Here is a 288358-nt window from a genome sequence, read left to right on the forward strand (position 1 = left end):
AGCAAATGTGGAGTGGGGCCCCAATCTATTTTTAAGACACGTCTGTGGTGAAGGCTGGATTTAAATCTTCCCGGTGCTGCTCTACATCTTTATAGATGCTGCTTGGCACAGCCCAGGCGCATTTCTTAGCTCTGATTAATCACTCCTTCCTCTGGGTTCTCAGAGCACCCTGTTCTCACTGCTAGTACAACAGGAAACAAACACACTGTGTTAAAATTAGCTGGTGCTGTATCCGTCTCGCTGATGAGTTGGGAAGTTACTTGATTTCCAGGATCCTGTTTCTCTTTCACTTCCTCTTCCTGGATTGCTCTATCCATTGATCTTTACACAGCTTGGTTCTCCTTACTATTTGGGCCTCCACTTAAAAGTTCCCTCCTCAGAGAAACCTTTTCTGAGGACCTGCTGAATTAATTAAGAAGCCCATCACTCATTCACTGTCATGTCACCCGATTTCATGATGTAGCAAAAAGTACAGGGCTTCCCACAGTAGGTGCTCAATTAGAACCCAATTACCCAAAGGCAGATTAAGCACATTCTTAGGGCACCAGAAAAACAGAGGTACCAAACATTTTTTAAACAGGTTGGCATATAGTTTTTCATTTTTTTTAACTTTTATTTATTTTTGAGAGACAGAGTGAGAGTAGGGGGGAGGGGCAGAGACAGAGGGAGACACAAAATCCGAAGCAGGCTCCAGGCTCTGCGTTGTCAGCACAGAGCCCAACATGGGGCTTGAACTCATGAACTGTGAGATCGTGACTTGGGCTAAAGTCAGACACTTAACTGACTGAGCCACCCGGGTGTCCCCCCCCTTTAAAATTTTTTTTTTTTTAACCATGGAAGGCATGTGAAAATAAAATTAGGATCTTGATGGCCTCCCTTCCACTTACATTATGACCAAGTATTATTTTTATATAGAGTTATATATTGATAATGGGCTTCAAAACATTTGGGGGCTTTGAGTCTCTAAAGCTTTTAATCTGGAATCTATGTTAATATGCCTATTAACATCTTTGCTTTCTAAAAACATTTTGAAAGCCAATTGGGCAGGTATTATTACCTAGTTCCATCTTGAAGTGGTAAAAAAAAATAAAAAGCACAATAAAGAGGAGACGGAGTCAGATTTCACAGGCTAAGGGCTGAGCAAGACTTCTCCCCCCAGCCCCATTGCACACACCAATCACAGGTCCAGCTTGGTCATCTGTGCTTCTGACCTACTGGCTATAGACTGGATGTTCCAATGACCCCCTCTATGGGTTCCATTAATTAGCTAGAGCAGCTCATGGAACTGAGAGAAACATTTTACTTAGTAGATTACGAGCTTGTTCCAAAGGATATAATTCAGGAACAGACAGACAGAAGAGATATGATGAGGGAGCATGAAGCAAACTGGGAGCAAAGTGCAGGCAGGCTAACAGCAACCCCCCCCCCCACCCTGCTCAAGCTGGGACATGTATAATATTCCTTGGACACTCCAGGTTACCAAGAATAGGAAAGGACAAAAAAACAAATGGTTAAACTGATAAGAGTCTCCACTAGTTTACCAGAAAAAGGCAATCCCATCATGGCCAAAAATCCAGGAACTCCCTACAGTCTTAATGTTAATGCTTTACTAGAGGGAACAACCTTAGCTTGACATTAGCTAGGCCTCCAGTAAGTCTTTAGCTTGTGAAAGTCTCCTTGGAAACTCCCTCTCACCCAACTCCATAAAACGGTCACTCCCACACTTACAGTGCAGCTCTTCCTGCCCATGGTTCCTGTCCCCATGCTTTAATAAAATCACCTTTTTGCACCAAAGATGTCTCCAAGAATTCATCCTTGACCGTGGGCTCCAGAACCCACAAACTCCCCATCACCCCAAAACTTCATCAAATGCATAGAGCAGAGTATGGGAGAAGAGTGTGGAGCTTCCAAGTCCAAATATACTCCCCTTCCAAATCTCCTTCACCAACCTGGAAGGTCTCTCACAACCCCATCCTTTGGGGATTTATGGAGGCTTCCTCACATAGGCACGATTGATTAAATCATTGGCCATTGGTGACTGAACTCAATTTCCAGACCCTCCCCACTCCTCAGAGGTCTGAAAATTCCAACCCTCTAATCACGTGGTTGGTTCCCCTGGCAACCAGCCCCCTCCTCAGGTTCAGTCCTAAAGCTACCTCATTAATATAACAAAAGACACCTTTGTCACTCTCAACACTAAGGACATTCCAAGGGTTTTAGGACCTCAGTTCCAGAAATGGGACTTAGACACAATGTATACAAGTATTCCCACTTTTTGAAAGTTTGAGTTAGGGCACTTCATTTTTGCGAAAGAGCTATGTACCTGAGTAGCTGTTTTTGCCAACAGAACACAATCTGAAGAGGACTTTCATAAAAGTGAAAATAGCGTATAGTGTTTGTTTTGCATGGAGCCATTACAGAGGCAGCATATGCTGAACAGTGAGAGGGGCACCTCCAGTTCCTTCCCCAGGAACCACATTCAGCATCTCAGCATGAAGCCACCACAGCTCTGAACAGTGTCTGTGAACATCTGTGCTTTCTCGAAATTTATTTTGTGCACCTAACATGATATGTCCTAAGGTATCTGAAAAGCCTAAGAGAGGTTATTTTTGGGGTCTGGGGACAGTCAAAAAATTTTTCCATATAAATTTCGGCTTATAAAAGCTTTCATAGGAGAGTTCTACCTTCAGATAGTGGGGGAAACCTGCATTTCTTATAAATTACAATACTACACCAGTCAGCGAGGGCCCAAATGCCAAGGCATCCACAATATAGAAAATAAGAAAATATGAGTTATGTACTTTAGTCCTATAAACTCTATAAAGGTGACTGAAACAGAGCTGCAGACTTCTGGAAACTGCTGCCTTCTAACTGGAAGAGGGTCTGTTAGAAGTGGAAACACTTGGTCTTTTCATTGACTCAGACATTATAATTAAAGTTTGACTCGACTGACATTCTTCCCTAGACTTGGGGACGACACATCACCTTTTCCCGCTCTGTCCAGTTTTTAAAGAAAGGTTTCTTACAAACGTGTTGTCCTTTATTGATATTCTCAATAAACTTTGGCAAGGATGTGGCTTGGAATGAAACTACTTCTTTTTCAGATATAAAGACAGACATAGGTCCTGTAAAATCTACAGAGAGAAGCAGTGTGAGGAGAGAAAAGCATGTCACTGTGATCTCTGAGGAGCTGTCCCTCTCCAGAACCTAAAGTGGGCCAGAAAACTGTTTCAACTCATCCTGATTCAAAAGGAGGATGAGATGCAGGGGGCAGAAGAGAAAAGGAAGTGAGGAGCCTAAGAAGACCGAAAGGGTATTAAGGGGATGTGTTCCAAAAAGGACGCTTAGCAGAAATCAGACACGGCTCTCTCTTCCACACAAGGGAAGAACATTTATTAAATAATTTTGTGCTGCAGCCTCTATTAATTGCTTGCTAACATATTTTCCCACCTATCTCTTGATTCAGTTTTTGTAAAAGCAGATGAATCGATTTATCAATATACAGTGAATTTAGTTCAGTGCTTATAAATTTTGGTATCGCAGAATTATAGCTATTTTAGGATTCAGAAAATTAATCTTTTGCCTATGCAGGAATTCCGGAAAGGAGTTAGTTAATGCAGGCAAACTATTCGATTACTAGACACCCTCTAGTGTTAACTGTAATTGGCTGGGTAGGTACGTAGCATGTTAATGAAATGGGTTGATCCAAAAGATAAAGTTGAGGATATGCAGAGAATAAAAATGAACCCAAAAATGTGTCTAACGGAATTGCCTACCTGAAAAGCAGGTCAGAATATCTTCATTCAAAATCCATTCTCGGGGTGCCTGGGTAGCTCAGTCGGTTAAGCGGCCGACTTCGGCTCAGGTCATGATCTCGTGGTCCGTGAGTTCGAGCCCCGCGTCGGGCTCTGTGCTGACAGCTCGGAGCCTGGAGCCTGCTTCGGATTCTGTGTCTACCTCTCTCTGACCCTCCCCCGTTCATGCTCTGTCTCTCTCTGTCTCAAAAATAAATAAACGTTAAAAAAAAAATTAAAAAAAAACAACAACAAAAAAACCCAAAATCCATTCTCAAAGCCAGTATTGTGATAACACCAAAAGAGAGGCTGTAGTTACTTTCTGCTGGGAGCCTGGGTGGTCAAGGTTCTGTGCTGCTAGTTGCATAGGCAGGGTGCTTTCTGAGCAGTAAGAAGGAAAAATGTGACTGGCTTTAACACTGAGGATATTTTAATATATTACATGGATATAATAAATGACATACTATACGATGACTCCAGGGTCAGATAATTTAGTAGCTCATCCAGCTCATCAGGGATCCAGGCCCTTTCTGTCTTCTTGCTCCGCCTGCCTCAGATGTTAGCCTTGACCTCAGGTGTGTTCTCTAACACTTCGAGATGGATGCCCCATCTCCAGGCATCACCTCTTCACACAAAGATGTCTCACACCTGGAACAGGGAAAGAGAGCACTTACTTCCCTCCTGTATCTTTTGAAGAGATGAAGACTTTTCCAAAGGCCTTTCTCTCCTATCTCATTGGCAAGAACTGGGTCCCACATGCTCATTGCCGATCTAAATAATGACAAAGGCCATGGTTACCATGCTTGGCTCAGACCAATCCTGCTTTACACCCTTGTGGCTGGGCAGAAGCCCAGCCTCCCTTAAAGTTTATGGCCCGCTGGTTCCTGAAAATACTTGGGTTTCAATTGACAAGGGGAAAGAAGAAAATGGATGTACAACAGACCACTCCATAAAGAAGCAGTATATTTGGACACAGAGAAGGGATTGGAGCATTCTCAAAAAAAAAAAAAAAAAAAAAAAAGGAACTCCTTATTATTCACAAGTTCTTTCAAATATTGACATCAATGTTTTTGCCATTTCCACTTGGGCTTGGATATTTTTTCTGGATAGAAGTAAAATAAGTCTAATCTCTTTTGCTGTGCCAACTGCCCAAGCATGGTATTGAAATACAGTTCTCATGTAACTCCTAAGCCTTTTCCTCCCCCAGCTAAATTCCTCCAGTCTCCTCAGCCATTTCTCATGGTTTCTAAATCCTTCACTATGTCTTCTCACTGCACATCCCTCATTTCTCCCCCAAAAGAAACTGAACTTTTAAGATCTAGCTTTGGAAAGCCCTTATATACTCCGTGATCTCTATTTTCTGTTCCCTCACTCTCCACCTCAAAGCTAACATTTATGGAACCCTATATGCCAGCCAGTGTGCCAAAGGGGTTACCTAGAATCTCACCAAATCATCGTCGGAACCCTATGGGACAGTTCTAATTCTATCTTAATTTCATAAGTGACAAAATTGAGACACAGAGAAATGAAGTAATTTGCTTACATCACACAGTGTATAAATGGTGAGGCCAGGATTCAAAATCAGACAATCAGACTTTGGAGTCTTGACTCATAAGCATCACACTCTACAGACTTATCTGCTCTTATCTGTATCCCCAGAACGCTCCTTGTCCAGTGCCTGACACATAGTAAACACAAATACTTGGTGAGTGAATGAGTGATTTGTGGTTCTTCTCTTGTATATAACACCATCTATTAATTTCTTCCTGAAAATACAATTCCCCACATTGAAAACAGTACAAGTGTTTTTGACCAGAAAAACTAAATGGTATATGTGGGAAATCAAATAATGCCTGCCAAAAGATGTATACATCCTAATCCCATAAATCTGTGAAAGTACTACTTTAAATGGCAAAAGAAATTTTACAGACATGATTAAGTTAAGGGTCTTCACATGGGGAGATTATCCAGGTGGGTCCAATGTCACAAGGTCCCTAGAAGAGGGAGGCAGAAGGGTCAGAGTCAGAACAGGAGATGGGTTGAGAGAAGCAGGGATCACAGTCAAAGAAATGTGAGGATCCTACACTGCAAGCCTTGAAAATGGTGGAAGAGCTGTAAGCCAAGGAGCGTGAGTGGCCTCTAGAAGCTGGAAAAGGCAGGGAAACAAATTCTTTCCGCCCCTCCTCTGGAAGGAACCCAGCCTTGCTCATGTTAATTTCAGACTTGTGATCTCCAGCTGTAAATATTTATCCCTCCTCCATCTCAAGAAGGTAACTAAGTTTTGGGGTTTGGCTCAGTGACTTTTCTGTTACAGGGTAAGAAACAAGTTAACAGATCTCTAGAACATCTCTGCTGGTGCTGCTTTTGTTTTCAAAAGACTGACAGGCAGAGATGTGGAATCCAATGTTGTCTTTTGTTCCAGTGGGGTGAAGGGTGAGCAGGCAGGCTGCTCTATGGAAAAGAAGCCTAAAACAAGTTTGGGAGATTTGCTCAAGACTGAGAAGTAAAAAAGCGAGCTGTGGGTCCTTAGGATATTATTCCAAGAGAGCCGCTCCAGGTGATGGGGGTGATAGGGTGACTCAGGGAATGCAGGTCTGGAGTAAGTGAAATAAACACTATGCAAGAGGGAAACACAAAGGAAATCAAGATGAATTACTAAAATATAACTCCAGGAAAGCAAACATTTTTGCCTGTTTCCCCACTGGCAAACTACTCCTAGCACCTGCAACAGTTCCTGGCAGATAGCAAGCAGTGTGCATTTAATGACTGAATGTGGAGTGTGCTAATGACATGAAGGATGGAAGTTCAGGTGAGATGGAGAGAAAGAAGGACAGATCAAAGATAATTCTAAGGGTTTAAAAGTGGAAAGGTGGGAGAAAAGCATTATCAGTAATAAAAATGAGTAAGTGAAAAGAAAAAGCTGGTCAGGGTAGAAGACTTAAAATTTGGCTTTGGATTTGTTGACTCTGCTTTTTGTGCAATACTTTGCATACAGCAGGTGCTGATAAATACATGTGGAACTGAATGCTCAGTGAGCAGCAGGACGTACAAAGACTGAGAATTAAGAAAGTAGAGCTCGCAAGAGAAGACTCCCAAGTCCCTCTATGGAAATGGTGAGTGAATCCTTGAGAGATCTCAGATACAGAATAAGCGTGGGGGGGGGGGGGGGGCGGCGCTGAACAGCAAGGGATATGCACATTTTCTGAAATCATGTACAAATGAACTTATTACTCACCTCAGTTAAAGAAAACTTAGGGACAACCTCCAGGTATTTAGTATTGGAGTTTTATTGTTTTCGAGCGTACAGATTAACATTTTGTATGACAGATTCTCAGTGGCAGGACTCTTAACTCTAAAGGGCCCAGGAAAATTCAACTGTATTCAGCTTTTTAATCTATAGCCAGTAAACAAGTTTTATCAATTATACAAAATTTTGTGGATCCAGAGTCTAGGACTTAGTTGACTTGGTTAAAATGCATTTATTTATCACTGATAAGCACAGAGACATACAGTTAAGTCCTGCCTATTCCCATCTCTCTCTTTAAGCAAAAACAAAATTGTTTCTCTTTAGTCCCTTAGGCAGAGATTCAGAACCCCTCAATTTTATGTGATAATACTAAATGATGATAGAGATTAAAGTTATTTGTATTTGTTAATTATTTGTTATTTGTTTTTTGTATTTACCACTTTTGAAGCACTGAAGAGAGCTGCTCAGATGGTCAGGATATCACCATGTGGTTAATATACTTGTAATAGTTAACAGTCATGTGCAGGATTTGGAAAAACTGCCAATATGGCACCTGAGTGCAAAAAAGTAAATTTGGAAGCTTACCAGAAGATTCAGTAAAAACGAAAATTGTAAACATTGTAAAATGAAAACTGATTCCTAGTCTAAACCATTAGGGAACAGTGGTCAGTTTCAATCCTTCATTTTACTTCTACTTCAGATGTTCATGGCGGTTCCTATCTCTACAGCTCTTTATTATTGGTATCAGTTCTCTTGTGTTCATAATGTCCTATAGTGTAATAAACTGTTCTGATGTGGAATAGAAATGAAGAATTGAAGTGTTGCATTTGCATGCTCCTGGGGAGCTGCCACACATGTTTCCCTTGTGATGACCCTGATGCCTTTATGGTTAGTGCTTCTGCTAACGTAATTACATTAAAATGGGATCTATCCCAAAGTGAGCTCAGGTGTGAAAGTGAGCAGACTCAGCCAGGAGGAATGATGACTGGGGTCCTGAAGAAATATTTCCATAATCTACAGTCTGCACATCCCTGGAGAAGACATTCTGGTTTGGGGGAACAGGAACTGGAACAATGGGAACTGGAAATGTTGGCCATACCATTGCAGCCACCATCTTGATACCCGCATACAAAAAGCCAACTAAGGTTTCCCAGGATTCCCATTCAATTGACCAGGTTCTAAGTGTTTTTGTGAAACATCATACTTGCATAACCGTCATTAATTCTCTCACATCCTTCATCTCTTGACTAGAAAGACACTATGTCATGGGTATGAAAAGAGAGCCTTGGAGTTTAACCTGGGTGCAAATTCTAGGTGTGACACGTACAAGTTCCGGTCCTTGGGCCAATTAGGTAATTTCACTGAGTCTTCAATTCATCATCTGGAAAATGGGGATAATGATATTCAGCTCACAGGGCTGCTGTGTGTGGTAAACAATATAACCTATAAAATCACCTAGCATCTGGCAGGAGTACAATTAATATGAGCTCACATTTGAGTGTATCGAGTGGCCTCCACCTTGCCTTCTTTTCCACCATTTCACACTTGGTGCCTCTCTATCTCCAGGTGTAATGACAGGAAGTTGGGAGAGGTTCCTATGTGGTTCCATAGGCAGTGGTTCCTAGTGGACTCTCCAGAAGCAACTTTGTATTCCAGCAGTATCTCTCTGCTTGACAAGTCACTGTCTTATAATATCCTTTGGTGATGTGGCCAACCCCTGTAAGTCTGGGAGTAGATGAGTTTCTTTAATGCTGAGGTTAAGAATAACAGAAACCGGGGCGCCTGGGTGGCGCAGTCGGTTAAGCGTCCGACTTCAGCCAGGTCACGATCTCACGGTCCGTGAGTTCGAGCCCCGCGTCAGGCTCTGGGCTGATGGCTCAGAGCCTGGAGCCTGTTTCCGATTCTGTGTCTCCCTCTCTCTCTGTCCCTCCCCCGTTCATGCTCTGTCTCTCTCTGTCCCAAAAATAAATAAACGTTGAAAAAAAAAAAAAATTAAAAAAAAAAAAAAAAAAAATAAAAAAAAAAGAATAACAGAAACCAAAATAACTGTCACTATCAAGATTTTGATGAAAATGGCACACAATCACCCCTGTATATCAAAGCTTTTGTCATTACTTCTCAGAAAAACCACTGCGCCCCGCCCCAGGCTCCCCAAGAAGTAAAGCTCAATTTGTTATGTCTCTAAGAGACTGCATGCAAAAATTCCTAAATTGTAAAATGTTTTGAAAATTCTCGCTTTTTTCAGTTAAAAATAGTGAAAATCAAACATTCTGAACTGTATAATTTAGAAAGAAAAGTCCTCCATGAATGTACCCTCTAGATGCAGCTGACATTCACAGCTTGTGTGTATTCCTCTAGATACTGTGTGTACTAACATCGGCTGTATTATAACTATCATTATTTCTATTTAAAAAAAATATTAAACAACATCAGAATCCTACTGGGCAATCTGTTTTGTAATATGATGTTTAAATTTAATGGTATCTTGGACATTATTCCAAGTCATTAGATAGAAGACTAGTTCATTCTTTTAGTGACAACATAAAATTCTATGGTATACGTGTACCCTACAATTCCAGTCCCTTACTAAAGGCTATTTGAGTCATTCCAGGGTCTCCATTTATAAGCAACATCTAATAGTCAATTCTTTTTTTTTTTTAATTTTTTTTAACGTTTTATTTATTTTTGAGACAGAGAGAGACAGAGCATGAACAGGGGAGGGGCAGAGAGAGAGAGGGAGACAGAGAATCGGAAGCAGGCTCCAGGCTCTGAGCCATCAGCCCAGAGCCCGACCCGGGGCTCAAACTCACGGACCGCGAGATCGTGACCTGAGCTGAAGTCGGACACTTAACCGACTGAGCCACCCAGGCGCCCCTAATAGGCAATTCTTATACACAACTTTATATAACTGTGCAAGGATATCTGTAACAGAAGTTTCTCTTGGTGGGATTTCTGTATTAGAGTATATAAATGTTTAAAATTACAAGTGTTTATGCTAAAATATCCTCCAAAAAGGGGTCACCGATTTGTACTCCCACCAATAGCACAGGAAAGTGCCTGTAACTCCACCCTGTTTTAATACTCATAATTTTTACCAATAAGTGCAAATTATACCTAAGTTTAAATTCAAACAGTGAAGTCAAGACTCCCCAAAATTTACTAGAATGTAAGCTGCATAGGAACAGGAATTCGTACGTTTCCTTTACTGCTCTACACCTGCTTAGCTTAGTGCCTGGCGCATAGGAGACACATTTTGTTTAATGAATATATGTTTTATTTTTCCCTTCAGAGTGCTGCTTGTCCTTGTAGTTGCCTATTTTTCTATTAAATTCTTGGGTTTTTTTCCCCCATGAGTTCTTGGTAAAATAAGAAAATTAACCATTCTCTATGTGTTGCAAATATTTTTACTCAGATTGTGTTTTTATTTCTCAATATATCTTGCCACTCAGAAGGTCTACATTTTAATGAAATCACACGTATGAACCTTTTTTTTTTCATGCTTCCGATATGCCTAGTTTTTTTTTTTCCCCACTGCAAAATAAAAACACGATTCCATAGGTTTTCATCTTGTCCCTTCAATGTGGCTGTGAGGGTTTTATTTTATTTTGTTTTCACCTGATGCTTCTATTTAGTCTCTAGTGATTAGGTAAAAATGTATTGCATAGAATATAGAGTGTACACAGGCAGGGAGTCACCAAGGTAGAGAGTTCCAATTTGTGCCTAAACACTGATGCATTTTTATTTCAGGATTTTAATCTCTCTTTCCACACGTGTGATAACTTTGTTAGCATCTTTAAAAAAAATTACAAATGTTATTTATGTACATTGTAAAAAGTTCAAATTATCAGAAATATTTAGAATCAAAAGCAAAAACCTTCCTTTACTTTCTCTCTCTGCCTCTATAATTCCATTCTCTAGATGAAATCTCTGTCAACACTCCCTACAGATTCACAAATACACACATATGAGTGGTTCTTTCTCTGCTTGATATTAATAAATAACTGCATCTATGATATGCTACACATATATTCAGTATGTTTTTGTAATGCCCCGATTTCGAATCCAAGAGACCACCAAGGAACCAATACCGATGCAAAGGCATGAGGGTTTATTTGCAAGCTGGAGCTTGGGCCCAAGTATACCCGACACAGTGGAGCAGGGATTTGGACCCCTAGGTTAAGAGGCATAGCAGTTTTATAGGGGCCAGTGGCCAATGAGATTGTAACACACACAGAAAGTTGCATAGTCATGTCAGTCCACACGCAGGTGGCCAATTGAATTACAATTTACCCTATAGTAACTGTTTGAACTAGCCTATCACTCTGGTCAGAATTGGCGCGCAAGTTTGGTGGGCAAAAGGCGGGGTTTACATTCTTTGGCGGTTAGGGGTTCCGCATTCCTATATGAGCCGGTTTCCAGTAAGGGTGTGCTCAGCAGCTTGACTAGGGTGGGGGAGTGTCTTAAGCAATAAGTAGGTCATGTGGGGGTTACACATGAGATGGTGGGTGTAGCACAAAATGGAGTTAGTCTTGCTCTGCTTGTCCAGAGGTAGGGGATTTTTGTTAAATTCCTTGGGTCCCACAGTTTTCGGAATGTAGAACTTCTAAAGCCAACGTACTGTAGCCGTTATCCCGTTAGCAAACTGAATCCGTATATACATTTATAATAGCTTTGCAATGGCTGCCTTCATTATTAGGAGATACCACAGTCTAATTAGTCACTCTATTTATTCTTGGGCACTGTTTTCCTGTTTTTAAACATTATAAACAATGCTGCCGTGACCATCCCTAGTCATATTTTTGTATTTGTATGTGATCATTTCTACAGATGGAGTCCTAAAAACATGGAATTGCTGCTTTGAAGGTGACATACATTCATAGCAAATTGAAGTTTGGGAAATGTAGAGAAGACTATGTGCCATTCACAGCGCACTGTGATGACTCCAGCTGGCACTCTGTTTCAGGAGTGCTATCGAAACTAGTTGTTGTTGTTGTTCATTTGTTTGTTTCAAGTGTGAATTTCGGAACATGAAAATAGAAAATACAAAACTATTTGTAGTTTCATGTATGCTTTGCCCAGCGATTCCCCTTTTCAGGATCCATCCAGTAAAAACATTCTCATGAAGCGAAATAGCAGTAGGTTCTGCTCTGTAAACCAGCTGAGAGACAAAGGGGTTAGCTAAAGATGTTAATTAGTGGGCTGAGTGCCCCCAAGGAAAGTTACCTATAATACTTTGACAGAATTATCAGTCATGCGACTGGAGTAGAAGTTAGGAGAGCATCTCCACAGATAGGTGGGGAGGATGGGACATCTCCCTCCTGTCTTGGGAGCAGGGCCCAGCAGCTAGGACAGTGGCCCAGGCTTCTAACACTTCTAACATATAATTAAGAGCTCTGAGCAAGTTGCTTGGAGATGCAGTAGTTTTGCCGACTGAGCCCACCCACCTGCGGGAGGCACCTTACCAGGGTTTGTTCTGGGTGCTACTCAGTAACCAGAATGGCTGCCTCTTCTGGACCAGGATAAGTAGGAGTCAACTAAGAGATCAGTGTCTTTCCCCACCCTTTCCTCTTTCCTGCTCCTCTTTCTGACTTTGCTTGGCTTGAGGCCAAACTGTCTTCTAAGGAAGACAGTTATGGAACTTTAATTAGGGTTTTGAAATTCAAAACCATAACAACCTTGTAAATTTGATAGCAATCACCAAATTGCCTTCTAAAGAGGAAGTTCTACTTCATCCTTCTTTGAATAGTTTCCTTGACACCTTGATGAAACTCATTAAGCTCATTAACCTTACTTGTTGCCAATCTGATTTCTCCTTATTGTCTACATTTTCATAAACATTGTTATAAAAAGACACTAAAATCTTTGCACCTGTTTGTGGACTATTTGTATTTCTTCTATGAATTGCTTGCTTACGACCTGTGTCCTATGTTTAAATGGGTTGTCTTTTCCTCATAGATCCATAGCAATTCTTGATATATTCTGAATATTAACCCATTTCATAATACTGTAACTGCCATTATGCCATTAACTGTAACTTAATTATGGCTTTCACCAGATATTTTATATGTTCGTGTGTTTAGAACATGATGAAACCTAGTTCCACTCTCCCACCTCCCCTCATTCTCCAGTTTGTGAAAGGAGAGTAAATGCAGTTCCTGAGACTGGGCTACTCAGAACTCCGAAACCTTGCAGGGACTAGCAGAGTAAGGAGACATTGCTGTTTATGAAGTTGCAAATAAGCCTCTGATAGACCCGCATTCCTTTTCCAAGCACTCACTATACGGGGGAAATCAACACAATGGTTATTTACATAAACAAACATAGGGCTGAGATCCTGCTCTGAAATGGGGATGTTGCAGAAGTTAAGGCACTGCTTAGGAGAACTAAACTGCCTTTTGCTGAAGTAACAGTTTTCCCACGCTGTAGGCAGTCGGCTCTAAGTTAGGATTTAGACTGCCTACTCCCTGTGGCTTACTCATTTTGAGATGCACATGTTCTTTAAATAACTGCTTACAGTAGATAAAACCCCAAGACAGCCAGGAGAGGCTGGCAGGATCTTCATTTAGAGTGGGAGGAGGCACAATTGTATGTAAAAAAAAAGTTTAGTTTGGTCAAAATCGGTCTTGAGCCAGATTACTGTTTAGATCTGGACAACCTAAGTCTTGAGAAATGTTAGAAAAAAGAATTTTTCTTTTTATTATTAATGTATAAGGCGATATTGTTAAAAAAATGGCCTCTTGTCACTTGAGGCGACTGTTCTGCTAAGGTGACTGTTCTGCTGAGGGCACAGCATTTTGAGTAGGTCTCCCCTATATGAAGTAGACAGTCCTACACCAATCATGCTCAAAAAGCCTGTTCTTGGGACAGGACATGAGGAACATGAGGATTTGGAAGGCAGGACTTATACTGGGATTGAGGAAGATGTCCTAGTGTCTTTAACCTTACTCTCTACATGGTACTGAATGGCACCCCAGGGTAGTGTGGGGAACCTGGCTTGAACTTGTCCCTAGGGTCACAGAGGCCATATCCTATGAAACAGTGTGATTTTAATTCAGAGACTGCGTCATCCATAAAAACCTAGCAAATGGCCAGCCTTGTATGTGCGCTGCCTAAAAATTCTGATTTTGGTGGCCATTCATTTGAATCACAGCTCCAATGTAGGCACTATGACATTGGGCACATTGCTTAACCTCCCAACTCTGTTTCTAAGATGAGATTATTCTGGCTTACAGGATGGATGGGAGGAACATAGATGATACATAGGCAGTAACTGACTCATAGTGGGCAGTGACTGGTAGTTAATATTCTTGTTTCCTGACCTGATGGTTTTTGCGCCAAGCAACGTGCCAAGAATTCTTTAGATCATCATCTATTTGAATCCTAACAAGCCCTGAAGATAGGTTGTATTATACCACTTTTACAGGAGACAAAAAGGAAGCACACTGACGTGAAGCCACTTGCTTAAGGTAACAAGGCATGACAGTGGAAGAGGTGGAATTTGAACTAGGTTAGGGTGACCTCTGCCTTCTTGGCCACTACTACAAAGCAGCACAAAGGCCAGCTAGGAATAGCAGATGGCCTCTCCCCTGAACACATGACTTTGCAGATCCCCAAATCCTAAAAAGGGCAGAGTGGATGAAGTGTAACACTGGTGTAATTCTGAAGATCATGAACAAGAGAAGGGTAGTATGGAATTCAGGAGAAACTAGAAGAGCAAAGCAACCTCAAGGAAAACTGACCCACACGGGCAAATTCCCTAAACATCATTCACTACTCTGATGTCTCAGGAGCGACCTTTAAAATTACACAATTTGTGTGGCCCTCTTCCAAGGCAATCCACAGACAGGGAAAGAGCTAGGAATGTTCTGAACACACTCCCGTTTTTTGGATTGGTAAATCTGGGAAAATAACAAGTGCTGCCTCCTAGGGCTGTTGTTAAACTTAACACAAATACCAGAAGGTCCATCACAGAGGAAAGGCTTTGTTTCAGTGCGGTGACACATTGCCGCTGTGAATTATACCCAAGTCTGTGGCTCTTCTCTCTGGGGTCATTTGACAGCATGTGATTACGATGCTTAGTATGCAAAGGCTGGAGCTATTAACTGAATGTTGCTAGACAATGAATTATTTCACAAACACTGAAATATAAAATGTATTCAGAGCCATCCAAGTATGAGGACATTATTAACAATGCTTTTCTCGAGAGAGCTACTTTAACAAGAAAAGAAAATGCACATCCCACCTTCGTTCTTCCCCCTAAAGTAACATCTCCAAAAGACAAAAAGCACCAACACATTTGTCCTTGAAAGGCAGAGCCCGGGAATTCTGGAGATCTGAACACCCCTCCCTTTCTGCTAGGGACCAAGCCGCCTGCCTCGCCTAGTGTCACAGAAGTCCCCGGTGCGCCAAGCAGATGTGTTTACTCCAGCCGCCCGCCAGCCCGGCGGGGAAGGGGAGTACCCTGGCCGCCCCTCACTTTCGTCCCGGCAGCTCTCCAAACAACACCAGGGCGGGATGGGAGTGTCTTCTTGGCTGTGGAACCTGATCCTCCTACCTTGTCCTGAAGCCACCCGCTGCTTTACCCGGGCCCTCCCGTCGTGGTGATTTTCCGTCCCTGACGCCCGGCAAGGGCGCGCGGCTGGTGTCCGCCCAGCCCGAAAGGTAGGGGCTCGGCTGCTTTCCTGCCTTCCTGCTCCGGGGGGCGCGGAGCCCCCACAGCCTCGCTCTGCAGTGCACCTTCCTCCGTGGACTCGGGGGCGGCCGTGGTCACCGCGCGTCTGGCGCCAGCAGACGAGCAGGAGGAGCGACCCCGCGGCTCCGGAGGCGCTCGGCGCAGTCGCCTGGGATCCGGACCCCAGCGCGGAGGGCAGCGCGCGGCCGGGCGCCTCGGACTCCGCTCGGCGCCGCGCCTTCCCCAGCTCCCCCGCCTGGTCCGCGGACGAGGAATCGTGCCGGCGCTGCCCCTGACCCGGGCCACCTTCCTCCGGTTTCCGCCGGCCGCGGGCTTCGGCGGCCCGATGCTGCAGGCGCCGCGGGAGAGGCAGCGGCCGGCTGGAGCGAGCGGCGGCGGGCGGCCGGAGAGCCGCAGGCCTCCCGCCGCAGAGTCCCGCACGCCTCTGCAGTCTTCGCGCCTGGGCCTCGGCGGGTAACTCTCCCGCCGGCTTCCCTGCGGGTTTGCATTGCCGGGGCGAGGGAGGTTGGGTGGGGGGCGCGGGGAGACCGAGCTCCTGACCCTGATCCGGGCGGCCTGGGGTCTGTGCGGCCCCAGGGGCTGAGCGTCGGAGGGCGGGGGGCACGCTGAACCGACAGCCCCTGCATGCGCCCTGCGGACCCCAGAGCGTTGCGTGCTCTTGACCCCCGGGTTTAGGGGGTGGGGGCACCGGCCCGGTAGTGGAGCCGTGGGGCGCTCGGACCCCCAGGGCGGGAGGAGGTGTGCTGCGAGGGTAGAGGACCTGCTTTGGGACCCTCTTTCCTGTGATCTCAGGAGAGCTTAGGCACTCGAGTGTGACCAAGGTGGGGGCTCTTTGCTTGTTGTTTTTTGTTTTTGTTTTTGTTTTTGTTTTTGTAAAAGGGAAGGGCCTGTAACGAACAGGAGGGACTAGAGGTCTGGAAGGTTCTGGTCTTTCAGAAAAATTTCCAAGAAGACCCTCCTTCCCGCCACGGTAGAACTAGACCTAACAAAACAAGCACCGAGGCAGTCTGGGGAAAAGAGCGGCGGTGAGAAAATTGCAGTGTTTGGCCGCCGTTAATTTTAAAGATTAAAAAAAGAAGAGATTTGTCATTTTGAAGCCGCTTGCTCTAGAGTTTCCTGGAGATCTCAGCCTCTGTCTTGTGTGCTGTTATTTTGGCTTAAAAGAACATCTAGAAACGATTTTCAGAAACTGAAACCCCAGACACCTTATAGGATCTTAAGCAGAAGGGGTGGGGAGGGGGAGTGCTTGCTGTTAGAAAGGTACTATTTAAAAACTGCATGTGAGAGTGGGGATAGGAATGACATCGTGGATGCCATCAGAAGCCACATTAACCGCAGGTTCTAACTCAAAAAAGTCACATGCGTCTGAGTACTATGATGGTGGAGAGTTAAGGACACTGCAGGCCAGTCAGAAGCTTCTTTTCCCCTTTGGCTCTTCTCCCCGTTTTCACGTGGATGTTCAGGTTTCTGATGGCTGTCTGTTTTATCTATGCTAGCATGGATATTGGACTTTCCGGTCTTCAAACTTACTCTCCTAGCCACAGAAGATGACCCTTTTAGTTTACCGCGAGATATTAAGTGTTTGGGAAGATCCGGTTGGCTGCCAGGTTAGTTTCCTTTTGAAAGCACACCGATTTGACATTTGGAAACTGGTTTGTGTTGTTTCCTTTTCTTCTCACCCAGGACAGCTTTTCACATTCAGATCTGCAGAAGAGACAGATTGTTTTGTAGTCCCATGTCTGAATAAGGCCAGTTGCCTCAGAGACACTTCAGATAATGGCAACTTTGGTTTATGAGAACTTTTTCAGAAACTGATTACGTTAACCCTGATCTGGCTTCATAAGCGTCCTTAATTGTTCATGTGGAGGGGGAGAGGAGATGTTCATTTCTTGCTCAGTGGGGCTTCCCTGGAGCAATATTTTTACCATAATCCCTGAATGTCACAGTCCCAGAGTGCATGCCTCCGGATAATGGGGCAATAAAATGAGACCATGTTGCAGTGCATTTGTTGGAGATATTTCCCAATGATTTGCCCCAAATCAATAAAAATCTTTGAGGCCCAGAAAGGGATGGACAGTATTGGCACAATACCATTGAAAGACTTACTGTTAAAAACAAACTCCAAAACGTAAGTCTGTCTTTTGTGAAAACTTTAATTCTCAAGTTATCCAGAGGGAAGTGACAGCTGTTTTCTTCTGTTGGAGATATTTCTGTGTTCCACATCGTGTGGAATATTCTAGGAGAGAGGTAAAGTAGTGGCGCATTTCCCATATTTCTCTGATACATCTCCTTTGCTACCCATGCAGATTACCAGTTGGCTTCCATGGGTTTTACGATTCCATCCAGGGTTGGGGGCCAGATATCTGTTTGATATGCATTCTAGGTAATGCTTATCAAGGAGGTGAGAAAAGCACAAAACTCATGTGGCATCCACTAGGATCCCCCGTGTGTTCACATGTGTTTTTTTATTAGATCTTCCCACCAACTCTATGAGACAGGAATATTTAGCCCCGTTTTATAGTTAAAAAAAAACTAAGATTGCTCTAGCTTAAAGGATTTAGAATGGATCACACGGAGGTCTGCTTAACCTCTGCTTTACGCCATCCCAGGAAGCCTCCATAGTATACATTCCTCACAAATTCTTCCATTTTTTATACATATTGTTCACCTTTGCCTTGCACACTCAAGTTATATATCCCCTGTTCTGAATATACTTCCTTAATTACCCCCAGGCTGGGCTTCTTGAACAGGTGGTCTGAGTACTTTATCTGCCTTTCCTTCTGAGAGCTTCAGACTTTCCTCAATTAGGTATCTTCTGTCTTCTCTGCATCTTTGACGGGTCACTTTGGTGTGCTGTGTCTGGCCAAATTCAGGAGGATATGTTATCTCTAATGGATTGTGCTCCAAAAATTCTTTTCATTCTGAATATATTTTCACTGAAGTTCCTACTCAGCCTTCTCTCCTGGAAGGAGTCCTCCCAGGGCTACATCCATCCCCACTTTCACAGTTGAAAGTAACCTCTCCTATTTATCGTGACTACAATGGATAACAGTACGTGTCAGAATTTCCAGGTGAACCCTTTAAGGGTTAAAAGTAAATTAACTTGTTACCACACTGTATGTTAATTATACTTCAATAAAGATGTATTTGATTGGGAGTCAGCTTGATGTAAGGCAGACAATGGATGCATTGGATATTATGGCATGTCAGGAGGAAACTGTATTTCTGGTTCTGTATTAGGATGTCAGAAGTACTGTTTCCTCAGCATGGTGAGGTAGCAGGAGTTCTTTCTGCTGATGGTGATTCGCCAGCACCAAACAAGCAGTAGGGCCTTAGGCTTGGTCAGGAACTTGGCTGCCATACAGCCAGGCTAAGAAGGGGTGAGATTCTAGGGGTGAGTTTATGAGGATAAAACAAAGTAAGGAACAGTAGGACATGGGTCTCTTTCCCATGTCCATATTTCTTTTTCATGGAGACTTTTTGTCATCCAGGGGGGAATGGCCAGCTTCCCATTTGCTGTCACAGCCTTCTGCATCGACCAGGGAAGGGCTTTCCTTTTCTTGGGAGAGAGAGGAAGGAAAGCACCCAACCCTTAGGAAATTTGTTTTTGTTTTTGTTTTTTTTTTATCATAAACACTGAAAAGCCAAGTGAAAAGGTGCTCTTCTTCCCCATTCTCTCTTTTTGCCCTTATACCTAAGACACAGTGTGCCTAGTAGTGTGTGATGCTGGTCTTTGAAGGATTCTTTAAATCTGGAGCTACCTTTATCTGGTTGGGAATGGAAAGATCTGTAGGAGATGAGAATAGGGCCTCCAGAGGAGAACAGGCAAGGAAGCTGGAGATTCTTGAAAGGGAAGCAGCGTTACCTCCACCTTCCACAGGTTGTGGAAGCAGGTCCGGAATTGGTTGGTTGTGGGTTATGGTCACTGTGGTAGAAGGTCGAGGTGACAAGGGAGCAGAGAGTGGTTTTGCAGTGGATCTTGGGTGACCTTCTGCACAGTCATCCATAAGGTGGGACTTGAGATTTAACTAATATTTACAGAGTATCCACTACATAATAGGAGATGCTCTAGGTGCTGGTGGTGGGGGTAGGGCACCCAGTGTTGAACAAGATAGAGCCCTTGCTCTTAGAGACCTTATGTTTCTGTGGGAAATGGAGTCAATAAACAAGGTACAAATAAGTGAAAAAACATGTTTCAGATACAAGCCAGTGCACCTCAGGGTTTGCTAGAGAGAAAGCTTCTTTAGAGCAATTGGAGCTTCTCTGAGGAAGTAGTTTTTGAACTGAGACCTGAATGATGAGAAGCAGCCATCAAGTGAAGAGCAGAAGGAAAAGCATTCTAGGAAGAGGGAACAGCATCTGCAAAGGCCCTGAGGCATGAATGGATTTGGGGTGTTTGGAGAACTTGTAGAAGCAGAGGAGTAAAAAGAAGGAGTTTGGGAGAGATGCAATCGGGAAGGTGGGAGGCAGTTTATGTGAAGCCTTCAAGTCTTGGAAAGGAACTTGAATTGTGTTTTAATTAGAATGGGATGCCACCAGAGATTTTTAATTAGAGATTAAGTCAGTCTTCACCCAATGGGCATGGCCTTTCCTGTTTGTGTCTCTTACTCCCTCTCCCTCACACACACACACACACAGACTTGCACATGTACATTCACCCTCAGCCAGCTTTACTTCCCTCTCTTAATTGGCCATCACTGATTTCTCCTTCCTTGCCCCATGCCAGGGCACAGGCATCCACCCGGAGAATCAAGGTTCAAAGGACCCTGGACCCCGTTCCTTTTATACTCTGAGATAAATCCATACACTCACTTAGTTTCACCTTTATGCATAAGACTGTCCATCACTAGTTCTGATTTCTCAACCTCTCTGCAGACTGAACCTCTAATTATCTCTAAGACGTCCCTGGGTTGGCTGGTGATGTCTGAAACTAGATACTGAAAATTAACTTAATTAAGCAAATGAATTGCAATTGATATCTTATGTAAGACAATGATTGTCACAAGAGACAAAAATTTAAGTAACCCAGAAACCCTTGTCTTTTCCTGAATATCTGCTCCTTCTCTCCCAGACTGACATCTACACAGTCTGTTATAGGAGGTTTACGTTCTCTCTTTAGAGTATAGTTTCAGTGGAAATGTGCATGATTCTTGTAGTATTTGTCATGGGAATGTACTAATGTGTGAGAGATTTCATTTCTATTGGTCTCTGTAGATGATCTCAGAGTAGTAGTTAAATCATGAAGGTTTATGTCCAAGCTGATGTCTCTCAGTAGCATTGGTTTATAAGAAATGAACAGAAGGTTCCAGCATTTTATCGATTATGCTTTGACTCTAGGATAGCTCCTCATTACCAGTATGTTACCCTCTGGGGAAGCTTGGTACACTCCCTAGAGAGAAAATTGTTTTTAAGATTCTTTACCTAGATGCCCGATTTGTTTATTAACTCACATACTTAATGTCACTAATGTACATCACTTGAACAACTCACTTTTAGCTTTTTGTGTCTGTTTTTTTGTTTTTTTAAATCTGGTTGATAACATAAAATCTGGAATACCTTTCTGTTTGAGAGGGCAGTGATTACATCTTGTCTTGTTCACCCCTGTGTCCTCTGTACCTGGTGCAGTGTCCAGAACATTACGGATAGAACAAACATTTGCCAAGTGACTCAATCAGTGTCCATGGATTAACCCACAGTGTTAATGTATTAGCTCAGTTGTAACATCTTTATGACTATTAGGATTCATCTTTGTAACTATTATCAACTTGTTATTTCGAAAACTTTACCCATTGGAGAAGACAGGTGAAAGATGAATTCATCGCTGTGGATTTGCAGATATTAATTAAAACTCTTTTGGCTTTGAAAAGTTTGAAAACTCTTTGAAAATATTTTAGTGTACTTGTGTTGACAAGAAAGAGACCAGTATGTAAATGTCATCAGAAGGATATTTTCCAATTTGTTTCATGTACAGTAAACTTTCTAGGCCAAACGTGGGGCTTGAACTCATGACCCCAAGAGGAAGAGTCCCATGTTCAACCAACTGAGCCAGCCAGGTGCTCCAGTAAGTCTTCAGTACAGTTTCATAATTCATAATTATGTTGATTTGAGTTGAGTTTGGTTTGTGGTCATACTACTGGGGAAGTAAATGTGTGTGCCAAAGATGTGAATAACAAAGCTATTTCCCTCTATAATAGTACATTTTTATATCCACGGTTTTAGGCACTTTAGTAGGTAGAGATATGCACTCATTGCTGAAGTTCCAACACTTATTATATCTTCCTTAGATTCCTATTAGCTATCATTTAGCGTAGTATGAGACATGAACAAATGCTCTGGGGGATGAAAAGTTCTCCTTGTCAGGATTGCCAGAGCTAGGAGGAATGGGAACAAGAGCCTGGCTGGTGAGAACTGAGAGATGGGGTGCAAGAGAGGGGCTGACTGGGGGTTCCTGCTGAGGCTCATAGTGACAAAGTTTCTCACAAAGAATAATGTCTTCAGAGGGCATCCTCTTGGTTAATAGAGATACTCTATATTCATATTTTAAAAATTCTAAATATTTAGGGGTGCCTGGTGGTTCAGTCAGTTGAGTATCTGATTTTGGCTCAGGTTATGATCTCACAGTTCATGAGATCGAGCCTGGTGTTGGGCTTTGCACTGACAGCATGGAGTCTGCTTGGCATTCTCTTTCTCTGTCTCTGCCCCTCTGCCCCTCTCCCCGACTCATGCTCTCTCTCTCTCTCTCTCTCAAAATAAATATAAAAACATTAAAAAAATAAATAATAAAAATAAAAATTCTAAATATTTAGAGGCTCTGCCTTTTAGATTTTTTTTTCTGGCCCACAAACACATGATGCTATATAAACACAGCCTTCTTGTTTTTTAGCTCTTTCTAAGGAGTGCTTTCCCCTGACCCCATCAGATTTCAGTCCTCAGAGAGGTTATCAGTCCTTTGTTTCTGACAGTTGGTGGAATTTTTTCATAGGAAATATTCTATCACAAATATTTAGGCTGGCACCACAGAAGGTGCCGCTTTTGTTAAAAATAAAATTTTTTAAAGATGAACTAGGGGTGCCTGGGTTGCTCAGTCAGGTAAGCATCAGACTCTTGGTTTTGGTTCAGGTCTTGATCTCACAGTTCTCGAGTTCGAGAACCACATCGGGCTCTGTGCTGATAGTGCAGAGCCTGCTTGAGAGTCTCTCTCTCTCTCTTTCTCTCTCTGCCCCTCCCCCATGCTCGCTCGCTCTCTCTCAAAAATAAACATTTAAAAAATAATAAAATAAAAGATAAATTAATAAATACCATAAACATATAATATATGAAACAAAATAGATGCTTTTATTAAAATCTTGTACAACCCTTTTGTATGTAAGATTCCTAGAGTTGGAGGAGGCAAAGATAAGGGAATGTGTACACTTTCTATGTTTAACATAGGGCCAAAGAAGGTAGAGATTTAAAAAAAAAAATTCCCTGACTTCTTTATGGATAATTTGTAGCTGCACTTACCAGTTGAAAATAGACCAGTTGCATTTAGATAAGAGTAATGAGATGATAATCAAGGCATTCAACTAGGGCATAAGAGGGTGTTCAACTGCTTTTTAGCAACAGAAATTAAATTAATTTATAACTTTATTTAATTGATATACTGTGAAATTTAAGAGAACTTTCTGTTGAAAATATAAATAATCTGTGAGATAAACGACACTTCTTTCAAATTACTTTTGGTATTTGGAGCCAATGTTTTAGATAAATGTCAAAATAAGTTAGCTAATTATTCTTGTTTGATTCCAGCTATGCTGCAGATAAATTCAATATAATTGGATATTTTGATAAGCAGGACATTAAGAGAGAAGAATGCTTTCTGGTCATGAAGTACCTGGTTATGCTTTCCAGGCACTAACTTTTTTGGAGGACAAATCTAGGCTACCAATTAAAAAAATGTGTTTGGGGTGCCTGGGTGGCTCAGTCAGTTAAGCTTGTGACTCTTGATTTCAGCTCAGGTCATGATCTCACAGTTTGTGAGATTGAGCCCTGTGTCTGCTCTGCTTCACTGATGGCCCAGGGCCTGCTTGGGCTTCTCTCTCTCCCTCTCTCTCTGTCCCTCCCCAGCTGGCACACTCTCTCTGTCTCTCTCAAAATAAATAAAACATCAAAAAAAAAAAAAAAAAAAGAAAAAAATTTAAAAATGTTTTTACAGATTTGGTAGGGGTCTTCCACTTTAACCGTGAAATGGTATAATTATATCCTTTTTTTTAAATTGAGTTATGACAAATTTATTATCATGAAGTAGAACAAGTGTAGCCAACCATCTCAAAAAATGCCCCAACTACTGCTTCTCAATGCAGAAAGAGTAAAACTACATACTTTTTTCACACAAAAATCCCATCTCTGTCCCCTAAAATTCCCCTAGTTTCGTTCATTAAAAGGGGATTAGAAAAAAAAAAAAAAAAACTTAAAGAGTACTTTACAGCAGCATTCAGCTTTCCTATGAAATACTCAGCATCTTAAATATTATGTACATTTCTTTTTTTTTAAATTTTTTAAAAAAGTTTATTTATTTTGAGAGAGAGACAGAAAGAATGAACAGGGGAGGGGCAGAGGGAGGAGAAAGAATCCCAAGCAGGCTCCGAACTGTCAGCACAGAGCCTGATGTGGGGCTTGAACTCACAAATGGGTGAGATCATGACCTGAGCCAAAAGCAAGCATAACTGGCTGAACCACCCAGGTGCCCCTCTTTGTTTCTTTTAGTAAGCAACAAGGGTTCAATAGATGTGTGTCAATGAGGACTTCCCCAAAACGGCCTTTAAAGATAATCCCACAACATATTTTCTGGCTCTTCCAGTGTGTGAGATCTGAGAAGGAAAAATCTGGCATTCTGTTAGAGCCAGAGGCCATCTCTGTGTCTGAGCCATCATCTGACTGGTTACTATAACAAGGAGACTGAGCAGGGGAGGCACTTGAGGTGCCTGTGAACATCAGAACTGTGACATTTAAATTCCTTGTGTAGTTTATTGATCTGGTTGCTTTTTATCCTGTTGCCAGATAGAGTTTTCACTTTCTTTGGTTTCAATGTAGTCTTCAGACTGGGTCCTGCCCTTGCGTCTACCACATGATTCCAGGGTTTTTTGGTTTTTTTTTTTTTTTTTTTTTGATCCTGTTGGCAGTTTCTTCCATCTTTTCACAAGCAGGACACAGGCATTACAGATATCTCCTGAACGAGTCTCATGCAACCCAAAATAGCTCTGGAAGTCCTTTTCATAGCATTTACTGCCAATGAATCGAAAACTGGAGGACTTAGCTCAGCAAATACAGCAGCCCTCTACACTTAAGTACATCTTTGGCGTGTGAAAACCAAACAGCTTTTCTGCTGGGCTTAGGCCTTCCAAAAGCAGCTGTTAAACACACAATAATGTTTCTGAAGTGCCGAGTGCACGCCAAGCCATCCCCCTTCCCCCAACTGCTCCTTCTTCCTCCTCAACTGACTTGTCTAGAAAGCCATGAAATAAGAGGTACCTGGGTGGCTCAGTCGCTTAAGCGTCCGACTGCCTTCGGCTCAGGTCATGATCTCACCATTCCAGAGTTTGAGCTCTGCATTGGGTTCTGTGCTGACAGCTCAGAGCCTGGAACGTGCTTCAGATTCTGTGTCTCCATCTCTCTCTGCCCCTCCCCTCTTATGCTCTGTCTCTGTCTCTCTCAAAAATAAACAAACATTAAGAAAATTTAGAGGGCCATAAAATGATATAATCATATTCTTATACAAAATCTTCTACCTGAGCTCTCTACCTATGACCACCATTATTCCTGCCCATGTACCTTTTATAGAACATTCTTTAAGCCTGGTTTTCATTACAGAAATTTTTTTCTGCTCAAAAATCCAGAGAGTTTCTCCAACTGGTCTTTGAAGTTTTCTGTCATCTCATGTTGCTACCTTTCCTTTTACTCTCCCATTTGAACCTGTGTTACTGCAGGCTTCCGGTGCTTTAGCTCAGGATGTTTTGTTGATACTTAATGCTTTTCTCCTTTCACTCCACACTGCCCATTCCAAACCAGATGGTAATCTGTGTTCATTTTCTACCCTTACGGCTTTTAATTTTTTTTTTTTAACGTTTATTTATTTTTGAGACAGAGAGAGAGAGAGAGCATGAACAGGGGAGGGTCAGAGAAAGAGGGAGACACAGAATCTGCAACAGGCTCCAGGCTCTGAGCTGTCAGCACAGAGCCTGACGCGGGGCTCGAACCCACGGACCGCGAGATCATGACCTGAGCCGAAGTCGGACGCTTAACCGACTGAGCCACCCAGGCGCCCCTACCCTTACGGCTTTTAACTACATGACTCTGCATAAGTTGCCTATTACCTTGAGCATCACTTTCCTTATCTATAAACTCGACATAATGGCCATGTCACAGTTATTGCAATAAAAGAAAACACATATAAATAGTTCAGCATAGGTTCTGCCAAATATCATTTAATCTGTATTACTTGCCATTATTATTGCTACAACTATTACCATAGCTATGATTATAACTCTATTCTTCCTTGGATAGTTACAAATTAACTTTCTCCAGAGAGTCTTTCTGGTTGATTTCATGGAGCTCTAATTTTCCCTTCAGTCTGTTTCATCTTAGCACCTGGCTTCACTTTGGACTTTATTAGTATACTCATGTTGTTGCATTTCTTTATTCTTCAGTGAACAGGAACAAATGTTTGGGCACCTAGGATGTGCCAGGTGCTGTGCTATTTATTCTGTAGGGACCCAAGGGCACACGAAGGGATGAAGTATATATGTGTGTGTGCACATTCACCCGTATGGGTTTTGGGTAGAGTTGGGATGAAAATCTATTGGTTGAATGGCACTAGGAGTCTTTCACAATAAACTAGGGTTATGAAGTAAAAACTGCTCTATTCAGATGCACATTAAAAATCTTAACATCTTTTAGCTTTTTTTAAAATGGTTTAAAATTATGATAGTTATAGTTATCTTTATTCTTCAGACAGTTTTACATATGCTTTCTTTCCTAGACTCTCCTCTATTCTCATCCAAATGCAGAGTGAAGGTGGAAAGTGAAGTCCTCCTTGAAGAGAATACCAACAGAGGGTTCCATAACTTGGAAGTTATTCTGGAGAGGGGGGAAGTTGGAAGGTGAAGAGAATATTCCAGAAAGCACAAATGGAATGATCAAAGGTGCTGAGGCGTAAAACAGTGTTGAGAATGGTTAAGAACTGTGCAAAGTTTAGTGCTCTTAGCCCATAATGTTCAAAATCAAAGGCACTGAGGCGTAAAACAGTGTTGAGAATGGTTAAGAACTGTGCGGAATTTAGTGTTCTTAGCCCATAATGTTCAAAATCAAGCATTTGAGGAGATGCCACAGGAGAGAATGCAGGATCAGCTCAATCAGACTGAGAGGCCTATGGCTTATGATGTTTACATCTCCCCATGAGGTTATGCCTTTGGGGATGTAGCTCTATATGGACAATTTATAACAACCCAATTCTTCACATTGCTTCTAAATTAGGCTTGTTAGCATTTGGCATGGAATACATCTTTCCCATTTGCTGCTTTCATGAGAAAATGATGAAGACATTAGTAATGGTAATGTATAATTGATGTTGGAGCTCTCATTTTTAATAACCCAACTATTTAAAACATAGAGCTATTAAATATCTTTTGAGACTTCTGAAGTGTGGGATTGTAATTGAAATTTGAGAATAGGGGTGGGTTTCAATGGGGCGGAGACATCCTGGGAGAATAGTCAAGAGGGTCACTACAAATTCATAGCCTTGAAATGTTCAGTGCCCCCTTAATACATTTTACACAATAGAAGGCCAAGTGCTTCTTTCTCTTCCTAGCTTTATTTTCTATAATTACATGCTTGATAATTTGTATGTAAAATTTTGATCAATCTTGCTCTTCATTTCTTTGTTTGCATTGCAATTACGTTTTGTCTTCACTCTCCTTTCTTAGGAATCATCCAGATTTGAATATATCAGTATGTTATTCGGAGCTTATGCAACGTCTAATGTTCACCATCTGAATTATATTTAATCCTAGAAAATCTTCTGTTTTTACTCCAAAAATATGTTTTCTACTAAGTCTGTGTGGTGTCCAGTATTTTAATCCAGTCCTTCGGTGTTAATTTCTCTTGCCTGGAGATTAAGCGACAGGACCCAGAACACTCTAACCACAAGTGTTTAAAATTCCCAGAGAGGAATCAGATGTGAAAGAAAAAAAACACTTGAACTATACTTAGCCTGAAAATGGAATGTGTGGGAGAGGTCTGCAAGGAGGGTAGGAAAACAGAGAGCAAAGCAAAAAGTGTCCTAGCATGTTTCCAACACTGTAGAGGGGAGGGAGTACCCTTATTACTTATAATGTGTCCCTGCTTATCAAACAGCTTTTTAATTATCATCCATGGACTTGCCTATGGAGGTTGCCAATCTGCCAGTTCAAACATACATATTCCTTGGCCTTCACATTTTTCTCATTATAAGTAAATTACCTTAGCATTTCCGGTTACACACCAGCTCCTAAGAGGTAAACAGCTCAGGTAAACTGGCCAGTTGAGTGTCTGAATAGCAGATGTGAGTGGCTAACTCTTGGCTTTGGCTTTTCTCAAGACAGTGTCCCTCTCTGAGGTCGTACTTAGGTTGCTAAGATCTCTGTTTCTTGGACAGCTCCAACTTCTCTGATGTTTTTTTGTTTAATTAAAAAAAAATTCTTAATGTTTATTTATTTTTGAGGCAGAGACAGAGCATGCACAGGGGAGGGGCAGTGAGAGAGGGAGACACAGAATCGGAAGCAGGCTCCAGGCTCTGAGCTGTGAAGTTGGATGCTTCACTGACTGAACCACCCAGGCGCCCCTTTCTAATGTTTTCTTAAAGTGAAGTTTTCATGGAGGGGCGCCTGGGTGGCTCAGTCGGTTAAGCCTCGACTCTTGGTTTCAGCTCAGGTCATGATCTCATGGTTCGTGCGTTTGAGCCCTGCATCGGCCTTCACGCTGATAGTACCAGAACCTGCTTGGAATTCTCTCTGTCCCCCTCTCTCTGCTCCTGCCCTGCTTGTGCTTGAGCACACACACTCTTTCTCTCTCATAAATAAATGAATAAATAAATAAATAAGTAAGTAAGTAAACGTTAAAAAAAGGTAAAGTTTTAGTGGAAATGTATCAGACATACAGAGGAGTACACAACCATGTACGTGCAGTTTGCTACATTTCTTCCCAGTGAGCACACCTTGTAACCTGCCTCAAGATGGAGAACTGGAACATTGTTCGCCCTCACGAGTGCACCATGGACTCCCCTTCTGTCACTGTTTCCCTCCTTACATGTAACCACTATTCTGACTTTTACCACCATAGAGTAATTTTTTTTTTTCCTGTTTCTCTTTAACGTGAATTAACATCAGGTATTCTAAATGGCTCTAGAGCATTTAGTCCTTCTGGCTGAGGGCGTGGCCTGGGCATTTCAAGAAGAATGTTATGGGTTGAATTGTGTCCCTCAAAAAAGACAAGTTGAAGTCCTCCTATCCCTCCTATCCAGTACCTCAGGTTGTGACCTCATTTGGAAATAGGGTCATTTCAGATGCAGTTAGTTAAGATGAAGTCATGCTGGGATAGGGTGGGCTATTAGTCCAGTAGGACTTCCGTCCTTATAAGAAGCATCCTTGTGAGGACAGAGACACAGGGATAATACCATGTGAAGATGTTGTATTCGAGCAATGCATATATAAGCCAAGGAACGCCAAGGAGTGTGAGCAATCCTCAGGAAGCTAGAAAGAAGCAAGGAAGGATTCTTCCCTTCAGCTTTCAGAGGGAGCATGGCCCTACACCTTGATCTTGGTCTTCTAGCCTCCACAACTATGAGACAATAAACCTCTCTTGTTGGAAGCCACCCTGTCGGTGGAACTTTGTTCTTGCAGCTCTGGGAAACAAATACAGAGGGTTTGCGGTGGGCCTGGTGCCCTGACCCCTCCTCTTTGCATCCCCACCAAGGGTGCACCTGGCCATTGCCCTGGCTACACCCTGTCCAAGCTGCTCCTGTCTGGATGGGCTTCCAGGATGCTCTGTCTCGCTCCTGGTTGCTCCACACCTGTGATGTGCCCTGTAGGAAGACAGAGGTTTTGTTACTGTTATATGGCTTTTTCCTGATTTCTTCGCTAGTGTTTTCAGACCGAGCCAGTTTGGTATCCTGACATGCCTCAGACGAAAGCCTTGCGTATCAGCCTTTTGGGTCTCTGCTGAGGGGTCCTACCTGTCCTCCTGCATCCAGACTGGGGCCACATCCTCCCATCTGGTTTCTCCAGTTCCTCTGGTCCAAATCATCTTTGATGGGAAAAAAAACAAATCAAACATTATTCTTTAAATGCCATACTCTATTTTAGTATGGCATGCTGAAAATAAAGGTTTCATTTTGCTGTACAGAGGCATATCAAAGACCAATTCTCATCTGAGAAAATAAGCCCTCAGATCGAAAAGCAGCCCAACAATTAGACTTTAGTAAGTAATCAGGAACTATGCAGAACATATTAGATAACAGAGCACTTTCTTTAGCAAAGGATTAGTTTTAGTCCGCCTTACAACTTATCTGTTTTTTATTCTGGGCTGAGTGTCTGGTGTGGGGAACCACAAGGATTGTACTGTTGTGAAATCCCCAGGGAGACGCCACAGACTCAGGCCACTTCCTGTGCTCTGGGCTCTTTTGTGTCCTTGCTTTGGGACCTAGGGTTTCTCTGGTGGCTTTTGACTTATATGCTCTTAGCACAGACTCTGTCCCTTAATGTCGTATGTCCATAGCATGTGCCCCTTACTTTCTGTCCAGAAGCCATTACTTACTGCTACTAACTATGGGGAAATCTTCAGGACATTTTTAAAAATCACAGACACGGGGAAGTTTCAAAAGTTTAAGTGATGCTACTTTTGGTTTCTGGCCTATTTGTCATTCCTTATTCTCATTCTCAGTCTCTTTCAACTGCTAGTTCCTGCTGTTTTTACTATCTATCTATCTATCTATCTATCTATCTCTATTTCTGTTCTGCCCTCTGAGGGGGAATGCAAAAAAAAAAATGTGGTTTTAGGCGAATCATGTATTCAGTACAGTATGCATATTATGCAATAAAAATAATAAAATGTGCACCTCGAATCTGTAGTTAAGAGGTTAGAATGAGGCAGAAGGTTATGTTTGGTATGTTTAATTGTCTATGTTTAAATGTGTGATTATATGGATTCGCTGTCTTGGTTCAGATACTCCTTATGCTCTGAGACCTTGTGCCATGGGATAAATGAGTAATAAATATCTGTGTCAGATGGATGGACGGACAGATGGATTAATGAATGATGAAACTGCTCCATCTTGAACAGTGATTTTCTTGAACTACTGGTAGGATAAATTTCAGTTGGGTTCACGGCTGCATCCTGTAGCCTGGAAGGATTTCCCTAAGCCCAGAAGGATTTCTTGGGCTAGAGTCCGGGATCTAGAAGTGAAATCTCCGTGGCTTGTCTGTGGAACATGCTGAAACATTTGGCTAGTTGTGTGAAAATGGGGCCACACGGTCTGACTCCATTGTGGCCTCAGTATGACAGAGTTACTTCTTTCATTGGAAACCTAGATTTTTTTTTTTTTTTCTATTTACTGACTTGGGGACCGTGTACACTTCTTTGGAAATCAGCTAGGAGACTGCTCTTCCCTTTCCCTCTGAAGAGAAATGCCCTTCTTCAAATTCCGTTTTGCCTTTTCTGGACTAGGTCATCTTACAGTGTGAAGAATGCAGCCAATAGTGAAGTTATCCGTATTTTGAAACATTTGCCTTTTGAGGTTTTCTCAGAATTCTTCTGTATAGAAAATGATACTAAAGGTGTAGGAAACCAATAGATGGGTCTTCACGTATTTGTGAACTTGACCTCAGTTTACACTTCAAAATAAAACTTGTTACAGTGTCCTTGAGCAAAAAGTTCCATTAATGTAAATAGATAATTGTTTTGGGTCACACTGTTTATAGGTCTGACAACTTCACGATCATTTTATTGCTTTGCTTAATTGTCTGTTTTATCAAACATTAACTCTGACACATGGGAGGCACTTGCCAATCCCTTGATTCTAAAGAAAAAATTGTTTATCTTTCTGTGTGGTTGTGCCTTGGATTATTTTCTGGCCAGAGCACAGAACAAGGCATTCCAGAGAAATATTTGTTTTGTTTATCTGCTTGCTCAAACACTCTGATTTTTCTGTCTAGGGTGGTGTGGCCAGGAGGCGAAAGTGGTTGTAAGATACAGACTGTCTTCTGCATCTACTTTCTCTTCAGTATGTTCTGTTTGCAACAGGATTAGTATAGGTTCAACTTAACTGGAAATTTATTTTCTCATTTAAAATACTATTAACTTCCCCTTTTGAGAGAGCCATAGTATTTTAATTATTTAGTTATTTTTACCTGACTTGAATTCTCAAAGATTTATGTTTTTAGAGAAAACCCCATTTAAAAGGGAAATTTCAATTTTAAAGTATTTCTAGCCATTTGTAAGATTCACTGTCTCAGTAAACTATTTTATTGAATTATCTAGATTATTATTATTTTATTGAACTATCTATTATCTAGATTGAAAAACAAAAGAGCTTTGGCTCCAAAATAACATTTATATAGGCAATTCTCTGAGAGCAACCTAAATGTCCGCTACTAGGGAATTGATAACTTGGTGATGCATTTGGTTGATAGAATATTCTACAGAACTTAAAAAGAATGAACTAGACCTTTCTGCATCACATCGATATGGATGGACCTCAAAGTAGAGTGACAAATGCAAATTTCAGAATATTATATAATTGTCGTGTAAATGTTAAGCATTACTTAAAACAAGGTCACATCCTATATAATGTTTATGAATGTGTGTGCGTGCATGTGAATAAAAAGTGGAACCCGCATGCACATGCATGAACAGGAGGAAAGTTCCACGTTGACCTGCTCCTGGGGAGCTCTGATGGCTCTCAGGTACAGAATAAGGACCCAGGCAGCAGAGAACCTAGACCAAACTCTGGCTCGCCACCTTCCTGCTTTGAGATGTTGGACAAGTTGACTTCTCTAAGCCTTTCTGTGTCCTTATGTGCAGAGTTAGAGTAACGGCGCCCATGCCAGTGCTGTGTGTGATCTGTGAGTTCCTGCGGGCGGGTAGGCACACCGCCAAGACTAGCTATTAACTGTTTTCATCATTACTCCCATCGGCGGCTTCAGTTCTTCCGTGTGAAGCTTTCCTTCTCACCTCAGAATCTTTGCAAATGCTGTTTCCTCCGCCCGGAATGTTTTTCATTTTCACCCTATTTCATCTGGTTAACTCTTGAGTGGAGTTCTCTGAGAATTTCCCCCAAATTCTTCTAAGAAGCTCCCTGTCTTTCCCTAGCTGGGTCAGTTTTTAGCCATACCAGTATTGTAACTTAATAATTAGCTGTGAACTTCTTGCTAATACCTGCCTCTCTCCTGGATTGTAAACTTCTTTTTTTTCCCCCTTCACTACTTTATCTTTAGTTCCTTGAACAATGTCTGGTATAGAATAGGCATTGAGAAATTTTTTATTGATCACTTCAACACGTATTGTAGAAGGTAGAAACTTTCAGAGTTAATTTTATCAGGAAATAAATTTGACTCACTTTGCCAAAAGGATTAAACCTACTGGTATTAGGAAGTAAATCTAGGATTATATGATTTCATAAAAAAAAAATTACTTACATAAAAAAATCACATGCATTGGTTTATTTGTAATAATATTATAAAGTACCCCAAATTAAGATTTGCATCGTGTTTGTAACTTGGCTTTAGAGAATCCTCTGATGGATAATAATATAAGCACAGATTTTTATGTGCTGTGGAGAACAGAAGAATGTCCAACACTTAAATTTCGATTTTATATATGTTCATTTGATTGCTTACCCTCAAGCTAATTCACTTTTTTTCTTTTAAAAATAGCAAAGGAGGAATGAACAAACAGATGATACTTCCCAAAGGACAGAATAAGCTAAGTTCATTCAGAATTAACTGAAAAGTAAATAAGCAGTTTGGAAAAAAAGGGCTTTCATAAATCAGATTTCATAAATCTGATTTTCATAAATCAGAAACAATGTTTAAGCAAACTAAAACAGCAAACCCTTTGGAAGGGGGACTTTCAGAGTCAGAAGAAGGGCAGGAAATGGGTTTCCTCTCAGTTCTTGGTTTATTTACTATGGGAGAGAAATGTGAGAACGCTTTAAAGTTTGAGGAAAGTCTGTGTGTTGAGATATTAGCATATTTCTCCAGGAAAGACATCACATAGGATTTTGAACTGATTCAGGTCCAGTTTTATTAGATAAGTAAGGGAGCAGAGCTAGAAATGAGGACTTGCAAAACACTGAAGGAATTTTTATGACTCTGATGGATAGCAGAGAGGTGAAATTCAGGGCCAGGTAAATAATATAAAGCCCTACATTGAAAAAGAAGACCACAAATTGTAGCCTTGGGAGACTTACCTCCTCCCCACCTTTGGAGACACACAATTTTATAACAGGTCACTGGGAAAAATTTGTAGCCATGTTTTCTCCATTCTATTTCTCTGTTAACTGTAGAATCGTAAGTAGAAATAATAAGTAACTGCATTTTTGAATGCTGAGTGTCTGTTCAGTCAGTCATTCATCAGTCACAACACAGTTACTCGGTTTCAAGTATTTGCCAAACTTGGGGCGTGAGCATCATTCGTTTGTTTGTTTTATTTGAGGGAGAGGGAGAATCCCAACAAGGCTCTGTGCTGTCAGTGCGGGGCCCGACTTGGGACTTGATCTCATGAACTGTGAGATCATGCACGACCTGAGCTGAAGTCAAGAGTCAGACACTTAACCGAATGAGCCACCCAGGCACCCCTTACTTTTTTTAAATGGAAGTAAAACATCTCTTCTTTAGAATTGTGCAAAATTAGTTGCTCTCAAAAGTATGATTGCGACAGTCACTGCAAGATACCAAGATACAAACTTTGTAAAATTTTGGATGTGTGGACTCACAAAGTCCTGCTAATTACCACTTAACCTATTTATTTATAGTCATCTGCCCCCAGATCAAGACTGGAGAATACTTTTGAAGTCATATGGTTAGAAGACTCTGTGTGCTTTGGGGGACACAGGTTTAAATAACATTCTAATGCGTGTAATCAAGTTATATCCTTGACACTCAAGACCCACGGTCTTGACCCTTTGCCTCACCTGGCAGGTTGCTTCAGATGCGGATTCTCAGGCCCCACCCCAGACCTACTGAGTCATCATCTACAGTTTAACAAGATGTTCACGTGATACCAGTGGACATTCAAGTTGGTTAAGCACTACTGTCCAAATATATCCCAAGCGGTTCTTAGGACAAAATACCTTCAGTAACAAGTGACTTCGTTATCCTATCAGTCAACCTGTATTATCTTTAGGCAGCCCAAATATTAGCAAGTTCCCTCCTACTGAGCTCAGAACTAACTTCTTGAATATTGCATTCACTGGCTTTGGCTTAACAACTTGCACCCCCACTCCCCAGCCTTCAAACCAACTTAATGCCTTTTCTTCATGAAGGTCATTCAAACATGAGAATGGGCCATCTTGTTTCCTCCCTTGATTTAAGCTCCTCCAGGTGTAACTAAGTCCCCATCCCTCCAGCTGTTTCTGGTGTGGTACTGTTTGGGGTTCCTTTACCAACTCTTCAGAGTAGATAATTTGAAAGGATCTTTCCAACTTTAAAATTGTGATTGCTCTTTTACTTCAGCTGCTAATAACTACTACTGGGTAGAAGATGATAGAAACCCAGGAGCTGCACTTTATTTGCATTTAAGGAGAATGACTCTGGGGCACAAATGTATAATTATCCATAATTTCCTTAGGCTCAAAATTCAGTTTCATGGTAGAGACTTCCATTATAATAGCTACTAGAGAGCACTACTTTGCCTTTCTTCTAACTTCCAAATGCATCAACTACTTGATATTTCAAAAGTGAAGATTAGCATTTTTTTGTCTATAAATTTTTATTTTCAAAGAAAAAAATTCCCTGTAATCCACAACTCAGCACATCAATGGATTTCATTTTTCTCCAGTGTCTTTTGGTAATGGGTCACACACACATAGAAATAATCTTAGTGTTCTCAGCATTTAAATGTTTTCCTTCTTGGTGGAATCTAAATATTTTTTATGTTATTATATGATTTTCATAATAGTTAAGCACAAATATTTCCTTATTGCAGGACATTAGAGTTCATAGTGGCTTCTGAAATAAAGTATTTGCCATATTTTTGTTTTTGTTTTGTTTTTAATTTGTTTCCTAAGAATGTTTTTTAAATAACATATTTTCTACTAACACAAGTGAACAGCATGCAATCTTGGTTTTGTTTTTGTATCAGGGTTGGTCTTGTGTAAGAAAAGCTGTAGCAAGAGGAGTTTGAGATTTTTTTTCAATTTTTTTTTTTGAGAAAGTAGCCCACAGCACATTCTTAAACTAGTTGCTCTTCACACAAATTTCTCCATGCTTCCTTTCCCCTCACATTCTTCTAGATATTTTAATTCGTCTTGACCTCCTCATTCTCCCGTCTCCCTTCCCTTCCTCCTCAGAGAATTTTCGGAGCAAGCTCGTCTCTCACCTCCCTCACCTCTGCATTTAACAATAAAGCTGTGTGTATGTGTGGAGAGAAGCTGAAAAATAAGACAGATGGTTCTTTCATTACCAGGTTGTTTTGGATTAATTAAGCTGGATGTGTTATTTTTTTTTTTCAAGGACACTGAGCCAGATCCTGTGGATAACCAGTCATGAACTATAGTAATGTAACATAGGCTGCTGGTTTTGCTCTTGGGTTTTTTTTGTTTTGCTTCTTGGGAATTCCATCATCCTGTAAAGCATTTTGGGAAGGGTCCAAAGTGAGTTTACCAGATGTGTTCATTAAGGATTTTTTGACAGCTTGAAGTTTTCCTTGGGCAGTTAAGCCTATTCTTAAGAAGCATGCTGTCTTTGTGTTTTATTTCAGCACTTGCAAGTGAAGAAGCAGCACAACTCTTTGTTTTGGATTATTCCTAGCAGAGAGGCTCCAACAATTTTGCAGACGGACTCCCGGGCCTCTGGAACCCGTACTACGTCCTTCACGTTCAGGAGCAGAGAGCCTTTGCGAAACAGATTCCTGATAGTGGAGGTAAGCCAAGGCAACGCTACCACTGTCTCAGACTTCTTAGATGTGAGTGTGAACATTTGAAGTGTTCGTATACAATGTTGCCACCTCTAGCAGGTGACTTTATTTTTTAATTATTTTTTAAAAAATATTTATTTTTTTGGGAGAGCACAAGCAGGGGAGGGGCAGAGAGTGGGGGACAGAGGATCTGAAGCTGGCTCTGTGCTGACAGGCTGACAGCAGTGAGCCTGATGTGGGACTTGAACCCATGAATCGTGACATCACGACCTGAGCCAAAGTCAGACACTTAACTGACTGAGCCACCCAGGCGCCCCATCCTCTCCTTCTTTATATACAGCTGTCTGTTAATTTATCTCTTATTAGTTCAACATGTGGCCAGAAGGCCCATGAGACTATTAAAGTAACCAGTGACTGGTCAGCACATCCCAAAGTTAAGCTATGGAAGTAATAATAATAATACTAAATATATATAATTATTATTTTAAAGTTTATTTAAGTAATCTCTACACCCAAGGTGGAGTTCAAACTCACGGCCCTAAGCTCAGTAGTCTCATGCTCTTCTGACTGAGCCAGCCAGGCACTTCTTAAATATTATTTTTATTCTCAGTGTGAATTTGTCTTGTTTGGGACTGTTCTAAATCAGTATGGAAGTTAAAGAGTAATAAAATGCTGAAGTTAAAACTAGAACATTACATGCAGCACATGTATTATAGAAACTGCTGTTAAGCTGTGTAACCATGGACAAGATGCTTGCCCTCTCTGGGCCTTGTTTTCTCAATAGAATGAACTCTAGTTCCCTCTCTGTCCTTAAATGTTACAATTAATAATAATTTTATTAAAGTATCTTAATATAATTTTTATGCATATTCTCCTTACCGTTCCTGAACCCATGTACAAATTTAAGACTCACTTCATACATTTATTCTGAGAAAGCTTGGGAGCTCAAATGTCCATCAGGAATTATCTCCATGTTTCTGTATAGCCCCATGCATCTGTATAGTATTTCCGATTTGTTAAAGTTCATCAGAAAGCAGCTATTCCACTAGTAAATTTGTTACGTTACTGTTTTGTTTGAAAATAGTTTTGTGAAGGACACCCACTGACTGAGCACATAACGCTTTAGTGGTCCTGGCAAATTTGGTCATTTGCAATGCTTTTGGGATTTCGTCCTTGGGACTCTCTTGAGCTCTTTGTTCACACCGAGATTATTCATGAGTGGCTTCAAAGCCCTTCCCCAGTGTCCTGGGCCATTGGGCTTGCAAAACTATTGAGTACCACAAACTTAGCCTGGACATAAGGCTGGATCTTCAGGTTTCTTACTTCCAGATATATCTTAATTTAATGGAATCCGAGCTGTAATCATCTTGGGTATTTGTAGAACTGTCTTTCCCGCCCATCTTTACATCTCTTGGCATCACCTGGAAATATTTTTGAGTCTTTATAGCATCATGGATTCTGGTGGGTGCCTGTGTTCAAATTCAGCTCTGCCCCTTACTGCCTGGGTATTCTTGAGGACGTTAGAATTTCTCTGTGCTTTCGGGTCATCATTTGTGTGATAGGGATGACAATAGTACCTTTCTCGAAGGGTAGTTTTGAGGATTAAAATAATTGCATCTGTAGAATATTTTAAACAGTTCTATTATGTAAATGTTCAGAATATAAGCTATTTTTAAAATTGCCATCTGCTGCAGTGTTTCATCTCTGCCCCCATCCTCTAGGGCTGACAGATACTCAGCTCTTCATGCTTACCTTGTTAGACATTGCTGATTGGCCCTGGTACTATATTTCCTTCTGAATCTAGAACACAATGCTTGAATCCTTCTCAGCAGTATAACAGCGTCAGAGACAACTATTTGTCAATTCAAATTATTGCAGAGTTACTGATTTTATTTCTTGCTTCAAGACATAAATTTGATATGCTGGTTCCAAGTCTTCATTGTTTGTTTTTGCTAAAACTCAAGAGCAGTTTTATTATGACAGGCATAAAAAGGTATAGCTTCTGTAGCCAGAAATAGGGTCTCATTCAAGCATGAGTTTTGCTGATGAATTACTACTATCTTGAATGCCTTTCATTTTTTATTCAGAAGGAGATGAATAAGTCTTCCTATCGGCTTTGAAATATTGAAATGAATGTGCAGAAACAGCTAGCATAGTAATGAAGCTTAATCTTTTGAGGCTATTATTAGTACAATGTCACTAGTTCTTTAGGGTCTTTGCCAGGTTGTTACAAAGTTCATTTTTTTAGTAAGGGCTTGGTATATGGGTAGCTGATATTTCATTAGTTTTAAATGGAGAATTAGAACAAGGTTGGGAGAGTCTTTCCCATGTGCCAGACTTTTACCTGAGTGCTTTATATTTACTACTTACAGTAGCTCTATTAGGTGGTATTATTCCCATTTTACAGCTGAGGACACTGAGATGTAAAGAGGTTAAGCAACTTCCCAGGCTCCTATGGTTAGCCAGATATGTAGAGCTGAGACTCAAACCCGAGGGGTCTGATTGCCATGCAGGCAACCTTAATGCCTAATTAGGCTGCTGCCTGCAAAGAATAAACTGCATGAAGAGGAAGATGAGAAGATGGAAGGACCAAATTATAAAAGTCTTAAATGCCAGGCTAAGTGATTTTATGTTTATTTGGCAGACAATGGGAAGCCACTGAAGGTTTTCCTGTAGGGCGGGGTGACAGAGTGAGAGCTGGGCTGTAAGGATTTTACATGAGGTACAGCAGGTGGGCTGGTTTAAAGAGAAAGGAGATTAGAGACCGTTGCTAGAAGCTGAGAAGTAATGAGCACGTGGGTTTTGGAAGCAGCATTAAGATAAGAGCTTGGGAACGCCCATAAATGGTGTGCCAAAGGGGAAGAGGCCAAGACACGTAAGCAGAGAGGTGAGACCCAGGCCAGTGAGTGCCACCTGAAGGAGGTGTTTCCGATGTTGAACACCATGGAGGTCGGAGAGGATTGGAACAAAACAAAGACTAGTGGGCCATTACCGTACACCCCCCATGAGACTGGAATTGTGCCGGGGAAAAGTCCACATTAAAATGTTCTGCGCTACCAACTCTGCTCCTTGTGAGTGAGGTCCCCTTGGGCAAGTTTTTCGATTGTTCTAACTCCTGGCTGTCTCTTTTGGGGTTCAAGTTGTGAATAACAGTAAGTGGAGATGCTGTTGTAAAGGTTGGGGTGGTGATTCAGTTGACCACTTTAGGCAATGCAGAATGAAATGTGTGTCCTGTAGATATAATGAGAGGAGTCGTGTATATTTCCTGTCAGAAATGCCAGTAGTATCGTAGTGATCGTGGTAGTAAGTGGAAGGCTAAGACTGGAAACAGTATGGGACTGAAAATGTGTAGGGAATTTACAAGGCAACCGCAAATATTCCCTAGAATGTGAGGGACATTTTTCTCAAAGCCACTTACTTTCAGAGAGAATCTGACTAGTTTTCTCAGAGGAAGTTCTGTTGGTTGGAAAATTTAAAAGATCATGTCTAAAAGACTTAAAGGAAATAGTAAGGGACTTAGAATGAGCTTCCAGTTCCTCTCAGAAACCCTTTTTGTGAATCCCTGACCTTCTCAGTGGGGTATAATTTCTCTTTCCTCTGACCTTTTCCATTAGTACTTCTCAAACACAGATCACCTGAGGGTCTTGCAGATTTGATTCAGTGGATCAAGGGTGTGGGGCTGCGATTCTCTATTTCTGCCAAGTTCCCAGGTGATGCCAACACTACAGGTCCCTGGACCCCACTCTGAATAGCAGGACTCTAAAATACTTTTTAGGTTTCACAACAGGTAAGCATACTTATTTTGAAATCGTGTAACGGTTCTCTCATCAGACTGAGCTCTATTTCCCATATCCTGCAGCACACACCCATAATGAATGCTCGATATTTATAATCAATTTTTCTGTCAGTGGTTTGTATTATTCAGTGGTATCAATAACTTTAATTGTTATGGGTGGATGGTTTTTTTTTTTTTTTTTCTTTTAACCGAGAAATTGAAGCAGATCTGTTCAGGAATAGGCGCCAGAATACAATATAAAAATTTTATATAAAGTTAAGCATGCATTTACTGTATGACCCATGAGAACATATGCTCACCCAAAGGCATGTACTTGAATGGCTGTACTTGAATGTTAGCTTTACTAATAATAACAACAACAACACCTTATAAAGAACCAAACGTCTATTACCTGGTGAATTGATAAATAATTGTCATATAGCCATATGATGGGTTACTACTTACCTATAAAAAGGATTGAATTCCTGGCACAAGAAACAATGTGGACAATTCTTTCAAAAGCATTATACAAATTGAAATAAGCTAGAAATAATATACTTATTTATGATTCTATTTGAATGAACTTTTAGAAAAAGCAAAAGTATAGTGATAAACCAATCAGGGGTCAGGAAATGGGGGAAAGTGAGTTGGCCGTAAAGAGGAACCTGGGAAACTGCAGGGGAGGGGTGGGGTGATGGAAACATCTGGTATGATTTTGGTGGTTGTTACTTGGCTGTATACGTATGTCAAAACTCATCACATTGTACACCTAAAAGTGAATTTTATTATAAAAAAAAATTTATCTCATAAAGTTAAACAATTAGCCACAATCGTTAACCTGTTAAGATCTAATATTCCTTGGAGGTATCTTATCAGTGGGATATTAATATAAGGAAATAGAGAAAATTTCCACTCTGGGAGAAGAAATGGGTCTCTGGGAGAAATTATGAATAAACAGTAGGAACATAAGTTCCCTTAAAAGCTTCTTTGTGGATTTTTAATGTAGCTGAGTCTGAAGGGAGAGATCTTGAAAACAGGAACTTCAGTTCATTTATTTTTAGCATCCAGTATAGTATGCCATTTGCTGAATGATTTTAGTGTGCCCACTGTGCTATTAAAAAACAAAATTCTGCTGAAAAGTCATTTCTGTGCTTTTTTATATTCTTTGCAGTGAGCACACTCAATTATCAGGGGAGCATTCAGTCATCTGCTTTGGCAGTGATGGCTTAGCTTTAATTAGGTAAAAAGATGTGTCTACATATGGTAAGGATGCAATCTGGCAAAAGCACTAGCTTTCTTGAAAGACTAAAAGGAAAGAGCATGTGTGTGTTTACGTGTGTAGAGCTAGCTGCCTGTTGTTTTATTAGCCAAAGAATTGGGGGGAAAGGAGAGAAAGTTAATTATGCATGTTCTCCTTTTGCCATACAGAAAGAAAAAAACTATGAATTTAGAAATCAGCCAGAATGTATACAGGTGATCCAATTTGTTGAAACTAGACAGAGTTATTTGGGGGGGAGAGGGGGTGCATAAACGAAATCATAATTTTCTATTTACTCAATAATGTCAGCTTTTTCCCCCTTAATTTGTATCAAATAGTAGTAGCTCAACATTTCAGATTTAAACTTAGCTTTTTCAGGTATAGTATGGCATATTAATTTTGGATATGCTACTCTTTATTCTTTAATTATGGCTTATTGAGAATTTTCAGGTCCTTCTAACAGAAATCCCATCAATCAGACTGAGTCTTTAAGATTTATCTTTTTAAATTATGAAGTGAACATTTTTTTCATATAATGTTTCTAAGTAAGTGTATTGTAATAAATGCATCTATTTAGTATGTATCATTCCCTAATTTTACTTTCAAAAAGGTAGTAAGTGAATATAAAGTTCATCATGTTATAGTTAAAAAAAAAAAAAAACCAAAAAACAGTGGTTATAGTTCCCCATAATGTGCAGTTTAAAAGCTTTCCATAATGTACAAGTAAGCTCAGATCTGGGTTTGAATTCTGGCCACTGCTCTGGTAATTGAGCATCTCTAGCATGGGGATGATAATATACTTTCTTTCTTTCTTCATGTATGAAAAGGGCTGAGTCTACTGCTGGGCATTTAGGAAATACTTAATAAACTGTGCTATTATTTACATGATCAACACCAAAGGTTCGTGTTTTTTGTATGTTCATGAGGCTGCTGGACACATTTGGATCATCCAGTTAGTAAAAAGGGCCATACTTAAAGGGGTAGTAAATGAGTTAAAGAGGACTGAACCTTTTACATGGGTCACTTTAGGGTCCTGTTTGTATCTGCTAAGGCTTGGGCTATATTGAGATGGCTAGGTCTAGGAGGCTTAAGGGGACCCATGGGGCCAGAACAAAAACTCTAGAATTAACGCATAGCTAGAGCTGGAGCTAATGCTCACGTGGCCATGTGATTACAGAGAACGGTCCTAACCAAGCAATAAATACAAAGAGGAAGGCAGGCAGGATGTATGAATGTTGGCCAAGTTCAGTCTTGGGTGTGTCAGTGTGAGCTAAGGACCTGTGGAGACCTAAATGGAGAAGGAACTCTCTGAGGGCTGAATGGACACAGGCTGCCAGCTGGCCCACCTAGTAAAGCTGTGGAGGTGAGCCAGGAACAGGGGCACCTGGCTAAGGGGAAAGCTGTGGCTGAGATCCTGCCCATGTCAAGCTATGTGCCCACAGGGCTACGGGGAGTCAGAGGGGATATCCTTTTCTCATATGTCCAAAGACGTAGGTTGTTGAGTCTTTGGACATACTAGAAAAGGATATCCCCTCTGTGTTGAGCAGCAGTGTGTGGAGTATGAGGCAAGACCAAGCCTTGACAGGGCATCCGTCAGTCACTGACGTAGCGGAGAGCATAAGGGAATACAGTGGATGAGGACATGGTTTCAGATCCAAGTTACTAAAAAACTGGAAGTTTGGCTGCAGAGCTGCTGGGGTGGCTGAGAGAGAGAAGAATGCAGACTTTGAAAAATAAAACTCGTTTCAATGCACATTCTCCTGGCAACAGAACCCAGGCCTGGTGAAGGAGATGGCCAAGGTCAGTGTGGGATCAGCCGGAACCTGACCAAACTGTTGAGCTGCTGCTCTGGGGCTCCTCAGGCTCCCTTGCCTTGAGCCTGGGTCGGTCCTAGAGCTTGGGGGTGGGTGCTGAGCCTATGGACAGAGGGACATTAGGAAGAGTGTGTAGCCAGGTGTAGAGGAAATGTCACAGAGAGGTGAGGCAGCCTGGGACTGTGTGCTCAGCATCTGGAAATGTGGACATGAAGGATGTTTCTTCCTTTGTGTTGTTTGATATTGAGATACCCACAGTATTTGTGTGCTTGGTGAATGATTGCGGAATTATTGTTGAACATGCTTCATTCTAGCTGGCTGTTGGTCAAACAAACTCCTTTTGGTTTGATAAAGCATTAGGAGACTCTAAAACTAAAAATCTGACCATTTTCAAGTGTCCTTCCATAGCGTTTGTTTGTCTGTCTTTATAAGCAATGCTATCAAGTTTGCTCTGGGGCTCAGGAAGGTGCCTGAAAACAAGCACCCTCCTGTTTGCTTCTCATACACACTGAAGTTGGAGAATCACTGCTCTAGGACACTCAACAGAACCATGGAGGGGGAATAATTAACGTGTTGACTGAAATCCAGTAGAATGAGTTGGCAGGAACAAGGATGGGAGTAATAGGGTTTTGTTTCAGCCCAGTGTGTGACCGTAACCTTTCTCTTGATTTCAACAATCCCTAGAATTTGTTCTGCCCAAGGAGCTGGTAGGATAGACAAATTAGAGAAATGTGTTGTAATGTTTAGTCTGGTATCAAAAAGATGGGCTTGTGCCCATTAATGGAAGCTCACATCAGGAGAGAGGCGGCATAATGCATGGGCTCTGGTCGGGTAGATAAGGGTTGAAGTTCTATTTTTGTTACTTATCATCTCAGGGAAGTTACTGCCTCTCTCAGAGCTTCAGTTTTCTTCATAAAATGGCAGTTGCAAGTTGGCCACTTCCTTCACAGGGTGGTTGTGAGCATTACATGAGCTGATGCACCAAAAGCATTTATCACCAGCTTTGGCACATGATGAGCACATGCTGAACACTCCTATCTTAATGATTCTAATGAACCGTTGTTCATTGGGCATTTGCCATGTGCTAGGCACTTCTGGAAAAACAAAACAAAACAACCCCTTCCCCGCCCCCCCCAAACAAAGCATCTAGTCACAGGATGTATAACTACATTCAACAGCTATCTACTTAACATCTTCTGTGTGACAGGTATTGTTAGAAATGCTGGAAATAAAATGATGGACAAGACAGACTATCCTGCTCTTATGGAGCTCGTAGTCTAGTCAGGATAACTCTTGTCACATCTGTTAGAGTCTCTGTATTTCTGTAAACCCATCATTGTTTTCCTCTGTGGTTCTCTGGAGTACACATACTAGAGCAATGGTTCTCAAACTTCAGTATGCATAAGAATTATATTGGAAGGTGCTCGTTTTAATGCACATTCCCGAGATCCAGAGATTCAGAGTAAGTAGGAGCTCAGGAATGAGTATGTTAACAAGCCCCCATCTGGGGCTGACCCTTGGATCTGCCACATCGCTTTGGGGCACGCTGCCCTAGAGCCATTTCCCTTTCATGGATATCTGAATTTACCCGTGGGGAGCTCTAGCCGCCAACGTAGCACTGTCAGGAAGTTCTAGATTACAATTCTCTTTTGGGTTCTCCTCATGCTTTATGTCTTGAGAGACAGGATGACCCCAGGAATGGAACTGGGAGGAAGAAATGGTCAGACCTTCAGTCTATGTCTGTCGCTTAAACTGTGTGACCTAGGACAACCAACTTCAGAAACTTTCAGTTTCCTCATTCATGAGGGGGATCATACCTGTGCACCATTTGTCAAGCTTGGTTTGAGCCTTAAGTGAAGGAAGGGACATAAAAGCATTTAATGCAATAAAATGATAGACAAGACAGACTATCCACGCAGATAAGATACACTTATTGTTAAAGAGAAGGGAGGGGCTCCTGGGTGGCTCAGTTGGTTAAGCATCCAACTCTTGGTTTCACCTCAGGCCATGATCTCATGGTTTTGTGAGTTCGAGCCCCACATTGGGCTCTGTGCTGACAGTGTGGAGCCTGCCTGGGATTCTCTTCTCTCTCTCTACCCCTCCCCACTCATGCTGTGTCTCTCTCTCTGTCTCAAAATAAATAAATATTTAATTTTTTTTTTTAAAAAGGGGAAACTGTTGCCAAGATGGTGCTCACTTTTGACATATGTAGATTATTCATATATTGGTTTATGATAATTTAAGAAGAGAAAACATTTGATATCTGCCAACAGTTCCTGTTCTTTCTTGATGTCCTCTACCTACACTTGAGATAAATAATTACTTCATGACTTAAATTTTGTAAATAATGTTATAGAGACCCTGGTCTTGGGAACAGATGCAGCCAAGAAGCTGAGTCTGTCATATTTAATGTCAAGATCTTGAAACTTGTTTGTTTTGGTAGTTTAAGCTATCCTGAGGGGTTGCGGTTTTCTTTTTTTCCTTCTTTGCTTTAAAGCAGGCATATTTATATATTAAATGCTATATATTAAATATGTTTATATGTTCTGATTGTTTTTTTTGTCAATATCTTTTGCTCAAAGCAAAATGGTCATTCCATTTATAGCATTACAATTGGGGAATTTGTTTATTCATGGAAGCTTTTTTTCTACAAGTATGCAGAGGAACTATAAATGTTTATCACAAGGATATCCTGGCTGGCTCAGTCTACTTTGCAACTTGAATATGCTTTGAATTGCCCGTGAAATACAGAGTTCTTCTCAGCTGGTGTATGCAATGGCTCTTCAAGAGTAGTTTAATTTTACTTTTTAAAGGAAAACATGTTCTCTTACACTTCTGGGTTTCCAGCTAAAACACATATTAGTGAATGAAAAACAACAAAATCTTGCTTATTGATACCTCCATGCTTTGCAAAATAATATATAAATTTCCCAAAGAATGCATTTTGGGGGAACAGATAAGCAAATTGAATTGTAAATCTGAGTTTCTTCTCTAGACCTTCCTATACTGTTTTATCTTACATGTAAATAGGCTTTTAAAAAGTTGCTGATACTGGTAAGTGGCATCCATGTTGGGTGCTTACATAAATGATGTTACTTTAGGTGGAGCCTTAAATAATTGAGCAGTTAAGCAGATTGGTGACTATATTGGCCCATGGTAAAATACCTTCCAGGATAGCCTCAAGCCTAACATTAGTAGTTTCTAAAACTGTTTCAGTTCAAGTTTAACTGGTGGATTCTAGAACTCCCAGAGTTGTCAAACACCCCTGATGTCTGACACCGTCAGCATGTACAACAAAAAAGGGTTAATTACAGTGTATATTTAAGGGAGTCACAGGATATGTAAATATAGTAAAACCTTGGTTTGTGAGCATAATTTGTTCCTGAAACATGCTTGTAATCCAAAGCACTTGCATATCAAAGAGAATTTCAAGAACCATTGGCTCAGTTGTGATCACGTGACATTTGCCATCACGTACTACTCGTATTGCAAGACATGCCTCGTTTATCAAGTTAAAATTCATCAGAAATGTTTGCTTGTCTTGAACAACACTGACAGAACAGGTTGTTCTGCCATCTAAGGTTTGACTGCAATTCCATTGTGTTCTTTGGAGTCTTGATTTGTCCTATATCCATGTTTGGGTAATAGCTGCATGGGTGAAAGAAAAAAGCATTTTGCTGAGGTCCCATCAATCAAAGGGATGAGACAAGCCAAGTCCACATCAGTTCCCTGTCGGCACTGATAGGCCTGTATCTTGTCTTCACGAAGCATTGCTCATGGCCTTCGGTGAATGTTTAATATGATTACCTCTCACCTATACGACGAGTTGCCTTTTAGCACCCAGCTGGACCCCAGTTTGACCTTTCTCAATTCTCCCAGTACAGGGGGAAGAAGGAAGGCTGATATTGTTGAACAAGTATAAGGGCCAACTAGAGACTTTTACTGATAATCCCAAACCTTAGCATTCTCCATCACTTGGATTTTACCCAGTATTCCTCAAGAAACATAGAGCCATACCCCACTCCTTTTTTTAACCTACTAATAATCCTGCAATTTATTTCTTTTTACCAAGGAGAATTTAAGATGATTTTTAAAATAACCCACATTTCATCAAGATAGCATACATTTCAGGTGGGTGAGGAAGACCGAACAAAGCAGAAAGAGAGGTGCAGGCCTGAGGGGATGGGAACAGCAGATCTATGTGCGCTTTATAAACTGCTTTACTCCCTTTGCCATGCGAGGATGTGGGACTTTGTGCAAAAGCCACATGCAACTGCATCTTTCTGTCAGGCCAGTAAGAAGACAGTGTAGGTTGGGGCGCCTGGGTGGCTCAGTCTGTTGAGCGTCTGACTTTGGGTCAGGTTATGATCTCACGGTTCCTGGGTTCGAGCCCCGCGTCGGGCTCTGTGCTGACAGCTCGGAGCCTGGAGCTTGTTTCAGATTCTGTGTCTCCTTCTCTCTCTGCCCCTCCCCCACGCGCGCTCTGTCTCCCTCTGTCTCGAAAATAAATAAACATTAAGAAAAATTAAAAACAAAGAAGACAGCGTAGGCTGCATCAGGATAGGCCAGGTCTCATATTGGCTTTCTCAAAACCCATGCATATTACTACTTAGAAAAAGAGCACAGCTGACAGTTTTAGAAAATGAACCACCGTTAAATACACAACCACATTCACATATTTTGTGTCCTAGGTTGTGCCGGGCACGCTTCATTTTGGGTAATCTACCTAATAGCTCAAAGAGGTAGTTTCTGTGCTCTCACCTGTAAACAGATGAGGATGCTCAGGTTGGAAGAGGTAAACTGATTTACCTAAGGTCCCCCAAGCCAGGAATTATGTGGAATTGGGCGGTAACTCATGTGTTCTGATTGCCAACCAGTTTGACTCTTCATGGGGATCATGTGTGCTAGGAAGTATGTGTAAAAAGTGTGTTCTTTAACTCCTCTATTTGCTTTCTCCTTACATAGGCATTTCTCACTAACTTATAATAATGGCATGTGGGGGTGGCGGCTGCCTGAATAGAAGTGAGAAGCAGCAGCTGACACCAAGGGAGGAGAAACCAGCGATTTCCTCTGGATAAGGACGGCGTAGCGAACAGTCCCACACCCTCATTAGCTCCAGAGGAGCCCAGCATAATTATGACATTTGTTAAGATGACCCCACATTATCGAGGAAAGCTTAAATTGTATTTATTATATTCTGTTTATGAAGGCAAAGGAGTGCTTTAAGAGTTCCATTTGGACTTATTTTACTGTTCAAAGGGAGACAGCATGATCTTATCTGGAAATGCATCTACCCAGACTCACCATGTCTGCACTGCATTGCCCCGATGAAGGTTGATGGATGTGAACAAGAGGTACATGCAATTGTCGAAATGAACCAGAAACTTGAGAGGCAAAAAGCTAGCATATTTGTTTAAAGTCCCAAGCATTGAAATCTACTGTAAGCACCATATAATATATTAAATTTGTCTTTTGCATTTAATTGCATGTGGAAATAAGAACTTATTTCTATGAAGTAAAAGTGAGAACAAAATAGTTCAGGTTTCTTAAAAATCTATAGGGTTTTTAAACCCATAGAAGGGTTTTTAAAATTTATATTCTAGTAAAGATTTTGTCCAGGTTTTTGTCAATCTACAAATGTACAATGGACCACACTGTTGATGTAGTGCAAAAATAAGCAAGAAATTAGCTGAAATGTACCTCTGCTAGGATACTGAAAAATCAAATGGATGCATCTAAAAGTATATAAAAGTTGAAGATGTGGAAAATATTCTTAGTAGCCTTTTTTCCCCAGTTTTTAAAAATTGCAAAAAGGACTTGTAAAAATTACAATGCATAGCATTTAAAAATCATTCTGAGAGGTGCCTGGGTGGCTCAGTTGGTGAAGCGTCCGTCTTTGGCTCAGGTCATGACCTCATGAGCCCTGGGTCAGGCCCTGTGCTGACAGCCCGGAGCCTGGAGCCTGCTTTGGAGTCTGTGTCTCCCTCTCTCTTGCCCTCCCCCACTCTCACTCTGTCTCTCTCAAAAATAAATAAAAACGTTAAAAAAAATCCTTTTGAGCACTGAGGAAATGCAATGTTTGTTTACATCTTAAGGCATATATTCACTTTCTGTTGAGAGAGTGAAAATAGGTATTTTTTACTGTTTCTGAAAACAAGTTTTGGGTCTGAAATACATGTGTAAAATTTTGTTTTGAATGCATGTTTTTCTTATCTAACATGAGAAGGTAGGATGGCAGCTGCTAGCTTTGAAACCATGGTACTGTTGATAGGTTTACACATCATGTTGTATTGACTAAACAGGCTGAGGAGAAACAGAAAAAAAACACTCTTTTGCTACAAATTTAGTGAATTATTTCCAAAAATAGTAGGCCTACATCATTTTCTTTTCTTCCCTGTCTATATGTTTATTCACTAATGCTTATTTTGAGCTCTTGTGTGAACCCATCTACATAACAAACGATAACGCTTTTTCTTTGGACTTCATTTCTTGTGTTTCAGGTGGGCCAGCCATGAGAGGGTACCTTGTGGCCATATTCCTGAGTGCTGTCTTTCTCTATTATGTGCTGCATTGTATATTATGGGGAACAAACGCCTATTGGTAAGTTTCATTTTTGCTCTTTAAAAATAATTCCCAGGGCACCGAGGTGGCTCAGTTGGTTGAGTGTCTGACTCTTGATTTTTGGCTCAGGTCATGACCCTGGGGTCGTTGGATCAAGCCCCACGTTGGGCTCTGCACTGAGCATCGAGACTGCTTAAGATTCTCTCTCTCTTCCTGTGCTCTTCTCCCCCACTCATGTGCACGCGCTCTCTCTCTCTCGAATAAAAAAATAAAACTAAATAAAAATGATTCCTAAACTAGGAAACTAGTCTTTGACACAGTCACACAAATGATGTTAGAAGGACCTATAAAAAAAAAAAACAACTCTTTAACATTTTGAGCCTTCTTTAGCTTTCCATGCTAAACTGGGGTTTTACCATTCTAGTGTCTTGTACATTGTAGCTTTAACAGTTTTCAAACTGATAAAACAGCACCTTATTTCTATTGACATCAGTGAAGCAGTGGTGTTGCCCATCTCTGGAACATAATATTCTTTATATAATATTTCATCTCCTTGAATTGATGGAGTAATTCTTGGACTCAGTGGTTCTTGACTGTTGAGCCTAAAATGCTTGGATAAGATAGTGATGATTAAAATAGAGACACTGCATATGGTTTTCTTTGTTTAAAAATATTCGGTGCATGATGACACACATTATGAAACCACTTTGACTTGAAATGTCTCCTAAAACTTTGAAGAAGCACAGATAGTTTTATGGCAGAGAAAACTTATGAAATAAGCTTTTCATCCTTTTCCCTAATTGTCCTTTGGCTAGGAGTAAAGTTTTGATGACCTTTAAATCCTGAATGGATGGTAGTATATGATATCAAAATAAGTCACATGACAATTTTCTATTTTAGACGAAATACCAGTACTCTTTGCCAGTTTTTCAGTAGGAAATTCTAGATCATGTTTCTGGTTGTGTCCCCCTCCACCCCCGTCTAGATAAAAAAAAGTTCATGCTTCTGAATTTACTTCACCACTTGTTGATTGAAAAATTATTGTAATGCTCTTCATGGAAGGAAGTTAGGCAGATGGTCACTAGAAAAATCCAATGCCAGGTGGGGGTGGGGGGTGGCCCAAAGTTTCTAGGCCTTGGACTTAACTACTGAGCTAGAGGACTTAGAAGTCTGATTATACACCACATGAAGGTTATACACGGTGTTCTCTCCTTCCATCTTTGCCGCATCCTGTCTCTGTACTACTCTTAGTAACGGAAGGTAAGAATAGAAGAGAAAGCAAGGAGTTTACTTTGTAAACAAATCCTATTGTGTCACAGGGGAAAGGATAAAGAGGACAATGCAAAGAGTGTTGAATTCTGCAGTCTTTTGTCATTCGGGTTTGAGAGTGTTTATGACCCTCCTAAGCTAACCCGTGATACTAGTCACAGAAAATAACGGGGGAAATTACCTCAGGTGGGTTTTGTGCTGTGAACTTACTTCCTTAAAAACTATTTAAGACAGGTCACTTTTTAATTTTTATTTATTTATTTTTATTACTTTTTTAATGTTTATTTAGAATATGTGCTGCTGAAACGAGCACATTAATGTTTATTTAGAGACAAAGAGCATGAATGGGGGAGGGTCAGAGAGAGAGGGAGACACAGAATCGGAAGCAGGCTCCAGGCTCTGAGCTGTCAGCACAGAGCCCGACGCGGGGCTCGAACCCACACACCGTGAGATCATGACCTGAGCTGAAGTCAGAGGCTCAACCGATTAAGCCACCCAGGTGCCCCTAGACAGGTAACTTTTTTAAGCCACCCAAAGGTTGTCTTCAGAATATCCTAAAAGTTTTTCTGTTCGACTAACCTTAGAAACCAAGTAATATCTTTTACTTCATTTTGTCCTCAGAATGTAATTTGGTTTTTATGATCTAATGTGCTGATCCACCATATTTTTGTACCTTCCTAACATATAAATCAAGGGATTCTTGCCATGTATGGTAGTCACAAAAGATGTTTCTCTAATAAGGACTTTACTAGTTTCATAGTTTAGAAATCTAGCAGTTCTTGGGCGTCTGGGTGGCTCAGTCATTTGAGTGTCTGACTTCGGCTCAGGTCATGATCTCACGGTTCATGAGTTTGAGCCCCTCATCAGGCTCTCTGGGCTGACAGCTCAGAGCCTGGAGCCTGCTTTGGATTCTGTGTCTCCCTCTCTCACTGCCCCTCCCCCCCAGCTCAGAATCTGTGTGTGTGTGTGTGTGTGTGTGTGTGTGTGTGTGTGTGTGTGTGTCTCAAAAATAAAAACAGAAACCCAGAAGTCCTAACTATGTGGATTTTTAAAAAATTGAGACTACTTCTTTTAGTTTGTGTCCTGTGATTATAGAAGAACATGGATTAGTTTTTTAGATGAATTCTTCACATAATTGATCATTAATAAAGTCTTCTGTTAGGCCGTTACGAACCTGGCTAGCTCTGGATCCTGCCACTCTGTCCCCCTCATTTATTTTTGTTTTCATGCTCTGTCTTGCTTCACAATACCCTTTTAAACTGTGGAGACGAGCACTCCATTCAGGAGACCCAGAAGGTCCTAACCTGTGCCAAGAATAGAGGAGAGTGAGATAGGACTCTGAATGGTGTGATTTGTGGAGTCCAGATCACAAGGCTGCCTCTTTAAAGCTTCAGGTCTGTGTTTCTATGGTAGGTGTGCCCAGTTGTGGCATGGGGGACCTAGAGAGTCATGTGCACTGGAGTGTGGTGGGTTTGGCAGGCTTTGGGGAGACTTCCAAGAAGTCAGCCTGCTTGTAGCTTCCACAGTGTGGTGACCCCTAGCCCTTCTCGAAGGGCCCTTTGTTCACTGCTGGTTGAATCCCTTCTGGGTCGCTTGGCACCTCACCCTTTTTCACCCTCTCGCCTTGTATCCGTGCATCCTCAAATATGCGAAAGGTCCTGGAGAAAGTATGGTCATCCCTCAAGGGTTTCTGTGAGGATTTTTAATTCCATGCCGGAGAAGTCTTTCAGCGGTTGTCTCCAAGTGGATTCCCAGGGCATTTGCTTTCCTTTGGGCGGGCTTCCTGGTTCTGGTTTCTGAGTGACACTGTTTTTGTCTCCTAGGGTGCCACCTGTGGAAATGAAGCGGAGAAATAAGATCCAGCCTTGTTTATCGAAGCCAGCTTTTGCCTCTCTCCTGAGGTAAAAAGATAAAAGAAATTGTGACCTACATGTTTAAAATGTGTTTGTAATCACTTTTCACGCTGGTTAACTTTTTTTCGTATGAAAAGTATGAAAGTAGACTTTAGCAGCGTAAAGTAGACACTCTATATTTAAGGAAGAGCTTGAATATCCCGTCTCTTTTTGTGCTTTTGGTCAGAGCTCTGCATATATTTTCAGAAAAGGCATTCAAGAACTCAATCAGACCAGTTACTCTTTTTACACAGGTGAGATTAGAGAGCTCTGTTTGTATTTGATCATAAAAAGTGAACTATTCTTCAGGGCTTTATTTCTCCCCGTGTTGTTCCCATGTTGTTTTTTACCCTTATTATTTTGTAGCTTTTTTCCCCCCTTGTCTCTAGGTTAAACTTCATGATGAGAAGTTTTTCCGCACCATGACTTTCAGTGAACTACTTGGAATGTAAATAACGATCTTTATATAGTTGTCAGGACTTGCAGAATATCCACAAATATTATTTTCCTCTTTCACCTCAACTGTGACAGATTGCTGGTCAAAACGCTTCTAGAGAAATAGAAATAACAGTCTGGTCATGTTTAATTGTGTAAAACAGGTACAAGCTTTTCAATATATTATCCATTAAGGATCAAAAGTTTATATATTTGTAAATTTTCTTTTCATTGCGTAGTATACTGCATGTTTCCATGACTGGTTCTTAACCTTTTAAAATCAACTCTCTAGGAAACTGGAGATACATAAAATATTTCTGCATATGTTTACAAGTATATCATGGCTACTATAAGCACTTTATAAGATGATAAATCTTTCCAGTTAGGACCACTGCAAAACTAGAAGAGTGGTTTTAAACTTTTTTAACCATGACCCCATAGTAAGAAATCAATTTTACCTTGGAACCCAGTATACACTGGGTATGAATACGTTTTACTTTGGAAGCTGGCATACATAAATAAAGCTGGACCCCTGAGAATGCTGACACTCTCAAAACTAAGTCTGGGACACAGATCATATGTCATGCAGGAAGGGCCCACCCTCACCTGTTTCCTTAGTCTGAATATGGTGTGAGTTCTTAGCCCAGCTCTGAAGACCTTAAGCTCGTGTGACTTGCCCAAGGTGTAATGGCTCCTGAGTGGCTACTATGGATGCAAATGAAGCCAGAATGAAACTGAAGCTATTTCACCCCTATTCTGTGCTTTATTTCCATTTTGTCATACAGCCACTGAAACCCCAGGGCACTCTGATCTGCACCTGCAGGTTTTAGACTAACAAAAGGCAAAGCTGATATGACAGAAAAAATGGGGCCAAGTGTGGGGGATTGGGGTAAGGGTGAGTTTGACTTGTTCCTTCTCTTGCATTAAAAGCACTTTGATTTTCTTTTTTTCTACTTCATACTGGTTCCATAAAGAAGTAATACGGAGTTGAAATTCATTCAATCATTTATTAACCGTAGGGAACCTGTCTACTCTGTGCTGGTTGCTAAAAGTGAGGGGAAAAAACAGAGGCACATCCTATCCTCATCGAATGGTCTCTCTTGTCTGAGAGAGGACCTGAGTGGGGGCAGTGGGGCATAGCTCAGGACAGAGCAGGCAATAAGAAGAGCATGTCCATAGTTGTTGTTCTTGAGTAAGTCTTAATGCCAGCAAGAATCCTAGGTGCATCGAACTGTTTTTTATTTTCGTTTTTATTTTTACTTTTTTTTTCATAGCTGACAAAACTTCACACATATGGTACTTTTTAATTTGGGAGTGGCTTAACATCCGTGCTGTATTTCCCCTTATTACCTCCTTTGTCTCTTCCTGTATATGGCTAACATTTCCTCACTTGGTATTGATTTGTTTTTAAATTTTGATCCCCCTCCCTAGCCTCTAGAGTTGTGACAAAACTTTGGTTCCACAGCCTGGGTAGCGTTTCCATTTTGGTTTTGTAGTTCCATTGCACATTCCATTCTCTATTCTATTTAAATTCCGTTTAAGGTGACTTTTCAATAATTTTACATTTTAAAGTTTGTTTATTTTGAGAAAGAGCAAGAGAGCAAATGGGGGAGGGGCAGAGAGAGAATCTCAAGCAGGCTCCATGCTGTCAGTGCAGAGCCCAACTCGGGGGCTCAATCTCATGGACTGCGAGTTCATGACCTGAGCTGAAATCAAGAGTCTGATGCTTAACCAACTGAGCCACCCAGGCCCCCCAAATAATTTTAATATTAAGACATAAGACCATAAATAAGCATTGAAGTGAATAAAAATATACTTTAAAAATAGTTACACAATCGCAAATAGTCCGTATATCAACGTGAGTATTATACTTCAGTTGTCTTCAGTTGTGATTTTAGAAGGCTGCATATATTGTAGGCATTTGGGGGAAATGATTCTTTTCCTTTTCTTGCAGGTTTCATCAGTTTCACCCTTTTCTGTGTGCAGCTGATTTTAAAAAGATTGCTTCCTTGTATGGTGGCGATAAGTTTGATTTGCCCTATGGGATAAGAACATCAGGTCAGTAATATTATTCTTACCCAGCCCTATTAATAGGAGTGTGTTTTGATGTGAACCACATGTTTATATAATTTTAAGGCCTTTTCATCTTACTGCTTCATGAGGATTCTTAAAGGAAATGATTCGGCAATTTGTTGAAGGAAATTAAATTTTAATTCAGAAATCCCTACTCCTTTTTGAGGCAGTGTGGAATTCTAGAATAAAACGGGAAGTTTGTTGTTGTTTTTTGAGAAACTGCTCTTTACTTTTGTCTAGCTATGGTATTATTCATGAGTTCTGATGCTGTATTTTATTCCAGTATAGAATTAGCAGGATAAACCTGTGGGTTAACTTCCTTCCTGTCTCCCTTTTTGCCTTTTTACCTCTGAGTTTTATTTTATTCCATCAGTGTAAGTTCTAACTCCTTGATCAGCCTTTTAACCAGTGGGTATTTTGCTAAATTGAGAGAGAAATTACTCTATCTGCTAATGACAAAACCGTTTTCTCTCCACTTACTGACAACTGATTGGCCTTAAGCAGCTTTATGTTGTGGATTTTTGAGAGACCCTAAAAGCCCAGTAGGTGACAAGCTTTAGTTTTCTGAGTCAGATTTTATTTATTCAGTGGATCCTGTTATGTGTGTGGTGTGTGTGTGTGTGTGTGTGTGTGTGTGTGTATGTGTGTGTGTATAGGTTTAAAAAGAAATATTGCAGAGAATTTGATAATTTAATACATTTAAATTTGCTGAATATTGGTTTCTATACTAATATCAGTTTCAAAGGCTATATTCTACACTAATATCATCTGATGTTGGTATTTTTTTTTAAAATGTCTTATTATTTATTTTTGGGAGAGAGAGACAGACACAGCATGATCAGGGGAGGGGCAGAGAGAGAGAGGGAGACACTGAATCTGAAGCAGGCTCCAGGCTCTGAGCTGTTAGCACAGAGCCCGACGTGGGGCTCGAACTCACGAACCATGAGATCATGACCTGAGCTGAAGTCAGACTTAACCGACTGAGCCACCCAGGCACCCCAGATGTTGGTATTTTGGGGGTTACTTTTTCAGAATTGTTGTCAGATTAGGCATCTTTTTTTTTTTTTTTTTTTTTTTTTTTTTTTTTTTACCCCCCTGGAGTTTTCAGGAAGTGTCCTTAGAGTAGTTTTGAGCGTACCTATTGAGTAGTGCCTGCTAACTGCAGTTGTGTTGTTAATTTCCACCAAGGAATAAATCCACATGGATTTACAAGTTTGAAATGGGTTGGGGGAGGGATGGGGGGGGAATACCTAGGGTTGCTTACTAGGTATCTAAGAAGCCATAATTCCTTTTATTTATAATATGCCATTTGTTTTCTAGCGGAATATTTTCGACTTGCTCTTTCAAAACTGCAGAGTTGTGATCTCTTTGATGAATCTGACAAGTGAGTTTATTTCCTCACTTTTGCTTGACTTTTAGTTTTAGCTAAGGTGGTTCAAAATATGCACCCCAATGTAAAATTTCTTCACTCAAGAAAATTCCATAGTAGTTGTTCATGACTAAAATGTCTAGTAGTTGTTTCCATGACACTTCAAATAAACACATTACAAAATTAATTTAGAAACTGCAAAACTGGTTGCCTCAGAAGTTTGCAGAGTCTTATGATGAGCAATCCTAGTCCCAGGTCAAGACATTTTAACCCACATTCACCTCTCCTAAGTTGTTGTTACTAGAGAATTAATTCTTTGCCCCTGTTAATCAGCTCACAGCCCCTCCATAGGCTGTCTCCTGTACCTTCCTATGTATCTTCTGATGGCTCATGAGGATCTGTTTTGTTTCATTTGAATATTGGATTTCAGAAGCAGCTCTCTTCCTCCTATTCAGAATTATACTGGAGGAAAGAGAACAGTTGGTTGAGATAATACTTCTTCTGACTACAAAAGGTAACTTAATTTGTAGAAAATTCTGGTGTCAAGTGAACCATCTAGGAATGAAATTGCTAAAGAGAGACTCTTTAGCTGATACACTTATTTTGACAGAGGTAGACTTTCTGTACAGATTCTTCATCTACCCTTTAGGATTTGGCCAGTGGTCCATTGGGGGGGATGGAATAGGCACTCCATTAAAAAGCAAAATGACAGAATTTTCCCTCTTGCCCAAGAGGACAGAAGTGCTATTTAGCAAATACATAAATGAGAGTAGTGGACAGAGATGTGAAAATGGGGATAGAATTTACAGACCAGAGCTGGAGGAGCAATGCTAGATTTTGTCTGAAATTCTCTCCTTTTTTCTCTGAGAGCCCAGATGATCGAAGTGTGGATTATGTAATGTTGGCTCATTTCAGCTCGTACTTACTTATTACAATTTAAAACTATGCCATCAACTTAATTTGTTTTTGATTGCATATGAACAGCAACCATGTATGTACTTTTCTAGCCTAAATTTTATGTAGCTCATGGGTTGAATTTTGTGCAGATCTTTGGCATATGTGCATTATGTCCTGCTCTCTAGTTTTTACCACTACCCTGCAAAGTATGCTTGATAGTCTTTTTTTTTTTTTTTTTTTTTTTTTTTTTTTAAATGGAGAAACTAAACTAGGCAAACCTACATAGTTTGTTACAGTGGGTAAAAGCTACAGCCAGGATGTGAACCTAGAGAGCACCATCCAGTGCCCGGATGTGTGACTTAAGAGTAATAGTGACTGTACCTTAAATATTTGGAGCAAGTGTCTACAAGGTCCTAGTCCCTGTAAATGTGAGCTAGTGCCAGGATTCTTGGGTGTGTATGACTAGAAGTTTCACTCTTTCCTGGTTTTTATCTTAGAACTAGACTGTACCATCTGTAGGTGCTTTCAGAAGCCCTTCCCACACAGGAATTCATCATCTGCGTGTGCCTCAGCCAGGCTTGTCTCTCTCTTCTTGCTGACGTGGTCTTGCTGTTTCCTTTCCTCCTTTGTCACTGAGCATGGACCCCACTCCCAACCTGAACCCATGTCAGGCTCTTAGCATCACCTGTGTTGGAAGACAGGTGGGTGTGGGTGGTGAGGAGGGCTGGAAGATCTTGCTGATGGCACAGGAATCCTTTAGTCTGAGTTTGTCAAGAGAAGTAGAATAGAATGTGCAGTCAGAGACTTTTCAGGCACAGAGGGAATGGAAAATCCCCTTGTGGGATCTCTTCGGAGTGCACACCAAGAAGCAGTCACATGATCAGCCTTGCTGAATTGCTTGTTTGTGCAAACCTGTTTTCCTAGGGACTTGACAAAGAGTATTTTGAAAGTAGATGAGAATATACTTGGGACAGTATTTCCTATTTCATATTAACTTTTGGGATGGGTTCACATGTAATAAACTATACCTGTATTTTAAGCAAGTCATTATACATTTATCTGAATGGCACTGTATAACACAAAGACAATCGCTGGCCAGTCTATGCCTGAGCAGTGGGTTTTATTTTATTTATTTATTTTAAAAATATTTATTTATTTTGAGAGCGACCACACATGTATGCATGCACACAGGGGAGGGATAGAGAGAGGAGAGGGGGAGAATCCCAAGCAGTCTCCGTGCGGTCAGCGCAGAGCCTGACTTGGGACTCGAACTCATGAACTGTGAGATCATGACCTGACCTGAAATCAAGAGTTGTATGCTCAACCAGCTGAGCCACCCAGGCACCCCTGAGCAGTGTATTTTAAAGGCAGAATATACTCCAGAAAGGCAGAATGTACTACCCTGCCTTCTTGTTGCCTCAGAGTAAACTGTTCCCTAAGTGACCTTAAACATCTCCCATTTCTCCTCTCAGCCTGGGGAAAAATGCTCTAGGACAAACAGATCTGAGAACAGTCTCTTTCTCAGGCAGAGAGAATGAACTGCCCCCAGCTGTGGATTCAGGAATGGGGTTGGGGGTGAGGGGGGCGCCCCATGGACCAGGAGGAAGCCTTGTTGGCATGAGCTGCTCACTGGGTCAGTGGGTCTGTAGGGTCAGGATTGGGATGAGCAGAGAGAGGGGAGCTCTACTCTTTCCATCCCCTTCCTCCTTGGGCTGGTCTCCACTGATTTTATTCTTCCTTTATCCTCTTGGTTTCTTCCAGAAGGTTCAGACATTTGGTCATTGTTTCAAATCCGAATCCTTTACAGTCCTACCAGATATAAGTCCTAGTTTTGTTCAGTTACATTATTCAGTTCACGTGATGCCCTCCATTGGGACAGATTACACTGTGAATGGGAAAGTTCTAAATACCAGATGCATTTACAAGAGAGGAGTCTTCCTCTTTCCCACAGGTGTCACATAAACGAAGTCTGCAGGTTAGCATGTTATTACCCGTTTGGTTTTATTTATCTTTTTGTTTTTAACAAGAAGTATACTCTTTGGCTTTTCCCTTTATATTGTTTAGTTTCTCTCCTGAGCAATGACCCACCAGGTTGGGGTAGGGTAACCACCCAGGCACCCGTACGTTGCCTAAAGAATCGTGATTACCTAAGCTTACCTGTCTGTGCTGTGTTGTGCAGCTTGAGGGCCAGACTCAAAAGCAAAGTGGTGAATTGTAGAGAATCGTTAGAGGCAGGAAGGGTGGAGATCTAGTCCAACCCCCTCATTTGAAAGGTGAGAGAGCTGAGGTCCAGAGAGGTTATGTGGAGGTCTGCAAATTTCTGTTTTCAGTACCTCCTTTCACATTTTAACAGAGTAAAAGACAGGAAAGACCGCACAACCGAATGTCTTAAACTGAGCATCATCTGAAGAGCTAAGGGGAAGAGAATTCTGGAATTGTGAATTCTTTTGGATATATCGTTAAGGATTTCCAGGGCTATAAATCTTGTGCATTATTGAATATAGCTTATGCCTTTATTCTTAACTTCAAGCCATTTTTAACCAGATGATCGGCAGGGTTAAACCAAATCCTCTCCAAGTTACATGTGTCAGTTCACTGAAAACACATATATGTTAAATAGGTTTCATTTGTTCTCTTAAAGATACATGATCTCCATAGACTCTTCTCTTCAAGGAGAGCTTGAAAAACAGGGTTTTGGGGGAGGGGAAGTAGAGGGAGGAAAGGGGCGGGCAGTAAGGAAGTGGGCAGGCATGGGACTGCTAAGTAGATGAGTCAGTACTTGTGAAAAACGGCACAGTTTTGTGTCCTTGGGCAAGTTCCTGCATTTCTGAACCTTAGTTTCTTGTAAAAGAGGGTAATGGTGCTACATATGCACCTTATGCCACGGTCAGTTTTGATAGTTAATAGTTAAGTCAGTGAAACCATTGCACAGTCATTAAGTCAACATAAGCATCGGTACTGTCTTTGCAACTTCCTGTGAATCTAGAATTATCTGGAAATAGAAAGCTTACATTGAAAACATGACCACTGAGCTTCTATATGAATGTTCATAGGACCATTAGTCATAGTAGCCCCAAAGTGGAAACACCCAAATGTCCAACTGCCAAATGAATAAATTAAAGGTATATCCGTATAAAGGAAATTATCTGGTCATAAAAAGGAATGGGGTACTGATTCATGCCACAACATGGACGAACTTTGAAAACACCATGCTCAGCAAAAGAAGCCAGTCATGAAATAGCAAGTACAAGTATAGTTACATACGATGCAACCCACGTACCACATACAATTACTGCATGATTCCAGTTACAGGGAGTGGCCAGAATAGAAGCGCGATGGAGACAGAAAATAGATTTGTGGCGGTCAGGGGTGGGGGAGGGGAAATGGAGAGCAAGTGCTACTGGCTCTGGGTCTGAATTGGGTGGTGGTGATTGTTGCACAGCTAAATGTGCTAGTGCTATTTGAATATGCTAAAAGCTAGTGAATTTTAGGTAAAAGGATGAATTTCACGACACGTGAATGATATTCCCATTCAAAAAATAAAATGTTTTTGAAAAGAACTGGGGGTGGCAGTGACCTCTCGTTTCCTCTCTAGCCTCTGTGGCACTGTGTTCGGAAGGGACTGTGAAGCCGTGCCTAGAACCAATGGTTTCTCTTTGTCATCTTTTCTGTATGCTGCTGCTGCTGAGTTCTTGGGACCCTGGTTGCTCCCTTTATTCCCCAAAGCACAGCTCACATGAGGGGGCCATGGTTTACACACTTCACTAACGATTGAGGATATTTAAGGAAGTCGTATCACAGAAAAGCAATACTTAAAATGTGCGCGTGTTACAAGGCCCTGACCCTTTCTGGCTGGCTGTGTGTGTATCTCTTTAGCACCAGTCTGCCCCCCAGCCCCGGGGCATGCTGCCTTCTCCTTAGTGGGAACACATTCTCCCTCAGCCAAAGCGGCAGAAACCCTGAATCACAAAATCTCAGCTCCCACTTAAATGCGTGAACCAGGGGCCCCTGGGTGGCTCAGTCGGTTGAGTGTCCGACTTCCGCTCAGGTCATGATCTCACGGTGTGTGAGTTCGAGCCCTGCGTCAGGCTCTGTGCTGACAGCTCGGAGCCTGGAGCCTGTTTCAGATTCTGTGTCTCCCTCTCTCTCTGCCCCTCCCCTACTCATGCTCTGTCTCTCTCTGTCTCAAAAATAAATAAAAACCTTAAAAAAAAAATTTTAAATGCGTGAACCAGCTCTCCACCTCCCCCTGTCACCATTGCATTCTGGGAGGCTGCCAGATTCTGTGAAGAGTGTGCGAGGCCAGCACAGGCGGTCACAGAGTAACTCTACATAAATACCTTACTGAGCCGAAGCACCGGTGCTAAATCGGTTGCCTGCTCATTGGACACGGGTTTGTGACAGCTGCCTAGTTGCTCACCCAAGCGGGATCCATTATGTTACATCAGCAGAACGGGGCCAGATTGGCAACCAGCTGGGGCGGGAGCATGGCTTCAGAGAACTTAAAAAGAGGACAAAGATGGAGACTTCAGTTATTTAAGGAAAACAGCCCAGGCTCTAGAAAGGTTCTCAATGTCTGCATCACTACTCTGGGCATCCTGCTGTTTTGCAAGGTTTCTTTACATGGTAGCATTTTCAGCCTGGAGGAGAACTTGAGGCTGGGGGTGGGGGTGGGGGTTGGTTGGGGGAGTTGTGATTCTGTGTCAACAGAGTGAGTCATAGGTGGTGAAAAGGCAGGAGCAGCCACAGTCTGTTTCATAACAGCCATTGTTGTCACATGTTGAGTGGAGATACAGAAACCGGGGTACATGTGCCAGAGGACATGGTCTCCTGCAACGTAGAGTAACAACATTTGAGACCTCGGTGATTCCCTTCACAAAAGGGCAGACTAAGTTCCTAGAGGTTAGGTCTCTAGGCCAAGGTCCTGAAGATGCTGAATGGGGGAGCCAGAACCAGCAGTCAGGTCTCTAGCCACAGCCCATTGCTCAGTGTTTCAGGGTCTTCAGACTGCAAGTAACAGTAGCCTAAGAGTGATTTAAACAAAGCAGACCTTTATTGTCTCCCATATCGCCTAGATATGTGGGTTCATGTCTGCAGGCTTGTGGTTCCATCTTGCAGGCTGCGTGTGGCTGCACAGACTGGATGGCACAGCTCCAGGGAGTGTCCGTTCACACATACAGTTACTTGACTGGTGCACCTTGTAGGTGGACAGTGTACAACTTGCACATCTGTATGGAGCCGCTATGGTTGTGTGACTGAATTAGCGGCTCAGTGATGTCAGGGCAGCTTCTCTGTGGCTCTCTCTCTCTCCCTGTTGTAAGATGACTGCCGCTGCTCTAACCGTATGTTGTCACATATCAGCATCTAAGAGGAAAGGAAGGGGTAGATCAAAAGAAAGCCTTCTTTTCAAACTGTGCTCTTGCGGGGGGTGAAATCTTTTCTGGAGCATCTAATAGACTCTCTAATGTCTTTCTGCCCCAAGGGTGGGTCACGGGGCCACCTCCAGACCGACCGTTGTTAGGCTTTACGGAAGCAGGGCTCTACCGGCAGGTACACAGGGTAGTGGGTGTGGTAGAATGACCAGTGAGATCTGCAGAGATTGTTAGGCTGAAGATGAGGTGGTCTATTTTAATGTGTATGATACTGCTGAAGGGAAGAGTGGATGTCAGAAAGCATTCAGAAGACAGGCCACAGGCCACTTGAAGTGGGCAATTCACGTCTACTTTCTCTGTATTGATGGTGTTGATGTTTACCTCTGTAGAGTGTAGGAACTCTCCTGGGTTTTGCCTGACTTGATGAGAAGCATGCCTTTCACCCGGGGGAAGAGTAATCTCTCACCGTAACTGTTTCAGCAGGCTTCCAGATTTTCCATTAACAGGTTTGGGCACTCTGGAGTGATTTTGTTTTCTAGATGAGCAGTTTGGGGCATGTGCATTTCCCCACCTGTTCCTGGGGTGGGGGAAAGAAGAACGGATAGCTGCTTTTCCAGACACAGAGTAAGGAAACAGTCACCATCCTTCATGTAACAACCAAACTGATTCCTAGAGTGCAGACACAGCCTATGAGCCAGGAAGTTTTAGATCGGAGGATACAGGAATATGAACAGTACTATTCTTGCCCTCTAGAGACTCAGAATTCCCTGTAGTTATTTGTGCGTGAAAGTTGTGTTAATTAAATATGGTAAAGTTATACTGTACCCAAGGGACCCTGGAAATTACCGTTTTACACCTCAGGGAACAAGGGGATCCAGGACCCCAGACCAGGTGGAGGGAAGCCAAGGAGATGATGGATCAACTTTTTGGTAATATGTGGTGACTGCTGGGGAGAGAGGGGTGAGGTGTGTGGTTCAGACTGTGTACCTGTACCATGACGTGTTTCCCACAGTCACGGGGGCGTCGTGAATACTAGCTATAGATAAGCTGCTATTGCTACAGAGTGGTCCTAGGGATGCCCCTAAAACAGTTTCTAGTGTTATACATGATCCTCAGAAAAATATGTGGGTCTTTGCAATATCCCTTACAAGGAGGAAACGTGAAATTTCACTGACAAGATTTCCTTTCAGAGGCTTAGGCAAACTTTTTTTTTCATGACAAAGGGCCTTCCCACCTCCCAGCTGCCCCCTCCAAAGCTAACAGAGAAGAACATAGAAAGTGAAATTTCTCAAAATATGGTGACCATCGAACTGTGACCCGTCTTTAGAATTAGAGTTCTTTTGAGTGAGGCAGTGTCTCTAAGATTTCTTCCCATTTTTCCCAAGCCCTTAAACCTCCCGGGACAATGGACAGGAAGAGGCTACAGAATTGTGTACAAGGCATGGCCTTCTCTCTGTAGCTAATCCTGGGGCTCCTGTAGTAGGAGCTCTGCACCGAGCCCTCTCCTCCCTTTTCTCTTGACTGGAAGGCTTGATGGGATCTGTGAGGGGAGGTCCAGGACCTGGAGCCTGCGTGGGGACCAGGAATGTGACACATTAGTATGGCAGATGGTTGCTTCTCTTATCACAGTGCTCTTTTGGCCACACAAGGATCTAGGGCTTGATGACCAACTGCAGTCCAGTCTGATAAACATACCACTGAGCGGAAACTTCTGTGAACACTAAGGTTGAGCCTGTTGGCTTATTGCTGAGCAGTGATTATGGAACTGGTTGTGTCTGGGACGGAGTTGAGCTACCTCTTTACGGGTCAACTTCAGGGATCAGACTTGTGGGGTCGGTGGTCCTTCGATGAGGCTCCAGGGTTGGAACTCCGGAGACACGGCAGTGGTGTGCAATCCTGTCTAGCCTGGTATGTTTGATGATGTTAGAGTCAGTCAGCCTGGTGTCAGGCTGGAAATCCCAGGCCAGGCTGGATGCTGTAGCTGCAGGGGCACGTGGGAATAGGGAGGTGGGAGAGGGCTAATCTGGGTGCCATAGTTACCGATAGCTCTCCTCCTTCCTCATATAGGTTACATAGGAACAGAGCTGTTATTTGGGTCCTGTCTGTTCCTAGGCACCTCCTCCCCTATGCCCAGCCTTGCTTAGCAGGTAGATGGAGCCAGCTCCACAGCTTCAGCCTCTGATTTGTATTAAACTGATCCCGAGGTTATGGAAGGAAAAGTCAAACAAGCTGTGCATGTGAGAAGTACCCTCGTCACATAGAGTATTCATAAGATGGATCCGGTGAGGTTGATAACAATATACCCAGAGAGGAAAGGGTTTTGAATGTCTGCCAGTCTTCCCATCTTCTCCGTGCCACCTGGTGGCAGAGCACTGTGGATAAAGTTGCCTTCCTGGAAGTGGGATTAATGTCAAACTTGCAATATAAAAGCATCTAGACGCATGTTTCTTTCCTAAGACAAGCATTTAAAAAATGTGCTCTGGAGCACACTGCGATCTGTCCATGATAGGAGTTTCGGAGTTATAGCCTCAGTGCTTGTTGGACATGTTTCCCCCTGCCCCCCCCCCCCCGCCCGCCCGCCCCCGTCCCTGACATCTGTGAAACTGGATTTTCTTGTTTTTGTAGCAAAGCAGACACTGATTTAGACATGACCCTTGAATTTGGGAGCTAAAAGTCCCAAATTAAAATGTGTGAAAGTGTTTTCGAGTATTAAAAACTTACCAAATAGGTGAGCTAAACAAATTCTAAGGAAAGAGGGTCAATTCATATGTATACGAGGGTGTACATTGTCTCTTCTTGGCAGGGCCAATGTTTGGCTCTTTTTAATTATTCCTGTATTGCTTCATTCTCTATGTTTATTATTTTTTTTAAGTTTATTTAAGTAATCTCTACACCCAGTATGGGGCTTGAACTCCTGACCTTGATATCAAGAGCCACACGCTCCTCTGAGCCAGCCAGGTGCCCCTCTTCAGTTTAAATATTCTACAGTATTTGTGCAATTTTGCTACTCATTAATTTCCTAAGAGCCTTGTGGTCTAGAGTTCATCTGTTTTGCTTTATTTCATGGTTCTTAGAGAAATAGTTTTTTTTCTTTATACTTTCATGTCTTGAGGGTCCTGAAAGGACAGTTGCAAAAGGCTTCCCCTCTGTAGTCTTGTCCCCTGAAGGAGAAGGACATGATCCGAGTTGTCTTTTCTCCAAGCTTGGTTGGGAGGTAGTGAGAGCCTGGAGATGGGTTCGGGGTTGCTGAGAGCGAATGGCACACAATCCAAAGTCCTAGGCTAGTCCCAGCCAGCAACAGGAAGTCGCGCTTCATCATCTACTTTAAAGCTCTCTGCCAGGAACACAGTGAACTTTGAGTTTATATTGGTTAAGCTCCAAGGAGCAGTACATGTTTGGGGAATTGAAGTGCTCATGGGCGGGTCCAAGGAAGCTACCCCTTACCCACCAGATTGCCAACTGTCTCCACACTGATGAGACACAGCAGTGACCCAGAGCTAGGAACTCAGGGGAGTGGGCAACGCTGGTGAAAAAAAGGACGGCTGTGTAACATAAGCACACTTGTGTCAACATTAACATGCAGCATCGCAGGCCAAGTGGTGTTTTTGTTGTCCAAGGGTCTGGATGCAAATCCCGATTCTGCCTCTTGGGAGTATGACTTTGAGATGTAACCAACACTTCTCTGAAGTCCTTTCTTCGTTTGTAAAATGGGAGTATCGGGCTTACCTGTCTGAGCAGGTGGTTATGAGATTCAAGCAAGGGACCGTGCATGGACTCATAAGCAGCTTTAGTTTCTAGCGATCATATACTTCCTATGAAATGTTATTTATTGAATTCTGTATCTTTCTAATATATCCCTAGACCTGTAAGTCACAATCGGTTCTTTTTCTACTTGGGCAACAAATGAAATTTGGTTCTGGAAAGTATGGAACGAGTGCTTGGAATCACCCACTTATACGAAAGATGTCTCAACCTCTCACTTGTCTGTTTGCCCAGCAGTGTGCCATGTAAAAAGTGCGTGGTGGTTGGTAATGGAGGAGTTTTGAAGAATAAGACATTAGGAGAAAAAATTGACTCCTATGATGTAATAATAAGGTAAATATATTTCCTGTTTGCTAACCTGGAATTGTTTAAAAAAAAAAAAACATGGTTTCCTATTTTAGTATGACTGTGTTTTAAAAGGAAGAAGAGTTGCTTAGATAAGTTTATTATGTAACTGGTCTCTCAGTTGTTGGCTAGAGTAGGCCTAGATTTCAGGTCGTTGACTCAACAAATATTTATGAAGTTTCCTTAATATGCCAGGCACAGTTTTCGCCACAGGGGATACAACAGTGAATGAGAGCAATGTTCTTGCTCCCTGTGGAACTTATATTCTAATGAAGGGAAGAACACAATAATTAAATAAATAAGGGAGCACGGTAATAAATGCCATACAAACAATTAAAACATACATGACAGGCAATGATTGAATGGCTGCTTTAGAATGGATGACCATCTTGAGGAGAAGACCTCTAAGATGGACCCAAGTGAGTCTGTAGTACCAACTGTATCAGAGCAATCCAGGCAAATAGAACGTTCAGTGCAGGTCCCGGGGGAGGATATGATCCTGGGTTTGAGAGGAGCCGCAAGAAAATCAGCAAGGTAGGAGGGCAGCAGGCCTGGGGAGAGTGGTGTAACCAGAGGCTGAAGGAGCAGGCTGTGTAGGACTGTGTAAACTGAGACTAGAACTTGGATTTTACTTTAAGGACAACAGGAAACTTTTGCAGATTTTTTAAAATGTTTATTTATTTTTGAGAGAGACAGAGTGTGAGTGGGGAAGGGGCAGAGAGAGAGAGGGAGACAGAGAATCCGAAGCAGGCTCCAGGCTCCGAGCTGTCAGCACAGAGCCCGAGCGGGGCTTGGACTCATGAACTGCGAGATCATGACCTGAGCTGAAGTCAGACGCTTAACCGACTGAGCCACCCAGGTGCCCCCTGAAGATTTTAAAGCAAGACAGCAATTCCATCTGATTATGCCTTTAAAATATCCTGGCTGTGATGTGGACAATGGGATATGAGGGACAAGGGTAGAAATGAAGAGGCCAGTTAGGTGGCTATATTCAGGCAGATAATGGTGGCTTGGAACAGGATTGCCATGACAGAGAAAGGAGGTAAGTATAGACTAAGACATATTTTAGAGGTAGAGTTATCAGGATTTGTTGATGTGTTAGATGTGAAGAGAGATGGGAATAAAGGAACCAGATACCTCCTTCTAGGTTTTCAGCTGAAGAGACCGAGTTGGGGGAAGACTAGAGTGGGAACATGTTTAGATCTGGAGAGGGAAGATTTCTGTGTGAGCATGTTAGGTTTGAGGTGCTTGTAAGATTTGCAGTGGTAAGTCAAGTAGGCCCTTGGTTAAACGGTTAAAGCCTCATTGGTAAACAGCTTGTAAGCTGTATTTAAACCATGGATTGGGCAAGACTCCCCAGGGAAAAACAGAGAGAGAAGAGGTTCCCAGGACAGAGTCTTGAGGTACCCTACACTTAGACGTTGAGTAAAGAAAAAAAAAAAAAAAACGAGTTGGAAGAGGATCTACGAATGAGTTAGGAAGTATTTTAAAACAGAGGAGGTCAACTATGTCCAGTGTTGGTGAGAGGTCATGCAAGATAAGGACAGCGAGTTCACCATTGGACATGCAACTCGACGCTTACTCATACTCTTGACAAAAGCAGACTTGGAGATATGATATGGGGAGTGGCCCTACCCAGGTGGTTTAGCAGAGAGCGACAGGCAAGAAAGTGAAGAAACGAGGATAGGCAATTCTCTTGAGAAGTTTTGCTGTGGTGTTGAGTTACAAGATGGTAGCTGGAGATGGTTATGGACTCAAAGGAGGCTCTTTTGTTTTGTTCCTGTTTAAAGATAGGAGATTCTAGAGCATATTGGTAAACTGACAGAAATGAACAAAGAGATTGCTGTGGTAGAGAGAGGGGATGGCTGCAGAGTTCAAGTGTGGTTGGTCCTCTATAATGAAAGGAAAACTGGAATTGTGGTTATGACTACCAAGAGTCTCACCGATGGAGGGGTGGGAGAATGAGGACATTTCCGCCTCTTACTTTCTCATTGAAAGATTAAAGTAAGGTCATCATCTGGGTGATGTGTTGTGTGCCTTGGGAATGACTATGAATAGTCATTTGAAGAGTGGGAAGGTTTCACGCTGGGGCAGTGCATTAGGCTGACCTGGCAGTGCTTGGGGGTTTTGCTGGGTTACAAGCTGCCAAGAGTTTGTGCATTGTGAGGTCACTTTATTTTCTGTTCACTCTCCATTTTGAGGAAGCTGTGAAAGTTTGTCCACACAACAATTTTAAAACAATTTTTTTAACCTATAATTGTCGAGACATTTGATCATCCAGAACCACAGCAAACCCTTGTGGGAGAATGCCACGGGCACAGCATTTATGAAAGTCATGTAAGTGTTATTAAGACCGTCTCATATTACATTGAGTCCGTGGCAAAGGGCGAAACAGTATTTATCCTCTAGGGGACACTGTTTTGGAAACAAAGCATCCCTTTTAATAGCATGCCTTCCTAGTGTATGCATAAATAGCGCATGTCTAACTTTGGCATTGAGCAGGCACAAGCCCAACAGTAGATCCTCTGTGGTTCTTTAGTTCCCTCTAGCAGTGACATTTATTTGCTTGTGCTTGGGTAGAATACAGAAATTTTATATTATTACTTTATTATGGAGTGCAACAATTTTGATGGGTCCTCACATCACCTTCAGTGTGATCCTTACCTGTCAGCCCGTGTGCTCCATGACTGTAATGTGAGGCAAGTAACTTTGGACTTCAGGGCCCTCACCCAAGGGGTTTTGTTCTGAACGTCCTCCAAGGTCTCTCTTAACTCTAGTTTTCTGTGGTTCTCTGTTCTCATTTGGTTTTATTTAGTCTTTGGTTTTTCTGGAGGTCGGACTGAATTAGTTGTGGCCCCACAATTAATTTTCAACATTTCTGCCTTTGATCCAGCCAGCTGTCTCATGAAAGGGAATGATTTCCTTGGCTGTTATGCCTTAAAAATCAAGCAGTCACCTTGTAGCTTTTAGCACCAGACCCATGGTTTCTGGTTTGTCCTGCTCTGTAAGCTCTGAAACTGGGATGGAATTGGCTCCTACTGAACTTGGTCTACATTATTTTGTGTGTTTTACTACCCACAGAATGAATAATGGTCCTGTTTTAGGACATGAAGAGGAAGTTGGGAGAAGGACAACCTTCCGACTTTTTTATCCAGAATCTGTTTTTTCAGATCCCAATCACAATGATCCTAATACTACGGCGATTCTCACTGCTTTTAAGCCGCTTGATTTAAAGTGGCTGTGGGAATTGTTGACAGGTGGCAAAATAGTAAGTTGGCAAAATTGATCTGCCTTCTGATTACCTTCAGTTTTTTTTTTTCCCATTAAAAAAGAAAAAAGACAACCACAATGTTCTATTTTCTGGGTTCTTATTTTATTTCAGAACACTAATGGTTTTTGGAAGAAACCAGCCTTGAACTTAATCTACAGACCTTATCAAATCAGAGTATTAGATCCTTTCATTATCAGAATGGCAGCTTATGAACTGCTTCACTTCCCAAAAGTGTTTCCCAAAAATCAGGTACGTATTTTTCCTGGCACAGTTTCAAACTAAAGATCTGCCTGGGGTAGGGTGGAGGGTTCCGACGGTTTTCAGAAAGGATGAGGGCCAGGACTCACAAGGTGGCTTCTGAAGGCCACGTCTGAGGTAGTGAACTTAGATATCTGGCTATTATCTTTATGTTCTTCGGACTGTAAGGAAAGAGTGTTAAAGGGAATGTTGTTTTGTTTTGTTTTTTTCCTGCCCTTGCAGAGCCCTTCCGGTGTCTCCTTCTGTATGCCTGAATGGCTCATTTCTCATAACCTTGTCTTCAATATTCTGCAGTGAGGAGAGTCTGACGGGGTCGGGGGCTGATGGGCCAGCCGTGCTCAGAGTAGCAGGAAGGGATTCAGAACAAGTGCGTGGCTTTTCAGGCTAAAAAGAACTGTCTGAAGCACTCCGATAAAAATAGCACCGGTAAACCAGAGGAAAGGCAAAGGAAGGACAAGGTAGTTCAGAAATATTTCTGTGGTCACAGAGGAGACACTGGTCCTGAAATTGGAGGAAGGGTGGTTGAAACTCCAAACTCTTTAATTAAGTAAAGGGAGTCTCACCGATTGTGACTCTTGTAGTTCTTCAGTTATGTTCCCTAGAAAACAATACTCTCCAGACCCATACAGTGGCAGAGACCAGTTTTCATCAGAAGCTTGAGCAAGTGTGTAACATAATATCTAAGCTGAAATGAGGTTTTTCTTTTTGGTAATAAGGGAAAATCCAAAGAAATAAACATACATCATGTTATCTTTTCTTTAGTATGCTAAAAAAAAAATTCTCAAGTTTAGAATTGTTAGATTCTCATGCTTAACATGAAACCACTTACAAAGGAATATATATCAAATATAACTACTTATATTCTAATATATATGTTATATAAAGGAAATCATCCTTCTCTTCCCTCTGTAACTATCCCTTTTTTTTTTTTGCCTTTTATATCTTTCTAGACTATTTTCTATGCATTTACACTTTTTGTTCAATTATTTTCTGCCATTTCCTCCCTCCATTTAATGAACTATTTCCTTATTTATAGACATTTCCATTTGCATCCAGCTTTCTTCCTCTACATACTATGGAGGAATGCATGTGATTCTAGGTATTTTCAGTCCATGTGTGTGATTTCTGTAGGATAGACTCCTACAAGTGGGATTCCCAAGTCAAAAAGCATAAAGATTTTAAATTTAAGCCTTATTTCTTGGTAATTTTTGAAGGGACAGCTTCTTAATAATTTCTTAATTTTGAGGGGAAAAGACTGCTTCTGAATATACGTTTTGTGACTTCTTAGCTCTAATTTTCCTAAGTGAAGTAAGATAAAACTTTTGTTTTCTGTTTTAGGTAGTGTCTCCAAAAGCATAGGATGACCCTTATCTTAATTAGGTCTCCAAAACTAGTTGTAACTAGATTAAAGTTCCAGTAGAACATGGTGTGCCAGAAGCCAAATGAGGACGGAACGCTATTTCAGAGAGGTTATGTGGGATGCTGTCCAGAGGTTGAGCACAAATGATAAACATTGGTTCTGGAAACATGGAAGTCCTATTGGTAATACAGACAAGAATAAAAGAGGGAGAAAGCCTGCTTGACTTAGGTTAAACAGAACATGGGACATGAGCAAGTGGAGGTGAATCTTTAATAGAGTTTTGCTAGAAAAGAGAGCAGAGAAATGGTTGAAAGACATCGGATCAAGGAAGGTTTTGTGGTTTTTCAAAGACAGATGGCCATGATTATATGCTGAAGGGAATGATTCAACAGAAGAAAATAATGAGAAAGTGGGTAATGGTAGAAGCAGGCTTGTTGAGAGAGACGAAATTGGATGAAAGAGTGCACTACTGGCGAGGTTGGCCATAGGTGGGAACAGACATCATGTGCACCTAAGAGGAGTGAGCGCTGAAAATACAGGTGAAGATGAAGGTAGATTGGGAATTGGGAAGATGGTATAGTTCTTCTCTGTTTCTGTTAGTAAAACAAGGATTCAGTTACCAGTTTAAAGTAGAAAGGAGCCTGGGGCTGTTGGATTTAAAGGTATAAAAGTGTCACCTTGGAGAGTAGGAGTGGAAATTTACTCGGGAAATACTGAACGGCCACTTGAGGCTTTGGCCATAAACGTAAAGTGTGCCCAGGCACATACGTTGTTTTCTCTTAGCTTGTTCTGCTGCTTGGGTGTGGGTGGAGCCGGGGTTAAGATTCTGTCAGGTGATCATCTATTTCTGTGGGTGACAGTATAGAAAATGGAAGGTCTCCATAAGGGAATGGTGATAATCACGGCTGAAAGTACTCTAAGATATGAAGAAAGGAAGTAGAGGACATGAAGGGGGGACATGAAGGGACAGAAGGGGGAGAAAGTGATGGGATCAATGAGGTTGGAGGCTTTTAACCTCCAAAAACCTCCAAAAACCCGGCTTTTAACCCAGTCACTAATTTCCTTTTCTAACAGATGGTGAAGAGTTGTGGTGGTCACAGTAGGGCAGAGGGTAAAGAAAAGCGTATTTCAAAGGCAGTTAGGCTTTCAGACAGGCTTGCCTCTGTGAGTTGATTTGCTATTATTGTGCTTCTTGGATTTCTTCTCCTCCTCAAAATCATAATATGTAATTTCCATGGAATCTGTAAGTAATACTTAATCGAAAGAAAATCTCTTTAGATTGCTGTGTTAAAAAGTTTAAGATGTATTTTGTTTTTGCCTTTGAAGGCCATCCTGGTGAGAATTAAAACTTTGAAGATCTTACTGTCAAACATGTGACTGCATTTTCAGGATATAGGTGTATATGATGGGGAAGCTTGGTTTTTGTTTTTAAATTGATAATGATCCAGTTGAGACTGTGACATTACTATGTATATATCTGGAATTTTTATTTCCTAATCAGAGTCTTAACTATTTGTCATTGAAGTTACTTAGTCTTTCCCTACAGCTAAATTACTAGGATTATAAAATAGATTTAGTTTGAGGCTTCTGTGAATTCTTTCACCATGATCATCCATTAGCAAATTAACCTGTCCTTACATTTCATAAATGGGTTCAAAATTCACAGGCTATGCTTTTTCCACAGGAAGACAAATTCAGCATGTTTTATAAAATACGGCGGCAGTGGCATCCTTTTCCTTGAGCCTCATGGTGTTTCTTCATTTGATAGTTGTCCTCTGGGCTAATATTGCAGTTAAGTTTTATTTGAAAGGTTTTCTAAGATTCCAGTCACACTTTCTATGCTTTTTCAGAGTTAGGATATTAACTGGGGGTTGGATCTTAGACATGATGAGGGTTTAACCTAAGTATTTCTCACCTGATTAAATGTTCAGAAGTCCTGGTTTCATAGGGTGAGGTCACCTAAATATGCTTTGGAAACAAGTATCTTGTTTGGGTTTAAAAAAACTTTAATTTCTTTTTCCAGAAACCCAAGCACCCAACAACAGGAATTATTGCCATCACATTGGCTTTTCACATATGTCATGAAGTTCACCTTGCTGGATTTAAATATAACTTTTCTGACCTCAAGAGTCCTTTGCACTATTATGGGAATGCCACCATGTCTTTGATGAGTAAGGTAATACATACCTACTTGGGTGTAATCTTTGATCCTTAGAGTTGGAAAGCCCACATTTTCTCCTCTGTCATTTTTACTGAGGGAACAGGCTTTGAGAGTTTGAGAGCTGCTTAACCCTACCAAGAGCTCCCAAGTGCTGAAACTGGGACTTGGATCCGGGGTTGTTAGTACCACCCTTGTTCCAATTTGTGGGCCCCGGACCCTTGGGAATATGACACAGTTATTCTCATGTATCATCAAACCCATACAGGCACCCAGCCTTATCTTAGATGATGTTTGCACTATTTATATACACATACGGGCAACTTGCTATTTGTAGTATCTCAAATTCACTTAGCATTGCCATGGAACAGAGACACTCATCCACGTAAGAGGATTGAGCACTGAAAACAAGGGTAAAGATGCAGGTGCATTTGGAGTTGGGAAGATGATGTAGCTTTTTGTTGTGCTTTTCCGTGTGTTTTTTTTTTTTTTTTTTTTTTTTTTTTAGTTATGTAGACGAGGTCTATAACATTTTAGCTCCCTGGAAGAATATTCATGGTCAAAAAGGTTGCAAACCTTTATAGATCATACTTTTCTTGAATTAGAGATCAGCGATGGTAGATAGTACCTTTAAGACTTTTTATTATTATTTTGGAGGGAGAAAGAGAGAAAATCCTAAGCCAGTTTCATGCTCAGCATGTGGCCTGACACGGGGCCCAACCCACGACCATGGGATCATGACCTAAACTGAAATCAAGAGTCAGATATTCAACCAACAGAGCCATCCAGACACCCCAAGATCTGTAAGCCTTTTTAACAGAATGGGAAGGAGTTGTCTAAGTGAGGTTAGTGGCATATCACTAGTGTTAGGATTAAAATGTTATCTGTACATTTTTAATATGGAAGTATGAATGGGTCACTGTAATGGATATGGATCTATCCTATGTAATCAGTGCCCTTACATCATCATCCCCAAATACTACAGAAGCTGGAGAACTGGTATTACCTCACCTCCCACCCCTTGTGAGACAAATGCTTAAGTAGTTCAAGAGTTAGGTACCTGGGGCAGACTTTAGGATGCTTTTCTCCTTAGTCCTAAATAACATCGTAACAACTTTGTGAGGAAAATTAGGATATCCATCAAGAGTATGGAACTCTTTTTATCTCTAGGCTGATGTCTCTTAGGAGTTTTGGGTGCTTTTATTAAAATGATCAACCCACTTTGACTTAAAATTTTGGTCTCTAGTCTTACGTCCCTTTTAGGAGGACAGGAAATGATACCCGGGGGGGGGGGGGGGGGGGGGGCTTTACATGATGGTTTAAGTGGAAAAGAGTGGGCTGTAGGGAAGGCTGTAGCAAAAGAATGAGCAAAGAATAAGGTAACTGAAAAGTCTACCTGTATACTTGCTACTTGAGTTTTTCATTCAGAAACTTTTTAGATACTGTGCATTCCATTGCTGCTGTTAATATTTTTTGACTGGGGTGGTGACTTTATTATACTTTCCCTCTTTAGAATGCATATCACAATGTGACAGCGGAGCAGCTCTTTTTGAAGGACATTATAGAAAAAAACTTTGTAATCAACTTGACTGAAGATTGACCCTACAGACTCAGAAGACGATGCTAACAGTATTAGTTTTATTTTTATACTGCGATTTTTAGTTTATTTTTAAATATGTTGGATGCACGTGTCAAGAAATCGTGTACATAAAAGTCTGTTGTCGCCTGGTGAGTCATAACCACCAGCTTAATTTCTGTGAATATATTTAATTTATAAAACCAGGATATGTTTAGTTATCAGGGAAATAAGTTTTTGAATGCATTGTTTTTAAAACAACCTAGTTTTCTGAAGTGTTTTTAAACATCTTTTTATAGTTACTTCATGTTAGACTTTTGAAGGGATGCGACTTCTTAGTAGGAGATTTAGTTTACCACAACAAATTTTGAACACATTTTGAGAGGTGTACTTGTCTACTGTAAATTGGTGGGGAATGGAGATGTGGTTGTGCCTTGATATGGCAAAATGGAACCATTTTAGGCATGTATCTAAATGGTTGATTAGTTCCTTTTTGTTGTCCCCGAGGAGACCAATTTTAATCTTAAAAGCAGCCCTGAACACAACAGTGGGTTATGGTCAAGGAAATCTAAGACCATACTGGTTTCATTAAGCTTTTAACTAAACCAGGATTATTAATGAGTAATTTCATAGAAGGAAGGTGGTGTTTTTGTTTTTAAGGTGAAGGAAATAGGCTAAACATGAAATTCTGGATAAGTAAATAGCCTAAGAATACAATTACTGAAGTCTGGTGACTGCATTATTTTTAAGTTTATACAAAGAAGCTCCAGGAGACCATTGTTAAACATCATTTTCTGCCTTGTTTAATATATTAAAATTTGAAAGTTTACTATTTGAATTAAATTAGGAAAAATGAAGACGACACAGTAAGTTAAACCCTTAAGAAGATTCAAGCTGTTTTTGGATTTAAATGGTATTTTCATGAAAAAATCTCAACTGTCCACGATTAAATCACATCTTCAAAGGGAAGGCTTATCTGGATACCTAGGGTGCATCAGAAGAATCCCACTGGATGCAAACAAGTCAAAAACCAGTCCAGCGGAGGTGGTGAGCTAGTCTCCCTTCTCGTTTTGGGGAGGGAAGGGTATGGGGGTGAGGGAAAAAGAAGTTACAGGAGGGCTGGAATTAAAAGTTCTCAGGAGGGGAAAGAGTTGAAAGAACGGCTGTCTTGAACAAGAATTACCACTGGGAGACGATGGAGACCACCCTCTCTGGAGTCTGTCAAGGGTGAACTGTTAGAGGGGACAGGAGTAAATACCTAAGAGGAGTATAAGGGGGGAGGACACTCTGAGGTGGAAAAGACGGGTATTAGTGTGACCTGTTCCTCATACCACAGAGCCGTAGTTTGCAAACTAATTTAGGCTTCAAAAAAGGATGGTGCTGGCTCTAGTGAAAGTAAAAAACCACCGGTAGCATTTTCAAATGTTACTGTACGGACTAAAATAATGGCAGGCAGTACAGTCTGATGCTAAAATTGAGGGATCTGGCATTTTTTGTGGTATGAGAAAAGGCTACAAACCTCAAGGAAGAAAATTCTCAGCAAGACACATATATATACAATTTATTAAAAACACAAGAACACATTAAAATTTCACTATTTATACAATCTAAATCCTAGCAACATATACAAATACTGAGTGACTACAGTACATGCCGAGGTAAGAAAAGTACATTCTGGGAGAATCACTGACAAACCATTTTTATTTTCCAATATGTATTTCAGTATTCTGTTTGGTTTCTACCTTTCCCAGTGCAAAAAAAAAAAAAAAAAAGAAACTAGTCACAAATTGGAGCAAGTAAGAATTGGTGCCACAGTTGAAAGTATTTTAATAACCATCCAACTCTTAATTGATTTTGCAGTTTAGGGACTTCAAGTTCAGAACAGAAAGGCAGAACTAATAGGCAATTTTTTAAAGGTAGAGCTTAATTGATTTCTCTTAAAAGAGTGTGACAAGTTTTTGGCCCACAATGCGTCTTATCGTCTGACATGGCGTTTCCATAGCCCTTTCACTCTCCAGGTGACCAGGTGGAGCCAAGGCAAGGAAGTTCCAAGCTTTCTCAGTTTCCAAAGAATTATGGCCACATTCATGTTTAGATGAGTGCATTTTCTGCTGGGGCATCGGAGGGCAAGAGTATACATGACACCGTAATTCCAACTGCTGTATAAATTCTCTACACAAACCACTTCATCAGCGGATAAACCCATTCAATGCAAAGTGCAAATAGTGAAACATGAATTTAAATAACTGAACTAGACCCCGCATATACAAGAGGATCTATTTAGTGTTACAGCTTTTAATACAATACAAATCAGCATTCACAATATCTTGAACAGTGCTGGTTCCGAAGACCATGTGTCAGAAGTCAGTGTGATTTTAGGAAACCTGGAAGGGCCACACGTGCTGTACCATTGTCTGACAATTGTGCTAACAGGAAAAAAATTCATCCAAAAAAACAGAGTGACTTACGCGTCTTTTTTAAATGTTTCAAGCAAAGAATAAAAATTCAAGGGAATTTTGAAAAAACAAAAAAAAGGTTACTTTCACATTTTCAGTTGTTACTTGATTGTCTCCAAAGCTGTATAGATAGGTATCAGACATAGAAATGGGGTTACAAAACCCAAAAGCAAAACTCTAATGTGAAAACAAACGAACTCAAAGTACAATATCAGAACTCTTTGAATCAGGCTCAGCTCTTCATTTGAAAAGTAAAATATATTTATAAAAGCAGTAAAAACTTTTGTAAAAATCACTGGTAGTTCAAGCACAGCACAGTGGCAAAAAAACATGCATCATTTAAGAAAACATTTGCCTCTCAAAAGTTCTGTGGGAAAATCCCTTATACGACATTAAATAAAAAGAACAAGCATCTTTGGGAAGATGAAAGTTTCTCTTAAAGCTTCTAGAACAGGCCTATGATTGGGTGAATAAAAAATAAATTGGTTTACTCTTTCCCCCCCTGAAAGGGGATAACTGCAGTAATACATGTGCTTTACACATTTGTGTCTTAATAAAAAGTTCAACATCTGTGCTTTTTGTTTCAAAATATTTGAAACAATATGAACTGGTTTTTTTCAATGAATGAAATTATGCAAAGTTGTCTGGAAAAGCAAATGACACCAACAGAAATCATAAGACCAGAGGGCAGAGAGGCTGCAGCGTAGTTGGATTTTTGAAGCAATGCTTTAGAATACTCATCTACCTCAGGAAGCAAGCAGAATGAACACGGTCCTCAACTCTAGCAAATTCTGGAAACAATCTGGTGGCACGAGCCAAAAGAAAGGTCTAGATCCTGATGGGAAATTACATGTCAAGATTAAGTCTACACACTGGGATTTATAGAAGCAGAGATGCCAAATTAGGTTTTAACCTGAGGGCCAGCTTCTTTTGCCAAAGACTTTGAAAGGTTCTTACACTAGAGGCTGGTAAATTACAGATGCTTTTCATTTCACCCATCTAAAACTACTCCTGGGCAAATGGTGACAAAGAAATTGCCTGGAAATTTCACAAACAAGCTGTAATATTTGCTGGCTCGGATGCCAGAGCCTGTGTTCCCTGGGTATGCTGGAAAGGACTGTTCACACCTTCCCCCATACAGATGAGGGCACAGTCACACACAGCTGAGGAATCCATGTGGGCTTTATATTTCTTTCAATATTTTGCTGTGGATCATTAAAAATACTGACTCCCAAATACCTTTGGATTCAAAGAAAAATCCCTGTATATTAAATCAAAGAGGGCAAATTGTTTTTGTTTTTTTAAGGTAAATCCTTTCTGAGAAAGGATTTTTGCCTTTCAGTGTGGTAAATAAATATAAGGGGGTCACGTTTACGGTGTTCACTTAGACGCTCTTAAGTTTTCACAACTCGCCCTTTGCAGATAAATTTGGAGGGAGGGAGAGAATCTGTTACAGCTGTGTAAAATTAGAGGATTCATGAGGTTGATGAAACAAGCATCACTCGCTAAAATAACTCAAACATTTTAAAACACGAGAATAGGGCTGGCCCCAGACAGAGCAAGCAGGGCTGAAACCAGCTCACGTACCATGAAATGTTAAAGCTCTTGAGGTGTCAGAAGGTGAAGAATCAATCACCTTGCCCATTACAAGTCAGTTTCCCACCTATAGATCCTTCAAAGGAAAGAGGAGTGTACGACTACCATCAAAACAATGATTATATCACTAATTTTTGGAAAAAAACCCACAAAAAAACCGTAAGGTATATAGAAATAGAACAAAGAAATCCTGATAGTACCCACCTTTCACAAAGCAAAATTTCAAGCCATTAGACATTTCAAGAACAGTACCGTGCGTTATTGCCAGTCCGGCTTACACAGCCATCTCTTGAGTTCATCAATGTACCTGCAGCATTGGTAATAAATACTCTCAGTGATTCTTAAATTTCTTTGAAGTGCATAGTAGGGAGCTTTTTCTGTATTAAAAATAGTGTTTTACAGTAGTAACAAAGAGGATGTTTGAAATTTAACAGGCAAGCAGTAACTGCCACAATAACACTTTTAAAGCAAGATGGCAAGATTAGTAGTTCCCTGTACCTCGGTCATCACATTTTCCCAACCACATCTGTGACAGATACGTAATACATTCTATATATTACTACCACTAACACACAAAAAAGGCCATGTGCTTTAAAACGATGCTTTATGAAAAGCAGCATTACCTTCAAAGAATTTCTTTAAAAACATCACATTCACCATCCCTCCCGGCTCCTGATCCCTCCTGGGTGCTCTGTGGCACCTGGTACACCAGTTCGTCTGGGGCACTTGGACCTGGCTTCCCACCTTTTGGGGTGTCATACTGGGCGCGGGCGGAGGAGCAGCTGTCAGTCCTGGAGAGGAGAGTGTTATATGCTCCTACTACTGGGGGAGCTTGGTTCCCTGCAGCTTTGAAAGTAGACGTTGAGGTCAGCCCCACTGAAGCCGTGGGGTGTCCAGACATATCCATGATGATGGGGGTTGCATATTCGGGCCCAGTAATTGGCAGTGGTTCAGCATAGGCGTGGTAAACTTCTTGCATCGGGGAGTTGTAAGGATCTAAGTCAGCATAACTCGCTTCTTTTCCTTCTTCTGGTTTAAAGGTAGATCTCTGATGAAGGGTGCCAACAATTCCTCCCACCAGTGGCTGTGCATACTCTGGGGTATCACAGAACAAACCAGAGAAAAGTCACCTCATTCATACAGGGATCGTTCAATTTAGGGGGGCAGCAGTAGTCTTACACCAAAAACAAACACTTCTTTAGGGCACTTTCTTCATTATCAACACGGGCCTATGGATTTCTCTACAAGAACTTCAAAAATTAATATTAAACATGTTATATTTCAAAAGAAGTTAACATGCCACAGAGCTTCAATCATGAAATTTTACCAAACTGTATATGCTCTTCAGGTTTATAGACAGTATTTCACTGGTGAAAAAAAAAAAAAACCCACTCCATTATTAGAGTAATATTTTCAAATATGACACTGTTTAAAATACGGGGCGCCTGGGTGGCTCAGGTGGTTAAGCATCTGACTTTGGCTCAGGTCATGATCTCAGGTTTATGAGATCCAGCCCCAGATCGGGCTCTCTGCTGTCAGTGTGTGTACAGCCTGCTTCAGATCCTGTCTCCCTCTATTTGCCCCTCCCCTGCTGGCTTGCTCTCTCTCTCAAAAATAAATATAAAAAACTTTTTTAAAAAGAAAAATAAATAAATGTTAACAGAATAAATACTGTAAGGCTCGCTATGTCCTTCCTGCTCTTAATACTCAAATAAAACTCCAGGTAAACAGGTAACATGCCCAGAGCTTGTAGAAACGGATGCTCACAGCTAAGGCACAGAAATGATTCTCTCAAGGTCACCTTTTTAAAAAGCAGTTCTAGGGGCTCCTGGCTGACTCAGCGGGTTAGGCGTCCAACTTTGGCTCAGGTCATGATCTTGCGGGGTTTGTGAGTTTGAGCCCCGTTGGGCTCTGGGCAGAGAGCTTAGAGCCTGGAGCCTGCTTTGGATCCTGTCTCTCTTTCTCTCTGCCCCTCCCTGCCTCATGCTCTTCCTCTCTTTCTCAAAAGTAAATATTAAAAAAAAAAATTAAAAAGTAGTTCTACCTCAATAAAAGAGCTCATCTCTTACATATGAGAAAGATAAAAGATACTATAAATCCCAAAGCACTTTCCAGCTAAGCAGAGCAGCGTCTTCCCTGACTCTGTGGCGAAGGCTGCAAGCAGTTACCTGCAGAGTCCGTCTGCAGCACTGTGGTGACTTCTCTTGGACTCAAATGATTAACTTCGCTGCTGCTGTAGCGAACTGGGGTTTCTTCATGTTCCACTGATTTGGCAGGGAGAAACTGCTTCATTCCTTTCCACCAACCTTCATTGTGATTGTAAGCAATAAAGACCATTAAATAAAAACCTGCCTCTGAACGGATGATACTGTTTACGGAAGCAATCCTGTTGCATTTAAGCCATTTTTGTAGCACATCTACACAAACTAGCCTCTATGTTCAATCTTTTTGTTGTGGTGGTCGTGGTAAAATACGTATTACATAAAATTTACCGTCTTAACCATTTTTAAGTGTGGGTCAGTTGGTTTTAAATACATTCACACTCTTGTGCAACTATCACCACCATCTATCTCTATCATAACTTTAAATCTTGTAAAAACTACAACCGTATCTCCATGAAACAGTAACTCCCCATTCCCATTCTCCATCCCCCCTGGTCCCTGGCAACCACCATTCTATTTTCTGTCTCTATGATTTTGACTCCTTTAAGTACTTCATCTAAGTGGAATCATACAGTATTTGTCTTTTTGTATCTGGCTTATTTCACGTAGCATAATGCCCTCAAGAGCCACCCATCTTCTAGCATATTGCAGAAAATCATTTTTAAGGAGAAATTATATTCCACTGCTTGTATACACATTTCACTTTTCCACTCATCAGCTGATAGGACACTTGGGTTGCTTCCATGTTTTAACTGTTGTGAATAACTGCTATAAAAACAGATGTACAATCAGGTCTTTGAGACCCTGCCTCTAATTCTTTAATTCCGGCATACCTGGAAGTGGAGCAGTGGGTCATATTGTTAATTACTTTTCATTTTATGAGGAATTGCCATAGTGTTTTCCACAGCGCCCGAACCATTTTATAATTCCAACCACAGTGCACCAGTTTCAGTTTTTTGGCAGGAGACATCCTAATGGGTGTGAGATGTAATCTCATAGTTTTCCCTAAAGATTAGCAATGTTGAGCATCTTTTCATGTGCTTATTGGCCATCTATATATATTCTTTGGAGAGATGTCTATTCAAGTCATTTGCCTATTTTTGAATTTTGCTGTTGGTGTTGAGTTTTAGAAGTTCTCTATTCTGGATATTAATCCTTTAGCAGATACATGGTTTGCAAATATTTTCTCCCATTCTGCGTGTTGCCTTTTTACTCTACGGATAGTATATTTTGATGCACAAAATTTTTAAATTTCCACGAAGTCCAATCTATTTCTTCTTTTGTTATTTGTGCATTGGTGACATGGCTAAGAAATCATACCAAGTCCATTGTCATCAAGTTTTTGTCCTGTGTTTTTTTCTATCAATTTTATTGTTTAAGATATTATGTCTTGGTGTTTCATTTAATTTTTACAAATGGTGTCAATCAGGAGCCCAACTTCATTCTTTCATATGTTAACATTCAATGTTCCCAGCACCATTTGTCATTACCCTAGTGGTCTTGGCATCCTTGCCAAAAATCACTTGTCCAGATTTGTGACAGTTTATCTCTGGGCTCTCCACTCCACTCCACTGTTGTGTATGTGTGTGTTTATGCCAATACCACACTGTTTTGAAATCAGAACGTGTGAATCTTCCAGTTTTATTCTTTTTCAAGACTGTCTTGGCTATTCAGAGTCCCTTGAAATTCCATTGGAATTTCTGAATGGATTTTTCTATTTGTACAAAAAATGTCATAGGGATTTTGACAGGGATTGCCAATGAATCTATAGATGGCTTTGGTTAGTATTGACATGTTAACAGTATTAAATTTTCAATCCATGAACACTGGGTATGTTTCCATTTATTTATGTCTTCTCAAATTTCTTTAGAAATGTTTTATCATTTGCATTACACAAGTCTTTCACTTCCTTGGTTAAATTAACTCCCAAGTATTTTATTCTTTTTGATGTTATTTTGTAAATGAAACTTTTTAGAATTTCCTTTTCAGATTATTGTTTATATATAGAAATGCAACTGATTTCAGTATATCCTTTAGTATATTTAGTATAGTATATCCTGCTACTCTACTCAGTTATTGGTGCTAATAGCTTTGTGTGCATGAGTGCATGCGTGTGTGTGTGTGTGTGTGTGTGTGTGTGTGATCTTTGGTAGGATTTTTCTTTTTTGAGAGATTTTTGGTTATTGACTCAATCTCTTCTATTTCTTTGTGAGTCTTGGTAGATTTTGTATTTCTGGAAATTTGTCCATTTCATCTAGGTTATGCAATTTTTTGGCATACAATTGTTCATAGTATTCTTATAATCCTTTTTATTTCTGTAGAATTGGAAGTGATGTCTCTACCTGCATTTCAGATTTTAGTAGTTTGACTCTTTTCTTATTCCATCTGACTAAAAGTTTGTCAATTGTATTGATCTTTTTGAAGAACTAACATTTAGTTTCACTGATTTTCTCTTTTCCATTCTCTATTTTGTTTCTCTAATCTTTATTATTCCTTCCTTCTGGTAGCTTTTGGTTTAGTTTGTTCTTGTTCAAAGAAATTCCTTAAATTTTTTTTTTTTGATAGAGTATCTAATGCAAAGCAGAACATGGTAGAAATTTCTATTCAAAGCATATACAGAAGCAAATCATTGCTATTAAATTGCAGCCAGATATAATGTGCCTATTGTAGGGTGGTTTTTCGGTAAGTTTTTCTGAAAAAATACTTCCCAAGATCTGCCTTGGGGTGTTAGCAACACAGGATCTGCCCCTACCACTGCTCTTTTCTACCTTAGTCACAGCAGTGAACTCTTTTGGCTTCTAACAGTTGTTCCCATAGTGAGACTGGAAAGGGGGGAGAGCCTTAGGGGACCTCTGGTGTTACCTCCAGGAATCTGCCACACACAGAAGGAATTAAGAAAATGGCACCTCATCATGGCAGAGATGGCAGACCTCACGATTCTGAAACCGCGAGACTCCGCCTGGGAAATACCCACAGCAGAGGGACAAACACACACCATGTTACCAAGACCAGTCTTTCACACAGTGTTCACACAGGCCCCAAAGAAAGCTGGTCTTCTCAAAAAAACAGACACATGGGGCAAATCAGGTTGTCCAGAAAAAAGGAAGAGAGTGCATGCTATGGGAAATTCTTACTTTTCATTCTGTTACTTATTGACTACAAGAGATTGCACAGAAGAGTAAAAATGATCAGAATGTTAGAGGAACACCATTTTTCTAACAAGTGCTGGGGAGTTTATGTGGGCCTGAAAAGAACTTTCCTCTTTTACTACTGCCACCTAGGGAGGTGGGAGTTCCTTCTGATGGAAGGAGATGCAAAGTCTGAGTTACCTGCCCGATCCCAGTAAGGTAAGTCATAGGTGCCTTCAGTTTTTTTCTTTCTGGAAAAATACAGAGACAACATGTTAGCAAATAGAGTGAAGTCACTAGTAAGACAGCTCTGAATCTGCAGGATAAACACTAAAGTTAATAATTAGGAGTATACATTTCCATCTACTAATCTACCTGGGGGAATCCTCTATTTCATTTGCCTTTCAAAGTCGCCACTGCTGGCTCATAAATTGGACTCTCAATAAATTTTAAACAACTATCTCCTGAGATAGTTATTTTGTTACCCAAGGTATTTCCCACTCAAGGGGTGAATGAAATGGAAAAGCTGAGTCCGCAGATGATAAGAGTCAAACTAAAGACTTCGGGATGATGTGGGTTGTGTGGGAAAATTACGTTAGGTGTATTTTGGTTTCCAATACAAACTTTATAAATCAATTGATTCACAAAGTTCATAGAAAGAAACATCCCCACATTTGCTTCTGCATTGTTATTTTTTCCAACTATCTGTTTTCCTTCCGTGGTCTTTTGTTCCCAAGGAGTTTATAGTGTCCTATATAAGCATCCCAGTTTATGTCAGTGCTATCTTAAACAGTGATAAATGGGAGAACAGGATGCTCCATGCCTGGGGGGGGGGCAAAAGCCACACATGCAATGAAGATTCTCCCTAGTCCACCCTTCAGAATTCAGACATATCTTCCCCAGGAGAAATCTCCCTCCTCCCCGTTAAGAATTACTATCTATAGGGATGCCTGGGTGGCTCAGTTGGTTGAGCGTCCGACTTTGGCTCAGGTCACGATCTTGTGGTTCGTGAGTTCAAGCCCCGCATTGGGCTCTGTGCTGACAGCTCAGAGCCTGGAGCCTGCTTTGGATTCTTGTCTCCCTCTCCCTCTGCCCCTTCCCTGCTCATGCTGTCTCGCTCTCTCAAAAATGAATAAATGTTAAAAAAAAAAAATTACTATCTACAAAGAGCCTTAAAAGGAAGTGTTCTGATTCAAGAATGTAAATCTAATTAAAATTAACACCCTGCAAGCTAAAGAAAATGCAGAAATTATTCTAGTGTATAATGAGGACAAGACAGTTATGTGATTTGCTCAAGACACAAATGTGGCTTTCTCAAAGAGCCCAAGCTGTGTGCTTTTCTTACTTGAAAACATTCTTCTCCAGGATAAGACTTTATTTGTATTAGAGATGTTAAAATCTTCCTCACTTTAAAGTCTGGCTATTATTTAAAACATGTCATTTTTTTAAAAATATAATGTAAAATTTGTGGAAGAGGTGGTAGGCACTAAAGCTGTTAATTAAAAACTGAAGTGCAAAGTAAACAATAAAGGGCTGGCTTAATAATTAGTTTTCTTCTTGAAAATCCTGTAATCAACCTAAGACTAAAAAGTAAAAGGAAACCAATAATCTTTTCTAAATGGAAGTCAGATACCTTATATAGCTAAGACAACAAATTAAGTCTGACTACTAGGCAAAGGCTGTGCTAGAAAAGATTTTATAATAATCTAAAGTGGCAAAGCCTCAGGTTATTTATTACATGTTAAGCGCTTAGAACAGGGGTGCTTACCATGAGTTAAGGGTTCAGTAGGTTGCAGCTGAGTTTATTATTATTCTCCTCCTGGCTATTTTCCACATCCCCTTCATGAATCTCTTTTACTCCTCATGAAGTCAGTCATTAGCAATTTCAACCACATTCTTAGAAATAACTTCAGTTCTGTAGCTCAGACCTTTGGTCCTGAACAAGCATCTGTTTCTTGAGAATCTGAACATCCGTAGGGTCCTTATGTGCCCGCTGATCTCAGGACTTGACTGCCGCCTCCCCGAAAACCTGATTCCCAATCCTTACCCTGCTTTAACCCTTGGGGACGGGAATTGACTGCCTGATAATATGTCCAGGGGCAGAGGTGGTTCAGAGTGTGGGCTCTGTGCTGTCGGGGCCCAAACTCCACTCTGCTGCATATACACCGGGTGACCTCGGACAAGTTATTCATGCTCTGTCTCACTTTCTTCTTCTGTAAAATGGGATTTATAACAGTACCTGCTTCATTGGTCGTTTTGAGGATTAAGGAGTTAAAACATGTAAAGCACTTAAAATAATGCCTAAAACCAGCTTTAATTTTCTATAAAAGCTAGCTGTTGCTGCTGTTCTCACTGTTACTGTTGCTTCTGTCCAGTTCCCTAAGAGCACTGTGAACTTTCTTCCCTGGACTTCCCTAAAGCCCTTGCTCTTCCTTTCCCTGATTCCCTCATAATAACTTGTTGGGTCTCTGCTCAGACAGACTTCTTAAAACCATGAGTCCAGGACCACCTGCTTCTTCAACTTCCTCCCATGGCATACGCTGTGTGGTCAGTACTATTGCTGACCGTTTCTGCATCGTTATCTTCTCCATCCCGTAAACTCTGGGGCTCACCACTCGACTCCCAGCGGTCAAAACTTAGCACACGGCAAGAGCTCAAATATTTGCTTAACGAACAAATGAAGTCATTCTCTTGCTCCACCAAACCTGTCCCTCCTGTCCTTTCCACTCATGACATCCCTACTGGTCCAAGCGCACAAGCCTGAAACCTCGGATCATCCCGAGTCCCTCCTCCTTCCGTAGCAGCCAGTTGCGCATCATCTGATAATCTCACCTATGTGCTTCACCCTCCTCGATGACATCCTCATCCACAGACTGAGACCTGAATTTGTCTCCCCGAAGCTCCCGTCCCCAATCCAGCCCCAGGCCGCACCTCCACAGTTCCTCCTCGGTGCTCTCCCGTGCCAAGCCTGCACGTGAGGACTGGCTATCCCGCCTGGACTCCACAACTCTGTGCCTTCGCTCAAGCACACAGTCTGGGCTGTTCCCTACCTTCCTCCATCTGGGCACATCCAGCGGTCTCTTTACGGCAAAACAAACTTGAGGCTCACTCTTCCCCGCAGGGAAGACTTCAGGTAGCTCTCCCAGTTCTCACACCTGTGTCTCCGGCCCTTCATAATAACCCCTCAAGGCATGTGCCAGTTCTTTATTCTGTAAGTTAGCCCTGCCTAACACCTGGGACACAGGAACGGTGTCTCTTTCTTTCAGGAGATATTACTAAGCACCTACTGTGTGTCAGGCTGTTCTTACACATGTGTATATTCCAGCATGTAAAGCAGATTTTGCTATAATAAAGATGCGCAGTAAATGACTGTGCAATTGAACATACTCGTGTTTTATGAAAAGGAGAAACAAATGTATTTTTACCTTAATAACTACCTTACCTTTCCTTCTCAAAAAGGTGAACGGTAGTTTATCTTCTAGATTTAGTGTATACTTCACATTTGGAAACAACCCTCCGAGGCCCCGTCAGGGGAGCTAGCTACGTACTGACCTGCTCCTCCAATGCCAGGCACACACCACCGTGAGGATAAGGGTGCTGAGCACCATGACGAGCACCGGCACCAGGACCGCAGCCAAGGCGACATCTGCAAACACATCAAAGGCAGACTAGGGAAGGGAAAGCGGGAAGGTTCCCCAGGTCATCCCTTAAAGCTTTTGTGTCTCAAAAGCTACCGTTCACAATATTTATGAAATGAGGCCGGGCAAGTGTTGGTAATGGCAGAAGCCTTCACAGACACGTGGAAGTCTCTCACACTATTTGCTTCACCTTTGTACACGCTTAAAATTTTTCATTGTGACTTTTTAAATCACCAAGACAAACTGAAAGGCAAATAAAAAACTCAGAAAATATCTTTCTGAATATGTGGTAAAGGATTACTATCATTTATATATTACAGAACATCCAAGTCAAAAACAAACAATAGAAAAATCAGAGATGATTGAGCAATACAATGAAAAAACACAAGTGACCATTCAACATGTTAGCATTACTAGTAATCACAGAAACAGAAGTTTAAGCAAGAATGAGATGCCATTTCTGTTTATCGAATTGGCAAATATTTATAACAATAATTGCTAGGAAAGGTTATTAGGAAACAGTTATTTTTATGGGACTTTAAATTGATACTTTCTGGATCATTTTGGGGCAATACGTATAAAAATCAATTACTTAGCAATTCCATGTCTAGAATTTATTCTTAGAAAAAAAATTAAGACAACATTCAAAGATGCACTTTTAAGATGGTCTGTTTCTGTATCTGCAAAAGAATGAAAAACTGGAAATAATCCAAATGCTCAACAATGAAAGGGAATAAATACATCATGGTGTCCTCATAGTAAAATATTATCCAGCAATTGGAAATGATATTGCAACATGACGGGGAAAATATTTATAGACAGGGGAAAGCAACAACGTAGTGTTATGTATAAAAAAAGCCAATGTGCATCAACAGGGCAGAAAGTGACAATGCTTGAGCCTGCAGGGACCAGGAGATCATTTAATCCCCTTATCTCCCTCCACAGATAAGGAAGTCTGGGCCCAGATACAGAAAATGGTCCACCTCAGGTCATTTGAGCCATCAGTTTCTTCCCTAATCTGGCAACCCTGTCCTGGCAACTGCTGATGCCTGCTGGGGGCTAAGCACCAGACACTGTGTTGGGCCTGACCCACAGCATCTATTGTACCCTTATAAATGTAGCCAAAAGAGAAAAAGAGGCTGCTGATACAGGAGAAGGAGAGGATAACGCATAACCTGAGGCCTCTGAGGGCAGAGGTGGATCAGCCCTGGGCAGGACTAGGAACTTCGTTCTTCAACGCAGCGGAAAGAGGGTACAGGTGAGTTTGCAGGCTCCACAGATCGGGAGCGTCCTTCTAATTGCTTCTACTTTCTTCATAAAGTTGAAGAGGTAACTAAGAGTAACTAAAGAATCTCTGGGTCAAGGGTTTGAAAAATATGGAAAAGCGACTGTTGAGAACAGAAAGAGCTAACCAGAGAAACAAAATGACCATGGGCTGGTGCTGAGGGCCCCCCGGAGGGAGGATTCAGGAAGACACAGGGGCACAAATCTGATCATGATACGATTTTCTCCAGCATCACTCTCAGCCTGGATGTAAAAATGGAAAAGAAATGCATAAAACAGGCATCATCACTCAGGCTAGAAAGCACTAAAAATTCAGAAAAATAAATGTGCTTTATCCCTAAAAATGTATAACTGGAGAGAGAACCATCAGGTTCAGGTGGATACAGGTCGATTTAATCAGAGGTTTAAAAAATCTGCTTAGGTTCACAAAATAATAAAACATCTACACAGTACCATCCCACAGAAAAGGAGACAAGGAATCTTTAACTGGAAAGACCTCTACATTCTTTTATTCTTTTGAAGAATCCTAGCTCTGGAAGAAAATGCTTTAAGGATACTTTCAGTCTTGAGATTTTAAGATTCTATAATCAGATTTTAAGACGAGCAATACTTTAAATGGCTGTTCTTCCATCCAGGCATGTGGCCTGGAATTCTGCCCAAACAGATTTCTTCTGCAGACTGGTAAGAAGCTTTGTGGGACACTGAGATCTCGTCTCTAAGAAGTCTTGCTTCTCTTCAGCTTTTCCAGCAGCATGAGAAAGAAAATGGTCTGTTTAGAAAATACCTTAGAAGAATTGAAAGAAAGTGACATGTGGAAAGCTGGGAGAAAGTTATCTGCATCGGGCAAATTTTCAGAGAATGAATAAAGTTCTGTGTGGCACAAGTTAGTTGGAATGAATTACTTCCTCCTCGTCTCTGCATGGTCCTGAAAATGCTTTATCTGCCAACAGCGAAATTAATTCCTCTGACACTGATGGTTTTTTCTGAGTCCAACTGAAATTTTGTTTTTCAACAACTAGTAAAATCAAAGTACTATGTTTCATACATGTTAATACCTTATTTATCATTCATAAAACCTGAAAGTAAATCCTACTACATTTATATTTACAACCAGAAAAAACTGATGGTAAACATTTTAAAAACAGAGACCAAAGTTTTTTAATGAACATGTTAACTCACAGTACTTTTTAAAAAGTGTTAGTTTTCACCAAAACTTATTTTTCACCCCCCCTTCCCTTTTTGCCACCAAATTTTCTCTCCAACAAATTAATATATAACGAGAGGAAGAAAAAACGTTTGTTTCCTGCAATGGTTTTAGTTATTTTTATAAATAGAGACTACTTGTGTTTGGCTGTGGTGGGGAAAAAAATCACAAGAGAAGACCCAGAATATAGCAGCCATCTCTAAATATTTAAAGAACAATTCTACATGGCACTGGAGAAGAGAAATCAGAGCGATGCAATCAGTCTCTTCTCTAAGGTAAGGAGTAAACATTTTTGGCTCTTCTTAAAAAACACAAGAGGAAAAGAAGCTGAAGGTTTAAAAACCAGACGTGTTTCTGAAAATTGAAATTACAAGCAAAATAAAACACGACCCACGTAACGGGTGCTAATGTGGGGGCCTGGTACCTTTGGTTACATTCGGAGTCACGGTGGTGTTTCGGATATCAGGAGTGGCAGTTGTTTGCTCCGTCTGTGCAGGAAACTCATTGCTACTACGAGGCTGTAGTGGTTGAGTAAATTTGGGGGCTCGACCTTGAAAAAAGTTTCAAATACTCTTTATTCTTTTGTCTACAACAGCTTGATTAAAACAAAGTTCTTTTACAATGCTTTTAATATGTTTTTGGAAAATTATACCACAATCCAGGGACCACCGCATTCTCACACATGAAGCAGGCATACCTTTGGCTATTTTTGGAGGGGTTGTGGTGTTTCTGAGGTCATTGCTGTTTCTAGGAGGTGGAGTTTGAGTAAGTTTTGGAGGACGACCTTGAAAAACGGTTCAGAAAAGTTGAGACATTTTGCTTATGAGAGTCATAGTTAAAAACAGTCATTTAAATGTCTTCAACGTTCCCTAGAGTAGTTATTTCTGCTCAGCGATTTTAAATCTCGGAGAGCAATATGTCAGAAGGATAAATATACTATGCATTAAATGTACAAACTTACTAGGATTTCTCACTTTTTAAGATAATTATATTCTCTTAAAATAATTTCCTTAGCGAGGAGAAAACGGAGGAGGTGAATAATGTTTAAAGCTACAGAATTGTCATCACAGTCTGACATACTACTCATTCAAGTCACTTAAGAAACATTTGAGGGCCCACTGTGTGGGGGCATTCTGGTAGGTTTTGGAGATACAATAGGAAACAAAGTATTTAAATATTATGTAATGGCGAGGGAAGTTATTTCCGCTTCTAATTTATTCAGAGGAAAAGGCACTTGGACTAAGCTTACTGTTATAATCATCAGTGTTTGTGATACAGTATATTATGCTACATGAGTCCTGATTAAAAATTAAGATTGAGACTATGCCTGAAAAAAATCACATTATATTATCTCATCGATGATATTCTCTCTTCTTCCACCTGTAACCTTTGAAACCATTCTGATACTAAGTTTTTAATAGAATAATTATTTCTTTGTAAAATTTCTTTAAGAAGATATTATAATTAAAAGCTAAACACTCACATTGTCGTTTCTTATTTTCTCTGAGAACAGCAAAGCCATTTTAAATGAATCCAGTAAAAATAACATATCTTAAAACATACTATCACTTTACCTTTAGGAATAAACCGACATCCAAGAAGTTCAATTTTCATGGCAATTTTCTGCTGCCATTGGGTAGGATTCACTCTAATAAAACGTGCAATAATTGGTGGCAAAAAGTTATTACGCACATCCTGGTGATAATCTTTGTTTCCTTGAAATATCTTTAAAAAACAACAAAAAAATGGTACTTTACATTAGCAGAGGTCAAGGTTAAATTGTTCCACTGAAACATGTTTTTGGTTTTTTTTGCTCTGGGCCTTAAATGAGATCTGTAAGGTATGACAGTAAGAATTAATTTCTCACAAGATAAATGAATTGTAATTTGGACAAACTATTAAGAAACTGCACATTCTTCATCAAAAACTTATAAAAACATTGAATACGAAAATGATTTTAAGATGATTCGAACATAACAAAAATGTTAACTTGGCAATTTGGGAAGAGGGCTTTAATTTCAATGAGTCAGTTTAATTCCATTAATAAATCAGTAATTCTAGTGTAATTACCAACTATTTAAATATATTAATTTTCTTTTCAAAGTAAAGCATAAGTGAACATACAATATCTTAGAGGAAATGCTTTACTGTGTACTTTTCATAATTTTTCTTTCAGAAGAGAGAAAGTGAACGCACACTAAGGAATACATAAGTTATATACCTCCACCTACTGGATAAACTACATAAAGACACTTCCCACATTAACCATTTTCATCTTGTGTTGCTATCTGAACCAGAAAAGTGATTCTGAAACACTGCTCCCTGACGAATATAATGATCTTAGGTAAACAGCAACAAATGTATTATAGGTATCATATGAACAGTCTTTAGATAAAAATACTATTTCAACGGACTATCCCATTCCCTCAAACATTTCAAGGAAATAATACTAGTATGGAACACTGCAAGAGCTCTTATTTACAAAGCATTTTCATTTAATTAACTCAAATGTTCTTCATGACAGCCCGATGTAACAGGCAGAACTCAGAAAGCTGAAGCTCACAGAATGTAAATGGACTGCATAACCAGTCAATGATACGAGCAGTGACTTGAGTCTCTGTCTTCTGACTTAATTACAGGGCTCCACTAAGCAAAAAGTCCTTGCTCCTTCAGGCTAAATCACCTGGCTAGCTTCTAAAGACTATTACTAAATCGGTATCTGCCTAAAATCAAAGTACTTTCTATCTTATCAGTTCATGTTGCAGCAGATAAATAAATGTTTAGCTTTTCCATCAAGTCATGTCTGGATATTATGGCTGTTTTATTTTGGCTGGTTCACATAGCATTAGACTAAACTTCTAAGACGTGTTAATAGCCTTCATTTTCTACAAGGGCTGAAGTTGTAACAGTCTCCACCACAGATAGTTTCTTTACATGCAACTGAAGATTTAAGGGGAAACTCTCGACAGATCCTAGAAGTCTCTCTCTCTCTGCAGTTCTCTTCTTTATTTCCTCAGAAATAAAAGCAATTATTTGTTGTCTACTGTATTAGTGGAGCAGGAACAATAGTTTAGACATAAAAACTAACCCTGAGATCTTACTCCACACTGGAGTTTCATTTTTATAGAAAACCTTAAAGGATAAAGATTTTATATAAACTAAGTAAAAAAGACTTGCTCTGTCTGATCTTTGACCATTTATTATAAGACCCTGTGTGTAAAGAGGTCTGTAAGGTGTCATGAGGATAAAAATGGAAATGGAAGTCAAAGTTCCCACTCTCTCCAAAGTTCCCACTCTCAAGGAACTTAAATTTTACTGGATATTACCACACACAAATATGGCAGCTATTCAAAAGCAACATGTTATCAAGTTGTATATACATTCCCATCTTTTTTTTTTTTTTTTTTTTTTGCTGGTTAAACATTTATTTTGAAAATTCATTTGGTGATTAGATGATAAACAGAAAATGAGCCAGTATCTTCTACTTTTTATCATTTCTTTAAGCTCTGAAAAACCACAATAAGACACAATGTCATACATATGGACAGAGTAATACAAACCAATGCTGAAAGAAGAGCTGGGGATGTTATTATTCTCTGAGTAGGTGTGATTCACCAGGACTTGGTCAAGGGCTTCAAGTTAGTACTATGAGCACCTCCTATGTGCAAGGCACTTCAGAGCCATGAATCTGAGCTTCTAACACCAGATTTCCGGAAGAGCCACCCACACAGCGGCCAATCAGGATTTCTATGCCAGTGGCCTGTGTGTCTCCTGGTTTATTTCCGGGGCCAGGAGCACTCCTTGCCTGAGGCTTGCTTCTTCCCCTCTGAGAAGTTATTTGCTCTGATGCAGATGCCATGCCAAGGGACAGTGACTCGTTCAACCCTCACCACTGGGTTGGCAGCATATCAGAGCTGAAGCTTTCAGCAGGGGGCTCTGGGCTTTGAAAGGAAGGACCACATTCTATTGTTCTTTAGGTACATTCCCATCTTCTGAAAAGAAAACCAAAAGCTGTCTCAGTCTGTATGTGCTCATGATGCATGTGTGCATGCTTATTTAGAAAGGGTGTGAAAACAGAATATACCAATTACTCTGGAGTTGGAGGTAGATGAGGGAGCAGATGGGCTAATGTAAGTGAGCCAAGAGACTGGTATTTTATATAATTCAATGTAAAGACTTCTACTTCTATCCAGGACACTAATAGAGACTAAATTTATTCTTTGACCTAAACATCTGAAAAAATCAGATACAATATATAAAACAATGGTTTTTAAACATGGGACAAAAGGTAGTATAGGGCAATATTCCCTGAGAGAAGAGAAACACACGAGGTGAACCCTTCAGTTGCCCCAATACTGTCTGGAGACAGCCTTCGTGTCTCAGTGAATTGAGAACACAAAGCTCAGAGATGGAGAGGCCAAGGCAGCTAGAATTTGCAAGACAGGGTATAGGAGAGAAAAGAACTGCAGAGAAAGAGAGACTTCTAGGATCTGTAGGGAGTTCTCCTTAAATCTTCAGTTCCATGTAAGGAAACTATCTGTGGATGGGAAAAGAACCACTGAAAAGGAGTCCTTTTCAGGGTTGGGAACAGCACATGTTACCAACAGATAGTGTGAAGAAAACTCATTTATACATGGGACTTTGGGTTGAGTACTTGGAACACTATTGTCTCTGTAGTAGAAAAAAAATCTGAACTAAAAGCGCTCAGGTCCTGCCTAACAAAGCTAAAATGTAAACCTTAAAAAGACCAAATAATTCCCAAGTAACCTAACTGCATACCAGAATAAAGCTAAAAATATTTGAGTAATAAAAAACACTAGCACCAAACAATGTAAAAGTTCACAATGTCTGGCAACCAATAAAAAATTACCAGGCATGTAAATATTTTACATAATACCCATCAACACAAAAAGACCCACATGGGAGCACCTAGGTGGCACAGTTAAGGGTCCAACTTTTGATTTTGATCTCACAGTTTGTGAGATCAAGTCCACGTCAGACTCTGTGCTGACAGCGTGAAGCCTGCTTGGGGTTCTCCCTCCCTCTCCCTTGCATCCTCCCTGCTTGCTCCCGCTCCCCACTCTCTCTCAAAATAAATACACTTAAAAAAGAAAAAAGACCCACATGTGACACATTAGTAGACAGAATTAGCAGATAAGGGCATTAAAAGAGTTATTATATACTCCATATGTTTTAGAGGTGGAAAAAAGCATGAGAATGTTCAGGAGAGACTTGAAAGAAATTTTTAAAAGCCCAAAACTGAAAATTTTGAGGTAAAAATACAACACAGAAGATAAAAATACACTGGACAGGATTAATAGATTAGATGTTACAGAACAGATTAGTGAACTTGAAGATAAAACAATAGAATTTTCCAAACTAGAACAAGGAGATTAAAAAAAAAAAAAATGTGTAGAGCACCAGTGAATTGTGAGACATCTGCAAGAGTCATAATATTCATGTAGTTAGAATTAGAGAAGCAACATATTTGAGAAAAAATGGCCCACAATTTTCCAAATTTGATGCAAATTATAACCAACAGATCCAAGAAGCTCAAAAAAGCCCAAGCAGAAGAAACACGAAGACAACTACACAAAGGTACATCATAATCAAACTGCTTAAAACAGATGATAAAAAGAAAATCTTAAAAGCAGCTAAGGAATAAAAAGGCACATTACCTATTGAGGAACAAAGGAATTCTCACTGGAAACAACGCATACCAGAAAACAATGGAGGGAAAAACTACATCAACCTAGGTTTCTATACTTAATGAAATTATCTTTCAAAAATGAAGCAAAAAAGAAAGTCTTTTTCAGAAATATAATTCAATGGTGCTAGATGTTTTTATAATAGGAGCATGGATAATTCTTATAATTTCAAAAAATTAACTATATTCCACAAGTATAACCAATATTCTACAAATAAGTACAGATGTGCTCAGAGTAAAAAGTAGCCAAGTTTGGGGTTAAGCAGAAGAAGATAAGTATAAAGACAATACGAGCCTCACCAAAGATGAAGGTCATGTGATATCAAACAGAAAAGAGGGAAGATGACCTTGAATAACAACGGAAGAGTTTAGATCCATATGACAGATTATAGGAAGCCCCTGGAGTTTTCTGACTAGAGAGATAAGAAAAGTGGTAACTGAAGATATATTAGCAAATCATACATATGATAGAGAACTGACAGCATCATATAGTTGAAATTAAACTCAGGGAAGTTTCACTAAAAAAAATTGTGCTTACAATTTCAATTCTAGGTGATAAGAAATCTACCCTCCTTGAGCACAAGGATTCGCCCAGTTATAAGATCTTTGTGGTGGATCACGGGCCAGAAGTACTTCTGCCTACTCCCCATCCCTTATCATCTGCTCTGGACCATTTCTGCATTATCACAGTCTACTAACTAAAACAACAATTTCATAATTACCACAGAAGTTAAGAAAATTCTTCAGGTAGGAAAAAAAAAAACCAGAAGTTTCCTAAGACAAAATTTGGGGAGGTAATCTTGAAATGAACTTTCAAATCTATATCCTATACTATAATGTACTTTTGCCTTTAGCTTTTGTCTTTTGTCCCCCCTGGCCTACAGAAAAGCAATCTGGGAACAAAATTAGGCTCTCCATCATTCTTTGGATTAATAAGAAAATCTTAAGAAATTACAAGTTCATTTTTAGGATTTCTTTTTTTTTTAAGTTACCACTACTTACTCAAAGTCATTCATGTAGGCTCTATGCCCAAATTCACTCATTCATGTAGATTCTACGCCCAATGTGGGGTTTGAATTCATGATCCTGAGATCAAGAGTCACATGCTCTACCACTGAGCCAGCCAGGCAGTCCTCCTTTTTAGAACTTCTTCATAAAGTATCTAAACAATTGAGTTAAAAATGTAGCGAAAAACATCAGGAAAGTACTTACCCTTAAAATAATTAAAAAGGACCTGGAACCACTAAGAATTTCCTAACCACAGTTAGAAGAGTAAAGAAAGCTAAAAACCAACACAAGGTAAAATAACCAGAAGAAAGCAGAGGCCAAATGATAACCAACGTTAACATCACACAGGAGAGCTTCCTTGATTTTTGGTAAAGGCCCATTTTTAAAATAAAACCTTGATAATTTTACCTTATCCTGCTCCACACCAGGCTCTCTATACACCGTCCATCTCTGTCCATCATCGCTGTATAGAATTCTGTAGGCTGACACATAGTAATTGTGTTCCACCATGGTGGAGCCAGTGGTTACGATGCCTAAAGAACGCAGAGTGGCTTTCATTAGTGTGCACGGTCTGATCCTTGAAGTTTGTTCAGCATTGAAGCCCAAATACCTAAAGTGTACTGTCCAGACATTTTTGCCAGTAGCACATTACCGTCTCTAAGGGCCAGGTTTCATTATAATAGTAAATAAATCTTTGGCTCTGTTCCCTTGTAGAGACACATGAATTATGGGTGTACATAAGGAAAGGACTATTCTGTTTTGACAGCTTGTGTTCACATCACTGTAAAATATATCTTACCTACCAAGTAACAACGACCCCCTGGGAAGGAACAGATTAAAACGATTCTTTTTTTCAGAACCAAATCGACATAAATCTTTAACAAAAATTACTTAACCCAATTCTAATCAATTATTCTAACCATCTGATGAACTGCTCCAAATAAATTTGTATTCAGCACATGAAGAGTATTATTTATAACACTTAAAATGAACTCCTTGAACATAAATTTCTTTTAATGATGATAAGAGATGTCAAGATCACTTAAATGAAACAGTACCTTAAAAGAATCTTACTACAATGAAAAAGCAAAGTTAATAAAAATCAAATACCAACCCCTCTCCTCTGCCATGTTTCATAAAACCACCTACAGTAATATTTAACACCATACAATTACATTTGCAGTGACCTAATTTTCTATGAAAATCTTCGATGTTATCAGGTTTCTGAATAAAATCAGAACCAGGAATCATTCTAGAAAAGTATGTCTCCCAACCTGTTATCTTCTTTTCTTTATTCAGATCTATTTGTAACCACTGATACTCATCGGCGGCAAAAGCAGCCCAAGGAGGTCCGGGTTGCTTCAGCCTGGCTTTCTCAGGTTTCCAGCTGTTCTCCCGCCCTGTGTGGTCAGTCCACTCCAGCACAGACGATGCTGTTATCTGCGGATTGGCAATCACCCCGGATTCCATCCCCAGTGTGCCGTAACAGCCTGAAACGACAGAGACAGTAATGTGGTTTCCAGATATAAATTCAAAATCTGTATAAATGTGCTCATTGGAAACTTTCTATTGTACATGTAATTAATATATACTATGCTAATAACACACTGTAATACAGAAATTTCAAAAGTAGGCGATGTTCCTGGTTCTATGTCTTTGTGTCTTGTCAGGAAATGGACATATTTATTCACAAGCAATAGCCATTAGTTTAGCAGCAATGCATTATCCTCTTCCTGGGACACTGTCTTCAGACCAGTGGATGACTCACTCCCTACTGCCTTCAGGTGTTTGCTCAGGTGTCACTTTCTCCACGAGGCCTTCCCTGACTCCACTTAAAACTCCAGACCAGTCCCTCCTGCACTGCCTATCCTCTTTTCTTGACTTACTTTTCTACATTTTCTATAATATTATAGAGTTATTTATAATTTATTTATAATTTATTATTTATTTATAATTTGTTTATCCACTGTTTCCTGTCAATCTCTCAATACCAGTATTTAAGCACCAGGAAAGGAGGATTTTGTTTATTCTGCTCACTTTTGTTTCACTAGCACCAGAACAGTGCCTGAAAAATCAAAGATGCTCATAAATATATTCTGTTGAATTATTTCCTCAAACATAGTAAAAAAATCACCTTTCCTAAGGAACTTCCCAATAATATAAAACCTTCAGTTATTCCATCCATTGTATTAGTGTGACATATGAAAAAGTGCAAAAAAACAGCAATTGGCATACTGCATGACAGTGTTTAAAAAATATTAACAATTACACAATTATAGTAAGTTACAAAGTCCATGAAAGGCTTACCACTTGTCTTAAATGTAAAAAGACTTGTAGATAAGTGTCCCCTGAAAGAGAGAAAGGTTTTTCTTGGTGACACTCATATATTGACTTCCCCATATTTGTCTTAGTAAAACTTTTTCTTTTGTTTTTATTTTACTATACAAAGAACTAAGGATATTCTATGGCCATTAAACAACTGATACTGTTCTTAGCCAAAAAAAAAAAAAAAAAAAAAAAAAAAAAAATCTGCTTTCAAAACAGCTTCTGAAATCAGAATAACAACTTCTGATCTCAGCATCAACAACTTTCTCTACAAGTATCTAGTGCCTGTATCACACATGAAATGTGCAAGTATGCCCATGTAACCTTTAATATGTACTTAATTTTCTTTATCTTTCATGGAAATAAACGGATTCCTCAAACTTTTATGTGTCATTTGCTTTTGTTGCAAGTACATTGTAACTCTCAGAGAATGAGGCTCAAGTTTCCTGGGATGAACAGAAAAAAAGCTGACTACAAATAAGAGACTTGCACTTGTTACAGGAATAAGCACAGCTCAGAACAAGTTTAAGCTGCAACCCAGCACATCTGGATTTCAAAGTAACAGGCAAGTTAAGTGCAGTGGGAAGAATGGAGGGGGAGGGGAACACGTGACTAGTTTACCAAGGACTCTAAAGAACCTGGGGGGATAAAATCATCAGTGTATGCTCCTGACTTCAGCACAACATTCAAACCATTATTCCAAATGGGTGTGACCCACCCTTATTTTTTTCTTAAGGTATGAAAGGAAGAGAACTGATGAAAAAAATTCTTTCTAAAGGTAGAAGAGGGGAAAGGAATGAAAGAGTCTGCGTAAAATCATCTAGAAGAAACCAAGAGATGGAAAGGTAGCTAAGTCTATACCAAGGATGGGCAAATGATAGCTCATACAGGGCCTGTTTTGTATGGCCAGGAGCCAAAAATGGTTTCTGCATGGTTAAAAAGCTTTAAATGAACCGAAAAAGAGTAAGTGACCAGGGACATGTGGCACATAAAGCCCAATATATGTGCGAGCTGGTCCTTTGTAGAAGAAGTCTGCTGGCTCCTGTATTATACCGTCATGGACACGGATTATGCTCTCATCTTCTGAATGAAAACTGCCCTAGGACTTCTGAAGAGAAACTGGCCTGCTTTCAATTAGGCTTACTATTACCTACAGGACTAAGACCATCTAAGAGGCAAGATTTATAAAAACAGATCCCAAGTATTACATTTCTATTTAATGTTTCAACTTTTCTTGCTTGTGATGCCTATTCGGTTTCATAAAACTGATCACTGTAGTGACCATAAAAATACATTCTTCAAATATTCTCTTTGGATTAGAGGAGGATTTGTAACACTACTACTTCTGATTTATGTCAAAATTTAATTTATACTGAAAAGTATTTCAGTTATCTCAATCCATCCTAGGTCACACAGGCTGTAAGAAACAGAGCACTTATGCCTCCTGATCTTTAAAATGAAATAAAAATTTGGCCACAGACTTTTAGACCCTTACTCTTGAAACTATTTCAGCACTCAGGAAAGAACAAATCATCCTCCTAAATGACTACCTTTCTGATTGAGAACATGCCAAGGTAGTGAGACCTGGCCTATATTCTTCAGGATATTCAGACAATCAGCACACAAAGATGGGAGTGCTCACCCCACCGTTGTGATTCCATGAACACCATTAACAGTGATGTTGCTCAGGTCTAACTAGTCACTATCCCACCCCTGCCCAACCCGCTTATCGTCAATAACACATATACTTACACCACAGATGTGACGTTGTTAGCCAAAGAACTCTCATAATACGGGATACCTTTACTAATTACAACACTGATTTGGCCACCCAAAATGTTTGACACTACTCCTGCGTGCACACCAGCCATGCACAATGGTGAGGACTTGAAGAAAGGAGAAATAAAACATTAGTATTTAATTTTCTTTGGGTAATTTATAAACAAGACACGTATGCTTCCTCAAGAAAGGAGTTGACCCAGGCAGTATTCTCAGTAAATATAGGATTATTGATGTGATAACAAAGAACAGACTTGTAGCACAAGAATGAAACATTACATAATACAAAAAAAAGTAATAATAATAATTCCTTGAAAATAAGATTAAAGATATACAATCGGTACACATCAACCTACTCTGGAGTTTAAAAAAAATAAAGTTAAATCACAACGTTAACATAAGTCTATGTTACTGCGACTTACATCTCTGTATCCATGAGGGATTGTTCCAGAGATCTCAGCAAAAGGAAGCAAACAACCAGCTGGGCAGTACTTACTGTGAAATGAAAACAAGTTCAAGGGTATATACAGTGTACTTTCTGGGGGAAAAGAACAAAAACCACATATTCATTTTTCAGCTCATTTAAAAAGTATAATCTCACTGCCCTAAGAGAAGCACCACTTCTAAAAAGCCCTTTTTTTTTTTAGTTCATAATGAATGGTAGACATTTTTACTATATGATCTATTCATATTTAATATGAATTTAATAGCTACAAGCTATTCTATTTTGTGAATGAACCACAATTTATTTTACCAACCTTCTACGGATCAAATTTAAGTTGACTTAAAATGTTTGGCATTTATTCATTTATTTACTCATTCACCCACCCATCTACCCACTCAACACATTTATCCGAATGTCTATTTTGTGGTCTGTTAAGTGCTGGGCTGTGCTAGGTACTGGGTTTACAAACATCAGCCAAATAAATATGCCCCCGTTTTCACTATGTCTACGCTCCAGAAGTCGGGGGAAGGACGTTAAACTGATACCTAAATGAGTAATTAATTAGATTATGATTTTGCTACGAAGAAAAGGTGCTCCCTGAAGTAAGTAGGAGAAAGCAAAGTTAATAGAAGTAAAAAGTAATACAAACATGCAGTAAATTTACTATGTGCCGAGCAGCCTTCTGAGTACCTCAGGTAACCCACACAAGAACCCTAATGGTAGATATCATTATTTTCCTCATTTTACAGATGAAGAAACTGAAAACAGTGTGCCCAGGTCCCGCAACTGGGAACTGCCAGATGGGCTCCCAAGTCTAAGTTTTTACACCAGGCTCTGCACTGCCTCAGTCAGGAAACAGGGCTCTGAGGAAGTGAAGCCTCATCAAAGGGAGGGCAATGCACCCTCATGGACAGGAACAGCAGGCCCATGAAGCAAGGGGGACTGTGTGTGTGTCATCAACGGAGGATGACCAGTGCAGGTAGAGTACAGTGAGCACTGTAAAACTAAAAGGGTAACATTAGTTTGAGAGAAGCTGGAGAGGTAGGCAGGGGCCAGATCATGCAGAAGCCTTGGGAGCTATGGTGAAGAGTCTGGAATATATTTCTAAGTAAAAATGGGAAGTCAATTAAGGATTTTGACAGCTTATACACACAATCTGATTCATATTTCCAAAAAGGATTATTCTGGCTCCTGAGAAGAAAGAGACTGTTAGGAACTACGAGTGGAAGCTGAGACATCGTTAGGCTGGTAGTGCCATAGGCCAGGCAAGAGAGAACGGCAGTTTGCATTTGGGTGGTGATGACAGAGCTGAGAGGAGAGGCTACAAGACCCTCAGGCAGGGCTGGGTGCCACACACTGATGACAGAGCCACCTCTGCTGATCGGGATCCTCCCTGAGTGCTGAATAGAGTACCCATCCCTCACAGAACTATTCTGGAAGACAAAATAAAGGTTGTTCTTTGGGGAGTGGCAGAAAGCTGGGGGGAGGTTAGTGACATAGCTCTTACAAGATGGGAATAAATTTGCCAGGCAGAGAGTAAAGCGATTCTAGGCAAAAGTTCAGATAGCTCAGAGCAGTGTAAAGAATCCAGAGCCGTTTCAATATAAGTATGTAAGATGACATTGGAAAATTGGCCCAAGAGCTACTTGTGAAGGATCCCGAAACCAGGCTAAGGAATTTGGATGACACCTGCCCTAAGAAGGAACTCATGAAGATTTTAAAGTAGGGGAATGATCAGACATGTATTTTAGGATGTAATTTGGCAGCAACGTGAGTGGTGGAATAGAAGCCAGCAAAGGTTAGTCCCAGCCGAGACAAGAGACAAAGAAAGCAGCGAAACAGTGGTAGAAATGCTGCCTGGGCAAGAACACTGAAGAATTCAGTCCCAGCCGAAATCATTCTCTTCTCCTTTTTGAGAAAAGATAAGTAACGCCTCTAGCTTCATTAGCAGTTTTGCCAGGCTTTGAAAAGCAACTAGTTCTACTTTTAAAGTATATTAAATTATACTTTCATTGTAGAGAAGATCCAAATGCTACAATTAAAGCAAAATTTAAACATGGCCACTCAAGGGCTTTAAATAAGCTCTAATTTGCTGACATCTTAGAGCAATGATTATGTGTCATGTGTGTGACACATACATTAATGTACATTATCTTTAGTGTATAAAGAATAATGATGAAGTAGATGAAGAATAACAGTGAAGGGAAAAAAGGTTACAAATACAGTCATACCTGAACTCAGGTTCCAAAAAACTGGATGCAGTGTCTAAACACGTAATCAGATCTAGAAAAACAAAAACAAAAAACAGATTCAATAATACATACTTTTACTGAACACCAACTGTTTCCAAATCCCAAATCATATTGTTCTAAATTTTAAATCTCAACAGCTGTCAAGGTAGTACTAATAACTTTTTACAAATTTTTGTTGATCAGGATTTCCTTGATTTTAAAGTATCTTGACTTCTAGGGCTCTGTCTCTCCAATACTGTTTGCTACCACATCACCTCATTGAGTCCTGTATCGAAGTTACACAGATGAGTGTAATTTACAGACATAAAATGACTTCTACAAAATATAGCTCCTGAAAAAATAAAAACTTTTTCATTATTGTATAGCTTAAAAAACGATCCTTTGCTAGTTACACACAAGGAAAACAGTGACAAAAGAGAGGTGAATTGGGGCGCCTGGGTGGCTCAGTCGGTTAAGCGTCCGACTTCAGCTCAGGTCACGATCTCATGGTCCATGAGTTCGAGCCCCGCGTCGGGCTCTGTGCTGACAGCTCAGAGCCTGGAGCCTGTTTCGGATTCTGTGTCTCCCTCTCTCTCTCTGCCCCTCTCCCGTTCATGCTCTGTCTCTCTCTGTCTCAAAAATAAATAAACGTTAAAAAAAAAAAAAAATTAAAAAAAAAAAAAAAAAAGAGAGGTGAATTAATTTTGTTGCTCTAAGTAACTAAAACCTAGTCCATGGCCAGGACCAGCAGCACCAGCATCTTCTGGGAACTTAACAGCAATTCAAATTCTTGAATACCTTCCAGACTTACAGAATCTCTGGACGTGGATACTCAAAAATCTGCTTTAACAAATCCTCCAGGGAATTCTTAAGCACGCTAAAGCTGAAGAAGCCCTAACCTAAATAAGACGGAACTTCAAAAATTTAACATTTCTATCTAGAAACCAAATCCGAGCAAGAGGTAACTTGTTTGGTTAAGACTTAGCTCACAGACTGGGTAAAACGTGGCTTTAGGTTCAAAGATGTCAATGGCTTCCTTCTGCTCTTAGCACAGAGGGCAGAGCTGTCAACATGGCCCACAGGTCTTGAGGTGCCTGGTTCCACCTAAGTCTTGTTTTGTACCTGTGCACAGGTTTCTTGCCACATCCACCCTCTTTGGTTCCTTGGGTGCATATTGCTCTCTTGACCGAGAATGATTTTCTACTGTCCTTTAGCCTTGCTGGCTTAACTGCTGCATCCTCACAGAAGCTGTTCCTCACTTTCACAAGTCAAACACCTTTAGCACATGGTAGGCACCTAAGGCTTTTTGTTTGTTTTAATGAATAGGTGACTATTACATGTTGTCAAAGTACCACGTGTTATGGTTGACGTAATCACGGAGCTATAAGCAACATCATTTTACGATGCCTAGTCTATGGACAGAAAAGGCTTTTAGTCCTCATCTTTGTATCTATTGACAGCAATCACAGCATATGGCCTAACAGGAAGCTTTCAATCAACATTAATGAATAAAGGGATGAATAAAAGTCTGTGACTGTTGGCATGTTTGGCTAAGTCCATTCATGGATAGCCTGTATAGAGGAAAACCTAGGCCTTAAGGCAATCACAAAAGTAAGTGATTTACATATAAATTCTTGGCCAAACAAGTGAGCTGAGGGTGACAATACACTGATGAGAGAACACCCCACATGCATCCTAGCATGCTGACGGATACAAATGTTTGTTAAATTAATGGGCACCACAGCAAGCATAGCATCACTGATTATTCTAGCTTACAATTCTGAAGAAATTATCACCCAAACGAAATCTGAAAGACCTAGAGCTAGTAACTGTTATGCCAATAGAAAAGTGATTATTTTGAGAGTGATTACATGGATTCATATCTACACACCATAGACACTTGAATGATAATTAAATCTGTGTTTTAGGAGTTTAAGAGAATACATGCCTGGATAGGGGTTCACTAAGACCTGGCTGAATGACTGGGAAAAGCAGACACACTGAATTGCCTATACCCTAATTATTCCTAATTACTCCACACTGCATCAACGAGAACTGATTTTCTGCTTTCCTGCTCTACCAAAAGAGTTTCTAGCTTCTAAGATTAGAGGTTCAACTTCTAAAATTAACAGCCTGGGATGCAAAGGTACCTGTGTGGTCCAACATGGCATTCAAGCCACAGGAAGACTGCCAGCTGGCCTCATTACCTTCAGGCCACATGCCAGAATGCTGGTCAACTATGGATATACTTGATCAGAACAGGGTTTTATTATAAGTCCATGCAGAACTGAAATTCCAGATTATGCCATGCATATGTATGCAACTCACTTGACCTTGCTTTCAAATTCCATGGAGGCTCAAAAGAGGTCCCTAGGAGGAAAATAGGAATTGAAAATGGACAGCTATGAGGAGAGCTGGAAAGAGAAGGAGAAGACAGAGAAAGGAAATCATGATTACAAATATTGAGCTTTACAATTGCACAAAGGCAAAGAAAGAAAACATGGAGCAGGCAATTAAGAAGCTTTAAAACGTGTCTTTCCTGAAAGCTTTTCCCAAGTAAAAATCTTCCAGAAAACCACTATTACTACAAACCTTCCAGCTAATAAGAACACAGCTGAGGCAAGATAAATAGAACTCAAAAGAAACCATCTGCCTAAGAGACTTCTGATAGCAATGTATAAGAAATTATATAAATGGAACAGAAGAATCCAGAAATAAGTTCTAAATTTAAAGTCAGCTGATTTTGACAACGATGCCAAAACAACTCAGTGGGGAGGAAGAAAGGTCTTTTTAACAAACGGTGCTGTGAAAAGAGGATATCCACATGCCTAAGAATGAAACTGGACCCCTACCTCAGATCCCATACAAAAATTAAAGGGGATCTAAATTTAAGAGCTAGCACTATAAAACTCTTAGAAGAAACTAGAGGTATAAATCTTGATCTTGGATTAAGCAATGTTTTCTTAGATATGATACCAAAAGCATTATAGTCACACAAAAATACGTTAATTGAATTCTATCAAAATTAAAAACTTCTGTACTTCAAAGAATGCTATCATGAAAGAGAAAGATAATCCACACAACGGGGGGAAAATATATGAAAATCATATAATCTGATAAGGACCTAGTATCCAGAATACATAAAGAATTATTTCAACTTGATTTTAAAAAAGACAATCAACCCAATTTAAAAATGAGCAAAGGATCTGAACAGACATTACTCCGAAAAAGACATACAAATGGCCAATAAGCACATAAAGATATTCAACATCATTAACCATCAGGAAAATGCAAATCAAAGTCACAATGAGATACCGCTTTATACCCACTGGGATGTCTAGAATCAGAAGGACAAATAGGACTTGGAGAAATTGGAACCCTCATGCACTTCCTGAGGGATTTTTAAATGGTGTAGTTGCTTTAGAAAAGAGTTTAGCAGTTTCTTAAAAAGAGATTCCATATGACCCAGCAATTCCACTATTAGTATATACACAAGAAAACTGAAAATATGTCCATACAACCCTTCACAAATGGTCATCAACTAATGAATGGAGAAACAAAATGGGATATATCTACACAATGAAATATTATTCAGCCATCAAAGGGGATAAAGTACTCATATATGCTACAACATGAACTCAAATACGCTAAGTGAAGATGCAAGTCAAAAAAGACCATACTGTCTGACTCCATTTATATGAAATGTCCAAAATAGGTAAATCTATAGAGAAAAAATCAGATTCGTGGTTACTGAGGACTGGAGAGGGAGAGGGTTAAGAGGTAGTGAATGGGAGATCACCACTACTGACTATGGGGTTTCTTTTGGGGTGATAAAAATGTTCTAAAATGGACTATAGTGGTGGCTACACAACTCTGAATATACTGAAAATCAGTCAAGTGTAGTGAGTAGGTGAATCATATGGCATAATAAAATGATAATAAAAAATTTTAAAGTGAAGAAAAAGATGCTATTATAAAAGCAGTAACAGTTTTCCTTTATATAGAGCACATCTGCATTGAGGGATGAAATAAAGCGTAGTAAAACAGTCAGGACTGGCAGTTCACTTATTTATTCATTTGTTCACTCAACAAATACTTAGGTAAGTATGTATGATGACCAGGTGTTGTTCTAGGTACTAGAAATAAAGCAAAGAACACTCAGACAAAAATCTCTGCATATAGGGAGTGTATGTACCTTGTGTGGGGTGATAAGAGAAAATAGACACGAGTATGAAATGGACATACTATTATTAGGTGATAAGTGCATTAGAAAAATAAAGAAAGGAAGGCAGTTACGAAAAGTTAAGGGGTTCCTATTTTAAGTAGCATGGTCAGGAAAGACCTTACTGAGAAGGTGGCAGGAGGTGAGGGAGTGAGGCATGAGGTACGTGGGTAACGGAGAATAGGCAGAGGAATCACAAAGGCCCTGAGGAGGGAGCACGCTCAGCATGGTGGCTGCCAGAGTGAACACTGGGAAGAAAAGTAAGCGATGAAGTCAGACGAGGAAAGAGAAGCCAAATCCTATAGGGTCCTGGAGGTAAGGACGTTGAACAAAGAGAGAGGAGACTTTCATTCTCATGCTCACCACTGGGCTGAGAGTAGGTTGAAGGGGAGATGGGGAAGAAACAAAGGTCAGCAAAAAAATCTCCTGCCATAATTGAGGTAACATGAATCAGAGTGGCAGGAGTGGAGGTGTTGAGATGTAGTCCGATGCTGATATTTGTTCATATATATTCTGAGAAGTGGCCAATGGATATAAAGTTTGAGAGAGTCAAAGACAACTCTAAGGTTTCTGGCCTGAGCAAAGTGAAAGCTGAACTTACTATATGTAAAGTGTTTAGGCAGTGATCTTAATAATGATAAAGTACTCATCGCAAACTCAACTGTCATGCTAGATCCACTTTCAAAGTGCGAGACAGTATATAATTTGCTCCGTTCTTAACTAGGAGCTTCTGCATGGGATTAAAAAAAATCCAATATTAAATACATACGAGAGAGTATTTATAACATACATATTATTAACAAAACACTAAACAGAAGTTATAGGTTCTGGGCCATAGAGAGTGGCAGCAGTGGTGTGCAGAATACCCTCAGCGGTTCTGCGGAAGCTGACTGGCATTCTATTCTCTTTTCCTTATGCAGCCCAAGGGAGACCTGGCATCTGCAGTGTAGACGCTACACTAGTCTGAGCAGTACAGTCCAACCCAGAGTGAGTGTCATCATGATTCCTAGAAACAGAATTCCCCTAATATCTGCCACCTTCCTTAACCCTGGAAGGCTCTCTAGAAGACAAAGGCCTCAGGTAGGGTTTTGAAGGCAGAATCATGTAATTGTGAGGAAGAACAGGAGAAAATGCAAGAACAAAGGCAAGCCAACAGTCAACAACAGGATGACAGATTTCAGTTTTCTTAATGAAAACACCAACATCAGACTTTCTAAGATAGCTCCCAACTTAGCAATACTACTGTCAGCCATAACTGATAACCTATGCACAAGTTTGTTTTTAATTTAAGTACAATTAAACATTTTTCCAGTACATAAAAACTGCACAGGCTGGGGTACCTTATAATTGCCCCATGAAATATTTACTTAAACATGAGTCTAATGTTAACCCATACATAACACCATAGAAATATGAAATATTTTAGAAGTTCAAAAATCAATTAAAAAATAGCACACTGGTTACTATCTTAGGAATGTTTTCCATTCACAGCACTGGCCATTTCTGTGAATGCAAAATTATGAAATAGATTTAGATTCTCCCCCAATTAATACTCGGTTTTGTGTTACTGAATGAATTGAAAACACTCTCAGCAGTGTTAGCACTGTGACTAACAACAGAACACCAACTATATTAACTGCAGGGAAAGGTAGCTTGAGTACCTATATTCATTCTAACTCAAGAAAGCATAATGTATCATAACTAAGTTACTCTATTTGGCAGAAAGAAGAAAATATATGAAGACGACGACGTATATTCCTCTCCTTTATTTGCTCTAATGTTCTTTAACAAATTTCCCAGAGCCTGAAGGAACACGAAGTCATGCTTTCTAATTCACACTTTGTCAGCAATCTTGCACTGTAGGTGTGTAGGTACTTTGTTCAAGTGCTACAGGATGCAGGACAAGACTCTTCTTGTTGCTAAGTTCTCCCGCCAATATTACCATGTGACCTTGGGCCTAAGTCTTTGTTTCTGTGATAGGAACCTGGCATTAATCTGTACCATCTGCAATTTAGTGAAGGAAAACTTACCTATACAAGAGAACAGAATTTACTGTGATTCAGAATCAAATAACATTTACTCAGTGGCAGATATTAAATGAGGTATTTTACATCTTCTTTTATGTACTAAGATTAGAGATGAAATCTTATGTTTCTCTTAGAAATATTACACTGCCATCTATGGAAGCTGAGTCTACAGTAGGAGCTTAGATGAAAATAGTGAATGCTTCCTTAGGGACGAAGCAGGCATGACTGAGTTAAGTAATTAACAACTTAGGCTATAAGATGTACCTACATGTGGTGAATCAAACCCTCTTCACACCTAAATTCCTATACATGTATATTAAAAAACAAATACAAGAATATTAAAAATATATAAATATAAAATATACGGCATTAAGATATAAAATATTACATTATTAATATACACAAGATATTAAGATTAAAAGATTATAAAACATTAAAATTCTTCTGTGAACTACATGGTATCTAGGGCACTAATAAATACCATCAGTAAGAGCAGCAGTGAAAAATTATGTCATTGGGTAATGGAAGACACCACACAAACACGTACTTACTCCCTTCAAAGCATTGCTAACTCACTAAAAAAATGAAACACATACAAAACACTAAAATCATTAAGGCTCTTCAGGTTATCTGTCAATGTGGAATAAATTCTATCCCATAAATGGAATCACCTCTTTGGGTTAACAATCTCCTAGATTGTTTTTAAATGCTCTTTCTCTGCAAAATTGTTAAATTTACTGGTCAGCACCTTTCTTCTACAAATTGACACCAAAATACAGATATTTTCCTGCATGCATATACATTGCATAATGTACACAAACACAACACATATACATTTGTGTGTAAATAAGGATACATCTAAAAATATGCATATAAACTGAGACTTCATTAATAAAATCTTACTTAATAGTTTAAAAGTTTTAAAATGTTTGCCAGATATGACAATAACAAAAACTAGGGACATATCAGAAACACCAAAAACAGAAAACTAGCTTAGTACTCAAAATACAAAAGTTTGTATAAAAATTACTGTACAATTAAGGTAGCAAACAATCTTAACCCATGCTCTATTTTTAAAACCAAAACCATCCCATGGAAAAAAAAAACATACAAAGCAAAACAAGAAAACACAAAACAACTTGTTACAGAAATCTGCACTCTGTTACAAAGTAGTCCTCTATTCTGCCCCATTTCATTTACAAGTTGATATAACCTAATGTAAGACAGAAAAAAATGGAAAATATTTGCAAAGAAAAAAAATGTGGTTAAAGAAGGTAGCAATCAGAAAATTTTTAAACTATTGGTGTTAATTCTAGGAATAATCTAACATATAGCAACAATGATCCTGTCAAATGGGAATATTTCCTAGGCCCAGCTGTTGGTAACTTGTAAGCAGACTGTTTTCAGATGGTAAGGGGTCAGCAAGCAATAAATAAACAAGTGTTTATGAATTCCAACTAGAAAGTACATTAATACCTACATTGGTTCGTCTTATTTCGCATGAAATTTTAAGCTATTTACTGTTTTTCCCAACAAAAAAAGTACAAACTTTAATATGACCACCACAAAATTCTGGACTGGTGAAATCTAAAACAAACAGGTTTAACATTAGTTTTTAAGTGATGCATTCACATTCTACAGAAGGAGAATCTATCAATTCCCCGCTGCGCATGCACTCACAGACACACACGCCTGCTCCTCTCACTGATGACACATAACAAACACAGGCTGCCTTAAAGGACCTGAAGTCTTCCATGCAAATGCAGATGTATTTTCTGAGCTCACTGTCCTACAGCTAAAATAACTTAAAAAAAAATTATGGCCCAGAGTCATCCCAGAAATGTTGAGTTTGTCCTAGAAGCTGGCTAATGTCGAACAGATTCAAAAACCAGGAATTTGGATCACTCACCTATAAAATTTATTTTATTTTCAAGTCCAGAGGTAAATGCTATTTTTAATTTTACATTTTAGAATGAAAATGTCGGTATCACTTATTACGATAGTGGATAAAAAGATCTGACTTACTGACTCTGGACCTCTGAGCAGCTGCTTTTGCATCTCTCAGTAGGACCAGCTGTAACTCAGGAGTTTCCCTCTATGGAACTTCTCACCGGCGGTTGCTAGCATGTCTAAGATGGCTCTAGGGTCTACATACTTCTTCAACTGCAGAAAGTCTAGTTGGAATTCGATGGAATTACACCAACTCAGAGTAGAAACACCAGTCCTCTAATAATTACTGCACGTGTTAATATTTTTGTTTTTCCTTGCTACCCAGAGGGGACACACACAGACTTTTCACTGGTGTTTTCAATCTTTCAAAAATGAGGTTTACAGGTAAGAAAGAGATAACTGGCAATGGAAAAGATTGGAAACTACTGATCAAAACCATTAGAAATAACAGTAATGGGGCGTCCAGGTGGCTTGGTCGGTTAAGCGTCCGACTTCGGCTCAGGTCATGATCTCATGGTCCGTGAGTTCGAGCCCCTCGTCGGGCTCTGTGCTGACAGCTCAGAGCCTGGAGCCTGTTTCAGATTCTGTGTCTCCCTCTCTCTCTGCTCCTCCCCTGTTCATGCTCTGTCTCTCTCTGTCTCAAAAATAAATAAACGTTAAAAAAAAAATTTTAAAAAAAATAACAGAGTAATGAAACCTTAACTGGACACAAAAGTGAGGAGGACAAAGGTACAGTGTCCTAGATATGACCCCAGCATTGCAGCAGTTCAAAGATTCATACAAGAGGGCTTCTTTATGTCCAAAGCCTCTTACTACCACTTAAACTCATGTAGGAAGAACCTTAATTCTTTGAAATGTTTCCTTGGAGAACACAGGTCTGATTCTCAAGTCTTTAAGAAGAAATAGAATCTGGCTTAACTGTAGAGTCACATTTATAACAAGAACTCTTAATTCAGTCATTTCTGACCCAGTGTCCTCCAATAGCCTCTTAACTGGACTCCCTACTATTATTCTTCCCTGTCTTCAACTCATTCACAGAGCAGGGAAGGTCGTAAAAACAAACAAAAACACAAATCCAGTCATATCGCTACTACCCTGCTCTAACAGCTTCCATGTCCTCTTAGGAAAAAGCTCCAATCGTGACATTTTCTATAAGGCCCTGAATAACAGAGCCTACTCACCACTCAGTCAACTCCATGTTAGCTGCGCCAGATTCTTTTCCGGCTTCTCTGAAGCTCCTTCCACAGGGCCTTTGCATTTGCTGTTCTCCCTAGAATGTTCTTCTGTCTAGAACCTCCCAATTAATCCTTGGGTTCCCACTTAAAAGTGACTTCCTCAGAAGAGTTTGTCTTTTTACCAATCTTCCACTCCTCCAACACTTCTGGCCTCTTTTTTTTTTTTTTTTGAATTTATTTTTGAGAGACAGAGTGAGACAGTGCATGAGGGGCAGAGACAGAAGGAGACAGAATCCGAAGCAGGTTCCAGGCTCTGAGCGAGCTGTCAACACAGAGCCCGATGCAGGGCTCCAAACCATGAACCATGAGATCATGACCTGAGCTGAAGTCGGACGCTCAACCAACGGAGCCACCCAGGCGCCCCATCTCTAGCCTCCTCTTGTCGGAATGTTTCCTTCATCATACTTATCATAACTGCAATTGAGTTACCATGTGTTTAAATTTTTTTTAGTGTTTAGTTTTGAGAGAGAAAGAGAGACAGAGTGTGAGTGGGGGAGGGACAGAGAAAGAGGGAGACACAGAATCTGAAGCAGGCTCCAAGCTGTCAGCCGAGAGCCTGATGCAGGGCTCAAACCCACAAACAGCAAGATCATGACCTGAGCCAAAGTCAGATGCTTAACTGACTGAGTTACCAAGGTGCCTCGAATTACCATGTGTTTAATGCCTTTTCCCAACCTGTACTGTAAACGCCATGGAAGTATAACTAAGTCTTATTTACTGCTGTTTTCCCAGTGCCAGGCATACTGCAGGACATAAGGCATTGAAGGGAATATAATTTTGCAATGTGCTCTTGCATAAAGAAAATTCAACTACCTCACACAAAATTATGGCTCTATCAACAACACATAGTATAACATCAACAAGTGTTTGTGAGAGCTTAACAAATGAAGCTGTTGAAGAAAAATTTTTCATGATCTTTTCAATCCCAAATAGTCTAAATTTCTAGCTAGGATGCTAAGCTGGGGACGTGCAGTGATGTTCCTTGAAAATATTCACAGAATTTAGTGTGGCAGCAAGTTTCCTGGATGGAAACAAACTGAGGCTCTCAATCAAAGCCAATCAGTGTTCAAATGAATGAGTCATTAAAACTGTGTCTGAAAGGCCACCCAAGAAGAAATGGTGAGAAATTCAACCAGGGTTCTCTTGGAGTTAGCCAGTCCACTTCTAACTTCAAATCAAACAAATGCTTCATGGAAGATGCAAGGAAATGGAGAAACAGAAGCAAAAACTCAGGAGAGAGCTGTGAAATGAGGATTTCCCACGATTATGCCTCGGGAAAGTGTTACTATAAAGAAGTTCCTGATTATGGGAGATATTTCAAAAACTTTGGAAGCTGAGATTCACCTAACATAGTGATGTAACCATTTGAAATTCCATAAACATATGTAAGTCTACAACATAGAGAGTCTGTTATGTGAAAGCACTTTCAATTCTTAAACTTTAACACAGAGCTAGGTGTCTGTAGAACAAAAAGCTCCATAATGTAAATACCCAATTAAAAAACTTTTTTTTTTATAGAGAGGGATACTTATTTTCAAGAAACCTTCAAGTCAATAAATAACAGAGAGAGAGGGGAAAATATGAGAAGAAAAACGATTTAAGCTGATATTGAGAGGAGGAAACTCAAGGAGAGTAAGGAGCAAATGAATTGAGTATTTTCTATCCTCTTACCTATCAACTCAAGACTTTCAAGAAGTATAATTGGAAGGATGGAAATGGACCATCATCTCTGTGTTTTCTAGCTCACTCTTTTGATGGTGGAGGAAATGAGTATGTGTGTGTGGGTATGGTGGTGAAAGGGGGAACATGTGTTTTGCACCCTACTATGCCATGTGCTTATAGACGCTACACGTAAATTACTAGATTGAGTACTCATAACCAAGCTATGGAGGCTAAAGATGTGAAATGACTGGTCAGAAATCCCCTAGCCGGCTCGTGACACTGGCAGGCGTGCTCCCCCTACAACGACACACTGCCTTACTTGTTCTGGTTCTGTCTTACTTCTGTCTGGTTCGTTTAGCATGATGTTTCCAGTTTTTTTCTTTTCATTATTCCATCCAAATGAGTTTTCTTTCTCACTCTCTCAGAAGAGTTTTATTAGCTTTCCCACCTTCTGCCGTAGCTTAGAAATGGGGAAAAAGTAGACCTTTCTTCCCAGAGAAGAGGGCTTCTCTCTCACATTCCAAATGACACTTTTAATGAGACCTGTAGTGTTTATCTCAAACCCACCAGAGCTGAGAAGGGAACAGCTTGCACTGCCCTCAGTCATTCCCATTGCCCAACACCCTCACACCTAGGAGCTTCTCGATTTTCCCATTTACACAATATTAGGTAACAGCTTTTTTTTTTAATGTTTATCATTTTTGAGAGAGAGAGAGAGAGAGAGAGAGAGAGAAAGAGAGAGAGAGATGGGGGAGGGAGAGAGAGGGAGGGGGAGAGAGAGGGAGGGGTAGGGAGAGAGGGAGGGGTAGGGAGAGAGGGAGGGAAAGAGGGAGAGGGAGAGGGAGAGGGAGAGAGAGAAGGAGAGGGAGAGAGAGAAGGAGAGGGAGAGAGAGAAGGAGAGGGAGAGAGAGGGAGAGGGGGGGAGGGAGAGAGAGGGAAAGAGACAGAGGATCCAAAGCAGGCTCTGTGCTGATAGCAGAGAGCCTGACGCAGGACTCCTACCCACAAACTGTGAGATCACGACCTGAGCCGAAGTCAGATGCTCAACGGACCGAGCCACTCAGGAACCCTGAAGTAACAGCTTTTTAAAAACTTTTAATTATCAACTTAGTTAAATCACTGTTGAATATCAAAATAATCATCTATTTTTTAAATTTAAATGATTGATTTGTTCGACTTATCTTTGCATTGGTAGCAGTTCTTAGAACTTTCTTACCACAGTGACCCTAATAGCAGAGGAAACAAATACATGCCACAGAAGCCAAAACTCATGGGAGATTTTGTTCAAGTCTTGGATTTTACCTTAGAAATTCAAGTACACTTTGCATTCTATTCCATCTAATAGTCTTGGTTTTAATTTTTCCCCCTTTAGATTATAAACATTAACCATCCAGAAAAATATCTCAGGTTTATCTTGTAGCATCTCAGACAGCACGCCCCAGCATACTCCTGGTGGTATGAGAATCTATGCTTTTGAGAAGAATGGTAATGTAGTCTTTAATACAGTACTATGAAATGGTAAACTGTAGATAACAAAGCTTTAAATTTATATCATACATTTCAATAACTGACAGATTTTTCAAAAGTTAGATCATTTGTGTTCTAATCCTATAAATGTGAAAAATCAGTATTTCCTCTACTATGGAAAGGGAAGTATACAGAATTAACATAAATGTTAGTATACTTTTAATTTTTAGAATTCTGAAACTAATTTTATTTGTAAAATTAATCTGTTTTTAAGTTCAGTCTTTCTACTCTAATCTCAGATAACAAGTACTAAAACATTTCATTTTTGTTTTCAGAAATTGTAAAATATGGAAGTCATGGTATAAAGTTGAAAATTACCTTGTTTATCTATAACTGAATATGAGGCCAAAAATCCTCGTCCAGAAACATGGATTCCACTCATGAACAGCACTGTAATTTCATTGCTTTTTGACTCAATTGAATGGTTCATCTGCAACCCGAGACCACAGTATTTGCCTAGGAATAAGGAAAAAAAGAGATTTGGTATGACTCTTATAAAGTCGATAATATTTACAACATAGGTAAGAACATCAATATAATATACCAAACCGGACATTAAATAGAAAATGACTAGGATGTTTAGTGATTTAAAATCACTCTGAAGAAAGAAAAAATGAAAATATGTCAAGTAATAACTAAATAATTCAAAAGAAAAAAATGGTACAGGCATCAGTGATCTTACAAAGATTCAATTTCTTGTGAAAGACATTACTCTTTAAAATAGTAGTGAAGAGGGGCACCAGGGTAGCTCAGTTGGGTAAGCGCCCAACTTCTGACTTCAGTTCAGGTCATGATTTCATGGTCCCTGAGTTCGAGCCCCATATAGGGCTGTGTGCTGACAGCTCAGAGCCTGGAGCCTGCTTTGGATTCTGTGTCTCCTTCTCTGTCTGCCCCTCCCCAACTCACTCTGTCTCTCTCTCTCTCAAAATAATAAAAATAATCATAAAAAAAATACCAGTGAGGAATTAAAATTAACTTAAAGCACTTCATGCAGGCAGGTGGCTCATAAACACATTAACAGTCAATCAGTAATATTCTTAACATACTCCCCAGAGTGCCCCTAGATTCCTGGGCTTAGGGCACCCTTAAACTTTTTCAGACTCCCTAAATTTCTCTCCCAAGGATTACTGAAGTTCTAGTCAATCCCTTGAGGTGATCATGCCCAGTCCGACAGCTTTAACTATGCTCTGACAATTCACATTTACACCTCTTCCCAGAGCTTTTCCCTTGAGCTTCAAATATTTATATCTAAATGTCAACTTTTAGGGGTGCCTGGATGGCTCAGTCAGTTATACGTCTGACTTCATCTCAGGTAGTGATGTTGTTTCTCTCTTTCTCATGAAAATAAAAACATTAAAAAAAATTAAATGCCAACTTTTATCCTTTAATACTTAATAGACACATGAAAATGACATATCCTCAGTACAGATTAATAAAAGTTTAAGAAAAAAATTAGAGCAAGATATACACCAACAACTAATAAAAATGCATTTTCTTATGTGCTTGCTAACCTAAAAGATTCTGAATAAAGAATAACATTCCAAAAATATTTGGGGCTGCGGTAACATCATTCTAGAATGAGAGTAATGTGTGCTTCCACAAACACCATTTTCAAGGACTACACATGATTTTGTGAGTAACATATCCCAAGGAATCAACAAGAAAAGCCCACCAGAACTTGTAAGAAAGTTTAACAATATCACAGGATACAAAAATCAATTATATTTCCACATACTAGTCACAAATAATCTGAAATGAAATTTTAAAAACTTTGTAATAGCATCTAAAGATTAAAATACTTAAGGATAAATTTTTTTGTTAAAAATTCAAAACCAATACACTAAAAAATAGAAAACACTGATAAAATTTAAAGGAAAGCTAAACGAACTGGGAGACAGACCAAGTTCATGGACTGGAAGACTCAATGTTGTTAAGATGTCAGTTCTCCCAACACTGATCTACTGAGTCAATCAATCTCTACCAAAACTAGAGTTTTCCTTTTCCTTTTTTTTTTTTTTTTTTGATGTGTTTTATTAAGCAAATATATATTTTTTTTAATTTTATTATTTTTTAATTTACATCCTAATTGGTTAGCATATAGTGCAACAATGATTTCAGGAGTAGATTCCTTAGTGCTTACCCATTTGGCCCATTCCCCACACACACAACCCCTCCTGTAACCCTTTGTTTGTTCTTCATATTTATGAGTCTCTTCTGTTTTGTCCCCCTCCCTGCTTTTATATTCTTTTTGTTTCCCTTCCCTTATGTTCATGTTTTGTCTCTTAAAGTCCTCATATGAGTGAAGTCATATGATATTTGTCTTTCTCTGACTAATTTCACTTAGCATAATACCCTCCAGTTCCATCCACATAGTTGCAAATGGCAAGATCTCATTCTTTTTGATTGCCTATTAATACTCCACTGTATATATATACCACATCTTCTTTATCCATTCATCCATCGATGGACTCTTTGGGCTCTTTCCATACTTTTGCTATTGTTGATACTGCTGCGATAAATATGGCGGTGCCTATGTCCCTTCAAAACAGCACACTGACATCCCGTGGATAAATTCTTAGTAGTGCAATTGCTGGGTCGTTCTATTTTTAGTTTTTTGAGGAACCTCCATACTGTTTTCCAGAGTGGCTGAACCAGCTTTCATTCCCATAGAATTTTCCTTTTTCAAAAATTAATAAGGCTAAAATGCATATGGAAATGCAAAGGACATAGACCAGGCAGAACAACGTAGTGAAAAAGTTGGAAGACTAATATAACCCGATTTTAAACTTATATAATACTACAGTAAACTATAATACTGTAGTAATCGAGACAGTGTGATACATTGTAATAACAAATCTCTATCTATATCTAAATCTTTATTCGTATCTATATCTACACCTATACGTATATCTCTATGTATTTCAATGGAACAGAAAAGAGTTCAGAAATAAGCCCACATATGTGGTCAACTGGTTTCTGACAAAGGTGTGAAGGTAACTCAGTAGATAAAGGACCATGCTTTCAACAAGTGTATTAAACCAGGTGGATATCAAAATGCAAAAACAAATGAACTTAGAACTTCACTTCAAGTCAAAATGGATCACAGACCTAATTCTAAGAGCTGTACTTATCAAACTCTTACAAGAAAACACAAGAGAAATCTTTGTGACTTTGGGTTAGGCCAAGATTTCTTAGATCCAACCCCAAAAGGGAAATCCATTAAAGGAAAAAATGAGTAATTTGCACTTCATCAAAATTTAAAATGTTTCCTTTTGAAAAGATACCATTAAGAAAATTTAAAGGCAAAATACATACTGGGAGAAAATATTTACAAAACATTAATCTGATCAATAACTATTATCTGAAATGTGTAAAGAATTCTTACAACTCAATTTAATCTTGTAAAATGGGCAAAAGTTTTATAAAGCCAATCTATAAAGACGACCTACTACATGGCAAATAGGCACATAAGATGGTCAAGAGAGCTAGTCATCATGGGGCGCCTGGGTGGCTCAGTCGGTTAAGCATCCGACTTCAGCTCAGGTCATGATCTCACAGTCTGTGAGTTCGAGCCCCGCATCAGGCTCTGTGCTGACAGCTCAGAGCCTGGAGCCTGTTTCGGATTCTGTGTCTCCCTCTCTCTGTGACCCTCCCCCGTTCATGCTCTCTCTCTGTCTCAAAAATAAATTAACGTTAAAAAAAAAAAAATTTAAAAAAAGAGAGCTAGTCATCAGAGAAATGAATATTAAAGCTACAATGACAGACCATGACACCTCCATTGGAATAAAAGACTGAGTAATAATAATCAAAAAGACTGACAATACCAAACATCGGTGAGGATGTGGAGAAACTGGAACCTTCAAACGCTGATGGCAGAACTGTAAAATGGCAGAGCCATTTTTGGACAACAATTTGGCAGTTTCTGAAGATGTTAAATAAACATATGTACATATATAATCCAGCAAGTACACTTCTATTATCCACCCAAGAGGAAAGCAACCATATGTCCACAGAAAGACTATGCAAATGGTCACAGCAGTATTTCTCATATTTGCCCCAAACAAAATAACTTAACTGTCCATCAACTAATAAATGGATTAAAAATGTGGTATATATCCATACAAAGAACTACAACTCACCAAGATAGGAACAAACTAATGATGCACACAAAAAACATTAATGAACCTCAAAACCATTATGCTATACAAAAGCTATTTATATTTCTAGAAAAGACAAAAAAAAAATTAGAGGTAGCAGATCAGTGGCTACCTGGGACTGGGGGTAACGTAGAAATGGACTACAAATGGGCACAAGGGAACTTTTTGGTGTGACAGAAATTTCTAAATCTAGACTTCAGTGATGTTGCACAGCTATATAAATTTACTAAAACTCATCAAACCATGCATTTAAAATAGGTGAATTTTATGGTATGTAAATTATAGCTCAATAATGAAGTTTCTCAGAAGAAATACACACAATGAAACAATTTGTATTGTCAGAAACCATCAGGTGTTTCATACAAAAAAAAAAAAAGTACACAAAATCAGACACAGCAGAAAGAGGCTTTCAAAGATTTATTCCGAGCGGCCATACAACAGCTGAAAAAACTTGAACTCTAATACATCAGTGGACTGCTCAAAATAACACTACTCGTCCATCAGAGGTGAAATCAGTCCGGAGCCTGGGTCCTCCACCTTGTCCCGTACCTTATTCTTCTGCACACTACTCCCCACTCCTGGTGCTGACACCTTCCCGGGGGCTGCAGAGAGGAACATTTAATACAGCACGATCTTCTCCCCTTTGAGGGATCTGGGGCAGTCGCTGCTCTCTCCTTCCCACCCACAGCAGTAACACCCTTTCGCTTTTTCCTTCCGCATCCCAGCAACAGCCTCACTCCTTAACTAGGTTAGTAAATGCTTCAGCTTGTCTTCTGATGTAAGCCACCTAAATATCTCGCAATACTGCTTTCACCCTTAACTGAATTATGTAAATCTATACCACCTTCATTTTGAGATTAACTGCAGAGGCACAGCCTACTCCTTCCACTTTACTCTAAAGCCATTTTTAACTTTCCAAAAGATCACATACAAGTAGAATTATGAAATTCAGCCGTATTTTTTAAAATGAGTTCTTCTTTACAACTGTTTTTCCCTGTCAATGAAAAAGTACTACACTTGTACTACAAAAGTACTACATTTCATTTTTTTTTTTTTCAGAAAATGAGGACAATTTAACCCTAAAGCCAGACTGACAGTTGTCAGTTAAAACGAAAACCCGAAATTCTAAAACATCTAACACTGTCTACAGCTTTTATACATAGAACTTTTCTTTCAAGACATAATTCTCCAAAGCTTTACAACTTCTGAATTATTTTATAAAATAAGCTTATACATGTGATAATTCTGTAAAAACTTTTAGGATGAACAGAGTAGTTGTACCTAAGAATAATTTCGGGCCCACATCTGAACACAGTAACATATCAGAGACAGAAATCATATTTTATTCTATGTATCAATGTGTTTTACATTATTTTTACCCCTCAACTTGGAAACGTAAATTCAATTTTTCTGTTCTGCAGTCAGATTAGCCTGACAGAAACTGACAAAGAAAAGCCATTCCAACAAATTTCCTCCCCTTGAGGCACAGAAAAGTTGCTATTATGTCTTACAGTGAACCACATCCACAACCTTATCACAACTGGTTTTAAAGTGGCCGTATGACTCTCTGGTCATTGTACACAACTTTTACGAAAAAGGTGCAAAGAAACAACAACCAAAAGAACTACTCTAAAAATAACAAGGAGTATACTACATTTACAAAGTTAAAAAAAAACAAACCTGAATTTGAAAGCCAAGAACATTCACTCTCTAACTTCTTGATTTATTTAGCATTACAAAAGACCAAACTTCAATGTGCATGTGCATTAACACACACACTTGGCCTTAGGTAATAGGGTGTTCAATATCTCTACATCTCTACCTGTATCTATCTATATAGTCTTTGCTCATCCTTTATTTCTTTAAAAACACCTACTGTGGGGGAGATAAAAAGCTTTCTATTCCTAAATATGGCATGCAATTTAAATAAAGCTAGCAATATTTTTTTAATGTTTATTTTTGAGAGAGAGAGCACAAGTGGAGAGGGGCAGAGAGAGAGGAGGACACAGGATCCAAAGCAGTCTCTGCTGTCAGTTTCAGTGCTGACAGCAGGGAGCCTGATGTGGGACTCCAACACACGAACCACAAGATCATGACCTGAGCCGAAGTCCAACACTCAACCAACTGAGCCACCGAGGTGCCCAAAAGCTATCGATATTTTTAACATTCAAGCAAAATGACACTCAAAAAGTTCTACAAGTTATTATCTGCGTATACAAAAAGATGATTAAATCTTCAAACTTCAATACTAAATAACTCAAAAATAGACTAGTAAATAGAATATTAAATACTATATTATTTTTAAATACTAAAGATCTTCAAATAATGACCTAATATAAGCAGTAAAGTACAAATGTTATTCCATGTCTTATCTCAAATGTTAAAAATATCAGAACCTATAAAATTTGTTAGCAAGGCCAAATGTGTGCAGAGCTGGTGCCCATCACATTATATCTTTTCATTTTTTTTTTTTAATTTATTTTTTATTTTAGAGAGAGACAGAACACATGCAAGCAGGGGAGAGGAGCAGAGGAAACGATAGAGGGAGAGGGAACGGGAGCGGGAAAGGGAGAATCTCAAGGAGGCTCCATGCTCAGTGTGGAGCCTGACTGGGGGCTTGATCCCAAGACCCTGAGATCATGACCTGAACCGAAATCAAGAGTAGGACGCTCAACTAACTGAGCCACCCGGCTGCCCCCACATTAAATCTTAAGGCCAAATGGGAATAGGTAGAGGTAAGAGAAATTACATACCTAGGATCTCTACACCTGTCAGTTAACACTTGAAAATGTGATCAAGTTTCATCTGGGCTCATCAGCACTAGCTGTTCTTTGCCACTTAAGAATCTATGTATGTGTGATTTTATTACAAGGCTGACCAAGGCCCTCAGTACAAATAATAACTTTTCAGATACTCTTAGGTAAAAATGAAAAAGATCATACTTAAAGAATATTATGGGGGTGCCTGGGTGGCTCAGTCAGTTAAGCGGCCAACTTCGGCTCAGGTCATGATCTCGCGGTCTTTGAGTTCGAGCCCCGCGTCGGGTTCTGTGCTGACAGCTGAGAGCCTGGAGCCTGTTTCTGTTTCTGTGTGTCTCTCTCTGCCCTCCCCCCATTCACGCTCTCTTTCAAAAATGAATAAATGTTAAAAAAAAATTTAAGAATATTATGATGCCATGCAGACGTGTCTTTATAAAAATTTTATCATGTATACTAAAACATGATAATGTGGACAGAATAGTACAAGTATTTCCTGTTAGCACTGCAGCTTTACCTCCTGCTTCATCATTGGGGTTACCTTGTCCTCTGAAATGTGAATAAATTCAAAATGTGGTGGAAACTAAACTTTAAAAAAAACTACTCTTCTGCAAAATTCAAAAGGCAGTAGGTACTAAAGAACAGATAATCTCAGTTTTAAAAAAAAAAAAAGGAAGAAAAGGACTTTGTAGGTGCTCAAGTGAGTTCAAGATATACTAGATAAACACCTGCCTTCACCTCTTATTCCCACCTAAGGAATGTGATTTACCCATCACACAAGTAATGCAAGCACTTAGCAAAATACTCTGGGAAAGAAAGAAAAAATTCATTCCTAATCTGGGCAATATACTAGTTAATTCTTTAATTTCATCTTCTTAGTTTGGCCATTCAAAGACACTCCTAAATTAACATAAATCATTTAACTGCTACCAATTATAGGTCCTGCAAATGGCTTTCAAACTCAGCCAACATCTCTAAAAGTTTCTCCTGGATAAATAAGAGAAGAATTTCAAACAACACTATATGGATATATACAGAAAATTCTAAATACAAAAGTTAATCAAGTATGTTAACAACCATAAGACCTAAAAAACACTGGTTTATAGTTTAGAAAAACTCATGCTCCTTGGGGCACCTGGGTGGCTCACTCAGTTAAGCATCTGACTTTTGGTTTTGGCTCAGGTCAGGATCTCACATTTCATAAGTTCAAGCCCCACATCGGCCTCTGCACTGACAGTTCAGAGTCTGCTTGGGATTCTGTCTCTCCCTTTCTCTGCTACCCTCCCCCACCCCCCACCGCTTGTGCTCTCTCTCTAAATAATTAAACTTAAAAAAAAAAAGAGAGATTTCATGCTCCAGGCAAATGAAAATGTTTAAAAAATCATTACCCTCAAGAAACTAGAGAAACAAATTAATTTCAAAGTGAGAAGAAGAAAAGATTTAAGAATTAGAGAAACCAGTGAAATTGAAAACAGGAAATTAGTAGAGAAAATTAAAAAGCCGAAAGTTGGTTCGCTGAAACAAAAGTCAGTAAGGCTCTAATAAGGCTAATTAAGAAAAAGAGAGGACGCAAATCACTAATATTAGAAGTAAAAGTGCAAATACCACTAATGACACCATGGTCATGAAAAGATAATAAAAGAATAGCATGAAAAAATCTATGTCCACAAATTTGATAACCTAGATCAAATGAACTGGTTCCTTGAAACACAATTTGCCAAAACACTAGCAAGAAGAAACTGATAACCTGAATAGGCCTATATCTATTTAAGAAATTCAATCAATAATTAATAAACTTTCAAAAGACAAAGCACTAAGCACAAATGTGTTCACTGATACACGTTACCAAACATCAAAAAAAAAAAAAAATTATACCAATTCTCTATAATCTCTTTCAAAGGAAAGAAGCAGAGGGAATACTTTCTAACTTATTCTATGAAGCTAGCACTACCATAAAACCAAAATCAAACCCATTACATGAAAAGAAAACTACAGGTCATGGAATAGGCCATCCAGGTTATTTATCACAGGATACACATAAAAATCCTTAACAAAATATTTAAAAAATCAAATCCAACAATGTATTAAAAAGAATTATACACCATGATCAAGTGTGATTTATCTCAGGTATGCAAGGTAGGTTCAACATTTTAAAATCAATTAATGCAATCCATCACATCAGCATGCAAAAGAAAAGTATCATGATCAAATCAGCAGATGCAGAAAAAGCATTTGACAAAATCCAGCATCCACTAATGATATAAACTCTCAGTGAACTAGGAATAGAAGGGAACTTCCTTCGGTTAGTAAAGAACATTTACAGGGGCACCTGGGTGGCTCAGTCGGTTAAGCGTCTGACTTCAGCTCAGGTCATGACCTCGCAGTTTGTAGGTTAGAGCCCGCATCGGCTCTGGGCTGACAGCTCAGAGCCTGGAGCCTGCTTCAGGTTCTGTGTTTCCCTCTCTCTCTGTTCTTCCCCCACTCATGCTATATCTCTGTCTCTCAAAAATAAATAAACGTTAAAGAAAAATTTTTTTAAAGAATACTGACAAAAAACCTAAGCTAACATCATACTTGACAGTGAGAAATTCAAAGCTTTTCCAGTAAGATCAGAAACAAGGCAAGAATGTCCCCTCTCACCACTCCTGTCAAACATCATACTGGAAATATTAGTTAACAAAGTAAGACAAGGGGGAAAAAAAGTACACAGACTGTAAAGGAAGAAATAAAATTGTGTTTGTTCACAGATGATATGACTATCTATGTAGTAAATCAAAAAGAAGTGAACAAAAAACTCCTGTAACTAATAAGCGATTATACAAGGTTGTAGAATACAAGATTAATAGACAAAAGTCAATTGCTTTCTTATATATCAACAATAAACAAGGGGAACTTGGAAATAAAAACGCAAAACTTACATTTTACATGAGCAGCCTCCAAAATTAAATAGTTAGGTATAAATCTAATAAAATATATGTAAGATCTATATGAAGAAAACTACAAAACTCCAAGAGTGAAATAAATGGAGAGAGGTTTCCCGTTCATGGATAGGGAGACTAAATTTTGTCAAGATGTCAGTTCTTGCCAACTTTATAAGATTCAGTCTGATCCCAATCAAAATCCTAGCAAGTTGGGATAATTAGATATTTGCATGTAAAAGAATGAAATTGGACTCCTATCTCATACCACTCACAAATATTAACTCAAAATGGATTAAAGACTTAAATGTAAAACCTGAAAACATGAAATCTCTAGAAGAAAACACAGGAATAAAGTTCCTTGACATGGGTCTTGGTAATGATTTTTTGAATATGACAACTAAAGCACAGCAACACAATAAAAGATAAATAAGAAGGACTATATCAAACTAAAAAGTTATACAGCAATGGAACAAAAACAGACACTTAGATTAGTGGAACAGAATAGAGAACCTAGAAATGGACCCACAAACATATGGCCAATTAATCTTTGACAAAGCAGGAAAGAATATCCAATAGAATAAAGACGGTCTCTTCAGCAAGTGGTGCTGGGAAAACTGGACAGACATGCAGAAAAATGAACCTGGACCACTTTCTTACACCATACACAAAAATAAACTGAAAATGGATGAAACACCTAAACATAAGACAGGAAGCCATTAAAATCTTTGAGGAGAAAGCAGATAAAAACCTCTTTGATCTTGGCTGCAGCAACTTCTTACTCAACACGTCTCCAGTGGCAAGGGAAACAAAAGCAAAAATGAACTATTGGGACCTCATAAAAACAAAAAGCTTCTGCACAGCAAAGGAAATAATCAGCAAACCTAAAAGGCAAGTGACGGAATGGAAGAAGATATTTGCAAATGACCTATCAGATAAAGGGTTAGTATCCAAAATCTATAAAGAACTTGTCAAACTCGACACCCAAAAACCAAATAATGCAGTGAAGAAATGGGCAAAAGACATGAAATAGACAATTCTTCAATGAAGACATCCAGACTGCCAACTGACCCATGAAAAAATGTTCAACATCACTCATCATCAGGGAAATACAAATCAAAACCACAATGTGATACCACCTTACATCTGTCAGAATGGCTAACATTAACAATTCAGACAACAGATGTTGGAAAAGATGTGGAGAAAGAGGATCTCTTTTGCACTGCTGGTGGGGATGCAAACTCTGGAAAACAGTATGGAGGTTCCTCAAAAAACTAAAAATAGAACTACCCTACGACCCAGCAATTGCACTACTAGGTATTTATCCAAGGGATACAGGTATGCTATTTCAAAGGCGCACATGCACCCCAATGTTCATAGCAGCACTATCAACAATAGCCAAATTATGGAAATAGCCCAAACGTCCATCAATGGATGAATGGATAAAGAAGATATGGTGTATGTGTGTGTGTACACACACACACACACACACACACACACACACACACACACAGTGGAGTATTACTCAGCAATCAAAAAGAATGAAACCTTGCCATTTGCAACTACGTGGATGGAACTAGAGGGTATTATGCTAAGTGAAATTAGTCAGCCAGGGAAAGATAAATATCATATGACCTCACTCATATGAAGACTTTAAGACACAGAACAGATGAACATAAGGGAAGGGAAGCAAAAATCATATAAAAACATGGAGGGGGACAAAACAGAAGAGACTCATAAATGTGGAGAACAAACAGAGGGTTATGGAAGGGGTAGTGGGAGGGGGAATGGGCTAAATGGGTAAGGGGCAGTAAGGAATCTACTTCTGAAATCACTGTTGCACTATACACTAACAAATTTGGATGTAAATTCAAAAAATAAAATAAAATAAAGCTATACAGCAAAAGAAACCATCAATAAAGTACAAACACAACCTATGGAAGGGAAATAAAAATATTTGCAAACCATGTATTTGTAAGGGGTTAGTATCGAAAATATATAAAGAACTTATACAACTCAAAGCAGAAAACAAAATAAATAAAATAACCCAATAAAAAAATGGGCAAAGGACCTAAACAGACATTTCTCCAATGAAGATACATGAAAGGCCAACACGTACATGAAAAGATGCCAACATCACTAGTCATTAGGGAAATACAAATGAAAACCACAATAAAATATCATCTCGTCTGTTAGAATGGCCATCATCAAAAAGGTAAGAGATACCAAATGCTGGTGTGGATGTGGAGAAAAGAGAGAACCCTGTGCACTGTGGGACTGTAAATGAGTAGTCACTACAGAAAACAGAACAGAGGATTCTCAAAAAAATAAAAAATACAACCACCATAAGATCTGGCAATTCTACGTTTGGTAATATATCCAAAGCAAACAAAAACTGACTGAAAAAGATATCTGTACCCCGACATTCACAGCAGCATTATTTATAATACCCAAGATATGGAAACCACTTAAGTATCCATGGATGGATGAATGGATACATATACATACAACAAAATATTATACAACAAATATCATTCAGCCATAAAACACGCGGACACCTTACCATTTGCAATAACACTGAAAGACCTTAAAGGCATTATGCTAAGTGAATTAAGTCAGAGAAAGACAAATACTTTATGATCTCACTTATATGTGTAATCTAAAAAAACTCACCAAATGCACAGAAAATACTATCGGGTTTATGGGCACCAGAGGCAGAGGGTGAGTGGGGGTAGGGGGTATATGGGATGATGGATGTTAGTTGAACCTACTGTGGTAATCACTTTACAATATATGTAAATGAAACTATCATCCTGTACAGCTTAAACGTACATAGTGATATGTGTCAGTTATTTCCCAACAAAACAAAAAATCTCAGTGAGTAATTTAGTGAATATCAACAAAATGATTGTAAAGGATATATGGAGGGACAAAAGACCTAGAATAGCAAAAACAAAAACAAAGAAAAACAAAGTTGGAGGACTAACACTACCCATCTTCAAGACTTACTATAAATATATTAATCAAGACAGCGTGATATTGTATAGATCAATGGAATATGGCCAAATGATCTTTGACAAAGGAACAAGGCAATACAATGAAGCAAAGGTAGTATTTTCAACAAATGGTGCTGGAATGACTGGACATCCACATGCAAAAAAAATGAATCTAGACACAGACCTTATACCCTTCACAAAAATTAATTCAAGAAGTATTACAGACCCTAGTAAAATACAAAACTGTAAAACTCCTAGAAGATAACACAGGAAAAAATCTGGGTGACCTGAGTATGAAAATGACTTTTTAGATACAACACCAAAGGCATGATCAATGAAAGAAATAACTGATAAAGTGGACTTCATTAAAATTAAAAACTTCTGCTCTGGAAAGACAATGTCAAAAGATGAGAAAACCAGCCACAACAAACTGGGAGAAAATACTTACAAGATACAAACGTGATAAAGGACATATGTGATAAAGGAATCTTACCCAAAATATATATATATATATAAAAAAAAACCTCTTAACACTCAATAAGCAAACAACATGAATTAAAAATAGGCCAAAGACCCTGGCAGACACCTCACCAAAAATATACAGGTAACAAGCATATAAATAGATGCACTACATCACATGTTATCAGGGAAATGCAATTACAACAATGAAATATCACTACACACCTATTAGAATGGTTAAAATCCAGAACACTGACAACACTAAATGCTGATGAAAATGTAGAGCAACAGAAACTCTCATTCATTGTTGGCGGGAAATCAAAATGGGGGATTCTTTTTGGGATTTCTTGCAAAACTAAAAAGTCTTACCACACAATCCAGCCATCACACTCCTGGATATTTACTCAAAGGAGTTTAAAATTTATGTCTATATAAAAATCTGCACATGGATGTTTACAGCAACTTTATTCATAAACTGTCAAAAGTTGGAAGCAACCAAGATCTCCTTTAGTAGGTGAATGGATAGACATTGTGATATGTTCAGACAATGAAATATTATTCAATACTAAAAAGGAATGATCAAGCCACGAATAGACATAAAGGAAACTTAAATGCACATTACTAAGTGAAAGAAGGCAATCTGAAAAGACTACATATTGTTTGATTCCAATTTTGTCACCTTCTGGAAAGACAAAACCATGGAGACAATAAAAAGATCAGTGGTTGTCAGGTGTTGGAGGAAGCAGGATGAATAGGTAGAGCACAGAGGACTTTTAGGGCAGTGCAAATACTCTCTTGTTGATACCACAATGGACAGAGGTGACACATTTTTTCAAACTTACAGAATGTGCAACACACACCACATCATTAGCAGTCAACGAAATGCAAATCAAATCCCAATGAGATACTACTTCATACCCACAATTCAAAGAAAAATAAGTTGATAAGGATCTAGAAAAAAATGGAACCCTAATACGCTGCTAGTAAATAGTGCAGTTGCTTTGGAAAACAGTCTGGCCGTTCTTCAAACGGTTAAACACGGTGTCAGCATGTGATCTAGAGATTATACTTCTAGGTATATACCCAAGAGAAATGCAAACCTATGTCCACACAAAAACTTGTAAATGATAGTTCATAGCAGCATTATTCATAACAGGAAAAATTACAAACAACATAGCCAGTGTTCTGAAGTTATCCCAGGGTAAGCTGTCATGAAGAGATGGTGATAAATCTGGAAGAAGGAACAATGTGACTTTTTTTTTTTTTTTTTACATTTTTGAGAGAGAGCGCGCGCACACGCATGAGGTGGGGAAGAGCAGAGAGAGGGAGACACAGAATCCAAAGCAGGTTCCAGGCTCTGAGCTGTCAGCACAGAGCATGACGTGGGGCTCAAACTCACGAACCGTGAGATCATGACCTGAGCCAAAGTCGGATGCTTAACTGACTGAGCCACTTAGGTGCCCCCAATATGACCTTTTGAAAACAGAAGGAATTGTGAGAATTATTTATCCAGACTCAGCTGAAAAAGAAAAGTATCTCTTGCCTTTTGGGAGAAGGGATGTAACTCAAGGGGAGGACATGCAAGATGTAAGTGGGTCATCTGTGTGGAGACGGTTTGGATGCATAGGAAACTTGAGTCTCAGTATGATACAAGGAAGCCTCAGCGGAGAAGTGGCTAAGGACTCCCAACTATGCTCCAAAGGAAATGGACTTAAGGGCCTCAGGAAAATGTGGTGGGGCAAGAACCAATTCTAAGTGCATAAGCAGTAGTAAATGTAACTATTTCCTTTACCATGGAAACTCAGGTTTCCAATTTTTCCATACTTTAGATAATGGCACACAGATTTGTTAAGTATAACTTATTTCCATATTTAAAACGATTACTGGGGCACCTCGGTGGCTCAGTCAGTTAAGCATCCAACTCAATTTCAGCGCAGGTTTGTGAGATCAAGCCCCACACCAGGCTCTGTGCTGACAGTGTGGGGCCTGCTTGGGATTCTCTCACCCCCTGCCCCCTCCTCTCTCTCTGTCAAAATAAATAAATAAACTTGAAAAAAAAATTCCTCTGGTATGTGACATTCCTATGCTTCTAGAGTATTCTCTTAACCGGATTCCTGCCTTTAAAAATTTTTTTTAACTATCTGTATATTACATATATGGTAAGAGGGAGATTTTCCTGGGTTTGCCTGACCTAATCAGTTAGGCCCTTTAAAAGCAAAGTGTTTCCTCTGGTTAGTCCATTAACTGGAAATTAGAAATGCCTGCTGGCCTAAAAGAAAAAGAACATCTATGTGCTGAACACTGCAGGTGGTCTTTGCAACTGAAAACAGTCCCTGGGCAATAGGGAGCAAGAAAATGGGACCCCAGTTTTACAACTACAAGTGAATTATGCCAACAAGCAAAGAGCTTGAAGAGAACCTCCAGCTTCAGAAAGGAACCACATCCCTAGATGATTACCTTGATTTCAACCAGGCAAGACCCTGAACAGGGAATCCAGTCATGCCAAACCCAGACTTCTGATCTACAGAAACTGAGATAATCAATTATGCTATTTTAAGCTGCTAGGTTTGTGGTAACATTACAAAACAACACAAAACTAATCTAACCAGAAATCTACTTTGGTGTACAAGCATACTTCATTTTATTGTACTTTGCCTTATCGTGCTTTGCAGATTGTGCCTTTTTTCTTACAGGCTGAAGGTATGTGACAATCCTGCATCTAGCAAGTCTGTCGGCACCATTTTTCCAACAAACATTTGCTCACTTTGTGTCTCTGTGTCACATTTTAGTAATTCTTACAATATTTCATGCTTTTTCATTATCATTAGAGTTGTTATGGTAATCTGCGGCCTGTGATTTGATGTTGCTGTCATGACTGTTTGGGGTGCCATGAAACCCGTAGGACTGGCAGACTTAATCGATGTGTGTGTTCTGACTGCTCCTCCAACCAGTCATTCCCATCTCTCTTCCTCTTCTTAGGCCTCCCTTTACCGTGAGACCCAACACTATTGAAATTAGTCCAATTAATAACCCTTCAGTGGCCTCTAAACATTCAGGTGAAAAAGTCGCACGTCTCTCACTTTAAATCAAAAGCTAGAAATCATTGAGCTTAGTAAGAAATGCATGTCAAGAGCTGAAACAGCCTGAAAACTAAGCCTCTTATGCCAAATAGCCAAACTGTGAAAGCAAAGGAAAAATTCTTGAATGAAACTAAAAGTGCTTCTCCAGTGAACACATGAATAAGAAAATGGAACAGTCCTACTGCTGATGTGAAGAAAGTTTTAGTCTTCTAAAGAAAAGATCAAGCCAGCCACAGCATCCCCTTAAGCAGACACTAATCCAGAGCAAGGCCCTAAATCTGTGAAGGCTGAGAGAGGTGAGAAGGCTGCAGAAGAAAAGCTGGAAGCTAGCAGCAATGGATTTGTAAGATTTAAGAAACCAATCTCTAGGACATAAAAGTGCAAGGTGAAGCAGCAAATGCTGAAAAAGCTGCAGCAAATCATCCAGAAGATCTAGCTAAGATAATTCATGAAGGTGGCTACACTGAACAACACATTTTTGGTGTAGACAAACAGTTCCCTATTGGAAGAAGATGCCATCTAGGACTTTCATAGCTAGAGAGAAGTCAATGCCTGGCTTCAAAGCTTCAAAGAACATGCTGACTCTCCTATTAGGGGCTATGGCAGCTGGGGACTTTAATTTGAAGCCAATGTCCATTTATCATTTCAAAAATCCTAGAACCCTTAAGAATTATGCTAAATCTATTCTGCCTGTGCTCTAGAAATGGAGCAACAAAGCTTGGATGATAGCACATCTGTATGAAACATGGTTTGCTAAGTATTTTAAGACCACTGTTAAGACCTACTGATCAGAAAAAAAGGCTGCTTTCAAAATAGGACTGCTCGTTGACAATGTACCTGGTCATTCAACAGCCCTGATGGAGATATACAATGAAATTAATGTTGTTTTCATGCTTGCTAACATAATATTGCTTCTGCAGCCCATGGATGAAGAAGTGATTTTGATTTTCAAGTCTTATTATTTAAGAAATACATTTCATTAGGCTACAGGTGCCATGGATAGCGATTCCTCTGACAGATCTGGGCAAAGTAAACTGAAAACCTCCTGGAAAAGATATAGCATTCCAGATAGCATTAAGAACATTCATGATTCATGGGATATGGTTAAATTATCAACCTTAATGGGTTTGGAAGAAGTTGATTCCAACCCTCATGGATGACTGTGAAGGGTTCAAGACTTCCATGAAGGAAGTAGCTGCAGATGTGGTGGAAATAGCAAGAGAATTAGAAGTGGAACCTGAAGATGTAACTGAAATGCTGCAATCTCATGATAAAATCTGAATGTATGAGTAGCTGCTTCTTATGGATGAGCAAAGAGAGTGGTTGCTGGAGATGGAAACCACTCCTGGTGAAGATGCCATAAAGATGGCTGAAATGACAACAAAGGATTTAGAACAGTATATAAACTTAGTTGACAAGGCAGTGGCAGGGTTTGAGAAGATGGACCCCAACTTTGAAATGAGTTCTACTGCGGGTAAAATGCTATCAAACAGCATCACATGCTATAGAGTAATCTTTTCTGAAAGGAAGAGTCAACCGATGCTGCAAAGTTCATTGCGGTCTTAAAGAAACTGCCACAGTCACCCCAGCCTTCAGCAACCATCACTCTGATCAGTCAACAGCCATCAACATTGACACCAGATCCTCCACCAACAAAAAGATTGACTGAAAAGATTGAAACTGCAGGTGATGGTTAGCAATTTTTAGCAATCAAGTATTTTTTTTTGAGAAAGTATTTTTTAAGTTTATTTATTTTTAGAGAGAGAGAGAGAGATAAGAGAATCCTAAGCAGGCTCTGCATTCCATGCTGACCTGACACAGAGCTTGATCTCACAACCATGTGATAATGACCTGAGCTGAAATCAAGAGTTGGACACTTAACCAACTGAGCCACCCAGATGCCTCAACAATCAAGTATTTTTAAGTTATGTATATGTAAGTTATGTATAGCACATATCTTGTGCTACTGCACACTTACTATAGTATAGTGTAAATGTAACTTTTATATGCATGGGGAAACCAAAAAATTCATTTGACTTGCTTTATTCCAATACCCGCTTTACTGCCGGGATATGAAACTGAACCCACCATACCTCTGAGGGATGCTTGTATAGTAAGGATACCTTGCCTTTGGATGATCAAATCCAAGAGAAATAAAGTGCAGAGGTTGGAATCTACCCATGACTCAGGTCCTCTTGGCCTATACAATTTGGGGTTTACGCTATTTCAATAATGATTAGCTGCCAAGATTTAAAAATCTTTAAACTTCGGGGCACCTGGCTGGCTCAGCTGGTTAAGCATCCAACTTTGGCTCAGGTCATGACCTCACAGTTTGTGCATTCAAGCCCTGAATTGGGTTTGCGCTGACAGCGCAGAGCCTGGAGTCTGCTTCAGATTGTGTCTCCCTCTCTCTCTGCCCCTCCCCACTCATGCTCTGTCTCTCTCTCAAAAATAAATAATAAACATTAAAATAACAATTTAAAAAATCTTTAAACTTCACATAAATTCTGAATTTCTGGCTTCTCTCAAAAAATAAAAATAAATAAAAATAAAATAAATAAAAGACACCCGGGCCAGTTCTCCAAATGACTGTACCTAAGTAATGGCTGTCCCCTTTAAACAGAGAAAGTCATACATTGGTTTGTTACAGTCCCCACCACTCCGTAAGTCCCCAGTCCCGAAGCTCAGTTAGCATTTATCAGCGCAATGCTGTTACTACACTCACTCCATCCCCTGTTGGCAATGAGTTTGCATCCTCTTGTATAAAGCTTAGAGGTCTTAAGGTTATCAGATGTCTTTCAAAGTCTGTATTAACTATACTTTTGGTAGACAGTGAACAGCAATAAACTCTGGAAAGTTGTTAAATGAAAATATTCTATATTCAAAAGAGGGAAGCAATCCCTCTGACGTGAAATAGATTAGAGGTGCTATTATTACTGCCATAAAACTTAAGAAATCCGATTTATGTTCTCGACTAAATGGAAGATCATTTAACTTACCCAAGAGGTCTGTCACAGAACAACACTCTCCTTACAAACTTGCAACTTAGAGAAGATAGAGGGTGGGAGTTACTTGTTAGAGCAAAAGCACATGAAATCTGTCCACCTCCAATAGATGGAATAGATGGAAATGGAGTTTGCTTAGAGAATATCACTCCTAATTTACAAACTGATTTAGGCATGTGATTTTAGTGCTTATGTCCAGAAGCACTTCTAATCACAAAAACAATTCCAAATGTGGAACTTTCAAAGTAATTCATCAATGAACTGACCCTCCGAATATCCAGGCACTGAGAGAGGTATGCACTAGGAAATCAGTGATGAAACTAGACTGGCACACTGTTGCCCTTGGAAAGCTCAGTGTAGCAGAACAGGGCAAATGCACAGTTGAAGCCCCTAAAATGCATAAGAGGGCATTTTAATACCCAGAAAATGTTTAGAAAAGATGCTATCAGTAAGTAACGTCCACCAATAAGGATCACTGCCTTGTGCTTGGTGGGCCAGAGTGAGATGGAGGTGTAAAATTAGCCATCTGACAGAGTGATTTCACATATTCTTCTTCCCCCCACCTTTTTAAAATTTTTATTTAATTTCTAGTTAGTTAACATACAGTGCAATATTGGTTTCAGGAACAGAATTCAGTGACTCATCACTTACCTACAACACCCAGTGCTCATTATAACGAGTGCCCTTCTCAATAACCATCACCCATTTAGCCCATCCCCCACCCACCTCCTTCCATCAACCCTCTGTTCTGTTTAAATGTTTTTGAGAGAGAGAGAGAGAGAGCGCGCGCGAGAGAGAGAGCGCTCGTGTGCATGTGTGTGTGTGGCGGGGGGACGGGACAGAGGATCCAGAGGAGGCCGTGCTGACAGCAGTGAGCCCGATGCAGGGTTTGAACTCATGAACACTGAGATCATGACCTGAGATGAAGCTGGACGCACAATTGAGTCACCCAGGTGCCACTGATCTCCATCTTTGGGAGCCTCTTATGGTTTGTTTCCCTTTTTTCTCCCCCCCCTTATATGTTCATCTGTTTTAAGTTCCATATATGAATGAAACCATATATTTATCTCTTATTTTGCTTAGCTCTAGCTCCTAGCTCCATCCATGCCATTGCAAATGGCAAGATTTTATTCTTTTTGATGGCTGAATAATAACTCGTTGTATATACAATAGCACATCTTTTTTATCCATTCATCAGTCGATGGACCCTTTGGTTCTTTCCCCAGTGTGGCTATTGCTGATAATGCCACTATGAACACTGGGGTGCACGTACCCTTTTGAACTTGTATTTTTGTATCCTTTGGGTAAATACCTAGTAGTGCAATTGCTGGGGTCATACGGTAGTTCTATTTTTAACTTTTTGAGGAACTTCCATACTGTGTTCAAGAGCGGCTGCACCAGTTTGCATTCCCACCAAAAGTACAAAAGGGTTCCCCTTTCTCCACATTCTCGCCAACATCTGTTCTTATGTTGTTAATTTTAGCCATTCTGACAGGTATGAGGTGGTATCTCATCGTGGTCGATTTGTATTTCCCTAATGATGAGTGACATTGAGCATCTTTTCACCTGTCTGTTGGCCATCTGGATGTCTTCTTTAGAAAAATGTCTATTCATGTCTTCTCACCCTTTCTTAACTAGATCAGTTGTTTTTAGGGTGGTGAGTTTGAGAAGTTCTTTATAGATTTTGAATACTAACCCTTTATCTTATATGTCATTTGCAAATATCATTTCCCATTCCATCAGTTGCCTTTTAGTTTTGATTGTTTCCTTCTCTATGCAGAAGCTTTTTATCTTGAGGTCCCAATAGTTCACTTTTGCTTTTGTTTCCCTTGCCTCGGGAGATGTGTCTAGTAACAAGTTACTCCAGCCTAGGTCAAACAGGTTGCTGCCTGTGCTCTCCTCTAGGATTTTGATAGTTTTCCCTGTCTCAAATTTAGGTCTTTCATCCATTTTGAATTTTTGTCTATGGTGTAAGAAAGTGGTCCAATTTCATTGTTCTGCATGTTGCAGAAGATGTCCAGTTTTCTCAGCACCATTTGTTGAAGAGACAGTCTTCTTTCCATGCGGTATTCTTTCCTGCTTTATTGAAGATGAGTTGACCATATAGTTGTGGATCCATTTCTGGGTTTTCTATTCTGTTCCATTGATATAGTGTCTGTTTTTGTGTCAGTCCCATAGTGTCTTAATGACTACAGCCTGTAATACAGTTTCAAGTCCAGAATCAGGATGCCTCCAGCTTTGCTTTTCTTTTTCAGGATTGTTTTGGCGTCTTTTGTGGTTCCATATACATTTTAGGATTCTTTGTTCTAGCTCTGTGAAAAATGTCAGCAGTATTTTGATAGAATTGCATTAAATGTGTAGATTGCTTTGAGTCATGTTCTTCTTTTAAATGACTGTCTTCCCATAATGATTTCGATTATATGGTGACTAACAATAAGTTGCTTTTGGCTGGACTTAGCATTACCTTTAACTGTTTCAACAAAGACTTACATGGAGAAGATAATCATGGGAAGGTACAGATCTAATTTCCTTTTAAACAATATTGAGTACATTTTTTTAGCATATATTTAAAAGAACAAGTAACAAATATTTACCATTTTTAAAAGCAATAGCAGTAGCACCAATAATGGATTTGCCTTTACTTCTAAAAGACAGTGGTGACTACCTTAAAAGTATATTTTTCAGATGGGGCACCTGGGTGGTTCAGTCTGTTAAGTATCTGACTCTTGATTTCAGCTTAGGTCATGATCTCATGAGCCCTGCATTGGGCTCCACTGACCAGCAAAGAGCCGGCTTGGGATCCTCTCTCTCTGCCCCTCCCCATTCATGTTCATTCTCTCTCTTTCTCTGTAAATAAATTAATTTTAAAAAATAATAAAATAAAAGTGTATTTTTCAGGGCACCTGGGTGGCTCAGTCGGTTAAGTGTCCTGACTCTTGATTTTGGCTCAGGTCATGATCTCACACTCATGAGATCAAGCCCCATGTTGGGCTCCATGCTGAGTGTGGAGCCTGCTTGAGATTTTGTGTCTCTCTCTCTCTCTCTCTCTCTCTCTCTCTCTCTCCCTCTCCCCCTTCTCTCCTGCCCTCTCTAAAAAAAGGTATAAAATAAGAGGGTATTTTTGTATATCAAAAAAATCATTGTGGATTTTGATTTCAGGAGAAGATGGTAATTTCAGTGTTATTTTTTCATGAATAAATGACAGACCCAGTATTTGCACATTTAAAAATAAAGTCCAGGGGCTCCTGGGTGGCTCAGCCAGTTAAGTGTCTGACTCTTGATCTTGGCTCAGGTTATGATCTCACGGTTCAAGTTCAAGCCCCGCACTGACAGTGTGGAGCCTGCCTGGGATTCTCTCCACCCCTCCCCTGCACTCTCTCTCAAAATAAACAAACTTTTAAAAAAGTTTTTTAAATAAGATAAAAATAAAGTCCCCATGGGAAAATGTACCTTGACACTTTTACTCCTACTTCCCATGCCATGTACAAAAATCAATTATGGACGGATTGAAGATAATATGTGTAGAAAGGAAAACAATAAAGCTTTTTTAGAGGAAAATGTTGGGAACAACTTCATGAGCTATGAGGGGCAAGGATTTTAAAAGAGAACACAAAAAATGGTAACTATAAATTTAAAAAATTAATAACTGAACATTAAAATGGTTAAAATTAAAGTCTACCAAAAGATACCAATAGGGAGATAAAAAGAAAGGCCATAGAAAAAGGTAACATATATGTGTATATATACACACATATGTATACATATATATACACACACATATATATACATACACACACACACATTTTAAAGTTTACTTATTTCTGAGAGAGAGAGACAGAGAGAGAGAGAGAGGAGAACATGAGGGGGGGAGGAGCAGAGAGAGGGAGAGAGAGAATCCCAAGTTGGCTCTGCACTGTCAGCACAGAGCCCCACATGGGTTTGATCTTATGAACTGTGAGATCACGACCTGAGCTGAAATCCAGAGTGAGATGCTTAATCAACTGAGCCACCGAAGCACCCCAGAAGAATATATATTTTGTACATACGGGGTGCCTCAGTGGCTCAGTCAGTTGGGTGTCTGACTCTTGGTTTTGACTTGGGTCATGGTTTTATAGTTTGTTGGTTTGGGCTTCATGTTGGACTCTGAGCTGGCAGTGAAGAGCCTGCCTGGGATTCTCTGTCTCCCTTTCTCTCTCTCCCTCAAAAGTAAATGGATATGGGGTGCCTGGGTGGCTCAGTCAGTTGAGCAACCGACTTCGGCTCAGGTCATGATCTCACATTTGTGAGTTCGAGCCCTGCGTCAGGCTCTGTGCTGACAGCTCAGAGTCTGGAGCCTGCTTCGGACTCTGTGCCTCCCTCTCTCTTTACCCCTCCCCTGCTCATGCTCTGTCTCTCTGTCTCTCTCTCAAAAATAAATAAAACATTAAAAAACTAAAAAAATAAGTAAATGGATAAACATTAAAAAAAAAATTAATACACATACCCCAAAGAACTCATGCCAGTATATAGAAAGAACTACTACAAATAAGAAAATGATCACCCAACAGAAAAAAAATGCATAAAATATTTCAACACTTTTCAGAAAAGATAGTCAAATGGCTAATAAACACATGAAAAGAGAATAATATGATTAGCCATCAGGGACATGCAAAGCAAAGCTACAATGTGGTATCAGCACACACACACACACACAAGAATGGTTAAAATGGCAAAAGGAGAGATAAGTAACTGGAATTCTCATACACAACTGGTGTGTCTAAACCACCACAACCACAAATGCATTTGGCAATATCTACTAAAGCTGAACACATGCATATCCAGTGAACCAGCAACTCTTCTTCTAGATGTCGAACTGGACACTCACATTCACCAAAAGATGGGTAAGAAAATGCTCATAGCAAACAGTCCGTGATAGACGAGAACTGGTTATATGGTCGATATAACTTAATCTCCTAATTGTTAGAAATTTAGATGGCTTCCAATTTCTATATAGTGAAAAATGTTGGAACAGACGTCTTCTTTAGTTTTTGAAATATTTCCTTAAGAAGGATTCTTAATATGTATTTCAAGACTGCTAGCCGAGTGAGCTATAACTACTAAGAGATTGCAACATTAAAAAAAGTACCAATTTCACTATATCCATGTGAACATAAATTTTTATATATTTTTTACTAATTAAAAATTCAAGGAGGGAATATATTGAGTTTTAAAAATTTGCATTTCTTTAAGTACAGGTGCCTCTACTAATAACCTCTTAAAGAATGGCAGGAGCAGGGGCGCCTGGGTGGCTCAGTCGGTTGGGCGTCCGACTTCGGCTCAGGTCACGATCTCACGGTATGTGAGTTCGAGCCCCGTGTCGGGCTCTGGGCTGATGGCTCAGAGCCTGGAGCCTGTTTCGGATTCTGTGTCTCCCTCTCTCTCTGACCCTCCCCTGTTTATGCTCTCTCTGTCTCTCTCTGTCTCAAAAATAAATAAACGTTTAAAAAAAAATTTTTTTTTAAAAAAAGAATGGCAGGAGCACATAACTTTTTATAACTATCTATGATGGTAACCAAAGGGCCTCGATGGAAAATTTTATAGCATTCATGTGGACCAAAATATTTACAAAGGAATACCAATCTTCCCCATGAAATTTTTCTTAGTAGGTTTTCCTTCTCTCTTAGGAAACTTACACTTTGAGGGTAAGACTTATCTTCTGGAAAGCAATCAAACCTCTGGACAGAAGAGAAAATCATTAATCTGTTTCTATTTTATTAATAAAAGCTCCTATAAATATAGTGACTCAATGCTTTGGCTTTTATTAAGTTGATAGTTTCTTTCCTGATAGCTGGCAGAATTTCTCATACTAAGTATAATTAATATAAAAATGATGAGTCACAACAACGTACAGACTTCAGTAAAAACCAGATGTGTCGTCAAAGCATCACAGTTGAGACATACATAGCATACCATGAAATTTCTTTCAAAGCTTTTATAGAAAAATAAATTTGTCACCACTTAGGAGATGTCAAAGGCTTTTTATAGTATTTCCTGTAAAGGCCCACAAATAGGAATTCTTGGGTAGGACTGCACAGTAGCTTAAGTTTTATCCAGTTGAATCCTGCCAAAAAACGAGACAGTTGTCAATTCTTCATTGACATGCCTCAAACATTAGAGGAAACATTTTGAAGTGATAACATCATTTATACAGACAAAGTGTATTTTTTTTTCTCTTCTAGGTCACTAAGCTAGTTTGACCATTCCAGGGTACAAAGATTCACTATGGTATTTTGAATTGTGTATGGCTTCTGTACTTTGCAATGCTACAAACAACCTCATATGATACACCTCGGCATTAGGGACAAATCCAGATTAAATTTAAATTTCCACTGAGCCTTCTCATGAAAACTATCCACAGGAATCCATGTATTTTCATGATGAACAGATATGAGATGCCTTTTGCCTTCCTGACGACTTGTTTTCATAGGCTAGGACTTTATCTCACATAAAACTGTGTGGCTCTTACATGTATCATTCAAGATACCTACACTCGTTAAGATTACCCACCATTTCTTCAATTCCTGCTTACGGAAAACTGCTCTAAATGGAAAATGTTAGCAATGATGACTGTATTGTAATACTTTTACTGCTTTCAAATGAAAGAGTACTTATCACTTTATTTTGACATAAAATAATTATTTTTTACAAAGACAACTTTAAAATAAGGAGGAAGAAACTCAAAGGGTCACAGACCAGTAAAGCATAGCAACAGATTTCAGGGAGTCTAAGAATAACCTAAGTGGTAGAAGTCAAGGAAAGACCCATTGGGGAAGACAAAGATGATCAAGGTATCCCATGCACAGCCAGAAAATACTGGGAAAAACAATCCACTGGTAAATGAGAATACTGACTTCAGGGAAGGAACTTAAGAGTGCAGAAATCCTCAGTAGTGCAATTTTGGAAAGGAAACACTTCAGGGGAGAAGTAGGTTAAAAGCAATAGAGAGGAATTCTTTGGAACATACATTGTAAAGGAGAGAAAAAGCAAAGCAAGAGGGAAAAATTTAGAATCCTGCAAGATGAAAGAAAGAAAGAAAGAAAGAAAGAAAGAAAGAAAGAAAAGAACACAACTCCTCCTCCACCTCAACCTCTTTTCTAAAAAAAGAAAGTACCTACTACACTGGCAGAAGAGGCCTATCATGAACCTATCACAAACTATAAAGTAAACAAAGCACTGCAAACTACCACCCTTGTCCACACAAATACCTAGCTACAGCCTTTATCTACTTTAAAAAATATATAGTATACAAACAAAATACGAGAATCCCAACAATTCAGTTTATGGAAACCTCCTCCCACTAAAAAACAATGGTAAAGCAGAAGGAAACTGAACACTCCAAACTTAATGTTATGTCCTCAAACAATTGGAGATATGATAAAACCACTTGAAACAGAAAATCAAAAACTAAAAACAGAGATGGACAAAATCTGAAAGAACTAAGAGCTGGTCTCACAAAACAAAGAAATGACAAAATTACATAAAAAGTAAAGACCATATTTATGTACAAAGTGCACAAGGAATAATGGATTCTAATAAAAACATGATAATGAATATTGAAAAAAAGAATAAAAATAGAATGAAAAGGAAATAAAAAACTAAAAGGACTGGTGAGAATGTGGCTGAAAGGACAAGGAAGATCTAATTTTCTTATACTTAAAATCAAAAAAAGATCCACAAGACAATGGAACAGAATATTAAAAGTATCATCCCACAAAACTTTCCCGAAGTGAAAGATCTGTATCTATATATTGAAAGAGGTCACTGGATATCAATGAAAACCAGCCCACAAATGATCACCTTCAACACATATCCTTGTAACACTATTAAGACTTTAAAGGTAAATAAACTTCTCAAAAATCAATACAAAAAGTCAGGGAATAATGGAAGAGTATTTATTTTTTTAATTTTTTTAAATGTTTACTTATTTATTTTTGACAGAGAGCAGGCTCTGTGCTGTCCATAGGGAGCCCGACGCAGGGCTCAATCCCAGATCATGACTTGAGCCAAAATCAAGAGTTGGACACTTGTCTGAGCTACTGAGGCACTCCAGAAGAGTATTTAAAAATAAATCAGTAAACTCAAAGAAAGAACATGTGAATCAAGGACATATTTACATAAAATCAAATTGATCCTCAAGTCTTCATGTAATACAAATTTAAAAATAAGCAGTTTTTTTAAAATGTTTATTTTTGAGAGAGAGAGACAGAGAGACAGAGAGAGAGAGAGACAGAGCACGAGCAGGGGAGGGGCAGAGAGAGACGGAGACACAGAATCCAAAGCAGGCTCCAGACTCTGAGCTGTCAGCACAGAGCGTGACATGGAGCTTGAACCCACGAATCATGAGACCACGACCTGAGCCGAAGCTGGAGGCTTAACTGAGCCACCCAGATGCCCCTAAAAGGCAATTTTAAACATGCAAGAAATTCTGCACCCATAAGTTCTGCTTCAAGAATCAATCTAGTCTAAGATGAATTTTACCCATTCACAGTATGACTGGGAGAACTTGTGCAAAAGGCTGAAAATGAACATTTGTTATTTTTTTTTATTTAAAAAAATTTTTTTTAATGTTTATTTATTTCTGAGACAGAGACAGAGCATGAGCAGGGGAGGGGCAGAGAGAGGGCGGGACACAGAATCTGAAACAGGCTCCAAGCTCTGAGCTGTCAGCACAGAACCCGACACGGGGCTCGAGCTCACAGACTGTGAGATCATGACCTGAGCGGAAGACGGATGCTCAACCGACTGAGCCACCCAGGCGCCCCCATTTGTTATTTTTAAATACAGAACTAGAGAGGCGCCTGGGTCGCTCAGTTAGGTAAATGTCTGATTTGAGGTCAGGTCATGATCTTGAAGTTCATGACTTTGAGCCCCACATTGGGCTCCATAGTGACGGTGTGGAGCCTGCTTGCAATTCTGTCTCTCTCCCTCTCAGCCTCTCCCTGCCCCTCCCCAACTTGCACTCTGTCTCAAAATAAATAAATAAACCTTAAAAAATTAAAACAAAACAGATCCAGAAAAGTTAGAGAGGGGTTGAAGAATAAGAGGTTATATGATGTAGGCTGCATGTTATGAATTTATGTTCTAACAGTAAAAGTAGGGAAAAGAAGAGAGGAAAAGAGGAGGTAGAATAGTTCATTGAATGTTATGTAGTAGGTAGCACAGACAATTGGTGGGAGTTAAAGAACACCATCAAAAAAAGACAAATCAGCGACACCTGGGTGGCTCAGCCGGTTAAGCATCCGACTTCAGCTCAGATCATGATCTCACAGTCTGTGAGCTCGAGCCCCACGTCGGGCTCTGTGCTGACAGCTCAGAGCCTGGAGCCTGCTTCAGATTCTGTGTCTCCCGCTCTCTGACCCGCCCCATTCATACTGTCTCTCTCTGTCTCAAAAATAAATAAACATTAAATTTTTTTTTTTAAAAATAGATAGTATAAATTGAAAGATAACACTTAGAACAAAATTATAAAACTTATTAAACTCCAAAAGCAGTTTTAAAATAAAAAGGAAAGAAAACAATGTAAAGAAATACGAACAAGGTGTGCCTGGGTGACTCAGTCAGTTGAAGTGTCTGACTCTTAATTTCAGCTCAGGTCATGATCCCAGGGTCATGGGATCAAGCCCCATGTCAGGCTCTGAGCTAAGCATGGAGCCTGCCTAAGACTCATTCTCTCTCCCTCTCCCCCTCCTCCCACGCTCCTCTGTTTCGCTCCCCCACTTTCACTCTCTCTCTCTCAAACCAAAAAAAAAAAAAACAAAAACAAAAAACAAAAGAAATAAGCACAATACATATAATTATAGCTTAAAATAAGATAAACTTGAGATAAAACATTCCAATTTTATAAATAAGTGCAAATGGGCTTAACTCAGCTATCAAAAAAAATTTTTTTTCAATTTACTTCACAAATTAAACCGCGAAAAATGTGCTACATACAAGAAACACATACAAAACGATATAGAAAGGCTAAAAATAGCAAAGCAGGTATACCAGGCAAATGAAAACAGTAAGAGACAAGAAGGAGGATATGCAGATATTGAGAGACAAAGAATTCAAACTAAAAGTATTATTAGACATGACAAAGGAAACGTCTAATGCTGGAGGTCACAATTTAAAATAAAGATATTATAATCAAGAATATTTATGCAACACTGCAACTCCCGTAAAAGCAAAATCCCAAGGAAAAACAGGAAAAAAGAGACATACCAATCAAGTAGGTAAAAATAAAGATATGTGTAGAAAATCTAAACAGAGGGGCGTGTGGGTGGCTTAGTCGGTTAAGTGTCCGACTTCAGCTCATGATTTCACGGTTTGTGAGTTCGAGCCCCGCGTCAGGCTCTGAGATGACAGCTCAGAGCCTGAAGCCTCCTTCAGATTCTGTGTCTCCCTCTCTCTCTGCCCCTCCCCTGCTTGTGCTATGTCTCTCTCTCTCTCAAAAATAAATAAACATTAAAAAAAGTTAAAAAAAAATCTAAACAATAAATAAGACAAATCTTCTGAATGTATATCAAACTTTGCATCTTGCTATTAGCGAATAAACCTTCTCAAGCATACACGGGACATTCATAATAAAGGTTGTATATTAGGTTATGCAGAAAATATTAGCAAGCTCCATGAAATAGTGATATCCCTTCCAACCACACTCAGAAATATTTATGACCACAATGCAGGAAGAATAAAAATTATTAACAGCAGCAAAGAAAGGTACTTCCAACAGGAAATAAATCTACTTACGTATTATTTACCCAGTAGTAAACAGTTAGTGGGTAAAAGGGAAATACAAAACAAATTACAGAATTCCAAAAAAGTATTGATAACATTATAAATCAACCTGTGGCATATCAAATTAAACCCCACAGCTTTAGACATACTTATCAATAAAAATGAAAGAATGTAAATCAATTAAAATTCTTTTCTAAAAGGTAAGAAACAAGTGGCAAAATAAGCTCAAAACGAGTATAATGAAGAAAATGAAATAATGGGACTAGAAACAAAGATTAATAAGGGAGAGAAAAAAAGAACAGATCTAAATACAGTTAATAAATCAAATTCCATTTTTTGAAGAAACAAAATAGGCAAACCACTAGCTGACATGGGAAAAAAAAAAAGAGTACAAATAAAGAAAACAAAAAATGTCATGAAGAAAATAACCATTGACAAAACCACTGAAATAACCATTAGAAAAAAAGCCACAGGATTCTATTTTGCAGACATCACTGCAAATGAATTTGAAGACCCAGGTGAACTGGGTAATTTACCAGGCAAACAACTTACCAAAACTGAATTACTTAAAGATAAAATCCGAAACAGATCATACTTAGAAAAAATAAAGAAGGGGCACCTAGGTGACTCAGTTAAGCATCTGAGTCTAGGTTTTGGCTCAGGTCATATCTCACAGTTTGTGAGTTCGAGTCCTGCATCAGACTCTGCACTGTCAGTGTGGAGATTAATTACTTGGGATTCTTTCTCTGCTCCTCCCTCTGCTCGCATGCTCTCTCTTAAAATAAGTAAATAAACTTAAAAAAAAAAAAAAAAAAGGAAAAAAGAGAGAAAATAATAAAGAACGACCCTACCAAAAAAAAAAAAAAAGAAAAGAAAAAAAAAAAAAAAAGCACCAGGCCTCGCTCCCACTGGTAAGAGGCCAAAAAATAGAGAAGACATGAAGGATTAGACCAGAGATGGGGAGGAGGCGAGAGGATGAACATCACACTTAAAGATACTGGGTTCCAATTACACTTCTAAAAGACATTTTATACATTTGTACCAATCAATGTTTCCAAATTAACTCAGAAAGAATTCAAGATTTCTTTATGATGTTAGCTCACCCAAAGAGTCTTAGATTTTTTTCTGCCTTTCCTAAAACAAAGGGACTGATCTCTAAAAGCCAAAGGTTCTTACCTTAACGACACAGTAGATTCTCCTGGGAAGCTTTTAAAATACAGGGGCGTGGGTCCCACCCAATCAATTCTGATTCAACTGGTCCAGGATGGGGACCAGGTATACAGTATTATTTAAAGTCTTTCCAGGTGACTCTAATATGCAGGCATCATTGAAAACCACTGATTTTAGCTAAGAATAACAACTATAGTAGCTAATATTTACTAAGCATATATTATGTGTTAGGTACTCTTCTTAGCACTTTACACGTTACTAATTCATTCTCTATTTTACAAATGAAAAAACAGGTCAGGTAACTCACCCAAAGTCACACATATGCCAACAGCAGAGAGAGAGTTTAATACCAGGCAGTTTGGATCCAAAACCCATGCTTTAATCACCATGATATACTGCCTCCTAAGTGTGAATTATGCGTGAATTATACCTGTATTCTTTAATTGCAAATAAAGTGATCAGGAAAAAAACAAAACAAAAAAATGAGATAATTAATGTCCTCCTTCTTGGAAGCAGTACAGTGGCATCCTGTTGCAAAAGTACCAACAAGCTTATTTGGAGAGTAAATAAACAGACAAGAATCTTCTCTTCCCAAAAGGTTCAAATTGAGATTTCCACACATGGTCCACACAAATAATTTCTTACATATCATCCTATACAACCTAGTTATTCAATGTCAAGTATCAAACATTGCTTTAGCTTTAAAACTCAGGGCAGTGATGTACATTTACAAGAAAAATTCCTACCTATTTCAGTTCTGCTAACTCCAATGCCATTATAAATTCTCAAGTAATTAAAATGACAAGAATCAGAATCTTCAATGTCAAAGTCACCAAATTTGATGCGCACTCTCTCTCCCATCTTTACACGGATCTCCCATTCACAAACGGTGCTGTTGGGATAGGTCTGTGGGTAGTTTATGGACATGAGGGTCCCACTTTCAGGGCCTAGTACAGTATGTCCACATCCATCACCTTTAAAAAAAAAAAAAGAGTTAAAAGAACGATAAATTATTATTACACCTTTAACTTATACTATAAATAATCAGGATTCTTTTGTGAAAATTTAAAAATATGTATGACAGATATTTTATGCCACCAATACTTTCCTTACACAAGATAAAAGGGATGATAGAGTTCTTAATATATTTACTCACAGGAGCCAAGAGAGAAGCCAGGTAAGGTCAAAATGATCAATGATTATCCTTATTCAAAGAACTTTCCAATCTGAATAAACAGATTTATTAGCTTAACAATACATTTATATACATATCACAACTGCAATCTTTAAAGGAGAATTAATTCATAGTAACTGTTGAAAGACAACATAAACTATAAAAATAAAAGTATGTGATCAGCTTCATCCATTTATTTATAAATATAAACCTTTCTAAAATCTGTGAGAAGACTAAAGGTTATGCAGATTACTGATCATACTACAGTATTACAAGGCATTTATCCTTGAAGGCATTAAAGCAATATTTAATGAAATTTTACATTCTACTGAAATTGGACTTTGGAGTACTCCCCTTCCTAAAACCGCACTTTTTCCTACCAAATGAGGAGGAAAAAATGGCATTCGTACATCATGAAACATTAGGAAAAATAACCTTCCTATCTTGGTAGCAGCAGGATTTGCTCCAGCAATTCGTTCTGCAACTGGATATGGGGACTCAGGTAACTTAACATAGTACTATTATTTGCACCCTTCCCTTTCTCATAAAAAGTGGTATTTGGGCACCTAGGAGAGGCATGCAGTGGTAAGAAGTTTCAGGTGCTGCTCCAATTGTACCTGTCAGCATTCCTTAATGATGGGATTCAATTATGAATCTCTTTTAAATCTCTAAAAGGAAGATGGGTACACTGTACTAAAACGATAGTATTTTTTCGTTCAAAAATAGCCACCTATAATCACCTTTGGAATAATTCAGTACTTACACAAAAAAACTATACTAAAAGTGACAGTGCTGAGTTTTATTTATTTTTTTAAATGTTTATTTTTGAGAGAGACAGAGAATGATCAGGGGAGGGGCGCAGAGAGAGAGAGAGAGAGAGAATATCTGAAGCAGGCTCCAGGCTCTGACCTGTCAGCACAGAGCCCGACGCGGGGCTTGAACTCACGAACTGTGAGATCATGACCTGAGCTGAAGTCAGACGCTTAGCCAACTGAGCCACCCAGGCGCCCCAGTTCTGAGTTTTAAAGTCAATATAGATATAGATGGCTGTAAAAGAATTTTCTATTATGTTGATTTATTATTTTTGAGAACAATGCAGTGCTGATATCATTTGCTAGAACAAATAAAAGCTTTAAAGGCCTGTAAGAAGTTAATACAGTATCTAGCAAGTAGTTGCAAAATAAATGTTTATTAATTGGATGTATAAGGAAATTGTACATGAACCAATGAAAAAGTAATTTCAAACCAGTCTCAAAACTAAATTTTTTGAAAAGTTTTTATTTTTATTTTTTTTATTTATTTATTTTTTTAAGTTTATTTGAGGAAGACAGAGAGAGTGTGAGCAGGGGTGGGGCAGAGGGAGAGAGGGAATCCCAAGCAGGCTCCGTAGGGTCAGAGCAGAGCCAGATGTGGGGCTCGAATTCACAAAACTGAGATCATGACCTGAACCAATATCAAGAGTTGGGACACTTAACCGACTGAGCTACCCAGGCACCCCTCAAAACTAACTTTAATAAAAGAACACTCTGTATAAGCTTAGGATGACAATACTTTATATCCTTTCCTGATCAAGCAATTCTCAAATCCGTCCTACTATTGTTAGCCTACTTTTAAACGTTTAATTTTGAGAGACAGAGAAAGAGAGTGCATACGCAGAAGAGGCATTTGACAAAGGATCCAAAGTGGGCTCCATGCTAACAGCAGAGTCCGACACGGAACTCAAACCCATGAACCTTGAGATTATGACCTGAGCCGAGGTTTGGATACTTAACTGACTGAGCCACCCAGGCGCCCCTAGCCTATTTTAAAGGCCAATACTAGCAATCTGGCTTCCTAAACGAATATCTCACATAAAGCTCAGCTTTTGAGCAATGTTAAAACTTCAGCTCTCTCTACACCTGCTTTCATTCTACACACAAAAACTAGGCATAGCCACTCAATGATATATAAAGGCACCATGAAATAAACATGTGAGCTTTTGTGATATATTCACTGATATTTTGCAAATGTAAAATTTAAATGTTAGATAACTTAGAAGAAAAAAAAAACCACAGATTTTCCCTGAAACCATCAAGAAAATACCTTGAATATCTCTGAGTATCATCCAAATTAGAAACACAGGGATATAAAAACTGTCTCTGTAAAAATAAAGGAATTGTAATATAAATAACTTTTGAATAATCATTAACATTTTTCCTTAGAGAAAAAAAAACTATCCCCTAAGACAAAGTTTCTAACGTTATGAAACTAGTTTGAAATGTTCTCTTAATATTGAAAAGATGAAAATGTGCTTTCTGGAATGCTTAAATCTTTGAAAAGCAGCCGCTGAACAAATGAAATAACTCAAAATATAAATGTATTTTCTTTAGTGAATAGAACTAAAGCAGCTTTTCAAGTGTCTGGAAGTGTTGATGGATTTCAGGAAGCCAAGAATTTCCTATTAACAGCTGAATTCATGACTTAGTAATGGCAGATTGTCCCAACTAACGAATTCCCCATAGGCTATTATTTAACTTAAGGTTGCCATTTTAGGATGAATTTTACAAAAGTACAGGCAGTGTTAGTAATTTTTATGTCTTTATGCTCATATTTATGTTTGATTCTCAATAAGTAATACACAAAATGTTTCTTGCCCTTTCCTCTATAAAGCACAATTTCTACAAGTCAACAAAATAAATATAACTGATGAAAAACAGGACTTTTACATGCATGCTGATGAAGAAAACAATTAAAATGGAGAGGTCTTTTTTCAGTATCTTGTGTAGGGGGAGGGCATGAACAGTCCACAAGTAACGTGCCAAGAATGTTCTAAAATATGTGATGGAGTTCAGAGCTTCCTCCTCCAGCAAAAAGATGATATGCACCAGAAACCAAAGTTAAGAGAGTCTCAAATCTACTACTACAGTGAACGAGTTTGAATGTTTCATATGCCCAAGACTTTGATAAGTTTAACCTGACAAGATAAATAGCTTAGCTGGTCTGGACACTTATTGCTATCAAGTATATGTTTAGAATATTCCAGTTTGAAAGGGGAAGCTGGGCTTATACATTATCACTAGGCCAGCAGTTCTCAAATGTTTTTCTGTTATTCCCAAATAAGAAATACATTTTACATTGTATTCCTACACCCATGCATGTACAATCCTGACCTACTCTGGTCCCCACCAGCACTCAGAAAACCACTGTACTAGGCACCCAAAGGTCATAATGTTGAATTCTCAAAGAAAGACCCTGTCCTCACTTTTACCCCCAAATTAGAAAATGTGCTTGCCGTTTATTTTCACAGTTCTTAAAAGCAAATCCTATTCTGCACAATACTTAAATAAAGTATTTAAAAGTAAAACTAAAATCTGGAAAATATTCTTTATCAACTAATCACCTAATACACTCAGAGCAGTGGTGCTCAAATGGGGGGTGAGGGGGAGGCTCCCATGGGAGCAATTTTACCTCCCATTTGGCAATGTCTGGAGATATTTTTGGTTGCCACAACTGAGGGGGTGGGATCCTACTGGCATCTGGGGGTAGAAGTCAAGAATGTTGCTAAAGATCCTACAATGTGCACAGGACAGCCCCCAGAATAAAGGGTTGATGTTACATGTCAGGAGTACCGGGGTTGAGAAGACTGACTTGGAGCAAAGGCTAGGACAACTCAGACAGAAGATCTGAGTGAGTTCTTGGCTGGGTTTCCTTTGGCCCAAAGGATAATGCTGTTCTGTCCACTAAGGGTACAACCTAGGGCACATACTTTCCCTGCTGTGGTCAGTAGTTATACTAAAGAGTTTTACAGTCCCACTTCCCAATTTTTATAAGTAAATGGAGGTTAAAGGACAGAAAACATCCTTTTTATTAGCCTACATCCCTGGAATAACTTTTTTTCTGGGTCAGGAGCTCTTAAAACTAGGGTTTAAAAAAGAGTGCGAATAGGGTCAGGAGTAAGTCTCCAAATTTTCTGCTTAGCTTTGTATGTTGGAAAGAATAATGATCTGTGACCAAGCTACACTGCCTCTTGTTATTCATTTTCACGAGGCAGAATTGACAAAGACAGCATAACTACTGTGGGGAAAAATAATTTTCACATGGTTTTCCTAGGACCAATCCATACACTATCACCCATTAACTCCAACATCACCAAATCTTTCTCCTTCTCAACTCCATCACCCCACCATCACTGCCAGCTTCTCCTCCTCCCCCTCCTCCTCTAGATGGTCTCCACAAAAGTATAACTGACCATCCAGGATAGAAGCCTGTCAATGTAATTTTTGAATTTCAATTTTATTTCAGTGAAGAAGAGACACTGGAATTTGATCTCACTGCTCCTTTGTTTGGCTGCAGATTTATCTAGGGAATTACTCATAGAACATGTGTTCACTTCCTCTGAAGAGTCTAAGGTCAGATGTGTTAAGCCAGATACAAGTTTTGGTATTGTTCCAGGAAAATAACTGAGTATTTTTTTAAACTACGTATCCCTAGAGAAAACAGAAAGAACATTAAACATATTTAAATAATAATGTATTAATACAATAAAGAAGATATGCTTATTTTAGGCTTCTCTAAACTTCAAATCAAATGTGGGTTTTTTGCATACATGCTCATGATACTGATTACATGTGACCTTGCAGCCACCCCCATATTTTAGTCACACTACTAATACAGAATATAAATCATACTAATGACTGAATCGTATTAACACAAACACTGCATGACTTCTAAAAATACTTTCTTCAACACCAAACACAAATGCAGGATGTTTGCACAAATAATGCCACAAATGTGGAGCAATGTAACTTTCATGATGACCATCATGAACTGGGAAAGGTTCAGACTTTCCAGCAAGCTTTCAAGGATTTTTTCTTTTTTAATCATTTTGAACAGGTGAGTCTAACTACACTTGCTCTAAATAAGTGTGTCATTTCTGTCACATCTTCTAATGCATCTGTGAGATCTTATAAGCTGGAAAAAGAGGCATTTAGAGTAGAAAAGCATTCAAAGGAGTAACTTGCAAGAGTTAACTAAAACATCCTATTTCATTTGGATACAATGAAGATTTTTAGTGTAATATTTAGCATTGTGAATTTTTGGACTGAAGTACTCTGAGTCCTATTACTATAAGATTTTTAAAATTGCATCACTACATATCTCAAATAAATAATTCAAGGTACTACTTTAATTCCACTCATTTTTTAAAATACTACATAAGATGGATATGCTCAGAGAGCCTAAAGAAGGTCACTGTGACAATTTTTAGAAAAAGAAATAGCTCCCAGCTTCATTCTTTTTTAAGCCCAAACTATTCTCTGCATGTGTGATAATTTATAAAATTGAATTACATGAAGGAACGTGAGAAGTACAAATCCTCTTTAACCCCCACTAAGCACACATCCTACTTAGAACATAATGGTTAGGCAAATGAGCTCTGGAGTCCTGGCATGATTTTAAATGCCCTATCCAGCACTCACTGTGACTTTCAGAAGGTTATTTATTGCTGCTAAATCTCAGCTCCCTAAAATGGGGATACAAACAATTCAAACACAAAGGGCACAAATTAAATGAGACATTGTATGAAAACACCTAGTACTGAGGGCCTAACCTATAATAATGCGCTCAATAAACACTCTTGTTTGAGGGTACCATTCCAGTCATAAAAGACCAGAAAGGCTTTTGCCCGTCATATGTAGATACAGGGCATTTGGCTACAATCTAGCTAAAGTAACAGAACAACTGTCCATTACTTTGGGAAATGTACAGCAGCTTTAAAGTTTCAAGTGTAGTGTTGTTGTGAAAGTATAAACCCAAGAGAAAGTAACTCTCACTCAACTTCTCAGGGATGACCTCTACTTCAGTAACTCTCCGAATCACAAGCCGGGCTTTGTTTTTGCCATTATTAGAGACACTCTCACCCACCTGTGAAAACTCAAACACTTTAAAGTCTCAGCTAGTCAGTCTTCTTATACCCACATACTTTCCGTGAACTTGACTTCTCTCTTTTCTCCCAGTCTATTAATCTTGTCCTGGCCTCATGTCTTTCCCTACACAGCCTAGGCTTCATGTCCAGTATGTTAACTACCTCTTCCTGGTACTCTCAATTCCTAGCCATTGTGTCCTTCTCGAGTATCTACCTGTCAAACACTCAACCCTGGTTCACATAACCTCTCTCTGACAAAGAGCTGAGCACTACTGTGAAAACACACACACACACACACACACACACACACACACACACACACACTCCAGGGGGATAGGTGTCATTAGAGTAATGGGTTCCAATCTCAGAAGGGCACTCACAACCACTCAGTATTCTCTTATTCAGTGGTTCTCAAAATGTAATCAACATTAAAATCACCTCAGGGCTAATTAAATTAAAGGTTCTCAGGTTCCCCCCCCCCCCCATCTCCATAGATTCTAATATGTATGTCAGAAAAATTATCTTAAACTTAGACATTGGTTAAAAAAAAAAATGGTCAACAGCATATCTTCTAAATGTCACAGAAGCTAAAAGCTGCCCAAGGAATATAGGGCAAAATAGTTATTTGGATTTGCTGTATTTATCACTGCTTAAAGGTCCCAGTTTTCATTACATGTTAATGTATATAGTTTCTTATCTGGTAGAGATGCAAATCATTTCTGTGCAGCTGAAAAGATAATCCCAAAGATTAGTTTATGACCCTATTGGCCCATTACCCAGATTTAGCAATTTAGCAATCACATCTAATCTGGCAATCACATCCTGTAACACCTGGTTTCTCAAATACTCTTAGGACAGGTTTTAACACCTTACTGATTCCCTCATTAATGAATGAACTGAATAAAATCTTTGACACGTGTTCATTTTATATTTGCATAGCAGGTATGATTTTGCCTCTTTTGCAAATTCTAACCTGTAAAACAGCTCGTCAGTGGGAGCTAGGTTTTGCAATTTAACAAATCATAAGACACTAACAATAACGGCAACAACAACGAAACCCACATAAAACTCTTTCCACCCAGTGTATCCTGACCTCTACCATCTTCTCGCTCACTTTTCCTTTCTTTTACAAAGAAGTTTCTTCTAGTCTCCATAGTTCATGTCTTACTTCTTTGCTTCCCGTTCTAAGTTCCAATGCACTGCAATTCAGCTTCCAAAAAGAAAAGTTTAAGTCCTAATTTCCGGTACCAATGAATATAACCTTATTTGGAAACAGGGTCTTAACAGATGTCATCAAGTTAAAATGAGGTCATACTGGTTAAGGTGGATCCTCCTTCAATGACAGGTGTCCTTAGATAAAGAGAAAAAGGTGGACATGGTTACAGACACAGGAAGAATACTACATTACAGAGGCAGAGCTTGGAATGATGCAAAGGAACTCCAAAGATTAAAACTCCAGAAGCTAGGGAGGCAAGGAAAGACCCTCCCCCAGAATCTTTAACAGAGTATATAGCTGTGCTGACACCCCAATTTCAGAATTCTAGCCTCCAGAACACTAAGACAATAAAGTTCTGTTGCTTTAAGCTATCTAAATTTGTGGTAATTTGTTACGGCAGCCCTAGGAAATACAGGCCTACTCACCAATGAAACTATTCACTAATGCAGCCAGTTTCCAAGCTGCCAAAAGTTAACGTGATGAGGGAGCGAAAGGCAAGCTGAGGGCAAAGCACAAGCACATACCCACAACCCCTTCCACCTCCCAGGTGTGACCTTCCCCGGGCACTCCTGGCTGCCCAAGAACAAAGAAAGGGGAGAAACAACGGTTATCTGATAGCACAGTGATGCAGGAGTCTCCCATCAGTTTGCAACTGTCTTAATGATTTACAAGAAAAAAGCAATCTCCAGAAACCTACAGACTCAACCTCCTGGGGACCTAATGTCATCCTCCCCTCCACAGCATAGAATATCTTATATAATCAGTCAGTCTTCACACAACCCCAGCGCAGCTCTTTCTGCTCACGGGTACTGTCCCGTGCTGTAATAAAAACACCTTTTTGCACTGAAAACGTCCCAAGAATTCTCCCTTGGCCGTTGGCTCCGAACCCGACTCCAAACCATGTCAAATGGATACTTTTCCATCCTTATCATGTGTGACCTTTCCATATTATCTGGCATCGCTGGCCCTTCCTTCCCTCCCATCTTCCTTCCTTCCTTTGTATCTTCCCTCCCTCCTTAAAATTCTCCTTCCCTGGCTCAGTTTTTTGAACCAACTGCAACTTCTCTAGCATGTTCCTGGGCTTCTTACTGCCAACCACTGATGCTGTTCAGTTCCTCCCCCATTCTGGGTATTCTACCAGGGGTATCTCCCTACTTCCCTCAGTTACCACGAAGTCTCCAACCCTTCTCCTAATCCTCAAACCTGTCATCTACTTATATATTAAGCACCTCTGCTCATATTATTCACTCACTGAATAAAAATTTACTGACTTCCCAAACAGATTTGATCCCAGCCCTCAAACATTCTAGAAAGCGAGGTGAATTATGTATTTAAACACGTAAGAGCGTTAAGTAGATGCCATGGTCGATATGCCTAATATTTAAATCCAAGTGTCTGACTCCAAAGTCTCTTCTCTATACTTTCAAAGTCCACCAAAGCACAAAACGGTGAAGACAGACCAAGAAAGCGCTCAGGCTGTTCACAGTAAACACAAGCCAAAACCAAAAAGAAAAAAATCTGACAGTTTAAATGATACTTTCAGTAGAGCAGAGACTAGACTGCAAGGAAATCAGCATTTAACTAATATTTGTTGTGCACCAGCTACTCAGAAAATGTACAGCACAGACAGAGTCAATCGGTTAGTACGTTTGTCACTGAAAAAACCAGATACAAGGTACTGGGCAAGCAAACAGCAAAGAGGAAAGATGTATACAAGCCAGCGGGGTTTTGAGCGTGTTTCCAGGTACAGAGTAAGAAGCCCATTCAAGTTTAAATTCTACTTAAACACAACTTACATTCCCTGATAAAGCAGTGCTCGGATAAGTGGAAGAGATGGTTTCGGGAAGAAGGAAAGGTGAGGCAGGTATGCTGTGTAGGAGTTGAGCTCTACAAAGTGGAGGGGCCACTGTGCTCCTGCTGAGCAGTAAGCCCCATGGGAGATTTGATCAGTAGTCCTCACTGGTGGTAGGACTAGTCACAGTGGGACACATGACTTTCTCCAGTGACCCTGGGCTATCCAGAACCAGAGAAAGGCAGTGGGGACTGGCATGTGAGCCAGGTTGGGGATCTGTCAAGGACAAGAGGAAGGGCATGACAGAATGAGAGACGTAGGAGGCCACATTGAGGAAGTGACCCTAGAGATGGACAAATGGACCGGATGAAGGCAGAGGAACCTAAGTTTGATGTCTTGCTAATACCTCAGTCTGCCCCTCAGTGCAAAGTCCTCCACAATTTTGTTCCCACTGACCTTTCCAGCCTTCATTTCTCATTACTTTCCTCTGACACCAGATTACTGAAACTACTATTCTCCAGGAACTGCAGCTGCCAAAGAAAAAGGAGGCAGGCAACTGTGAGAACCAAAATTAGTGCGACTCTTTGGTAATGTTGGAGATGGCCAGCAGTCAGCACTGAAATCAGAGTTTGAAAGACCCGGCAAAGGAGAGACCCAACTTGCTGACACTGATTTAGGCTGTTACTGACAAGACGGGCACAACTGTTTTCTAAGTAGCCATGGCTCTGGCTCTAGCTGAAGGACTTCTCTCACCGAGGGAGCAAAGAGGTCTAGCTCCCAGAAAGAGGGTGGCTGGGACATGCTAGGCCCTGAGCAAGTACACAGTAAGGTCCAAGAGAGGGCTCTAGTACCATGAGACTGAGAAGCCCGGGCTCTGACAGCTAACTGTGGGGATTAGACAAGAGTAACATGAAGGGCACGCAAATGCCCAGACACTAATGTCGAATAATGTACTTGGGGCAGCAGATTCACTCCAGCAATGGGTTCCCAGTTCATATTTTTGAATGACAATTTAGTAGATATAAGAAGACAATGAGAAGACAATAAGAAGACAACTTAAAAATCTCTGTCAGAACAAATATTTAATACACAGTGTGAATAATGGGTGGCTCAGTTAGTTGTCTGACTTCAGCTCAAGTCATTATGTCACAGTTTGTGAGTTCGAGCCCCACACTGGGCACTGTGCTGACAGCTCAGAGCCTGGAGCCTGCTTCAGATTCTGTGTCTCCCTTTCTTTCTGCACCTCCATCCCCCTCTCAAAAAAAAAAATTTTTTAAGTTTTTTTAAATACCCAGTGTGAATAATGAATGCAAAGAAATAAGTGAAAAGTACTATCTTGGAAGGAGTGTGTGGGCAATGGTTAAAGAATTCTTTTCAGGGATAATACCCAAGAAGGGTTGTGAAAGAAGATCAGGAACTTACCAAGGATGCAAGGAAAGAAAAAAGCTCTTTCTTTTTAAATAGACAAATAGCATATGTAAAGAGATCACTATAGGGAACAAGGCAAAAAAAGCATGAAATTATACCTCAGAGCAATAAGTCTTACACGTGAAATATATATATAAAACGGGTGGGGATGCTGGTATAAGATTAAGTTAGAGAAGAAGGTAGACAGACACCAGACTGTAAAAACAATTACATGTGTAACATTCAAAGGAATTTGGAATGTATCTTACAGGTGATCAAGAGGCTGCCGGACACACTATGGAAGTATTAACATAGTTCCAGGAAGGCAAGTACCCCAGGGCCCAGAACCATTGCCAGCCATAACCAACCAGCAAATATCTGCCCAATTATTAGGCAGGGGTGCAAGGTAGGGGGCTCAAAAGGAGGAAGTAGTAAGCCAGGACCAGGTACTTAGAGTCTGGCTACTCACTGCAACAGGACAAGCTTTTATACCCCCATGCTTTCCTGACTCCTTGGTGTTCTGATGCTGTGATCTTTACTTCTCAAATGTCTGTCATCCCCGTGGACTACAAACATACCAGTCCTTTAAAGCTCACTCAGTTATCAGCAAGGCTTCTCCTATTTCCCTAGGCATTGTGAGCTCTTCCTCCCTTCAAACCCACAGCACTATGCAACCTCCCCCGGTTATTTTTAGATATAATCCAACTGAATTATTTCCCCAATGAGACTGTAGGTTCTCCGAAGACAATTATAATATTTTACTCTTCTCTAAATATCTCAAGACTGTACTGACATATGTGCACACATCTCTGGGAGCTCATCATAGCTGGTACTACTTCCTGCTATAAGTTCTTAATGAGAGGAGTATTAGCATCTTTTCTTTGACCAACCAAGCAATTCAGTTTTGACTGCAAACTTACATGCACCCTACTCAACAAAAGCCGTGCAAGAAACTTGGCCTACTCTCAGAAAGCTTAGTTGAGGGAGGCTGCACCTTGGAGGGGGTCTTCCCCATAATTTCAAGTGACTAATCAACATCTTTCTTCCAACTACATATCCTTCAGAGTGCACGTTGATCTAACAGACAATGTTTTAGCAGTCCTCTAAGATCACCCCATTATCCCATCTGCTTCAGTGGACTCTGGCATTCATTAAATACTAGTTTATTTGAATATTTCTATTTTCTGTCCTTGTGGATTATGTTGATTTCCATGTAATAATCTGGAAATTAGCATTATGTTTTTTTTTTTTAATTCAATGTTTATTTTTGAGAAAGAGACAGATTGCCAGCAGGGGAGGGGCAGAGAGAGAGGAAAACAGAATCCAAAGCAGGCTCCTGGCTCTGAGCTATCAGCAGAGAGCCCGACTCAGGGCTCGAACCCAAGGACCACGAGATTATGACTTGAGCCGAAGTTCGCGCTTAACTGACTGAGCCACCCAGGTGACCTGCATTATATGTTTCTAAGCTAATATTTTGAACTGAAATACCTTCTTACAAAAGATCCCACAATGAATGAAGAATTTAATCAAATGTGCTAAAGAAAATGCTGTAATAGCAATTCTGAACAATAGAGTAATTACTTCATAAATAATGAATTTTTACATTTTGAAGTTTTTGCTATATTTTTAAGTATGCTTGCATGTGTTAAATTAGCCTACACAATACACAATTTGAACACAATATGTCTACAGAACATAACAACACGATTAAAATTATAACCATGTAAGATTATGTAGGTGTGTGAATATAGAAAAGAAAGATACATAAAAATCATAAGTTGATACATTAGGGGGTAAAACTATGGATAATTATCAATTAAGTCTTTGGTTTAGAATCACATTATCTGTACAATATTTAAAAAATACAATGATAAGGCCATAAGGTTTTTATAAAGTAAACTGAATCCATGAGCCATACAAGAAAAACTGCCTGTCTCACTTCATATTTCAACAACCACATTTCACTATCTCTATGAAGCTTTTCCTAATCCTAACAATTTTAGGTCATCATTCTACATCCTTCCAGCTGATCAAGAAGTTGAAACAGGAACTTTATTTGCATGCATTCAATTAACACCCAATATTACCACCTGAGCTTTCACATCCCACGTCATTTTGTAAAGTATAATCCTAAACTTAAAACCTACCTCTATGTAAATGGAGTCTTTCCGCATACTATAATCTTATGATTTTTTTTATGGAAATTAATTCATTTGTCACGTTAATTCTAGCACTGGTACTTTCACCTACACCAATTTCGTGGATATTAAGGTGTTGTTCTTATGTTGCTCTTCTAGAATGAACCTTAGATGTTCAGATAGAATTATTAACCATCTTCATAGGCAAATAATGTTTCTTCTTTGCTTATAACATTGGGAAATCTACCTAAAAATCATTGACCTGTAATTTTACAATGAATTTTTCATTTACAAGTTTTAAAAATATGGATTTTAAACCTGATCATTAGCACTTTGGAATTTGTGCTGTATTTCTAATTTTCACTGTGCGAAATTAATCGGAAACAGCAGAAAAAAGATGCTTTGATTTTGCCTCTCAACAAAACTACATGTCAGAGGCCAAATGTTTTATCAGACCAAGAAAAGACAATGGAAAATTCTAAATTAACCTAATGTCAATATTAGAATTACAAATGTTCACTGCTGAGGCAGAAGTGTTCATTTCTGACAACTCACAAATATTGTTCAAAAATTATTTACCTGCGTCACAGCCAAATAAAGGCATTACTTGACAGAAAACAACTTTTTCCCCCCGCACGTTAGTTCTGACATCATTGCGGAACTGAATGATTAAGAAAGAACCTGACTTGTTTCACAGATTTATTAGCAAACAAAAATCAATACCTTCACAAATATTTCACGGTAATAGGTATAAACAAGTCAGTCTTAATAAATTTTAAAAATTAACTTCCTGGGGAGCACCTCGGTTGGTTAAGCGTCCAACTTTGGCTCAGGTCATGGTCACACGGTTTGTGAGTTCGAGCCCTGAGCTGGGCTCTATGCTGACAGCTCAGTGCCTGGAGCCGGCTTCAGATTCTGTGTCTCCCTTTCTCTCTGACCCTCCCCTCCTCGAACTCTGTGTGTGTGTCTCTCTCTGCCTCTCTCTCTCAAAAACAAACATTAAAAAAATTTTTTTTAGATTAATGTCCTGATATTTTACCACATTCAAATAAACATCTAACCCAAAAAGGGAGGCAAGTCCTCTAGGACACAAATGAGGAAGCTGAGATCCTGAGATGAGGGGACACAAATTGCTATTCATAAATAAAGTAAATCAGGGGCATAGAATCATTCATAGACTCTCAACTTCCTATTAAATATACTTATTACAGTAAATATGCAATCAAATACGCAAATAATAAATTTAACCAATTTAAGTTTTTTAGAAAGACGTGTTACAGTAAAATAGGCTTTCAACAACAAAAAACCCATCATAGTACAATTAGATGTGAATAAATACAATCTATGTATATTAATGAAGTAAGACTGGTTAAAAGACATCTCTGCTGGGAAGGGCTGACGGATTTTCAGACCACTGATAAATTTTATTCTGAGCCAAATGAAAAGAAAAATCACTGCCAGCAGAATATATGCTGAGTATTACATGACATTACAGCTCACCCTTGAAAAACGCAGAGGTTAAACACGCTGACCTCCCCGTGCATAGTCAAAAATCCGCCTATAACTTTTGACTCCCCAAAACTTTACTAGTAGCTTACTGTTGACCAGAAGCCCTACCAGCCTTCCATATAACATAAACAGATGATTGACACATATTCTGTATGCTACTGGTGTTATATGCTATATTCTTATAATAACACATAACTTTTTCTTATTTTTTACATATTTTTGGGCTATTAAGTTCCTGAGTTTTTTCAAATGTTTGTGAATCTCCAAAAAATTTTCTAACACACTTATTAAAAAAAAAAATCGGCGCAGTTTGACCTGTGTAGCCCAAGGGTCGACTGTAACTGGAATGAGAGTAATACCTTCTGCTACTTCAAATGATATCTGCAAGATTTAAAAAAAAATCTGAAGCACAGTTCTACCTCAACATATACATTAAATGCATTTCTACCTAGACTGGCCAAAGGGGGAAAAAAAACTGAAATATCATAAAACATTTTTTTCACAGCTTATATTTTGACTATATGTTAATTACAGAAAATATGGAAAAGCATAAAGAAATACCCAGAAGACAACTACTATTTTATTTCTTTTCAGTCTTCTTCCAAAGACTTATAGAGTAAAAACTCCAGTTTGTCACTTAACACTACAAAATATAGACATTCCCATTATTAAAAATTCTAATGGAGTTTTAAAACACTGCTCTTCATTTTTAAATTAGATTTCTTTTCAGGTTATGTGAGGGAATACCAGTTGGATCCCAAAGCTTGTCTGTTAGATTAGTTAAGACTGGTTTAAAAGCAATTCTATCACCGACTGCATCAGGGTCCTTTGGATAAAAAATATAATTTTTAAAAATTAGGGGAACTGAAATCTCACACAATTCCTGTTTCCAGTGATGTATACCTAACTGGTTCTTATTTATCAACTTAATACACTCAAAATTAATAATGATAATCACTTATAGCTATATTACACTTTTCCCTTTGCAAAATTCCTATGTACTATCATTTCATTTTTTTAAGGCTATGGAATAGGTTATTCTCTTATCACAGATGTAGAAAACTGTGGTACAAAGAAATTAAGTGACCTCACAAAATTTACCCTATCAACTTAGCAGAACTAGAAATCGGGTCTTTTAAATTAACACCATCCTTTCTATTTGTGCTAATCTACACTGCTTATATAAGACATTGCTGTGAAAGAGAACCATGTGTTTGTTAAAACGCCGTGCAAAAAACCGAAGTTGAATGGGGGCACCTGGATGGCTCAGTCGGTTAAGCGTCAGACTCTTGACCTCAGCTCACTCAAGTCACGATCTCAGGATTCGTGAATTCTAGCCCTGTGTCTTGGCCCTGCACTGGGAGTGCAGATCTTGCTCGGGATTCTCTTTCTCCTTCTCTCTCTGCCCCTCCCCTGCTTGCTGGCTCTCTCTCTCTCTCAAATAAATAAACTTAAGAAAATACAAACCCTGAAATCAAACCTTGAAAGAAAATAAGTTAATGTTGTGTGTTAATTAGGCCAGTTTCGAGAAATTCCAAAAACTAAGGAAACTGTCTCATTTGGTGAGGAGACACAGAACTGATTCTATACTGCTCAAAGATGATTTTTAAAAACATGATATGAACACTTCAGATCTAGAAATAAGCAAAACTGAGCATTCTGCTTATACGGTTACATTCCTTTCTGTATCAAGGTAACTTTTGTGTCTCAGTTCCCTTATGTTTGAAATGGGATAACCATCCCTATCTCAGATGGTTGTGTTGAGGATTAAATGACTTAATACACATACACCACTGAGTACTATGCCTACCACAAAGTCCCAACTAGTTGTAGCACTATGCAAGCCTTCTCGTTTTTTCTCTCTCCTACTAGAAGGAAAATACATGCACAGGCTCTAAAACTTCAATAGGGGGGTGGGAAGGAGGAGATATCACACTTTATTTTATTAAATGCTGATTCAGGAATTTATTTAAGATAAACTAACTAAAAACCTGAATGCTAAGCATCTAAATTTTAAGTTACATGGCGTAGAAACGTGCCTAGAACTAAAAGAGGTCACTTTACCAAATACATTTTTCTTCATTGTGAGATTCTATTTCCACATGCCTGTCAAAGTTTCGGCATTTTCATAACGACAGGCTGTGGCCATGATTCCACACTTTACTGAGAACCATATGAGAACAACATTTAAGCTGGACTTAAACATGGAGATCAACTTAAAAAAAAATCTTCCCAGCAATAAATAACAATCCAATCCATATTCTTCTCACTGCAATAAAAAAGGAAATACAATGGGAAAATGTGTTCAATAACTGATGCCAAACTGATTGAAAAATTGCAGTTCACTGCCTGAAAATAGTACTAAAGGCCGGAGGAGGAATCAGCCCTGCATTCTCTTTCCATTATGATGATTATTCAATAAACAGTTTTGCTCAATTCTGAAACAGGTATTTCAAGGACGGTAGACGGAAAAAAAGTTCTGTCACTTTCTGGAAGGGCTTACCCTTTTAACTCGGAATGCTCATAGCACGTTGCCTTGGGTCAGAATGAGTGTCTGACCCAGGCAATCTAGACCACCAGCAGGAATAATAGGAAGGGATCGTAAAGGACTTGTACTGAATCCAAAACTCAAAGCTAACCAGAATCAGTATCCTTCGCTTTTGAACCTGAGCACTTTCACAAAAGATAATTAGCACCACTTGCCTTTAACTGGTTTAAGATGCTATTTAATTATCTTGTCTTCCTACTCTGTCCATCATTTTAGCTTAACTTTAGGGGTCACATCTCCAAAACCTTTTTCCTCCCAAATATTTTTCCAAGAAGAATCCAATACCGAAAAGGAGGCCTTCACAGCAGAGTCTCACTTCTCTCTTTTCAGCAGCACCAAAGGCCTGGTCAAAAAGTAAAGACGCGCCAACTTGGGGGACAAGGGGCAGAGCCCACCTTTGCAACTCATCCCGGAGAGGGCCTGGTCTGGTCACGCACCCAAGCGCACTGCACCTCCCCCGCGCGTCTAGAGACCCGGCATCCCGGAGGTTCCCCTGCGACCCCGCCGCCCCTGGGGCTCCGCGCGCTCCCCGGGAACCACTCACCTTGCTGGGCTCCGGCGTCCTCGAGCAACAGGAGCAGGATAAGTAAAAGCAGGAGGAACAGAGGCATGGGGAAGGAGGAGGAGGAGGAGTTGGGGCGGGGTGGGCGAGGGCGGGAGAAGGGGAGCGCGGCCCGGGCGGGGGCGGCGGCCGCGGCCCGGACTCGGAGACGGGGAGGGCTGCGCCCGGCTCTCACCGCCGCCCGGCTCCCCATCTCGGCGGCCGGCTGTCCGCCTGCATAGTGCGGGAGCCCCGGGAGAGGAGGCGGCGGCTGCGGCGGGAGAGCGAGAGGCACCGCGCGCTACGCCCCGCGCCGGGACCGTCTCTGCCCCTTGCTCCGCTTTCGCCTCCTCTTCTCTAGTTCCTTCCCTCCGCTCCCTATCCGGAGACCCCAGACCAGAGCGCTGGGGAAGAGAGGGAAGGAAGCGGGGTACTCGAGCCGCGGAGGGCCGCTGCGGCAGAGCCGGAGGACGCGCCTCCCGCGCCGCGTCCCTCAACCCAACCCCGACTCGCGGCACACGCCCGGGGCTCCGGCTAGCTAGCTGGCAGGCGGGCCGCCCGCTCCCTCGCGCTCCCTCTGGCGCGCACTGACCACGCCTCCTCGGCCCGCCAAGGCCAGTCTGCAGTTGGCTCCGGTCCGTCTCCCTCCGAGCCACCCAATCAACACGCTCTCTCCTCAGTCGGCCCGTTAGGTCCCCGGCCCACTCCTTGAGCTCAACCGCCCCTCTTCTCTCTCCTCCAATCCCCTGCAGTCTTAGGAAAGCGTCCCACCCCGCTTCCCCCAATCGGGGTTCCGCCCCCAAGCTCGGGCCTCCGGCAGCCCTGCCCGGCCCGGGCGCCTGTTATTGTTGGGACGGCAGCCCAAGCTGATCTCGCTGGGGCGGCTGCTCGCACTGGTCATTGACTTCCGGGACTTCCCCCATCCCGCTCTCCTGACTCCTCAAGCCCAGCTTGTTCATTGCTCCTCCCCTGCCGCGCATCAGGCCACTGGAAGGGGTGGGAAACCAGGATCCTGGATGGTTTTAGCTGAGAGCTGAGTCTAAGAAAGCAGAGCGTGTTTTTGTTTTGTTTTGCTTTGTTTTGTTTTTTTAATTACAGCCAGTTGTTGCAACAACTCAGACTTAAAAGGTGCAGTGTTGGATATTAAAAAAAATATGTATTTCTTGTTTCCTATGCCTTTTACTATATTTACTGTATTGGGGGCGGGACATAAAAAAAAGCATATAACAAGATCCATGCCCCCAAAGCAGTTTAAACCTAACATCCTAACATTCATTCAGCCATTCTACCAAGAGTTGTTGACCACCTGCTATCTACTTGCAAACCCTATGCAAAGACTTGTGGGATTTGCAGCCATAATACAGAAATCTTCTAGGATCTAGTGTTGGTACAGAGATGGAAACACATCATGAAAGTCAGAATGCAACAAATGCCAATTAGCATCACAAGCAATTTGATGGAGACTGTAAGTAAATGCAGTGACAAAAGGAACTGGTCTTTTGGAAAGATGAATCCACAGGACTAGGCAGTTGATTGCTTTTAGGAGAAAGGTGCCATCCTTGATGTCATTAACATGGGCTCCTAAGAGGAGGATGGTGTCATTAACAAATACAGAAAACTGGAAAGGTGGATCAGGTTGTGTAGGCAGGTGAGTTGATTTTGGACATAGTGAATTTGAGATACTCAGCAGCTAGTATTTGAAGTTATATAACAGGCAGGGGGACATTTGGGTCTAAAACTCAGGTTGAGGAGTGCCTTCGAGTCATAGGTAAAAGTCACAAGTGGATGTGATATTCAAAATCTTGGAAGCGACTGATATCTTCAAGTGAAAAGCTAAGAGTTGGAAAGGACTCTGGAGATCATCTTGTTCAATTCCCCTATAGATCCCTCATGTGTTAAACCCTTCTACCAAATTTATTCAATAAGCATTTATTGGATGTCTGTTGGACCCTAAGATGCTTTAGGACTAATGTAGACAGTGGACATAAAAAGTTCAATCAGAGGAGCCTACATTCTGTGGGGGAGGTGAACAAATTCATTGCTGTCAGCACCATTTTGGAATTACAGACTAGTGCCACAATACCACAGTGGAAGGAGTTCAAGGACCCCTTTATGGTGAGTATGAAACTCCAGCTGCATCTTGAATAAAAAGACAAACTGGGGAAGGTGATCTGAAGCCAAAAACAAAGTAGGCTGACTCACAGACACCATGATGAATCATGTTAAGGGAGCTGAGTGGGGTTAACTATTGCTGATTTAATAGGAGGAACTGAAGACCAATCCGGAAAAGTTGACAGGGGCAAGATCTAAGACAGGCTAAGGAGTCAGGATTTTATTTTTATAACACTGATAAACAGCTAAAGGGTTCTAAGAAAGAGTTACATTATCCAATTTTTATTTTAGAAAGCTCCACCAGACAGGAAGGTGAGGAATAGATTGGAGTGAGAGCAAGACTAGAAGCCAGGAAGAGCCTATCTGGAGACTAGTCTGGTGATTTGTACAGTTACAGGGAGTGACAGTGAATTTGATCTGCAGTGTCAGTGGGCTTGGAGAGGGGAGACTGACATGATGGATATTTATGAAGGTAGGGACTGATTACATGTGGGGTTAAGGAAGAGTCAAGGAAGATGCTCAGGTTTCTAGGTAGAAAGCATTGCCTTTCACACAGCAAGGGAATATGATAAGGGGAAGTGTTTTGGTTGGATGTAAAGGTAGGAGACAAGATCATGAGTTCAGTATTGGACATATCAAACATGATGTGCTAATGTGGCAAGCAGTCAGTCACGTACTAAGACTTCTAGTAATTGTTCTCTGAGAAAACTCTCGTTTGTTGGACAACTCCTTTCAGAGGGCACTGAATGGTGACTTTAAGGCCACAGAGATGGTGACAGAGCAAGGTATTGTGAGTCTCATGCTGGCATTCTCCTGATGACATAGAACTGCCCAGAGGCAGAGGATTCACCTGTGAACTGTCAGCATTATAGAAGCCTTGCCAGAACAGGCAAAACCTGGGCTATTGCCCTCTCTACTCCTTGTTGATACAGCATGAAAAGATGCCAACTATAAATGCCTAAAGTAAGAAGTAGGAGCACTTACATTTTTTCATCCCTGTTTTACTGACTGTCTGGTATTTTAAAGGGGTATTAATAGTGGAGAATAGAGTGGCAAAGAGGTTCTGAATAAGGTCGGTAGGAGGAAAGAGATGAAGGAGAAAGGGGCAAACTGGAGTTATATTTAAGGAGGTGAAATAAAAAAGCTCTTGGTGACTGATACTATAAGACAATTCCATATTTCTATGCTTCAGCTTCTTGGGTTTTGCTTTGGAACTATAGAGTATGGAACTCTGGCTAGAGAACATCTCTGGAGATCGTACTGCTGTAGTGCAGGGGGATTACAGGTATAGCACGGATGTGGAAGATGGTTGATGCTATTTCTGTCCCTATTTCTCCCACTTCCGAGCGTTGTCACTTTACTGAGTTGCAAAAACAATGAAAGAATATTGCTCTGTAATGACAAAAATCTCCTTGTGGGACCTCACGCCAATGTAACATAACGGATTCATTTCTAGAACGATAACTGGATATAGTGCAATTATAGTTTGCATTATCTTTCTCACTCCCTTCATGCTGCTTTAGCCAACTTTGTCATCTTCCTCACCTCTGGGACTTGGTGTGATTGAGGGTTAACATCTGCTGAGGCAGTAGGAGCAAAACTTGTCCAGGACTACTTTACCCACGTGGCTCAGATAGCTGGGTCAGGTCAGAAATGGGGATTCTTTTTTTTTTTTTTTTTAATGTTTATTTATTTTTGAGAGAGAGACTAGGGGGGAGGGGCAGAGAGAGAGGGAGACACAGAATCTGGAGCAGGCTCCAGGCTCTGAGCTGTCAGCACTGAGCCTGACGCGGGGCTCCAACTCACAAACAGTGAGATCATAACCTGAGCCGAAGTCCAATGCTTAACCGACTGAACCACCAGATGCCCCCAGAAAGGGCGATGCTAACCAGGACCCAAAGTGAACAGATTTACAGGAGGCCGTCATCATAATATAACCTCTGTTATGAGGCCCCCTGAAGCTCAAAAGTGCTTCCACAAGGCAAGCCCAGGTCCCATGCCCTTCCTACAGAGTCTCAAACAGATATGGGTTTTAGAGCCTCCCTTGTGACAAGTCCAACAGAGAAAACATAAACTGAGCAGTGTCTTCATTGCACACCAGTTCACTGACACGTGCTAGGACTTGTAGCAGCCATGGTCAACTCCGTTCATTGACTAGTAAATGAATTAATGCTTTGGATGAAGGCTCTGGGGAAGACTAGGGCCACACAGAATAGTTACATATCAAATACCAGGAAATTAAAATGTGTATTGTTTGGATGTAGTTATGTTTGATTTCTGCATGTTAAGAAATTTAAAAATATATAGAGATTCTTAACCTAAATTTTAATTCACCAGACCTTGTTCCCCCTTTTGTCTTCTCTCTTTTGCTCTTTTTTATCTTTCTTTCCTTCTTCTCTTAATCATTAATGAGTGGAAGAATAGAGAAAATTGAATTGATCTGCAGAGTAAATGAAAATATGCAAAGAATGGCTACAGACTGCTATTTCTGCTTCCAAATGAATCCCAGCTCAGCCACTGCTAAGGAAATGAGAATAGAGGGCAAGAACCTGGAGGCTGGTGCCTTTTTGCTTCTGTTCGTACAGAAACATCTGGGTTTTAATGGTATGACACAGTAAGAATCATTGGCACCATCATTGCTATTAAATGTCTGTTAAGCATTAATAAAACAGAAGAGACTCATTTAATATGGCATTTATACTGGAAAACTTGGGATGATGGTATTTAATGAATCACTGGTGGGCTTTATCAGTGAGTGTGTATTTTTGGCAGGATATCAGAAAGAGGGAACAAACAAGAATTTACTTTTGTGATCTTCCAGTAGGATAGTAGAGAAAGATGAATGTGGCAGTTCTGGGGAAATATTTTAAACTTCAAAGACCAGAGCCCTCAGATCTGGTTACTCTTCTCACAGGAGCATTTTCTTTGTCCTGTTGACTGTTTGGACAAATGTTTGCAACCAACATTGTTGCTAAACGTCTGAATTCTGCTGAGACTTTCTTCCTTTTTGTCAACAAAAGTGGTTTGGATACATTTTTTTTTCTTTATCTTGTAACTTCTTTCAGTTAGTCATTTCATCCAAATCTAGCTCTCAGGTTTGCTATTCATATTTTCTTAACATTTGTAAACTATTTAGGTAGTATAGCAAATTTAAGACAGAAGTGTTAGGGACATGATTTATTATAGAAAATATTTAATTTATCCTAGTGGATAATGGTTAAATTTTTTTTCTTGGCATATTTCAGCAACATGACTGACTTTCCTTGTTTTCCATTTGCCTTTTTCTCCTGTATGACCACCTCTTTTTTTCTCCTTCTACTCCTCACCCCCACCCACCAACACCCCTTTGGTTTTTCTAGGAACATAAAAATTTAACTAATTCATTCTCTTGTGGATCAAAACAAGAAGGCTTCAGCTTGGTGTTTTATCTCTGATGGAAGCTGCCAAAGATTTTAGTAAGAATGCTCTCCATAACATCAACATCATGCCTGGAAACAAAAGAATAAATTATTCGTGAAGGGTTAACAGAAAACTGAGAAATGAATAGGGAACAGAGCAGAGTAACTGAGATAATGTGATTTAGGTGTATAGTAGATGCATGCTTCCTCTTCTCTACGCCTGTGTTCTTTCCTGTGGGACCTTTGCTGGCAACACAGTCGAAAATTAAATACACAGAGCTGAGATGTTGTTTGGCTTCTGAGAAATTGAGTTGTTTCATGAGATCATGGAAACAGCTCTGGACCAGACTCTTGTATCCAACTTCCGCTTGAAAGTGCTGTATGATCTCCAGCAAGGCTCCTAACCTCTCTAGGCCTCAGTTGCCTTATTTATGGCTCTGAGAATAGGTTTAAAGTTTGACGGTTCTTCCAAATATTCATTACACACTGCTTGCTTTCATCTCCGAGACAAATTCTAAGTCCTCATTTCCTAAATAGCTACCCAATGCAGGAGGGAGAGGAAACACAAGCTGATATCTGCAGAATTCTTCTCTAGGAGAGCATTGCCTGTGCTGACCAGGTGTGCACCTTAAAGGGTGTGCTTAGTTTGGAAGATGACCCTCATGCCCCTAACCCCCAGCCCAGCAATGCCTTTATGAACTAAGGCTAGATGAAGAGTCCCAGTTCCATTCGGTGAAAGAAGCAAATAGGACCTTGGAGCAGGGAGGGTAACCTTATCAGGAAGGAGATGGGGGAAGCAGAGGACATGAAGCTGACCATGATATGGCTGGAAGCTGGAGCTCAGAAGTGAAAAATAGTAAAAATTCCCCAGTGCTGAGAACACAAAGATGCTTTCAAAGATAGAGATATCCAATAAAGGTGTTTAGTTGTTTGCTATGTGTGCTGTTGTAACACACACACCCCAGCCTTTCTCCCAAACTCTCTTAAATTTACTACAGTTTAAGTCTTGATTGGATGAAACTCTGGGAAATGGGTCTTAGAAGTACAGAGGTGACAGGTTGGTGTGCAATTTATTGATTCCTCATGGAAAAGGGCAGTGTCCTCAGGAGGTGAAATGAAAGCAAAGATAAAACGATGAGAAATAGCAGGAGATTCCTAGAACCAGAGGTTTTGAGAAGCTTAAACCTCCGCACAGCTCACCATCCTCTTGACAAAGAGGTTCCATCCCTAAGTAAGTCAGGATATTTGAACAATTTGTGGTTTGCTCTTAAGTTTTTATTTAAATTCCAGTTAGTTGACATAAAGTAAAATTTTAGTTTCAGGTGTACACTATAGTGATTCAGTGCTTCCATACGTCACCCGTCACCCGGTGCTCATCACAAGTGCACCCCTTAAATCCCATCGTCTATTTAATCCAACTCCCCTCCCAGCCACCTCCCTTGAACAATGTTGTTTAAATATAAAAGGATGAGGTGACCATAGCAAGCTAGAGAATTTTAAATCATCCAGACAGCTCATATTTATTACACTAGGACAAGCAAATAATAGTATAATAATTCTACTTTTTATTTTCTAAGAACCAAGAGAATAGAAATCGAAATTGGAATTTTTAAAAAAAATTTTTAACGTTTATTTATTTTTGAGACAGAGAGAGACAGAGCATGAATGGGGGAGGGGCAGAGAGAGAGGGAGACACAGAATCAGAAGCAGGCTCCAGGCTCTGAGCCATCAGCCCAGAGCCCAGAGCCCGACGCGGGGCTCGAACTCACGGACCGCGAGATCGTGACCTGAGCTGAAGTCAGACGCTTAACCGACTGAGCCACCCAGGCACCCCTGGAATTTTTTAAAAATACGCAGGTCACTTCTTTCAATTATTTCTTTGAATCCTTTAATTAAATTTTAATTTAGATCCTTCAAATTTAATAAGTCAATAAAATAGGGACTAATATTTTAAATAATAGCAAGGCTTTGGAAATGCAGTGTTTAAAAGGAATACCTAAGGTTTTTGAAACAAAGAAGTATATCATCTTCCTTATATCACACTCACAGACTAGCTGTTAGCCTGCCTTTTAACACAATAGGATACAAATGAGATGCAGAATATATATTTTCATTTAAGCAGATCTTTTTATTTTGGGCATTCTATTAACCATGATTTTAAAATGGCAGGTTGTGGTCTAAAAGGAGATAAAATGTTGTTCAGATTAACCTTAATTTCCATGAGATTCTGCATTAACAATCAGGTTTTAATTCCAATATAAGTAATACTTTGCATTACTGATTTGTACTATCATTTGTTCACAGTTAACATATTGCACAAAAGTGAAAATATCAGAGATTTTTCTAAAGGATTCATTGCAGACCAAGAGGACTCCTGGGAGGGAAACAAAGGAGAATGTAATTTCTCTGACCTGGCTAATTTTTTTAAAAAAATCTTGAAGGACTGTATATGCCTTGTACTCATAGAGTTTTGAACAAATGAGACTATTTTCTTACTACATATCTGGCATTATTTACTGGTTATCCCTTTAAATCAATGCTTAGTTCCCATTTGTAGATCTGAAGAATGTGCATTCATTTTTGGTGCATGTAATCAACATATTTAATACTACTAACTTCACTGAAGTGGAGGGGGAGGGCAGGCCTTGGTAAAAGACCTAAATTATTGAGTCACAAATATATGTGGTAACAAAATTTCATGGATTTCATATTTACTTAAGACTCATTTGGAAGACCCTGAGATTGTAACAGTTCCATCTAATGACAAAGTTTAACTATTTGTTTAGCTGTTTGATTTGAAACAATAAAAGTGGTTTTATTTCCCCCAAATCAATAACCAGACAGAAGGTAATTCAGGATTCACCTTAGTCTTTTTGTCATTTGCTATTATTCTCATACTTACAAATGTTGAGAAAGTACCTCATTATCACAACTGAAATATATCCACTCTAGATACCATTAGACAGTCCCATATGCTTAGAGTTAATCAAATCACCTACAAAATAATGTCCCCACCAGAAAGCCATGCTGAATCAGCACCCGGATTTTATTTTAATAATAACTGCAACAATGTGTATAATTAAATTAAAATTCTTTCCAAACTCATACAGTCATTCATGCATACTTATGGCAGCCATCCATTTAAAGAAATTATAGTTATACATGGCCCAGAATGAATTTTTAAACACCATCTGTGCCCTAATGGAAAACAAAATGAAACAAATGAACCATGTTTGAAGATATGTTAAAATATTATACTCAAATCCCATCTGTAATCACACATTCTCTTTTGAAAGTTGTTTCTCAACATTTATGTCTATATATTTGGCATGTAGAGAATTTGTTTCTCTTTACCTATTTTTTCCTGGTCCTGCAATCATTTTCATAACTGTGTGTCTTATTCCATTCTATCATATGAAATACCCCTCACCTTTATTTTCCCAAACTAAATGAAAACAAGAGGTAGTTAACATTCATGAAAAGTAAAGTGAGTAGCCTTTAAATATTTTTCTTTTTCTTTTTAACATTTTATTTATTTTTGAGACAGGGAGAGACAGAGCATGAACAGGGGAGGGTCAGAGAGAGGGAGACACAGAATCTGAAACAGGCTCCAGGCTCTGAGCTGTCAGCACAGAGCCCGACACGGGGCTCGAACTCACAGACCGCGAGATCATGTCCTGAGCCGAAGTCGGCCGCTTAACCAACTGAGCCACCCAGGTGCCCCTAAATATTTTTCTTTAAAAGCAGCTTTTATGGACTTGATGTAACTAATAAATGATAAAAAACCTGTGTAAGACAGGACAATATGAAAACTGTGTTTAGGAGAAGAGAATCTGAAATATTTTGAGAATGTAAAAATGTGCTTTAAAAAAATGCAACAAAACTCAGAATTCTACACCCTACCCAAAGACCATTAATTTTTCCCCATTAGGTTTCCAAATTGATTTAAAAGCAGGATGTGTAAAAATTATGCCATAATTTTATGGGCTGTGGAATAAAATGAGCTACTCTGCTGAGATGGTGAGCACCAACACACTCAACCTGATGGCGCTTTCCAATTTCTGAGAGCCCCTTTCAGAAACCCAGGGCCTCCTTTCAGTAATGGTAAGAAAAATATTGAGAACCACTGGGTTAGAAGATTTAATTCTGACAACTAGGCTGTGTGAGTTCATTAGGGTCTTTGGCTTTTTCAGAGTTACATTTAAAAATCCTTATGTGTCTATTTCTTCCAAGCTTGTGTGCATCCTAAGCTGTATATCTTCCATATTCCTTCTCCTTTGCTGTAAGAGTCTAAATGAAACACTTTGAACCATTAATGGAATGTAGTTGACCCAGTGCCCTTTCTGTCACAATGTTGATTCACAGCCACAAAGAGCAATGGGCAGCAAGCCCAGATGCAGACAGTGTCTAAATCTCAGCAACAGGTCAGATGTGGTGCTTGCTTAACGCGCCCCTCTGTCTTGATCAAGCAGGTCGCCTGTCACAGTGGGTACAATTTCTCATTGTAGGAATTAGTTGTACACAATTTCCTGTCACCAGGATTCCTCAGAAAGCTGTTTGTGACCAGGATGAGGTACTCTGCTGTCACAGCTAAAGAATCGTGTCCTCTAATGCTGGCCACCTCCCATGCTCAGGGAGTGTGATCAGAAGAGGAAGGGAAGGGGATTCACGTTTAGTGAGCCTCTACCCCTGCTTGGCATTTTACACATGTCATATTATTGATGTCTTGTGGCATTTCAGTGAGGTAAGTATAATTATTAACATATGGGCACACTGATTCAGTGATGAGGCAAGGCCTCAGCTGGAGTGAGACTCCAGGCCTGCCTAATAAGAGTGCTCATGTTTTTTCCACTTGACCACACTGCCTCCATAGTTATTCTGGGAATTTTCCTTCTATCACTCAGTGACCTAGATTCCTTCCAAAGCCTTCTACCGGCAGGCAACAAAGTACCTAATAAAAGCACATTATTTTGTTGGTCACAAAATTGTTATTTGATACAAATGGCTATTTTGGAAACTGCTACTAAAAGGTCACTTTATCTCTTGCGTTTTCTGAAATTTCATCAAAAAATTCAAATCCTGAATATTTTAAAATATGTGCAAGCTTAGATTCTAGCGTTGCACAGGGTTGAGTTCAGTGTTCAAAGAATGCCTTATCTTTGCCTAATGTAGTCCCGTGAAGACTTGGAGAATCTGAGAGATTGATTTCCAGTTAAAAATGGTGGATTGACCACGAACGTTTATTCTTTCCTCCCACTCTGAAAATGATGTTAAAATGACATTAGAAGAGTTAAGAAGGTATGTATCAATAAGGACAAGGCTAGATCTCTAGATCAAGGAAACATCAGGCAGGGGACTGGAATTTAAGAGCCAGAGCTACATGGATTGGAAGAATAAATATTGTTAAAATGTCAATACTACCCAAAGCAATCTACACATTCAATGCAATCCCAATCAAAATTGCACCAGCATTCTTCTCAAAACTAGAACAAATAATTCTAAGATTTGTATGGAACCACAAAAGACCCCAAATAGCCAAAGTAATATTGAAGAAGAAAACCAAAGCGGGAAGCACCACAATCCCAGACTTTAGCCTCTACTACAAAGCTGTAATAATCAAGAGAGTATGGTATTGGCACAAACACAGACACATAGACTGATGGAATAGAATAGAGAACCCAGAATTGGACCCAGAAATGTATGACCAACTAATCTTTGACAAAGCAGGAAAGAGTATCCAGTGGAAAAAAGTCTCTTTAGCAAATGGTGCTGGGAGAACTGGACAGCAACATGCAGAAGAATGAAACTAGCCCACTTTCTTACACCATACACAAAAATAAACTCAAAATGGATGAAAGACCTAAATGTGAGACAGGAAATCATCTAAACCCTAGAGGAGAAAGCAGGAAAAAACCTCTTTGACCTCAGCTGCAGCAATTTCTTGCTCGACACATCTCCAAAGGCAACGGAATTAAAAGCAAAAATGAACTATTGGGATCTTACCAAGATAAAAATCTTCTGCACTGCAAAGGAAACAATCAACAAAACCAAAAGACGACTGGTGGAATGGGAAAAGATATTTGCAAATGACATATCAGATAAGGGGTTAGTATCCAAAATCTATAAAGAACTTACCAAACTCAACACCTGAAGACAAATAATCCAGTGAAGAAATGGGCAGAAGACATGAATAGACACTTTTCCAAAGAAAGACATCCAGATGGCCAATAGACACATGAAAAGATGCTCAACATCACTCATCATCAGGGAAATAAAAATCAAAGCCACACTGAGATACCACCTCACACCGGTCAGAGTGGCTAAAATGAACAAATCAGGAAACTACAGATGCTGGCGAGGATATGGAGAAACTGGAACCCTCTTACACTGTTGGTGGGAATGCAAACTGGTGCAGCTGCTCTGGAAAACAATGCGGTTCCTCAAAAAATTAAAAATAGAACTATCCTATGACCTAGCAATAGTACTACTAGGAATTTATCCAAAGGCTACAGGAGTGCTGATGCATAGGAGAACATGTACCCCAATGTTTATAGCAGCACTTTTGACGATAGCCAAATTATGGAAAGAACCTAAATGTTCATCAACTGACGAATGGATAAAGAAGATGTGGTTTGTATATACAATGGAATACTACTTGGCAATGAGAAAGAATGAAATCATGCCATTTGCAGCAATGTGGTTGGAACTGGAAGGTATTATGCTGAGTGAAATAAGTCAGTCAGAGAAGGACAGATATCCTATGTTTTCACTCATATGTGGATCTTGAGAAACTTAACAGAAGACCACGGGGGAAGGGAAGGAGAAAAAATAGTTACAAACAGAGAGGGAGGGAGGCAAGCCATAAGAGACTCTTAAATACATAAAATAAACTGAGGGTGGAAGGTGGTGGAGGCAAAGGGAAAATGGGTGATGGACATTGAGGAGGCACTTGTTGGGACGGGCAGTGGGTGTTATGTGTAAATGATGAACCATGGGAATCTACCCCAAAAACCAAGAGCACACTTTACACACTGTATGTTAGCCAACTTGACAATAAATTATATTAAAAAAAAAAAAAAAAAAAAAAAGAACCAGAGCTAAAAATGGAGTTGGGGGCTGCATAAGTACATGCCTACATACTGAACTCAAGGGCTCTAGTAGTTTTTCACCGCCTGTATTTCACAGTTCCAAAGACTGAGTCACAGTGGTATCTAATAACTAAATGAAATGTTCTGAGATTTCACTGAGGTTCTGGAACATTCTGCCATGCCATTACTATCTGTGCTGCTTCAATTTTGTCTTGGGCCTGGTGTGGGTCACAGTATGGCAGGCTTGGTCAATGGTTACTTTCATCCCATATTCCTGGCCCTGTGTGCATTCTAACAGCTACTTAACCAACTGGACAAGAGCATGTATTGACCTGGTGCCCAGCTAACCTGAGAAATGGCAAGCTAATTTCTACTGAGCCAGTTTGGCAACATAAAAAACATGAAATTTTTTAAGGAAGAATGCAAGAATTTTGTAACAAAATTAACTAGGTCCTCTTTTTGTTTCAACCATCCATAGATCTTAGAATAACCTTTCAATACTGTAACTCTAAAAGAGACAATTACTGTGTCAGAAGTCATATTTGTGTCTCTACTTTGTCCCACCTCCCTTCTTCCTTCATGCTTTATGCATGTTTTGCTACCTACAGTTGCATGAAGTCCACTCATCTTCTCCACAGTGTGAGCAAATGGCATGCTATAAACTGTGAAGAGTTAGCTGGAAATCACAAATATCTCTTTACACAGTTGGATTCTCTTAGCATATGCTTAAGGTTTTAGAGAATCTGCTCCAGGAACTGGATTTTTTTTTTTAAATCTTGTTGTGAAGGGCTCCATAGGCCATTGCTTTAAGATCATGGGGATCTTAAGATCCAAGCTTACCTTAACTGTGAAGTTCATCCTATATACACGCTTATACCGAATTATTTGCTGCTAGAGAGCATGGACTATTTTACATGATTTTAGTGTCTCTTTCCAATAGATAGCACCATAGTAAGTTTACAGTAAAGGTTTGATGAATGAATAATGTATAGATGAAAGAACTGTGACTCTTTTGGACTCAGAAAAATTCTCTTATTGTTTAGATTCCAGGTATCACCCTTTGATTTCCAGGTCTTACCACTAGCTTCTGTCCTAAGGCTCATGTTACAGGACAAAAAGAAAAAATAAACGTTTATTTACTTAAGTCTTCATATTTAGGTTTCTGTTATTTACAGCAGAATGTAGTTCTAGCTGACATAACTGATGTATGCTAGGAGGGAGGTGCCACAATCCTGATGAAACAAAATATAATATAAGTGCACTGAACATTTTCTAAGAGGAATTTGTAATGAAAAAGACTTTGTTACAAATTGGTATAAAAGTCCCTTTCGTCAATGCTGAGTTATATGAGCCTGCTATTCCCTAATCTGATTAAATAAATATTAAGTAATTTCTAATGTGTCTAAGATATTGTCCATTATACTATAGCAAGATATAAACATGAGTTAGGAATGGCTCCATAATAAGCACTAATAGGGTCTATTAGTGCTTGTTAGAGATGACTGGATAAGCACCACAAATATATATGATACAAAGTGCAGTCCAGCGTGTACTGTGAAATAGATGTAGATGTAATAGAAACATTGCATTTTGTTGAAGGGATCTGGAAAGCTTCATAGAGAAGTCCTTTGAGATGGACAGGATCTCATCAGGTTGAGAGGTTAGGACACTATCAAAGAAGAAAACGGTACAGACAGGCATGAAGGTAGGAACATGCAAAGTATGATCTAAAGAGTTATTAGCTACTGTATAAGCTATGCTAATTTTTGTCAGCTCCTGAAAACTGTCAAAATATCATTTAGATCACTGAGATCCCTCATTTACATTTTAATTTAGCCACCTTTGACACTCTTGTCAGAGAAAAATTTTATTTCTCCATTTCTTTCCGGCAATGAAAGTGGGACTTGAAGATACTACAATCTGAGGGTATTAATGCAAATGAATTCCTTATTTGTACCCACTGTCTGTGAGAGAGCTTGGAATATACTAATACATCTTTATTTTCCATGATGACTTGAAAGATGCCTATTTTAATGATATCAGGATTATAATAAATGCAATCACCTTGAGTATCCTTGCCCACTATGTAATGTGTGATGCTCTTTAATTGCACTCCTTGTCAAGCAAGAGGAAATTATACAAAGGAAGTGATACAGCCTGTGAACAGATAAGAGTGTGCACTTTGTAAATTGCTCTGGAGTGTGGGAGAATCCCTAATGAATCTTTGATCATCACTTTATCTCCCTTATTTTTAACATGCAGTCTATGGCATTCTTTCTTGAAGGTAGGATGGAGAGATTACCCTTCTTCAAGGTTGCCAAATAATTAATACTATGGAATTGTTTGCGTAGAACCTGAACAAATCATTCAAATGGTTGAAGAAAAGAAATTTAATTAATTAAAAGTGTATATATCAAAAATTAGGTCTTTGTATTCCTTATTGTGGCTGAAGGGGTTTCCTTGCCAAGTTTCCCTGTGTTTTCTGCCTTTCCTCCAGCTCTTACTTTTCCTGGAGCGTTGGCAATCGGATCTTTTGAACACTGTGTTATCCTGGGCTGTCTATGACTGTGTCTTTGACTCCCTATGTTACCCCGAAAACTAATATCCATGTACCTACAGTCTTTGTTGGATGATTAGTGGAGATGTTTTTTCTTTGTTACTATTTTTTTTTTCCTCCTTCCAGATACCAAGGTCTTCCCCTGCTTGTGACTTTTCGCTTTAGAGAGAACGGCATTTTGTCTTTGTGTCCTTTCATTAGAGTATCTATATCATAGATTGTTCAATCAGGGACACTTTAAGATATATCATAGGGTCATCCTAATACAAGGATGATATTGATAATGAACTTGGAATAACAGGTATAAACTTGGACTGTGCTGGGCACCCTGGAGTGTCTGATCACCTGCCCTGCTCTTTTTCTCTTTCTCTAAGCTGATAGGCAACAGGCTCACACCTTTAAGGGTAGAAGCTATGTTTGGAATATTTACATTCAGTAAGTAAGTAGCCATTGTCTAGTGTCCCTGAATGCACCGTCTCCTTCATGTCACTTCTCCCAGTACCCTCCAGACCTCCCTACTTTCTGGCATCTAAACTGCTAACCCTTGGAGTGGCTGGAGGCCTCGATCCTGTACCAGGTCTAAGGTTGGTATCTGCTATGATAACAACTGTGCCATATGAATTGCTAAATACTTATACTAATACCCCAACCTTTTCCCTATCTGTCTACAATGTCGCTTTTTCTCTTACCTTGTCATTCTATCAGAGCCCAGTCCCAATCCTGCGAACATTCCCAAGCTTCAGTTTTCTGTTTCATCCCTATATACCTGTGTGTTACATTCAGTTTTCTAGACATTATTCATATACATGTCATAGATAGTAAGATATTTCTTCTGGCTCAAGGAGAGAAAGGTATTTGATTTTGTTATCAGCTTTATAGAACCTCATTGTGATTATAATTGCCTTAAACAAACAGCTTTGAAAGGAAAGCTCTTTCTTCATAATCACAGCATTACAGAAAGATTGTTTCTGTCTGTGAGCCACCTCCTCTGACTGGAATGTGGAGAAGGCAACTGGTCTCCATGAGTCAGATTAGAAAACTAAAGAAGAGTTTCAAAGAGCATTATGACTAAAAAAGGGTAGGGGTGCCTGAGTGGCTCAGTCGGTTGGGCGACCGACTTCGGCTCGGGTCATGATCTCGCAGTTTGTGAGCCCGAGCCCCGCATCGGGCTCTGTGCTGATAGCTCAGAGCCCGGAGCCTGCTTTGGATTCTGTGTCTCCCTCTCTCTCTGCCCCTCCCCTGCTCACGCTCTGTCCCTCTCTGTCTCTCAATAACAAATAAACGTTAAAAGAATTAAAAAATAAATAAATAAATAAATAAATAAAGGTAGAAAATGATTGTGTCTTTTTCTTAAAAAATTTACAAGTATTTCAGATTACCAGGTCAAGTGAAGACCTTTCAAGAAGCATTAGAAAAAAATAAATTAAAATGTTGTGATTGGTGAAAAACATTCTCCCTTTTTTGCGAGCACCAAGTATGAAACCAGGATGAAGTTCTCCCTCTCATATAGCAATTGTGAATTGAAGGGACTGGCTTTGGATCAAGATCCAAAGTATTTTCATGACTTAATATGAATGTGAGATCTGAAATATTTCAAATGTGAAGATGTCTTTGATAAGAACTTTTGGGAGTTGGTGTCTTTTATGTCATGCCCAGAACTGGAATTGGGAAAGCCATAGGGGAGCATAGAAAGTCTAGGGAAGTAGTGGGGGGCTGCAGAAAAATCATATGACCTAGAGTCAAATGAAAATCTGGGTTCAAATCGAACTCTGCCCCTTGCTAACTAACCTCTCTCATGAACTGTGATCTCACAAACCATGAGATCATGACCTGAGACAAAATCAAAAGCCAGATGCTTAATTGACTGAGCCACCCATGCGCCCCAAGGAGATCATTTTTAAGCAAGAGGCTAAGGCAAAGACAAAGAAGAGCCAGTGTGACCTGAACACTAGATGGGTGTCTGAGGACTGTGTGGAGAGTTGGAAGGAGAGCATAAAAAGCATAAAAGAAGGAAGGAGAAAGAATGAAGCTGGCACTCCTGGAGGAGTTGATTCCATATGAAGTTAAGACCAAAGACAGTCCAGACATGTACACAACCCCCTTGCTTCTCTGGGGATCAAAGGGAGAACTGTGGCAATTTCTGGCCCCAGAATAATAAAAAGAAGGACTACTGTTAAAATGACTGCACCCTATGGATCAGTGTTTAGATGAGAAGTTCATAGCCCTGAGGTCCATAAACTCCTAGAGGAGCTGTAAATGTACTTCAGGACGCCCTGTGAGCCCCCTGAAATTGTGTGGAAAATTTGGCATATATTTGTGTTTTCTGAGAACAGACTCCATTGCTTTCTTTGGATGGAACAGGAGTGGCGGTGGACGTCAAGTCCCCAAAGTTCATTCTGTGGCTCTCCCCATTGTAGAGCAGCAGTCGAGTGTTTGGGAATTAGTATCTTCTCTGGGGAGGTGTGCTTGATCTAAGGATAATCCATGCCCCTTTGCAATAACTGAAATTAGAAAGAACAGAAAGATAAACCTCGCTCAGCTTCTTCTCTGACTCTTGAGAGAAAACCTGCTCTTGCTCTAAATGCACATGTCTGAAGAAGCACATGGCCCAGCCCGGAACCCAGCCTACAACCATGGCAGGATGACTCTGACACTGTGGATGGAAGAACAGAGAGATGAAGAAAACAAGAGTCCTCATGACATTCTTTGAGCCACTGGTTCAACAATGTCCTGAAGCCTGACCTACATCTGAACTTTCTCCTGTAACTAACAAACGTTATTATTTAAACCAGCTTGAACAAGGTTTTCTGTTACTTTTAACCAATTGTATCTGAATGGATACAGTGACCGCCAAAGTGTGAGAGCCAGTGGTTTATACTACACTAACAGGAGAAGAATCATAGGGAATGCTTAAATGAACTGTTTAATGTTCAAAGCCATTTCAGTATAACTGGACACCATAATGTCTTTGTGCACTTTACCTCATCTACAGTGGTTAAATACTATGTGCTTTTCACTCCAATACAATTGTAGATGTGCCCTTGAACTCTTTAAGGTGGTATGAGGATGTAGGAACACTATCATACAAAAAGAGGTGGTATAAGGAAACTTAGGGAGTGTGTGTGTGGGGGGGGTGTCTTTAATTATGCACTGAAAAGTTTTATGGAATCAGAATAGTTCAGAAAAACTCAGGTACACAAGAAGTGTAATTGGGAGAGTGTATAATACAACTGCCTCAAGGCATCCCTGGGGAGGGAGGTGTCTGCCTTTAGGTCTTGATCAATCCCTTCCTAGCCTTTCGCTCCAGAGGAAACTCTTTTGCTTTGGTACTTGGCGTGAGTGATTAAGTGCGCTTACCTATTGGCAAATGAAGGCTCTGTAGGCACCACCCCAGTTTGTGCTCCGCCCCTGCCTTTACAATCTGCAGACACAGCTAAATTTTAATCCAGACTTTTGTGGTAGACTAGCCACCCTGAATCTTTCTGATATGCACCTTCTTCTCTAGACTGCAGAACTCTGGTTAGGCACATTATCTTGCTTTCTCTATAGAGCATTTTTTTAAAAATTTTTTTTACGTTTATTTATTTTTGAGACAGAGAGAGACAGAGCATGAACGGGGGAGGGGCAGAGAGAGAGGGAGACACAGAATCAGAAGCAGGCTCCAGGCTCTGAGCCATCAGCCCAGAGCCCGACGCAGGGCTCGAACTCACGGACCGCGAGATCGTGACCTGAGCTGAAGTCGGACGCTCAACCGACTGAGCCACCCAGGCGCCCCTCTATAGAGCATTTTAATCTAAAACCCTACATTCTGCTCAGAGCCCACAGGAACTTTCAAATGCTCTATCACTTTAGGTCATGGACAACTTGGGAGGATGAGGATGGAAACTTAGGCCCTCTCTTGGCTAGATCGGCTGTGCTGCTCACTCTCTCTCTCTCTCTCTCTCTGGCCTTTCCCATGACTATATGAGGCTGTTACTTCCATCATTCCAGGCAGAAAGCCAGGCAAATGTCCACTCTACTCTTGGAACTCAAACTTAAAATGAAATCTGAGAGGGAATTCTGTGGGTGTGTCCTACCTGCTATCCCTCTTGGTATTTTTTTTTTATTTCTATTTTTTTGTCAATCACTTGGGTTAATGAATAGAAATCAGTCTACAGATAACACCGTGCTGGGAAAAATGGATGAGCATAAAATAAAAGCTGCAAATACTTCTCTAATGTTTACTGTATCCTTTCTTCTATGTGCTTTACATATTTTAACTCATTTAATTCTTATTTCATAGATGAGGAACTTGGGACATGGGGTCATCAAGTCACTTGCCCATGGCCACACAGCAAGGAAAGAATAAAGGTTTGAACCCAAATAGACTAGCTCTAAAGTACATGCTATTAACCATTATAAATATATATATATATATTTATATATATATAAAGTTTATATATATTATATATATTTAAAGTTTATATATATTATATATATAAAAGTTTATATATATATAAAGTTTATATATAAAGTTTTATATATATATATGTATATATATGTATATATATATATACATATATATATATATATATAAAGTTTATTTATTTATTTTGAAAGAGAGAGCACATGCAAGCACATGCAAGCACATGCAAGCAGGGATGGGGCAGAGAGAGGGGGAGAGAGTGAATCCCATGCAGGCTCCACACTGTCAGTGCAGAGCCCAGTGCGGGGCTTGATCTCATGAACCCTGAGATCATGACCTGAGCCAAGATCAAGAGTTGATTGCTTAACCAGCTGAGCCACCCAAGTGCCCCTTAACCATTATGTTTGGATGTCTTCAGCATGGTATAAAAGTTAAGCCAATAGAATGGATGCTTTAGATTTGCTAAAACAAAGGGCAGAGTCGAATAGGTAGGGAAATACAGATTGTAAAATAGTCGATATGATAAAAGACACGGTTTGTAGTTGCTTATCATCTAGATTTGAACAGGCATAGCTGCTTTTTAAAAGGTTAGCAAAATTCCAGACTTGTGGCAAACAAAAACATGATTCAGCAAAGAGGAGGTAAATGTTCCACTGTATTCTGACTACTCTAACCGATAGATTATGCTGAACTATTTCATCTAAGTCTAGTGTCAGAGTTTACAAATAACAGTATCAGACTCAAGATGCCTAGGATACAAGCCAAAAATGATGTTCCATCCAGTGACCACTTTATAAGAAACAGGACAGAAACTTGTCAAACAGGCCATGCAATAACAATTTTCAGATATTCCAAGAATCATCACAAGGAAGAGGTATGATCTGTGAGGTCATGGAGACAATATTTCAGCTCAAGACCTAGGAGAAACCATCTAAATGTTCAAAGTCTTCCACAATGGTCAGGGCTTCCTCATCATGCAGTGGGCTCCCAGGCAACAGAAGTTGGAGGAAACATCTGGATGATCATTTGTTGAACATCTCATTTGGTGGGAAATAATATTAATTGAATACCATTCCCACAAAGCTGTTTTAGGAATCTGGCTTTGCAAAGGTAGTTTTAGCCAAGGAAACATTTCCTGCACAATCGTTAACTAAAAAGAATATTACATTAGTATGGGCTTCCCAAAACTCATATTAGCACATTAATAATAGGCAACACTGCCATTTTTAATGGAAAAATTTTTAATGGAAAAATTTAACTTTTCCATTAAGTTGGAAAGATGGAAGCTTAAGGTGAAATTTCTAAACTATCTATCATATGTTTTGCAAAATGTTGAAAGCCCAAATTCAAGTGGATGTTTGCCTGCCCCTTTTATGTTTCGAAGTGCTCTGTCTTTGGGAAGATGCTGCAATAAATGGAAGTGTGAAAGTTAAGTGGTTACATGGCCTGCCAAGGTGCCCTGTACAGCAACTGCGCATGTGACGAGCGATGAAGGGAGAAAAGGTTAATGTAATTAGAGAAATGAATTCTCGGTAACCCCAAAGAACATGCCTTGTGAGTCATCCATGTTCACATTTCTTTGAACTTTGTCTATCCTCAGGAGATGAAGCAATTACGTAGACATAATGTCTTACCCTTTCAGTACAATGCATCCCGCATTCCTCCGCCCATTCATCATCATCAGTGGTATTTGTGTGCAACGCTGTCATGCAGAGCTGGTTGCCAACAATTATTAAGAAGAAACCAAAGCTTATGCGTTCGGGAGACCAAGCAAAACCAATTTTCACAGTGTGTACTACAAAGACTTACTCCATTAAGGGGAAAAATCACTAAGGAGCTCCTCAGATCTGCTCTTGCATCAAGGGCTATCTCCAGAGAACTAGGAAGTAAATGAAGTGATTAGCTATCACTCATGATTTCTCTTCTCTGAGACAGAATTCACAATGACTATGACAGCTGTACAGCAGGTTGTCCCTCTCTGCTATCCTTTTTACCTAGATTCTCACTCACTTCTCATGAAACACTTTTCTCTGGACTTTCCTCCGTACCTGCTTCTTTTTCTTCAAAACCACCACCACTACCACCACCACCACAACAACAAAAAAATACTCTAATATTTTATTACCAGAGTCATTTCATATCTCAAGCATCCTGTCTGATAACAGCGTTAGTACTATCTTACCCAACTTTTTAGAAAAAGAAAATGTTCTAAGTGTATTTTTCTCATCTCCTCTTCCTCCCCTTCTCTCCCTCTCCCTCCATTCTCCCTTCCCTTCCCCTCCCTTCTTTCTCTTCTCTCCTCCTCCTTCTTCTCCCCTACCTCAGGAACTCATGTTTCCCTAAAAAATTAAGTTTTCTTCAATCCCAATCAGTCTTCTCACAATACTAATAAAATAGCACTGCTATAGTGCCTGCTATGTACCAGGCAGTGTTCAAAGCACATTACATATATTGGTTCATTTATCTTTTCAACAACTCTAGGATAGGTATGCAGTATTGTTATATCCTTTTCAGAAAGAAAACTGAAGCATGGAGAGGTTATGTAATTTGTCAATGGTCATGTAGCTGATGAGATCTGAACACAGGTACTGTGGTTCCGAAGTTCATGCTTGAACAGTGATGTATACCACTCCTTTAACACTAGGGTTTTTCAGAGCAATTACTTCCTTGGAGACTGAAGAAGGGAACTAAACATACTGAGTCTCGAATTTATGCCAGGCACTCAATATATGTTATCTAGTTAGATCTCTGCAGTGAGTTAGGCATTATTATCTCTGCTTTCCAGACAAAGTTAAAACAACAACAACAAGAAACTTAAGTCTTTTACCCTCTCCTTCTATTTCTGCCTCTCTCTCTCCCTCTCCCTCTGCCTCTTCCCCTTCCTTTCCTTCTCCTACTTTCATTTGTTTATTTTAATTTACGCTAAAGAACCTATTCTCTTATCTGGGAGACTTAGGGAACCTACAATCTCTCCTGGTTATGAGTCATATTGCTGACTCTGATCTGCATCATACATTTTTTGCTTTTTCTTTGTTATCCCAAATCCTGGAATGGCATATTAGGAGGAAACAATTAAAGGAAACAATTAAAGGAAAACTATATGAATCACATTATAAAAATTATTAGGTTGAACCATATGAAACTAATGTTTTTTGTTAGCCAAATAGTGCAATTTAATGAGGATCAACATCACGTAAGTTTTAAAATCCCCATTTTTATTTCCATAATTTGGAAAATATAAATTACAGAAAGTAGGCTAATTTTTAAGGAAAACATAATCCTATTTTCCAAGAAAAATTATCACTATATTTTATATAATTTTATTTCCATTGTAAAATTATTATAAGTATAGACTAAGTAGTCCTGGTATCTAGCATCTGCCATGCTGCTAAATCTCAAAGGAAATTAAAAAAAAAAATACATTGCCCCCATGAGAATAAAAATGTAGCATGTGGGGGCACCTGGGTGGCTCATTCTGTTAAGCATTTGACTCTTGATCTCAGCTCAGGTCGTGAGCTCAGAGTCATGAGCCCCACGTTGGGCTCTGCACTGGTTGTGAAGCCTTCATCATCATCATCATCATCATCATCATCATTAATACAGCATATGAAAATTTGCAGGCTGTAGGTGAAGCAGTGCTGAGAGAAAAGTTACAGAACTAAATACTTCGAAAAGAAGAAAAGCTACAAATTATTAATCTAAATCCCATTTTAAGAAACTAGAACAAGAACATCAAAATAACTCCAAAGCAAGCAGAGAAAGGAAATAATGAAGTTCAGAAGAGAGGGATGCCTGAGTAGCTCAGTTGGTTAAGTGTCATGTCAGACTTGAACTCAGATCATGATCTCACAGTTGGTGGGTTTGAGCCCCATATCAGGTTCTGTACTGACAGCTCAGAGCCTGGAGCATGCTTTGGATTCTGTGTCCCTTCCCCCACTTCCCCCACTTGCACTCTGTCTCTCTCTGTCTCTGAACAATAAGTACATGTTAAAAAATTAAAAAAAAAAAAAAAGATCAGGGGCACCTGAGTGGCTCAGTTGGTTAAGTGTTGACTTCAGCTCAGGTCATGGTCTCACGGCTAGTGAGTTCGAGCCCACATTGGGCTCTGAGCTGACAGCTCAGAGCCTGGAGCCTGCTTTAGATTCTGCCTCTGTCTCTGTTTCTGTCTCTGCCCTTCCCCCACTCATGCTCGCTCTCTCTCTCTCTCTCTCTCTCTCTCTCTTTCTCTCTCTCAAGTATAAATAAACATTAAAAAAATTTTTTTAAGTTCAGAACAGAAATCAATGAACTTGAAAACAGAAAAAAAAACAATAGTGAAAATCAATGAAACAAAGAACTATTTCTTTGCAAGATCAATAAACCTCTAATAAGACTAACAACATTAAAAAAGAGAGAGAGAGAGAGAGAGAAAACAAATTGCCTATATCAGGAATGAAACAGGAGCTATCACTACAGAGCCTGCAGACACCAAAATGACAATAGGGGAATACTATAAACAACTCTATACACATAAATTTGACAGCTTAGTTGAAATGGGCCAATTCATCAAAAAGCACAATTTAATACAACTCATTCAGTACGGAATAATTTGAATAGTCCTATAAACTATTAGAGAAATTGCATTCATAATTTAAACTCCCCCTTCCCTTTAAAACCAACTAACCAACCAACCAATCAACAAACAAACAAACAAACAAAAAAACCTCCAGGCCAGATGATTTCACAGGTGACTTCTTCCAAACATTAAAAGAACAATTAACAATTCCATATAATCTTTTCTAGCAAAGAGAAGAGGTAATACTTTCCAATTTATTTTATGTGGTCAGTACTAACTGATATTAAAACTCGGCAAAGATGTTACAAGATTTAAACAACAACAAAAACCACTGACCAATATCCTTCACGAACATATACAGAAAAATACTCAACAAAATATTAGCAAATTGAATCATGTAACATGCAAAAAAGGTAATACCCAACAACCAACTGGGACTAATTACACAACAAACAAGTGTGATTAATTATAAGAATGCAATGTTGGTTCAATGGTTAAAAAGCAATCAATACATTCCATTCATAAAAGACTAAAATGGAAAAGCATATGGTAATATCAATTAATGCAAAAGAATCCATTTGGTAAGCATAATATCTCTTTATTATAAAAACTCACCAAACTCAGAACAAAAGGGAACTTCCTTAACCTAATAAAATGTATCTATAAAAATGCCTTAACTTAACACTTAATGGTGAAAAACTAAATTCTTTCAAAGACAAGAATATTTACTCTCAAATCTTCTGTTCAAGATTGTACTAAAAGTTCTAGCCAGTGCAATAAGACAAGCAAAAGAAATAAAAATCACCAGACTTCTAGAAGATGTAATTATCTATGTAGAATATCCCAGGGAAATTATAACAAAAGCTCTGAGAATAAATAGAGTTTAGTAAGGTTATGTGTTACAAAGACAATCTACAAATATCAACCATATTTCTACATATAAGCAATGAACCATTGGAAGTAACATTAAAAAGCAACACAACATATGACAACTATTAAAAAAAAAGAACTACTTAGGTACAAATCTAATAAGATGTGCAAGGTCTATATACTGAAAACTACAAAATAATGATGAAAGAAAATTAAGAAAAATTTTAAAGAAACCAAAATAAATGAAAACATAGACTGTGTCTATAGATTGGAAAACTTAATAGAGTTAAGATGTTTATTCTCTGCAACCTGACCTATAAATTTAGCACAATTCCAATGAAAATTCCAAAAGGAGTTTTGTAGAACTCAAAAAGCTGATTTTAAAATTTATGTGGAAATGTAAGGAACTAGAATATATCAAACAATTTCAAAACAATAAAATGGAAGGCTCATATACCCTAATTTTAAGACTTACTGTAAAGTTATAGTAATTAAGTTAGTGTGATATTAACAAAGGGATAGACATATGGATCACCAGAATAGAATAGACAGTCTAGAAATTGACCCATACAAATACAGCTGACTGATTTTTAATAAAGGTGCAAAAGTAATTCAATGGGATAAGTATAACCTTTTTAACAGTTGGTGTTGGAACAATTGTACAGCCATAGACAAAGAATTGAACTTTGGCCTTAATTTATACAAAAATTAACTCCAAAGGGATCATATACGTAAGCATAAAACAACAAAAACAACAACAAAAACGATAGAAATTTCAGATGAAAACAGAAACTATGACCTTGGATTAAGACAAGAATTCTTGGATAAGACACTAAAATCCCTGAAAGAAAACATTGGTCAATTGAACTTCACAAAATTAAAAACTTTTGCTCTGTGAAACACAGTGTTAAGAGAATGAAGAGACAAATAACAATCTGGGACAAAGTATTTGCAAATCATATGTCCGACATCTAGAATATATAAAGAATTCTCAAAACCCAATAATAAAAAAGCAAACAACCTGATTTAAAAATGGGTAAAAGATTTGAACAGACATATCAACAAAAAAGACATATGGTTGGTGAACCAAGCACATGAAAAATGTACATTATTCTCCATTAGGGAAATCCAAATTAAATCCATAGTGAGGTACGACTACACACCTACTAGAAAGAATAAAATTTTAAAAAGACAACAACATCAAAACCAACAGACAATATCAAGCTCTGTCAAAAATGCACAACAACTAGAACTTTCCTACATGTTGGTGGGAATACAAAATGGAAGAGGGTTTTGGAGTTTCTTATAAAGTTAAGTGTATGTTTCCGATATGATTTATGAAACTTATTCCTAAATAAGGAACTTACATTCACACAAAAACACAGTGAAATGAAAGCTTATATTCACACTAAAAAAACCCTGTACATCAATGTTTATAGCAGTTTTATTCTTAATAGCCCCCAGTTGGGGACAACCCTGATGTTTTTAAGTGGATGAATAAACTATGGTACATCCATTGAATGGAATACGGCTTAATAATAAAAAGGAATGAACTATAGGAATATGAAACAAATCAGTGATTTTTGTTATACATAGCTCTTTTGTCCACTGTCCAGAAGCTAAAATTTCTGCAGAGTTATTGCTACTTTTAGTTAAGCAAAGGAGAGAACACAGAGAGATTTTTCCTCCTTTCGTATCTAAGATGGCATATTGCTGGGGTTCTTCTCAATGTGAAAGAGTAAATTCATTATCATCACCTTTGTCTTTAATTCAGAAAATGTCTGGAAATTAAAGTTTCTAACATCAACAGATACTTATTGAAATAGTCTATTCATTGATACTTGGAAAGAAAGCTTAGATTTTAATAGTGATGCTTTAGCTGATTTTAATAATGATAAAAAACAAAGGTGTCAGATCTTTCTGATTTTTCAAAAATAAAATAGAACTAACTGAAAATAGAAAAGAGATGTGATATCTTTTGTCAATTTAAGTCTTGTTACTCTTGTGGAGAGGGTGTGGGGAGAAAGCATGGAGGAATTATGAAATTTTATGTTGTGATTCTCAAATTTGACTGTGCATCGTAATCACATGAGAGCTTTCTTGTAACACAGATTGCTGGGCCCCACATCTCCAGCACATCCTCTTTGGACAGACAGAACAGCAAAATGAACAATTCTGGTATACAAGTGCCTTGCTGTTTCAGGCACTGCACCACCATTTTGGGGTAATTCTGCCAACTCAAGAGACCAGCCCAGAGATCCAGAAGGGAACAGGAATGGCAAGAAGCTGGGTGCATTGTACTTCAAGGTCATTGCTTACTTTTTGTCAGGGCCTTGAACTGGTTTTTATTAAACAAATGGATTTCTGTCAAGTTTCAATTTTTGCTTATTCCCATAGTAGAAGAATCATAAACGACCCAGTCTCTACTTTGCTGTCCAGAGAATGCTCTCTTTTTGGCATTAGGGAGTGGAGCCACATGCCCTTCTTTAATCTTATTACAGATTCAGTGGTGCAACTGAATTTATGCCACAGTATTTCTGGAGAACACTCAACCACTGTGATAGATATTCTTCTTGGCTACATTTCAGCTGCATGAGAATTGCTTTAACTGCTCTTCCTGACTTGACCGATCTCTTCCCCTTTACTGTATTTAGTATTAACTTTGAATTAGAATGTATGCAGTTGAAAAATTTTCAGCCACAGTATAAATTTATAGATGAGGTTCCAGAGCAGTTCAGTTTCCTTTAAAGAAGGCATGGCATATTATCAATATTTAACTCTGTGCTTATCCATTCTAAGTATTTTACTTGCAATTATCAAGTTGTTATACTGGTTGTCATTTGTATTAGGTACTTTTTTTTTTTTTTTTTTTATCAAATAAAACACATCTGAGCGGAAAGTTTCCTTTTCTTACCTCGAACTTCATTTTCCCTGTAGGGTAACAGCAAAAGGACAGATGAGACAAGATCACCATTTGCAGATGTGTATTTTGTGAGATGGAGATTTTAAATGTCCTATGAAAAAGATATGAAAATAAACTTAGACGGGACTACAAAAATTATTTGATTGAACTATTTTGTTTCACAGATTGGAAAAAAAAAAAAGTCTGAGATTCAGAGAGGTTAGGTAACTTTCTCAAGGTCACACAACCAAGCTACTTACTGAGCCAGTACCAGAAATGGATCTCTTTAGTGGTAGGGAAAGTCAATATTGAAAGAAGTGAATTCTGGATGTCTGGATGGCTCAGTTGGTCAAGCATTCAGCTCTTGGTTTCTGCTCAGGTCATGAGCTCCCAGTTAGTGAGTTTGAACCCCCCATCAGGCTCTGCACTCATAGCTTGGAGCCTGCTCAGGATTCTCTCTCTCTCCCTCTCTCTCTGACCCTCCCCCACTCATGTGTGTGCACACATGCGCATTCTCTCTCTCTCTCTCTCTCAAAATAAATAAAATAAAAAAATAATAAATGAACTGAATCCCAGCATTTCAAAGGATTAACAAATTATTATAATTCATTTAGGTCTATTTGATGAGGCATTTAAAAATCTCATAATTCAAAAATCTCATATCATATTCTGATAAAAAATAATGCACTACAGGGTTTAGATACTGATGTCTTTCCAAACAGTTCATTAAAATGTTTGATTTGGGGCACCTGGGTGGCTCAGTTGGTTGTGTCTGACTCCTGATCTCGGCTCAGGTCATGATCTCACAGTTTTTGAGTTCGAGCCCTGCCTTGGGCAGAGCCTGCCTGGGATTCTTTCTCCCCCGCCCCTGCTCCTTCTCCACTCGTGTGTGCATGCTCTTCTCTAAATAAATAAATAAATAAATAAATAAATAAATAAATAACTTAAAAAAGTGAAAAATGTTTGATTTAAACCAAATGAAAGTGATCATTAATGATGTATTCCTGCTGACTTCTAAGGAGCTATAAATAAGTGTAGAGGGAGAGCCTTGGAGAAGGAATGAGGATGGTAAAGTGAAGCCATAGGGGAGATAAATGGCCCAGTGGGAATATATGTGGAGTAAACTTTTTCTTTAATGACTTTTCAACATTCAACTTTCTCAATTTCTCAACATCTACATTTATTGTTCAGACTTCTATTTCCCTTCACTCTATATGTTTTCACTGTAGCTTAAGACACAGCTGGGTAAATATTAGTACTGATGGCAATAATACATTTTTATGGTAAATTAGTCTTCTTCTAATTGAATATAATTAACAATAATGAATGTGACTTCAGGAACATTTTAAAACTGATTCTTACTTTTTGAGCTGAATTTTAAGGAACAAGCGGGTTGCTAAAACAAGAAAAATTTTGGATGAAGTTTGGCTTTAAATGACCAGTTTCCACCTTAATAAATTCTGTGGCCATGCTAATATATGAACTCAGGGCAAAAGCAACCAACCAGTTGTACCAAATTCGTTAAATTAACTAACCAACATGCCAGTTTAGTTAGATAAAGCACAATCAAATCAAATGGCCAGAGTACCAAGTATTGATGTTTTAGTGACTCAAAGCTTTATGTGTGGGCTTGAACACATCACTGAGAGGGGAATCTCTAGGAGAATGCCAGAAAATGTCAGAAAATGCCATCTCTTCTACTCACACCTTGTCTTTTGGCTTTGCCTCCTTGTCTCTGTGCCTTGGAAGCATGTGGATGAAGGGATTCTTCCCTTTCTGGGACTAAGGGAAGCCTCAAGCTCATTATTTTTAGCTTGCTCCAAATTGTGAATCAGATCAGACTATGAAAAATATTGATGGCAGCTGTCTCTTCTAGAAAAATAATTATATCAAAGTCTGTATGCTGCCTTTATATTTGATTCTTAGCCTATAGAGAACTTATTGATAACAACAAAATCTAACATGTATTTCATGTTTACTATATATAATTGCTGTTTAATGTATATAAGTTACTTAATACTTAACACCACCTAATAAGGTAGTTCCACGTATTGCAATATTGTCATTTTCCAGATGAAGAACTAAAGGCAGAGCAAGGTTAAGCTAACTGTTTAAGGTATGCAGCTTGTAATCAGTAGAGCTGGAATTTAAACCCAAATTCTTAATCATTCCACTCTTCTTTCTTTTAATTACAGCTCAGGCTAGAATTATTTAAAAAGAAGACCATTTATGTGAATCAAAACAAATTACTCATGGAAATTAAAAACCCGTGAAAACTGAGAAATTTAGCAGATGCATTGAGATATTAGTCCATCTGGTTGCTTGGTAACAATTACTGTTATTACAGCTTCCATAAACAAAAACTCGAGAGTCTCGTATTTGAGAAATGCAGGGATATAAAACATTTTGTGAGATAGTATAGCACATTCTTTATCTCAAACTAAGGATGACTAGAACAACAATCTTGAAAGTCATTCAAACTTCTGGGTTCTTTTATCAACAAGTATTTACTTGTTAGTATTACAAACGGTTTAAAGAATTTTAAGATATAACTCTTGTCTTTATTCAGCCTACTGTTAGGACAACTGTTCATTCACATTGCACAGTAGATAACCATATGTATCAAGATAGGGTAATTAGAGTTAGTTAAGTATCACAGTGAATACTACCCTTGTAATCCCTTTGCTAGATGTATTCAAGTAGGGGTAGAACAATGTGGATCATTTATGAGAAGTTTCATGAAGGAGGTGAGCTTGAGCTAGAACCTGAATGCTGGATGAAGAGAGTGGTGAGGTGGGCTTACTAGGTGGGAAGTAGGATCAGCCCGGTATGTTCAGGAGATAGTGAGGAGACATCTGTGGCTGAAACAGGAGTGTAGAGAAGAGTTGGGTACGTAGGATTATGTGCACTCTTAAATTGAGGAGTTTAGATTAGATTTTAAAGCAGCATAGGATTACGAGAGACTATAAGGTGATGTTAAAGTGTTTTAGGATGATAACAAAGATACGGAGAATAGATTGGAAAGAGACAATCTCAAGTTAGGAGAATATAGTCAAGAGGCTGGAGTACAAATCCTGACATGGAACAGAAGATATGAAATAGGATGGGTTGTACCTGACCCTTGTGGAGATGTCTGTCAAACCAACTGATATCAGGGCTGTTCCCTGGGGTGGTAAGCTAAGACAGAGCCCAAACAAACCGTATCAGAAGACGTAAGAGTTCCAGAGCTCAAAATTCAAGAAGCCAAATCTATTTTCAGTCACAGGGTTCAACATGAGGCTGAAAACTAGAGACAAAGCTAAAAGGAGCTGGGTGAAAGCAAGATCTGACCAGGGGGTGAGGACATGGGACAGGGGCAAAGTGAGAATTTTCAGAGAAGGGCTAGAACTTCCCTGCAGAAAGGACTAGGTTGGCTACAGCTCTTCTGTCCCATAGCCTACCAATCAGTCATTCTAAGCAGAGGGTGGACAGGAAACCATCACTCTGGCTTATAAGACACCAGGAAGCCTGCTGCAGTTGCCAGCAGTCTTGTTGGACATTGACAGGTCATAGTTTTGAGGCCCTTGCAAAACCTAGATTTGTTTTAGGGACTTTCTTGGCACTTTGCTTTTCTTTAAAATGACAGAATATTTTGGATGACCACAAATGTTGCACGATCTGAGTTTGAACCTCAGAAAGATTGTAGGATAGGAATGAATTCAAGAAAATTGCAAAGCTGAATCCAGATTTTTAAAAATAGATAAAACCTAAAATTAAAATCATATAATTTTAGAGCATAAAGGGACCTTAGAAATTATTTATACTTTCCCATGTACGGTCTAAGCTAGATTCTCAAAAATAATATTCACTATTGTCTTTTTTTTTTTAATTTTTTTTTAACGTTTATTTTTGAGACAGAGAGAGACAGAGCATGAACAGGGGAGGGGCAGAGAGAGAGGGAGACACAGAATCTGAAACAGGCTCCAGGCTCTGAGCTGTCAGCACAGAGCCTGACGCGGGGCTTGAACTCACGGACCATGAGATCATGACCTGAGCCGAAGTCAGACGCTTAACCGACCGAGCCACCCAGGCGCCCCAATATTCACTACTGTCTTAACGTGTTCTTTGAAATGTTTATTTATTTTTGAGAGGGGGTGGGGATGGGCAGAGAGAGAAGGAGACAAAGGATCCAAAGTGGACTCTGTGCTGACAGCAGCAGAGAGCTTGATGTGGGGCTTGAACTCACCAACTGCGAGCTCATGACCTGAGCTGAGGTCTGATGCTTAACTGACTGAGCCACCCAGGTGCCCTTTAAAAGTGTTTTTCTATCCCCAAGATTTTTTCTGTATGTTTTATAGCATTTAAATTCCCCATCTTTATAATGGATTGGACTCATAGAGAAGTGTTAAAGTTTACGAGAATCAACTACCATGCACCTCCTACCGCTACAATCACATTCATTAAGGAGACATTTAGATATAGATGACAGTATGAAAAATAATCAAGATCTACGACCGCAAAAGACAAAAAGTTGTTCTAAAGATGTATTTGAGAATTCCAATGGGAAAATCTCAGCCTTGTTAATACTACCCTTCTAAAGTTGTACCCCACACATAAGCACACGTCAGGTATTTAAACATTAAAACCTCATCCGTTGCTGCCAGGGAGAAGAGCTGACGGTGCTACAAGAAGTCGTAAAGAACCAGTGGTGAATGCACCAGTTGGGAGACATTTTGAGGAGGCATAGTAAAAGACAATTTTTCTTTAAATCTGAACATTGACCATGCCCAGAGAAGGACTAGGGATATTCTATTAAATTTTCAGTCTAGCATGAGCAAATAAGCAACAATAAACACTAAGGTAATGAAAGAGAGAGAGATCCATGAAGGACTGGGGTACATTTTCGTTAGCTACACCTGGCTCAGCTTGGCATCAACTCTCTGGAGAGGAAGTAACACTGACGCCAGGACCAGAGAAACCTATTAAATATTATTTTTAGTTTGTATATATGTATTTATGCTTATTAATAATAGAATGATCATCTTATCCTATTATTGTTTTAATTGAGAGGAGTAGGATTATGAGCTGAAGACATTGGATTAATTTGTAACAGACTTCACTGCAGCAAGTTGAGTCCCTCCTGGCTCGTTTGCTTCACTGTTTTTCCTCCTTAATTTGAGCACGAGGAATATTTTAAAACCACAGTACAGAATCGATCACAGAGATCTAACCTGAAATAAAATTGTATTTCTTCTCTAACATAAAAAAAAAAAAGACTAAAACAACATCAACACATCCTAACCAACCTGTTTTCCCTGGAGAATAAATTTCCTGTTCACAAAATAGCTGCACATCCCATCTTGCTCCTATTAAAGTTTAAGTCATATAATGAACTGTGAAAAGAATGTTACATGCCAGTGTACCCTGTCCTCATACTACACAGCTTTGGAGCACACTGCAGTAAATGTCATTTTGTCATTCCTTGCTTAAAATACGATGCTGTGGTTCCTTTTGGAGGTGGCCAACTATAACTTCAATGTTGTTAAGTCATTCTTTGTTTCTTCTTTCAGATCCTGTTGGGTAACTTCACATGTGCATCACTTTTCAGTATAAGCCCTCATATAGTATAGATTTATAGTAGCATTCTCTGTCTTTTTTGCAATAAAATATGGAAGTAAATTTATGATGCATCTGCTCAGCGTGACACTTTTAAATTGTGCTGACATCACTGAACAACTAATCAGTAACGTGCAATGCTGATGTAGGAAATGTTCAAAAAAAAAAAAAAATCCTGATCTGGATGTCTTGCAGAATTAGCTAACCTAGGGAAATGGCTCCAAGCAAGACAGATGAGTAATAAGCATGCCCAAGATGACAGAAGTATGTGAATCATTTCTGCAAAAGTGGAGCCCGTCCTTACAGTCTTACATTGAAAGCTGATTGTACACGGGATGAATGAAAACTTTTGTGCTTTGCTGGTTCAGAGTGAGAGCTGCAGATTACAATGGAGGGTCTGCCACTACAAGGTTTTCTCATTAGAAATTCTCATTTAGTAACTGAGAACAAACTGAGGGTTGATGGGGGGTGGGAGGGTGGGAAAGGTAGGTGATGGGTATTGAAGAGGACATCTTTTGGGATGAGCACTGGGTGTTGTATGGAAACCAATTTGACAATAAATTTCATATATTAAAAAAATAAATAAATAAATCCATAAGAAAATAAAAATTAAAAAAAAAAGAAATTCTCATTTAGTTAACAATTTAGCTACCCACTCAGGCTTGTGTTGGACTCCTGGGGCCTGAGTCACAATGCAATGATTAGGGAAGATGAACTCTAATCAGAAATGTCCATGGACCATTTGGGTTTGCAAGAATGAGAAAAAATGACCCAGGCTCAAAATTAGTGTTGAGTAAGGGATATGCAAAGGAAGGTGTCTTCTGGTGAATGAGAGGCACACGGGGGATATTTGGCCTTCTTCACTCTGCAATTTATTAAAATTGGAAAAAAGGGAAATTATTAGTTATCTCCAATATAAGTCAAACCTCTATGAGAAAAATATATTAAGCCTGAAAATAAATTATTCCCCACTGCCAATAAATGCTTATACTGGTCCAATAGCTAATCCTTGAACTTGGGTTTACCTGTTTTACTATAATGACTGAAATAAGAAAAAAATAGTGCCTGAAATACAAACATCACTAACTTAAGCACATAAAAAAAGAGCAAAGGGAAATTTGAATCATTTTTGTATAGTCAGAATTAGTGGCACATTGTCCAATGATTATTTTTTTCTAAAATCTTTTTGATTACATATATAAATGTTCTGGAAATCCCACATTGCAATGACCATCTTTCTTTACTAACTGTCTAGGAATGCAAAAGTTTGGAGTTTGTGGAAATTCTGTTTTTGATTTAGTGCCATATGGAGATTGCTCAGAATAAAATATGATTCTATGCTTTTTAAAAAATAAAAAAGATAAATTCTTTGAAAAAACAATCAGTGATGAGCAGCTAAATCTAAAAGAGAAGAGTGAAGCATCTCTTAATGAATCTATAGAGCATCATATAAATAACTTACCTTGTAGCGGAAATAGCTTAGTAGAATAGTCCCACATGCAGCCAATGTTTTCATTATTAGAATTCCCAGATGAGACAAAATGAAAGCTAGAAAGGAATGGCCTCCTGTGAGAAATCCAGGTGTGCCAGATAGTTTTTTATTAATTTAAAAAGTTTTAATAATACACATCATTTATGGAGTATGTTCTATGTGCCAGGTACTGTGCTAAGTATTTCACATGCTATGTACCCAGCTTTGTGCTAAATGCTTGTCATTTAGTAATTACTGTGACACCATGAGATAGGTGCAGTTGTTACTGTGTCCCTTTTGCAGGTGAAGAAATTTGCAGGTGAAGGCCATGAATGTTTAAGTGGCTTGCCTAAGGCCACATAGCAATGATTTGGATCTACATTTGCCTAGCTCCAAGCATATGTTAAACATGCAACATTGTAGAAATTGGAGCAGTAAATGCCCTTATTAAAAGCAAACAGATCTTTTAAGTAGAATTATTTAAGCTGAGCAAGGTTTGATTCCAGTTCAGGGCTGCTGCCTCACTGCTCAACATCACTATTCCTGGGAATCATATCCAGCACAGAGGACAGCTACTTAATAATAAGAACTAGGAAGTTATTTCTTGTTCTCTCACGTCCTCCTCCTTTTTCTCCTCCTCACACTCAATTCATCATCCTCATCATTGTACATTCTTAGCTTTACGAATTATTTAGTTCAGGGGCACCTGGGGGTGGCTTAGTGGGTTGAGTTTCAACTTTGGCTCAGGTCATGATCTCATGGTTCATGATTTCAAGCCCCATATCAGGCTCTCTGCTGTCAGCACTGAGCCCACTTCAGATCCTCTGTCCCCCTTTCTCCCTGTCCCTCCTCTACTAGAGCTGTCTCTTAAAAATAAATAAATGTTTAAAAGAAAGAAAAAAAAAAGAATTGTTTAGTTCAAAAATATTCTGAAGTTTCAATTCTCCTTTCAACATTCCTACTTAGTGCTTGAATACCTCCCCTAAGGGAAAATTTCTCCCTACTCATGCTGCCAATTCTATTTTCGGACTGCTCTGACAATGAGGAAGTTCATCTTCTATTAAAGCCAAGGATTTCTTTCTGTAAGTTTCATCCAGTATTCCCAGTATAACCCCATGGCCTCACAGAATAAGTCATGCTCAAAATGCATTTGCTGAGTAAACCACGTATATTTCCTATAGAATAAGGTGTTTGTCAAGGAAATACAGTAAAAGTTTCATGATTTTATAGTAGCGGTAAATGGGAAGAGCACAAGTTAGGAGGGGAAGAGAGGGGGCCAGAGAAGAGCAAAGGAGAAATAATTTAAAAAGTTTTGATATAGACTATTTTGAAATGAATGCAGTGCTATTCTTTTATGAAGATCCAGCAAGCAAGTGGCTAAAAATAGAAGCCCACAACATTTCTCAGATGTATCAAGAAGTCTAATATCTTTTGCAAACGATACCCCCATGCACTTGTTTAAAGGCAACTAACTCAAGAGGTAGCTGCTTTTCCATACCAGATTCTTGTCAATGTTAGCTTGCTTAGCAAACCTTTTTTCATGCATGTCACACATAGAACCCTGGCCGATTTCAGGACTGAATGTTACCGAATTTTGAGTTAATGGGATCTGATGATTTACAAAAAAGTTTAAAAATATTTTCATGCTGTTTTTATTCTTTCACAGGTATACTAATTGTCCACACAACCCAATTTCACTTATATTGCTTCAGTTTTTAATTTTTTTAATGTTTATTTTTTATTGAGAGAGAGGGAGAGAGAGAGAGAGAGGGAGAGAGAGAGAGAGAGAGAGAGAGAGAGAGAGAAAGGGGCAGAGAGAGAGAGGGAGACACAGAATCTGAAGCAGGCTCCAGACTCTGAGCTGTCAGTGCAGAGCCCGACATGGAGCTTGAACTCACGAACCATGAGATCATGACCTGAGCTGAAATTGGACACCAACCAACTGAGCCACCCAGGTGCCCCAATAGTCTCAGTTTTTAAAATGTGGTACTAATGATGGTCACGTTATAGTAACTATCTAACACAGAGTTAGGTACATATCAAATATTCAATAAATGTTGTATGTAATTTAGTTGACTTAAATCAGGTAATAGATTAATTTTTATATGGATTAGTTGACCTTACAGAGTTGATAACAATGTTTCAAAGTCTAGACTATTTTTTAATTTTAGCTGAACACCAAAAAAACCTTGAAGGGAACAAAGATATAAGATTAGAATAGTTCAGACCCGATACCATAAAACTCCTGGAAGAACACATAGGGAAAAACGTCCTCAACATTGGTCTTGGCAATGATTTCCTGGTTGTGAGATCAAAAACACAAACAACAAAAGCAAAAGTCAACATCTAGAAGTATATCAAGTTTAAAAGCTTCTGCACAGCAAAAGAAATAATTAACAAAATGAAAAGGCAACCCAAAGAATGGGAGGAAATATTTGCAAACCATATAGTGGATAAAAGAGTAATATCCAAAATGTAAAGAGTTCATATAAATCAATAACAAAAAAAAAACCCAAACATTTAAGAAATGGACAGAGGATATGAAGAGAAGACACTCAATGCCACTAACTTTTATGGAAATGAAAGCCAAAACCATAATGATATAATCATATTACACCAGTTAGAATGGCTATCAGCAAGAAGAGATAACAAGTGTTGGAAAGAACGTGGAAAAAGAGAATCTTTGTACACTATTGGCGGGAATGTAAATTGGTTCAGTCATTATGGAAAACAATATGGTAGTTTCTCAAAAAATTAAAAATAGACCTTATCATATAACCCAGAAATCCTATTTCTAGGTATATACCCAAAGGGAATGAAAAGGGAATTTTGAAGAGATATATGTACTCCTGTGTTTATTATAGCATTATTCACAATAGCCAAGATATGGAAAGATGAAAACAACCTAACCACCTGTCACTGGATGAATGGATAAAGAAGAGGTATACACACAGTGGAATATAATTCAGCCATGAGAAAGAAGGACATCTTGCCATTTGCGACAGCATGGATGGACCTTGAGAGCATAATGTTAAGTGAGGCAAGTTGGACAGAGAAAAACAAATACTAAAGGATATCACTTACAGGTAGTGTCTAAAAAAGCCAGATTGGTATCATCAGTAAAATGGTCGTTACCAGGGGCTGAGGGGTTGGGTGATAGGTGAGACATTGTATAAAGGTGTAAACTTGCAACGAGTAGTAAACAAGTTCTAGAGATCCAATGTACAATAGAGTGAATATAAACAATATTGTATTATAATCATCAAACTGGCTAAGAGACTAGGTCTTAATTATCCTAACCACCAAAAGGAAATGACAATTATGTGATATGATGGAAGTGCTAATTACGTTATGATGACAATCATATTACAATATATAGATGTATCAAACAAACATGTTGTGTATCTTATTTTATGCAATGTTATGTGCCAAATATCTCTCAAAAAAAAAGATGAGAAGAGTTAAGTGAGTACCACCAATTCAATAAGAAGCAAGTCGTATAAAACTGTAGTATGGAAATAGCACTAATTTTGAAACCTTGAAACAAATGAAAGAAGTTAAGCTATTCCTATAAAGAATCAAACACATAGAAAAGAGCTTAACTTCTCAGAACCTCCAGTTTCTTCCTCTACAAAATCATCATGAGAATAGTCTGATCCAACAAATAGTGGGTGAATTTAGTTATCAAAAGTTACTAAACAGGGATGCCGGGGTGGTTCAGTGGGTTGAGTGTCCGACTCTTGATTTTGGCTCAGGTCATGATTTCATGATTTGTGAGAGAGAGCCCTCCGTCTCTGTGCTGACAGTGTGGAGCCTGCCCGGGATTCTTTTTCTCTCTCTCTCTCTCTCTGCCCTTCCTCCATTTGGGTTCTCTTTCTCTCTCTTTCTCAAAATAAACAAACATTTAAAAATGTTAAATAAAAAATAAAATTATAATATATAATATTATATAACATAAACAAATTAATAAACATTAAACAAATCTGGAAATATAATTTTAAAAAGTTACCAAACAGTATATGTACCATTATATTACTTTGTAGAATTAAATTAAGTGCATAGAAAAAGTTTCGGAAAGGCCCACAGTGGATGCCTTTGGTCAGATAGGTGCTTGGATTATTCCTACTTTAAACAAATATTTATTGTGTTTATATAGTGTGGCTCTTTGGACATTGATATTTTAACTCACTATTTTTTTCTTTTGAGATACAATTTTTAAATTGTGGTAAAATATACATAATATAAAGTTAATCATTTTAAGCCTTTTTTTAACGTTTATTTAGTTTTGAGACAGAGAGACACAGAGAGAGACAGAGCATGAATGGGGGAGGGTCAGAGAGAGAAGGAGACACAGAATCTGAAACAGGCTCCAGGCTCTGAGCTGTCAGCACAGAGCCTGACATGGGGCTTGAACTCACAGACCATGAGATCATGACCTGAGCCGAAGTCGGAGGCTCAACCGACTGAGCCACCCAGGTGCCCCTCATTTTAACCATTTTTAAGTACACAGCTTTATGACATTAGGTATATTCACTTTTAGTATAAAGCTAGTCCATTTTATTTTATTTTTAAAATTAAAATCAATTAATTTTTTTAAATTTTTTTATTTTAGAGAGAGAGAGAGAGAGAGTGTGCCAGGGAGAGGGAGAGTTAGAGAGAGAATCCTAAACAGGCTCCATGCTTAGCATGGAGCGAAACACAGAGTTTCTGACTCTGGGATTATGACCTGAGCCAAAATCAAGGCTCAGATGCTCAACTGGCTGAGCCACCCAGGCATCCCCAAAATTAAAAAAAAAATTAATTGAAGTATAGTTGGCATCAACTGTCCATTATTAAAAACGGGTCAAAGCAGGAATAATTTTCTGAAAGTCAATTAGAAATTAAAAAGCAAAAAAGTGAGAACTTCACCAACTCCCCACTCCTGGCAAATTCTGAAAAGCAGACCAAAATGAGTAAAGGAGGGCAAATTTGCCCAAATTTACAATGCCAAACACTGATGAGTAAAGGAGGGCAAATTTGCCCAAATTTACAATGCCAAACAATGCCAAACACTGATGTCCACTTTTATTTATTAAAAAAAAAGTTTTTTTAATGTTTATTTGTTTTTGAGAGAGAGACAGAGTATGAGCAGGGAGGGGCAGAGAGAGAGGGAGACACAGAATCGGAAGCAGGCTCCAGGCTCCGAGCTGTCAGCACAGAGCCCGATGCGTGGCGTGAACTCATAAACTGCCAGATCACGACCTGAGCTAAAGTCGGAGGCTTAAATGACTGAGCCACCCAGGTCCCCCTACCCTGATGTCCACTTTTAAAAATAGTCATTACCGGGGCACCTGGGTGGCTCAGTCGGTAACGCATCCGACTTCAGCTCAGGGCGTGATCTCGCGGTCCGTGAGTTCGAGCCCCGCATCGGGCTCTGTGCTGACAGCTCAGAGCCTGGAACCTGTTTCAGATTCTGTGTCTCCCTCTCTCTCTCTGACCCTCCCCCATTCATGCTCTGTCTCTCTCTGTCTCAAAAATAAACGTTAAAAAAAATCGTCATTGCCAAGATTAAATTATAATGTCGACCAACTTGCTTTTACTTAAATTGGGCGAAACCATTTGTAGCCAAATTATGTAGGGTCCTTGTCCAAAGCTGCCTAATGTTTGTATCTTTGTAAGACTTTTTTAATCTAAAAGTTTAGAAATCATAAGAGCTCTTGGTTAGACTCTGGAAAAGATGGCCATCCTAATTTCAGGGAACGTAGGGTTGATAACAGACCCTTCATGTTAGAGGCAATAGATTGCGAAATACGCAGAAGTGTTTCATATCGTCCACATGAATGCTGGGAAGACTCTTTACCTGATTCACACTGAGGCATGCAGAATCTTCTCTCTCCACAGGTGAAAAGGATGGTGGCTGGCTAAATGATAGATATGGTGCCATATAAACCCAGTCCTTTGATAACCTTTGGCTTGAGGCCTATCTTCCCAAAGACCTCGTGTATCCAATGACATCAAATGTGGGTGTTTCATACGCAGCCATATTAGTGTGCTAGTTAATTTATTTTGTTAGAAGCTTATATTTATTTGAAATTTCTAATTCGATCGTTTACGTTGACAAGATTAACAGCGACGGTGCAGTAATAGTAACAGTAGTCCTAGTGACAGGCACAGAGGGCTTGTCTGTTAATGCAGTAGATGTAACAGAGGCATTTGATAAGCCCGTAGGTGCTATTGGGAGTAGTCAGAGCACATCAAGGGAAAAAAAAGATAAAAGGCAGGACATATTAGAGAGATCAACTGATATTAGGACCCCATAACGAAAATAGAGAACGTGAAGTTGTGGTAAAGAGAGTAGTGTATAGAGTGTCAAAAGTCCTGAGTTTGAGGCTAGGTTGTCGCTAACTAATGTTGTGACCTTGGATATGTCATTTAACTTCCTTGATCCCTAGTTTTCTTCTTCCTTCCTTCCTTCCTTCCTTCCTAAAATTTTTATTTTATTTTATATATAGAGAGAGAAACAGTGCAAACGGGAGAAGTGCAGAAGGAGAGAAAAATCTTAAGTAGGCTCCAACTCAGTGCACAGCCTGACACAGGGCTTGATCCCACAACCCCGGCATCATGACCTGCGCAGAATCAAAAGTCAGACGCTCAATCGACGAAGACACTCAGATGCCTCCCAAGTTTTCTTATGTCTTAAGTATGATTAACAATAACTGATGTTTTCCCTACTGATGCTAGGACTAAATCTAGTAAGGCTCTCCAGAAAATAAATGCAACTCATACTGAGATAGGATAAGAAATGGATTTTGGAGTGCAAAAGAGAGAGGGAATTTCTTCACTTTCAGAGTTAGGTGATGGAGGTGGAGAGGGAATGGGCCTTACGTACTAGGTGCCCCTCTGGAGCTAGACACTGTGGGGCACTATTGGTGAGCAGCAAGGGACATGCCAGTGGGTGTTACTTAAAAGAGCTTCAGGAACTAACTTGCTGAAACATTGAGAGTCTCAACCTATAGTAGCATTAACCTGATAATACTCAACAGCTTTCTTCTACCCCAAACCTGGAGAATGTATTTCTAAATCACCTGTCTTCCAACAGCAATAGTCAAAAACAGTTAAACTCCTCAGTTATCTGATCATTTTTTCTGCTTTCTCTCCTTTAGGTGATAGTGACCAAGTTGCTTGACTCCCTGAATTGCAGAAGGATCCATCTATTGGAATTATCACAGAAAGGGAGACCCTGAGGAGAGAAAAGGGATATTCTTACATCAAGTGCAATGGGAGCTCAGAATCATTTTATTTGAACATTAAAATGAGTGGTCTCCGTTTTGTATACTAATGTAATTATGAGTGTGTGTGTGTGTGTGTGTGTGTGTGTGGTGTGCATGTGTTGTGTGTGTATATGCATGTGTGTTGCACGGGTATACATACACATACAATTGTCCTTTGGAAACTCTGAAGTATTATGAAAATTCCTTGCACAGTTCTTTGACTAGATTACTTGAACAGTAAAAAACTTGAAACTTGGGAGTAATATATAGAGGATATAAATGTGACATTGGAGGGTGAGCTATGAGGAGCACCTGAAATAGAGGGATTTCATTTATTTCAAGAAAGAATATTTGGTAGAAGGAAGCTATTATGGACTAAACTGTGGCCCCTTCCCACTCTCCCCGAATTCATATGTTGAAGCCTGAACTCCTGGTGTGACTGTGTTTGGAAATAGGGACTTCAAAGAGGTAAGTAAGGTTCAATGAGATCACAGCGTTAGGCCTCTAATCTGATAGCACTGGTGTACATATGAGAAGAGGAAGAGACGTCAGGGCTTTCATTCTGTGCATGCAGAATAAAGGCCATAAGAGGATACAGTAAAAAGGCAGCCATCTACAAGCCAGAAAGAGAGCTTTCATCAGAAACCCACCCTAACTGGCACCTTGATGTTACTAGAACTGTGAGAAAAATTTCTGTTGTTTAAGCCACTCAGTCATGGCATTTTGTTATGGCAGCCCAAGCAGACTAAAACAGAGGACTTCCTGTTTGGGTGGCAGCAAGACCACTTTGTGACAATTATGGCCAAATGGGAAACAGCACACCTGACAGTCCTTGATTAAGTATCACTGGAGCAGTGGATCGAGTTGTGGAAACAGAGTGTGGTAATTCACGGATATGATAAATTATCAAGGCAATAATAGCAGCAGCAAAAGTATCATTAACGTAGAGAGGCTGTCCAGCGTAGTGTATGGTGTATGGTGTCTGTTGCCACAATGTCTGGGTTCAGAGTCTGCCTCCAACACTTGCTAACTGTATGACCTTGGGCAAGTTACTTAAACTGTAAAATGGCATAACTATAATACACTTACTATACAATATACCTATAATATACCTACTATGAAAGTTCATTGTAAGGGTTAGCATGTAAAGTGCTTAAATTAATGCCTGAGAATTAGCTGCATGAATTATTATTAATAGGAATAAAAATATTACAATGGAGTGCACACATCAGAGTTTTCCTTTTTCCTTTCAGAGCCTGACCATTACAGTAATAACCACTAACTACCCTAGAAAGCACTTAGCCCTAAATCGTATAATTCTCACTTTCAGATACCATGAAGACATTCCCTTTTGTTTTAAAATGAAAACCATTAAGATATATATAAACCCATTGTCCTCTTCCTAAGGATATGAAATAGCAGGTTTGATTCCTAGGTGGCCAACAAAAGAACTCTAGTGAAGAAGGATATAATGATTTTTATATTCCCTGTGAACTGAAATCATCTTTGGGCTTAAATCCTAGAAGATGCCTCATCCCCAATGTTGCTATTCCTTTTGTCTCAGTGACATAAAACCTTGTGTCTCAGTGACAGAAAACTTTGTGTCATAAAACTAAATAATAATTTGGATACATCAATGTCAAGGAAAAGAACATGCTCTGATGCCCCCAAATTGGGGTGGACTTAGCCAGGTGTCATGGAGCTCATACCAAAGGGGTGATTCATGCCTTCTCTCTGGGACTCATTCAATTCAGTCTCACTAGAATCCTTGGCGCTTATAATTCCTGAAAACACTAATCTAATGGGTATATGTACTAGGAAGTGGTGGAATTTGTACAATATGTACATGGTAGGTTTCCAGGAAAAGTCACAGCTAAAGTGTTATAATTCTATTAGGAAAGCAGATATATGAATGGCATGATGGAAGAACACGTTTGCTTCTCTTCATGTTAGAACTTGAGTTATTAACCTTAGTTAGCTTGGTTAGCTCATCTGTTAAAGCATGTCCTCCTTTGAGATGAATTTCCTAGTAAAACTGTTCATGTTGGTCATTACAAACTGAAGGTGGCTTTTATCTCATCCTAATACACTTGTAAAGAAACCCCTCTCTGACAGCTTTCGGTTGCCAGGCTAATGGAACTGCCTGAGTGTATGATTACAAATGGCCTGTGGTTAGCCCTGTTGGCTTTGGCATGTAAATCCTCCTACTAAAAACCATCTTACTTTTTTTGAGTCTCAATCAGTAGTTTTGGCAAAGACTCCATTCATGATTCTGTCCTAAAACATCTCTCTTGTACCTGGCACTTTTGAAGGTGTTCAGTGAATAATAATAGCAATAATAGTTTATCATTATAAATAATTATAATAATAATATAATATAATATAATATAATAATGATTTATAATTATTATGAGTTATTTTATTTTAATGTAAAATATTTTAAAATTTACTTATTTTATTATTATGATTAGGTTGTTTGTAATGCAGTCTTACTATGGAAAACTGTTATATATATTTTTTTCTTGGGAAAAAGACATTTTCCCAACTACCCAGTATACCAGACACACCATTGTTTTGAATATTAGGAGAGGAAGATGACAATGATTTTATGGAAATTTATTTACGTGTTAGTATAATGCAAAGTGAAAGGGAATTATACCATAAATTTTTTTATTTCTAAATCTTTGTTCTCTAAAATATTTTTGAATACTTATTGGGTTGTTCCATTTGGTTATTCACTGTTTGAGCAAAACTTAGTGCCTCACATGCTGAATCTGAATTGTCTGCAGTTTTCAATGACCTATCTTCCTGGTCAGCCATATTTGAAGAATTAGCAGTTTCTCAATTTTTATTCAAATTCTTCAAAATTGCAGTGATATGTGCTTATTCATTCTTTGAAATAACACACATTTATCCATATGTCCATTCCTGCCTTTCCTTTGATACATCAACCCCGCGCCAGGCTTCCACTACTTAGCGTCGTGTCTAACTCTGCTCCTCACTACAAGTAACCTCCAGTCATCTTAGGCGGCCATTTCCAGATACCTTTGACTAGAATAACTCTTTTATTATTTCTCCCTCAATTGCCTTCAGTGATACGGCCTTTAAACTGCAAGCAAGCGTTTTGAATTGAGGAATTACCATATTTCCATAAATCTAAAGACTCATTATTTAATGATCAGAAAAAAAGATACAGCCGAAAAGTTAAGATAAATTCTAATTTCAGATGTACAGTAAAATCTTGGTGGTTTGCAAGCATAATTCATTCCAGAAACATGCTAGTAATCCAAAGCACTTGCATATCAAAGCGAATTTCCCCATAAGAAATAATGGAAACTCAGATGATTTGCTCGACAACCCAAAATTTTCATATAAAAATGATTACAATACTGTAATATAATAATAGAGAAAATACAAAATTGAAAGAAAAATAAACACATGAACCTGCACTTACCTTTGAAAACCTTCGTGGCTGGTGTGAGGGACACAAGAGAAAGGACAGCTATTGTGTAAGATGACTTTCACTATCATTAATGGACTCACTGCTATCTATTGGCTCAACAGAATCTTTTTTGCATGGGTGCCATTGTAAACACTATCACGGATGTTGACTACAGTACAATATTAATAAACTCTGGTCCTATACTGTATTTAACGTAACCGACGATAAGGCAGCAGAGGAAAGGGTCTATGTCTGCAGGCAGCCTGACCTAGAATGAAGCAAAGCATTCCTAAGCTTACCCTTGTATGAAAAAGCAAGGGACCATCCATAGGTGCTTTGAAGTGACAAAAAAAATACACTAGTACCAATTGTGGGCACCTTCCAATGTTCTGAAAAATCACTGATCTCTGCCAAACACCATGGCCTGCGACCAAGCATCTGAGCATGACAGATGATCACCCACAATTCCGCAGTGAGATAGACACAGAGAGAGAGAGAGAGAACCATTGGCTCAGTTGTGATCACGTGACATTTGGCATTACATATGACTCGTATTGCAAGACGTCACTCATTTATCAAGTTAAAATTTATTAGAAATGTTTGCTCTTCTTGCAGAAAACTCGTAGAACAAGTTACTTGCAATCCAACGTTTTACTGTGTTAACACTTGGGGGGAAAGCATGTATCTAAGGACCGAGAAAATATGGTACTTTGTTCATCTCTGTAACTCGAGAATGTAGCCCAGTGCCTATCACATAACACATATTGCTACTTGTTTCATTATTACTTTTTTGTCATCAATATTATTAAGTAAATATTAATTGATGGCAAATAAACACTAGTATTTCAAATGGATATGCAAAATCTTTGGTCCTCAGTTTTATCCTGCCCCATCTTTAAAACCATATGGTTTTCAGTTTAGTGTCTTTAGTGTCTTCGTGTCTTTACTTTCCTGATCATGTATATTCCTTCCTCCATGCCTTCTATCTTTTTCTTTCTTTTGTGTTAGGTTATCTCTGTTTTCCAGACTAGAAAGAATAATGTCCTGCCAATCCTCCAGTCCTCTCAGTTCTGAAATCTTACATTGGATTACCAGTAGTTTGGCATTTGGTATTGCTTGTTAAGATGGAACCAGATAAACACCAACAATTAACAACTGGTACTAGACTTTCAGTTATTGAAAGTAACTGCATGTGCTTAAGAAAATACCTTCATGAATGTGAAAAGAGAGTCTCCTGAGCAGAGTCTGAAAGAAAGGCAGAATTTAAAAAAGGAGCGGGGGGCACCTTGGTGGCTCAGTTGATTGAGTGTCCAACTTTTGGTTCCAGCTTAGGTCAAGATCTCTTGGTTCGTGAGTTGGAGCCCCGTATCAGGCTCTTTGCTAACAGTTTGGAGCCTGCTTGGGATTCTCCCTCTCTCTCCTCTCTCTCTCTCTCTGCACCCCTCTCCTGCTTGTATGCTCTCTTTCTCTCAAAATAAATAAACTTAAAATTTTTTTAAAAAGGTGGGAATGCTCTGCATAAAGTAACAGTAAGAACTTTATTTTTTATTTTTATTTTATTTTATTTTATTTTTGCTTTGAGAAAGAAGTACAGGTAGAGCAACTTCAGCCAGAGACTGAAGGGAAGGCTAGAAGTCAGAGACTGATGCAAAGTTGACAGAAATGGCCAAGGGATGTTTAAGCACTGATGAATCTGGTATTCACTTATCTTTTCTAGCATCATCATGATCTTAACTCACTGCATGCACAAAGACGTTGTGGGTGTGGGTTAATTTTGTAAAATTCACATAGGTATGATGTGTGGGTTATCTGGCGTGGAACAGAGACAGCATATGTAAAACTCCAAGATGGTCCAAAAGTTGAAATAGCACAAAAAGAAGTTTCAGGCAGATTTAAGCAGGAAAGCCATCCCACTCCTAGTCCTTATGCTGCCTTTGATAAGAGTTAAGCCTGTTTCCTTCCTCTCCCCTGTAGGATCATTATTAGCAGAAACCTTGGCTTTTTTTTTTTTCTTACTTCCCGCTTTGCCAATAGTATGTGAAGCTCAAAGTACACACTCAGAAAACTCGATTTGAACAATTTGGCCACTTTCATTGATGCAGAAAGACAATTCACATGCACAGAGTGGCTGAGGTTCACTTTGATTTTACATATCTGCCCTCAATCACTAAAGATCTATCTCTAAGGTACCTTATTTTCTAATATGTAATTAAAGCTTTGGCTCACAATTAATATTTCCTGTCACTTGTTGGTGGAAACTAATAGGATAGCAATGAGAGACAGAATAAGAGTACAGTTGAGAGAATACAGTGAGTAATGGTCTTAGTGATTCATATGGGCAGGAAAAAAACATTTACCTTGAGAAAAATCCAGTTGGGTGTTTTTGCTTAACACTTATTCATATGTCATTTACCATAGTTCAACATCATTTTTCACTAGTTTGATATCTGGCCTCTGGTTACTTTTCTTTTCTTTTGGAGGGAGCATGTGGGTGTTGTTTTATTGAGTTTCTTCATGGAGGCAGTTTATAAGAAAATCTATAAGATTAATGAATATGAACTTCCTCCAGTGATGTGAGTAGATAGAAACTGCAGGAAACAGATCTGTAAAGAATGCAATACTGGTTAATTTAGGCTAACTCTCCAATGCTTCCAGCTAGGAGAATTCAAGGGACACTTATTAAATCTGTTGGAGCAAGTTAGGCTAAAGTTCCATAATTACTCAATAAACAACATTCATCATCTGCTATTTGGAAAGCATGGAATTGGGCACTGGGTGGAAATCAAATATGAATAAAATATGGTCCTATATTTAGAGATTATATAGTCTAGGATCACAATCTGGTTTATTATCTGGGCATTAAGTTAACAATATCAGAAATTTCCCTAAGCTACAATAACGAATTATATGGTTCAGAGGACAACATGTCATTTTCTGTGGCTTAATCTGGGAACATAAATTTTGAACTGAACCCTGAAGTTGGGCTGGATTTAATAGGTGAGCAAAGGGAAGAAGAAAAAGTGGAGAGGAATCCCAGGTGGAGTGAATGAACCTACCTGCCTCCAAAAAATCTCTCTTCAGTTTACCTCTTACCATTACTTCCTTTGTATTTACCAATACTCTTGCTACTTCCTGCTTACCCAATGGCAACTGCCTCCTTAATAGGTCTTCCTCCTTTTCTAATTTATCCTCTGAAAAGCAATGCCATATATGCTACTCTACTACTAAAAAAAACATTAAATGTTTCTAATTGCATACCTAAAGAATAAAGTTCATACACAAGGCTCTTCATAATGTGGCCCAATTCTATCAGTGTTGATTGTTGTACCCTCCAGGGGACATTTAACAATGTGTGGAGACGTGTTCTGTTGTCACAATTCAGGGGAGGGTGTTCCCAGCCTCTGGTGGGAGAGGTCAAGGATGCCACTAAATATCCTATGAAGCGCAGGTTAGCCCTCCACAACAAAGGATTTTCTGACCCAAAACGTCAATTGTGCTGAGGTTGAAAAACCCTGGTTTCCATAACACTTAATTCAGTTCTGTAATTATGACAAAAATTTCAACAGATTTGAGAAAAGAGACCACTGACTCAATAAACCGAACACTCAACCAGCAGCTATAGAATTCTATGGGTGAATAGGAGAGTAGCTTATTAGCTATAAGCATTTAGCACATCCTATGCATTAGCTGGTGTATTTACACAGGCAATGTAATGCCCTGTTTAATCTCCAGTGTTGTTCTAGTGTACATTAACTAAGGCAGCTTTTACTACACTTGTATTTTTCTGAACAAGCTATACATCTTTGCATTGCTGGACTCTTGCATACCTTCTTCTCTCTGGAATTCCCTTTCTTACTCTCTGCCTGGCAAACACACTTATAAGTCCCAGCAAAAATATCATACTCAAGGGAAAACTTTCCCTAATTTTCCATATAGTCAGTTGGTCTAGCAATTGCCTCATATCTCACTTGTAACAGGCTTCACAGACAATTATAATTATTTACAATGTATGTTTCTTCTACATTACAGTGAGCTCTTTGATGATAGGGTTCATGTTTCATTCACCTTTTCATTTCTAGTACTTACCAAAGAAGCTGGCACATTAAAAAAAAGCAACATATGTTGATTTAGTAAATGAATGAAGAGGGATGAAAAAATTATATGTATGCTAGAATCAGGGAAGAGTCTACTTTGGATGGAAAGGAAGGCATGAATAAAAGAGTAGTGAGAGCTCAGACTGCAGAGATATTTGGGGCCTGGATTATAGTGTGCTTGGAAGGCCTAGAGTTCGTGGTTTACTTGGAAGGATTTAGAGAAACTAGAATGTGTTTTTAATCAAAGGGTGACACAAAGTGGCACTGTAGAAACATTAATTTGGTGGAGCTATCAGAAAGTATTTGGTAATTACAAAGCATTTAATTGTTGGATCATAATGTATATGAGGCTTATGTAAATATTGTGGGTCTACTGCTGAAGACAGCCTGTGAATTAAATTTGGTGTCACTCCCAAGTCTAGAAGAGTAATGAGAAGGAGGCAGAACATCACTATAATCTCACTACCTGTCTCAGATCTGTGTATTCCACTAAAGAATTGGGGTAGGTCAAACTGGGGAAGCCATGAGAAGGAGTCTCAATAACCATTAGAACAGACCAAAGTCAGACATGCCCTGGATGGAAGTGTCTATGTCTCTCCTTGTAGGTATGCTTTCTTGGTATAGTCCATGGTAGGCATTGCTATTGGTATCTAGGTTATCATAAAGGAGTCTGGTGGCTCTTATTTCTGTCCACTCATCTTTCCCATCTTTCTTTTTATAGCCACAGCATTTCCTTTCCTTGGGGGAATTCCTGTCCCATTTACATTGTTTTGGTACACTATTGATTATTGCATGCCTATCTTCTACCTTTCCAGGCACATTTGAAAACATGGCTCAGGCCAAGCCAATGATAATGCTGCATCCACCTGAGCAGTTTTTCACAGAGTTGTGCATAATCAATGAAACCAGGCCACTCAGAATTCTTCCCCAGAACTTTATATTTGGAATTGGAGAGGAATTGCTTTCTTCCATTTAGTAAACTATAAGGATGTGGACACAGATTGCCAATGGCCATCCTCTCAGATGCATGGAAACACCCTGCATGGAGTAGAAAACAAAGGAGTCAACATGTAAAGAGAAGGGGACCAATAGAAATAAGAACTGGATGGAGACAAACATTGTGGTGGCACTGAGGCCCCTAATCCAGTCTCTGAGTGACTGGTCACTGTGGCTTCTCTTCCAAGTTCATGACCTATCTCAATATGCTTCCTAACTAGAGGAGTCAACTCACTTCTTTTTTTGCTTAAGTTAATTGTTGTTGGGTGGTGGTCATATGTAAGCAAAGGAAGCTTAACTAATCTCATCCCTAAGGGCATAGTGATACAGGGAACATGCATCTGGTAGCAGGCTGGGATCTGAAATATCAGCTTTTATTGTTACACAAAATTTTCCTCCCTCTTGATCAGGGACTCAAAACAGGGATATTCCACCTTGATTCTCTACCATATCCAAATGTGTCTCAAATTCCAATAAAGTTATTAAAAATAAAAATACGTGTTTTACTTCTAATAGCAAAAGAGCTTAAACTATTAAAAATGTGAAGAATTTTGGTCTTCTTTTGTATCAGCTCAGCAGTGATTCAGTGTGTGTCCCATCAAAGTCTGCCTGTCAGGTCCAGATGTGGTTCCTCTCATTTGGAGACTTAGGAACCACAAAGACAGGTTTTTCCACCTCTTTCTGCTTCTGAATAGATGGCAATGGGGGAAAAAAAGACAGGATAAGAGCAGCAGACATGCTGATTTGGAGAGCGAAGAGTGCAGACAGTGAGCAGTCACTGAGTTGTGCAAGTTCTTGAATCCCACTGATTGGACATTGCGAGTGGCAGATAGCTTCCTTAACTCATTGGGCTGTGACTCTGTTCTGTGGAGGAAAATTTTGTCTATGAGTCTTTTCAGGATGTGCCCATTTCCTTTTGTTTTTCACTGGATCTGAAGTGGGCACTGGGGGCATATTTTCTCCTTGGGGGCTGAATAGTTTTCCAGCCTATTTTTGTCTGGAGGGTTGGAGGTTCAAGACTGGTTTTAAGTCGAATGCCTTTTTGGTCAAAGTTCTTGTTTCTTTGACAATTCATTCCCTTAAAAGTGTGCTTCTGGTCTATTTACTAACAAAATTTTATGTACCAATAACCTCACTCTTTTGAAACCTGGTTCTCAGATCTGCTCTATTTCTGTGCTTCTTCATGCCTATGCCTTGATTTCTCTTTCTCTGGAATGCCTTAAAGCTATTGAATTTAAACTGGAAGATTATACCTTTAATATGACTTTTCCTAGAAGCACTTTAATCACCTAAGATTTTTTTATTCAGTATTTTTCACTAGAAGCTTTTTTTTGTCCTGTGTCTTACTTTTGAGGTATAAAAGGAGTTGACTTTCCAATCTGGAAGGCTCTGAATTTCTAGTCTTTCCCTATAATTCCCTTCTGGCCTGCTTTCCAACTTTCTCTGAGTTCATTTCTTTTTGGCAATATCTTGCTAAATGCAACAAAAAGCCACCAATATATAGTTCTAAATCTCCATTTTCGACCATATTACTCTGAAATTTCTGGCTCAATACCCATGTGAGCTGACACCCAAGTCACTGACTGCAAAAGACTAAATATTTTACCACAGTAAAACATATATTGTTCTCTTTTCCACCTCTGATCTCAGTGGTCTTGCTGTTTATTACCCACTAAGCATATTCACATATTTTAGATTTTTGTTATCCCACATTCATTTATTGGGGAAATTAATGCTAGCTGCCACAAAAGACATTCTGAAATCTCCGTGCTTATACAACCAAGGGTTAATCTTATCCATATTTTATGTCCAGAAAGACTTGGTGACCTGGGATGAGGAAAGTTCTCCTTTGCATAGTCACTGAGGGAAGCAGGCTAATGAAGGTTCCACTATTTTGTACCTATATCACCTGCAACACTGGGATTTTGAGGTTTCTCTGGCCCAGGAAGAGAAGGATGGAGTGGCATACCAATTCTTAACTCCTCAGGCCCGGAAGTTATACATTTTAAAGAATTTCCAGTCTCCCTGAAATTTTCTCATTTTTTGTTTGTTTGTTTGTTTTTATTTTTGAGAGAGAGACAGTGTGCATGACCTGAGCCGTAGTCAGACACTTAACCGACTGAGCCACCCAGGCGCCCCTCAAATATTTTAAATACGGAGTCCTTATTGATAGTTATTTCTACAGAGCTAAATGTTGCTGTTCTTAATTACATTTATTTAAGGTTAGATAGGTCAGATCTCTGCCACTGACCCCCTCAAATTTACCTTTGACTTATCTATACCTTGCTTTTTGCCCAGATAGTCTGACTCATGCAGACCACATCACTGGGTTTCCTTGGCTCCTGGTTGCTGGCTAAGTTTTGCCAATGGGAAGCCCTGGAAGCAGATTGGATGGAGGAAAGGGAGGGAGGCTCTGGCGCCCTTCCTGCAAGGTCTCCTCCAGCTGGCCATGTCTCTCCAACAGAGTCACTGATTCTCTCCAGACAGCAGGAATGACTCTTTCTCTGGGTTCCTGCACTGTTCCCTCCCCTCTTAATAGCTTGGATATGAGGCTATTCCTGACTCTTGGATGTAAGGTTACAATAATCCACATCTCTGCAAATGTCTCTTTGTAAATAAACTCTCATGAAATTATTCTATTTTGACTACACCATCTGTTTCCTCTTGGGACACTAAGTAATTCCATGGATGTCTCTGTTTGAATCTATTCTCTATGTTACTACTTTCTCTTTTATTGTTGCTCTTGTTGGCACTTTATCTGTGTATGATGTCTGCTATTCATGCCATTTCTGTGTATTTCTATTTAGTATTGTGTGTCTCTGAATTGCCTTTATATTCTCTGCCAAATAAAGGCCAATGATTCTCAGATCTGCAGTGTGTTTCATTTTTGTTCTTGTATTTTGAAATAATTAAAAACCTGCAAAAAAGTAGAAAGAATAGTTTGGAGAGCTTTTTCATTTTGAACCATTTGAGCAAGTGGCTGGTAAAATGTCCTATAAGCTCCAACTACTTTAGTAGAAGTTCCAAATACTTCCATGTCTGTTTTCTACAAATAAGTACAATTTTTTGCATAACCATAGTAATCCCATTGATGTCCGGAAATTAATATTGATACGTGCTACCATTTAAATCACAGATGCCATTCAAGTTTTGCCATTTGTCCCAATAATGTTCCCTCTAGTTAAAATAATTTTATCCAAGATCACATGTTGCACTTAGTGAGCTGTTATCTCTGTTATCCTTTAATCAGGAACTTTTCCCTGGTCTCTTTTTACTTTTATGACTTTGACGATTTTCTCAAGATAGTTCATAAAATGTCTGTAAATTTAGGTTTATCTAATATTCTCTTATGATTACACTCAAGTTGTGCTTCTTCTAGTGCTGGGATTACCATAGTAATGATTTTATGTTCTTACTGCATCCAATTAGGTGGTACATGTTTTCAGTTTGTCACCTTACTGGTGATGTTAATTTTAATAATTTGTTTAGGTGGTATCTGCCAGATTTCTCCACTGAAAAGTCATTCTTTTCTTCTTTGCAATTAATAAGCATTTTTAGTTGAGATTGTGTAAATATTCCATTTCTTGTCAAATTGCACTCATTAATTTTAACATCCATTGATGTTTCTTGGCTGAATTGTCACAGTGATAGTTGCCAAATGCTTATTTTCTGATTTCACCATTCCTCCTGTGTTTACTAGTTGGCATTCTACTGTAAAGAATTTATTCCTCCCAAATCATTTTTTCCATTTATTTATTTATATCATAGGAATTTGTGCATTCCTGTTCTATTCAATGGGTTATAATATTTTACTGTCATTATTCATTCTGATGCATAACTATTTAGCCATTTCCTTGCTATATTGAATAAAATATTTAGGCTCATCTTTGATTTTCCCTGCTCTAGTCCTGAAGTCAGCTACTTCCTCAGGGAACCCTGCTTCCTTTTAGTAGAGAATTGTATTTAGGAAGCAAGATCTAGGCACTTGGAATGCTTGTTGGTTTTGAAGTGTCCTTGTGCCCAGACCCCATCAATGGACACAGCTGAGAAATACATTTAAGTATGTAATCTCTATACATACATATATTCACAAATGTATTGGTTATCTATTGCTACATAACAAACTTAGTAGTAAAACAATGGACATTTAGTACTGCACAGTTTAGTCCAGAATTCAGAAGTGGATTAGCTTGGGGATTCTAGTTAATGCCTCTCATGAAATTGTTATCAAGACGCTGGCCAAGACTACAGTTTTCTTAAGGTCTGACTGGGGCTAGAGGATCCACTTTCAAGGTGGCTCACTGACAGGTCTGGCAAGCCAGGACCGGTTGTTGGCAGACGAACTCATTTTCTCATGTCATTGATTTCTCCACAGGGCCGCTTGAGTATCATCGTAATATGGTAGCTGGACTTTCCAAGATTGAGGAAGGCAGACGTCTTTTATGTCGTACCCTCAAAAGCCTCACTCTGTCACTTCCATAATATCCTACTGTTTACACGGGTCAACCATGTTCAGTATGGAAGAGGGAATACAAAAAGGTATGAATACCTGGAGGCCAGAAAATTGGGGCCATTTAGAGGCTGGCTACTACAGTGCCTATATCTATCTATCTATCTATCTATCTATCTATCTATTCTATTTATCATCTATCTATCTATCTACCTATCAGAAACCATGTTGTTTATACCAATACCTTCAAATTCAACCCAACACCACAGGATTCATTCTAGTTTTTGCCTTTTCTGTGATGGGGAGAAAGCTGACTCCCATTTTTCTCTATATTCCCAATATATTTACTTATTTGATCAATTCTGTATGTAACTCATCTCCTGGCCCCATGCCCACCTGCTTCCACTCCCTGTGCAGATAGATGTTTGCCTCACCAAGCACCTGGGCTCTTAGCCCTGACCAGGCCACTGCAGCTCCTCCTACCCACCCTACATGAACTACTCACTCCCTAAAACCCCACCTAACTGTTTTTTGAACTAAGTCATTCAGGAAGTTATTCCTTCCTATTCAGGAAGGAAGCGAAGTAGGTATGACTGTTTTTGTTGTTGTTGTTGTGAATTGTATTGTGACAATGGAAAGATTTTGTAACAGATTTGGGCTAGAGATCCAAACCTTTAGGGTTAGCCGAAACGAAAAAGTCTCCCACATGGATACAGAGGACTGAGAACTGTCACAGTTCCTGTGTATTTGGGTCTGGCACTCTCTCTTTCCGTGAACAGCTGCTTGTTTAAACTGTCAAGGATACTGTTATGTAGGCCACATTTATATTCCTTTATCCTTTCCCTTTTCTTGCTTCTCTTTTTCCTTTTTTTACTACCTCTTTTGTCTCCCTTCCCTTCTCATTCCCTTCACTCCCCACAGCCTTCATCCTCTCACATTTTTTTAAAGCTGTCTTTTCTTCAAGCTTGTCACAGTATCCATTGGCACACTCAAAGACATTGTTTTTTTCCTCAGAGCAGCCCTAAGGTTATTAATTGGCTGGTGCCAAACAAGTAAACCTCCACTGATGGTTCACTGGGAAAAAAAAAATGAGTCTATTAGCATGACTGTTCACACTTTAGCCCGCTGTCTCAAGTAAGAATGCTGTCTTTAAAATCACAGCTATAGAATTTTCGAAAAGTTACCATTATTCCTATATTTCTTCTGAAGTGCTTATTGCAGACTTGAGGACTTCCGTTTCTGCATAAGATACAGGATGAGGCGAGGCAGGATTTCTTGCACACTATTAATGATTATTCTAACAATTTACCTTCTCTAAATTACATGCCGATGAATCACAGAAAACATCTTTCCTACTCTGGTTCTTTAATTCCCCCAGAAAGTCAGGGTGATTAACTAGATGAGACATTTCCTGAAAGTTATGAGACAGAGGTTCCAGACACATCAGAGGGGCAAAATTATGGCTGAGCAAGCTGCTAAACCGTTACACCCTTTAACAACAAGAGGGATCATGGACTTTGTTTTGTTTGTTTGTTTGTTTAAGATCTAGAATTACAGAATTACATGAAAACTGGGGGATTTGGATTTGGGTTTTTTTTTCTTTACTCCTAGAAACATATCAGCATATCTGTTATGCCCTGCCTGTGGAAAGATACATAGTAGAGGTGATAACACACACAACAAACAAGTCAGAGCCGGGGACTGACCCATTTGAGCTCCACAGTTCTTATACCTCACTTGAGAGTCAGATGTGGAGAAGGTCAGAGGAAGGACTGCCTACTGAGTGTGCACATGGGAATGCATGCTCATTAGGGAGGCCCAGTGGGGCGCCAGGGAAATGTGAACAGATTGGTATTTAGTACACTTTATGGGCTCCTAGGTTATCACTGCACAAAGCTAATATGTTGTGTCAGTTTTGTGCTGTGAAGAATTTACCACGGCCTGTAAAACGGCCTGCATTTTTGAAATAGGGTCAATGCCAGATTTTATCTAAAGTAACTCTTTAGAGATATCATTCCAGCAACTTAGGAAAAGGATGAAGTAAACAACTGTAGAAGATAAAAATTTCTAAATGTGGTGGTTGACACTTTAGAGGAACACAGAAAATTCCTAGATAAGATAGTATGACAACGTTAGCCACTTTATAGAATATGGGGAGGGGGGGTTCCAAACACCACTTTTATCTTGTGCTTCTGTTTAACTCTATTAAGATTTCCTGAAATGAAACAAAAACTGGCTTTTTATCATTGTTCCTTTTCATTTTAAAAAGATCACAAAAACAGTAACATTTCTCCTATGTGAATGTTGACAATAAAATTTCTTTGTCTTAATCCTCACTCCAATTTTTCTGGATGCATTTAATGTTTTCATTTATGTGGGGAAAAAAGGCATTAATGTAAAGAAAATGCATGAGGGCAGAATGAGGTATGATCTCACTCTGGGGAAGGAAAGGACTGGAAAGAAGTATAAATCCCAGTGGTTCGTTTCCAGGAGTCATCATGGAAAAATTAAAAAACAAAACAAAACAAAGCAAACACATGGTTTTACTGAACTCTCAACAAGTCGGTCAGTCTTTCTTTCCTTGAGTTTTTCATTCATCTTTATAAGATAACTAAAAGGAACTAGGTTAATGGAGTTCCCAAATAAAATTTGCAAATGATTAAAACATTAAAACAGAGTAAAACATCTGTATAAAAATTTTTCTGTTTATGAAAGGCATCTTTTCTCTCAGTGGGGGAGAACTCCATATGAACAAAATCATCAGAATTTCTTAACTTTGGCATAGAGTCTGTCATTATTTTTCAAAATATGGGAACAAAGTTTTCTATTTCCCATTGCGATTGTGTGTGTGTGTGTTTGTGTGTGTGTGTGTGTGTGTGTGTGTGTGTGTGTTTGCGTGGCACAAAATATCATCAGTCATTTTAGTAGAAATTTATTGTCTTGTCTCTCTAGCATTGGTTACTCCTTTTTCACATAACATCACCTTCATTTTCTTTAAGATATAATCCTTTTCCCGCTTGTAGTTTGTGTGGTTTGGGTGAGGCTGACTCTACCTCTCCTTAGGCCGAGTGACTTAGGACTGACCAATCAGCACATTCTATCCCTTGGTGCCAGTGATTGGTTCCAGAATCATCATGTGATCCAATTCAGGTGAACGAGAGTCAATTCTGGGACTCAGGGGTACATATCAGTAATGAGAAACTATTTTCTGGGAGTTTTAGCTGTAGGATGCTGAGGGAAGCCTGCAGTGCTGGGAACTACCACACAGACAGGGACCAGTCTGAGAATAGAAGCAACATAGAAGAAAGTGTTGAGAGGAAGAAAAGGACTGAGTGTTGGAGACCATATTTAACTCCTTTATAGAAATTTAAAATGAAGTTATATTTTTATTTTTTTAAGTTTATTTATTTATTTTGTGAGAGAGAGGGAGGGAGCACATGTGGGAAGGACACAGAGAGAGAGAGAGAGAGAGAGAGAGAGAGAGAGCGAGCCAGAGAGCATCCCAAGCAGGTTACACGCTATCAGTGCAGAGCCTGATGCAGGGCTTGATCTCACAAACTGTGAGATCATGACCTGAGCCAAAATCAAGAGTTGGGGTCTTGACAGACTGAGTCACCCAGGCACTTCTGAAGTTAGCTTTTTAGACCAAATTTCTGTTAAAAAAATTAACAGAGGAAAAATGCAGGTTATATAGAGAGTCAATATTGATTGTTAAACAAGGAGCCAGTTAATCCTGAAGTTTAAAGACTTATTTGCCTTAACTTAGCCATATTTTAAGAATTATTTAGCCAAAGCATTTAGTACTTACCATGAACCAGCCACTGTTTAAACCACTTCACCACCACCAACTTACTCAATTCTCATAACAAGCCCATTGTGTAAGAATAACTGACAACCTCATTTTAATGGAGGAAAATGAAGCACAGACAGGTTATATAACTTCCAAGGTCATGCAGAGAGCAAGGAGCAGACCAGACCTGGGAACTGGACCCTGTCAGTCTGATTCCTGCTCTGTTCTAACCATTACTCACACTGCCTTTTCAGAATAGTGCTGTACCCTGCCCAAGCTCATAAACAAACACAAAGAATGTATTAATGTGCATTTTATGAAGAAAACTGAGGCAGATGGATAGTGTCGCACAGCTTCTAAGTAAAAAAAGGTGAGACTCTGAGAGGCAATATGGTGCTGTGATTAAAAGTGTGGGCTCTGTATTCAGACAGGCTGGATTTGAATTCCAGCTACACTAACTCTAGCTGTGTGGGCAAATTACTTTACCTCTGCATGTCTTTGTTTTCCCATTTATAAAAGTATGGTAATACCTTTCCAGGTCGTCGTGAGGATTAAAAACAACAGTGCCTGTATAGCATTAAGCAGAGTATACTAATTTAACTTAATTATTAATAAATCTCATCTTTTATTGTTATACCTTTCTATGCATGATGTTGTTTCTCTCTTTTCCATTTATGTTCTTCCTCTCAATACATATGGCTATTCTGCTCTCATTTAAACTAGTGCTTTATTTTCTTACAAGTCTATTCTTTTAATTAAGTCCAGTCTTTTAGTCATCTCTGATCTTGTTTTCATTATTTCTTCCAGTTCTAACAAACTGTTCTTTTGGTACAATGAGGAAAAGGGTGAGATACAGAAAAAGTCAAGTCCCCGACCCTACCTTTGGCTTCTGTCTTTAGAGAACCAACAAGGTACTAGGTTATTTCCTATTCCTGTAAAAGTTGAGAGATAGTGGTGTCACTTGTTTGTTCAGGCCTTCAAAGAGTTTTCTTTGGAGAGGGACTATCAGGTATTTGTTAGAGAGCTGCCTCTGGTCCCCATGGTTCCATACAGGGAGCCAGTGCACACGTTAGCTTGATTTTCAAGGGTAAAGGCCAAGAAGCAAGTAGTAGGCGAATTTTAAAATTTTGCTACTCTGTCTGAATGACTGGTGTGAAGGTATTTAAATATATATAATGATATAATATCATTAGAAAATCTGTACTAAGCATTATCGATTGTGGTTGTTTAGTTCCTAAGCTATGTGGGTCATGGGCAGCCACAATTAGGTGCTTCCAAATATTCCCTCCCACCTGGCCCAGTGACAGATGCATTGCACTCACAGGAAAAGGGCAGAAGAGATTTTCCCTCTACACCTGAGAAAAAGGCCTGATCTACTCCAGGAGGAAGCATTATGGCAATTAGAAGCAATCAAACGACTATTGTACTGCATCCATCCATCTTTCTTTTCCTTTTCCTTCTTTCCTTCCTTCTTTCCTTCCTTCCTTCCTTCCTTCCTCCCTCCCTTCCTTCCTTCCTCCCGTCCTTTCCCTCTTTCTTTCTTTCCCTCTTTCTTTTTCTTTCTTTCTTTCTTTCTTTCTTTCTTTCTTTCTTTCTTCTTTCTCTCCATCAATTTTTCTGCTTTTATGACTTTCCATATTAATCAGTCATGGAAATAAATTTAAATGTAATCATCATAGTTTACCATAATTGCATATGAACTCAATAGTTTAGTTCCCCTGGACTTTATATAAATCAAGATAATGGCAAAGGCTGACCTAACTAAAATTATCCAGACTAACATTTTGTGACCTAGTTAGATTTTGAAGTTAAAGGAGAAAATAGATCTCATATTCTTTTATCCTTCAACATCAAGTTTAATCTCTTACATTTTCTCATGTGGTAAAGAATGGTTAAAAGAAAATATTTGCACTTGGTTATTTCATCTTCATAACAAGATATGTTAAGAAACAAATATCACCCTTTCCTCTGAGGAATTCTCTGCTTGGCCACTGCTGGTGGCAGATTGTGGCATTAAATGGACAAACATGGACTCGGCGATCCCTGTGCTAATATGGACCTTTGAGGAAGATTAAGCAGTTTTTCCAAACCACTGGTTTGAGGTTTAAAGCATTGAGGTAGATAAAATAGAAACATTGCCCTGCTTTATCTCGGCACCAACTTGTCTTTGAAACCATGAGTCATTTTCCTCTTAGCAAGTGAAAATGCTCTTAAAACAACTCATTACTCAATGATTCAGAAAGAATTTTGAAAAACTGGTGACACTGTTGTCCATTCTTTTGCCAAGGCAACACATTTCTCTGATTTTCCCAAGGTCTAGGGACTTTTCTAAGTCTTTGCCTTATTATTTGTAGGCAGTGAGCCGGCATAGGTTGCTTTTTCTTTGTGATGTTGTCTTAGGAGTGAGTTCCTGGTGGTCAGGGCCAAAATACTTGGATCTATGAGTTCTGATGAATTGAGCCATTGGTAAATTAAAACAAAGGAGCTCTCTAATTGGTAATTTGCTTTAGCCCATTAGATTGTTTGACTCTATGGGAAATAAGATGGAGCAAGAGCTTAAGATTAAAACTTTCAATAAGAGGTAATAATGTGTTGACTGACCTATTGTTTAAACCAGAAAGAAAAGAAATGCAGAAGGTAGAGATAGTTGTTCAACTTACTCAAGCAAAAACCACACACACACACACACACACACACACACACACACACGACTTTGTTAAGAAAAATTAGGAGTTTTAAGGTTACTTAATTGTATTGTCTGGACAGGTAAAATTTATTTTGCCTATCTCTCTCTCTCTCTCTTTTTTTTTTTTTTTTTTTTTTTTTGCATTTAACAGATTACTTCATGAAACCCGGATGTAATTTATAGTTACAGGTTTTATAGGTAAATGGAATGGGCCTGTGGTCAGATGTAATCATTTCATCTTTATGGGAAAAAAAGGTGGTTGTGCTTATCGATTATAATAGCTAATTGATAAACAAAAGACATCTAATATTATACCGTATACTCACCAAAGTGATAGCCTAGGCGAAGACAACCTTCAGGAGATCTAACCCAGGCTGATGCAGTCCTGGCAAGTCAGAATATCAGAGTGATGGTGGAGCAAGGGAAAGATAACATTTGGACATCCAAGAAACTAGGCAAACTGTACCACTGTCAAAAACTTGTCAGTAGAGTGCTCAAGGGTGGGAATTAATGTCTGCAAGCGAATTCCCAGGAGTAAAAAACAGCTCTGAGTCCTACAAGGGCTAGGTAGGTAGCCAACCGGGATTAGAACAGGGACTAAGGCACCAAACTGGTGGTGACTGGGTTTCATCAACAAGGCAGAAGCTTAGTCCAATTAGTCAGTCAGTCAGTCAATCAGTCAGTCAGCAAACACTTAATGAATAAAACTTGCATACCATCAATATACTAGGTCCTGAAAGTCCAAAGGAAAATAAGACATGATTTACTCAACTCTGCATACAGACTGGAATGCAAATACATGACCTAATTAGGAGCAAGTATCATAGGATAATGAATACCAGAATAGAGAGGTGACATTATTTATGTCTTTTCTGCCAAATGTTAGGGTTGGTCTCTTAGACTGGGAGAAAGGGGGAGAGTGTGCAGGTGGGGATCAAGTAATTCTATCTATAAGGAAAAGAAGGCTGTAGAGGTCAGGAAGGGTCAGGGCCTGCCTCTACTGAAACCGTGTATATAGGAGCACAGGGATGTTATCTCCAAAGTACTGATAGATATTTCCTTGATCTAGATCCTGTCATATCCTGAAAAGAGCAAGTGAAAAGCTATGAACAGAGTTAGAGTTTTCCTTCACTCTCAGCAGTGGGCTTCCCACATTTTAGTTAATCTGAATGTCAGTGAGTTTTGTGGGGGAAATGTGGAAGGAAGTAAAATAATGCATTTGAGGTTGAAGGGAAGCCATTCAAGGAAAGAAAGTTAATCATGGGTTTTTTTTTTTTTTTTCTGTTTGCTCATTTCTCTAGAAAGGGTAATCTTGATGATTTATTACCTAAATGATGCTTTAATAAATTCCACATGCGATTTCTTTACATATCTCTTCATGGTACTTTGTTGATACCTATTGTTTATACTAACTCTAAAGATGCTACCCAAACCAATTTGTCATTTCATATGCTATAGGACATAATATAACACATACAACCAAATCTCTCTATTCCAGTCTGCCAAATATTGAGCTTAGTCCATTGACAAGAAGTCTGTTAGGGTGGGAATTAACCCTGGCCTGCAAATCAGAAAACTGAGTTATCAACTCTGCCTCCCACTTTCTTGCAGAGTGACCTTGGTGAGGTCCCTTAATGCCTATCTAGTTTGGTTTTCTCATCTCTAAATCGCTTAGGTCATGCATATGTTGTAAGTTTTAAATAGAATGGTTGCATAAACACAAAATGCTTCTGCTTGGAAACTATAGACTTCTTTAAGCTTCATTCCTGCCACATCTCTACCCTCACCTTCAGCAGAATGCAGTAACATGGGGCCTGGAATTTTTCTCTTTTATTTATCCCTTCTATTTTAATTCAGGAACACTTGCTATGTCCTACTATCTAGACAACAATGAATGAGGATACAAAGCAACTCTTGTTTCCTTGATGAGTGTGGTTCAAGCGGGTTAAGTTGGTTGCCTATTTCTGGCACGTTTGGCTTTCACCAAAATTCAACAGTATGTGAAATTTTTTTTTTCCTAGTAATTTGGATTGATCAGAGAGATGTGGTTTTAGTATGATACCTTACTTTACAGTCTTTAACTTATTTGGGGTGGGGAGGCTTCTATGCTGAAATTAGTGCTTCTGCCAGAAGTAGATAAAACAAATGTTAAAAGTCTAGAATGATTTCAGTCTATTACAAATAATTGAGGGATTAATGAGCTATTCTCCATCGAAGTTCTTCAGGGGTATTCTGCTCCGATCAGATATATTCATTATTCTATTTTTCTGTGAGCTCTTGAAGTAGTAATGATTTTTTTTCCAGAACATGCTCTTATTATCATCTTGAATTGTTAATCAATATATGTTACTAACACCAAAGGCAAATAACATTTTTGAGAATCACAATGATTTGCCAGGGATTTTAAATGTTGGCAATCTTATCTGCCCCTTTGTCAAAGCTAAGAAACATTTGTCAACAAACTGGCTCGAATCATTAATATTTTTCCTGTCAGGATTCAAGCCCGGGTCTGTCTGAGTCTAAAGGCGACCTTTTTGTATAATGCCTTCAGGCAAACTTCAAGTTCTAACTTCAAGATACTGCTTGCCAGAGTGACTCAAATTTTACACTTTCATGTTTTACATGAAGAGATATGCTTGTCTCCTTGATTTGGCACAAACTTGGTGCTCTATAAATATTGAATAAGTGAAGCAATGGGTTATAGTTGTACAAGCAAAGAGCCTTTTATGTAAATTTCAGAAATACAGGGGAGAGCTTTTATCGGAGCATGCGTGCCATTGTGGTGGCTCCCGCGCTGACTGCTTAGGATTCCTCTGTGGGAGAGGGAGGTGGTTTCCTATAGGAAGAGGGTTGGGTAATAAAGCCACAGAGATTTGCTGATACATTTGCTAGACACGACTGCTGGTCATTGAGGAAGCTGTTTTGTGGTTCATTAATAAGGTGTTTCCCAGCATGTCGCTGCTGCCCACAGCCATCTCTTCCACTGGAGTTGATGGTTTCCTGGTCTACGACAAGGGCAATTATCCCCTCCGTGCTAACACTGATCTCTGCATCACTTGACTCCAGTAATGAGCAGAAAAAATAAGGACTAGCTGGGAATCAATTTTTGCAAGGCATGGAATATCACTAATCTTTTGATCCTGAAATGGTGGTGGTGTGTAAGATTACCTGAGCATTCCCAGGAATAAGTGTCACTACTGTTTGCAGAAATTAGTAGATGGAAGCTAAAGTATTCTCTTTGCATATGAGTCACATTATCTTTTTTGTTTTATAAATAGTTTGTTATTTTATGATTATAAGCGAATGTATGAGCATCAGAGAATATTACCATGTAGAAAATAGTTGAAAGAAGAGAGAAACATCATTTACAATTCCACCATAATAAATAACACTACTATTGTTAACATTCTGGTGGACTTCCTTCTAATCTTAGCATTTTTTAGTCTTGGAAGCAGAGATCATAATTAACATATAATTTGTACCCTTTTTTTCCCTTTCACTTAATGTTATACGAACACTTTCCTAAGTTACTAAAAGTGGAAAAAATCTTCTAAAGGATTTTTTACCTTAATGTTATAATTTCTCTCAATGTTATTATAAAGCCTCATATGTATATACATACATATAATTAATAACTATATAATATTCCTTCCTGTTAATCAGTCATAATTGCCTGAGGTCACATACCTGGATATTCACAGACTAGAACTAGAAACATTTTCTTTCATTATTCTTACTAAAAACATAATCCAAGTTTATTTTCCTTCACATTCTTGGATGACAGATAATATGAAAAGTAGAATTGGAATTTTGAATAAACTTATTCACTCTTAAAGAAGTTTCACATCCTGTCTATTCAGTCATTTTTATCATGCTTCCCACAAGATCATTCTATTTTGAATATTTAGTTATTTATTTTGAGAGAGAGAGAGAGAGAGTGGGAGGGAGAAGGAGAGAGAGAATCCCAAACAGGCTCCAAGCTGTCAGTGCAGAGACCAGCTTGGGGCTCCTTCCCCCCAAACTGTGAGATCATGGCCTGACCCAAAATCAAGAGTCAAATGCTTAACATACCGAAGCACGCAGACACCCCAAGATCATTCTGTTTTAAAGGGTTGAAAAGAATACAGGGAAAGAACAGTGCCAGTAATACACTGTAATGGGATTTATTTTGCTGGTTAAAGAATACATCACCTTTGTGTCAGCACCAGATGGAATATAAGCAGATTTTTAGTGACAAGTGATATAATATTATGGCATCTGCTATAGGTCTGTGGGACTGGTTTATGTTGTGGTTTTAATTATAACGATTTGATCTATAGTTTGAGTATGAACATTGAGATTCTCCCCCGCCCCTGCCCCAACAAACTTTCCTTGTCATTTTTTATAGACAAAGAAATAAGAATGTGGAAGTATAGTCATTTGTCTGAGGTCACAGAGAGAGATGAGTACACAGCTGGAATGGGAGCCTTATACTTGACTGAAACCTTGGCTTTGTCCACAGGCCCAGCTAGAGGCATAAAGCTTTTCTCTTTCCCAGCAGTGACTTGGAGTACCAGCTTTCAGAGATTTATCTGACACTGAATCTAAGCTTTGTGATCAGTATTTAGCAGGAGAAGAAGGGGAGGAATTACTTATCCTTTGACATACATTAGCATGCAAATAAATCCTTTCTCTGCATTGTGGAAGGGTCTGAAATTGTCACATATACAATATATCTTTCATCAATGGCCCTGAATACAAATGCTACTTTGAGGAATCCACATTTAGAACCCTTCTCCAAACATTTACAGTACTTCTTTTTCTTAGGATTAGAACTTCTATCTACCGTCATTTTTTTTTTGAACAAAAGGAGAATTATTAATTAGGTTATTCATTATTTACACCCCTCCGGTTGCCCCCAAAATGTTTTCATATGGCCTGCACTGATACATATGTCTACAGTAAAGCTTTGGGTTTAAATAGAAATTTTAACTACGAAAAGGGAATATCTGCATCTATTTAACAGACTTGGAGCAGTTACTATCTGCTGCTAAGGTTTCTACTAATATTGCAAGAAAAAAGTATCCTTATAGTTTCTGTTTGATTGTGGCAGCCACAACTGAATGGGGTAATACAGGCGGAAAACACTGAGATAATTTTTACAACTCAGAAACAACCTTGTAAATAGTGACAAACCTATTTTACTCCAAAAAGGTATCTAGAATTTAAGTTTAAAAAACAAATGAGGGGAGCCTGGGTGGCTTAAGCATCCAACCCTTGGTTTTGGCTCAGGTCATGGGTTCGAGTCCCACATCAGGCTCTATGCTGGCAGCATGAAGCCTGCCTGGGATTCTTCCCCTCTCCCTCTGCCTTTACCCTACTTGTGCTCACGTTCTCTCTCAAAATAAATAAATAAGCTTAAAAAAAATGAACCAAAGAGACAAACAATATCATTATAATCCTCATACATTCTATTCACATGAGTAAATGATTGAGCTTTTCTTTTATTTCTGTTCTTTTTCCAGTCCAGGGTAAATCAGGAAGAATCACCCGAATTTCATTTGATTAGTGGAAACATAAGAGCATTTTAAATGTGATATATATTTTTTCTGTATTACTACCTCAAATTAATTCATTCCAAGTGATTTTATATAAGGGGCATTATCACTGTCCAAAGACTATAGTTACTACTTTTTGAAGGCTAGAGAAAGATCGGATGCTACCAGATGTTTATTGGCTAAGAAATAATCAGCTGATACTACTTACTGACTGATATGCTGTACTCAGAAGGCAGTAAGATTTGAAAATGTTTGCCTAACACACTAAACAGTGAAGAGGACTGAGCTTGGAAGTTATCTAAATTTCAAAACTCTTTATCAGTGGTAAGCTGACATGGAATTTTTAAAATTATTGTTGGTTTTATGTTTCTTTCTCTAGTTGTACATTTTTACTGATTTGCAAAAAGCTCTGCATAAGGATATTACATGTTAAGAATATCAACCTTCTCTGATATTAAGCAAATAATTTTTCTAAATTCATTGCTTACTTATTTATAATTTCTGAACTTGAAACAGATATACCAGCAAATGTGATGCGGCGGTTCTCAATAGGGGTGACTTTGTACCCCAAGGGACATTTGGCAATATCTGGACACATTTTTGTTTGTCACAATTAGGGGGAGGGTGCTGTAGGCAGTTAGTGGTTAGAAGACAGGAATGCCGCTAAACTAATCTTATAATGCACAGGATACCCCCACAACAAAGAGCTATTCAACTCTAAATGTCAATAATGCTGAAGTTGAGAAACCCTGGTTTAAATAATTATCTTGGGCTATTTTTTTTCTAGTTTCCCCTATTTACAAAAGACAACATGAAGATTTCCCCAGAATTTTCCAGGATTGTGGTATGTGTTTATTTCTTGATCCTTTAAGACTTACTTGCTAAGTAGCCATTAACTGATTAAGGAAAGCTGGATGAAATCATCATATTAAATTTTCTCTGATGAATTAAAGCCATCATTATTTTAGAGGCTTTGAAGAGAAAACTGATCAAAATGGAAGAGTGTCCTTCACATTAAATTCCCCAAACTAGTAATCCTTCCCTGTCGGCATACTCAGGTCAAGGGACCTGAGTAAAATTGGGTTCTTGATCTACAGGCAACCCTCCCCAGGCAAGGGGTCCACTCTGAATGGCAAGACTGTCATTTGCTCTCTGACTGACTTTAGTGTCCGAGACCTGATGGTGAATCTCTGTTCCTCCATGAACTAGCCCGTGACCTAAGGCAAATGACAGTATCTTTTGTTTCCATGCTCAATTTCATTAAAAAAAGTAACAACTTTATTGAGATATATTTGACATACAATAAACTGCACATACTTAATGTGTACAGTTTGGTAAGTTTTGAATATGTGTACACTTATGAAACTTTCACCACAATCAAGATAATGAACATATGCAGCTCCTGAAAAGTTTCCTTTGCCCTTTGGAAATGCCCGCCTCTAGACCCTCCTACCTTGTCCACCTTGTCCTCAGGCAACCACTGACTTGCTTTCTGTCTGTATAAGTTCGTTTGCATTTTCTAAGCATTTTACATAACTGGAAGAGTCATGCAAAGTGTTTTCTTTTTTGGCCTTGTTTCTCTCACTCAGCATAGTTATTTTGAGATATATATATATATGTTGTTGAGTGTATCAATAGTTTCATTTTTACATTATTATTCTATCATATGGATAAACCACAATTTATCCATTCACTTCACCCAGTTATAAACCCCATAAGCTCTACAAAGTAGGGAAAGAAAAGGATTTTAAGGTACAATACCTTTTTGAAAGTATTTTTCTATAATAAGGTTTTACACTATTCTTTTTTTTTTAAGTTTATTTATTAATTTTGAGAGAGAGAGAGAAAGAAAGAGAGAGACAGCAAGCATGGGAGGGGCAGAGACAGAGAGGAAGAGAGAGAATCCCAAGCAGGCTCCACATTGTCAGCAGTGGATCCCAACTTGGGGTTCAAACTCAGGAACCATGAGATCATGACCTGAGCTGAAATCAAGAGTCAGATGTTAACTGACTAAACAACCCAGGTGCCCCAGTTTTACACTATTTTTTTTTAATGTTTATTTATTTTTGAGAAAGAGAGAGAGACAGAGTTATGAGCTGGGAGGGGCAGAGAGAGAGAAGGAGACACAGAATCTGAAGCAGGCTCCAGGCTGTCAGCACAGAGCCCTACATGGGGCTCAAACTCACGAACTATGAGATCATGACCTGAGCCCAAGTAAGACACTTAACTGACTGAGCCACCCAGGAGCCCCTATATTATTTCTTTATGCTTCCTTCTATAAGTATCTGAGAATGAATTTAAAATGTAAATTAAAGGGTCCATTGGACCCACATGGTAAATTGTAGTGATTATTTTTTTCTGGTACACTGAGGGAAAACCAAGGAAAACTCTCTAAAATTCTAATCTCTACTTACCAGAAACATTGCTGGAATAGAAGTACTTTCTTGAAATTTGAGATCTCACTTTGAGTAGTCTTTTATTAAATAGAAATATTTTGGACAAACATTAAAAAGACTACCACTAGCACCACAAAAACAATAAAAATGGAGAGAATAATGACAACACTAACCGCCTAAGTCATCAGCTTTTTTTCTCACATCTTTTAAAGCAGTTGGTCTTCTCAGATTCTCAGCTCGAGGGAATGACATTCATTCCACTTGGAGAGTGGAATGCAGTGGGTAAGATAAAAATCACTCAGGAAACATAAAAGAGTTGGCCCGTGAAGTTGGGTAACCATCCAGCATAAAATTAGAATAATGAACCGCCTTTTCTACCTGGATGAAATATTTCTGATGTTTCAGATTTCAGCACTTGAGCACTCTCTTTGAGGGCTTCCCTCTCTTCAACCGGTTGCAAGCGAAGCAGAAAAAATTTGCTTCTCTCAGTCTGTTTGATTTGGAAGATATTGATTAACAATTACCAGCTAGGAAACGGGAACAATCTCTTTAGATCTCACTAGTTCATCCTCCTTAAACTGACTTTAGGAGCTTCTTATCATGGTGCCCATGGTGTCACATCAAAGGATACGTGTCAAATTCCTAAAGTATGAAGCAATTTCTAGTTATGAAAGGGTTTTTGAACAGAAGGAAATCTGTTATCATTGGAAGCTCTTCAGTCTGTGAGTTGTTCACTGGGAGTAAGCAGGACAGGGAAAGAATACAGAGTATAGGTAACTTTTCCCACTGACCTTCCACACATTCCTGGACAGGTGTGAGTGTGCAACTCGGGCCTTTGTTATGGTATCTTCACTATCACTGTAACGGTTAAAAACTTGGCTGAAGAGCATGTTTTATAATTAAAACAAACAAACAAACAAACAAAAGCCAGGCAATTAACCTACCCATTGGTAGACCTAATTGATTTGATTCGGTCTAAGATAATCTCATGAAAGCTGATTACAGTAAGAATTTAAATTCTACCATCTCTTATGAAAACTTCATACAAGCACCATTTTTAACAGGCTCATTTCTCATCTTTTTTTAATTGGAAAATGAAAAATATTTTTCTAAGATTACTAAGAAACACCAAAGGACCCACTCTACTCCAGACTACTCACTGTTCTTTTCCTTAATTGCTTTTACATTATGTCCATGTCTTGAGCGTTTGCACTTAACACATGTTTGATGAACTCCACCAGGCTGAAGGTTGCTTGTCTGTTTCACATTCCTCAGCCTGTGTAGCATTTTTTTTTCTGCTTCACATGCCTAAAGGGGCAAAGGTCAAAGCTCCTCTGCTGGAGATGAGGTCATCCTTGCTGATCCTCTGCAGCTGAGCACAATAAAACAGGGGCTCCCATGGGACCATCCTCTCCTTTTAGGAGCAGTGATGTCATCTTTGGTGAGACAGGATGAGACTTGCAACTAGTTTTACATTGAACTACATAAATTTTTCTTCTCACTTCCCTGCAACCTTTATTTACTTTACCAAAAACGCCAAAAAAAAAAAAAAAAAAAAACAACCCAAAACTAGTTTGGTCATCCTTTCAAACTAAAAAAAAGAAAAGGAAAAATAAAGGAAGCTGATATTTTACAAGTAGTCATTTACATCTATTAGGTTGAGCCAGATGAAATTGCCTTTTTCTTCTATATTAACATGATTGAATAACAGCAGTCTCAAATGGTTCATCCTAATACCTCTAAAGCATCTACCTCCAAGAATAGTATATGTTCTTTCTATGTATTTCAGAGTCAGGCTGACTTTAGTTTGAATTCCAGCTCTACCATTAATAGCTGGGTGAACTTCAAAACTTTAGGGTAATTTTCTGAACCTTCTTTAGTCCATTTTCAAACATGAAGAAAGTAATATGTACCTCACAGGGTTATATTTAACATGCATAAAGTGCTTAGAATCACTTGCCTATAGAAGGCATTTCATCCATGGTGTTGGTAAAAAGAGCAGTAAGGCTGCTCATGTAGTAACACAGATCCCTTACCAAAGCCCTCAGGGTTTGTTGTGTTTAAAAATCTACAACTTTTCAGATTTTAGAAAGTGCTTATACCACAGTGTGTGTAAATGATACACTCAGGACTAGCTATATACACTTGTCCCTTGAACAACATGGGGGACAGAGGGGACAGTACCCCCGGAAAGTCAAAAATCCACATACAACTTTGATTTCCCCAAAACTTAACTTCTAATAGGCTATTGTTACCTGGAAGCCTTACTGATAACATAAACCATTGATTAACACATATTTTATCTATTATGTGTATTATATACTGTATTCTTACAACAAAGTAAGCTAGAGAAAAGATAGTGTTACTGAGAAAATCATAAGGGAGAAAAAATACACTTAAGTATATATGTATATATATGTATATGTATTGGGTATATATGTATGTATTGAAAAATTTTTGCATATAAATGGACCTGTGCAATCAAACTCTAAAATGCAGAGTCCTATGCAAAACAAAAAACAGAAGAACTCTTGTTAAAAATTACTAAAGACTTCAAGATAGTAACAGCAGAGCTTTAAGCCAAATGTAGGGTCTAATTGTGGGGCCCAGTGTGACTGCCCTGCTTACACAATATTTCCATATATACCTGCAGGAAGGGTCTGAGACAGCAAGAAAACATGTTAATAGTCCTTTAGCAAAATGTAGGAATATTTACACCAAGTGCGATAAAGACTGTAGATATCCTCATGTCAATTCAGATCAGATTTACCGTCAAATGAATTTATCATAAACTGCTGAAAGCCTTACGGTTTTCAGAGCTTTTTTGGATTTTGGATTTTTTGGATAAGAGATCATAGTGGATTTGTGTTGTATTTTCCAGGCCAGCTACACATCGGGCATTTATGTGATAGACCTAACAGCCGGTTAGACAACATTGAAGCCAAGGGGAATTGGGTTCAGATCCTGCTTTGACACATAATAGTTGTGACATTTAGGCAAGGCAAAATGGAGGCAGAACAAACTAGTGTGGTTTTCACTTCAGGGGAAGAAGCCTAGGCGAGAGGAGAGGAGGGATGGGAGGGAAACCAAAGCCTTCATTTATTGGCAGTGAATGGGCAGGGAGCTTCTAAAAGCAAAAAACCAAACTCCCCCTTCCCCCCCAAACCCCTACAATTTGACTTCTACTTAGCTGGAGTCCTGCTTTCACTGATTCCTTTTCATCATGGTCATGCTGTCATGCTAATGTGTGTGTGTGTGTGTGTGTGTGTGTGTGTGTGTATTTTTCTTTTTTTACAAATATACTCAAGATGCAGAATGTGCTCAGATAAAGTAACTGTGTCTCCTAAGCACCCACCCCCCTAGCCCTGTCTTTGGCTAGAATTTGAGTCTATGGATTAATAATGGGTACCATTTACTGAAATGTACCATTTGGTGAAAAAAGAGCAGTTGAATCCATGGATAGGAGGGGCTTGGATTTGGGCTTTCTATTAGTATTTATGATTTATTTATCAGAGCTCTATATACATTCGATATCTTTTAATTACCCAATAGAACAATCCCTGAGGTAAGCAGTTTCAACGAAATAAGATTAAACGTAAGTATCTATTTATATTTTCCTCACAATACAGAAGGGAATCAGATTATTTTAATATGTATAATATGTATTAGGTGATTAACATGTAATCTTATCAGAATAAAATAAGACTAAATTAGAATAAAATTAGACTAAGATAAATAGGCAGAAGTTTTAAAACTTTAAAAGAACAGAATTTTAGTGGAAAATTAAAAAAGATATGAACAGGGGCGCCTGGGTGGCTAGGTCGGTTGAGCATCTGACTTCAGCTCAGGTCATGATCTTGCGGTTTGTGAGTTCGAGCCCTGCACCCAGCTCTGTGCTGACAGCTCAGAGCCTGGAGCCTGCTTCGGATTCTGTGTCTCTCCCTCTCACTTCCCCTCCCATGCTCATGCTCTGTCTCTCTCTGTCTCTCAACAATAAATAAACATCAAAAAACTTTAAAAAAAAGATGTGAATAAAAATAGATGCAGAGATATGCACCAGAAAAAAATATACTGATTTTTAATATCCTTACAGAATAAGGAATAAGACAGTTGATGGGGCTGTCCTAGAAGAACACAAGACTATGCAATCATTTCAAGCATGTCAGATTGGAAAATGAAGGGCAGGATCTATATTCCACTGATTTGCTTCCTAGAATATGAGGCTGCCTAAGAAAGCAAGCATGACCAACTCCAGTTATTTTTCACAAGCAGTGCATGCAATTTTGCTATCATTCAATAGGAGCTCAAAGTACAAAAGTATCTTATTATGGTCGGGAACACATCAAGAAATTTTCAGTTGAAACATCTGGATTATTGACGTCAATGGAAATACTCAGAAAGGAGTATGCTTACCTCAAATATCTAAATGCTAAGATGCGAAATGTTTGAGCATAACTCCCTCACTTTTAAGAAGCAGAAGTGAACCCAAATCATATGGTCTTTGAGATCAAGCAAGGGGTGGGTTTATTTGTTAATCTGCAGATGATGATTTGTGTGAGAGAAGTGTGGATGAATTGCAATTCTAACCCAGGAATATAAGCCCCAATAAGAAGCCTTGTAAATGGTATCAAAAATAAAAAATGGGCTTTAAAAACTACCTAATTGGCCTCATAAAAATAATAACATCTTATTACAAAATGCCTGTGATCCAGACCACGGGAGACGTTGCTACCAGATCCCAGTAGATTCATCTGTCCCTCCTCAGGCTGGAGAGGCTCAAGTTCAGCATTTCCTGTGATTGTCCCCTCTTGGCCTCAGATGGCACCTGGTCACCTCTTCTGACAGTTTTCTTTCATTTATCTTCAATTAGATTAGAAGTTTTCAAAAGCCACTAGGAGCCGAGACAGTAACACCAACCAACCAGCCAACCAGCCAACCAACCAACCAACCAACCACATTTTTAAAAATTGCACAGGGGCCCCTGGGTGGCTCAGTCAGTTAAGCATTCCACTCTTGATTTCAGCTCAGATCATGATCTCACATTGTATGGGTTGGAGCCCCGCACCCGGCTCTGCACTGAAAGGTCTGAGCCTGCATGGAATTCTCTCTCCTCTCTCTCTCAAAAATAAATAAGTGAACATTTAAAAAAAACTCCCCAAAATACAAAGACTCTGCATTGTAAAGTTCCTTATAGCCTTGACTGCATCCCATTCCATGTGGCTATGGCCTTTAGTAGGCACCCAGTAGCCACACTTTATTTGCTAAAGCGTTTTCTTGTGGGAACTGTGGGGATGCTGTGGCTTTCTTCAGTATTCTGTACGAACCCTTTACGGGAGGCGCCTCATGCTTCACAATGTCTAGAGATGTGGAATCTCTAAATATGCTTTCATTTTTGTCACAGTCTTCTTTCCAGTGTCCTCAGTTGGTTTTGGTTTCACTCCTCAAAATCCTTCTCTCAATTTTGCCTGCTGCTTCTGCTCTACAAAATTAATCATAAGAAGAGCTACACTTATACAGCACTGACTCTGTGCCAGGCACTGTTCTGAGCACTTCACATACATTTATTCATGTGGCCCCACGACATCTCTCTGGGAGACATGTCATGATTATCATCTCCATCTTAAGTGAGGAAATTGAGTCAGAGAGAGGTTAAACACCTGCTCAGGGTTGCATCATTAATAAGTAGCAGAACCCTGATGCAACCCAGACGTCTAACTCCACACCTTGGCTCTTAACCACTCCTATAGCACGCTCCCCTAACTAGACTTTTCCTCTGCTGGTTATTTTTCTTTGTGCCTTTGTTCCAGGATCATTTTATCCCCTCAGGTTTAGAAAGTCTTCAGTATTAAAAACAAACCAGAAAAAAAATGCTAAAAGTATTTTGAAGCCTTTTTAACTGTTCCTGGTTGAGACATTTTTCTAGCTTCATCACCATATACATAAGTTTCTCAGAACTCCAAGACTTCCCTTATGTGCAATACAGGGATTTTAATAACCGCATCACGTGTTGTTATGACACTCGACATTACAAAAGAACAATAGAGCTCACTCATCTGGATCGCTGTGATGGGACTTCTTCTTTGGCACTCTAGGCTCAAGAATCTTGATTTTAATGGTCAGTTAGGGTCCAGCCAGTCTAAGAATCTAGTGACTCCTCGAGGGGTTCTTGATTTTAGAACTTTAGGAATAAGAACATTTTTCTTTTTGAGAATCATTATATTTACATTCTGTATTTAATTATGTATAGCTTCTTATTCGTATGTGCCACCTGTCAATTTATTGCCTCTCAGCTCCAAATTTACTCTCTAACATCTGCTCTGCATCTCTCCATCACAGGGAACATGATGTTCAACTTTCTCTGTAGAGGGCATGAGAAGGACTTAGCAGGATGAAGGGGATCCCCTGTTTCCAGAGATTGTAAAACCAGTTAAGGGTGTGAATGCGAGAGCAAAGGGTTGTGCTCTGCCCCAGCCAAGAACCCAGAATGTAAGACCCCTCTACATCCCCGCAGCTCCAGCCCAGCTTGGTGATCACTTTCCTGCCTCCTTCTTGACATAGATGCTGCACACTCACTGCTGGCCTCCTGGCCCCGCAGGCACTCCCTCCCTGGCCACTAGCTGAGGTTCACTTGTACTCACCTACGCCTGGAGGGCTGTCTGCACATCTGTGTGCCGGCCACGGACTACCGCAAGCCTGTGCCCCTGAAGGTTGCCACCTTGCTTGCTCAGTGGCTGCAGACCAGATCTGGACCAGGCAAATCAGCAAGCTTCTCTGTTATCTTGTGGGCTGTAACCTCACTTTCTCCAGTAAGGTCTGAACTTGGTCTTGCCAGGGAGGTCCTCTTCTAAATTTGGCCTTCCTCAGGTTAGTTCTCCCCATCTCTCAACTCTGAAGATGGCTGGATAATGTGACACTTCGTCATCTCTCTCCACCTGAGCGTGCTCTCAGTGTTCTGCTGGAGAGACTCTACTTTCTCTCCCCACGGCAACAGTGACCTCCATTTGCAGTTGATTATGGGAGGGGCTTTGAAAGCTGGTTTGACAGGGAGTTTTTCAGGCCTAGGGCCTCACAGGAAAATGGACCCTCATATTCATTCAGCACCATGACACTTCCTATGTAATTCCCCTGCAGGATACAGCTTCCCTTTATGAAATCAGTTTCTTAATCTTTTGCAGTGTTAGAAATGGTGGAATAGAAAGTCATAAGGTTATGCTGATATTAAGTGATGAGCACCCATTTTAAGATCCATAGTTCCTGAAGGACAAATTATGAATGCCTATCTATTAGCGATTGCTATTGACTGAGAGTGGCTTATAGTCTCCATAGGGAGGAGCTGCTGTGGAACCATGGAGTTTCCAGAATAAGCTTTGGATTGGGGCATTTGAGGAGGGAGTGCTTTGTGAATATGTAAGGAAAGCTTCTCTTTCCTTTGCTCCTGGAGTTGTTCTGTAACAGCCTCAACTGTCTCCTAATGCCGGATAGCTCCCAGATGACTCTTCTCTGGTCTCAGCCTCCCACATTCTTATTCCTGCTTTCAGAAAAACAGTTATGCTGTAGGCATAGGCTAGCAAACTCCCCGTTGTTAAACATTTTATAAATGAGAAAAACAAGGAAGAAACATTCATCTCTTGCTTACACCATAGAAGAATTACATGGGGAAAAAAAAGGTCACAAAGAAATTGTGTTTTTTCCTAGGACAGTATTTCCCTCTGCTGGTGAAAGCCTGCAACTCCCCCCCACTCCCCCCCCCCCCCCAACACCTTATGCTGCTTTAAAAAGAAGTAATCAACAAGGATTGTTTCTGTATTCTAGGGAAACATTTGGTGTTTTCTTGCACATAATATGTTGTTTCTAGAGCCTGACAAAACCTCCAAGGAAATCATGTGTTACCTCTTTTTTTATTTTCTCACATATTCAATTCTGAAATTGTCTTCCCCAAACAATGCCCTAGTGTCTAGGGAGACACTGCATTTATTTACCAAATGAGCATTTCTCTCCTAGCGTGTGGTTTATTTTCCACAGAGTCCAACTAATTATAATTTAGAAGAAAGCTCTTTCAATGTTTACCCCTGGAGACTTTCCTCTTAGTGCCCCTAGAGAATTAACAGAGTTGAGGAATGATAAGTATCTTGTATCAAATTCAGTTGACTTCATAAGATCCTTGTGACCTAAACTTGAGGCCATCCTACTGATTTCTGTGTTTTGAGGAAGGTTAAGTCAGTCAGTCCTGAAGGAAGTGGGATGTTCTAGTGACTCACCTGGGAAAGCCCAGAGAAGATGCCTTATTTGACTCAGATAATAACTGAGCCCTATTACATCTACACATGTGAACACGAGTGTGATTTTTGCATTGATATTTAACAGAAGGATGAAGTAGGAAAGAATTAGAAGTACAGGGGGAGAAAAAAGAAACTGACATCTGGATTAGACTCATCTCAACATTCATCTTGACATTTTGATGAGGGCAATGCAGTAAATAATTAAAACAATGGGTTGATAGGGGGTGGGGGGAGGGGAGGGTGGGTGATGGGCATTGAGGAGGGCACCTGTTGGGATGAGCACTGGGTATTTGTATGGAAACCAATCTGACAATAAATTTCATATTAAAAAATAATTAAAACAATGTATTTACAGGCAGTTTTTAGAGTTTTATCTGAATACTGTTGCCATCCCAGTGGGATTGCACCATGTATTATGCGCATAAATGTTTAAATGCATCCTTACAGTACACTAATAATCATTCCAAACCCAAGTCCCAATTAATTTTGAAAGCATGGCATCCCCTTTCCACTCCTTTATTTTTTCTCCTTCTCTTGTTTTGAACTGAATATTAACTTACTCCTAAATCTAATATTATTTTGGAGAGCATTAACAGACAACTTTCAAAAAAAGGTTAAAATTATGATTCTCATAGCAATAAAAATGAATAGGTATTAACGATTTTATTCTACAATTTTATTCTCATTAACCAATGAGGCTGCCAGGCAAATATTCTAACTGGTTCAAAGAGAACCTGAGCAGACACATTTATAAGTCAGGAATAGTGAAGTGAATGTGTAAATGGAGGCAAAATTGTTTTTTCCCACCAGGGAAAGGGAAATCAAACCTCTCCTGCACAGGACAAAATTTGTGGGACAATGGACAAGAATTATTTTGCACTGTTACTAGTTATCTTCAATTCACAGAGTTTCGAAAGAGCTCAAGGACAATAAAAGACTAAAAGCAGATAATCCTGAGAGTGTTCTCTAGAGCCCAGAAAATGCAGACTTTTCCAGCGAAACACAATTTATTTTCCTACAAGAGAAAATAATTTCCTGCTTGAAGCTCTTTCCTCTGTCTGTTTCCTAGGGAAACAAACAGACCCAAGGCTCACTGTGCAACCTCTGGGTTTCCATTGCTATTTCTTGCTATTTCTCTGACACAATATATAGTGAATCTAGGTAAGAATTTGCCTTGTACACATGTGAGATGGTTTATAGTTAGAGGTTTTTTCCCCCTCCCAGTGAAATTTTATTTAGCTATATGAAATATCCAATTTTCTCTTGTTCCTTAACATTTTTTTTTATTTTTTAATATATGAAATTTACTGTCAAATTGGTAACATTTATCTATTCATTTAGTAAATATTTACCAATTACCTACTTATCCTGTGTCAGAGTTAAGAAAACAGAAGTAGATCATGATGTGGAAATGTTAGAGTTTGGAGTGAATGGTCAAGAAAGAATTCTTGAAATATCTTTGGTGCAAATATGTGGTTTTATTAAAGCACGGGACAGGACCTATGGGCAGAAAGACCTGCACTGGGATTGTGAGGAGCAATACATTATATACATTCAAGTTGGGAGGGGTTAAGGACAGCAGAAGTCTAAGGAATCTTGGAAGCAAGGTTTTCAGGACCTTGAGGGGGCTAGCTATTGTTAGGGAAAGGTCATTTATTACTGTCTAGTAAAACCTTAGTTATGAGACCCTTCAGATGTATAGCATATGCTAGGAGTATGATTGCTAACATGTATCTTGGGGTATAGAGATAAAGGAAGGTTCCAAAGGAATTTTTATATGTTAAAGGAGACTTATAGAATCCTGGAGGTCAGGATAATGTTAAACTAAGATTGCCTTTTGACTTACCCAAGTGTCAACATCAAGGCAGTTGTGTTCCTAGAGGAAGGTCACTCTGCCTGTCTCAAGGATGAGCCAATGGGCCCTAAATTGTTTTTTTAATATGTTTTTTTAAATTTAATGTTTTATTTATTTCTGAGAGACAGAGAGAGAGAGAGAGAGAGACATAGTGTGAGCAGGGGAGGGGCAGAGAGAGAGGGAGACACAGAATCAGAAGCAGGCTCCAGGCTCTGAGCTGTCAGCACACAGCCCAATGTGGGGCTTGAACCCACAAACCATGAGATCATGACCTGAATTGAGGTTGGGTGCTTAACCCACTCAGCCACCCAAGCGCCCTTGGGCCATAAATTTTAAGGAAATTTATTTTTTTCTTTTGCCTTTGTTTCCTACATCAAATCAGATAAGGTCTCTGTTTTTCAAGGAATGTGAATATGACAGATATAAATTTTATTCAAGAAACTCAGAGGTATAAGAAATATCAACATTCTTTATTGTCTTTAAATCAAAGGTATTCTGAATCTGAGACCCAGAAACCTGCTTGGCAGCTAATTTAATCACAGTCATTATCCAGCTTCCTTGGGGTCATATGAAGGTCCCAAGGATTACAAAAAAGCAAAATATTTGTGGAGCTTGTTGGTGGTCTTTGGTCCAATGGGGCAAAATTGTGCAAGACTGTAATTTAGTAGACATTCTAGCTAGCTCATCCATGATGGTTGTCTCTGCTTTTGGTTGTCTTTAAATAGGTTATTTATAACTTCCTAGAGATAGAAGTTAACTTGTAGAACACTAATAATAAAGCAAATATTTCTTGTGCAGAGCTAAGCAAATAATTCCTGTTTGTGACAAGGCAAATTAATTTTTTCAGGAAATATAAATCTCTGGAAGTCAAATTTCCATTTGAACTGGTTATTATATATGTTACTGGCTCTCCCATTAAGTATTGAGCTAAATAAAATTCTTTATGTGTTCATTTTATATTTGTATGACAGTCAAGATTTTAACCTCTTTTAAAATGTATCCTGTTGCAGTTCCATTAATAGGATCCCACCGAAGCTCATAGGTCACTTGAAGTGGCTTCCCTGCCTCAATAGGGATGATATTCCTTGCCAGGGTCTGTAGTTTCAAGGTTTTGCAGTACTCAACTCTCAACTCTAGGGGGTGCCATTCACATGGACCAGGAGTAAAATTTTTCAGATAGACTCAGCTGCACCATCTTTTTTTGACAGACAGCAGCTGTAGGCATTACAGGAATAAATAGACGTGGCTGTGCTCCAAAAAAAAACTATTTACCAAAACAGGTACTGGCTCATAAACTAAATTTTGCCGGCGTCTGACATAAAGCCCAGTAGATTGCTGGCAATCCCCCTTGGAAAGCCCTCAGACAATGAGAAGTAGGGGTTCATCATTTATTTCTTTTTCTCTGTTCCCCTACTTACCAGTCAAAAGGTAATTGTTTTTTTTTTCTTGTTATCCTCTAGCATAATTTTCTCAAAAAATCTAGTCTTTTAAAAATGAAAGGAGAGGAGCACCTGGGTAGCTTAGTCAGTTAAGCGTCCAACTCTTGATTTTGGCTCAGTTCATGATCTTGATGAGGGAGACTAAGGCAAGCTGAAGGCAAAGCACAAGCTAGCACACCCCACCTCCCAAAAAGGCGGGATAAATGTGATATTCCTCAGGCAGTCCTGGCTCCCTAAGAACAAAGGAAAGGACAGAAACAAATGGCTGACTGATAGAGATCACAGTCGTGTAGGTCAGGAGTCTCCTTCAGTTTATGACTAACTTTGTAAACCGCAAGAAAAAGGCAATCTTATCCATGCCTAATCTCCAGAAACATTTAGACTCCGTTTCCTGGAACCCTAATATCACCCTCATCAAGATGTAAGGGGGTTTAAGTGCTTGCCATGGTGATGTGGCACGCACATTATCCTGACTCCTCCCTTCCTCCCCAGGATCCTGTGAATCTCCTTAAACGCATAAAAATTCTTTTGCAAACCTCCTTTATCTTTAACCCCCAAGTATGTGTTGGCAATTATACTTCAAGCATATGGCCCACTGATATACATCTGAAGGGTCTCATGACTGAGGTTTTACTAAACAGTAATAAATGACTTTTTCCTAACAACAGCCTGTTTTTCCTAACAACAGCCAGCCCCTCAAGGTCCTGGAAACCTTGCTTCCAAAATTCCTTAGAGACTTACACTATCCCTAACCTCACCCAACCTGAAGGTACATAATCAGTAACTCCTCACAACCCCAGTGCAGCTCTTTCTCCCCATGGGTCCTGTTCCCATACTTTAATAAAATCACCTTTTTGCACCAAAAACGTCTTTAAGAATTCTTTCTTGGCCATCGGCTCTGAACACTCACTATCACCCCAAACCCCATCAATCTCACAGTTCGTGAGATGGAGCCCTGAGGGCCTGTGTCGGGCACTGTGCTGAGCATGAAGCCAGCTTGGGATTCTCTCTCTCCCCCAACTCTGTTCCTCCCCTGCTGATGGACATTCTCTTTCTCTCTCAAAATAAATAAATAAACATTTTTTTTTTTAAATGAGAGAAATTGTTAGGAAGTTTTTCTTTGGTCTCATGATGGAATCAGAAGACTGGCTACCTTGAGGGAAAAGGAGAGGAGAAACATAAGATCAGAATATAAACTGATATCTCAGTAAGTTATCTTGTCACAAAGATAAGTCCTATAATTTTTCTATCATCACTTCTGAAAATTTTCTTACTTTTATGAAAGGCTTTATGGTTTTTGAAAGCACTTTTCCACATGCACAGAGGCACAGAAGACAAAGCAGCAAGAGCTAAGCCAGTGGTGTTCTAGTCAATGTTTAACAACTGGCTAGGTCAGCAAAGGCCAGATGGTTCTGTCTGGTGCCTCTGGGGTGATTGCTCAGGATGAAACCAGCTACTGTATGTAGAATCTGACCACCCTGAGTCCACCTTGCTAGGACACATGTTGGTGCTTTGGGAGATGGCCACCATCAGCGGCTAGCAATGAGAGTGAGTGGTCTTGGATGCGCACCAGTCTTGGTCCAGGCCAGGTACCCCTTTAGACAACTGTGGCATCAGCAGATGTCTGAATGCAACTATCTGAAGAACCCAAAGTGAGAACTACCTGGCCGAGCCACGCATGAATCCCTGACCCACTTAATTGCGAGCAAAATGAAATGGTTGTTATTTTATACCACCGTGGTTTAGATTTGATTGTTATACGGGAATAGGAATTGTAACAGAGAGACAATAACAGTGTTCGAAGGGTCAGCATGAAACTGTCCCCCACAGGGTTAATGAGCTCAATTCCAGCAGGAAATTTAAAGCTTTTTGTTCTCTAACGATTTCTCCTGAATCAGCTATTGTTTCTTTCCAGACCCCACTAATGAATGCACTAGCTGTCTCTGTAGAAGCCTGGACTCCAGGTCAACTGATATGGTTCCAGCCTGTGAACAAGCAAGACCCTGCATTCCTCAGCCCGAATTGTCTTACACCGCAGAATAGCCTTAGACTACCTACTGTCAGACCGAGTATTAGCCAGCCTAAGCTAGCCTAAACCAGCTTGAGCTCAGCCACCAAGTCAATGCCTACACAGATGAGCCAAGAAGTGTCAGACAGTTACCTCTGCTTCATTATAACGTTAAAGTCCCAGGAGGAGCACAAGCTTCGTTAACATAACATATGATGCATGTATAGGCGTGTTTTCTAGGTACAGCTGTGCAACCATATGCCTCCCTTTACGTGTGATGACAAAGCTCCCCTTTTTGAATATTCATCCTAAACCCTAAATAAAAAGGACCCACTCATCCCTGCTGGGGGATGGGGTGGAGGGTGGGTCACAGCTTTGGAAATCATTCCCTGTGATCTCCTTACTTGCTGCAAATAAAGATTACTTTATATGACAACTCCACTTGGTGTGTAGTCTCTATCAGTAACTCATCAAGGAACAGACTCATGTTAGCCCAGTTACAATCGTATAAGAATGAAGGAGAGGAGTCAATGAAGCTACTAGAAGATTGAATCTTCTGAAAATAAGATTGAGGAACAGGAAGAAGAGAAGATGGTGCAGACGATCTTGACTACATCGAATTTCAGATGTGTCTTAGTTCGGCCCACTATAACAGAGCACCACAGACTGGGTGACTTAAACAAGAGAAAACTGTTTCTCATAGTTCTGGAGGCTGGGAAATCTAAGATCCAGTCACCAGCAGATCCTCTGTCTGGTTAGGGCCTGCTTCCTGGTGTGCAGATGGCCATTGTTAAAGAACAAAATTCAACTAAGTAAATTTGAAGATCAAATTGACTTTACTCAATGCGTCATGAATGGGACAGTGTCCCATTTAGCAAACAGGGGAGTTCCAAGTAGATGCATAAAATGAATGGCTTTTATAGGCAGAGGGAGAAGAAAAAGGGAATTTCCAACAAGGAGTAAATCGTCTCAGGCAAGATCACCCTCCTTTGGGGGAAGGTGGGGGAATCTATCAGAGAGTTTATCTCACTAGTGCCGATCAGGTAATTCCAGGTTGACTGGTTAAAAGGTCATATTCCCAGGAGAGGCTGAAACTACAATTAGATTAGATACTGTCTTGGTTCACTGATGAGTGGCTCAGCACAAGCGACTGCATTTGGGTCTATTGTTTCTTTCTTAGCCCCATTTTTTTCTCATCGTATCCTCTCGAGTTACAATTTTTTCTCATGGTTACCTCAGGAGAGTTGTTCTTGTGTCTCTTCTTGTAAGAGCACTGTGATATGACTGATAACAAGAATTATATATTTGGTCTTCATCACCATTCCTGGCAAAGAGGGCCTAAAGCCCTTGTAATTTTTTAAGTTGGAGAGCAATGGAGTTATCTTTTGTTATTCAAAACAACTTCTTTCAACCACTCCTGAGTTTTTGTTAATGAGGTGACTTTTGGAAAGCCCCTAAATGTGAAGGCTGGTTCCCCAGGGACCAGTTATGTGATTAGAGGGTTCAAGCTTTCAGCCTCATCCCCCTACCTCCAGGGAGGGTAGAGGGGCTGGAGACTGAATTAATCCCCAAGGCCAGTGATTTAACTGATTATGTCTACATAATGAAGCCTCCCTAAAAATTCCTAATGTAAAGAATTCAGAGAGCTTCCTGGTTGGTGAACACATGGAGGTGCTGGATGGTTCCAGAGAGGGTATGGAAGCTTCACTCCCCTTCCTACATAGCTTACTTTATTCAACTCTTCCATTTGGCTATTCCTAAGCTATATCCTTTTATAATAAACTGAAAATCTAGTAAATAAAATGTTCTCTGAGTTCTGTGAGTCATTCTACTAAATTAATTGAATCTGAAGAGAGGGTCATGGGAACCTTTAATTTTGTAGCTGGTTTGTCAGAAGCACAGATTTATTATGGGCATCAGAAGTAAGGACAGTCTTCTAGGACTGAGCCTTTAGGCTGTGGGATGTGATGCTATCTCCAGGTAGAGTGTCAGAGTTTAATTAAATTGTAGTGATGAAGGAGCATAAGGCAAGCTGAGGGCAGAGTACATATTAGCACACGCCCCCTCCCCAGGTGGGATATGTGTGATTTTCCTTAGGCACTCCTGGCTGCTCAAGAACAAAGAAAAGCAAAGAAAACAAATGGTTAACTGATAGAGATCACAGTCATGCAGAATATGGGTCTCCATCAGTTTACAAATATCTTTAGTAAATTATAAGAAAAAGGCAACCTTATCAATAGCCTAATCTCCAGAAACTTAAAGACTCAGTTTCCTGGAGCTCCTAATATCACCCTCCCCTCCATAGTGATGTGAGAACAAAGGCAAGAAGGAAATGGTAGGTAAAATTAAATTTCCTTATGATCTGCAGCACTTTGACAAATATTTGAGGCAAATGCAGAGTAGAACATTTCTCCAGGAATCCCCTACTGTCATAATGTTAATGCTTTGCTAGAGGGAAAAACAACTTTAGCTTGACAATAGCTAGGCCTCCATATCCTGTGAGTCTTCTTTAGCATATGAAAATCTCATTGGAAACTTCCCCTTTGGCTTCACCTTCCCCAACTCCATAGTAGATAACCAGTCATTCTTCACAACCCCAGGGTAGCTCTTCCTGACCATGTGTCCTGTCTGTGAGAAGTGAGATGATTCATTTTCAGAAATACCAAATAAAAGCTGTACTGTATAATTAACAAAAGGTGTACAACCTATTGGAAATATGTACGAACCACCCCGTCACCCCCCACAATGGAGTACCAAACCCTTAGACACTTCACTTCCTGGTTCTTTTTCCCCTCTCCATTTCATGGGCTTGTTTATCATGGGCTTTGCAATGAGCATGCACCAAAGAACTGAAGTCTCTGGGTCACCTCAAGGAATGTACATTTGTTCCAGTCAGACTACTTTTTCCCTTACATGGGCATAGGTGACTTCCGGGTAAGGCTGTAACCTCTGTAGTACTCAGCCAATAAGGAATCAGGGAAGGGACTTGCATGCTAGGAGATAAATTGCTTGCTATGCCTAGAAGGAGTGTGCCTGTCCATCAGACACCCCCTTTTGAAAGAACCTTGATTGAAGCCTCCCTTCACTGTGCTCTGAGTCTCCATGTCCCTCCTTTGATTAGATCAGTGGGCTTATTTCTCACACTGTCCCCATGCTTTAATAAAAGCACCATTTTGCACCAAAGACGTCTTCAAGATTTCTCTCTTGGCCATTAGCTCTGAACCCCCACCACTCCAAAACCTCATCAGTAGGACACCCAGTTGATGTCCACCAGACAACTGAAGAATTGCTCAGTATAGGAAAAGACCCACACATGTGGTCTTGGATTGTTCAGTGTGATTAGCAGAGAAAAAAGAAATATTTTAACATCTGAATCACAGGGAGACAGAAATATTCGATCTATAACAGGATATTTCAAAAATAGTGTATATGTTCACAAAAGGATTTGTACAAGAATATTCATAGTGCTTTAAAATCAGGTTATTCCCAAACTAGAAATAACCCAAATGCTCATTAACAGGAAAATGTCTGAATATTCATGTTATTAAAAGAGATAAGTTTCTTTAGTTTAAATGAACAATATTGATGTAATATCCTTTTCTTGTTTAATGTTAATCTTCTTCTTTAGAAAAGAGAATACAATGAGGTGCCTGGTTGGCTCAGTTGATTAAGTGTCCGACTTTGGCTCAGGTCATGATCTCATGGTTCATGGGTTTGAGCCCTGCGTCGGGCTCTACATTGACAACGCGGAGCCTGCTTGGGATTCTCTCTCTCCCCCTTCCTTTAGTGCTAAGTAACTAAATAAATAAGTTTACACAACTAAATAAATAAACTTAAAAAAAAAAGAGAATACATGAATAAAAAATAAAACAGTTGGGAGTTAACAGGTTTTAAAAAAGAATTAACAGTCACAATATATTGGTATTAAGCTGACTTTCAAAAAGAAGAGATTGTCCCTGAGGAACACAGAACTTGGAAGATAAGAAAATGACTTGTAAGAGATAGGGGCACCCGGGTGGCTTAGTTGGTTGAGCGTCCAACCCTTGATTTTGGCTCAGGTCATGATCCCAGGGTCCTGGGATTGAGCCCCACATTGAGCCCCATGTCAAGCCCATGTCAAGCCTTAAATCAGGCTCCATGCTGAACGTGGAGTTTACTTAAGATTCTTTCTTTCCCCCTGCCCCTCTCCTCTGCTCATGTTCCCTCTCTCTAAATAGAAAAATAAAAAACCAAAAAAAAAAAAAAAAAAAGAAAAGAAAAAAAAATGACCTGCAAGAGGTAATCTTTCACTTTAAATGAGTGGATTGTTGATTGACACAGTATGGACCAGTTTTCATTCTAAAACTTTTGATTATTTGAATGTAGATTTTGACCTATTGTTTCATTTGAGCTATAGATACTCTAATCACATGTAATCATTACAAAATTACTACTTTTCACAAAATTTACCTCTTCTAAAAATGTCAACAACGAAGGCATTTTCTTTTATTGAAGAAGTATTGCACATACATGATGAAAAATTTATAATAGTTTAAAAGTGTATATGATAAAGTCAGTTACCCTCTCACTTCAGACCCTTTTCCTCCTTTGTTAGAGGCAACCATAGTGAAGAGTTTCTTGCAGACATTTACAAAAAAATTCTATGCTTATGCAAGCATACATAGGTGTGTATATATACATATATCCAATTTTTTCCCTGATACGTTCTTTATGTTAATGTATCTGAGAGACTGCTCCTTTGGATCTACTCTGGTCTTTTTATGGTGGCATAGCTTTCTAACATATGAATGCGCCAATATATATATCTCATATATATGGTGCTATACATATATGATGATATGTTATATTTAACATGTTTCTTACTAGTGAACATTTAGGTTACTGTCAAATATAAAAAAATTACAAGTGCAATTAGCATGGTGTGTATATACATATTTCATACATGTAAACATATATCTATCTATATATAAGTGTAGGTATATGAGAGTTTATAGCATAAAATGAAAGTGGAAGGGATAGACAAAGGGCATATGAATTTTATGTTTTAAAAGATAATAGCAAATTGCCCCTCAAGGAGATTATCCCAGCTGTGCTCCCACTGCTTATTTTCTCCCATCTTTATCAATGGTGTCATCGTTGAATAATATTTTTTTGCATTATAATTTGTGAAAAATCATATCATTGCTTTACTTTGCCTTTTCTTAATTATTAGTTAGGTTTATATGTTTTTAGTATATTTTTGGCCAGTTATGTGTCCTTTTCCTTGACCAATTTTCTTGTTTTTAATAGAATTTCAAGGCTTTTTATATGTTAGGAACTATTAATTATGATGCATTCAGTTGTAAATGAGCATATTACCTAGTAGAGGAGTGTGGGCCAATGGAAAACACATTCTTGCTGTCTCCTCCCCTGCCCCACATAGGAACGAATGAATAAAGCAGGGTGACCATAAAGTCAGAACTCTTTTCTCCGTAATTCTGAAAGGATCAGGACTTCTGTTTTTCTGAAATGAGCCTATGTTGGAATACAATTATTATAAACATGCCCAGTGGCATGAATAATAATTGAATGGCATATATCTCCCTTAAAGGACAGTGGAACAATGATACAAAGCATTCTTAGATTTACAGTAAAACATTAGACCTGGCTTCTAAAGTAGTGAATTAGCTGAGCTCTGTGGCATAACACTAATTAATCCTAATCTTAGGTTTTTGCCTCTATCGGTCCAGTTCTAAAATAGATGAGCAGAGATGGAATGCTTAAACATTTGGTAGGGAGTGCTTGGAGTTTAAAATCAAACGGTGTATTTGTTCCTGTTACAACATTTGCTCCATCATGATGGAAGAGCTATTTTCCCAGGTTGGGGTCACCGTTCCCAGGTCCGCATAGCACCCTAGAGGCCGAAGATTTCATTTTCTCTTAACAGGGGTGTTAAAAATGGGATTTGGTGTTCTTTGCTCATATATGGACAAAGGGCTAAGAAGCTGAGTGCTAGCAACCCTTACAGAAGTCAGCAAGTATGCATGTGCCGCCCAAGGAACACAGAGAGGTTATGAGTTGAATTCTCTTCTCCTCACAAGTAGCCAATGCCCAGCCAGCCCTGCAGTTCAGCCAGGAAAGACATTTCTTCTGTGTGACTGCAGCTGTCATTTCTGCACTGACCTCCAGGTGGCCCGGTTTCCTGCAAACCTTCTGTGTTGTATGGAGAATGACCACAGACCTCCGGTGATGCTCTCAGACTCCAGGTGCTGCCTTTTATCTCCTTCCTTCAGACTTAGCAGAAATTATAATTTAGAGGCCACTTGCTACATGAGTTCAGAGACTGAAATGTCCACCGGTAAGTGAGTCAGAGGCTATTGGGTGCCAGATCCTTATAATCTGCTATCTGATGGAGGCTTTATGCCTGACAGAAGCCTGATGTTTTAAAAGATATGGGGTTAGTTTCCAGATAAAATCGTCTGCTGATCTTCATGCTGCTATTATTACCCAAATACTGAAGAGGTGGAGAGTGGTCCATTTAAAAAGAAATGTGCAGGATATTGAAACATATAAATGATCAGCAAATAGATTGAATGAGATGATGGATCCGAGAGATGGTGGGTCTTGCAACAGGAAGAGGTGATTGGTACACCAAGAAGAGTCATCCATGCTATGTACTGAGTACGGGTTATCTGTTGACCCAGAGAGACACCTGAGATTTTTGCTGCATTTCTAAAAACTCAAGTAGGGGTAGCACCTCTAGGAATAAGTTTAGGCTATGTATCTTCAGCAGGAATGTCACAGAAATGAAGCAGTCCTCTTTTTTTTGTTGTTTTTTTTTTAGAGTTTTCTTTGGTTTTGTTTCTGTCAGTTCTTGTTGTAATTATGTTTAAAAATCATGGGTGAATAAATTACCAAAACATTCTTTTAAAAAAAATAATTTATTCAAGTTAGCTAACATACAGTGGATACAGTGTAGTCTTGTCCTTGGGAGTAGATTCCTGTGATTTATCACTTACATACAACACCCAGTGCTCGTCCTAACAAGTGCTCTCCTCAATGCCCATCCTTCATTTTCTCCACCCCCATCAACCCTCAGTTTGTTCTCTGTATTTAAGAATCTCTTTTGGTTTGCCTCCCTCTGTGTAATTTATTTTCCCTTCCCTCGCCCGATGGTTTTCTGTTAAATTTCTCAATTTCCACACATGAGGGAAAACATATATCTGTCTTTTTATGACTGACTTATTTTACTTAGCATAATACCCTTCAGTTCCATCCATGTTGTTGCAAATGGCAAGGTTTCATTCTTTTTCATTGCTGAGTAGTATTCCATTGTGTGTGTGTGTATAACATATATATATATATATATACACACACAATGTTCCATAGTTTGGCTATTATTGATAGCACTGCTATAAACATTGGGGTACATGTGCCCCTATGAATCAGCAGAAACAGTCTTCTTATAAACCTGATTATGTCGCATACTATTTTAACTTACTGTATTACTAACGATATTTACTTTGATCACTTGATTAAAGCTGTATCTACCATGCTTCTCCATTGTAACATTATATTCTTCCCCTTTGTAATTAGAAGGTATTTTGTGGGAAGATATTTTAAATCTATATAAATAGCTCTTTCCTTATTACTTTCAACTTAGTCATGTATTTATTTATATCTTATTGAGTTTAATAGGCAATAATCTGCTACCATCAATATATATTTGGATACTCAACTTCCCCCTGAGCTGGCCAGAGGGGGTCCCTTTCAGCTTTCTTTTTTGTCATTTTGACATGGCCCATTTTTCTTTGAGTACTTCCCAAGTTTCTACCATAGTAAGATATTCTAGGTTCATTTTGTATTTTCTCTTCCCCAATCTGAAATCAGCTATTACACTAAGGTGACTTTTAACGGAGAATTTTATTTAAACCACATGATCTGGGTACTAAGTGTTCTTATTGATTTGGGGTGTTGCCATTCACAGTTCCTTTCAGTGGTCACATACAAATATATATGACTTTGCATTTACTTCTCTATATTTTCAAAATCAATTTTATTGAAATTTATTTACATACAGTAAAATATAACCATTTTAAGTATACAGTTAAATGAGTTTTGACAAATATTCACAATGTTGTAACCCGCCGCCCCCCACACCCCCAATCAAGATATGGTACATTTCTATCACCCAGAAAGCTCCACTGTGCTCCTTTGCAGTCATTCCTCCTAAACCCACCACAGGCAGACACAAATTTGGTTTCTATCACTGTAAGTTGGTTTTATCTGTTCTAAAATTAGTTTATAACAGAATGAAATGGTATATACCTTTCTTGTGTTTGACTTTCTTCACTCAGCACAGTGTCAATCCTGTTATTCTGTTATTGCAGGTATCAGTAGTCTGTCCCTTCTTCTTGTTGAGTAGTATTTCTCTATATGAATAAACCATGATACGTTTATGTCATCATCTGTTCATGAACATTTGCTTTGGTTGAGTTTTTGCTATCATAAATCAAGTCGTCAGCAATATATGTACAAGTGTTTTTGTGGACATACGTTTTCGTTCCTCGAGGGTAAATATGTAACAGTAGAAGTGCTGGTCATAAGGGAAGTATATGGTTAACTTTACGAGGAGGTGGCAAGTTCTCCCCAAATGGCTGTACCCTTACAAGCCATGAGTGTAGCTCTACATTCTCTGACACTTGGTAATGTTAAAATTTTAATTTTAGCTATTCTAGTGAGTATGCAGTGGTATCTCATTAGAGTGTGAATTTTCATTTTGTTAATGAGTAATACTGTGAAGATTTTTGAAATGTGTTTACTGGTCATTAATATATCTTCTTTTTCATCTTCAAATATCATGGACATTTTTCAGGGGTAGTTTTGTTTTTTCTCATTGAGTTATAGGAGTTCTTTTTAAATTCTGGATGCAAATCCTTTGTTAATCCTATGTGTTAAAAATAGTTTCTTCCAATCTCAGATGCTTCACCTTTCAGCTTTCTGAATAGAGCCTTTACTTTTTATTTATTTTTAAAAATATTTACTTATTTTTATTTTGAGAGAGAGAGAGAGAGAGAGAGAGAGAGAGAGAGAGAGAATGGGGAAGGGAGAGAGAGAGAGAGAGAGAGAGAGAGAGAGAGAGAGAGAGAGAAAATCCCAAGCAGGCTCCACACTGTCAGTGCAGAGCCCATTATGGGGCTCGATCCCACAAACCATGAGATCATGACCTGACTGGAAATCAAGAGTCAGATGCCAATTGACTGAACCATCCAGGCTCCCCTGATTAGAGCCTTTTAAAGAGTAAAAATTTAAAATTTTTCTGTGGTTTCAATTAATCTGTTTTTTTCTTATATGGTTGGTGATTTTTGTGTCCTGAGTAAGAAATCTTCGCCTAACTGAAGGTTACAAAGATTTTTCTACATATTGAGTTTATTTCTGTGCTAACAAAGAGGACTGTTAGATTGTATCACATATTTGAACTTTCATGAAAACACTAATAAGTATACTGGATCAAAGAAGATGTGTTCTTCCATTGTAAACCACGGGAAAGGAACTTTGGGATTAAGCCATGGTTTGGCTTCCTCAGTGTTCTGGGTGAAAATGTTTTGAGCAAATACATGTAGAAATCAAATTCTGAGTGTTCCAAATTTGGTTTTATTGCAAAAAAAACACATAGACATAAAATCACACTTAACTCAAAGTCAGACTGATTCTATTTTTTTAATTGCCATTTCAGTGACTTTATGGCTCAGAAGAGAGAATGTTAACGCATTGGTCCATCAGCACGTAAGGTCAAGGAATGATTTTCTCCATTGAATAATTTATTTAAAATTTTTATGGGGTGGCAACCTATTTCCCCCTTTTTTCTTCTGTTTGACACTTAAATGGTGATTATTAACCATGTTGTCTTTCACACCCACAAATGTTCTTCTCAGGACTGTTGCTGTATGTCATAAACCAGGGTTTCTTAATCTTGGAACTATTGTCACTTTGGGCTGGATAATTGTATTAGTTTGTTAGGGCTGCCATAACAAAATACCACAGACTGGGTGCTCTTTCACAGGATTTTTTTTTCTTCCCCTCACAGTTCTGGAGAAATCCAAGATCAAGGTGTTGGCAAGTTTGGTTTCTTCTGAGGTCTCTCTCTTTGGCATACAGATGGTTGTAGGGTCTTTCTTCTGTGCAATTCCTAATAAGATTGGATTAGGGCCCACCTTAATGAACTCATTTTAACTTAATTACCTTTTACAGGCCTTATTTCCAAGCAAAGTCACATTCTCAAGTACTGAGGGTTTGGGCTCCAACATACAACTTTGGGGAGGATATGATTCAGCTCATATCAATAATTCTTTTTTGTGGGGTCTGTCCTGTGCATTGTAAGATGTTTAGCAGCATCCTTCACCTTTGCCCACTAGATGACATTAGCACTCCCCACTTGTGACAACCAAAAATGTTTCCAGACACCGTATAGTGTCCTCCCTGGGGAAGGAAGATGGGAGGAGGGGTTGAGAACTATTATCTTAAAAGAACTTAGAGATATTTTGCAGTTTGTTTACTTTCTGTCCCACAGATTTATACCACAGTTATTTAAAACCACTCAGTGGCTGAGATAATTTTGAACCCCAAAATTACTTGAACTTGAATCTAAAAACCACATCCTTTCTCTTCATCGTGTTTTCCTTACAACTTAAACATTAAAAAAAAAATAAGTAAATCTTAGAACACAAATTATTGGGTACCTATTAAATGCCATATGCAGTATCTATCTATCTATCCATCCATCCATCCATCCATCCATCCATCCATCTACCTATCCAACGTCTATCATCATTTGCAATTCTAATCCAACCATATAGGATGTTATTCTAGTTTCCTATATTTCCATATTTTTATTGCTCCCTTTTTTTTTGACAGTGAGAAACCTCCTTTTTATATGTGGGAGCATGTCTTTATTTCTCTATATTTATATGTATATCTCAATCAACCCCCCCCCCCCACCATATGTATCTAATCTCTCATTGTCACTGTCACCACTGATGTCCTGTCCCTAGTGTGTATGTCCTCCTTGGTCTCCTGGGCTACTCCCCTGCATCGATACAGTTTTATCCTTGCTCCCTGGGCTGAGGTACTTCTGCATAGATGTCCTCCTCACCTTCCTTGGTGATAACGTGGGCTGAGTTGCTCTTCTACCGGGATGACCTCCTCGCTTGGATTGTGACACCTCATGTCGGGCCACCCTTGCATGGATACCCTCCTTTACTCCCCTCAAGCTTTGACATTCTGCATTAAGCAGCCCTCTTCGCCTCCTTGTGGAATCTGACCTCCTGTGTCAGCTACATTCCTCCCATGCTACATGGATGTGCTCCTCATCCTGCTTGGTCTCTAATGGCTCCTGCTGGCATCCTGTCTGGATGTCCTTTTTTGCCCTCCCAGACTGGGCTGCTCCACTCGCCACACTCTTGTTTGGATATCTTCTTTGATTATCTCCATATAATGAATTTGGGATGATTTTTATTTTCTTTGGGGTGGTGGGGGGAAGAAAATGGAAAGGGAAAGAGGGGAATACAGGTAAAAATACTTTAAAGGGGATAAAGGAATGAAAAAGAGTTACTAGAGTTTATCATCTTTCTCCTTAGGCTAGTGTTTTTACCTGCTTCTATCCATGGTGATATTTTCCTAATTAGTATTAAGTTTTTTGGTGAAAAATTATAGTCAGTGAGCATATGCTAAACACGGGTTGAAAAGAATTTTTGTGAAATTTTCCCAAGACATGGGGGTTTCTTCCATTATCTTAAGTGCCTTAAAACCATTTTTTTTTTTGAGTTGTGGAATCATATAATAAAAGATTCCTTACTAAAATGTCATAAGAATGCCAATTTCCCCAGTATCTTTGGCCCCTGAGTGGAAGACTACCTTTTATACTGGACAGAGATTATAGCCTGGCACTGAAAATCTGTTTAAACCTTGGAAATCAGATGTACTGATTCCTCTTCCAAGAACTTTCATTAATTCATTGTTTCATTAGACAAGTCCTGAACTTTGGTTTTTCTTTTGGTAAAGTGAGAACAGTATTTCCATTAGCCAAAATAAGCAAAGGTCAGTGCAATAAAAAAATTTAAAGCAAGACATGCTGCACTTCTCAGGTGAAAACTTTTATGTAAGTACGAAGTATTGATTTATTTCTAAAATATCATTATCTTTATTAGAAACACTCCAGAGGGCAAAACATTTCATTGCTTTGGAAATTAGAGTACCAGAAAATATTGGCTTAAAGATGTAGCTAACCAGGCCATCTTAAAGACAATCATTCATATCACTGACATTTGAAATAAAATAATCATGTAAAAAAAAAGAATGTTTGATTATTTGTGATAGGAAAGTACAGAGGTTGGCTTCTTGACCATGGAGTTTAAAAAAAGTTAATAGGAATTTGTGGATGGCCCAACTATCTCTGGAATACTTATGCTAGATATTTTTTTTTCCACATCTATTTTATTCTTTCATCAAACAAAACATTGGATTTTTAAGGTTTAATTTTATGACCTGTAGCTTTTATTATAAATCATTAGTTCTGCATGTAGGAAGTGGCTTGGCTAAGTTCTCTTTGTATTTTATTGACTTGAATGACTCCAGCTGAATTACATTCAGATAAAGTTATCAATTGTTGTAGTTGCCCGGGAAGGCCACATGATTGTGTGGAACGTGTACTGGACAAGGAGTCCTGAGAACTGGGTTCATGCTCCAGATCTGTGGAATCTTAGCTAAGTTCCTTTCCATCTTGGACCTCAGTTTCATTTCTCAAATAGGGGATATAGCTATTGCATGTATCCACCTCATGTAACTTTGTATGACACTAAATAAGTGTGGAAGCAAATTTTGAAATGTTATAATGTTGTGTTATAGAAGACACTAACTTGTATTTAATTGTCTCTGCGGTGATCTACATCTGTTAGGTGAATTTGTCTTCACTTCCACATCTACTCTGCTTTTTAACTACCTCTTTTCTGGCATCAGTGACACAGCTATTCCTCTAGTTATACAAGATGGAGATTTGGTAGATCAATTCTATTTTACTGTTACCTTTCTCTGCTTTCTCCAATTTTTCACCAGTCTCATTTCTTTCTCCACATCATAGCTCAGTTTTACTCTTTTTCTCTATTATCATTGCTATCAACTTATATTGAACCTTCTCTTCTTTAGCAGTAAGTCAGGAGATAGTGTAGTAAGAACCATTTTCAAGTTCATTTCTACTTTCATTACTCTATCAGGAGGCTTCCCTTACAAAAGAGTCCTGAACTATTTAGCTACATTTTTACAAAATCTCCCTGATGGAAAGCAGAGTAGGGCTTTTATGCCTTATACACAGAATCTTGTTATGGTGCAGGCATTCTGGGGATAACCTGAACTTGCATAAAAGGAGAACATGATATCCAGATGTTATGCCCACAGACTATATATAGAAGAGATACAGGGGGAAAGATGATACTCATGTTTGGGAGACTGGTTCTCAAAAGAATTGAGATTGCTCCATTCATGAACAGAGCATAAAGTTAAGTGATTCTAGAAGTGGGTGATATTTGGAAATCTGGAGTAGGAAATAGCACCTTAGAAGTCTGTTATCAGAGTGCAGAAACTCAGGGAGTTAGGAGTCTGGATCCTGAGAGAGACTATAAGAGGCAGTAATGTCTCCAGCTGGGGATGAAGGGTTGAGTATACAAGAGTTTACCAGGCATTAAGAAACAAGTAGATGAGAGGTGGGGATCAGGATGTCAAATCAGAAAAGAAATCAGGTTATCAGAATGGGGGGAAAATAATCTAGCACCTTCTTTAATTCAAAGTGAATAATGCTGAGTTCTACAAGTTTAAATCAATGCTCATTAAATTTTTTTCTACATAAAGTCAAGTTTTGGGGCACTGGGTGGCTCACTCGGTTGAGTGTCCGACTTTGGCTCAGGTCATGATCTCACAGTTTGTGTGTTCAAGCCCCGCATCAGGCTCTGTGCTGACCGCTTGCTCAGAGCCTGGAGCCTGCTTCAGATTCTGTGTCTCCTTCTCTCTCTCTGCCCCTCCCCCACTCACACTTTGTCTCACTCTGTTTCTCAAAAATAAATAAATGTAAAAAAAATAATTAAAAAAAAAAGTCAAGTTTGTCTTAGATATTGAGATGTTGTTGATGCTGATTCAGCTATGGAGAAAGGAGTCCTCCAGAGTCTGGGGATAAAGGTAAGGTTGGTTGACAACTGCCTTGTCAGGGAAAGAAAACTGGCTTTGAAATAAACATACCTATATTTTAGTTTAGTCTTATACTTTTTTGACTGTGAACAAGTTATTGAATTTTTCTGAGAATCAGTTTCCATATCTATAAAGTGGGGATGATATTGTCTATGTAGTAAGATTATTGTCAGACTTAAGTTAGGTGTTATAAAGTTTTGGGAACTATACAAGACTATATATTTATTGATATCTTCACTGATTTTAAAAATAGTATTTCTACTACTTTCATGTCTGAAAAAACAAAGAAGCTTATAAAATTTTTTGAAATGACGTGTAAGGCTGGCTTTGTTTTCTAGTTCCACTTGCTGTCTTTGGGAGTCACTTTCTTAAAATTAGGGCCTTCCTTCCTTCCTTCCTTCCTTCCTTCCTTCCTTCCTTCCTTCCTTCCTTTCTCCCTAGCAAATACTAACAAGCTATCCTTTCATTCAACAAATACTTATTGAGCATCTATTTCATCTGAGAGACTGTTGTACGTGCCTGGGATATTTTATAAATGAATCAAATAAAAATCTCTGTTGTAACAGAGCTTGCATTTTGGTGGGGGAGTGAATATAATATATGAGAATGTGCTAAGTGCTATGGAAAAAATAAAGCAGGAGAAATAGAGAACTGAAGTTTTAAATGGAGTGGTTAGGATAGGCCTTTATCCTATCCTATCCAAGTGGGAGCTTGCCTGTGATGTTCTAGGGCAAATCTGGCCCATCAACTATTTTTGTTAATAAAGTTTTATTGGAACAGGGCCATACTCATTATATACATATTTATATATAACTTTCTTTTGTGCTACAACAACAGAGTTGAGTAGTTGCAACAGGAACCTTAAGGCTTTCAAGATCTTAACAATTTGAAAAACTTTATGAAACAAATTTGCCAACCCCTGTTCTAGAGGCCAGTGCTGGAGTGAAGTGAAAATATAATAAGTTCCTACTTTTTCTTTTTTGGGAATGAAGAGATTTTTTTTTTTTTAAATTTCATTTATCCACTATTTTTTTTTTTAAAGAAGTTCCTTTTTTAGCTTAGACTTTATCTGGAGAAAGCACATTATTAATACATAGATCCAGTTTTTCAAAAGACCAACTAAGGGACTCTACTGACTCTTATCATCTTTATTTTCTCTAACAGTGGCAATTTATGTTTTCCTTTATTCTTTAAATTTTGTTCATGAAGGAAAAATGCTAAGCCTTCTTGCAAAAAACAAAGGGTGAACAGAATTTTACTGCCAGACTAAATCCAACAGGTGGCGGTATTTCTCAAAGTTTCAAAACCAGCCAGCTTGCTTACTGAATAAAAATTTACATCTTAGTTTGTAGTTTCCTCACATTAATTCTGTGATTCCAGGATCATTAGTTTTATGACAAAGGGCTAAATAGTGGTGAAAAAAAGAGAGGTCATCAAATAACCAGAGATCATTTCATTGGCTTTATCCAGATCAGTGCTTCTATTGCTCGTGCAACAAATTCATAACCAATATTTGTCCCTATCTTCAGTCTGGTTGGGCAGTCCATGGTAAACTTCGAAATGACATGGGAAATATACTAAAGAGCTGAGATATTGAGTGGAGTCCTGGATGCATCGTATAGTAGCTGCATGAACTGGGAAGCTATTTATCTCTTGGACTAGCTTAATCAGTAAAAGACTTTAAATAGTAATTCCTACTTCATTGGAATTTTAGGAGGTTTTATATAGGATGTTGGCCAAAGTCCTTAATTTTTACTAAGAGGTTTTATACTAAATGTTATTATTACTATTAATCTTTCTTTTCTCTCAAATATTTTTCATGTTCTATTTTATTCTCTTGGAAAATTTTATTCTCTCAGACACATAGATTTCATCTTCTTTACTTTGAATGACCTCTAAATGATTACATTGATCTCATTGTTTAAAAGATTTTTAGTTCATTCTTATTCCCTAAGCACTGGAATATGGCTATCTGAAGGCACATCATTCCCAAATTGTTTCCCTATATGCCTTTACTTGTGTTTGTCTCCTACAATGCCACTGTCCAAAATGGAATCTGGTTTTACTTCACATCACAGTTTTAAAATTTTTCGTCCGAGTTAGCATGTTGGTTTTGTTGTTGTTGTTTAAATGTTTATTTTTTATTTTTGAGAGAAAGAGTGTGAGTGGGGGAGAGGAAGAGAGAATGGGGGACAGAGGATCCAAAGTGGACTCCGTCCAGACAGCAGAGAGCCCGAAGCAGGGCTCCGATTCATGAACCGTGAGGTCACGACCTGAGCCCAAGGAGGGTGCTCTACTGACGGAGCCACCCAGGTGCCCCTGTTGTTATTTGTTTTTACTTTTCTTTGTATTTATTTTTTAAATCAGAACCGATCTTTCAAGTCCTTATAACATAGTACTATCCCCAGGCCATTATTTTGATAAGTCAATGTCAGAAAATGAAATTCAGCAATTTATAAACTATGTACAAGACGTTGTGGAAAATGTTTTAGTATGTAAAATTCTAACATCGAAAAGGTTATAACCACATGTGAACTATAGTAAGAGGAGATAATCCTCTTTGTAACAAGTTGAAGTAATCTTTTTTTTTCCTACTCATGTCATTACCAGATATCTACTTCCCATAGCCCTCTCTTTCTACAGAAACACTAAAGAGCAGTTGGTGGACATGAAAAATGTTGGCAGGCTTTCTGTACACCTCAGATACATGTCTATACCTCTAGATTTACCATGCCAGGTCACCATATAGCCCTCATGTTCCTCCATATCCCTGTGCCTTAAGGTTTCATCTTTTTTTTTTTTTTAATGTTTATTAATTTATTTTTAGAGATAGCACAAGCAGGGGAAAGAGGCAGAGAGAGAAGGAGAGAGAATCTTATGCCGGCTCCATGCTCACTGCAGACCTGATGTGGGGCTCAGTCACACAACGGTGAGATCATGACCTCAGCTGAAATCAAAAGTCGGACACTTAACCAACTGAGCCACCCAGGCGCCCCATGGATTAATCTAAAGTATAATCCCATTATCCATCCTACGGGGAAGAGATTTATGCATTGTTTTTTTCGTCTTCACAATACTGTAGTCTATTCTGATCATTTTATCTAACACACATTTTGAAAAAGCAAAGAGTAAAATAATCAAGAAACTGTGTTGATTAAAGCAAGTCAATAGGAAAGATTAAAATTTCTTCTCAGTGTTAAAAGAGACCTGGCTGAGTTGGAATATAAATTTCTTTTTAAAAATTATTTACTTAAAAAAAATTTTTTTTTCAACGTTTATTTATTTTTGAGACAGAGAGAGACAGAGCATGAGCGGGGGAGGGTCAGAGAGAGGGAGACACAGAATCTGAAACAGGCTCCAGGCTCTGAGCTGTCAGCACAGAGCCTGACGTGGGGCTCGAACTCATGGACCGCGAGATCATGACCTGAGCCGAAGTCGGCCGCTTAACTGACTGAGCCACCCAGGCGCCCCAAAAATTATTTACTTTTTAAATTTACATCCAAGTTAGTTAGCATATAGTGCTGATGATTTCAGGAGTAGAATCCAGTCATTTATCTCCTACATATAACACCCAGTGCTCATCCCAGCAAGTATCTTCCCTAATGCCCCTTGCCCATTTAGCCCATCCCCCCATCCACAACCCCTCCAGCAACCCTCTATTTGTTGTGTATATTTAAGAGTCTCTTATGTTTTGTCTCCCTCCCTGTTTTTACATAATTTTTGCTTCCTTTCCCATATGTTCATCTGTTTTGTACCTTAAATTCCACATATGAGTGAAGTCACATGATATTTGTCTTTCTCTGACTAATTTCTCTTAGCACTCTAGTGCTAGTTCTAGTTCCATCCATGTGGTTGCAAATGGCAAGATTTCGTTCTTTTTTGATTGCCAAGTAATACTCTGTTCCATCTATCTATCTATCTATACCACATTTTCTTATCCATTCATATGTTGATGGACATTTGGGCTCTTTCCATACTTTGGCTATTGTCGAAAACGCTGCTATAAACATTGGGGTTCATGTGCCCCTTTGAAACAGCACACCTGTATCCTTCAGATAAATATCTAGTAATGCAATTGCTAGGTTGTAGGGTAGTTCTATTTTTAATTTTTTGAAGAACCTCCACACTATTCTCCAGAACGGCTGCACCAGTTTGCATTCCCACCAGCAGTGCAAAAGGATTCCTCTTTCTTCACATCCTTGCCAAACATCTGTTGTTGCCTGAGTTGTTAATTTTAGCCATTCTGACTGGTGTGAGGTGGTATCTCCTTGTGGTTTTGATTTGTCTTTCCCTGATGATGAGTGATGTTGAGCATTTTTTCATGTGTCTGTTAGCCATCTGGGTGTCTTCTTTGGAAAAGTGTCTATTCATGTCTTTTGCCCATGAAATATAAATTTCTATATTTATTGCAAATGATATGAGCACATGACATTGTAATTATTCACTAAAGATTTACTCATTAGGGCTTAGAAAAGTTATGGTAATACATTAATTCAACAAACATTTGTTCAATGCTTTTTATATGTCAGGCACTGTGGCACATGATGAGGATATAATGATAACCAAAGTAGACATAATCTCTGTCCTCATGGAGTGTATTATTTTTTCACAGCTGGTGTAACAAATTACCACAATTTTGTGACTTAAAACAATACAGATTTACAGCCCTGTATATCAGAAGTCCAACATGGGTCTCACTGGACTAAAATCAAGGTGATGGAAAGAATGTATTCTTTTCTAGAATCTCTAGGGCAGAAACTTTTCCTTACCTTCCAGGGTCTACACACTGGGCTTGTGGCCCCCATTTTCTGTCTTCAAAGCCAGCAATGTGGCATCTCTTTGACCCTTCTAAAGGCTCTCCACTTATAAGAGCTCATGTGATTGGAGTGGGCCTACCTGGAAAATCCAAGGTACTTTCTTCACCTCAAGGTCTTTTTTTTTTTTTTTTGAGTTTATTTATTTTGAGAGAGAGAGCCTGTGCACATAAGCGAGGGTAGGGGCAGAGAGAGAGGGAGAGAGAGAATCCTAAGCAGGTTCCATGCTATCAGTGCAGAGCCTGATGTGGGGCTCAATCCCACAAACTGTGAGATCATGACTTGAGCTGAAATCAAGAGTTGGACACTCAACCAACTGAGCCACCCAAGTGCCCCTAAAGGTCTGTACTCTTAATCACATTTGCAAAGCCCCTTTTGCCATGTAAAGTAGCATATTCACAGGTTCTGGGGATTAGGACATGGACTCTTTGAGGGTCATTATTCTGCTTATTACATGGAGCTCATAGTCTAGTACATGAGGAGCAGACTCAAATTTCAATGGGGCAGGCAGGTGACTGAAATGAATGAGATTGGCCAGTGACAGCAGTTGTGAATGAACTGAACATTCGTGCTGATTCTGAGCACATGAAAATACTGGCCGCATGTTGCCAGATCTTTCGGTATTTCGAGAAAAGCTACAAATCTTGATTATATGGAATCCACTGATCTTTAAAGCATGAACAACTGTCTTAGGTTGTTTCCCCAGAAGCAGACCCTGATTTGAAAATTGGTATATTCCCTCTAGGGAAACTAGAAAGGGACTAAGAAAACCAGGACCAGGAAGGAAGAGAATACCAACAAGGGTACAATTTCAGGCAAAGTCCTACTGCATAACCTCAAAGGGGAACTCTGAAGCATGTCATATCTCATAGTTAGCTCCACACACAGCAAGGGATCTGAGGCTTTATAATTGTGTAATTCTCAGCCATTGGTTAAGGATAGTTGAGGGGCATGTAAATTGCCTGGTATTACTTGGATTATCATGAATCAGTGCCCATGTTATTTTCTTACTTGGCCTGATCTTCATATGGCCCTAGACATTGGAGTAACAACAACTGTTAAAAGTATCTGTGTGGCTAGCTGACAGTCCTATTTCTAAACGTACTTCCAAATCTAGGAAAGTATGCATAGGAGATTGTAATAACGCCTTTTAGGTCAGCAAAAGGCTTTATAGTTTAGCCAGTTGAGCTCACATGTTGTGTAAACCTCTACATGAGAAGTAGAGCAAGCCAGTGTTGGTGAGAAAAATTTATTCCATTCTCTTTGATCCTTTCTTGGAAACCACCATCCATTGCCCAAGACTATATCTAACACTTGATTTTGCTCTCAAAAGAATGTCATCAGCACCTTTGCTACAGCTTCATGAAATAATCTAGCTTATGAAATCATTGCTTTTTTTGTGTTTTCGGGGTGTGTGTGTCAGAAGATATTAATTTTTATTGATGTATCCTCCAAAGCACTAGAAGAACCCAGATGCATTAAAAATTTGTCATATGTTAATTAAGACATCCAGGTAAACTGGCCCCTTCTAAAGAGTTCAAAGAAAATAAGTCAGTTGGTATTAAAAAATATTTAAGAACATCTGTGACTCTTTTGTCACTCCTTTCTGCAAGAATTTTGTAGGAATTTTGACAATGAACAAATTCGGTGAACACATTTAGTTATGAGTTAACCTACTCATTTTTGGATGCCATGAAGGGGGTGGAAATGGCATTAAAAAGTAACAATAGGCAGCTGAAAATTTAGGAAGTCAGTACTTTAATTTTATTATTTATAGGCTGAATGAAATTGGAAAAATAGAGCAGTTGACTATCATACCCAAGAGAACATGTGGTGTTAGTCTGAGGATAATCTCATGAGTCTTATTAAGGAAAGATATTATGACTGTGCATTGAAGGCTTTGGCTCAGTTCTGATTGTCTACACTTAACCTGTCCATAATTATATCCCCACAATACTCTAGATGTTGCAACCACTATCAATTGCCCAACTAAACAATAGAGTCCATATGGGCACATATGTCTTGTGGAGTTCAAATCACAATTTTTCATTAAAAATATTTTTTAATTGGTTTAAAGCATCAACGTCATATGCCGAAGGCTACCAGTGCACTAATTTGAAGACCATTCAGAAAAAAATAGTCAGAAATATTTATATGTTAAGTTCCTAGAAGTTTTCCACGAAGTCAATAACTTGGATTTGTTTTTATAGAATTTTGTTGAGTAAATTGCATGTATAATTTGCTAGTATCTCTTATATTTCATCTTTACACTGTCACATGTGAGGTCTCAAATGTTGTCAAACCTACAATTAATCAGGGTAGAGACAGGGGAGGTGACTTTGTCAAGCGCACATGAGGTGCATGTTTTTTGTTCCAAAATGGTGACAAGGTCAAAAGGATACCAGCTTAGCAGTAGGAAGGCTTGGTTATGACTTTAACTGACGTGTGACAACACATGAGTGCCTTAGCCTCTAGATATCTACTTCCTCATCTCCAAAATGAGGAGTTTAGATTTAGACAACTTTTGAGAGTCTTTTCCAACTCTGACATTCTGCCTCATTTTCTGCTCCTCCATTCAGACAGACTAGAGACAGGTCAGAATGACATCACTGTCTCCTCCCTTGCTAAACTGATTTATCCTACACTTGTCTGGCCATTTCTCTTTTAATCTTGAAGTCTAAGCATGGGAAATATTAGCTAGTGTTCTGGAGTCACTAGACCCCATAAAGAAAGGCATGGGATTTTCTTCTAGCCAGTCAAGCCATTTGTTTCCTCTGCTAACATCATAAAAATTATCTTTCTGTTTCCACTCTTTTTGCTTTGACTCAGAGGCAGTGAAGAAAATTGGGGTTAAGATACCAGCCAAGTTTCTTCTTTCTAGCCACTTTCAACTTGTGGTCCTGGTAGAGGAATGGGAAGGAATTGATGAGGGGGTCTCTGGAAGACATGAATTCTATGGATTTTTCCACCTGCAGCATCTGGACCTTGTAGGACAGAACTTCGGGAAGGCTGTCCACTGGGACCAAGGTTTAGGATCCAGGAATGTCTCTGGATACAGGGACACTGGACTGCAGGGCTAGTTGAAATAGTTCAAAATTGTGTTTACAGCACTTACACGTTCTATTTGTTTTTTCCTCTTATCTCTGGTTCTGTGTTTTTTCTAGAACAATCTGTGAGCTCTTTTAGAGCCTGACATTTCTTCTTAAGAAAGGAATTATGTAGCCTATAGAGGAATGGAAAGCAAAGGCAGAAAAAAAAAGAGAGGAGAGGAGAGAAAATGAACCACTTCTACTTCCTTTTCGGGCTTTCTTCCTATCTTGGAGATTTCTATTATGAGTGGAATGGGGGAAGGAATGGAAGGAGACCACATATTTTCCATACAAACCTTATAAAAACACTGCTTTTGTCCAAAAAGCCTTATATAGTCAGAGGGGACTGAGAGTTTAACCCAGAGAATCCCGGCTTTTATAACCTTGGCTCTGCTCCCAGGGGCCTCCCTTGGGGCCAGGTGTCTGAAAGCTGTATGAGACCGTCAATCCCAAGGGATCAGCACAGTTTCTCAAACCCCATGTCTTGTCCATTGCCTCATTCCAAGTACTTACTAGGCTTAAAAAGACAGTCAATTGAAATAAAATCATTCTAAGGTTGTTATGGGGACACCCAACCCAAGGTGATGTAGACTTAGGAGAGACTTAGAGGGAAATATCTTTCATATCTCAGTTTCTCAACCTTGGCACTAATGACAGTTTGTGTTGGATAATTCTTTAATTATTGGGGGATGGTAGAAGTGTTCTGTACATTGTAGGATATTAGCATTGGCCTGAACCTGCTAGGTGTCTATAGCATTCCCCTTACCTTCCCCAAAGTTGTGGCTACCAGAAACATTTCCAGACAATGCCAAATCTCACTAGGGGACATAATCTTCCTTGATTGAGACCACTGGTCTATCTTAAATAAATCTTGGTTTTACACTATTCTATCACATTTGGCAGAATGGTCACTATGGAAGAAGTTGATCCATGAGAAATTAATTTGACAAAAGGCAATTTCACCAAATTCCCATTTACCAAAAGATCAAGTGTCAAAAGATTAATTCACCAAATTTACCACATTTACTCCATTCATAAGACTTCTTTTAATGACTATTCTTCCTGAATATATTGAGTAAATTTTCAATAATAATAATAGTAATAATAATAATGATAACACATTCCTAAGAAATATGTACTTATATTCTTTGAACATATTTTAAAATTGTATCTTTAAACTTGTTTTTGGTAAATCAACAAAGATGGAAACAGCAAATTTTTTTCAGTGAGTGATTTTCAGAAAATCCACATCAGGGAACCAACTTAGAGTTCTACCTTATCTGTCCCCATGGCAGCAAAACTGGTATTTGTCTTGGAAGGGACCCTAGGACCATGAAGGTACCTCAGCAGACATCTTAAGAAGATGTGTCTCTTGAGAAGGATAAAGCAACAGGTATGCTGGTGTCACTTTGTGGCAAAGAAAACCAAAGGTTTCTCATCTTGGGTTTGTGTTCAATACATGAGTTCACAAAGCAAACATATGGATCAGAGGCATTGTTTAGTTAATATCATTGTTTCTGTGCCTACATTAAAATAGTAATTTGGCCTTTTATTTTATTTTTTTATGTTCATTTATTCTTGAGAGACAGAGTGCAAGTGGGGGAGGTGCAGAGAGAGAGGGAGACCCAGAATCCGAAGCAGGCTTTAGGCTCTTAGCTGTCAGCATACAGCCCGATGTGGGGCTTGAACTCACAAACCATGAGATCATGACCTGAGCCAAAGTCTGATGCTTAACTGACAGAGCCACCTAGGTGCTCCAATAGTAATTTGGCCTTTAACAGATAGTACCTGCCGAGAAGGAACTCTCCTTGCTTGGGCTCCTTAATTGACATAATATTTATAATTTCCCCATGTTAGTTACAAGAACAGTATATGTTTAGAACTGGGCAAGAGAAGCAGTGCTATGGTGCACCTACTGCGTTCCAGTTAGTGTATGGAGGTTTTATTTGGGAAGTTTATGGGGACAGGGGACATATAGTTGAAAAGATGCACGGAAGTAAAAGAGAAATGTGTGTATATGTATATGTGTGTATGTATTTAAATGTTTATTTTTGAGAGAGAGAGAGAGAGAGAGAATGAGTGGGGAGGGACAGAGAAAGAGGGAAACGGAGAATCCCAAGCAATATCCATGACATCAGGGCAGAACCCAATGAAGGGCTTGAACTCATGAGTTGTGAGACCATGACCTGAGGCAAAACCAAGACTTGGACATTTAACTGACTGAGCTACCCCAGTACCGCAGAAAAGAGAAATATTTAAAAACCCTTCTTGTCCTGAAGTACCCCTAAAGCTCCACCATTAGATTGACTCCCTTGGGTAAGCAGTGAGATTGAGAGGCACAGATCAAGGAAACTATGCTCTCTGAAGAGGCAGAATTATTTAGAAGGCAGGAGGGTTCCGGGAATGCCATTAAAATTTAAGTATCCTTTAAATTCAAGTAAGGCTTAAGGTGTTCCTTTTACCCAGCTACCATCTTAGAGAAAACTTTCAGAGGGGTGACAGAATACATAAGATATGGAGTGTAGTTGAATGGAGACTGATAGGAAACTCTAGGAGCATAGGACCAGCCCCCAAAATCTCTCATTGGAAGTGAAAGCCCTCAGCCAGCCTGCAAGCATGGTGGTGGTGGGAAGGGAAAGCACATTTCAAAACAAAGTATTATGTATAGGTTTGGGTCAAATCCTTCCTTATGATGTTTATTTTTATTTTTTAAACTAGGGTTAGTCTGGTTGGCAAAACTTAGAGAAGATGTTTTTGGGTGTTTGCTGATCCATTATTCAACAATATGTTACAAGTTTAGAACTGCCATAGGAAATACGCTGTTGGCCTTCCATCCATATCAAACAAAACCAATACGGTACTTTTTCCTGATTAGCTCAGACTCGGCTTTAGAATCCTACTCATCACAGTAATTTAAGCAGCCGTTACCAAAAAATTAGAGTTGGCACATGAGTTAAAGCTCACTCATCATCTCAAATGCTTACAGATCAAGATGCATACCTAATTATTACTGTAGTATTATTACTAAGTTATCCTTTAAGAAATCTCTATTTTATGGTACCCACAAAATTTCTGTCAAAGCCAGATCCTTGTCTTTATAGTGCCCCGTTTTGGCATGTACTTTGGAGTATACTTGGCTGGAGATGAAATGGCTTAGAAGAGTTTCCCTGGTATAGCACATTGTCTCATTCTTTCGCAATACTTTGAAAATCTCAAATCTTTTATTTGAAGGCAGAGAACTTTAAGCACTCAATAAATACTTGTTCATTTGACTTGTTCCAAATTCTCACATCATCACCAATGATAAATTGTATTCAGATAGGACGGTTCCGTATAACTTGATCCTTATTTTAATGAGAGAGTCTACTGTTTTGCCATTAGAGGAGGTCAGGAAGCCCACCTCCCATGCAAAGAGGTAGAGTTGAATGCCACATGACTATTCTTATGCAGCTTGGAGTTGCTCTACCGTGCTACATGGCTTCATTTATGTTTGGCTTCCAAAGGCCACGTTTTTAGGAACTTGGAAAAATCGCCTTTATCCGCTTCAAAGATGTTGCAATCTTTCAGAATAAAATGTATAACTTTAGCCAAAATAGGCCGCTGCCTTCCTCATTGTTATATTCCATGTTTCCCCAATTGCCTTAGAAATTTTTCCTTACACCTATCGACCATATTTGACTAATTTTGTAATCTTTTTGAAAGAAGGTCAATACTTTGTATATTTTAATGCATATTCATTATATACATACATATGTGAAATAGTTAACATTATAATTTCTGTGAGATATGTTAGTGGTGTTCGCAGCGGGCTCAGATCTGCTGCTGCATCACCATCTGTCTATTTATTTGTTTATTCAAGCAACAAATATTGAACCTCTTCTAAGAGCCAGGAACTATGACAGGAGCAATAGGAAAGATGATACTGGGAAATTGTGGCATTTTCCTTTGCTGGTAGATGCAGAAGCAATGTCTGCACTCTTTCATTAGAATAACAACGGTCTAGTGCTAATTTAGGGACCTTCACATTAGTTTTGTGTCTTCTGTACATAAAAAAAGAAAAACACACACCATTAGGGTAGCTTTAAATTCCATTATCTAGGTCATGTTACTGGTCTGTATTAGCACGAAGCTCATTGTCAAGTAAAATCTTTTTATATTCTCATGGGAGCTGCTAAGTCACATTCCTTCTTTCCTTAACTTATACAATTCATTTTCTTCTTATTCTCTGTACAGTTTCCTTCATTCTCATAAAACTTCACGTCAGCATCAGCCATATTTTTAAGCCCAGAGAGAATGTTTCGAATTAGTGTACTACTGATGTAGCTCTCCAAAATATTGGTTTCTAAAGATATAAGTATGCTTTTGCCATCAAACAAATCACTGATAAACACATGGACTAGGACAAGGCCAAACACAAACCTTGAAGCACAGTATCTCTCCAGTCAGGCACAAATTCCCCTCGCTCTGCCAAAACCTAGCTTACATTTCTTCACCTTAACCATAAGCTTATTTTGAAAGAGCTTGTCAAATGTCTCAATATATTCTCTCTTATCTACACATTTTGTTCCTCCTAATTGTAAATGAAAATTACTTTAGGATACCTTCTACTTAGATCTGAGAATAGGCTATTTCCAGTTCTTAAGATAGGGCAAAATGTGGAAAGCATCTCTCTAAGAAAGATAAATTAGTTAGTGCAACTGAGGCTGGGTTGGAGACGGAAAGACAGGAAAAAGGAACACAAGAGAGGAAGCCACTGACACAATCAAAACAACCGGTAATGAAAGCCCCAGCTAAGGTATGCGAAGTAAACACGGAATGGATGGGAGAAATACTATGCATATTGGAAGGAAACAGTAGAGCTTCTTGGCTTTGAAGGAGACTCAAGGGTGACTCTGAAGCCCCAAAATGAAGAACTTTGGAGGGGCATCTAATATTCTAGTGTGTAGCATTTGGTATAGAACAGGAGACGTTAATTATCAATGTCAGTTTCACTTGAAATAACAGGTATAAAGTCACAGGCTACTTTCATTCATGACACATCACTTCACAACATTCTCCTTAGTTTCCCCTTGCTCCCTTCACCCCTAGCCCCTCAGATTTCTAAAATGAGTCTATAACTCAAACTGGTAATTGAAGGTTGGGCGTGAGGTTGAGGTTAGAGGCGGAAGAATGTTGGAAATCATACAGGAGGAAAACAGAGGACTGAAACAAAGAATTGGTCAGTGAGGAAAGAGAAACAAGAGTCCACGGATGAATATGAGCCCTCAACTACCTCACTGTCTAAAAAGCCACATGGACATCAATCAAATAATAGCATAGTGATCTAACTAGTACTATGAAGGTGTGCTGGGATCAATGCACTCAAGCTCAGGAGATTTACCAGAGTGTAAGGAAAAAGGATGTTGTCATTTAGAACATGAAACACTACTTAAAGAGGCATGGCTTGGGAGGAGAATCCTATCAGGTAACTGCAGCAGTCAGAGGGCAGCTATCATGAGGTAGGAGAACAATGAAGTCACATACCATGCTTGCATCTGTCCTGAACATAGGAACACATGCACAATGCCTAATTCTTGACCTTCAATGTTTTTGTTGCCTACCAATGAGCAATTAGCACACAACGGTATGTGAATCCAACCCAGGGTTAGAATGAAATGTTTCAATAAATTATGCCTCTACTCTCAAACAATAGTGTCATAAATTTGCCAAGCTGATTTTGGAAGCCAGAATAGCCCACATAAATCAATTTTAACTGGGAAGGTTTAGATCTAATCTCAATTAATAATGAACTTCAAATGGGATGTTGTCTTTACTCCAGCAGTTACCCAAATAAATATAGATCATTTATATTTTGACTTATCCCCATGGCTCTCACCGTTAGGACACTGGAATTATTGTCAATGGCAAAACAAAAAAGGAGAAAGAGAAGAAGGGGACTGGGAAAATGAATTTAAGTCCAACTTTTTCTTACTAAACACTTCCCTTCTGTTCAATTTTATTATTATTTTCAGAGAGCTATTAAATGTCATGTTTGGAGTAAATGTCGTTAAACATCCAGAGGCAAATTAGAAAAATAACATCTGAATTTAATAATAAAATATCTCCTTAGAACTATACAAGCTGGTGAAAAGAGACTTCTCTGTACCTCATCATCCTCCCACATGTTCCCAACTCACACTCTACCGGCAACCTTTCCTCACAAGGACATCCAGTGACAATGTGATTAACCAATGAAAGACAACTGTCTCACTGGCTTAGACTGTTTTGAGCTGCTTTAGTTATGAAGAAAGAACACTTTATTTTTCCCAAAAATGTTCTCCTTAGGATACCATGTAAACCATCCCTCAAGTTGGTGATTGGAGAAATTGCACATGATATTTAGCAGTTGCATTCTTTCTAAATGTCAGCAACATGCTGGCCAACACTCAGATTGTAGAATGGGAGTATTCTAACTTTAGAGACTTTTTAAAGGGAAAATTTTGTTCCAAACCCACATCAACCTATGGTGAGAAATGTTTTTAGGCTATTTTCAAGAGAGGTCACTACATTATTGATGGTCCTTTAGAAATACCGATCCGATTGTGCTTCGCATTGTCATTGGTTTAGAAATACCTAAGACATTTGTTTTCTAGCTTGATCTACAAATTTATTTTAATAATGATTCTACCTAATTGTTTTAGTTTCTTCTTCAGATGAAGGATTATCATAAGCCTTTGGAGTAGGGGGAAAGAGACGGATATTTATTTAATACTACGTTTTTTTTCCCCTAGTAACTTAAAAAATGACTTCTATATTAATATATTCATTTCACTTTTTTGATAATAATGTAATTTATTGAGCAACTACTATGTGATGATTCTGTGCTGAGAATATTCCACATATTGTCTCTAACCCTCTCAACACCCCTGCATTCCAGGTATCATTAATTCTCTTTTACAGATGAAGGAGTTGAAAAATGGCAGACATAATATTTGAGTTGATCTAGTGAATCCAAGATTCATGCTTTAATTAGATCAAAATGGCATCTTCTATGCAAGAAATGATGACTTCATGTACATACAGTTTTCTGTTCACACTCTCCCATCATAACATCACCCATTAGACTATGGTAAATGTAGTTTACTGCAGTAAATGTCATTAAAAATCTAGAGGCAAATTAGAAAAATAATATCTGCATGTTTTTGTTTTGTTTTGTTTAACATTTATTTATTTATTTTGAGAGACAGAGAGAGCGAGTGGGGGAGGGGCAGAGAAAGAGGGGGAGAGAGAGAATCCCAAGCAGGTTCTGTGCTTTCAGCCCAGAGCTGTATGCAGGGCTCAATCTCACCAAGTTTGAGATCATGCTCTGAGCAGAAATCAAGAGTCAGATGCTGAACCGACTGAGCCCCCCTGCTCCAGGTGCCCCAATATCTGTGCTTAATAAGAAAATTTTTGTTAGAACGGTATAAATTGGTGGAAAGAAAATCTCTGTACCCCTACATTTTCCCACAGACATCTCATGATAAAGCACATATCCAGTGAAAGACAACTATCTCACTGGCTCCATAAGTGAGAGGGCATGTACAAAGTTTGAAAGGTCCTCCCCACCCACCCACACCAGTAGTCACTCATGTAGCTGAGAATCTAGATATCTTCACAGCATCATGATTCTCTAATTAATCATGGGTCCATATAAAAAGGGTCACCTGAAAGACATGTATGTACCTCCATAAAATTACTACCCCGAACATGGTGCACTGTAATTTAATATTTCTTAAGAATCATTTGGATGCATTCTTACAGTTCAGTTCTGGGAAAATTTGTATTTCCTAATGGAAGAAATAACAAAAGTTAAGAATATTAATAACAAAATAACTCTGAGGAAAATAGCATGAAGTGTGGGGAAGAGCTCATCAGCGATGGAGACCAATTATGTTTCTGTTTTGCCGTGTGCCTGGGTTCTCAGAAAATTGAGATTTATATTGTGCATTAAATTGCAGCACTTACCTTTAGCCTAAATTGCTGGCAAAAATGAGTTATCTTTTGATGGCTCCTATTATTTGATATTTAATCTTTTGTTCTTAGTTTAATTTTCTGTTTTATATGTCTTTGATCTTAAGATGTCTCCAATAACTTTTTATGTGAAATGACTGTAAACAATACAATTAAAAATAAAACAGTTTTTATTTGTTCCGCTTAAGAATGCCTACATCTTTTTTCCTACATTGTTTGCATTAATCACACAAATCTAATCATTCATAGTTTCCTTTGACTCTTTCTTAAAGATTCTTTCTTTCCTTCCTCTTCCTCTTACCATTTCCACCTCCCTTACTCTAATCCAAACTTTCCTCATTGTTAATTTACTGAACATTCCCCAACTATTTTCCTCTCCCCAATCTCTTTTCTTTCCAGTTATTCTCCTCTCCCTCCTGCCCATAAATGGGCTTTGGTAATTACTGCATTCCAGTTGCTGTGTACTTGTAGTTTAATGATGAACAAGATATACCCCAAAGACAGACCTTAAATGAATACTATTAATCAGATGAATACTGCAACAGAAAAATGTACAGGGGCTGCTCTGATATAACACAGGGTTTCTTACACTTAGCACTATTGACATTTTGTATCGAGGTGGGGAGGGGCTGTACTGTATGCACTGTAGAACATTTAGCAGCATCCCTGGCCTCTACCCACTACATGCCAGGAGGACTCCCTAGTTGTGACAAGTGAGTGTCTCCTGGTATTGTAAAACGTCCCCTGATGGCAAAATTGCTCACTATTTGAGAATCACTGCTCAACTGTATAGTCTATGTGGGTTGGGGGTGGCTTTGTGTGGCAATGTTTACCTGTTAATAGGCCATTTGGATTTAGAACTGAAGGACGAGTATGAATTAGTAGGAATTAAGTTGTGGAAAGAAAGGGGTAGGAGGCTGTGGGGGATGGGAGAGTCTCAGTGTTCTAGGATGGAAGCCTAGTACATCAAAGACACTGAGATGAAAATGAACCTGGAAAATTCCAGGAGCTGAAAGAAGCCCAGTGTGGACTACTGATACAGAGTGTGTTGAGAGAGTGGCTACCACTAAGGTTGAGAGATGCACCCATCCAGACCGTCTGTGGAGACCATGTTCAGAACTAAGAACAGTGAGAAACACTAAATGGTTTTTAGCAGGAAAATGACAAGATATTGAATTCAACCAGGATAATGGTTGGAGTTGGGAGGAAGGGGAAGACAGCCTACAAGTGTATCTTCAGTGAATGAGGTTGGGGCTGGTCAGGTGTGTTGATGGCAATGACAAGTAGCAGGGGTCTGGCCATTGGCAATGGCATAAGAACACGTATATATGCATACTCCTCCTATCTATTTTAACAAGAGGGTCAATTCTGAAAGAATCTTGGAAGCCTTTGTAGGATAATACCAGCTACCCCTCCCAACACTTGGGGAGGGAAGGTGAGCATGATACAGAAGGAGCAGCTCTGACTGGAAAGGAGCATGGAGGAAGCAGCTTATAGGAGACAAGGAGAGAGAGAATGTTTGTTGAAGAGGTCAAGGACACAAGGCCGTTTTCATCAAACTCCTGAGGATACTGTTGTATGCAAGGAAAACAGGGGGTGGAGTCTGGGGCTAGAGGGAAAGGAGGTACAGCTATTTCTAGAAAAGACAGCCTGGCATGGTTTAGATGTCTGGGGATCCTGACCCTTTGGGCAATAAGCAGGGAAGGCTGGGAATGTGATACAAGGAAGATTAGCTCTGAGTATCCTGTGGGGCAGACAGGGAGACCTGGAGATTTTGGTATCATGAAATAAATCCTCCCAAACACCCACTTCTATAATGCTACCCTCTAATCCATTCCTCCCCAACCCTTCCAGAAACCTGGCAAACAAATAAGACCTTTTACAGCCTATCTTCCAAACCTTGGTTGCAGTTTTGCTTCAGATGAGCTTTGCTCTGCCTGGCCTGGTCTTATCATTGTGACAGTGTGCCTTGTTCTCTTCCCCTGTCCATGTCCCAAACCTGGTTTTTCCTCTCCAAACCCTACCCAGTTTAGAGGGCCTAGCTCATATCCCACCTCTTCTGTGGTACCTTCTCAGACCACTGTACCCACAAGTGTTGCCTGCTCTTCTTTTTTTAAATGAAGTTTACTTATTTATTTAGAGAGACAGAGAGAATTTCAAGCAGGCTCCCCACCACCAGCACAGAGCCTGATGTGGGGCTCAAACTCATGAACTGTGAGATCATGACCTGAACCGAAATCAAGAACCAGATTGTTCAATCAACTGAGCCACCCCGGTGTTCCTGTTGCCTGCTCTTTTTTTTTTTTTGTCTGCTCATCTTAATTGGCATTTAATTAAAAAGTGCTTTGGGGCTTCTTCTGTGCTGCTTTCTTATATATTAATTTTTCATGGCTGTGAATTTGTGTTTTCTAAAGCTGAATTGCAAATTTCTTGTCATACAGGATGAGGCTCTATGTCTCTTAATATACTCCTAAAGGCCTAATATAGGACTTGACACATAAAAGTCACTCAACTGTTATTTGATTAACACATTGGTTAAGATACATATCACTTTCCTGAGAGAGATGCATGGGAGCATTGGAGTTCCTGCCATGTGGCAGGTACACTCAAGGTGTGAATATGCCTGGGCATTTATTTTTTTCTCCTTTGCACAAAGGCTCTGGGAAGGACTCTGGCATGCTACTATGCTCATTTAAGGAAAACCCACTGTCTTTTGTCAGACAACTCTGGGACAGACCCAGAATAGCAACTTCAAGTCTTCAGCTTTAGCAACAAGGAGGTGAGAGCAGTTCTGGGCCTGGATGGAGGGGTCAGGAATGCAGGGAAGGACTGGATTGAGTCAGATCACCCGCGGGGGACTACAAGGACATTGGAGCCGGGGGAAGAACAGGAGGTTGAGGGATGTCAAAAGGAGGTGACAATTATCCAACAGTTTGCCTCCATTTTGTGTTCTGAAGTTTAAATTGTGAACTGATGCAGGGAACATTTCAGAGAGAGTGAGCAATGAACAGACTTTTACTTCTATGGTCATATTGGAAATACATATGCTTCCCCAGTTTGCATTTTCAGACCCTTAGCTGAAACAATAGGCGTGAGGAAAGGACAGTTTGGTGTCGGCAAAGAAAGAAAAGAGTGGTGATGTGCTCACGTTTGACCAATTTGAGCACTTTCAAACAAAAATGTGGCTTTTACTCTGTTTTGTACAATGACATCTTTGCCAGCTCGCCTCCCCATAAGTACAGATGATGGTAGATCCGTTTTTCCCAACCTGTCACTGTTTGGCTGCTCTTTGGTAACTGGCAGATTTTTCTGTCTCCCTCTGGTTGGGGGTGGGGGCAGTAGAGCTCTAAATCAGGCACAGGCAACACTCTAACAAAGGCCTGACTGATGCCAAGCATGATGGGAGGGTTACTGCATTGTCTTTCCACATTACCTTTTTATTATTCCAGCTCAGGTTTATTTTCACCATTAATAATAACACTGATGTGTGGTGAGTCCTTCAGCAAGCCTGAAACTGAAAACTCACTTGTTTTATAGAGTGGGGGTTAGTTTTCCAGGTCTCCCTGCCTTGCTTGGGTCGATTTCACTTAGATTTGGGTCTAAATCAAGGGCCTGTTGAGAAATTCCTACTCAATTGGAATAGGTTACCATGTGTATTAACCATATCTTTTATTTTCAGATGCTTTGACATCTTGGGGCCTTGCTGACCCTGAAGGAGGACTGCTTCTCCTGGGATTAGCTAATTCCTAGAGATTGCAAAACTTCTAGCATATCTTCCATATGCAAAGCAACCGATCCAGAGACCATACCACCTCCTTCTTAGGGCCATTCTCATACTCATACTCTAGGCCACTGTCTTTCTGCCCTAGTTACCCTAGGACCAGGGACCAGACAAGCAGGGACCACCCCCTCTCCCCAGAGCCTGCTGAAATTACTTAAACTAGCCATTCCTAAGTTGTTTAAACTTTGTTCCTTTTTGCAGAAAACCACAAAAAGGCTCTAGTCTGTGTTTCCCCCTCAATCCTCTGCCTCCTGACCGACCCCGATACTTCCCTGTGTGACCCCTCATATGATGTAGCATGCCCCTTTCACTTGGGATCTGGGTAACAACTATCTTTTCAAAGATAATCATCGCCTAAATCTGTTGTTGGCCTCACCATACCTAGATAATAATAAAACCTGCTTTTTCAAACATGCATTTACAAATACTGAACCAACTTGCATCATAACCTTATAAATGATATGGCCTTCAATATCAGCTGAGTCCATTTTTGTGGGTCATATTAATCTTTTCTGAGCCACAAATATTAATATTCCCCAATCTTCACTGTGTAAGCTAGTCACAGAGAATCTGGATGAATGTTTTATTATAATCCACATCAAGTTTATGTCACTATATAGATCGATTTAACATTACATTCTCTATAACTAGATTATGAGGTATTTGAAGGCGGGGGAAATGGTGATACTGTTGTTTTTTTGTTTGTTTGTTTTTACTAAAGGAGCATGATACTTTTTTGGCATTTCTGGCAGCATGGTGAAGTGAAATGAGTATATACTTTTGGCCAAATAGTGCTTAACCTCCACCTGAAAAGTTTCTTTTCAATTCAGTGTCAGTTTTGGAAGGGATAAAGCTGAAGTGGTAAGAGAGAATAGAGACAATTATTTAGTCAATGAGAGAAACCTGTTTAGTCATGTGGCCACTTAGATAACCTATAAAACCTTACGCTACCCTTTTATTATGTTAGTCACAGGGTAGGAACCTTGTAAGTCACGGAGATAAACTTCTTGTTAAATGTCTTCCTTTTGTGTTTTGTATGTAGAACGTGTACATTCTAGTCTTCCCTATCTGTCTAAAATAGAGTTCATATTACAGTTTAATCCCTACTCTTGTAATGGGAACTCATAACAGCCCCAAGTATACTCCAATTATTTCCTCACCAAATCAGTAGATCAGCCACAGTTAACAATGGCATATTGTTATTCTCTCTCACTAGAACCATGTCTGTTGCCGACAAAGGTCCCTAAAGAGGCTTCATGGCTCGCTCTGCTGAAAATACATAGGATCAGCACTCCTATAGGGATGCCAAAGGTGCTATTCCCAGCTATGGGGTATTCCCCTGGGTACTGGCCCAGAAGTGCCAGACTTAGGTTTCACTGGGAGACAGGAAGAATCATTTCCACTCTGCTTCACTGCTACCTTTCATGACGTTTCCTGTGGATAGTTTGACTTTCGGGTTCATTACTCTAACCGTGGTGGTTCATACCCAGCTCAAGGAGTCAGAGGGTGATAGATCTAGCAGGCCACCTACTCATTCCTTCTCTCTTCTCAGCTCTTACCTGCCTCTCTTTCCACCCAGCAATATAATTTACTCAAGATGCAGCATGTGCACCAAAAAGTTTTTAAAATACCGGAGTCCATACATTTCAACTTCACCGTGGATGCTTTGCTTTACCTCTATCTGTAAGAGACCCCTTAAGATGGTTTTCCAGGGCAAAGGAAGATCCACACCAAAGGTGAGTTCAAGTCCCCACCATTTGCAGTAAGAGAAAAACTCAATGCTTTGAAATTATAGTTTTTCATTCTATTCTCTCCATCAGATTCTTGGAGATCTTAGAGCTGATTTAAAATTCAAACCCATGGGGGAGGGGAAGGAAAAAAAAAAAAAAAAAAGAGGTTAGAGTGGGAGAGAGCCAAAGCATTAGAGACTGTTAAAAACTGAGAACAAACTGAGGGTTGATGGGGGGGGGAGGGAGGGCAGGGTGGGAGGGAGGGCAGGGTGGGTGATGGGTAATGAGGAGGGCACCTTTTGGGATGAGCACTGGGTGTTGTATGGAAACCAATTTGACAGTAAATTTCATATATTAAAAAATAAAAAAAAAATAAAAAAAAATAAAAAAATAAATAAATAAATAAAATTCAAAGCCAAGAACTTCTTTTTCTTCATTTGTCTTTGCAATAAGGCAGTTTCTACTAATCTAGGGGTTTGCAATGCTGGATGCATATTAGAATCACCTTGTGGCAGGGGGTGGCTGTTAAAATATATTGGTAACTGGAGTCCACCCAAGATCGATTACATTAAGATCTGTGAGGGCAGGGTTCAGAAACTGATAGTTTTTTAAAGTTGCCCAGATGATGACACTATACATTGGGATTAAGAACACTGTTGTAAGCACATGACTTAGGGACAGGGAACTCCAATTTGAGAAACTGACTAGATAGATTACATCTATTCTTCCTCCCATGTGAGACTTCAGGAATCACTATCCTTTTCCTTGTTTGACAAGTAAAGGGCAACTCAATCTAATTATCGCTAATTGCTATCCCCTGTGACATGAGCTGATTCTTGAAAGGTTTGAAGTTGTTGGATCAGCACTCTGATTATTTTCTTGTGGGCACTTTGCTGCCATTAGGAGACATTGTCTCCAGGTGGGCTTCCACTCTAGTTGTTGGTTTCCCACAGGTGGGGTTAATAAAGGAATCAATACATTTATCTTCTTCTGGATTCTCCTGAAAATAATACTTTCCTTCAACTGGGAAAATGTATACACAAAAATAAATTATATACACTTTCAGAGCAGGGGTTAAATAAGTTTAAAACAAAAACCTAGATAGCCTGATTTTATATTCACCAACTCTGAATTATTGTTAAACATTGCTTACCATAGTTATGGCTTACTTATCCTTGAGCAGAATTAACTCAATCTGAGTATCAAAGTGGATTTATGTACCAACATCACTTGCTTTTTCAATTTGACAGCTCCAGTAGGAGTCAAAATTTCTGAAGTCTTTTATTCAGGCTGGAATTCTCTTAACAACCATTTAATACTTTCATAGAAAAGGTATCTGTTTGGGGTTTCAGCATCTTAGCACTCTATTCCTATCTGATTTCAGTTGAAGGAAGCAGAAAACCACAGAGAAAAGTTATAGAGATTTGACCTTGGTAAAGCTACTCATTGTTTCCTCTCTCATGGAAAACTGTCTGAGTATCTCTTCCAGTTCTTGCTCCATCTGGTATTTACCATGCATTTATGTGCCTTGGCACTATTATCAATCAGAAAAAACCTAGAGGCATAAATTGTTTGCTTAAAGCTTTAATTACTAAAGTCTCAGTTTACCAGGACAAGATAATTAAAAAGAACATGTGTTATAAGTAGTAAAAAATATATTTAAACAACAACATTGTTTTTCCATGGCACAGCAGAAATGTGACTCTTATTTTAAAAATTACACTGAAAACATAGTGAAACTTTCTTAATGTTTTCATACATAAAAAATATTTTCCAAGAATATCAGTTTCTTTTTTTCCATTCTTTGGACCTTACTTGAAATATAATGCTTCCATTGATATGATCTAGAAATTAATTAGATGTTTATAAAAGTTAATTTAATTGACAAAGAACATGTCAAGAATTTTCCATGTTATTGTATTATTAAGGATTGGTAAGTGTCCACATTGGTAATGGAATAATATTCAGTACATGCAGAAGAAAAGTATGTCTTTCAAGAAGGTGTATAAAGGCACCACTAAAATTACACATGTAATGAAGATAAATTTGAGTCTTGAAATAAGGAATTAATGTTACCCATTATCTCCCTTAGTTTTCCACTGGGGATTTGTATAGAGTCTTTCATATAATGA

The 288358-nt window shown here is 39.2% G+C and overlaps 2 protein-coding genes, 1 long non-coding RNA gene and 1 pseudogene across 5 annotated transcripts; 1 reads left to right on the top strand and 3 right to left on the bottom strand.

Moving 5' to 3' along the window:
• Positions 1-3958: 3958 nt before the first annotated feature.
• Positions 3959-15795, bottom strand: LOC122198551. 2 transcript variants are annotated; one of them, XR_006193042.1, is made up of 3 exons: positions 15596-15795; positions 4259-4442; positions 3959-3991 (listed from the first exon to the last, which is right to left on the bottom strand). It is a non-coding gene; the product is annotated as an uncharacterized LOC122198551 (long non-coding RNA). The 2 variants fall into 2 exon arrangements; XR_006193043.1 differs by having other exon boundaries at positions 3968-3995.
• An 8638-nt stretch (positions 15796-24433) lies between these two features.
• Positions 24434-26094, bottom strand: LOC122229257 (annotated as a pseudogene).
• A 10709-nt stretch (positions 26095-36803) lies between these two features.
• Positions 36804-91297, top strand: ST3GAL6 (ST3 beta-galactoside alpha-2,3-sialyltransferase 6). Of its 2 annotated transcripts, XM_042903217.1 has the most exons (12): positions 36804-36883; positions 50225-50324; positions 53378-53455; positions 55836-55939; positions 57275-57338; positions 67589-67687; positions 70781-70967; positions 71082-71219; positions 74612-74764; positions 76260-77369; positions 90424-90560; positions 91222-91297. In XM_042903217.1, the coding sequence occupies exons 2-10, from the start codon at positions 50236-50238 to the stop codon at positions 76344-76346; spliced, it is 999 nt and encodes a 332-aa protein (XP_042759151.1). In that variant the 5' UTR covers positions 36804-36883; positions 50225-50235; the 3' UTR covers positions 76347-77369; positions 90424-90560; positions 91222-91297. The 2 variants fall into 2 exon arrangements, with proteins under 2 accessions (XP_042759151.1, XP_042759150.1); XM_042903216.1 differs by lacking the exons at positions 36804-36883; positions 90424-90560; positions 91222-91297 and adding exons at positions 43288-43710; positions 90248-90332.
• DCBLD2 (discoidin, CUB and LCCL domain containing 2) lies at positions 77866-167954 on the bottom strand. Its single transcript, XM_042903215.1, has 16 exons — positions 167438-167954; positions 149954-150181; positions 118227-118364; positions 105286-105337; positions 103032-103104; positions 102583-102716; positions 100813-100853; positions 99780-99995; positions 98914-99038; positions 93365-93515; positions 92488-92574; positions 92215-92340; positions 89217-89310; positions 85866-85915; positions 82543-82680; positions 77866-81469 (listed from the first exon to the last, which is right to left on the bottom strand). The coding sequence occupies exons 1-16, from the start codon at positions 167646-167648 to the stop codon at positions 81000-81002; spliced, it is 2334 nt and encodes a 777-aa protein (XP_042759149.1). The 5' UTR covers positions 167649-167954; the 3' UTR covers positions 77866-80999.
• Between the last annotated feature and the right edge of the window lie 120404 nt (positions 167955-288358).

The sequence above is a fragment of the Panthera leo genome, chromosome C2, assembly GCF_018350215.1.
Source record: "Panthera leo isolate Ple1 chromosome C2, P.leo_Ple1_pat1.1, whole genome shotgun sequence".
NCBI lineage: Eukaryota > Metazoa > Chordata > Mammalia > Carnivora > Felidae > Panthera > Panthera leo.

What these genes read in the sequence shown, in the direction of transcription:
- DCBLD2 (XM_042903215.1), bottom strand. Translation starts at nt 167,648, where the DNA reads ATGGGGAGCCGGGCGGCGGTGAGAGCCGGGCGCAGCCCTCCCCGTCTC. An exon ending in GCCTGGCATTGGAGGAGCAG is followed by an intron (nt 85,916 to 89,216) that starts GTCAGTACGTAG and finishes GTATTTTTCCAG; the next exon opens with AAAGAAAAAAACTGAAGGCA. An exon ending in ACCTTACTGGGATCGGGCAG is followed by an intron (nt 82,681 to 85,865) that starts GTAACTCAGACT and finishes ATCACAATGAAG; the next exon opens with GTTGGTGGAAAGGAATGAAG.
- ST3GAL6 (XM_042903216.1), top strand. Translation starts at nt 43,659, where the DNA reads ATGCACATTCTCCTGGCAACAGAACCCAGGCCTGGTGAAGGAGATGGC. An exon ending in CTCTTTGATGAATCTGACAA is followed by an intron (nt 57,339 to 67,588) that starts GTGAGTTTATTT and finishes CTGTTTGCCCAG; the next exon opens with CAGTGTGCCATGTAAAAAGT. An exon ending in CCATGTCTTTGATGAGTAAG is followed by an intron (nt 74,765 to 76,259) that starts GTAATACATACC and finishes TTCCCTCTTTAG; the next exon opens with AATGCATATCACAATGTGAC.